At 48.6% G+C, this 288,358-nt stretch overlaps 1 protein-coding gene and 1 long non-coding RNA gene across 5 annotated transcripts in view; both read left to right on the top strand.

Moving 5' to 3' along the window:
* LOC135972295 (uncharacterized) overlaps positions 1-96,861 on the top strand; it is a 134,809-nt gene extending 37,948 nt beyond the window's left edge. Inside the window, exon 3 of one of the 2 annotated variants that reach the window (XR_010588719.1) lies at positions 93,747-96,861. This is a non-coding gene — a long non-coding RNA (uncharacterized LOC135972295). Of the gene's footprint in view, positions 1-5,467; positions 5,727-93,746 lie in introns of those variants that run through there. The other variant, XR_010588718.1, reaches the window with a different exon arrangement.
* A 42,371-nt stretch (positions 96,862-139,232) lies between these two features.
* SHB (SH2 domain containing adaptor protein B) lies at positions 139,233-285,670 on the top strand. Of its 3 annotated transcripts, XM_065549758.1 has the most exons (7): positions 139,233-141,993; positions 181,912-182,029; positions 227,282-227,497; positions 241,965-242,136; positions 248,244-248,363; positions 265,259-265,391; positions 277,486-281,437. In XM_065549758.1, exons 1-7 carry the CDS (start codon positions 141,433-141,435, stop codon positions 277,564-277,566), a joined length of 1,401 nt encoding a protein of 466 aa, XP_065405830.1. In that variant the 5' UTR covers positions 139,233-141,432; the 3' UTR covers positions 277,567-281,437. The 3 variants fall into 3 exon arrangements, with proteins under 3 accessions (XP_065405830.1, XP_065405831.1, XP_023955963.2); XM_065549759.1 differs by lacking the exons at positions 265,259-265,391; positions 277,486-281,437 and adding an exon at positions 283,169-285,670; XM_024100195.3 differs by lacking the exon at positions 265,259-265,391.
* Positions 285,671-288,358: the final 2,688 nt, after the last annotated feature.

Here is a 288,358-nt window from a genome sequence, read left to right as displayed (position 1 = left end):
GTAAAGATAAGCATGTGAGCTGTGTAATTTATTGCTGAATTGTACTTGAAAAAAATGTCCTGTGGCTGACAAGAAATTATCTGTGTATGTGCTTAAGCCACAAAGGCAGGAAAATGACCTTTCCTCCAGGACTCCCATTCTCCTCGCTTTCCTTGTTGCATTTCAGGAGATGCTGTCCTTATGAGGGGAAAGACAGACAATACGACAAAGAACTATCTGATTGTTTACGCAGGATTGAACTAATAATTCATAGTCAATAACTGGACAAAGTTCACCTCTTTTCTGTTTGTGATTTGCCTTCAGGCCATTCATAATTTTCTCAATTTATTCCAAGGGTTGAAATTTGCCCTTGTGCAGCGAGCTAGCCGCGGTCTGTGTGCCGTTTAAATCTAGTGAAAGGCCCTCTGAGCCTGCAAACACACATGCTTAACTTCCCTGCCAGTTTGGCTCCAGTGGGGCTGCTCCCCGGGGGGGAGTTAAGCATACCTGTAAGTGTCTGCAGGGCTGGGTCCTAAACCCTCCCAGAGGGTGAAATCCTGGCGCCATTGACTTCAATGGCAAAACTGCCCCTGACTTCAGTGGGGCCAGGATCCCCCCCCCACCCCCCCCGGGTTGTCTAGGACTTGTGCAGGGTTTCATTCGTTATCCAAACACCATACAATCCAATTCCCCAGCCCTCCTACCGGTCATCTGCCTGCCAGCCCCCTTCTCCAGGGGGAACCGGCTTCCTGTCGCTCTCCTTCAGCTGAGTACCTTCTGCCTTCCTGGGAATTACCTGACCTCTGCCCAGCTGGGTCTGATTATCCCCTCTGCCGGGCCCAAACGTTGGTTCTTAAGGGGCTCTGCTCCTCACGGGGTCTCAGACCCCAGGCTCCAGCCTGAGCCTGAATGGCCACACTGCAATTGTATAGCCCCACACGCCGAGCCCCAGGAGCCGAGTCAGCTGAGCTGGGCCAGCTGTGGCCCTGCCGAGCATCTTTGATCACAGTGTCGACGTACCCTGAAGGGGCATTGCTGTGACAGGTGAATTTCCCTCTATTTAAGTCTCCACCAGTTGTCATTTTTGCTCTGCAGAGGAGCTGAGACGATCAAAAAAGGAAATGAGAACTTTCCAGGAAAACGAAAAAGTTCTGAAATATTCCGGGCCCAGGATGTGAAATGGACCCGTTTTTCATTAGTGTCGACATTTCTTCCTAGTGGAGGGGTAGCTGTGTTAGTCTGTATCCACAAAAACAACGAGGAGTCCGGTGGCACCTTAAAGACTAACAGATTTATTCGGGCATAAGCTTTGGTGGGTAAAAAAACCCACTTCTTCAGATGTTTCTTCCTATTTCTGAAACATTTCAATTTATAAAACTGGTAGGGAAAGAACACCAGTTTTGAACAGAAAAAAAGTAAGGCAAAAAGGAAAAAGTGTGAGCAAAGAAGTGAGGAAAGAAAGAAAAAAAGGAAAGAAAAACCAAATAATAATAATAATAAATCCAAACCAAAACAACCCCCAAAATCGACCAATATGATAAAAAAAAAAGTTTCCAGAGTTCATGAACATTTTCAAGGCAATTTTTATAAATTTGAAAAATGCCCCCCAACCCCTGTGCTGCAGTTCTTCACTATCTGGACCGTAAGCTGCGTCGGTTTGGACACAGATGGCATGATAGTGTTTCTGTTCCCTGACTGGAGGAGTCTATAATTGGTATCATCAGGCCTTGGGGTCTCTTACTCTTACTTCTGGTAAAGATTGTCTAATATTCGCTTACAATTTGCTGTTGGTCAGAAATTGGTTTGCCAATAAGCCTGTTTGCTAGGTTAGTCACAGAAAATGAACTCAAAGAGAGGGGAAAAGTTAAGTCAGTTAAGTTTTTTTTATTGGAGTGAAAATTTGGAGACCCAGACTCCAGGGATCTGCGTATGTCTACAAGTCAGGAGACAAGGGTTTGTTCCTGTGTCTGCCATGGGCTTCTTGCGTGAGCTTTGGACAAGACACTCACCAGCGTAGTGCCTCAGTTTCCTTAGTTGTAAAATGGGGGTCAGAACAATTACCTGCCTCCTGGGGGTGCTGTGATGCTAACTTGATGAAAGTTAGTACAGTGCTTTGAGATCCTGCATCAGGAGGCAAAAAATGTGGCTCGTGGCTATTGTGGAGAACTGTCAGTACCTGAGTTGATTAGTCTTGGTTTACCAGCTTGAAGGAAAGCTTCACTCAGGCTCCAGCCTGTAGCCCCCCCACATCCCCTTAAAAGGACCAGCTAGCCCAGAATGAAAGTACCCCTGAATCTGGGTGAGGAGGGTTTTGTGTGTGGACCTGCAGGGAGCTGGGTAGCCCCCACATAAGAGCCCAGGTTAACTCTGCAGAGAAGACAGACCCTGTAGCAGTGTGAAGTGTTCATTTATTTTGATTTTACACACGCAGTTCTAATGTTTTCAACGTGACAGAGACACCAGGGTCATGCCCGAGCAGCGCTCAGACCCACCCATTGCAGCCTGCTGCTCCTATTACCCAACATGCTAACAGCTGGCTAACTCTCCCAGCCGTGGATTGCAAAGTTCATAGACCAGAATGCAAAGAAAGCGCATGATGGGAACCAGCGAGTTTGCTGAATGGATTTATTGGCCATTTCTGAGCAAGTAGGGTCCCTTTAAATACCCAGGGTTACAGATACTTGTTAGTGATCAGTTCTGGCACTCCATTCGGCTTGTGATTTCAGGCCTTACCAAATGGCAGGGATGGCACCATTGGATATTATTTACTAAGTCAAGGAAATCTCTGTGGTCTCCTTGTCAAGAAGGTAAATATTGTGCTGCCTTTGGAGCCTAACTAGAAGAAGAACGTAATAGGCAATGAAAAAATCCCATGGGGTCGTGCTGCGCTGAGTGATTGGCTACTGACGAACCCAGCCTAATGTTCCAAGTGACAGTGACATTTTTCAAGAGCTGTTTTGGACGAGTGCTTCAGACAGGTGACAAGACATCTTCTTAATCAGACGGCAACCTTTCATTTTCCATGGCCAAGTGAGGACCACAGGCTAAAAAGGCCTGGGAGAAAATCCATCACGCTACATGCAGATGCAAAGCGGCACATGAACATGCATTGACAGAGCAAGGCTCTGCCCTGTCCATCAACATGATGGATACTCTCCCTTCTGAAATCCTGACATATGTTTCATCTGCCACCCAGTGCAGAAGTCGCAGGTTTTGCTGTGCGGTTCATTGTATTAAGGAGACCTGCAGCAAACTACGTTGCAAAAAAACAACCACCCTCCATCCCCCCATATCTTGACACAGGCTGGGTGCTGGGCCAGGGGGGCCACTTCAAAGGCCCAGCACAAACCAATCTGATTATAAATTGGAGCCTGTGCTTCCTACATAACCTCAATCCTCCAGGGGGGTCGTAGCACTCTCCTGCTGTCTGAACCCTGGGCAGATGGTTGTTCTTCAGCAGGGAGGTGACGCATGGGCTGCAGGAGAAAACCAGTGCTAACATCTCGTCGTAGGGTTTTCCCAGGAATTAGTTATTCCAACCCAGGCCAGTCTGAAAGGAGCTCAGCATAAATAAGCCATAAGTGATGCTGAGCGCTGCATTTCCAGGAGAATATTCTGCCCCCTGGATAGCGCTGCCAGGCATGGAGTCAGAGGGCGAGCAGTCGTGGCCATCAGAGCAGGTCCCCCTGAAATGCACAGCCTGCCTTTTGCAGTCTTTGGAACACCAGCAGGCAGCAACCACCCTTTCTAGTTCGAGTTCTGGAGGCGTTGACTAAAAGCCGTCCCACAAACACGGGACACAGCTCCTGTGTCCAACCCCACGGCTGGGGAGAACCAACTTCCGTCAGTTTCCAGTCGTTGGTGCCTCGACTGGCAGCCCCCTCAAGCCTAGGACCATGGTCCAGACGGGGACGGAGGCACAGAGGGGTCAGTGCCTTGCCCATGGTCACTCAGGAAGTCTATGGTGGAGCAGGTCAAGCCCTAGCCACCAGCCTGTCCTTCCTCTCACAGAACAGATGTCAGACTACCATAATCCCAGGCGCCAGGTGCATTGTGGGACTGCCCCAGACAAGAGCCTTTCTTGCCGCAGCTACTGCACAGTCTGGCATGTGTTACTGCTGTTGAAATAAAGGGGCTTCCTGCAGCCTGGCCTCTCTGCCACTTCTGGGCCCCCTGCAGATTTCCCGGCTCTCTGCTCCCACCCTGCCCCCTTGCTCCCTCTCACTCCTCTTTGTCTGCCTCTTTCCCTCCCAACCTCGGCCCCATGCCTTTCCCCTCCGCCAACATCTCTCCCAGCCCCTCTTCCCCCCTGCCTCTCCCACTCCTCCAGATGTTCCTCCCTTCACCCCTCAGGTTCTGCTCCAAGCAGCCTTGCTCCCATCTCTAGACGGGCTCCTCCGCGCCGTCACTGACACCTGGTCCTCTCTGCTCCTCTGCAGGCCCTGTTTCTCCTGCCTCGGGCCCACCCAGGCGGTTTGAGCTCACCCTCCCGGTTCTGCCTACATCTTCGGCCTTTCTCTCTTGGTTCCTCCTGAGCTGCTCGTTGTGCGGCCACATCTCCCTCTATGCCTCCAATGCTCAGTCTCCCGCCAGTCCTTTCTGAAAGCCCACCCCTTTGGTACAGCCCCAGAAAGTCAATCTCCCGAGAAACGTCCACCCTGCTTCACCACGGAGCTGCCTGGACTCTGCTCCGTGTGTTTCACTTAGACAGTGACCCCTGGCACGTGGGCCTTGTCTCCTATACCGCACAGAGCCGGGGGGCGGTCTGTAAATAGCACAATGGTACCAAGATGATGTTCTCTTGGTATTTTAAAAAATACGCAGCGACACCAGTTCTCCATTCCAGTGAGGGCATGCACAGGGCTGGCCCTTCCCTGGCTAAGAGTCCCTGGCCCTTTGAATACTCTTTGTTAGAAGCCTGGGTTATGGCCATTTACCAGGTTCATTTGGCCCGAGCCATTTGACAGAGTAGCTTTTGGTCGAGTTAATCCTGCCTGTAAATCAGTGGTGTCGACTGTGGCTATGTCTACACCTCCACTTAGGTCAGTCTGGGGTGTGAATAAACCACCCCGCTGTGTGATGTAAGTTACACCGCCGGCGTGGACGGTGCTGTGTTGGAGCTGGAGTAATTAAGCCGACAGAGAGCTCTCTGCCATCGGCGTAGAGCGGCTCCGTTAGCGAGCTTACAGCGGTGGAGCTGTAGCCAGGGCATGTGAGGTACCTCACGGTACTTCTATCCCTTCTACGGCTGCCATGTACAACATGCCATCCTGCTACTATTCTCAGACGCGGTCAGTTCACAGTCCTTGCCCAAGACTCCCTGATTTAGAGCGCTAAGGAGAGCTCTGTGAACATGCGATTCTATACGGTAGGTACTGCAGGCGTGTCATAGAACATCAAGTGACATGTGACTGAACCTCACTGACCGTTCACATGCTCTCTCGTTAGCATAGCTTCACATTACATTTCTGCTTCTGTTCTCCTACAGCCACCCAACGAACTTCATGCCTGAAAATAAAATCTCTCTCAGCAAGTCCACGGCTGAAACAGCCTGACGTATTCCAAATGAGCCGCAGCAAAGGATCACAAGACAAGAGACACACACACAAAATATCAAGAAAGAGCACAAACAAGTGCTGGAAGTGGCTTACTGTATAAGGAACACATACCACCACACAACACAGATTTCTCTCAGATGGGAGGGTCCTTCTGACTTCATCACATGCTACTTATTTGTATCTTTAGATCTCCACAGTAAAATGGCTTTGATCAGTTCTTAAGTGCTGGGTGTGATCATTCCTCATCTACCCTGGTGGGGCGGGGCAGTGTCATGATAAAGGGAGCTGTCGGTTGGCAGACTCAGAGCAAAATGCCTTTGCTTCGCCCTTCCTGCTGGAAGGGTGCACTGGGAAGGGCGAATATTGAGATAGGAGAAGAGATTACACCTGGGCTGAGTGGATCTGTTTCAGACGCAGGCACCTTAGAATTCTTCTCATGCTCTGCAACTTCTGGGACACAGAAGGACCAGCGTTCTGTTCTCGTGCTTGTGGGAAAGGGACTCATTTGGACACAACATACGTCAGGATGCTCCTATCTGCGTGGCTGTTTCTTTTAATCTTGGGAAAAATACAGAAGCAAGTTTTCGTTGTTTAAATTGTAACTGAATGTCGTGGTAATGAAAGTGCCAAACCCACCGCTGCGGCTGTGTCCTGGCGGCCAAAGTGCTTTTCTACACTGAGGCAGCTATTGTGATGGAGGACTCCAGTGGAGACAAAACACAGGTCATTTTTCCCTTGATGGAGTTAGTTGAGGTCAACCCACTATCCCCTGCCTGGGGCTAACCTCAGCTATCTATATCAAGGGAAAAACTACAGCGCCTTGTCTCTGATTCTGCATGGATATGACTGTCACCGTGTAAAACAAGCCTTTTTGGTGGTGGTGGTGTTTGCAGTCCCGACACAGCCTGCTGCTCTGTATTTACGCATTGAGAAGAAAGAGCCCAGGCAGCAAAGATGCCAGGTTCTTCTTCCCGTGTCACTAATGCGCTTCAACCCTGCTCTGCAGAGATCACCACGGGAGTCTCGCCTGCTCTGGCAATTCTTGGGTAGCTGTACTGGGGTTCACTCACCACTGGGCCGCCTCCTTGCGGCTGGGTCTGGGGAGCAGCTCTTGCCCGGCCTGCCATCCCTTTCCAGCAGTTGCTCGGAACGTGGCCCTTCTCTCTCCCTCTTTGGGACTCAGCCCTCCAGTCAAGCCATTATTTTGTCATCCCCGTTCAGGGGGTCACAGGCCCACTAGACAAGCTGTCCATATGCTGGGTCAGGCAGTCTTCTGCTCCGAGTCCAGGTCCAGTGCCACTTTCCTAAGCCCATCCCTACTCTGGGTTCCTTATGCCTAGCAACCACGGTGTGCTCTGTCTCAGACCCCATGGCTGTTTCCCTGGGCTCCGTCCTACCTCACTTCTCCATCGCCTGGCCCACCGCTGGGTTTACCAGCCCGAGCTTCCTCCACTCCCCACTCTTGGCCATGTGCCAGACTCTGTAGTCCAGTCTGGATGCCAGGTTTACTCCGCCCCTAGAACGCCTCGTTGTCCTTAGCCAACTCCCTTTCTCTCCAGGGACCATGCCAGTGCTCCGCCCTGCAGCCCCCTCCTGCTCTCAACTGCCTGGCTTTAGACAAGCTCAGCCTGCCCCTGCCCAGCTCGGCTTCATCTGCAGTTAAACTTTATCCCACCCTGGCTCTCCTCCGGGTGCAGCCTATAAGGTTAATTGGTGCTTTTGAACCTGCTCAGGCCTCCTTTGGGGTGAACGCTCCGTCATAGCAGCCTACTATTGGTGGGCTAATCGTGGGGCCGCTCATGGGCACGAGCCATGGCCAAAGGCATAGTATACACCTGCTGGAATTTGTACTGACCTGTTGTCTAGACCTGAATGAAGCAGAAAACACCCATGTAGGTCCAGACACTCAGTAGTACCCATGTCAGCTGCTGGTCTGCACTAGCATTGGTGGGAGCTGCCGGCACAGATGCAGTCTCAGGCTGAAAGGACAGGCCAGTCTTCACCGCTCATTCTGTCATTGGCCTTGATTTCAATGGGACTACTGTAGCCTGATTGAGGGTGTCCTGATCATATTAATTTGGATAATATGGGAATTGAATGTATTAATTTAATTTTATTTGATCTTAATAATTATATTAATAATTATTATCATCCATATTAATTAGTATGGGTTTTAGGCTCGCCAATCCGTTTGATCAGAAGATAAAAGTTCTTGTCCCGAATCAGGCTCCACAGAATTTCCAAAGGATATGACAGGAAGCTCACACTGAGACAGATATAGCCTTAAAGACTTTTTATTAAAATTAATAATAGTAAGGAAATGGTAAAATACCCAGCGTTACAAAGTGACAATTGCATGACTGCTATTCAAAAGATACATATGCTAATATAGTATTATATGCAACAAAGCTTTGGTTAACATCCTCACACCCTTCCTTGATAACCTGGTGCTAAGAGTCACAGGACCGGCCTTGCGGTTCAGGTTTCTCAATTCTTGAGTGAGGGATGCAGTGCTTAGAAAATGCTAAGCGCTATCAAAGCTGACTAGGGTTTACTTGACTAACTTAAACTTAAACCAAAACCTAATAAACAAACTAAGAATAAAACTTAGGGAAACCAAGCTTAGCCTAGTTCCCTTGAAATTTAAAGTTTAAGAAGAACAAGTATAGCCTACAAATAGTAGTAGGCATCGTAGATAGATAACGTGGAGGAAGTAAATGAGACTAGAGTATAGTGAGAAATGGAGAACAGAGAGAGCGAGAGCCTCTGTTGAGGTGGGTTACCTCTTTTATAGGGCAAATGCCGGAAATCCTTCCTCTTATGCCCAAATTTCATTCCTCACCCACAGAAATGTTAGGGTCCACTTACCCCATAGGCTAGTATGTATGTGCGTATTGATGACAGGTATGTACGCACATCAGTCTCTTGTGGTGTACTTGTTAAGCCTGTGAAAAAAACCCTATGCCATTTTCCATTGTCTATTGGTCTAGATAAAAGGTCATAGACATAGGCGTGGGTACTCATCTATTTAGATAACACGCTGTAGGTCAACTTTGCTTTCTGAGTAAAAGGTCTTAATATAGATATGCTAACTTTGCTTTAGCTTAACATACAGGATATGGCCTGTAGGTCTCTTGCATTACAACCAAACTTACTTTAATATAAATCTATAAACCTGTTACAATAAACCAAATACTTAAACTATAAGAAAAGATATATATATACACACACACACACACACACACACACACACACATACAAGCAAGCAGGTTAGTCCTATAGGCTACACTACTCAACGTGGAGCTGGTAGAATCCAGCCAATGGTGTTCATTTAGGGGAGGGCTTTATGTGACATTGGCAGTTACAGGGTTTAGACCACCACTTAGCTTCACATAGTCCAACCAGCAGCTGTTAGATGGTAACAACTTTCAGCCACTCTTGACTTGATCCAGTAGCCATGCAGTGAAAGGGGCTATAGCCCAGTGCCAATTCTCTGAGCCATGCAGTGCTAGAGAAAACACTTAGCCAATGGAGAGTAGGCCCTATTTATGCCGTCCCAGCCCCATACATTTGAACACCCATTGGTAGGCAACTGTGCAGGGAGGACAGGAACCACACAGGCCCGGATTGTCCCAGCTACAAAATTGACAGACATAAAACCGAAATCGGACAAAGTGTCACAGCGCAGGGCCAGAGGCTCAACTGGTGTAAACTGGTGTAGTGCCATTGACCTCACCTGAGTTACAGTGACTTACACCAACTGGGGATCTGAGTCCTGGTGTTCATCCCGTGCTTCCATGGGCTTTAAATTCAGATCTAGGGACACCCACTGCTACCGATTACAGCTGTTCTACTGCACCTGAGAGCCTAGAAGAGGCTGACTGCCAGCAGGTTTCAGAGGGGGAGCCGTGTTAGTCTGTATCAGTAAAAACAACGAGGCGTCCTTGTGGCACCTTAGAGACGCCTCGTCGTTTTGACTGCCAACGCTTATTTGCTGTCGGATGATGTACGTTCCCCTGGTGGTAGAAAAATGCATAATTTAAAAAAAGGTCATTAGAAAATAAACAGCCCACTTTAGAAACAAGACAGCTTCTAGGAGCTGAAGTAGCTCTGTGGAATTGCAGCACCTCTGAGGACTCCCAGCATGACGTCAGATAAGGTAGCTCCATGGGGCATCTGAATTAGGGGGTAACATTTCACCATGGAGTTCTGATCAGACACTGTACTTAGGTTTCAGGTTTATAATATCATCAGAACCAGTGTTATTGTGTATCAACAAGGGGTAGGAGGCCTGTTAGTCTGGGTAGGGACCCATCATAGGGTACCACGTACACAATAAAGTTGGCTAGTTCCTCCCCTGCCCTGACCCAGCCAATAGGAGCTGTGCCTGCGGGCGGGGCAGCACGCGGACCCCCCTGGCTGCCCCTCAGGCTAGGAGCTGGACATGCCGGCTGCTTCCCGACCTGGAAGCCATGTGGCAGCTAGCAGCGGGGAGCCTGCCTGCCCCACCCCACGGTGCCGCCGCCAACCGGACAGTCAACGGCCTGGTCAGCGGTGCTCACCGGAGCCGCCAGGATCCCTTTTTGACTGGGTGTTCTGGTCCAAAACCGGCACCTGGTCACCCTACCTGGTCTACTCTGGGGATTATTGTTATGGGTAGCATCTGGAGGACCTAGCTGAGATCAGGGCCTGGAGTGGGGTGCCCACCCCACACAATGCCTGACGGGGTTAAGGTAACTAGGTGGGCCAGTTAATTGCCCAGGCTGTGCCTGGAGGAGGAGCCAGGGAGTAGGGATTAATTAGAGAGAAAGCTCAGCTGGGCAGGAAGAGGAGGGGGCCTGTATAAGGCCCAGGAGCTGAGAGTAGTTGGGGGCTGCAGGGAAGTAGTCTGCAGTCACTCCCTGGGAAAAGGGAGGTGTGTGATAGGCTCTGAGGAGAAGCAACAAGGCATAGGAGAGTGTGGATCTTGGCTGCTGAAGAGAGGCCCCTGAGCTGGAACCCAGAGTAGAGGGCGGGCCAGGGTTCCCTGACCAGCCACCGGGGACTGGCACAGACCAGGCAATGGAGAATGGACTGCCTGGGACAATTTGCCCCAAAGACTTTGATAGCCGGGAAAGGGAGGACCATAGTGACCTGGCCGAAGGGCCTAGTCACGAAGAGGAAGCTGCAGCTCCTAGAGCCAGAGGGGCCGCAGGGTGAGAGAGGATGACCGGTGGAAAGCCCCTGGAAGGTGCTAATCCCCACAGCAACCAGGAGAGGGCGCCCCTAGTGGTGAGTGAACCCCGTGACCGTCCCCATTGGCCAAGTCCCTGACCAGACACACAGCGAGACAGGCCCTGCCCCAAGGAGCTTCTAGTGAAAGCAGCTGAGGCAGACAAAGCGTGGGAGGGGACAGTGAGGCGCAGAGAGGGGCAGTGACCCTGCGGGTCAGTGCACAGCTGGGAACAGGCCACGGGTCCCCTGACTCCTGCCCCAGTGCCCTAGCCACTGGACCGTGCTGCCTCAGGGAGGAGCTCTGCTGGGACACATGGAAATTTTGCCTGCCCACCTGCCCCAGTGCAGCTACTCCCTGGGCTGGCCACTGGGGGCTGGTACCAGCATAGCCGAGGCCTAAGACATTTGTTCCCGGCTGTGTGTCGTGGTCACAGATATTAGGCACCATATCAGGGAAGCCCTTTTAGCTACCAGATGCGGGTGGGGGGGTGTCACCCTGACCTCAGCCAGCCTCTCAGCCGATCTGTTCCAAGCTCCCACTTTGCAGTGAAACCCAAAACCCGGCATGGTGCCATTGGGGTCAGCTTCACGACAGAATGCTCCCTGTGCCCTGGAGGGGAGACCCCACTCCCCAACACCCTCTGTCTGCCACCCAGCCGTGGAGAGCAGCAGCTCGTCTGTCATCTGCACAGGGACTGTACTGCTGGAGAATGACGTGCCGCCCCTATCCTGGGCGTTCTGGGGAGACGAGACGAAGGGCGCAGCACGTAATGGGGCGCTGTGCGAAAGATGGGGGGGGTGCATTTTCTGGGATTGACAGTGCAATAAATGAGTAAAAGGGCTGCGTTCAGTTCCAGAGATGTAGCTCTGCACACGGAGGTGAACAGGTCGAACGAAAGGGCTCGTGTGAAAATGGTGCAACCTGTGTATGAACAGTAACACACGCCGCTGGGTTAAACCTGGCTGGTATCCGCTGAGCCTGCACCTGCAACGTCCTCTTCTGTGTCTGGGGGAGAGGCGTGGCCTTGGCTGAGAACTCGGACTCCCGGCTTTTAAGCCCCTGGAGGCTTCGACCACTGAACCATTTACGTGTGTGGTTCATTTTAAGCACACGTGTAGCCCCATTGACGTCAATGGGACAATATACCTGCTTAGGGGCTTTGCCAGATGGAGGCCTTGATGAAGAGGCCAACAGTAGCTGTCAGTGTTGCTTGTTTGTTTTTTCATTTTGCAAATCCAGCAAAACACCTGGCTTTCCCCTGGCTGCCGCTCGGTGGCCTTTCCCGCACTGCTCTGGCCATCACAGGGTGTCTTTCTAAAATCAATGTTCAGGTTCATATGATAGCAGAATCTCCCGCAGCCCCCCATCCTGGCTGTGCTATTGGAATAGATCAAATACAAATACACCCAGGGGTCACATCACCGCGGGAGCTGCCTTTCCACGAGAGATGGCAAAGCTCTGGTGTGTCCCAAAGGGGAGGACAAGACCTACACGGATACAGGCAACTCTGTCTATCCCCTGCACACACCCAGCATGGGAATCAGTAAAGAGAAATGGGCAGCGCTGAGCTAACGTGGCCCTGCGTCAGTCATTTACTAACGGTGGTTGTCGACCCTGCCACTCCCTGTCCCTTTCCTAGGCCTTCGCGCCCCTGAAATGCAGAGGGGAGGCTGGGGGAGCTTGTTCTTCAGTGGCTGAAGCAGCACGGGGGCCATTTTGCTGGCAGATCACAGCTGCCTGAACCTGTCTCATCAATAATTCCGGGCTGCGCGGATGGGCCGGTGACCTTTGCGAGATGAAAGAAACCTAACGGAGCAGGGATGTGCAGGCCAAGAAGGAGCCAGGGGTTTGTAGGGTTGGGTTGGTAAAGCCGGACTCGCTCTGAGCCGCAAAGAAAGAACACGGCTGGGGTGATGAGGCAATAAGGGGCTACGCAGCTTGTGGCTGGGTTCAAACCATGCGCGTCGCTCTGCCAGACAGATGCCACATGCCCGGAGCACACTGGCAAGGTGAGGCATGTGGTACCCAGTAGGTACAGGCTGCCGGCTGGTATGTGCCCTGTTCTGAGCTGGTAGGATGCACCACCTCCTGTGCACAGAGGCCTGGTTCTCTTTGCACCAGGGCACAGCCCAGGCCTCGTGCCACAAGGGGCCCCAGGAAGCTTCAGCCCGGGGTGGCAGGGCTCGGGGCCTCAGGCTTCAGCTCCATGAGGTGGGCTTCAGCTTTCTGCCCTGGGCCCCAGCAAGTCTAATGCCGGCCCTGGTTGGCGGACGCTCTGAAACAATGCTTGCAAGGGACCCGGCCCCCTGGTTGAGAACCACTGCTCTATTCCATAGATAAGTATTATGTTAAAGGAGCATTCGGGTTGCATGGTTAACAGGCAGAGTCAGGGCAGGCCAACAACACCTGTGCAACCTTCCCCCTATGCGTATGCGTTATGATACAGTCCAATCACAGCCTATTTCCCATATCATACAATGCCGTGTCCTGCTGTCACCATCCGATCTGCACAGGTGTGCTCCACGGAACTCCACCAGCCTCCGTGAGGGTCTTCCGTCCACCTGCCGGCCCACTACCCTACTGGTTTCTGTAGCCTTCCGTACTCAGCACCCTAGCTCACTCATCACACGGGCTGAGTTCATCACTAGCTGAGGCCTCCATCCTGCAGTAGGCTCCCTACGGGCAGGCCCCTGTGCCTGCACCAGGCCCCACTGAAATCAGAGGGCTCAAGGCAGGTGATGGGATCCATCCGACCACATGGCGGGATCAGGCCTTAGGCTTTTTATATGAGAGCTTTTCCACTTTCCATGGTGTTAAACTACACTGGCAAATCAGTGTACAAAGACGGGACGTACATAACAGTTTAAATGTGGGCGTCTCAAAGACACTCATCCTGTAGCTTTGTAATGATTGTTATGAATTAGTTTAAGGGCTGGGATGGAATCCTGGCCCCGAGGCGGTTAATGGCCAAAATCCCATTGACTACACCAGAGCCAGGATTTCTGTCCGGGTCTATAAGGAAGTGTTTGCATTACAACTTCTTCACGTTTCTGCTGGCAGTTGTAACTGGGTAGCTCTTTAATTCCATCTCTTGGTGTGGAGTTCCTATCCAGGTACTAAGTATCTAACTGATAGGAAACAGCTTGTACGGCCTTAATGTTATGGATATAATTGTCAAAGGGCACCAAGAAAGGCAATATACAATTTCTCTTACGCCAAGCCATAGGAGTTCCATTTTAAAATACAGTATGAGTTAAATATTAATTAGGGGATGCTTTAAAGGTCATCAGCCAGCATTTAACGTTTCAAATAAAATTACAAAAGCATCGACTGTGCACTTAGATTGCTATTAATCTGCTTACATATTTATAATTGTACCTTTGTTTAATGGGGTCATTACTAGCATATACATTATTAATGAGACCATCGATGCTTTTGTAATTTTAAGTCACAATGGGATTATCTCTCACAGTTGTTAAACTTTAGTAATTGCCATAGTCAATTAATATTTCATTAACATATAACTGCTCCATAATTCTAAATTAAGCGCTCTTTTTAGGTCCCTTCTTTAAAGCATGTGTTGGAAGGCGTTCGGCGTTGTGCCTGGAGTTCTGCTTTCCGGGCCCGAGAGGTTTGTGTCTGTGTTTACTTTCGAAATGATAAATGTGTTTCAGACTAGATGGCAGTGGCGTTTTCTTCCTGATGAAGGGCAGTCTGAAGGGTGCAATCCCACTGGGAGGTGGGAGCAGGTGTCGGAGCCCGGGGACAAGCTCCATCAGTTCGTTCAGCACAACTTGAGAGCAGTAAACATTTGTGGCCGTTCTCTGGTAAAACAGCTGTTGCAATTTGATCTGCTATGTTTCATTGTCTACCTTTGCCTTATTATTAGTGGGCCGCAGATGTCACCAGAACATAATGTTCCTACTGTGCATTAGCTGATCTCTCAAGGAATGAAATGCAGGACAAACATGGTGCTGGAAATTGCTATAACGTGGCAGCCACAGACGCAGTGGGAGTGGGAGCTGGAGTGGGATTGTTGAGGTCAGCGGGACCGGCCTGGTGGACAGTAAGGATGCATCTCTCAGGGCACTAAGCAGTGCAACATGAGGAATATAGATAACTGATGACAGCAAGTCTGCAGGAATCCGATAGATCATTTACGTATCTGAAATCTCCATGTTCACACAGACGTGTGACAGATTTTCCATTGTGTGAAATTCTGTGATTTTTTTTTAATTTTTTTTCATGACTCAAAATTTCCCTCAAAACGACTTTCTAAACCAATGGTCACTTTGGGTCCATGGAAATATTTCATTCCAATTTTGACTTTTTAATATTATATCGAATAAAACAAATGAAACAAAGAGTCATTTCAAAATGGCAAATCTAAAAAAAGTGGCCCTGGAACATTTTGCCCATTACTGGAATGCTTCAGTCTGTTTTGGTATTTTCCTAAATGAAATGTTGTTGAATTCGACGCATTTCTGTGAAATATTTCCCTTTGGATGAATCTGAATTTTCTGTTGGAGAAACATTCCACTTGAAGATGGCTGACCTGCTCTCACAGATATGTAGGCACAACCGGTAAACTTTATTTCAAACCACCTTGATATTTGTTTTACCTAACCTCAGTCCTGCACACACAACCGCAACGGCTTGTCTGTACACCGGGGTGTAGCCCGCGGAGTGCAATGTGACTGCTTGCAGACATGAGGCAAAGGGTGGGCCTCTTTGCAGGAGGAGGGACTAAACATTTACTGGGCCGGGGCTTGGGCCTGTCAGCGGCTGAGTGCCGGCAGTTCCCGTGGAGCAAGATGGGAGCTGAGGGGCTTGGGACCTTTAGCCACGAAATGGGCGCGTTCACTCAGCCAGCAAAAACTGTCACCTTCTGCCGGTCTCTAGCTGAGCCAGGCTAAATGATATCCAGGGATCCTTCTAAAGCGTACGGTGAATGGCTGGAGCCCCTACCCAAATCCTTCTCCCTCCTCTCAGGTCATGCTGTGGGAACAGGAGCATTGTGGGTGTTTTTAATCTGTTTTGGGGAGTGGGGGGGAAAGGACTTTGGGAACATGAAGCCACAAAACACCTTTGATTTGGGAAAAACACACTAGCAAGCTATTTGCATCATAATAAACTTAGTGAAACCCAAAGGCTGCTGCAGGGCCCAGCTGATCCCTCAGCCCTATGGGTAAATGACCCGGCATGTTGGGTCTAGGGAGCCCTCAGTCACATGGCAATCTCCACCCACCCGGAGTCTCACTGACAAAGACACAGGAGTGGCGAAGTGGTGTCAGGCAGTGTCTCTCCACCGCGCCTGCTCCAGTCCCGTCTGCAGCACCGCCTGTGATAGTCTGGTATAGCCTGGTTTCATGAAATCGGCTCTGCCAGCCCAGCTGTGCCCAATTCGCTTAGTCCCGCAGAGTCAGCGCTGCCACCAGCCCAGCTCAACACAGGGCTCATAATCTCCACGTGGGAAACCAGAGCCAAGCAGAACCCTCGACTGGACTAGGCTTCCCTGCTGCAATTGGGTTCCCTACCTAGAGTCCAGATCCCTCCTTTGAAAGCTCAGAGTGACCCATTTTGCTCAGGCCGTATCTTTGACAATGTCCACCCCTAAATGCATTGACTTGCACCGTATAGTATCATTTCCATCAGCAGAGAACACACAAACCTCAACCTGCGCACCCTACCTCACTGGACAGAAATGCACTGGGGCAGGAGGATGGTGGACTCCAGCTGGGAGTAGCTTCCTCCTACAGGGGGAGCAGAGAGCTTTTCAGCCTTGTAAACATTCTGGCTTTGGGGCTAACATGTAGAACGGCTGTTTCATTAGGGAATACAGTGATGGATGGGAGACAGTCCAGTGCAGGTGAACCTGGGCAAACTGATGACAACGTCTCAGGATTAGCTGCTAGAGCAGATCATATAACATGAGACCAGTGAAGCGAACTCAGCCTTGTACCCAGCTGCAGGGGCGGGGCATTTAATCTTCAGTGGCACCTAAGACCTGGTGTCCCCACTCCCGCACTTGCCCAAGAAATTTCACTTACAGACGATGAAAAACTAGCAAACCAGTAAGGTGCAAATCAAGAACTGAAAAGTTAAATACATTTCAAAGGGGGGGAATAAGCTTGAAAAGGAAAGATTTTCCCCCCAGTCCTCCTTTGAACTCCCCCTTGCCCCCAGTCAGCCAATCAGTGGAGGAGAGCCAGGGGACGGTGAGGAAAGGCAGACGCCCCATTCTCAGCTCACACTGGTATGGAAACAGTTGACACCATTGTGTTTGCCGGGGCCAGGCTGTCACGAGAAGCTCCCAATGGCCTTCCTTTCGTTGGGCTGTGCACCCCCCAGACTAGGCCTGGAGGAGCCAGGTGGGAAGTAGCGAGGGCTGTCACTCTGAAGCCGGAAGAGAGTTTTGCGGGAAGCAGCGGCAAGAGGACTGTGAGGCGCTAGGGGATTTTCCCACAGCACTCTGGGGCCTGGGCAGTTAATCAGCTTTTAAAGGGGCAGAGCCACAGGGTTTGGCCCAAGCTCCTGGACCCGGCTGTGCTGCAAGTCCTGGGATTGATGTTATCCACATGTGGCTCCAGTGCCGAGCACAGAACGACCCTCTGCTGCTTAGGGCCTCTGGGTGCTACTGTAATGTAATAACGAGACTGGTAAGGAGCCACCTTTCGGGGTGCTTGTGTGAAGCGAATCCACCATCAGAGGTCAGGGAGCCCCTGGTTCGGCACTTGCTGTAAAAACCACGGGGGGTGCGGACGTGGAGCCCCTTGGCCCAGGGCTGCAGGTTTAGGCCTGCACGTGGCCTGGCCACTGCCCCGGTGCCGATGATCTCTTGCTGGCAGTGGAAGGGAGCCAGGGGCACACGGTGATTTTATTAGCTCTGTCAGCTGCCTTCGCCAGCCGTGACTGCGAGGCGTTGCTCACACAGCGCGGCTCGTACCAGGGCTGGAGCGAGCTGTTCTGGCCGGGAGCGCGCGGAGGGTGGGGTGGGATGGCTGTCTGCAGGGGCGCTGCAGGGCTGCACTCAGCTACCGTCGGGTACCGCGGGGAGCAGAGCGAGGCGATACGCCTGGCAATGGCGCAGTGTGCGGAGGACACGCTGCATCTCCCCAGACACAAGCAGCTCGCTCCATGCCCGGCTGCCTCTGGCGCTGGGCTGAGAATGAGCTGGCTGAGACGTGGGCCCATGACTGGTTATGCTGGTGAGATGGGACCTCCTGAGCAATGCAGAGCAATGGGACCTGCGTTTGCTCACTGTCTATTGGCCACACTCGCACCCTTGGGGCCCTGCTGGGTTGGCAGCTGCTCCTGCCGACCAGCCTTTCCATCAGTCCTGCGACTCCTGCCTGGCCAGGACGCTGCGGCTGGAAGCAGAACATGCTGCCGGGATCCACGCTGTCACGCCCAGGGACTGCCCCTCTGCAGTGTCCCCTGGCTGAGCGGGGTCCTGCTAGCGAATTCATGACACCAGGGCTCCAGGCCTGCCCCGACGCTGGCTGCTGGGTAAGCTGTTGATTGCAACGGGTTTGTAAATAGGACCTGCACCTCAGCCTGATCTGCCGTGTGTGTGTGTGTATGTGTTTTGTGTCTGTGTGCCTTTGTGTTTGCAACTGTGTGGGTCAGCGTGCATCTCCGCATGTGTGTGTGTGTCTTTACAGGTGTGTGTGGCTGTGCGTGGCTGTGTGCCATTGTGTTTGCAGCTATAGAATCATAGGACTGGAAGGGAGCTCGAGAGGTCACCTAGTCCAGTCCCCTGCACTCAAGGCAGGACTAAGTATTATCTAGACCATCCCTGACAGGTGTTTGTCCAACCTGCTCTTAAAAATCCCCAATGGTGGAGATTCCACTCCCCCCCCCCCAGGCAATTTATTCCAGTGCTTAACCACCCTGACAGGAAGTTTTTCCTAATGTCCAACCTAAACCGCCCTTGCTGCAATTTAAGCCCATTGCTTCTTCTCCTATCCTCAGAGGTTACGAAAAACAATTTTTCTCCCTCCTCCTTGTAACAACCTTTAATGTACTTGAAAACTGTTATCATGTCCCCTCTCGGTCTTCTCTTCTCCAGATTGAACAAACCCAATTGTTTCAATCTTCACTCATAGGTCATGTTTTCTAGACCTTTAATCATTTTTGTTGCTCTTCTCTGGACTTTCTCCAATTTGTCCACATCTTTCCTGAAATGTGGTGTCCAGCACCACAATACTCCACTTGAGACCTAATCAGCATGGAGTAGAGGGAAAGAATTACTTCTCATGTCTTGCTTACAACACTCCTGCTAATACATCCCGGAATGATGTTTGTGTGTCTCTCCACCAGGACCTGAACTGAGACCAGCAAGGCAAAGTGCCAAGGCCATCAGACAGACATCAGATTGTCAAGGCTACTAACCTGCAGTGATCTGGCTCTATTCCTAGAAACCTGAGTCAAACGGTCCTTCCAAACAGCAGCTTCTCAAAACCCACCGAGTGCCTGGAGACGGGGAGTAGAAGCAAAAATCTGAGCCAAGTGCAACCTGCTCCAATAGACCCAAATGAAGTGCTAGCATTACAGCTGTGCAGAAAGAACAGGAGTACTTGTGGCACCTTAGAGACTAACACATTTATTTGAGCATAAGCTTTCGTGGACTACAGCCCACTTCATCGGATGCATAGAATGGAACATATAGTAAGGATATATATATACACATACGGAAAACATGAAAAGGTGGGGGTTGCCCTACCCACTCTAAGAGGCGAATAATTAAGAATTTGGCTTTGTTCTGAATTGGAACAAAACCTGAAAGTTTAGAAATTCTCTGTCAAGGAAAATCCCTCACAAGAAGTTCTCCGGGTTATTTCGATTTTTAAAAAAAATTATATTATAATATGATGATAGATAATATACAAAATAAAAAATTAAACCAAAAAATCATTTTAAAATGAAAAATTGAAACGTTTTGTTCTGAAAACGTCAAACCAGGATGTTTTGACATTGTCAGAACTTTTATTCCCTAGTTTCCTTCCAAAACAAAATTCTGTTGAAATCAGCCTGATTTCACAAAGAGTTTTTATTTTGACAGAACGACATAGTCTGATGGAACGTGATTACGTCCAAATTTCTCCAGGCAGCTCTCGCAAGCAGCTTGGATAGCACTTCTAGTTCTCAGGAGCCTTTAGCCAAGACGCCTGTGTTCTTCCACTTCTGTACCTATGATTCCTGGTCTCCCTCTCCTCCTGTCAATGCAAAACCTTTCCATTTAATACAGCCATTATCAACACACAGGCTGATCAGTGCACTCTAATTCTCACAGGCAGCATCGACCACAAGGCCTTAGCATTGCAAGACTGCAGCTAGCTCACCTTGGGCGGTGATCTCCTCCGACCTCTGAAACTAAGCACACTGGTGATCAGAAGCATCCAAAGAAAAGCTGCAGGAAAAGGTATTGATGGCACATTTCTCTCTGACTCAGCCTCACCGTTCATTATTTATGGAGCATCACACGTGTGCTGTCATTATGCTATGTTAAACAAGTAACAGAGTCCCTCCCCTGGAGGGTTCAGAACACGAAGCCGTGACCATGCAACACAAACGGAACATGTCTGCAGATGGCAGGCACCATGGGACAGGATGGAAAGGGACTGATCTACTGGGAGACCGTCCCGGCTGTATAGGGCAGTACAGACTTGGCCTCTCTAGCCGGATCAAGCCTTGCAAACGGAAATTCAAAACTGGGCGTCAGCAGCATAGATGGGCTGGTGGGTTTGGAGCAGGAGGAGCTGCAGGGGAGAGGGGTGCAAAGCTTATGGCTGAGTGAAGTGGTGCAAGGCCGTGACGATGTGTGTGGGGGGTGGGTTCTGTAGCGGCAGCGGAAGCCCAGAGAAGGGATTTAAGGAGTGGGGAGAGTTGGTCAGAATGGTAGGCGTGTTTGGGGTGGACGGAGAAAGAGAGAAGTGGGGGGCCAGGGGAGGGGAGCTGCAATAGTCAATGCCAGAAATAACCAGTGAAGGGCCATTTCCAGCTTGTGTCAGTGCAGGAAGCTGTCTGACCAAAGGCTGGCAGTGGTCAGACATGTCTTTACACTGGTGCGATGTGATGGGCCCGAAGGGGTGGGGCCTCAGGGGGTTACCACCCTACAAACGCTAAATCACAGTGGTAGTTCAGTGGGTAGGGCACTAGTCTGGCATGGGAGACACCGAGGCTCAATTCTCTGCTCTGGTGTGACCTTAGGCAGGGCTCTGAGTGTCTTCGGGCTGGATCCACAAAGAGAGCGAAACATGGCAAAGCCCAGCTCCTAGGTGCCTCACCAGATCTTTGGTCTGTCTGTTCTTCCTCAGCTCAGCTCAGAGCCCTGGACTCCTCAGCGCAGCTTTCAGCCACAGGGGCAGAAGTCCTATTCCCCGTCAGTTACCATGGCGAGAGTAGTCCGGGTTCCAGGAAAGCAGTGCCAGCAGCAGCGGTAATGCCAGTGGAAAGATGTGAGAGGGGAGCAGGGTGGGGGAGGAGGAAGAGGAGTTGTTACCCCTTGTTTGCTAGGGCACCAATTAGCCCGGCAACTCATTCTGCTCACTCTGGCATCTCGGGCGAGGAAGAGCAGGAGTAAAAACATGAGAGGCCCCAGGGTCCCTGTGCTGGGGGGAGGTGGGGTTGGACACTCCAGTGCAGGGAGGAAGGGCAGGAGATAACATTAACTACTTCTCCCCTTACAAAGGCTGTGGCCACACAGTGGAGCATGCGCACTCGAAAACATTGCCTTGACATTGCAACATTCCCCTCTTAACCAATCAGTCGGGCATTATTCACTCACTAATCCAACCCTAATGTGACAGACTAGCACAGCGTATAAAGTGTGGGTCCCATCCGACGATGCCCAAAGACCAGGAGATAACGCTGAACCGACCGTGTAACGGTCAGGGCACACCGTTGTTAGTAAAAGACTGATCTCATGCACAGCTTAAGCAAGAATACAGATGGGTTAAAGAGGCACTGTAAGTGCATATAAGGGTCTATACTTTGTCAAAATGCACAAGTAATGGCTGGGGATCAGCGGGCTCTAAGAGCCACACTAGGGTAGTGCAACAATCATGGAAATGTAGGGTTGGAAGGCACCTCGAGAGGTCACCAAGTCCAGCCCCCCCGAGCTCAGGCAGGAGATCATCCCTGACAGTGTTTGTCTGATCTGTTCTTAAAAACTCTCCAGTGATGGGGGTTTGTAGTGGGGCGGCTGCCCATTCCGGGAGAACAGGGGTTAAAAGCAGCCAAGCTAGGCTGACTGAGCTGGTCACAGCTGGGGCCACACCCAATCAGGGCCCAGCTGGCCCTGATAAGAGGGCTGGGGGCCAGGCGCTGGAGGAGTCTCACTCTAGCCCTGGAGTGGGAAGGGCCTAGCTGCCTGGGAGCAGGGTACCTGAAGCAGAGCAGTGCTGGGGAAAAGGGCAAGAGGAGCTGGGGAGCTCCAGCCTGGTAACCCCCCAGGCTTCAGGCCTGGGTGAAGGCCTAAGAAGGTACTGGGGCTACAGAGATGTAACCGGGGGATAGGCAAAGGCAGCAGGTCCTACCCCCTTGCCAATGATGTGTGGCCATTACAGACTGCATCTGCCCCAGTGAGTGGGGGCTAGATGATGCCTGGCAGTAGCCACTGAGGCAAGGTGAGGATAGAGGGGAGGGATAGACCCAGAGTGTGGGGGTACTGCTGGGGCAGAACCTTGAGATAAAGGGGCACCGGAGTCCGGGAGGGACTCGGGGCTTGAGGCAGGCGAGACGTCGGCCAGCAGAGGGCGCTCCAGAGCTGGAGTTGAGCTAATTCTGAAGATGACCAGCAGAAGGCGCCGCACGGGTGAGTCTTCGCTCTGCTACACCATTCCACAGCCTACCTGAGAGACGGTCCCAATGCTTCCACTAGCCTGATGCTAGAAAGCTTTTCCTAACGCCCAACCTAAATCTCCCTTGCTGGAAATGAAGCTGATTTCCTTCTTGTGCTGCCCTCAGGGCCCATGGAGAACAATTGATCGCCATCCCCTTTATAAAGCCTTTGACATATTTGAAGACTGTTACCAGGTCCCCCGTCAGTCGTCTCGTCTCTAGACTAAAAATGCCCAGTTCTTCCATTCCAAGGCTGATGCAGCTCACCCATTATTCTATTTGGCCTCTTCATCAACAAACAGAACCAGGAAAACAAAAACTGGCTGGCAGTTAGATTGAAATGAATATTGGTCATTATTTGAGTGGCAGAATATATAAACTAAACCTAATGCCATCCCAATCAGGACTCAATATTGAATGTGTCTGTATAATTTAATTCAGAGAACTTGCATTACCATTTGCAAATTAGCAAACTATAAGCCCAAATCAGTGGCTTTCTGTCAGCCGATTTACATTGTTATGGAGATACTGTCTCTTATAATAATCATTCCGTATTGGCCATGTCCAAAATAGACATCAGTTATGTGTCATTTGAACAAAACTGTATTGAAAAATGTTCCCGGGGGGGTCTTACCTCATGTTTATTACATTAGATGTACAATATAGCACTATGCAATGAGGATATCGTTGGTTTTGCATGCAGCGTACTGACTGCTGTAAAAACCAGATTGTGATGAATTGGAAGTCAGCTTTACCAACATTAATAATGGGATCAATGACTTGCACAACACCATTCCACTGGGAAAAGTTGGTTATGAAGCAAAAAACACTCAGGGTGGGCCAAATTTCCCTCTTCTTTGCACCAGTGTAATTCTGTAGCAGAACTCTATTGATTTCAACAGAGTTATTAAGTTCCAGATTTCCCCCAGGGTTCCTGAGAGCAAACTTTGACCCGTCTTTAAGAATATATACATGTAACCTGCTCATCCTGACTCTGCTTACATACATATATGAGAGGCTTTCCCTACTGCTGGCAGAATTTTAATATTAATACTTCAGAGCTCTCATATAGCACTTTTCATCAGCAGATCAAAAAGTGCTTTACAAAGGAGGTCACCAGCATTATCCCCATTTTACAGATGGGAAAACTGAGGGACGGGGCGGTGAAGTGACTTGCCCAAGGTCCCCAGCAGGCCAGTGGCAGAGCCAGAATAGAATGCAGGAGCCCTGAGTCCTGGTCCAGGGCTCTATCCACACTGCCTCCTCTTAAGAAGGCGCTTTCCTAAAAGCACAGATGCGAAGCCTTAAAGAAAAGGAATATTGGACATGATTTGCTCATGAATAATATTAGATCTGATCTTCCTGCTATTGAAGTCAATGGAAGTTTTGCCACTGATTTCAACCCAGCAGGATTGGGCCTTCTATTAGGCTGGGATAACTTTGCTCAGATTCATTACTAATTCCTATAGCTGTAGTCAATGTAGGGATTTGATTGTTCTCCAACCGAATGGATGATACTTGTCTATGAGCTAATCAAATGTAACAAAGAAAATGGAAATCCAAGCCCAAGTCTGGCTATTTCGACTGTGTGGTGAACGTGTTTATGTTCAATATAATGACGGACATGGTACACTTCCCTAATTTCACATCTTATGCCTCAGAGCTTCCAGGCTTTCAATCTTTTGAAGGTGCCATAATATCCCGCAGTCTCCTTCCTCTACCGCAACAATACATCCTGAACAGGAGCGCAAGAAATACAACCATTTAGCAGAAGGGTTTACACTAGATGATAGATTCTTGTTGTTCCTAGAACATCTGAAACAATCAGTTCCTGGAGGTGCCTTTATCCATCTTGCATATAGAAGGTTTTTTTACTCTATGTGATGCATTGCACACTTCCTTTAGAGCAGTCAGAAAACTGTACAGGTATAAGAACTAGGTGTTGGTCCCAAAGCTCTTGCCTGTATGTGTTGTGCCTCACATTAAGGAGTGGTGGGATTAATTCTTTTACCTCCATTTCCCATCTCTTCTGCTTCTCCCTATACCTCCTCATCCTTGTTTCTCTCTCTCCACCATTGACTCCACCTATGCACCATATGCCCTTTAGGTCAGATGGTTAACAAAAATGTTCACTCATTTTGGGTGCCCTGCCTGGGCCTGGTTTTCAGAAGCGCTTACACTCAGAGACTCCTTGCTAACATACCAACACCAAAACCACGTTCAATCGCCTGGTCGGCTAAGGCGGGTGAATTGCTGCAGCTGATGGCTGACCTGGTCAGGCAAGAAGCAGTGTGCATTGGCTTGCTTATTAATCAGGATAAAACCAAGTACCTGGCCATTATCATCAGTCAGCCTCCCACTCCAGGTTACAACCGGCTCAGTATTAACCTCGCTGCACAGGACATCAAGCAGGAGGCACCTGACCAATATTTGGACAGCATCACAGACAAGTGCCTGAGGTTGCTTGAAAGATGTGGACACTCCTATTGCAGCAGCAGCTTCTGTGGGTACTTTGTGGCAGTAAGCTTACTATGAAGCTGCAGGTCTATAGATGTACAACCCTATTGAACCCCAGGAAGGCTGAAGACCGGCGGATGGACGTTTTCAAGTCTCATTGTCTTCATCAGCTGTTCCATATTATACATCAGGACAAGCTCAGAAATAGGGGTATTCAGAACCAGAACCACCTCCATCAGCACTGGTTCAGTGGTAGCAGCTTGCTTGGTAAGGACATATTATTAGGTTGGAAGACAAACAAATTCTGAAGTGTGCTTACTTAGGAATGCCGCTCCCTGGCCAGTGATCACATGGCCACCAAAAGCTTTAAGGGTGTGATAAGATGGCCAGTGAGGGACATAAACTGAACATCCAGCCGGACCACTTTAAGGACCTAGCTAGAGATCAAACTTAGTGGTGTTTGATCTGCAAAGAGGCTACGTCCCTTTTGGGATTTGTCTTGATGATGATGATGGTGAAGAAGAATGGGGAACATTATCCATGGGCATCCGTTTGCCTCAATCTACATGAGTATGAAAATGCAGCAAACGAAACCTGTACAAGAGATTCCCCTTATTAGGGAGCCGCCGATCTCATGAGACTGCACCAAAGAATCCCCAAATACATAGAGGACAATTCTGTCCCACCTTTTTTAGACCAGCTCCAGGGGTCTAAGGCAGCGGTTCTCAAACTGTGGGTTGGGAGCCCAAAGTGGGTCATGATCCCCTTTGAACGGGGTTGCCAGGGCTGGCTTAGACTTGTTGGGGCCCAGGGCTAAAGCCCGAGCCCCACTGCTCAGGGCCGAGGCCAAAGGCCGAGGGCTTCAACCCTGGGTGATGGGGTTCAGGTTGCAGGCCTGCTTGAGCTTCAGCTTTGGCCCCCCTGCCCAGAGCGGTGAGGCTCGGGCATTGGCCCCTTCACCCAGGGCAGTGGGGCTGGGGCAGACTCAGGCTTCGGTCCCCCCGACCCCCCTCCTGGGGCCGTGTAGTAATTTTTGTTGTCAGAAGGCGGTCGCGGTGCAATGAAGTTTGAGAACCCCTGGTCTAAGGAAAGGGAAGCGCGAGAGCAGCAGAACGAGGACAATGGACTTCAAACAAGCACACTTCACCATAGTCAGAGAACTAGCAGGTAAGGTCCCATAGGAAGAAAACCTAAGGGGGAAAGGAGTTCAGGAAACCTGTATGCAGTGTTGTAACTGTGTCAGTACCAAGCTATTAGAGAGAAGGGTGGGTGAGGCAATATCTTTCATTGGACAAACTTCTGGTGGGGAGAGAGACAAGCTTTCGAGCCACACAGAGCTTTTCTTCGGGTCTCTTCTTGTTCAGGAGAGCTGGAAGTTTCTCAAGGAGACAATATTAAAGGCACAACTGCAAATTATCCCGATGAAAAGGAAAGCTAGGAAGACTAGCAAGAGGCCAATATGCTTCCATCAGGAGCGTTTTCATAACTTGAAAATTAAAAGGTACCTACAAAAAGTGCTCTCAGGCACCCCAGCCCTCCCAGTGACCCAGGGCAGGTGGAGAGTCTGGGGCTCCCCATAGCAGCCTGGGCTCCCTGGGCGGCTGTTATCACAGCCTGGCTCCGGATTCTGGCCTGGTCAGGGGGCAGGGCCTTGGGGAAAGAGGAGGAGCAGGGGTTGGGCCACGGCGGGGCAGGGCGGGGCTCCTGCATGTGTCCCGCTTTTACCTTTTGAAAAGGTGATCACCCTAATCGGGGTCCATGCTGTCTGCAGTTCTTCAGCCACAGCATTTTCTGTGGCATCCACCCCAGCCACAGAACCTGTGCCTGGAATCAAAGCGTTCTTGTAAAAGCCTGTTTTCAGCGCTCCTGGTGCTAACCTTGTAACCTGAGTTGGGTGCAGTTCTTGTTTCCTGAGTCTGCAGACAGCCTGCGGAAATAGCTCTGAGAGGTGTGCACTGCCCCAATCACCTCAATCTTCTGTTAAACCTGAAACCTAAAGATGTCCACGTAAATGTCAATACAGCTAGATGTTTAGCTAATAATCATTTTAGCAGAACCATCCATGTGCTTGGTTTTAGCAGAACCAAAATGTGCTTGTCCCCCGTTAAGTTGGTGGGGGACCAATGGGATCACTTAGCCAGTGGGACAATCACAGAATAAGTGCTGAAAGTCCCCATTGTTTGGCACGTGTTACTATTCTTGCACTATTAGAAGCCATGGGATCTAGACACAATCTGGCTGTGAGGATCTAGGGGAGAGCGCCAAGTCTTGGATGACACCCCGGCTATGGCCCTGACTGACAGGCCGAACGGTGGGGTTGTTCGCAGTGACTGAGGAAGGTGGGAGGGGAGAGGGTTGGATGGAAAGATGAAGAGTGCACCATTGATGGTCCACGTTGGGGTTAAGCTGGTCGCTGGAGATCCATGAGGTGAAGCCAGAGAGACAGGCTGAAGTTTTAGGTTAGACACAATGCTAGTAAATGAACAATTGGGAACAACTCTGCCCTGGCAGGAGCATGGGCTGGCCGGCCTATAGGTCTGTTCCGTCTCCATGCTCCAAGAAGGGAAGCAGGGACAGCGAGAGGGTACGGACCGAGGGCTCCTGCACAGAGGAGGGAAGGGATGGGATGGGAGCCAAGCATACTTGGCTCATGTCCCTCAGTGCAGAACCCTCAGGGCAAATATATGCACAACCTGAGGGACCGCAGGGCTATTGCTGCTCCTTAATTGGCTATAATTAGAGATGCTTGTCCTGATCAATGCAGGAGAGGTCTCCCCCTCCCCTGCCTCAGACTCCAGGGGCTGAGTGTGATGCGAGGAAAAACAGGGAAGAGTGTAACGGTTGCACCGTTCTGAGCCCCAGCGGGCACATGTTGCTCTGGCTCTGGCCTGAATGCTCTATTACACACCAAAAGGGAACGCTCAGAACCTTAAAAGCTTTTGGAAAGAGGTCGTCACCAGGAGGCAATTAATTATGGGCGCAGAAGTGACCTGGGACCTGTGTCTTTTTATCCGGAGAGACCGATTGGATCGCCAGGATACAGGCATAGATCAGGAAAAAAACAGCAAATATTTCCCTTACGGCAAAGAAATGAATGTTAATGAGCAGGGACTCATCAGAGTGCCTCTACCGCAAAGGAGCGACGGGAGCATAGGTGTAGGAGAACGTGCTGGGCTGGAAAAGATGTAGCAGCCAGTGCCCAAGCTTTCCATCCCGTCTCTGCCGGCTACTTGGGACTATACGAATGTAAACTAGGGCTCTGCTGCCCTGGGAAACTGGAGCAGTGTCTGATTGGTTCACAACCTCGGTTTGCACCTCCCTTTCTGGCGATTTTGCCCCTGCAGGTTTCCTCTCTCCCCCTCTGATGCGGCATGGAAATGAGTTTTCATATCAAAACATGACACATTGTAGAGGACAAGTGCCCATTGCAAAGCTAAAATCTGTGTGCCTTGGATTGCACACTCCACATGATACAGCCCAGCCTATAGCCCAATGCCCACCTAAGGCCCGGTGCGATTCAACAATAAGTGTCCTCTCTTCCTTTGGAAATGGAGAACAATGCTTGAGGTGCATCATGGCCCCTCATGCAGTGAAAAGAGTTTCCCCAGGGGAAGCTCTGGCCCTGTGGCCAGAGACCAGTTGGCTCAGTGGCAAAGCCAGCTTGTGTGCCCAGGGGGCTGGCCATGACCCAGGCAGTGTTGGATAGTCGGGTGTTTAACCCTCACAAGCTGTTTGTAGCCTTTGCCCCCCCCCCCCCAGCAGTCACAGTAACACCCCCCAACTGATGATCCCTCCCTACCATCCCCGTGCACTGAGCCACTGGCCTGGCTCTCTGCTCCCAGCGGCCAATTCCCCGGCTCTGCCTCCCTTCCCTCGCTGGCCTGCAGGGGTATGCCCTCCTGAGCGAGCTAGCTACCAGCCAGACCCTCACCTGGGGCCTGACAGAGGTACGGTCATGAAGGGACTGCACGTCCCTATGGCCTGCGCTGCTTCCCGCAGCTTCCATTGACCGGGAACAGCGAACTGCAGCCACTGGGAGCTGCGGGCGGTCGTGCAAATGTAAACAAACTGTCTGGTGGCCCACCAGCGGATTACCCTGATGGGCACTTGCTCTGTGCTCTGCGTTGCTCGTTTTCTTGCCCGCCCTCCCTCCCCCCAGTTCACCCCAAACCAGGGCATATGGCTAGGCCTTGGGGCAGTAGGGCTGTGGTGAGCACACTGCCTTGGGAGCAGTGCTCCAGCCTGCCCCGTGCGCCCAGGCGTCTGGTGTCTGGCGCTGTAGCTGGATCTTGTAGGCACCACTCCTGGTGGGGGACGGGCATTTCCCCACCACTTTTGCAGAGGGCTGAGCTGATGGAGGGGCAGAAAGCGGGGGCTGAGCAGGAGCTCCCTCCCCAACCCCGAGTGGGAGCAGGTTCCCCCGCCAAGAGCAGAGTGAAAGGAGCCAATTGCATAGGAGCCCCTCCTCCCCCAGGCCCTGCAAATTGGGTAATGCAGGAGCAAGCACCCCTCAGACAACAGGAGCCAGTGAGGGCCCCCTTGTGTGCAGAGCAAGGCCTGGCTCAGGCCTGCTTGGGGCAGTCCGCACTGGCGAGACAACTCAGCTCCATCGGTGTGCCCAGCCCTCCTCCCATCCACACACCCAGGGCTGGTGCTTCCAACCACCTCAGGGAGGCTTTCACGCAGGCTGGGAATCTGCCCGCTTTGCAGTGAGGATGCAGGGTGAACCCCTCAAGGACCGCAGGGGAAAGCAGCACCAGTGAGGACCCAGTAACTTGAGTGACTCCTCTTGGGGCAGCCGAGCTTGGGGCAGGCCCTGCTCACAGATCTCGCAACTTAACTTTGCTTTATATCAGCAACGTTTTGACCCCAACTTTAGTTCAGGCCTCAGGCCTCGCACCAGGCCTCCAATACAAGAGCTTGTGACTCAGGCTCTCTTCCTACTACGACGCTTAACGGGGGAAAGAATGTTTTGGCACAGATCAGGCTCCAAATCGTGGGCCTGGGCAGCAGCAGAACAGAGAAGGGCTGGACAGGTGTCAGAGAGCGGTAGGCCAGAGGAGCCAAGAATGGGAGAGACTGTACAGGAGAGACGAGGAGTGGAATTCAAGTCTCAAGCAAGCACGCAAGAAGGTTTGACATTCGATTTCCTCCAGGTTCTTATAGCCCCCTAATCGTTGGACTAACTGAACGCCGCCTTTGGAGCATGAGCTCCCCTCCAACAGCTGGGGAAGCACTTGGAAAAACCCTCGGCCTTGTGTTCACATGTAGCTGCACTGCTGTAACATTTTACACCAAAGGGAGGGCTTCCCCCATCGGCGTAGTTAATCCACTGCCCCGAGAGGCGGTAGCGATGTGGATGGGAGAAGCTCTCTCGCCAACATAGTGCTGCCTACAAGTGTGTGGGGGGGGGTAGGTCGGTGTAACTACGTCACTCAAGGGTGTGAATTTTTCACTTTGTGAGCATGGGCAAGTCGTCCGACCTATCTGTGCCTTGGTCCAACCAGCCACACACAGCTATGAGAACACTGACCTCACAGGGGCGCTGGGAGGCATAAGTGGTATGAAAAGCTCTTTGAGGTGCTTTTGTGTTATTTTGATGGAATAAATGGGCACAGAGAGTCAAAGGTGTTAACACGACCCTGTCTCTGCACAACCAGGGTTTGGGGTTCCACATACAGAGACTGCAAGCTGGTTAGTACCACGGTAAACACCCCATTAAACACCTTTTAAAGCTTTTATTAAAGATCCAGAAAAGGAAGTAAAAACAGCTAAAGCATTTGAAATGTAAAGTGTTAAGTAAAGCTTTTGTTTTAACAGTATCCCTCGTTCCCTTTTCCTTTGGCTGTAGAGAGTCTTTAGAAGGAAGAAATTCCTTTGACAGTCTTTTAGATGCTATTAAAGATGGTAATAATTATCCTTGGAAAAGAGAGAAAATTAATTGAGATGCCCGCAGCTCTTGTTAAAGTCTGATCCTGGAAGACAAAACAAGACAAACATGCACAAAAGGGAAGAGAAAAGAACTTCAAAGAGAGAAAATGCAGCTTTTGTCTTGAGTGTTGAATCACTGCTGGAGAAACACAGCTGTGAACTCACACAGGAAAATGATAAAAGACAAAAACACTCTGACACCTATGAGTGAACACTTTCCACAAAGTGATCACTCTATGTCTGACCTCTCAGTCCTCCTCCTCAAAGGAAACCTGCACAACACCTTCAAAAGATGAGCCTGGGAGCTTAAATTCATAACTCTGCTAGACACTAAAAATCCTGGACTACAGAGACACTGGAATTATGGCTTATTACAACAAGCTGTAACCCACTAACAATCCCAGCCCCAGATTTTTCTTTTACTTTGCTCTCCTTCCCCCACCCCCCCAGGAAGGAGAGATGTTAAGGGGTCAGTTCGCCTTGAATGGTCCCTTGGAATGTGTGTTAACTAATTATGCTAAACGATCTGTTCCACCTTGTATTGAGCAGTGGCGCTCTGAGTGCGTTTCCCAGACCTGAAGAAGAGCTCTGTGTAGGCTCCAATAGGTCTATTTTAGATAGATGCGGCTGCATCAATGTAGCGCTGCTGGTGAAGATACTGTGAGCTGATATGGGTCTGTTCCTTCCTAGGCTAAAAGCACCAGTAGGCTCTAGGCTAAAACTCACCAACCTGCTCTGCCCCCTCCTAGCTATGTCCACGGCTTCCTTTCCCTCTACCTCTTTTGTGCTGTCCCCTGGATATTCCCCCCTAATATCCATCCTTTACGCTCCCACCTCTCTGTGCAATGTTAGGGCAGTGACCAAAGATCCATGGAGAATGGCAGCATTGCCTGCATGTCGCAGCTTTACTAAGATTGGACAACTTTTATTCTTTAGGGCCTGTGATGGGATGAAATTCTTCTCAGAGCCAGGACAGAGCTGATTGGCTGGATGGGCTGCCAATCACCCAGCCAGCTAGGGGTGGGAATTCCCTTCTCCACAAAGGGTTCTGGGTAGGGAGCCCTCTATAAAACTTCCTGGGGCTTCCAGCTGAGAGTTCGAGTTGCTGGGGCAAAGATTCCCTGGAGGAGCCTGGCCCTGTGGGAGTTATGATATGCGCAGTAAGTATTCCTTCTTGCTGGTTTTAATATTTATTCATTCATTTAAATAAGTCTTGGCATTTTTAAGCCCCTCCAAGCTGGGTCTTGCTGCTTTATTGGACCGCCTTGCTGCTGCGTGCCGCCATGGGGCCACATCCATTAATGTCTCCAGCACCCCATTGCTTTCTTAATCAGGGCCCTGGTTAACGGGCTGCATGAAAAGATCAAACCTGGTCAGGGTGCTGTCTCTATTTGGAGCAGAGTTGTCTTCCCGCCCCTGTGAATCGCTGCTCCCTTCTTCAGCTCTCTCTCCAGAGTTCCAGCAGCTCCCCCGGAACAGCCCCTACAGAGGAAATGCCGGCTTTAAAGCGTCTTCATTCAGAACCCTGGCAGCACCCCCTTTTCAGTGATGGTAGGAGTCATTGGTAAGCGCTTGATGTGCAGATTACAGCAATCCTTTAAGCCTACAGGTTGCTCACGCTGGTGGCTTTCTTCAACATCTGTCTGATGGCCCCCATGACCACACTGTCTGAGCGCCCCACACCCCTCTGTGAGGCAGGGCAGACCTGAGCTGTTATCCCCATGGTACAGAGGGAGAGGGAGACTCAGAGGCTAAATGACTTGGCCAAGGTCACACAAAGAGTCTGTGACAGGGCAGGGAATTGAGGGCTAGTGCCCTAGTCACTGTCCCATCCTTCTTACCCCGGAGCTGCTGGGCTCTGGAGACTGAACTTCCCTCTGGCTCTCCGGAGCAGGGCTGAAGCTCACATCGGAGTAATAGCATGGAGGAGGTTCTCTGACTGCTGTCATGCCCTTTCCATGGACATCACTCTTCAAGTCTGCTTTCCCAGTACCGGACACCAAGGGAAGCCTGGCTGCCAGAGACGCGAAGAGCACTAACAGCTCCGCTGAAACCGGCAGGCGCTGGAAGCACTCGGCACCTTGGGGAATCAGACCCTACAGCAGAAGAACATTACTAAGTTCAGATTTCGCTATTGCCGTTGGCGGGCGTGTCTGCGACTGCGCTACATGACCGTGTCTAACACGATTAGGTGGCTGCGGGAATTGCCACATAATTGTCCTTTTGCTTTTGCTGCATTCCAGTTGTGAGCTGTCACATAAAAACAAAAAACCTCTAGCTCTTATGACTGGGAAGATAACCTTCAAAAAGCGAACTAGACATGCAGCCATGCAGGGGCATTGGCTTGAGTCTGCAGATGGCTGGTCGCAAAGGACTGGGGTTTCTGCCCTGTAATATACGGCTATTCTCCCACCGAGTAACAGGGCCTTCCTTAGCGCTAGTTAAGGTTCACTAAGCATTTCCATTCCACCTCCCGTCTCCCCCCCCCCCCCCCCAATTTTCAGTCTATCATAAATTTCCGGAGCTTCCATCTCACCTTGGAGGCTTATTCTTCTAAAGTCTGGTCACTGCACACAGCTGAATGTGTTTGGAAAGTTTAAGTGAAAACAGTCCAGCCATTTCAGAGAACAAGTTGGAAGGGAAATCCACATTTCTCACAGTAGGAAAATAAATCCATTCCGGGCAAAAAAAAAATTTTTTTTTTAACAGCCCTACAGTTGCAACACTAAGAACTTGGTAGGTAGGGTGACCAGATGTCCTGATTTTATAGGGACAGTCCCGATTTGTGGGTCTTTTTCTTATATAGGCTCCTATTACCCCCCACCCCCGTCCCGATTTTTCACACTTGCTGTCTGCTTACCCTATTGGTAGGTGACATTTGGTACGGAAATACACCTTCACTGAGGAGCCGTGTCTTTTGTTATTCCAGAGAAGCTTGGTTTGGATAGGACTGAGCTATTAGCCTTTGAAAATGGCAGCTGGACCAGGCCAAGTATGTTATTTTTGCTGAACTCATTTATGTGGCAATCGGCTCAATGCAGGCAGATCCCTGCGCCCATGCTGAAAGTCACAGAAATCAATGTAAGCTTGCATAGGCACAGGGCTCCCAGCCGTGAGACCCAGTTGGAGAATCAAGACCAAAATGTGTCGCTAAGGAACTAGTCACTACATATGCATGCCTGGCTGACTGAGCTATCTAATGAACGTAGGGTGTGACAAGACTGCAATCGAATGTGTGATTGTAGCATGTATTGAACTTGCAGAAGGCGGATTGTACATCCTGTGCTGCTGTGGATTCACTGCTATTGGTACCGGTGCTAGCTAGATTCAAGCTAGCTCGGGTCTGTGTCCAAGTGATGCAATCGCACCTCCTAACTGCAATGCAGACATACCCTCAGAGCTCTCGCCTGAGTCCCTGTAGAATTTGTGAGGCGCCAAGGCAGAGCTCCTGTGCAGTTTGTAAGGTGATAACGTAGGGTCTGTCCTCACAGCAGAGTTAACTCCAGCTCTCTGCACTTGAGTGACTCCTCTTGAATCAGCCGAGCTTGGGCCCGGCCACGCTGCAAACAACACTGGGGTTGCTGGTCTACACTGGTGTGCACTCACTCACGTGTGGTGCTAAGACTTCTGGGGGCACATCCCGTGGGCTGCACTAAGCTGTGCTGCCCCATGAATTCGTTCCCAGTGGGGATTGTGGAGAACTGGTCTGTCCTTCCTGGGGGAACTGCAGGGAGGCATTGGAGGACTAGCAGCCCTCGAGTGGAACTAGCCTGCATCCTCCTTCAGAGTGATAGTGTTAGCAGCTGATGAGTTGTGCTCCGTTGAGCTTTAACCAATAGCTTCTGGTCATGGAGGCTAACTCGAGTTAAAAGCACCACCACATTCAAGTGAAGGGTTTTGTGTGTGGACAGACTCGAGTTCGGGGCAACATCCAAACTCTAACTCCAGTTAACTCTGAGGGGTAGCCGTGTTAGTCTGAATCTGTAAAAAGCAACAGAGGGTCCTGTGGCACCTTTAAGACTAACAGAAGTATTGGGAGCATAAGCTTTCGTGGGTAAGAACCTCACTTCTTCAGATGGAAGTGTATCTTCTTGCATCTGAAGAAGTGAGGTTCTTACCCATGAAAGCTTATGCTCCCAATACTTCTGTTAGTCTTAAAGGTGCCCCAGGACTCTCTGTTGCTTTTTCCAGTTAACTCGGCAGTGGAGCCAAGTCCTTAGAAGCTGGGGAAGGCATACTGCACCTGGCCCAGCTGCTGAGGTGCTAAGATTTGCAAGAGAGGATATTTCCTGCATGCCTCCCAAAATGCACAGAAGCAGGGGTCCTTGCAGCAGGCCTCCCAAAGTGAAGCAGGTGTTGGTCTCTTGTCACCTGTAAGATGACATCACTAGTTCTTCAGTCAGCCACAGAGACCTCCAGCAAAATCCAGGTAGACAAGACCTACTTTTTCTAATGTCAAAAGGGCGGGGGGGGGGGGAATCTTTTCCTGAGTGGAATAAACAACCTTTCAGACTTTCTTGATGCCAATAAAATAAAAGCACAAACACAATATTTTTTGGCCTTTAAAGGTCACCTTTCAGAAGTAGGAATTGCAGGTTTCCCAGCAGACTTTTAAAGCTAAGCTAAGCACTTTGTACTTTCAAACAGAGATCCTGCTGAATAGATAGCTTATGGGCTAAATGGCCCCCCTCCTCCATGCACGTGTAATTACTAGCTGTGCATTTGTAATAATTACAGTTTTTATCTGGAAGATGACTAATTAAAAAAGCCCTCATCAATGCTCCATTTCAGAAACATAGCCTGACTGATGGCTTCCTTTGTTGGTATAAACCGGGCCGAGTTTGCACTCTCAGTATATTGCAGGGGTAGTTTTGTGCTCCATCATCAGTGGCATTTTAATTGAGATCCAGGTGCTTCCTTGAGGTGTGCAGTGATGACCTTTGATTAACGAGAGCTGGGTCAGTAATTTCATTATGGGGAGCAGCTCCTGGATAACTTCATTAACTTAATGTGCACAGTTCATATTTCATCTTCATGCTACCCTTAATCGGAAGTGAGTTTTGGTTTTGCTAATATTCTGATATGTAAATTGACTCCCTTTCCCCCTCCCAGAGGAACTGATCTTATCCAGCTAACATTTTAATTGTATTTCATGGGACCATCCACATACTTTTCTATAAAGAATGTGTGTGGAAAGTACAGACCTTTCTCTCTTTTTCCAGTTTCCCGTTAATTTCCTTAATTTCTGCCAGCATTAGAGCAGTTCCACAGTTGGTATAAACTAGCATCATGCCATTGATTTTATCGGAGCTATGATGATTTACCCCAGGGGATGAGCTGGCCCATTGCTAGATGGCAGGCCCCTATTTAAATAATCCAGTGGATTTGTTGTAGCTAGTCACTGCCGGCGTTGGGGTGGGCTGAGAGGGATGGGGAGAAGAAATCCCTCATTGAACAAGAATTCTTATACAAATCACTTTGACAGAAGTGACAAGACCATGGCAAAGCTCCTCTGGGAGGACTGCTAACCCCAGAAGAGAAAAGAGGAGAGAGAGATCTTGTTTAGCTGGACTCCCACCCAGAAACCCAGGCTCCTTGGATTTTGTCTGAGTAAAGATTAACATAGTAGCCCACGAGATTACCCCTGTCAGGTGAAGTTATACTCTTATCTCTTCACTGCTGCTAGCAATTACTTCCAGGATGGCTGAGCTCATACCTTGAGCCCTCATCAACTGAGGTAATGGGCTGAAATGTCTTGGAAGTAATCCTTAACATTATTGTAGACAGTAATATAATTCTACGTGACATACCTATCCAACCATCCCTCTATTAATGACTATGGACAATTTATGTTTGTTGGGGAATCTAATTATGTATCACACTTAGAAATGCTAGCCAGAGGGAAACACTTCTTAATGTAATACATTGAGGTATATGACTTTTTTGAGATTAGCTGATCTACCTATTTTAGGTATTTGAATTGCCTGGCTTGGGCGTGCTTGTAGATCTCTATTTGTTTCATTCATTTGAACACTCTGGTAACTATAAGCCAAGAGATTCAAAAGTGATGAGTGATTCCTCAAAGGGTCCTGATTTTTCAAGGGCAGGTGCTCAACATGTTCTAAAGGATCATCTAAGTTGTGTTAAATGGGGCCTGCAGAAACAAAAACACCCCAAGTCACTAGTAACTTTTGGAAGTCTTGGCCCGACATGCTGCGACACAAACTGAAAACATGGGGAATTGGGGGATTCTCCATCTCTTGATGTCTTCAGATCAAGACTGGATGCTGTTCTGGAACAGATGCTTTAGCCAAACACAAGTTACTGGGCTCAATACAAGGGTAACTGGGTGAAATTCTGTGTCCTTTCCTATACAGCAGGTCCGACTAGATCAGGGGTAGACAACCTATGGCACGTGTCAAAGGTGGCACGCATGCCAAAGGCAGCTCGCAAGCTGATTTTCAGTGGCACTCGCACTGCCCGGGTCCTGGCCACCGGTCCGGGGGGCTCTGCATTTTAAATTAATTTTAAATGAAGCTTCGTAAACATTTTAAAAACCTTATTTACTTTACATACAACAATAGTTTAGTTATATATTATAGACTTATAGAAAGAGACCTTCTAAAAACGTTAAAATGTATTACCGGCACGCGAAACCTTAAATGAGAGTGAATAAATGAAGGCTCGGCACACCACTTCTGACAGGTTGCCGACCCCTGGGCTAGATGATCTAATGGTCCCTTCTGGTCTTAAACCCCAGGAATTGATGACTCAAAAGAAAAGGCTCCTTTTCTACAGGTCTATTTTGCACGGGTATGTAATTGTGAGTGCAAAGCTGAGAACTTGCTACTCGAGCCTGCTGTTTGGGGGTACAAATAATGTGACTTATGTGGCATTTTCACCCGAGCATCTCCAGTGCTTTACAAATGTTAGTTAAAAGCAACAGAGGGTCCTGTGGCACCTTTGAGACTAACAGAAGTACTGGGAGCATAAGCTTTCGTGGGTAAGAACCTCACTTCTTCAGATGCAAGAAGTGAGGTTCTTACCCACGAAAGCTTATGCTCCCAGTACTTCTGTTAGTCTCAAAGGTGCCACAGGACCCTCTGTTGCTTTTTACAGATTCAGACTAACACGGCTACCCCTCCGATAAATGTTAGTTAAGTCACACTGCACCAGCCCTGGCCATATTAGGGTCAGAACCAGGCTATGCACACATGACCATTACAGTTGTTGGTAGCTGGGCTCTGGGATATTGTCTTCAGAAAAGGTGGCTAGTTAACCCAGGCTGTAGGCCATGCTCCTCCCTTCAGCTGGCCCCATAGGCCTGTTTCATTATAACATAGTTCTCAACCCAGCCCCCTGCCAGCACTGGGGAAGGGAGCCTGGTCTAGAACCCCACTTGCAATACGGGGGGACAGCTAGGACCGTTCTGCTCCAAGGGCAGATTGCCTACCTCAGGAGGGCCCTATTTCATAATAATGAAGGGGGGGTTCAGTGTAAGCCAAGAGCGATCCCCATTGTTTGAGATTGTTTTAAAACAAGGGTAAGAAACTGAAAAAGGCAGATGTTAAGGTAGCCATCTTACAGCAAAAAAAACTTCAGGCCCAGACTCCAAAGAGAAACTGCTGAGCTCCAGTTCATTTGCAAATTTGACACCATCAGATCAGGATTAAACAAAGACTGTGAATGGCTATCCAACTACAGAAGCAGTTTCTCCTCCCTTGGTGTTCACACCTCAACTGCTAGCAGAGCACCTCACCCTCCCATATTGAACTAACCTCGTTATCTCCATACTGATTTATACCTGCCTCTGGAGATTTCCATTACTTGCATCTGAAGAAGTGAGGTTCTTACCCACAAAAGCTTATGCTCCCAATACTTCTGTTAGTCTTAAAGGTGCCACAGGACCCTCTGTTGCTTTTTTGAAAAAGGCAGCACACCTTTAAAGGGCTTGTGTCATCTAAAGGGACAGTCACATTCATGAATTATTATTCGCAGCATTCAGGCTTCACTCCTGCTGGAGAGGAGACTCCTGCCTGCCTTCCCGGGTGGGTGTGGGTTACTGATCGATAATCTCTCTGTGGCCCTGGAGCCCTCGCACTATGGGGCTGTGCTAGGAGGGTGGTTCCCAGCTTGCATACTCAGGCCAGCTCCCACTGAGCTAGTGTGCTGTAGATAACAGAGCTGCAGGAGTAGAGGGGTCACCCTGTGCTGGTCCTGTGCTAAGAGCAGGTGATTGTGGCTGGGGATGTTTAGCTGAAATGTGCAGCCCCCCACTTAACCTTCAATGCTACAAGCATTCCTGAAACTCCCCCAGCGTGCGCTTGTTCCTATTACTGCACAGCGATTGGAGAGGGCTGCTTGTTTAGGGGAGACAAGAGTCTCCAGGAATTTAACCCAACAATCACCAGTGGCTAATCAAGAAAATGCCATTTGCATCTGAAAAGCCAAAAGCAATGCCCCCAGATACTGGAGATTTAACTGCCCAGGGTCCCCTTTCTAATGCAAATCTTGGCCATAAAGCAGCTGTGTGCCATGACAGTAAAGGGGAGGCACTGCATTCTAACAGTAGGATGTGAAAATAAGCACCGTGAATGTGAAAGGCAACACAAACCAGGTGGCGTTTCTCATGACCGGTCTCCAGACAATCCTGTTGCTTTATGGTGTTCGGGAGAATTTCCCAGGTGCTCCCTCTCACAGCTCCCGCGTTTGCAACCTTTTGGCATCTACACTGGGCCTCTGAAAATTGCTTAAATCCGCACACTTCACTAAGGGCGACTGGCTGAGCGTCTCTCTCCCAGTGGCACTGTTACAAAGCAAACCCAGCCTGGAGGAGCTCAAAAAGCCATTTCAGGTCCGGTTGAAAAGCCGGGTAAGAACCAGGGCAATCAGGCTGCATGCAAAAAGTTCAAAACTGCAACAAAGGCTGAAGACACACACACTGTAACAGAGATTGGCAGCTCTTTGTTCTGTAGCTGGCCAGCGCCTAGCGCCATAGGGTTCTGGTCCCTGACCGAGGCACCTAGGTGCTACCACAGCGCACATACCTAACTACGTAAATACGGATAACCCCTCTGGACTCCCACAATGCCCTGTGTTAGGGGAGAACAGTCCCCTAGCCAAAGTTGTCTTTGTGTTGCGTTTATACAAGGCCAAGCAGGAGGGGGCCATGGTCTATGATGAGTGAGTGTACTGCAAGACAATCCAAGTGATAAGAGGAATGATTCATTGTGCTTTGCTAATTGCTAATTACTCACCTGGCCCTGCTGGAAGTACTGCTGAAACAGGACTATTAGCCTGACGGAAAGTATTGCTCAGTCTGACTGAGGATGCTACAATTTAGCCCACAGAGATGTTTTCACTCACTGCCAGCCCACAAACGTCCTCCTTTTCCGCCTCTTGAAAGACATCGAACTCGGCAAGGAAGGGGTTTGGAGAGTTAGAGGTTCTAACCTGCCTCTGGTGAATTCTGTGCATGGCCCCTAACGCCCCTCCCCCTTCACACGGGAGAACCTCCAGCTCCAGTTTGTGGGTGCTTTAAGTCTGGTAGCTCAGGTTTTGCAACCCGCTTACATTGCAGGGAAAAGACAGGCTAATCAAGCCCAGGTGCTGTTAGTCCTCCCGTCCTATCCCACAATTCCACCGGGGCCGTACTTTCTTCTGCACCGTGTTTAAACCTCACATTTGCCTGCTCCGTTTCTGCTGCACCTCCAGTGCATGTGAACAGAGACACTGGTCAAGAAACCTCCCACCAGCGTGCTGTCCCTGGCCAGCAACTGCCACCAGCCTTGTGGGAAGGCTGTGGTGTGACGTCAGCAAGACCCTTCCTTTGAGAAACCGTGTCTGAAATAATCAGTTCTATGAGGACATCACTGAGAAGCTGGCAAGGGAGGGGATTGGACAAGAACTCTGCGCAGGGAGAGGTTCTCCCACCATAAAATGTAGTGGCCCAGTTCACTGCACCGCTAAGAACCATGGGCTAGTAGCCTGCTTGAAATCCAGCCCAGCACATGGTGGCAGACGCAGCCACATGGTTTGGGCATGGGTAGGACTTTGTGTTGGGAATGCTTCACCCAGGCCGGGCTAATGCTGTAGTGAAGGCACACCCTGTTTGGCATGCTCTGCACTGGTGTTCTGCATCTAGTTACACAGTGTCGCCTGAGCTATAGATTATATACATCAATGATATTGATTACGTAAGAATTCCCAGTTATCACTTTGAGGGTGCTAGGTTCTTGTCCCAAGATCAAGCCCAGTAGTATGCAAAGTGCTACGTAGGTGGGAACCCCGGTGTGCACGGTTGCAACACTCGCACTGTAGGAACTCTTCTATATTTACAAATAGTTTATCTCCAGACTGATTCTGGCCTGCATATTTATACCTGCCTCTGGAAATTTCCATTACATGCGTCTGATGAAGTGGGTATTCACCCACGAAAGCTTATGCTCCAATACATCTGTTAGTCTTTACGGTGCCACAGGACTCTTCGTTGCTTTTTATTAATACTGTTGGCAGAGTCAGAAACACCCCAACTCAGTAAGGTAGAAAGAGAGACGACAGAATGTACATCTGCACATCCATCTACTGACACTGTCCCTTGCAGAACAACCGGAAATGTTAACCATCATCTTCCTCATCACCGTCACCTTCCTCATCATCACCAGCAGCCATCATTCCGGCACCTCCCAAAAGCTACGTCTCTCTCTCTCTGCCCTACTGCCCACAGGCTGGGATACAACTTATGTTATGCTGATGCCACCATGTCTAATGCATATTCAGTAGGAGTTTCTCCCCTCTTCCTTATCTGTATTTCCTCCTCTTACTAATGTTGAGGTGTCCTTCTCCTATAGGTTAGTATATTAATGATTTCAACTCATTATCATATATGTCAGTTTGTTGCCATGGCACTCTGGTGGTTGGATGTTCTTTCCAAAACTTTCCAGAAGCTGGTGTTAGCTCATGTTTTTGTGGTTGGCTGATGCCATTATGGACAAAATTCCCCCTTACACTCTATTTCCAGTACCTCAAAACTTAGGGGTTACCTAAGTATATCTGTGCCAAAGTTCATAGGCCTCAAGCCTTATGCCAACTGCTGAAGCCAATGTCTTACAGGAGACAGGCCTATAGGTTCCTCGCATTACTGCTGAATTCTAGGCAAGCTAGCCCCAGGGGCTACAACATCTAGGAACAAGCCGTGCAGGCCAGGCCTTGGGAATGGAGGCCTGGATCAGTGACTGAATAGGATTTAGGGATCACAGGGGACAAGCAACTCAACATGAGCTCCCAGGGCAATGCGGTGGCTAAGAGGGCTAATATGATCCTTGGATGTGTAAGCAGGGGAGCAGCGAGTAGAGGGAGGGCAGTGATTTTTACCTGTGTGTGTGTGTGTGTGTGTGTGTGTATATATATATATATATATATATATATATATATATATATATATATATCCCTTTTCAAATAGAATAACTGCATTTACTAGTATACTGAATAATGATAATGCTAAACACTTCTGCTGAAAGTACTTTACAAACATTACCTAGCCACAGAAGGATGCCCAGTAGGTGGGGACTAAGATGATCTGGATTCAAATCCTGACTTTGCCATAAATATGACCTTAGTCAGGTCATTTAATCTCTCGGTGCCTCCGTTTCCCCACCTTTAAAATGGGGATAATAATCCATCCTCTCCCCCACCCTTTGGTTAGGCTGTCGGCTCTTTGGGGCAGGGATTGTCTCTTCCTTGTATGTATGGCCCAGCACACAATAGGGCCCAGATGTCCACTCAGACCTGTGAAGGTCATCAGTGCAATATAATGTAACTAATGATAATAACTGCTCACTCCAGCCTTGCATGGAGGGGAGATAAAACCCCAGGTTCGCAAAGCTCCTAAGTACTATTATCTCCGTTCTCTTCAGAGAAAGAGTGAATCACCAAGGCCAGGTGTGAGTCAAGGTGCAGGGCCGGCACTGCAACCCCGGAGCTGCTGATTCTCCATCCAGCCTTCACGCCCATCAGCCAGGCCTGTCTCTCAGCTGCAGAGGCTGAGCCTGGCCGGTTTGGAATCATGGGTTATTGCAAAGTGTTAAAAGCATCTTTCATGCACATAACGATAAAGCACGCAGAACCTGACATGCTGCAATGCACTCAGCCCACTTCCAAACTGCCTTTAACCCCTTCAGTGCTGCTTCCCGAGCCTTGATTGTGGGGCACAGTGCAGCGGGAGCGTTGCCTGGCGTCTCAGGTCCAGAGAGGACCCTGGAGCGGTATCCCAGCTGTAGGCCAAACTGTGCGAAGGGTGCGCATTGCAAAATGGTCCTGTTACCTGTAATCCCAGATGTTGATAGGAAATGGGAACAAAAGTGCAACTCGGCCTGTTATGTACAATTGTGTCTAAGAGTCGGTAAAAATAAAAAATAGAAAGACTTGGTCCAAACAAAAAGTTCTCCTGCTATAGTTCAGTAACGGTGCTCGGCCCTTCCCTGGAACACAAATTGTGTGGGACTGGAAGTTAATGGACCCAACTTGCCATGTTGGAAGTTAGGCCTAACTGGTGGGCAAGAAAATGAGAGGACGGACTACCTTCTCCATCACCCCTCTCTTGGGGACCTTAAAAAGGGACGTAGGGGAGGAGAAGGGTGGCCAATGGAGGGATTCCTGGAGGAGAGGGCAGGCCGTCAGGCCTCTGCTCCACTCCAGCGACTTTGTCCTCTGCCTGTGGCTCTCAAAAGTCATCACACGATCATGAACCCAGACCTCAACACATCAGCAGGGACACCCAGCCATCGCTACCCCACCACGGAGACTCCAGCCAGAGACGCAGCTTTATCTTCAATTCCACCTCTGTCCAGCCTGAGAGAGACAGGTAAAAAAGGGAGACCAGACCTGCCAGATGATGTCCCAGACTGTCACTGGGAGAGAAGCCAGAACCCAGGGCAACTGGCGTTGTGGCCAGTTCAACAGCACAGGGGGCTGGGGATGAGGAGTTTGGAGTGCAGGAGGGGGCTCTGGGTTTGAGTGGGTCTCAGGGCTGGGGCAGGGGGTTGGGGCTCGGGGTCCTGGTCAGCGGGGGTCTAAGGGTAAGGCAGCCTGTCCCGTCTCCGTGCTGCACCCCAGAAGCGGCCAGTAGCAAGTCTGGCTCCTAAGTGGGAGGCTCTTGCCCATAGGTACCGCCCCCCGCAGTTCCCATTGGCCACGGTTCCACAGAGTGTGTCCTAAAAGCGCACCACTCAGAAGGGTTAAAGGGATGAAAATGAACCCCCGCATATCTTATTGCTTTAAAATCTCATGCTTTTTAAGCCAGTTTCCTGATTTTGCTTGGCTGGACTCCGTATTTGGAATGCGTGGGGCCGGTAGCTGCGGGGAGGAGGTTCTTCACTTTGCAGATGAGGCGTTGTCGAGGTGTTGTGATGAATCCATGCAGCAAGGAGCCCTGCGCACCAGTGCATTTCCATGCCTCTGGATGTGCTAGCTCACTCCTGCCCCTAGGCTGTGGGGAACTTGTGACTGCTTCATGCCACCTTAGCCTTTGCCCCCATGGACTTCCCACGGAGGGCCCTGTGCCTGTGGTTTGTCTAGGGTAGCTGGCACAAATCCAGGGTGAATCTGGTTGTATGTGTGTTGTCTGACCATTGCCAGTTATTCTGTACAAACACTGTCATGTGACAATGGTAAAGAATCGCTTTCGTCTAATGCTGAACAAGGAACTTGGTGAGAATAAGGGTGACAGACTCATCCCTTAGGCTACTCTGTGTTTCTTGCTCTGTGTCACTGCCCAAAATCTGCCCCAGCCCCACTGCAGGTTGGCTTCCTGCCACAGATTGCAGGAAGCAGCCCCATCTCCTCACACTGCGCAACCAGATTCCGTTCCCATTCACAATTCCAGAGGCCTGGTCGGTGAAGTCTCCTGAGGGGAATGGGCACTCGACAGAGACTCGCAAGAAAGACTCCTCCTGTGCACAGACACCGTCTGCAGCACACGAGCCGTTCACCCCTCCGACTGCGCTCTCAATTATGCAGTTATTACGGCCCGAGTAATGTAGCTGTTTAAAAAGCCAATGATGGATCCTGCAATTATCTGTAATTTGTCACCATTGTTGGTGCTTACATAGGCTGTGCTCCCCACTGGAGGTAATGAAGAGTTGATTAACTACTTGAAGGTCCTGGCATATGGTGCAGGGTTGAATAAGTTATTCATCCCATTTATTATCCTGATAGCCCTGCTACCGGAGCAGGCACAAGGCTAAAAATATATCGCCGCCGAGCTCTTCCAAGGCAGCCCACACCGGCAGTGCCTCTCGTTCACGTGCCTCTGAAGGCCCAGCTCCGGAGAGGCAGAGACCACTTGTCACATCTGATTATCTGTTTAGTTGAAGCCTTCTCGGTGGGTTCTGTGCAGCGCAGCTATCCACCTCCTGCACAACGCCCCCGGGAGCCTCAGGCATCCACACGGCTCCGGCCCATGGTTGCGGCATTGCGAATTAGTCTTCTCCTCACGTCCCAGACTGCAGAAGCCTGCCTCCCACACTCACTGCTATGGGAGGGCTCCTTGCAGGCCTCCTCAGCCTCCCTTCACCCCTGCCATCGCACTGGGCGGCACTTTCCCCGGAGCAGTCAGACAGGGGCCTGGCGTGGGAGGGGGGCCAGGGACAGCCCCAGGGGCCATGGCAGGATAAAGAGCTGCCATCATTTGAACTGAAGACCCAAAGTAACCCAGACTGTTTCTGGACTAGCCAGCAGTGGATGTGGAAGGGAGAAGCAGGGGAGAGGCTCTCCTGGTTGGAGAGGAAGATCTTGTGGTGAATGCACTAGCCTGGGCTAAGTCGGCACGACGGACGCTGCAGCGCCGTAGCGTGGATGCTCGCTGCAGCACCGGAAGGGTTTTCCCATCCATGCAGGTGATCCACCTCTCCGAGAGGCAGCAGCTAGGTCAACGGAAGAATCCTTACGGCGACCTGATAGTGCCCACGCTGGGGCTTAGGTCAGCGTAACTCTGTCTCTCGGGGGTGTGACCTCCCCCCCGCAGTGACGTAGCTGTGTCGACGTGCGTTTTAGGTGTAGACCAGGCCTGGGGCTCAGCTTGATCACAGACCCCCTCTGATCACGACAACACTTCCTCGGTCTGCCTTTTCTCGTCCGATTGCCAGCTCTTGGGGCACAGACTGCCTCTCCCACCTGACCTGGCCCAGCGGCGCCCTGAGCTTGGCTGGGGCCTCTAGTCACTACCCTGGTACCAAGACTAGTAACCCAGTAGCTTTCCCAGGCAGCTGAAGTTGACTGACTTTCCTCCGTTTTCTCGCTGTCTGTATGCATAAGGGGTTTGCATTAGAATTTGTTGAGCAGGGGCCTGATTCTGCCCCCTTTATTCATGCTGGGTAGTACGTCATTTTTGTGTTTAGTCACATTGCTGGCAATAGGCCAGTGTTTCCCAATCTTGGGCTGCCGCTTGTGTAGGGAAAGCCCCTGGCGGGCCGGGCCGGGCCGGTTTGTTTACCTGCCACATTCGCAGGTCCGGCCGATCGCGGCTCTCACTGACCGTGGTTTGCTGTCCCAAGCCAATGGGAGCTGCGAGAAGCTGCGGCCAGCACATCCCTCGGCCTGCGCCGCTTCCCGCCGCCCCCATTGGCCCGGAGCGGCGAATGTGGCAGGTAAACAAACTGGCCCGGCCCGCCAGAGGCTTTCCCTGCACAAGCGGCGTCCCAAGTTTGGGAAACACTGCAGTAGGCTATTACCAAAGTAATGTATTACTCAATGTGAGTAATGGGTGCAAAACTGGGACCTGATAGTGCGAAGCTCTGCGACTTGTTCTAAGCTCTCTCCCGTTGGCGGAGCTCACAGCCCAGTAGGGGGCGCCCTTTGGCCCATGGGAAGTGCGTTAATTCCTTCACTGGCGAGGAGCTCGCTGTCTCTCCCAAGGTAGCTGGGTTAGCTGCACAGCCCGGTCATGTTTAACAGCGGGTGTCCAGCTAAGGGGGCACAGTTGGACTGGGGGACACACTCCAATAGCTCTTGGCCTCGCAGCCTACCAGTCCCTAGGGGCCCCCAGTGAGAGAGTTTTGCTCCCCGGTTGTGAGCGTGAGAATTAGAGCTGGATCTCACCCAGAATTGGCATCAGGACCAGACCCAAACCTTCTGCAAGGTGTCTGCATGTGGGCCTATGGCTCAACCCCACTGCGTCCCAGCGGCTGCTCTGAACTCTGGCTCTGAATCTGGAGCCCGCTTTCCCAGAGCTCGGGGGCATTTGGTTCCAGGGTTTAGGTTGGGGCCTCGGCGCTGGATACAATTTATGGGGGCAGCAAACTCCCGCTCGCCACGGCACTGCGCTAGCTGGAGTCATTAGCAGTGTCATGACCAGAGCTCAGTGTCTCAGCTGGAGGCAAGCGCTAGGTTCCCTGGAGCCCGGCACTGTGCCATGGGGTGGAGAGGGAGGGTTTAAATCATCAGAGCTGCACAGGAAAGCTTGCGAGGGAATGTGAAGCAGCTGTGGCTTTGCCTCGGAGGGGGGGAGCTGAAGCATCATTCTCCAAAAATGCACTGCGTCCAGCAGAGATAAGCACTTGTTTTCCAGTGTAAAGGTCGGGGTTTTGCAATGGCTGCTTAGTCACCTCTCCCCACCCCCTCCGTCTTTGCCTTGCTAAACCACCCAGCTAGAGCCAAGAGACAGCCATCTGGGGACAGGCTCCCAAGCACAACTACTGACACCCTAGATTAGCCGTCCAGACTCCAAGGGAGACCGGAGTCGGGCTTTTCCCAGCCCTTCACTATCCTGTGGACCCTGTCCCCTCGGCCTGGTTCCCGCTTGTAATCTCCTCCACTCCATTCTAGCTGCCCCCTTCTCCTCTGCTTCTGCCCTCCCTCCTCCGAGTCCAGGACCTGGGCTTTTTTCCTGGATCCCTGCGTAGCCTTGGCTGTCAGTCTCTTCCCCCGTCACACCAGGTCCCCCTGCTTCTCCTTCTGCCTCTCCAGTCTGCACCTCACTCTCCAGCAGTCTCCCCTTCCCAAATCAAAGCTAGGCTCTGACTAGCCCCGAGAGAGAGCCTGGGCCCGGCTCAGGGCCACCCGCTCCCTGGGTGCTGAGCTTCATGGCACACAACAGAGGCAGGAGTGGAGGGAGCAGCTGCCTGCATGACTGGGGGACATGCTGCCCTCTGGCTATGGGGACAAAACGGGGCCCCTGGATTCTTGTCACGACCCAGACTCCGCGGGGGTGGTGGGGATGGCCATTGTGCTCCTGGTCTAGGATAAAAGACAGGCCAGGCACCTGCCAAACAACCGCAAGCCCGGCGCACGTCCCGTGAGACAATGTGCATTCAGCAGAGGTGTGTTCCTGGTGCTCAGAGCGAGGTCAGAGGTCTGGGTCCAGCTCCTCCACTGGTGCAGATTGGCACGGGTGTGCTGACTGCAGGATAGCAGGACGGACTGAGCCCCCCAGCAATGAAAGGCAGAGAGCGAAGGGACAGCCCCAGCAGGGGAGGAGACGGGGACCCCAGAGGAATGAGAGTGCAATGGGTTTAGAGCAAAGGGAGGATCTGCTCCACACAGGGCTGGATCCGAGCTCCGAGCCAGCGCCCCGAGGGCAGGCTGCTCCGCCCCACCCCAGGCTGAGAGAGTGCTGCAGGCACCCGCTGTCTGTGGTGAGCACACGGCCGCATTGCTGGCTCTCCCTGGTGCACCAGCTGCACTCTGCACAGGGGTGGGCAGCGCTATGCCCCAAGCCTCTCGTCCCCTCCCCTCCCTTCTGGGGGAGTGGGGACGCTCTGCACTGCCTACACCAGGAGGAGCCCAGGGGCTGCTGTCATGGACTGCCTCGTGCAGCAGTGCAGCGGGGGGAGTGCAAAGCCCTTGGCTGGCTCGTCCCCCGTGCGCAGAGCTGTGAAGCCTACGCAGCTCACTGCCCCGTGTACAGAACGGTGCGGGGACGTAAAGCAGGCTGGGTAATTTGATGACCCCGAAGTGGAGCTGTGCACGCTAAGGGGATGATAAGAGCCAGCAAATCCCACGCTTCGGGATAGGAGATGACTGAGTGCTGGCTCAGAGCAGGAATTCCGCAGAGCTTTGCACAAGTGGCCAGGTGCATTCTGGGTGGCTTCCACATATCTCTGAAGTAGCCGGAATTGGCTGCTGCCACGGGCAGAATACCAGAGTAGCTGGACCTAGTTTGATCCAGTTCAGCATGTCCTAGGTTCAGTGTCTGCGGTAAAGGTTAATCCCTGGACGAAGGCTGTTCCTGCCCATCCAGGCCTGGCAGCTGACTTTGTGCAGGGCAGATCCAAGGTGCAGCTCCCCGGTGTCAGATGAATAGTCCCCAGCATTGTGCTCGCTAGGGACATGGCGACACACACGGGAAATGGAGAACGCTGAGATTAATGGTGGCTCGCACATAGCAGCAGACCTGAATGCACAGAAATGTGCTGTTGATTCGGATTCATCCCCGTTGGGTGAAATCCACCTCCCTCCGCCCAGGGAGCCAGCACCATGCACATTCACAGGCATCACTCCAAACCAGGCCTGGAGTGGAAGCGACGTGGTGTCAAAATCTCAACAGCACCTAAGTGACTTAGGACCCTAAGTCCCATTTTGGAAAGCGACTGGGGGTAGACTCATGATTTTTGAACGGCTGGGATAGCAAGTCTGCAAACAGCACGCATAGTCCAGGGTAGAGCTGGGTGCCATTTTTCAGCCAAAACTGTTTTTGGCAAAAAATGCGGCTTTGGCGTCACTGTGAATTCATGCTGGTTTTGCGGAATTGTTCATCAAGAAAATTTTGATCTTTAAAGAAGCCGAGATCTTTCGTTCTGACATTTTCGAAACAAAGTGTTTCAACTTTTCAATTCGAAACAACTTTTTGTTTTGAACTTTCCTTCAATTTTATTCACATTTAAAAAAAAAACTTGGAAAATTCTTGAAATCTAAACAAAATGTTTCATTTCAGGATGAACAAAATGGTTCATTCAACCCCTCAGGTGACATTTTTTCGAGTTTTTTAATGTGCCAAGAATTTTGGGGGGAAAATGGGTTTGGAGTTGACCCGAAACAATTTTTCCCCCTGAGTTTCCAATGAATCAAAGAGCAGAAATTCACCCAGCTCTACTGCAAGGTAAATGCCACTGACATTCTGGCTCCATTTCTATATTCCAAGGGGCTATTTTTAACTGGAGTGAGCTATGCTTAAATATGTGACTTCTACTCTTGGTAATACCTGTTTCAATGTGCTTTGTGGAGCACAATGATGCCTTTGAATTTTACTATCCTTTGGGCATGGCAATTTCAGCCCACAGATGACTAGCTGTGCAAAGAAAATCAATGTAAATAAATGTCCAAACTATTGAATGCTCCACAGGTAACTCTGTGTATTTAAGATACTTAAATTTCCATTTCTTAAAACTAGGCGGTGGGGGGGGGAAAGTTCAGAAAAAGACCAATCCCGAGCCTTTTTTAATATGCTGATTGATGATATATTCAAAGATAATCATGTTTCCCCGCCATCACAACAATAAATGCATAAGCAAAGTATCATTGTATATTACTCCCCTGTGATGACAATACAGCCAATCACCCTCACAATCTTCATATGAAAATTACTAGAAATGAAAACCTTATTTACTCATTCTCTATGAAAACAAGAAGCTAAGCGCCAGAACAAACTAATAGAAACAGTTGTGATGGCATTTGGCAATTCTGTTGTATTTGTAACCATAGCTACTTTGTGTGAATATAGCTGTGTGTTATTTTGAACATTTCTGGGCCAGATCGTGGGAAATTTCTGCTTTTATTTGAAATAAGAAAGTAAACATCCAAGCGTCTTACACCTACATTGAAATAGCAATGCCAAGAGTGTCTAGGAATGGATACAGCCCCCGTCGCGACAGCATATGAGCCCCGTCCAGACATTCACTGATTTATCCTCACAACACTCCAGTGAGGCAGGGAAGGATTCTTACCCCATTTTACAGCTGGGAAATTGAGGCACAGAGCGATGGAGCGAGTTGCTCACCGGGGACACAATCCGTGGCACAGCTGGGAAAAGAAGGCAGGTTTCCTGACGGTCACTGCTTCCGCCATACACCCTTCCAAACCAAAGCCAAAACTGAGGACTGGATCCAGCAACCCCATACCTACATAAACAGGCCTCACTCAGGCCATAGTCCTCCAGCAGTTAATGGCACTATTTGTGTAAATTAGGATTACCCACGTAGGTAACAGATTTTCTTGGGCCCTAAAATTGTACTGCCCAGCAAACGTATCCTGTTTGTCTACCTAGGCACTTTAATTGCACCCATCATCCTGGTATCTAAGCAAAAGTCTAAGGGTATGTTGTCACAGCAGAGTTAACTCAGGTGATGGACGCCAGATGCGAGCAGCCACGCTGCAAAGCCCTGTCCGAGGTACTGTGTCCTCCTTGGTGCTTTACTCACCTGTGTGTCACTAGAAGTTCTGGGGGCACATCCCATGGTTCTCAGCGCTGCACTAAGCTGAGTTGTGCTATGCGTCTTTCCCAGTGAATTGTGGGAGAATTTGTCTGTCCTTCTGGGCACAGAGGGGGACTATCAATGGACAAGTTACTAGCCCGAGTGAAAGCCCCTGCTATGTCCCTGCTTCTGATTTGAAGGCCAGCAGAGTTGATAACTGTGAGAGATTAAACCACTAGCAGCTGGAGGGTTCTTTGAACAACTAGTTAGCATAATCTACGACTACTTGTTGTTTTACATCCGCTGATGTGTGTTGGCATCTCACAGTGTGAAAGAGGACATGGTGCGGCCCCAAAGAACTAGACCTAGAGACACTCCTGTTCTGCCAGAGCTCTGCGGCCAGACACGCAGTGACACCTGATTGCCAGTGGATGGGTGCTGGAGTCACTGAGGGGTATGGCCCTTCCTGGCTGGGGAAAGTCTTGGCTCATTCTTGAGTGTCTCCATACCAAAGGACAAGATACCAAAACTTCCCACGCACCCTGAAACAAACAATGATTAGGCCATTGCTCAGGAAAACTTGGCTTAAAGTTAATGATTTCTCCCATTATCACCCTACCCAAATCATCTCCTTTGGGAAAAGCTGTTGAGAAAGTTGTCCAGGGCAGCTATGGTTCCATCTGGCCTCCTCAGGCTTGCTGGATTCCTGTCAGTTGGGTTTCAGGTCTAGCTATGGTATGGGAGCAGCACTGGTTGATTAATTTAAGGTAGAGTTGATTGGCATTTTCCATCAAAATGATTTTTTAATGAAAAATGCAGTTTCTGCACAATCAAAATGTTTAAATTTTTCAGTTCGGGCAAACTAAAATAAACTTTCATTTCAGGTGGGGCTGACCGATTAAAAACATTTCAGTTTGAGGAACTGAATGGAAATGTTTTGAGTCAGTTTGATGTTAATTGGCATCGGCCTCAGCTGCTGCAGTGCTTCATGGGAGTTGTAGTTCAGGTGCTTCATGTTCTTCTTTCCCTTGTGGGCCAGATGCCTTGACCAGGCTTCATCTCCCATGATGCACCACAGCCTGGCATTTGACTGCAGTGCATCATGGAAGCTGTCGTCTGGCCAGGAACCTCAGGCCAGAGTGAAGAGCGAAGGCATGAGGCACTGCAACACCATAGGCAGATGCAGTTTAATATGAAACTGACTCTCAACTAAATGTTGTGATATTTCTGAATTGAAATTTTTCTGAATTTTTCATTCCCCCTCCCCAACAATATAAAAAACACCAGTTAGGAAATGTATTGATGCAGGGTATGCCCTTTAAAGCACTAAACAGCATGATTCCTAGCTACCAGGGAGGCCAACTGCAGCAGCTTAGATTTGAATGTCCATGGTTGCCTACCCCTGTGTTTGTTATCCTTCAGGTCACAGAGAATTGGGTCACTCAGCTTTGGGGAGGTGTGTGTGTGTGTGTGTGTGTGTGGGGGGGGAATATACAGTTATACTCCTGTTTAGTAAATTACAGTCCAGCTAGTGAACACTAGTTACATTCCTTTTCTATTGTTTGGAGTCCCAGTCCTGCAACCTTCACATCAGCCATCCTCATGCCAGTGCACATCAGTGGGCCTGGGTCAATCAGGAGTGGTCATGTGACTAATGGTTGCAGGATTGGGCCTGTTACGTATCGCAGCCAGTCACATTGTGGTGGGGCGGGTGTGAAAACAGCAATTAATTATTCACACTTTCTGCTTCATGTAGTTCACACATAGGTTGCTGCACAGATTCACACATTCCCAGGCCAGAAGGGACCATTCTGCTCCTCCAGTCGGACCTCCTGCGTATCACAGGCCAGAGAATTTCACCCCATGATTTCTGCTCCAAGCCCATCAATTCTGGTTGAGCTAGAACTAGCTAATTCACACAGAAATAGTTTTGTGTTTCTGCTTCACAAAGAGCAGGAGAGCCCTAACCTCCAGGGCTGCTAGCGAAAGCCTCGCGGTAAAAAGCAAACAGGGCTGCAAATGTCTTGCCTTTGATTTTTCATTTGGGATTCATTAGTTTTGTCCTAGGGGCAAAAAATTCTCAACTATAGTTAGTGGTTTGGGTTTATATATCGGGAGCAAATTCTTCTCTGTGTGGCACTGGTACAATGCCATGGATGCCCAAGGGGCCGGATTGGGGTTACTCAAAGTAGGATTTGGCCTCATTATTATTATTGTCAGTAGCTGTAGATCAGAATCCCATCGTGCTAGGCACTGTACATACATGTAATGGCAGGATGCTCTGTCCCAAAGGATTACAATCCAAGTAGAATTTCTAATCTAAGGCCTTGATCCTTCAAGGACAGATGCCGATGTTTAATATTACACACCATGACTGTTTAATTAGCAAGAGGGGATGCAGGAGGCAGGAAGATGCTCTCTATTGAGCATGCTGAGAGGTCGGTGTTTATCTGGGAGCTGTCTAGCCCTGGTGTCACACCAAGCAAGCCCCTTGTGTCACACCAAGCGAGGTCCGTTAGGAAACCTGACCCTCTTTCTCCAGATCCACTCCTCGGAGTCCTTGGAGTTCAATGGGATGGCTCGGATGCATAAAGCGAAGCATATGCCTACATCTTTGCAGGAATGGGGATTAAAGATTGTGTTACTTTTACAATGAGAGAAATGCAGGACATCGGCCTAGATGGTCTGAATGGCTCCTTCTGGCCTTAGATTCTGTGAGTGTGCACCCCAGCCTTTGGAGCCCATTGTCACTTTGTTCTGAGTGCCAACTCAGGACAAATTGCTCAGACAGGGCAGTTACAGCCCAAGGCTGGGGTTTTTCCACCTCTAAGGCAAACCAATCCAGCCAGACTAAGAGGACTTCGGTCTCACCCCACCGGCTAACCGCAAGTCTCACAAGCAATTTCCTTAGACACTCCAGTTTCCCAGTATCACCACCAGTACCACTTGTTATGGGGACAAATGGTTATGAAAACCAATACCCAAATAAAAGAAAAAAGGTTCTCCTGATCCCAAAGGACCAAGCCCCAGACCCAGGTCAATATACAAATCAGATCTTACCCACAAATCACGCTGTAGCCAATCCTTTAGAATCTAAAATCTAAAGGTTTATTCATAAAAGGAAAAAGATAGAGAAGAGAGTTAGAATTGGTTAAATGGAAGCAATTACATACAGTAATGGCAAAGTTCTTGGTTCAGGCTTGTAGCAGTGATGGAATAAACTGCAGGTTCAAATCTCTGGAATACGTCCCCCGCTGGGATGGGTCCTCAGTCCTTTGTTCAGAGCTTCAGTTTGTAGCAAAGTTCCTCCAGAGGTAAGAAGCAGGATTGAAGACCAAATGGAGATGAGGCATCAGCCTTATATAGTCTTTTCCAGGTGTAAGAACACCTCTTTGGTCTTACTGTGGAAAATTACAGCAAAATGGAGCCTGGAGTCACATGGGCCAGTCCCTGCATACTTTGCTGAGTCTGAAGGCATATTTGCCTTCTCTCAATGAGTCCATTGTATAGCTGATGGTCCTTAATGGGCCATCAAGCAGGCTAGGCAGAGCTAATCTCAGCTTGTCTGGGATGTCACCCAGAAGCATAGCATAAGTTTGCCATACAGACAGTATAGAGCCAATATTCATAACTTCAACTACAAAACTGATACACACATATAGACAGCATAATCATAACCAGTAAACCATAACCTTGTCTTAGACACCCCATTTGACCCCCTTTATACAAGATTTGGGTGCCACTACAGGACCTTGGTTGCAACAATGATCTATATGGTCCCAGTTTATGTCAATAACATCACGGGGGGGAGTAGTGATACTGACCTCCTTTGTAAAGCACTTAGAGATCTATAGGTGAACAGCACTAGATAAAGGCTAGGCCTCATTGCTATTAAGTGTTGTCCAAACCACTCATCTGCACAAATTTTAGTTTTTTAATTTTTCATTCAAACCCTTTATTTGTACAGGTTTTTGTACCATTCCTTTCCTAGCTGTGGCTGGCATAAAATCACTGATTTATTGCTTGTATATTACACATTGGGATATTATTTCATTAGGACCAATGATCTTCCTGTTGTATTTTACTGTGGAACTCTTACACTATTAATTAAGGTTGACATTCTCCATTACCATCCTAATGTAACAAAAGAGCTATAGAACATTGTAACAAACAAACCATTTTTAAAAAATGTATTGAGTGATCTCTCCTCTGTTGGGTTAACATCAGACAGGGGCACAAAGCGCTTACCATGTGTGATTTTTCTGCCGGGGCTACTTTGTCTCTGGGAAACCAAATATTAATTCTATTCATTGGGAAATAGGTTGTTAATGTGTTGAGATCCAAGACAGAATTTCCAGCCAGATTTTAAAGTCACTTGGGAGACAGCCCTCATCCATTTGAAGAAAGTAGTAGTTGTGCCTAAAGCATTATTTATTAAAGTCACGGCAGTCATTTTCCAAAGCTGTTGTCACCTGGAAAGATGATGAATTTTGAAGCTACAGACACAGAATGGTTCTGCCTTCGTTTGACACTCAGAAACTTTATCCCTGGGAGCTGTTTGACATGCCATGCGGTTGGCCTTGCATGCATCAGTTCTGGCAGTTCTTTACTGCAGTGATCACACTGAATTAAGTGCTGGGTAACATTTGCTGAGCAAGATCCTTGCCTTGGGGAGTGGGCAAAGAGTGTTAATTTCGACTCCTCCTGTCATCACTAGCAGAGGTCTCATAGCAGTAACTTAGCAGTTGCAAACTGGGGTTACAAAGAGCTGTTCCTCTGGGTAATAATAGATGACGTTGATTGCGGATCGGAGTGGCAGTGATGCCTGTCTCCAGCTCAGGGATCTGACTCATTGAGCCCTGCCCGGCAACCACTTTGCCCCACCCTGCCATTGGCCCCAGGGAGGATCGTCCCAGGACAGGGGGACTGTGATGGCTCCGAGCTGGCCTCCCAGGTGCAAAGGGAGTCGCCAGGGGAAATAGGCTGTGGATATACCTCCCACCCCTTGCCCTGGCCGTCCCTGGCAGAGGTACCAACCTCTGGCCTTTGGCAGTAATTTAGAAGAGCCTGGAAATGGAGAAATCATTTGTGTGGTGGATCCATCCATTCATTGAGTGGGGAGAATGAATCTCTGCCCTGGTGCCTCCTCTGCTCTCCCCAGGATCCCTCTCCAATGGGTCTGCTCCCGTGCTCACTTCCTGTGCAGCCTAGGAAGGAGACATGGACCCTAAGGCTCGCAGGGAGCAGCATGGTGCCTCTCTTACCATGTCTGTTAAGGCTCCACCCCACTGCCAGCCTCCTTCACCTTTTACAGCAACCCTGCTGAGCTCAAAGTGGGCTGGCTGTGCCCTGCTCCTGGGCACCTCCTGCCTAGGATTACCCCCATCAAAATGCCAGAACACCTGCCCCCCACAAGGCAAGGCCGCCGCAACCCAAAGGCAACTCCGCAACCCTGCTCCCCCACAACAGCCACTGGCAGGATCTGGAGAGAGAGAACCCAGACAGATGAGATGGATAACATCATCCGGCTCCTCGCTCTCGTGTGACTCAAGCCCGCTCTCTCTCTCACACGCGCCCGGCGCTGGCGTGTGGGGGGCAGACAGCTGCTATATTTTCAACAGTTCTAATCTGTTCTTGCTTAACCTGCGGAAGCGGGAACCCTGCAGCGTCTCTAGCTGGACACAGAAACTTTCACCGTTCGCCATCCCAGTGTATGGGGAGAATAATGCAAATCTTTAGACCCACGTAAAAAACCCCTACCGGAGTGGGGCTCAACAGATCCACTGCAAAGGGTGGGTGGGATGCTGTCTCTTGATCTCTCCTCACTCCCCCGTCTTGCAGACCTGCTAGCCCCTCTCTTCGGCACCCAGTTGGTAACAGCTGCACGTGGCCTGGGATGTCCTTTCCCATTTGCTGGCGTATCTTTTGAAAGCATGGCTGGAGGGCAGTTTCTTTAACACCTGCTCTGTCTGGCTGCCTTCCGTAGATCTGCAAGCTGGCGGAAAGCTGCCTCTCCCCCGACTGCTAGGAGCTCTTCTAACACAGCCTCTCGTGGGTAGCGTCCGAGCATCTCCCGATTCAGGCCCTCAGACTGATGGTGTAACTTGGCTGGGGAGTGTGGGTATGTGCCAGTATAAATGGTGAGCGGATAGACCCGCTCTGATGAACTGATGAAGCAGTGACCCCAGCTCGGACTCGGAGAGGAGAGACTATCCTGGGTGGCAAAAGACCCCCAAGCTAGAGAAGTAAGGGTACAACTTCCAGTCCCGAAGAAATTCAGTGTTACAGTTGGCACATGCAGTACCCTGTGGGGGACACTTAGGACAAGAGAAGACCCTCGGAAGGGTAACCCTTAGAGTTTATTGGCTGAGGGTGCACAGTGAGGTCAAAGACTACTGCGCGTCACGCCTGGTGTGCCAAGGAACAGGACCCAGCTAGACCCCAAAAACTCCACTAGTCCCCCTCCTGGTGGCCAGAGAGCCCGTTTAGAAGATCGATATGGACCTGGCGAGGCCACTGGAAAAGCACGCAGCTGGGTACAAGTATATTCTGGTGATAATGAACTATGCCATGCAGTGCCCAGAGGCCACCCCCCTTCGCTTGACCACTGCGGCAACCATGACAACTGAAGTGCTGAAGGTTTTTGCATAGGTAAGGATACCAAAAGAGGTACCGACTGGCGTGGGGCCAATTTTACATTCAAGTTAATGGGGGAATCGTGTGACCTCTTGAAAATCAAGGCCTTAAAGATGTCAGTCTACCCCCCTCAGACGTGCTGGCTGGTGGAACACTTCAATGAAACACTGAAAAAGATACTTGGGAAGTTTGTGAAGTAGGACCCCCATCGTTGGGATCGGCTAGTCCTGCCCCTTCTTTTTGCCATCTGGGAGGTGCCATAGGCATCGACAGAGTTCTCATCATTCAAACTACTATATGGGAGGCAACCTAAACCTCCTCCACAAGACATAGGAGGAGCCCAGTCCCAAATATGGTACTGTGTGTGATCTGCCTGAGGGAGAATTTGGAGACACTGGGACTTTTTGCTAAAGAAAATCTGCTGAAGTCTCAACAGAACCAGGAGGAGACCTACAACCGAGGGACCAGGATGCGAGAATTTGGGCCCAGGGACAGGGTATTATTGTTGCGAATGACCTCAGAGTCAAAGCTTCTGGCCAGGTGTCAGGGTCCGTTCAAGGTGGTAAGAAGGGTGGGGACAGTCAGTTAGGAAATCTGCCAGCCAGAAAAGAGAAAAGAAACACATGAACCTGCTAAAGGCTTGGAGGGACCAAGAAGGCCTCCTCATAGCGCCTTCTCTCCCTAAACACAGCACGGCCAACAAGCAGCCCGTAGGCCACGATGCAGGCCCAGTACCCATGGGGGAAGAACGCTTATGTGAACAAAAACAACAATTATTACAGCTCATTGGAGTCTTTCCCTCAGTCTTCTCAGCACTGCCAGGACACACTCACCTGGCCTACCCTCATGTAGACACTGAACCAGGAAAAAAGGGTCTGAGAAAGCCTATGACCCCTTCAATGTGGTTATGTGTATTGGTAGATTATTTCTTGGGCTGAGAACACCATTTTAAAGATTTCTTTTTATCAGGCTTTTGGGAACATAGATGGTAAGGGCCAGATTCTCAGCTGGTGTAAATCAATGTATCTGTTGAAGTCAATGCTGATTTACATCAGCTGAGGATCGGGCCCCAAGGCTGTATTTCATCCATAGAGTTGATTGGGAATGAGCCGTCATTTTCCTGCCTGTGCTGCAACTCCTGCTCGCTTTAACCCTGCTTAAGTTGAAAGATTTTTCCTGCTGACTTTCCCAGTGACCCAGCCCACAGGTCTCCGAGTGCGGCTCACACTCGTCCCCTCATTGTGTGACAGTCCCAATGTGCACTAACACGTAGGGCTGGGTTGGAAATGGTTTTCCCCTCCCACAAGCATTTTTGAGATTTCAAAACAATTTCCTATCCTGAATTGGGATAAAATGTCAAAATCTTGAAAAATTTCACAAACCAACAGGTGGGGGAGAGGGTGGAGTGGGGAGGGGACGTGGTTCAGGTCAATCAAAACATGATGTTTTGATCATTTCAAAACATTTATTTTTGATGTTGATCTCTTCCCTCCTTTATCCTTTTTTAAATATCAGTTACGTACATTTAGGGAAAAAACTGAAGCTTTTCACCTTGAAAAGGTCAGAACAGGGGGTTTAGACAATTTCAAGATTTTTTCCCCTACAGTTTTCTGAGTCAGGAAATTCACCAAACCTGACCTGCTCCTTCAAAGAGTTTCGGTTTCACCGAATCAGCATTTCTGGTGAAAAAAAATGAAATTCCTGACCAATTCCTCTCACACTATTGCTGCATGGATTTGCTACCAACCCAGAGGAAAGGCCTCATTCTAGGGGCAGCGAATCTGCTTTCCTGTGTCTACCTCTTAAAAGTGAATTATCTCTAAACAGGAAAGGAGAATAAAATCAACACTGAAAGTTTTAGTTACATGATATATAAATAACCTACGCCAGGATTCACATGACCAGTGCTGCCCTAGGTCCTTGGGAAAGGAGAATGACCCAGGTGATAAAGTATCTCAGACTGTGAGAGAGTTATTACAAGTCAAACCTCCGAGTGCAGCCCAGCGCTCTATTAATAATGTTCCTCCAGAAAACACATCAATCATCTGGGCATTGATTTCTAATGCGTATGGGCCCTTTTGCTCCCTGGTGATTGACTTCCACTGCAAAAGCCAGCAAAGTGTCATCTCCATCTCAAACCATCACCCGCAGCATGAGGAGCCACCGTTGCTCGCAGCTTCAATGATTAGCAAAAGACGTGAAGGGGGAAAACATGAAGAGGTTTTATCCTGATGCTAAAAACGGATGAACAAATGACACGTCTCTCTCCTGGTGTAAGTGAGATAACTTGTGTGCAATGCACGAGGGAGGGAAAGGAACCCTTTAAGGCATTCACTTGTTCCCCGCCATCCCTGAGTCAGTGCGATGTGTGTGCGCCACAACTTTGTACTAGGGAGAGGCTATTCCAGGGAAGAGCTCACAATGGGAAGGGGGAAGCACAGAGCCCCGTACCATTTCATGGGGCCTGTCCCATCCCATTTGCTCTGGGTTAGGTTCAGACAGATGTACCCCAGGTAGTCATAGTGTAGTGCTGCTGAGAACTTTTTGAGAACTCCAGTCCAGGCTGGACTATCTAGCTAGGCCCCAATTGTTACAATGGTGTCCTCTGAGTCACTGATTTCATCAGAATGAAGGCAGCAGTCTCCAGACTAGCCCATTGCTTAGGGACTCACCTGGGATGGGAAAGAACCACATCTAAATCCCTGCTCTGCTTGGCTCCCAAGCAGAGCAGGGACTCGAACCACAAGGGACTCGAACCACATCCCAGCAGAGTGTCCTCACCACTGCTATCGAGTTTCTCTCAGGTCTATGGAACCAGGTCTAACAGGCCAGAGCGAGAGCCCTGGTTAGCCACTGGCTCTAGAGCCCTTTGTTAGCAGCTAGCAGAGCCAGGTTCAAGCCTCTGATCTGACTCAGGGTTTGAACCCGGCTCACTGGCAGCCCTCAACACCAGCTGGGACCCTGGGGCCTTTTCGCAAACAATGTCAAAGGGTCCTGGCTGTCTTCTGCATCAGAACAAAAACAAATGCTGAACCCTGGATGTTTTTCACAAACTGAAAATCTGGTTTCCAGGCCAGGCCCAGCCCTACTACCTAGGCACCCAAAGGCACAGATGGGTGCCTAGGGGGATCTCACACGTGCCAAGGGACCCTGTGTACTTTGGAAAATCCTCCTATGCTCCCATCTGCACCCTTAGGCTCCCAAATACCCTCAAAACTCTCATCATTAGTCCCAACTCCTGAGGCTCCCGTCAGACCTGAAAGCCCCCTTGTTAGCCAGGCTAATGTGTCTCCTGAAAATTCACCCTGGAAGTGCAGGTGGGCCACCACATAGCTCTGGGGAGTGAGTGGGAGAGCAGGGTTTAGGGAGAAGGAGCCTCTGCTGATCCAGCCTCAAGGCATGCAAGGAAGGAGCTAGTGGGAGGAAGGCGCTTACAGGCCTCAGGAAGCAATGGAAGGTGGGGGATTTGCAAACACACCGCTCAGCCAATGCAAATCTGTAATAGGGTGGGGTGTGGTCTGCCCCTTAATGGCCAGTCTGCCTATCCAATTAGCCCCACCCTATGACACCTGTGCAGGGTGTGGGACTTAAAAGGCGGAAAGCACAGCCCTGCAGGGCTGATAGGGGAGGAGGATGAGAGTGTTCTGCAGGGGGGGGGTCCTAAATCCAGAAACTGGGGTGCTTGGCTCAGGATGGGGCATGTACAGGCTGAGGGGGGCCAGAGACTTGGGGGCTGGCCTGGAACTTGGCACAGAAGAGGAAAGCCCAGCCCTGCTAGGGAGGAAAAGCAGACAGGCTGCTTCCACCTGGGGCAGGAAGCCTAGCTGAGGCCCAGGGGCTGTCTGGAGAACTGGGCCTGGCCAGAGCCCCTGTAGGAGGGTGGGTCTAGACGGGCTCCCTGGGCTGAGCAGAGCCCAGGTACCTGTTAGTGGGTGCTGAGGCAGGCCATTGTAGCTGGGCTGGGCCCCCATGGTAAGGATGGGGGCTGGATGTTGGGGTGAGATTCTGGTGGTTGTGCTTTTCTTGGAGGGGGTGAGGGCTTTACAGGGGTTTGGCCGGAGGGCCCAATCGCCCCTCCAGTGAGAGCAGGCTCCAGCTCATTGTGGGGAAATGGCACTGGAAGGGCTGCAGTTCTGGGTTGTGCTAGGTGGGGTGGGGGAGTGCTCCAGGCTGTGAGTCTGGCACAGAACGTGTCCCCAGTGCCTGGTGCAAATCCAGCCCTAGCAGGACTTGGCAGGACTGATGGTTCAGTTCTTTCCATTAAAACCTGTGCTGGCCTCAGTGCAGATCCTAGCAGACAAAAAACCCCACAGCCAGCCCTAGTGGGTGGTCATGGTTCAGCTGTATTCCCCCTCTACAGTCTACTGAGGCAGGCCCACTCTGGGGTCCAGGTTCCTCAACTGTCACCTCAGTCCTGGAGTCTGACAACTCTTTCCTTCCTCACCAGGGTAGTTCCAGGCTGCACAGTTCCCTGCCTACAGTGTGATATCCCCAGCAAGCCAGATTGCCTAAACAGGCCAGCAGCTGTGCTTTGCCTTCTCTTCAGAGGTTCCAAACCGTGAAATTGCCCTCACTTAAGTTACCACACTGCTCCAAGGGCCAGTGGTTATGCTAATCTTGCCCTCTTTATGTACCCCCGTGTCTACTGGGGACTAGCAACCTTGCTGTGCTCCAGAGAGGTGAGCTGGCCTGGGAGCGCTGGTACAACTCGAACATGCTGCAATCCAGGGATTGGCTGGCAGAGCCCCACTACCTTTCTAACACTGGTGTCTGGCAGGCTTTTGCAAAACCCACTGGGCCTTCTGTTCTCCCAGGCCCCAGTTCAGCAAGGTACTTAAGCATGAGTGGGTCTTCTGTGGGGCTTCCGCAAAAGCTTACAGTTTGTCACTTGCTTAAGTACCTTGTTGAGCCAGGGCCTAACACAACTGGCTCTTGCTTCTGGGGGAGTCACAGGCCACTAAAGATGGGGTGAGGGGGAAGTGGTAAAACTTTAGAATGGCTGGGGGAGGGGTGGGAGAAGAGATCTTACCAAATACCAACTACAGGAGCCTTTGCTGGAAGCAAGCCAAAGGGTGAACAGCTGGGGGCAATGTACAGATAGGTGCCTGGGAGTGAGTGGAGAGGAACATGAGTGCTGCATCCGTTGCTAGAATATAAATGAAATTCCTGGTTACTCAATGTTTATGTCTCAGGGAATAGGCAATGGCAAAATATTTATTTGCCCAGTTAATCATACACTGGGATCTGCTTTCATTTCCTTTCATTCTGATGCAGCATGACTCACGGTGCTAAGCGATAGCAGCGTGGGCTGCATCATGTGATGGAGAACATGTGAACTGACCTGACCCAATGCAATACGGACGCTTGGTTGCATAATACATTTAAAGACACAGGGTGTTGGAAGGAAGGGGGGAGCGGGAAGCAATTGCACGTTTTTTACGCCATCATTCTAGATTGTATCTCTCTGGGCCCACTATGCAAAGCAAGGACGTGATTTTAGAGGTGAACTCCTCCATAGAACATACCAATGTGGGTGAGAGTTGTCATTAAGGCTATTAATTGCTCAGTCCCTGGCATTTCTGTAGGCCGCAGGCCTGGCATGGTATCTCTGAGAGCTTCACAGATCAGGCCAGATTAAGGAAAGGCCAGTACAAACAGAGGCAGAGGACTGGATGCTGAAATCTAACAGGAACTCCGGGTCAAATCCCCAGAGTGGCACAGGAGAAAAGCCAAACTGTGAAAAGGGGGGGGGGAAACACCTCAAGTGCATCCAGAATGCCTGGTTTTAGTTGCAGCTGGGAGGCCGGGCAGCCACAGTCCTTTAGCGCTTCTCTGTGGGTGGGTCCCGGGTGGCTTTGTAGTGTAGAACTACGCAGTGTGATGTTTGCTTGCCGCATCGTAACTAGCCACTACAGACTCAAATACTAGATCTGGGTGAACGTGGAACCACTCGCCCACACGTTTGCTTTCTGCTCTTTAAATCCTTTGCCTGAGCTCAGATGCTTCCCACGGAGATAGTAGCAGGAGAGATTCCGGGCACTAAGGGCCAGGGAGTGTAGGGGCACAGGGGAGCAGGGGCATGCACGGTGCCCACCGTAAGCATCTGGGCAGGAGTGGAAGCAGACTCTGCACTGCAGCTACTTCCTCCCTGTACAGGTGGCAGTAGCCCATGCAGCTGTACGGGGTAAAGGCCTGGCACAATTTACTCCCTCCCCAGAGCAGCACCAGAGCCCAGCTGCTCCAGGCCTCTGCTACAGCGCACTGCCATTCACCCCTTGCAGGCAGTTATCTCAGAGCCCAGCGCTAAGCCGGCTTCCACGCTGCTCAAGGAAGCAGCTCTGCCCTGTCCCCCCAGCAGTGCCTGCCAACTCCTGGGATTGGCACTACTGCACATGCAGGATGGGGTGGCTGTGTCTGGAGGGGAGGCTGAGCGAGCACTGGAGCTGTAATTCACTAGTGAAGACAAGCCCTATGAGAGAGAAACATACCTGGACGTTGCATGGAAAGCAAACGTCTGTTTTGTAATTGCGCCAGATGCCTGATTACAAGATGAGGCTCATTGAACAGGGAAGCCACAAGGCTTGTGTGTCCCATTAATGAAGCTCAGATTTGGAATACAGAATCCTCCCAGTACTAATCCCTAGCTCCTATGTAGCACTTCTCATCAGTAGATCTCAATTTGCTTTACAAAGGAGGTGGTCTTATCCCCATTTCACAGATGGGGAAACTGAGGCACAGAGTGGCGACGTGACTTACCCAAGATCACCCAGCAGGCCAGTGGGACTCAGCCCAGTTCTCTATCCACAGGCTGCACTGACTCAAGTGTTATAGTTCAGTGGTGACAGACAATGTAGTTAGATTGCTACAGACCATGCATAAGTGTTTGTAGGATCAGGGCAGTAAGCCACACAATGGTCTTGTGAGAAAAGAGAACTCTTTTTACAGCTGAGTATACTAAACAAAGAGAAGTTAGAGAGCTTGCCCCAGAGCACACAATTTAATAGCAAATATGGGATTAGAAACCAGGAGACTTGATTCCAAGGACTCATTCTAACCACTAGATCACGCTCCCTCCTTTCCAATACGGGTCTTAAATCTCCCACACCCAACAGATGGACTCCCTACTAGTGTGCTAAAATTCACTTTTTAAAAACAATGAAGCAAGGGGGATGATATTCATAAGTTTCTTTCTCCCCCTACACTCCTTTTTTAGTTTCAAATTAATCACAAATGTTTTAAAACCAAAAGTCATTTTGTAAAATCACGTTAAAAATAAAAGGCCGAAATCGTATGTTAAATAGACAAACAACTGAAGGACAACTCTCCTGAGAGCCAGGAAGCAAACGACTGACCTCGGTGGTATTTGGAGAAAGTCCTTATTTGCTTAAACTCACTGGCAATTGTTGGTGGCTCAATGCAAATTGACTGTAACTTGTCCAGGAGCTTCTGAAAACTTTTGCAAAGGTCAGTGACTTTTTGTCTCTGACACAAGCATTTCAACAGCAAGGATTGACAGTGGGCTGAGACCTGTTTTCAGCAGGGAATGAATGGGTGACTTCCTTCGTTCAAAGGTGACCAAAGTTCGTGTCTCCTCTTTGGCGAAGAAGGACCTATAACCTTTAGGTAATGTGATCTATTGTGCAGCATTTAATTGAATGTCTCGGGTGCTTTACCAGGGCTTGTATCAATTTAGGTGAAGAGAAACAACAAAATTGATGCCATTATCAGAGCAATTCAAGATAAGAAGAAATGCCATGTAATTCAGTGAAAGGAACCGGGTAATTCACTTAATCCTGACACTCTTGATAAAGGCTAATTTATGAAGAGGCAAATAATTGTTTTTAACTGCCTGTGAAATGTGTGGTATGCAATTTGGTCAATAAATGCAAACCACACTTTGCAGCTTCTTTGCACAAGATGTTCTCATGGCAAACCATCCTCCAGCTAGGAGGGATGAGAGCCAGGCAAACACCTTGGAAGTTTTTTTTTTATCACAAGTTTCAGGGTAGCAGCCGTGTTAGTCTGTATCCGCAAAAAGAACAGGAATACTTGTGGCACCTTAGGGTACGTCTACACTTACTGGAGGGTCCGGCGGCAGGCAATCGATGTTCTGGGATCGATCCCGGAAGTGCTCGCCGTCGACGCCGGTACTCCAGCTCGGTGAGAGGAGTACGCGGCATCGACGGGGGAGCCTCCCTGCCGCGTCTGGACCCGCGGTAAGTTCGAACTAAGGTACTTCGAATTCAGCTACGTTAATAACGTAGCTGAATTTGCGTACCTTAGTCCGAAGTGGGGCGTTAGTGGGGACCAGACCTTAGAGACTAACAAATTTATCACAAGGAGGTTTATCTGGCCCTTTCAAAGGATCTGAAAATCACCCCAGGCATCTTAGTTTGCTCTTAAAAGTTTAGAATCCATTGCACCAACTTGTCAGTCAGTGTCTCTCTGCAGTGATGCAATAACATTTTACTGCTACTATAAAGGCCCTTCCACATCTCAGGCTGGGATCAGAACCAGAACAGCCTGAAAAAGGAGAGGGAGGACAAGCAATTGGGATGGCTGCTGTCTTGACTGACTTGGGGACCCAGATCCAGAGTTAAAGCATGAGCTACTGCAGTTAGGAGTGTAATAGATTTGTGTCCTTTGGGATCAGGTACAGAGGGGGACTCTATAAAGCACATACACCTCTGGGTTACACAATCAGGCTTTCCGCCTCCAAGTGGGAACTTTTTAATCGGCGTGGCAAAGATTTTCAAGGGTGACCAGTGATTTTGGAAACCCAATTTGAGACACCTAGAAGGGCAAATCTTCTCTGAGGGCTCACTCTCCAAAAGCCAGACCCGTCGAAGGCCGGCACCCCACCCCGAGTCACTTCTGAAGATGATGGGCCATGATCGCATGCAGCCGAAATTATCAGAAAAGAGAACATGCTAGTAGGGGTGTGTGTGTGTGTGTGTGTGTGTGTGCGTACACACCCACACCCACACTGTACGTACCGTATGGGGATAGATTTTCTAAGGGACAATGATTTTTCTCTCAGGATTAATTGTCAGATGTTGTTTCCACCTTCTCCAAGCCCGAGGTGCCAGGTGTTACTTGGGTTAAGGTACTGAGGAAATGTAGGGAGCAAGCCAACAATTATTAAAGGACTGTAGATACTGGGCCAGATCCTTCTCAAGGGGTAGCTCCATTGATTTAGGACAGGGGTTCTCAGACTTTTGGACGGGTGACCCCTTGCACATAGCAAGCCTCTGAGTGCGACCCCCCCTTATACATTAAAAACACTTTTTTATATATATATTTAACACCATTTTAAATGCTGGAGGCAAAGCGGGGTTTGGGGTGGAGGCTAACAGCTTGTGACCCCCCCTGTAATAACCTCGCGACCCCTTGAGGGGTCCCGACCCCCCGTTTGAGAACCCCTGATTTAGGAGGAATTACACCAGGAATGAATTTGGCCAATTGATGTCTGAGGAATGAGGAAAGCTGCTAGCTGCCCGTCTACATGAGTGATCCATCTGAACCGAGCCCACGGCCATCGGTATTTGATCATTTATATTACAGTGGAACCTAGAGGCCCCACTGAGATCTGGGCCCCGTTGTGCTGGGAGCTGTTTACACAGCGAGTGAGGAAAGAGCTCCTAGTCTGAGGCACAGAGATGAAGAGACTTGCCAAGGTCTCCGGCAGCGCTAGGGACAGGACCCAGGTCCACTAGGCCCTGCTAAAGCGAACGTGAGGCTGAATATCAGAACAGATCTCCCAGCAGCTCCAGCACAGTCGCCCACGCAGCTTCTCAGGCCCTGGGCGTGGGAAAGGGTCTGGTTTCACCAGTGCCACCTTGCAGCTATCCCAATCCCATCCTACCTCGGCTCCTGGTGGCAGGCCAGACGGGGGTGAGCCTGGGCCCCTCTGCCCTGGCTGGCATAGTGCTCACAAGCAGTCTACATCACATGGGTCCCCCCGCCCCCAGGGTTCAGCGCAGGGGCTCCCTTCTGCCGAGCTCAGTTCTGGGGATGAACCATGGCCGGAGCCAACCGCATCGTCCCCTGGCTGCAGACTCAGTAGAAAGCTGCAGGGTGGCCGGGCACTTCCTCCCCTGGGTCTCTAAACAGTTCCCTGTCTCCCTGCCTCGCAGGAGCTAACCGGAGCCAGCGGACGAGGCGGCTCCGTGCAGAGAGACTGAGCGTCTCCCGACAGTGAGCTGAGATGGAGGGAGCATGTAACAACAACGGCGGTGCCCTAATTAGACTGGCAGCCAGGCCTCTGCCAAAGAATTCGACTCTGAGGAACAAGCCCCTTCCGACTTGCTCCTGACGTCTTCTAGTTAGGCAACTAACAAAGAGCCCCCAGCCTGCTGGAAGTTGCTGCCAACCACCAACGGGAGTCCGCTCGCTCCCAGCAGCCCCTTCTGCCTGGGCAAGCCGCAGCCGGCCATGCACGAGGAGGAGGTGCCCTCTGCGCTGCCCCAGCGGCTGGGGAAATCCCCGCTCCCAGCTGCAAAGAATTCAGCGCACAGGTTAAAAGAGCCCTCGGCTAGGCTGGCACGGTGCATTGCCTCGGGGAGACTCAGGCTGGCCTCATGTGATCCCCAGCAGGGAGCGAGGTGCCCAGGCTCCCCACACAAAGCACGGGCAATGGACAGCAAGCTGAGCCGGGAGCCAGCCAGGAGCGGAATGGCGAGGAGCCAAGCAGGGCTTAGGCACCCCGGTGTCTCCCTCTGCTTGTGATCTGCAGCCACAGACCCTCTCCCGGAGTTAGGTGTCTGAGCCAGGTCAGCAGCTGGCTAACTCGTGCCCGGCTGCTTGCCCTGTTTCCCTGGGCTGTGTCCCCTCCTCCTCCCCCCATTGGAGGCCTGCCTGACAGCTGCCAGGGGTGAGCTGTGCCCAGAGCCTGCCCACAGGATCGGGCCCTGCTGGCGAGATAGGCATCCTCCCGCAGAGTTTGAGAATCCAGCCTCGGGGCCCCAGTCTGAGCGAGGACTGTGCAAATGCTGCCCAGCGGGGACATAGGCACCTCCGGGGCTAGGCAGCAGCCGAGCGGCTGTTTGGAAAATGTCCCTGGTCCCTAAACGGTGGAGTTAGGAGCCAGAAGCGGCTGTCGGGATCTGGGCCTGAGTCTCTCAGATTCCAGCTGCAAAACGGGGATAATAACGTGTCCTCGGGTTTGTCCATTTAAATGGATCTCTCTTCTGGGCCCGTCTCGCCCTGCGAATGCGCCGCACCTCGGCCAATGGGGATCATCTCCGCTGTGGAATACAATTAATGGGACTGCTGGAGGGAGGGGAGGGGGCAGTCCTGCTCGCCCCTCCGTGGGGGAAAAGAACGCGTGGGCTGAGCAGAGGCACCCTTTCCCATACAGCGCTTATGGCCTTGGGTGCTATGAAACGTGCCCCTCCAAAAGGTGGATGAGCCAGTGGTGCTGAGAGCAGTCAGGAGGAGACGCACTGTCACGTTACTTGGGCTTTCTAGCATCCCAGCGCATTGGTTCTGCCCCATGGGACTCAGCGCTTGCCGCCCATCCACAGAGCAGGCTGAACACAGCAGAATCCACAGAGCCTTTGAACGGCGCTGGAAAACTGCTCTCTCCTCTTCTGAAACGTGAATCTCACGGTGCAGCTCGGCCCGGCCCTGCAGACGGGAAGCGAAGCAGATGGCTCGTAAATGAGCATCTGCGAAATCTCCCTGGCGTCGCGGCACCCCCCGGTCTGCACGGCGGGGCAGCCTCGCTGTCTGACAACCACGCAACGGCTTTGCCTTTGGTGCGTAAAACTAGAAGCAAATGGTGCATTCGCATGGCAGTGCGCAGACAAGCTAGCAGTGGCTTTCCCAGCTGCACTGCCATATGCAGCTATTGCCGATTCCCTGGTGGGACTGAGCCGTGAGGGAAGAGAGCCCAGGAGACAGAAGGAATGGCTGAGTCCTGCACCACAGATCCGTAATACACTGTTCTCAGTTCTGGGACATCATCACCGTTCCTGGGAAGGGGGCACGTGAAGGGTCCCGGTCGACGCTATACCTGCATATTTCAGACCTTCCTTCCGGGGATGGTGAGTGCGGAGGCCTATGGAGACCGGGCACGGGGGGTATGATGGCTGTACCTAGCGGGCACTTACTGCAAGCTCCAGGATTATGGGAAGGGTTAAAAGCTGAAGGCTGCTGGTGCCAACATGTGTGAGCAATGGCTGGGGATGCTGGATGGGGATCTAGAGACACACCCAGGCAGCACACACAGCCACATGGAGTTAGATCCAGTTCCTGAAGGGACCAGGTCAGACAACGCTGGCTCACTCTGTTCCTTGGCTGACTGTAACCAGGGCTATTAGCAGTCGTTGCAGGGGGTTTTCAGCTGGCGGAGCGTGGGAGCAAACCAGAGCTCTGAAGAGAACTCTGCAGAGAAGGGTCCCTGGAGAAGCAGAAAGAACAAGAAGTACTTGTGGCACCTTAGAGACTAACAAGGTGGCTGCTGCCCAAGTTTGATATTGTTCTGCTGCGGTAGTCACACAATAGCTGAGCAAGTTTGAGGGTCAGGCTCCAAGACCTATGGCTACACCCATTAATCAGACCAGGATATGGGGCCGGCCCCTCGTGTGCTTTAACTCCGCATAGCCCCATGGGCATCAGCAGAGCTGCACTGAGTGACATCAGTGGAGGAGTTCCACTCTGCGTGGAAATCGCTGGCCAGAACTCCTCTGGTACTCTGTCATTCAGAACCTTCCCCGGCCAGTTCCATTGGCTTCAAGGAAACTGGCTGATTTGGAAAGGTGGCAGCAGAACATTATGACGGTCTATGCAAAGAAAGCAAGCGCTGCGAATGCCAGGGAGTAACGGCAGGCATTACGGGGTATGCCACTGTGCACTACTGATGGGAAAAGGGTAGACACATACTTCTTATCCCTCCCTCCTCCTCAAAGCTGGGCCTCAACTCAACCCATACTTGTGCCCTATGTAAATCTGGCACTTGCTCACTATCTCTCTCTAGGGAGGCAATGTGTCCTAGTGGTTAGAGCACTAGGGCTAGGTGACCATGGGCAGGTCACATCACTGCTCTGTACCTCAGTTTCCCCATCTATAAAATGGAAATAACGATCTTGACCTACTTTGTAAAGTGCTTTGAGACCTACTAATGGAAAGGACCGTCTCAGAGCTAGGGATTTTTATTTTTTATTCGTGCAAATAATTCACCTCAGAAATGCAAAGCAGAGACATGATACTGAGGTTGTTGAAAATATTATATGCACTTAAAGAAATGCAATCTATTTTCCATTACCTTTTCCATCTGGGCTGTCATCTGTGCCAGTGACTGTCATGTGCCTCATGCAGCACAAAACACACAGCCTACCTGTGATGTTATTGACGCTCTTAACTGTGACCGTATAGATCATTGTTGCAACCACTGTTATATATTTGCAGCAAATATTGTACAAAGGTGGTTGTGTGAGGTGTCTATGGAAAGGTTATGATTTGCTGGTTATGATTATGTGTGCATCATTTTTGTAGTTGAAGTTATGAATATTGGCTGTATACTTGTATCTCAATGTGTTTTGATTCTAAGTAGCCTCAGTGAAGCATTTGTTCAGCTTCTTGAGAAGGAACTATTCTCAATAAGTGCCCAATTAAGAAACACTTAACTGACAATGAACTTTGGGAGATGCCAATCCACATCTGAGCTTTCCTGGGAACATTCAAACTAACATGTAAATATGGCGTTGGCCTGTAAAGAACTGAGTCATGCATGGACATGTGACTTGCCCATGTGACTCCAAAACTCCATCTTGTAGCTGTGATTCTGCACAGGAGAACAAACGGCGTTTCCACCCACAAGAGAGAGAATATAAAAGGCCCTGGAAACCCCTCTATTTGGTCTTCAGCTGGCTCAAAAGATAGCCTCTCCACCCCAAAGAGATGCCGGAAAGAAACTGGAACAAAGGACAGTAACTACGGGGGTGTGAGTGATTGCTGGACCCAGACTAGGAAGGAGTCTAGTCTGTGAAAGAAGCTTATTGGAACATCTCTGAGGGTGAGATTTACCAAAATTTAGATTCCGACTGTATTAGGCTTAGACTTGCGTGTATTTGTTTTATTTTGCTTGGTAATTTATTTTGTTCTGTCCGTTATTACTTGGAGCTACTTAAATCCTACTTTTTATATTTAATAAAATCACTTTTTACTTATTAATTAACCTAGAGCAAGCAATCAATACCTGAGGGAGCAAACAGCTGTGCATACCTCTCTATCAGTGTCATAGAAGGCGAACAATTTATGAGTTTACCAAGTATAAGCTTTATACAGAGTAAAACAGATTTATTTAGGGTTTGGATCCCATTGGGAACTGGGTATCTGGGTGCTAGAGACAGGACCACTTCTTAAGCTGTTTTCAGTTAAGCCTGCAGCTTGTGGGGACATGGTTCAGACCTGGGTCTGTGTTTACAGCAGGCTAGCGTGTCTGGCTCAACAAGACGGGGTACTGAAGTCCCAAGCTGGCAGGGAAAACGGGCTCAGAGGTATCTCAGCACATCAGGTGGCAGTCCCAAGGGGGTTTCTGTGACCCAACCCATCACACTACCTATAGTCAAATAATAAAATCTCCATACTAGGAGCTTGTTTTCTACACACTGCATCCCACACGTGGCCAGGGGGTAGCCCCAGTGCTAATTTTCATCTGATTTAGCTGCTGAAAGCAGTGTCTCTTGACTCTTTAAGTTGCTGTAACCTTTGAAAGTAGCTTCTTTTTAGGTAAAGGGTTACAGTCCCTTGAAAGCATTTGCCACATTACAGCTGTAATTAGCCAATATCCGTTTTAGTCTAGCCTCAGAAAGGTGAAATTGTTCGGGTGTTTCTACAAATCTTCTCCTGTGCATCAAAAATAGACAGCTCTGACACTCTGAATATGTGTCTTGTGTTTTAATCAGGATGCAAAATAGCAAAGCTGGAAAGCACGCTTGCCTGTCTCTTTGGGCAGGTGCTGCGTGGATAGACTGATGTTCAGGGATTGGTTATCTCTTTGCTGTGTTGCAGTTTACTGAGACGTGTTCGGCTGCGCAGGGAGAGTTTTCTCTTCAGGCCTGTGTTTGTGCCACCGGCTATCCAGGCAGAAGGAGCCAGGTCTTGGTTCCCTAAAGTCAATGGTGACATTCTCATTGACTTCAGACAAGGGAGGATTTGATCCTAAGCCAAATTTCTGGCTCTGAGAACGGCCTTTGAGCTTGTGACAAGAATTGATCCTGTGCCCATGCACAACTGTAATGAAAATGCACCAGCCCAGGCATGCAATTCTACTCACCTGTCCTTTGCCATGACCTCAACGATGCTAAAGGATACAAAATACCCCAAAGAGATGGTACAATCCCATCCAGAGCAATCACTCGCCCAGGGATGGTGGGTCAGGAGTGGTTGGAAAGCTGTGAAAGGCACACAAGAAACCTTGTGATTTCAGCTTCCTTGGCTTGTTTCTTTTTCACTGAGTTCTGATAGAACAAGCCCAGCCTTACAGGTGGTAGTGCAGGCAGCAAGGCCTAGGGGTTAGTGCAAGATCCTGGGAGTCACAGGTCTAACAGCTGTTGGCAATCATTTATGCTCTGAGCACCTCAGCTATTCGCTCTGTCACATGCAGCGTTGGTGGAAAAATGGAAACTATTCGTTTCCCATCCAGAGCAATTCATTCTTCTTGTGCGGGACAACCTAGGGAGAGATGGTGCCATTTCTGTCACTGGCTGTAATACAATAGCACAGCAGAGCTGGCGGAAACACAGAATTCCTGGGTTGCAGGACTCCTGGGGCGGTGGGATCTCCGACTCATGGCAGTCTGCATGGTGGGACTGCCCCAGAGCTGTGGACCAGGGGTCAGGACTTCCTGGCTCCCAACTCCCATGGCAGAGAGTCTGGAAATCTGAGAGCCCAGCTGGAGCCGGGGCTCCCAACTCCCAGTTGTACAGCGCGAAGGGTAGAAGCTCTGGGCGCCCTGACCCTGAGGCAGACCACGTGGCATCCACATGCACCTTCGAGCTGAGCTGGCCGGAATCCAGCAGGGCTCTGTTCCGGACCAGCCCTGCTTCCTAGCTTGTGATTTGTTTACATCAGAAGGAATCAAGCCCGGGGCACACCCCTGGATGTTTCCCCTTTGCAGCTCCCTGGTAGGGAGCATTGGCCAGGCTGTACAGAGAAGCTTGCCCACCACCAGCCTGCATCGGCCTGGCTCCAGCTAGAACGGCTGGTCTCTTGCCTACTTTGAGCACCAATACAAATATTAAAAAGCATCTGTGCTGAGGCTCTTGGGTCATTCTGGGGGTTAATTAAACCCACCGCAGCCAGCCGGCCCGGTGCCCTTGGAGCATGCACACACACAAGCAATCATGGCTAACAGGCTTTGCCAGCTCTCGTACAGAGGTAGTCAAGGCTCCAGGGGGCAGAGGTGAATAAGGCTGTTTTCATCAGCCAGCCCAGTTGCTAGGTGAAAGGATTCACTTATGATGAGGTGGCAGAGTCGCCTATGGGTATTGCTTGCAGAAAGCTAAACTCATCACTGGCTCCATGGGACACAGAAACCCCTGGTGTAAGGCCACTGATGGCAACAGAGTTCACCAAGGAGCAATGGGGCCCATTATTTGCATCTTCCCAAGTCCTGTTTCTGTGGCATCTGCTACACACGCTGTTAGTTGTGCTTGGTTACCACATGGTTCAGGTGTGGAATGATCCTCTCCCGGTGAGTCATCCTCCACTCTCAAGATAATCCAGGCCTGCCACGGCCTCCCCGCATGGTGAGAGTATCAGCACCCCGGCCGTGTTGTCCGTGGGACCATCAGAACAATAGCTCTGGTGGCATGGGGTGGGGGTATCAGCTGAAAGACAAAACTCCCTGAGATTTTAGGAGAAACCTGATCTTGAAACTAAGCCCACTCTCTGAATGGGGCCGGAACCAAACTGCCGTGGCTCTACGCTGGGAGTGGGGTTCCTAGGTTAACTGTATTGCTGTAGGAAGGCGTGATTCTGGCCTGTCTTTCGCTAGTTGTAAAGTGGTGTCGCTGCATTTATTTCAGTGGCACGGCCCATGTAATTTACACCATTCTTCAGTGAGAGCAGAAACAAGCCCTAAATCTGAAAATTGCTATACCAGTCCTGCCCCCTCCTCCCGCTCCCCACTATCCTCTTGCTGCACCTCAATCCTGGGCGATAGCCCCCTACCCTCCCACTACTTCACTCCTTGGCTCTCTGCTCCAAACCCTGCTGCTGTGTCTCAGTGCTGGCCCACAGCCTCCATTCCCATTGCAGTTCTGGGCTCCCTCACACATAAGCATCCCCCATTGCTGTTCCAGCCCTGGGAACTCAACACGAATCTCTGTTGATGCCCCCTCAATACTGAACCACAGCTCCCCCACCCCCCACTGTTCCAGTCCTGGGCTCCCACCCACCCCCAGCTCTGCTGGGGCCCCTCACTCCTGACCCGTGAGTACTGGCTGTGTTTTAAAGCACTGAATCAGTGTTGTCTATGTTGCACACAATACTACTTCTGTAAAATGTTGCGTTTAAACTTCACAGAGATAACCTTGGGAGCCCAGCCTCCCTTTTTGCTATCGGCAGCTGAACGGCTGCGCAGAATTAGAAAGCGGCCAAGAAGAACTAAGGACGACTTTCTCCGTGAGGTTATGATGCACTCCGCCGCCGAGAAACAGGAATTGAAGGAGTGGCGGGACAGTGAGAAGAGGGACTGAAAGGAGAACGTGGCACACCAGAAAGAAGCGGCTCTTAACCGTCATGGAGCACCAAGCAGACACGCTCCAGCCGAAACTAGCTCTTCAAACCGAGCAGCTTCACGCCTGCCCTCCCTTGCAGCTGCTGTCGCAAAGCTCTTTCCCGTGCTCCCCCCAGACACCGCCAACACACTCTTATCAACCTCCTGGCTCCAGTCTCTACCTGCAGCATTCCACTCCTCCCCCATCACAGTCCAGCCCTGCGGACTCCCACTAGCCACTGCACTCAACACCCAGCCCTCTGCAGTCTGGCCCTGCTGAAGTACAGCCCCCGCTGCATTGTACTCCAAAGGAGAAGGTTGAGGATAGGATCCCTGGACATACACAAATCTGTAGCCATCCCAGGACCCCTCCTCCTCTTGAGACCTTCCCTTCCCCCATTTCCCATCCCCCTCCCTGCTCATTAATTTTTTCGTTTGACTCTCTCCTCCGGTTGTTGTCTTTTAATAGAAGAATTGTGTTGGTTTGAAAGCAATCTTTATTCTATTAAGTGAAAGCAAAAAGAGCACAGCAAAGCAACATACAATTATGTTAAGGATCCTTCTTGCATCATGTGCACCAATCACCTCCTAGCATTACAAGCAGTGCTATCCCGAGCATAGCAACAAATATTTGTGGCTTTCAGTTTCAAATTGCTGCCTCAAGGCATCCCTGATCCTTATGGCCCCACGCTACGCCCCCTAATAGCCCTGGTCTCCGGCTGTTCAAACTCAGCCTCCAGGCGCTGAGCCTCTGTGGTCCAGCCCTGAGTGAAGCTTTCACCCTTCCCTTTACAAATATTATGGAGCATACAGCACATGGCTATAAGCATAGGAATATTGTCATTGGCCATGTCCAGCTTCCCATCCAGGCATTACCAGCGGGCTTTTAAATGGCCAAATGCACACTCCACAGTCATTCTGCACTTGCTCAGCCTGTTGTTGAACTGCTCTTTGCTGCTGTCAAGGTGCCCCATGTATGGCTTCATAAGCCATGGCATTAAGGGTAGGCGGGGTCTCCCAGATCACAATGGGCATTTTGACTTCCCCTACGGTGATCTTCTGGTCCGGGAAGAAAGTCCCTGCTTGCAGCTTCTTGAACAGGCCAGTGTTCCGAAGGATGCATGCGTCACGCACCTTTCCGGACCAGCCTGCGTTACTGGCCATGAAACGCCCACGTTGATCCACAAGCGCCTGGAGAACCATTGAGAAATACCCCTTGCGATTAATGTACTTGGTGGCTAGGTGGTCTGGTGCCAGAAATGGAATGTGCATGCCATCTGTCGCCCCTCTGCAGTTAAGGGACCCCATTTGTGCAAAGCCATTCACAATGTCACGCATGTTGCCCAGAGTCACGGTCTTTCGGAGCAGGATGCGATCAATGGCCCTGCACACTTCCGTCAACGCAAACCCAATGGTCGATTTTCCCATTCCGAACTGGTTAGCAACCAATGGGTAGAAGTCTGGAGTAGCCAGCTTCCACAGTGCAATCACCACGCACTTCTCCAACGGCAGGGCAGCTCTCATTCTTGAGTACGCAACGTCTCACAATGAGAGAAGAAAAATTCAGCAGAATTTAGTCAACTTTTCCTTAGTTTCTGAGCAGCCCTAGTCAGCGATACTTACTAATACAGTTGAAAGTAAACAGATCACTAAACCCTAATTCACAGTCTCCCCAGACAGTCCTTCCAGAACAAAACTCTACTGACCATGCCCACAATCAGAGGCTCTGAGAATTCACCCTCTAACCAAAGGGTTGTGTAGAGCCCATGAAAGACAGCGGGAGTTCTTCCATTGACTTCTCTGGGCTTTGGATCAGGCCTTTTCTCTGCTAATGTTTGATCTTGACTGAGGCTACATCTACACTACAGGGGGGAGTCGATTTAAGATACGCAAATTCAGCTACGTGAATAGCGTAGCTGAATTCGACGTATCGCAGCCGACTTACCCCGCTGTGAGGACGGTGGCAAAATCGACCTCTGCGGCTTCCTGTCGACGGCGCTTACTACCACCTCCGCTGGTGGAGTAAGAGCATCGATTCGGGGATCGATTGTAGCGTCCCAACGGGACGCGATAAATCGATCCCCGAGAGGTCGATTTCTACCCGCCGATTCAGGCGTGTAGTGTAGACCTAGCCTAAGACTCCAGTAACAATGAAAAAAGACCCCGTATTTGTGGCGGACAGGTCCTTCAACGGCTATTAGCCAAGATGATCAGGGATGCAACTCCGTGCTCTGGGTGTCCTTAACCCTCTGACTGCCAGAAGCTGGAACTGGATGACAGGGGATGGATCACCTGATAATTGCCCTGTTCTGTTCATTCCCTCCAAAGCAGCTGGCATTGGCCACTGTCGGCAGACAGGATTCTGGGCTAGATGTACCATTGGTCTGACCTAGTGTGGCTGTTCTTATAGAGCCAAAGGAATGTTGGTGAGAACCCCCCGTTCTTCAGCACAGCCTAGTTCACTGGGACAGCTGCGATAACGCACCCTCCAGGATCAGTGACTCAGCTACTGTCTGTCAGTGCAAAGCCACGTGGGCCAGGGTGATGACAGGAACGGTTGTGTTAGAATGCTGAGCCCTCTCAAAATCGTAACGCAGCAAAAAACCCAGCCAGCCATGCCCTGACTCACCCAGAGGGGCACTTTCTTCAGCAAAGAGCCCCTTTGGGGGACTCCCCCAGGAGGCCGTGTATACGCAGCCTCCTGGTCTCTCTCTAGTCGCATGGGGTACTGCTGGGCGTTGCTCTGTTGCTGTTATTTGCTGCCAGAGCTGTCCCATTTGCCAGCACAGAACACGGTGCGCCCTACCTGAGCGCGCCTCAAAATAACCGAACATTTGCCAGGAGGGGTTTTTAAATTAATTAATTTATTTTTTGGTCTGATGCATATTGATTTCTTTCTGGCCCCTTACACCTCTTACCTGTGCCAACAAGGGAGAGGATAGAAAACACACCTGCTTACATGTCACTGGTGCTGTTTGTGTATTAGATAGTTAAAACCCATGCAAAAGCACAACACAACCAGCCATAGAGCATTGCTTGAGCCGCGCCAGTCTGCCTGTTGCAGCTTTTGTGCACCTGCTTCCCACACACAAAGTCCTTGGCTGACCGTCTGTCTAAATACTGCCAGAGTTTTGAATGCGGTGCCGAAGTTCAAGGGTCTGAATCCAGCCCACAGAGCCCTCTCTCTGCCTGACAGAGCGGGAGAGTAAGACTGAATAGGGGAGATCGGATTGTGGATTGCAGAGGGGGCCAGTCTACTGTGGCTACCCTCCAACATGAAGAAGTAACTCCTGTTGCGAAAGCCATACAGAGGCATTGCTTTTCAGAGGCTGTCCTTCCAATCACTCTCTGATCCTCAAAATGGAATTTCCTCTACCTGAATAAATGTGTTCAAGGGGAAATCTGTCCCAAGAGCAAGGCGGGGGATAGGGCAATTTTATGGATTCATTTTTCTCCCGGCTTCCTCTGAGCTGTCAATAGGTTATTTGATGTGAAATTGCTGCCGTGAAATGATATTGACCGTTTTGGCTGGATGTGCTGGAGGCAGCCCAAACACTCGTGTATTGTGTTTAGTTTCTCCGGGGCCTTATCTCCTGCGATGCACCTCCCGTGCGCAGCAGTGTCTGCACACAAAAAGCACCTGGAAGAAGGAGTTACGGTTATGAGCCTGAGATGTAATTTCCATGGGAGTGAGTGCTTGGGCCTAATGTGGGAGGCGCAGAGCTCCTGCAAGTCTCATTTACCCCCACCCCCAAGTCCACAGCACCCTCAGGATCTGGCCCTTTTCCAACACCAAATGCTAGCCAGGGAATGTCAAACTCAGGGCACTTAAAATCCCGACGTGTATGCGTGTGTGAAAACGCAGAATTAAAGTTCTCTAAACCCTTCGCTCTGCTTCCATCCCACACCCCATTCTGTGCACCGCTGATTCTCCCCTTCCTGGTGCCATTCACGGTGTGACGTCCTCCTGAGTCTGTGCCTAATAGCAATCCGGCTGATTTGTGGAGTGGGCCTGGCCCAGGGGAATCCCTGGGTGTCAGCTGCCCTGCGGCGAAGCTCGGCGGAAGCTGGTTTGTGTCGTGTATGCAGAAGGCGAGAGGGGGGAAACAGTAGCAGCTCTTGACTACAGTGAGAGTGTGGACTTGTCTTGGTGCCTGTCCACAGGGTACATGACAAGCTATCGATGGAGGGTTTCAGGGAGAAAGAATTGTAACAGGGACCTAAGCCAAGCTTCTGAAAAACAGGTATTCAGCTCTCCAGCCCGCCCCTGCATTCTCTCTGGTTCTTCCTGTCACGCACAGCGGTGACATCTGAGCTCCAGTTGCAATGTACCGGCCGCATTCAGACAAGATTTTCAAACACAGGTGCCTAAAGCATAGGCGTGCGCAGCCCATTTCATTAGGGTGTGCACCCAGGGAGCCCCGCCCTAGCCCCACCCCATCCACTCCCTCCTACTTCCTGCCCCCTGACTGCCACCCTCAGAACCCCCAACCCCCCCGCTCCTTGTCCCCTGACTGTCCCCCTAGGACCCTACCCCCTACCTGTCCCCTGACTGCCCCGACCCTTATCCACTCCCACGCCTATCCAACCGCTCCCCGCCCCCTGACAGGACCCCCAGAACTCCCGACCCATCCAACCCCCTCTGCTCCCTGCCTCCCCCAACCCCTCTCCACACCCCTGTCCCCCTGACAGCCCCCCCAGAACTCCCAACTCATCCAATCCCCCCCCCAGCTCCTTGTCCCCTGACCACCCCCTCCAGAGGCCCGCCCCACCCTAACTGCCCCCCCAGGACCCTTCTTGCTCCCTGACCCCTATCTACCCCCACCCCCTGACAGACCCCGGGACTCCCAACTCATCCAATCCCCCCCAGCTCCTTGTCCCCTGACCACCCCCTCCAGAGGCCCACCCCATCCTAACTGCCCTCCCAGGACCCTTTTTGCTCCCTGACCCCTATCTACCCCCGCCCCCTGACAGACCGTGGGACTCCTATGCTCCATCCAACCCCCCCATTTCAGTAGGTGAAATGTCTGCATTGCACTTAGCAGTGGGCTGTAGCCTCAGATGCATTTGGTTCCTTGAATGGCCTTTCATCCCAGATTCACAGTGAGGTGCCATGGGTGAAGGTGAAGGCTTCCACAAAGTGCTCCTGTTAGTAATAACGGATGGGACATGAACGCATCTTTGGCTTACCAGAGGGAGAATAGTGAACAAGTTTCTTTTCCCCTTCCCAGAGGGGAATAACTAAACCAGCCCACAGTGGGGACTGAATGACGCCATGCATGAGAAAATGATCAGCCCTTTGAGGAGGTGAAGTCTGGATGGTGCCATGGACAGGACCATAGGGGGCAGAATGAAAATGCCTGATAGGAGATATGGGGATATGGCAATCAGTGTGGGGAAAAGGTGGGAAATCTGACCCAGAGGAGAGCTCCTGGCAGCCCAGGCAAGAAGGGGACCGTGGTGGACCATAGACAGAGAAACAAATACCAGTTGGGTTACTGCACCAGCTCAAAGCCCCCGTTGCTAGGTGCTGTCCCAGTGCTGCAGCCTAGTCTCTCTCAGCGAGGTAAGCAGCATTCACAGCCCCGCAGGCACCGTCGTTTTAATGACTTCTGGGTCCTGCTGCACCCAGCGTTTCTGTCTTTAACAAGCTTTTCAGTGCCGGTTCTCTCTCTTGTCGTAGTTCATTGGCTTAAATGATGCACGTAGCTCATGCACGTTCGTTCTGGCTCAGTGGCCTGTCCCAGCTCCATGGTTCAGGACGGCGACACCCATCGGCAGCCTTTAAAGGCACAGGGACAAATTTAGCCCTGGTTTAAGCAGTTCAGGTCCACCGACTCCCATGGAGTTCTCCCTCGTTGCATCAGGGCTGAATTCGGCCTTCCCCAAGGCCAAAACCGAGCATGAAACAGCCCCTGGTCAGATCTGCAGAGCAGAGGTGCTGATGAAGTGTTCGTTGACTGATGGTGGGGGGGCCCCCTGCCTGGGCAGTCCCCTCCGGTCGGCTGTGCAGCCTGTTTAAATGAAGACGTGACCTTGGCTCTCTCTTTGAGGAAGGGAAGTTGCTGGAGCCAGTGTTGAGTGATAGCTTTATTAAATGTGCTAAAGGAGCAGTGCAGGGGGAGGGTGCCTGAGGGACAAAGCCCTGCTCTCAGGTCTGGCTCGGAGGTCAGAGCTTTTCTAAGCACCCTGCTAAGCCGCCGGTCCCTTAAAGCCTGCAGTCACCCACACAGTTAATTTCACTCACTTCTTGTTGCCCCTAAGTAATGACCAGTCAGACCTACCTGTTTGGCAGAGACAGCTGGTTCTCCACCAGAGCTTCACTGCTGTATGTTCTCTGAGCATTTGTAGAGCTTTGCTACCCGAGGGTGAGGATAAGATATTGCAGCTTCATCTTCTCAACCGCTGCTGGCAAAAGCAAACAAGACTTCCCTTTGGCCTCTGCCGCAATTAGACAAAGAGAGAGTCCTGCTCTGAATCACCCGGCCTGCTGCCAAGGCCTGGGTTTCATCAGGAAGGCTGCAAAAACAAATACCAGCCATAAAAATATAGTTGCCTCGAATAAAAGCAGGCAGGGAAATGAAATGACTTAATGCGCTGGATTAACAGCTGAACTAGTTGAGGAAAGATGGGTCGAATGAGACGAAATGATTAAATAAAATCCTCGCTATAACTTACTATAATAGCAATATGCAAATTCGCCCTAATTCATAGCCTGCGTTCCGCAGTAGCTATTCCTGATCTTTTATATCTATCACTCTCTTTGAATGCCCAGGCCAGAAAATAAATTGAACTGCCAGCAATTCTGTTGGTAATAAAAAGCGGGTAAGTAAAATGTACTTGCAGAAATGCAGTTGGAACCCAAGCCATGCAAACGCTGCAAAAAAATGTTTGCATTCCTGCTGATGCGGCTACACACAGCATTACAGGAGCTACGTGAAAAAATGTAGGTGGCACAGGAAGCTTGTGACACTGGAGCCCATATTCTTCACAGTGATATTATTATGATATGATTGACACAATTATATTGTGTTTTATGCAAGGTAAGTCATGTGAGATGTCACTGGAAAAGTTATGATTTGCTGAATATGATTATCCTATTTGTAGGCATGTATCATTTTGGTTTCTGGCGTTAGGAATATTGACTATGTATCTGTATTTCCAATGTAGTTACCCCTGGGTAACGCTCACTAGACAAAATGCTTTCAGTCTAGATCAGGGGTTGGCAACATTTGGCACGCGGCTCGCCAGGGTAAGCACCCTGGCAGGCCGGGCCAGTTTATTTACCTGCTGACGCGGCAGGTTCGGCCGATCGCGGCCCCCACTGGCCGCGGTTCGCCGTCCCGGGCCAATGGGGGCGGTGAGAAGCGGCGTGGGCGAGCGATGTACTGGGGGTGGCTTCCCGCCGCCCCCATTGGCCGGGGATGGCGAACCACTGTTGACTCATATTTAGCTTGTGATCCACTATGACCCCCAGATCCCTTTCCACAATACTCCTTCCTAGGCGGTCATTTCCCATTTTGTATGTGTGCAACTGATTGCTCCTTCCTAAATGGAGTACTTTGCATTTGTCCTTATTGAATTTCATCCTATTTACTTGAGACCATTTCTCCGGTTTGTCCAGATCATTTTGAATTTTAATCCTATCCTCCAAGGACTTGTAACCCCTCCCAGTTTGGTATCGCCCGCAAACATTATAAGTGTACTCTCTATGCCATTGTCTAAATAATTGATGAAGATATGAACAGAACCAGACCCAGAACCGATCCCTGGGGGACCCCACTTGTTAGGCCCTTCCAACATGACTGTGAACCACTGATAACTACTTTCTGGGAGGTGTCAAGTATCAGAGTAGCCGCTGTGTTAGTCTGGATCTGTAAAAAGCAAGAAAGAGTCCTGTGGCACCTTAAAGACTAATCGATGTATTGGAGCATAAGCTTTCGTGGGTGAATACCCATTTCGTCAGATGCATTGCCAATGACCCAAAAAATCCATTTTATTTTTTGCCCAGCTGTAATCCCAGGAAAGGGGAGAAATCTGGCCATCTAGCTATCCAGCCCCATACTATGGATGTTGCAGGGGAACTAACGACAGGGGATTGGTCCTGCTTTGAGCAGGGGGTTGGACTAGATGACCTCCTGAGGTCCCTTCCAACCCTGATATTCTATGATAAAAAGAAAAGGGCTTTAACAAGTAAGGAAGATCCTATCCCCTTTCCTCTGGCTATCTGTAGCCCATCCAGCCCTCAGTGCCCATTACGTGCCTTTTGAAGATGGAAAAGCAAGCCTGGAAGAAGAGAAAGGGCTGTTATGCTTTTAGAAGTAAAAAGCCCGAGCCTGAAGCACACGTCAGTTACTGACCCCCCGGGATTCCTGGCTGACCTATGGCCTCAGTGGATAACATTTCAAATGCTCACACCATTGCTTGTGAGGATTTCAGCTTTCAAACCCTTTCCATAATAAGAAAGCAGGTGATTTTATACTGTCTGAGTTGTTTAATGGAGCCGTGTATCGGCCTTGCAGGGATGCCTGTTCAGGGCATAGGTGCCTTTGATACAGCAGGGGGGGAAACAAACAGACATTCTTTCTATTCAGTGGGGGGAAAGGGCCTCCTAGGAATATGCTTTCAGAAGTCATTTCTTCAAAGCCCTAGCTCTTAGCCTGTAAACCCCAAGCCTTGCAAGGTGGGCTAATCCTTACCTAGCCCGTGGGAATATGGTCCATCTAGAGTCACTATACTGGAAAGTGCTTGCAATGCCTTGGGGGACACCTCAACGTTAAGGCGCCTCTCCCAGCTAGTGGCGGGATTGTCTCTAGCCCTGAGAGCTGTGAAGGGAGGTAAGGCCCTGCCCCATTGGAGCCATTATATTCCAGCTCTGGGTCCCCTGAGCGAGGGGGTGAGACGAGCCGTGGCCCCTTCCCCATAGCAGGCAGCTCCCCCCAGTACAGCAGGCTGGGCACAAGGAGGGTGATAAGCCGCCCCCCTTTCAGGGCTGCAGGAAATGACTGGCCCCGGGATGAGAGGGGAGCAGGACAGAACTGTGCCTCTCTGAGCCATGCTCCTTCTGCAGCAGTGTAGCTACACACCGGCCCCAGCTCTCAGGCAATTGGGTCCATAGTTATAATGAAGCAAACCTTGGACTGCAAGTGGAAACTTTCCGCCTCTTTGTGAGATGGGTTCAGAGCCCCTGTGGCTGAGGATGATGGGCCGTCACAGCCGCCGGGGAGTTCCAGATTGCGCAGTATTACAGCGCCGTTTGAAACCAGAGCTCATTCTGAACTGGAGATGTCCAGCACAGGCCTCTTCCGCTTTCACGGCTTGTACCTTGAAAATGATTCAATTGGTTTTCTTCAGACTTGGCTTCACATGGCAATGGGATGGAAACTCATAGCGAGTCCGGTCTGCGGCCTGACTTTGAGAAGGACTGTCGGCACCGGTCTAGCTAGCCTCGTGCACGTGCGATACCAGGGATTTGCACGCACATACCTAGTAGTGCAACACAGGCGTGCATTTGCACAGATGCAACTGTGCAGTCACGGTCTCACTGAGCTCTTACAGTACATCATGTACAGTAACTTGCTGTGTGGAAGGCTGCATAAGAAATTCCTGTTTGTATTATATTACTTGACGGATATCTTATAAAGAGAGACATTTTAAGGCATATGAAGAAAGGAGGAGCTTTAAGGTTGAGTTTTCATCCTTAGCTCTATCATTGTAGAGCCTGATTTTTCAAAACTTACTATTGGATTCATTATTTATTATCTGCCGTGTGGAAGCACCCGATTCTGGCTAAGGGCCCCGCAGCGGTAGGTGCTGTATGAATACACTGGCAGATAAGCTCACTGCCCTGAGGAGCTTACAATGGAAAGAATTAACACTATTTTTTCAAGGAATGTTCATAACTCTGCTAAGAAAAAGCTTTATTTGATCCCTTCTTGTACTTCTGCTCTCCATTGAACCTCAGAGGAGTTTAGTACCTTTTTTTAGAATTATACTTTAATCTCATGTAAAATGAGATTTGAATACTAAAACAGTACTTGTATATAATATACAGGAACCAGCTTTTAGAGGGCCTCAGTGAGTGGCTGCCCTATCAGTTCTCATTGTATGCGTTATTCTAAGCCAGATAAGACATTATATCAGAGGGGTGGCCATGTTAGTCTGGATCTGTAAAAAGCGACAGAGTCCTGTGGCACCTTATAGACTAACAGACGAATTGGAGCATAAGCTTTCGTGCGTGAATACCCACTTCTTCAGACGCATGTAGTGGAAATTTCCAGAGGCAGGTATAAATATGCAGGCAAGAATCAGTCTAGAGATAACGAGATTAGTTCAATCAGGGAGGAGGAGGCCCTCTTCTAGCAGTTGAGGTGTAAACACCAAGGGAGGAGAAACTGCTTTTGCAGTTGGCTAGCCATTCACAGTCTTTGTTTAATCCTGAGCTGATGGTGTCAAATTTGCAAATGAACTGAAGTTCAGCAGTTTCTCTTTGGAGTCTGGTCCTGATGTTTTTTTGCTGCAGGATGGCTACCTTTAAATCTGCTTTTGTGTGTCCAGGGAGCTTGAAGTGTTCTCCTACAGGTTTTTGTATATTGCTATTCCTAATATCTGACTTGTGTCCATTTATCCTTTTACGTAGGGACTGTCCAGTTTGGCTGATGTAAAGATATTGTAAAATACCCTGCTGCAATGCCTAATGGGTTAGATTTTTCTCCACTGTAGTACAAGATAGTCTTATATGGAAGCAGTTACAAGAGTAATAATAAATACGAGGAGACTTCCTGCCTCAGGGCGCAATGTCTTTGCCAGCTGAGGCGAAGAAGCAGCATACCCGGATGGGCTAGAATTGCACAATTGTCCAGGTGCAGGGGATGTTTCACATTCCTCTGATGGATGTGGGCTAGTGTCAGAGACGGGATGCTAAACTAGCTGGTTTGCTTTGTTTTGGCAATTCCTTATCTTCTCAGCCAGTAATACAGCGTTCCTTTTCTACGTGACTGGTGTCGAGAAAGTAGATAAGGAAGTGTTGTTTACTACTTCTCATAACACAAGAACTAGGGGTCACCAAATGAAATTAACAGGCAGCAGGTTTAAAACAAATAAAAGGAAGTCTTTCTTCACACAATTCACAGTCAACCTGTGGAACTCTTTGCCAGAGGATGTTGTGAAGGCCAAGACCATAACAGGGTTCAAAAAAGAACTAGATAAGTTCATGGAGGATAGATCCATCAATGGCTATTAGCCAGGGTGGGTAGGAATGGTGTCCCAAGCGTCTGTTTGCCAGAAGCTGGGAATGAGTGACAGGGGATGGATCACTTGATGATTCCCTGTTCTGTTAATTTCCTCTGGGGCACCTGGCATTGGCCACTGTCGGAAGACAGGATACTGGGCTAGATGGACCTTTGGTCTGACCCAGTATGGCCGTTCTTATGTTCTTCTGTTACATGGTTATAAACATTGGTTCAATGTTGTTTAAAACTGTAAGTCAGACCATAGACCCATTCTTGCAATTCTTACTCAGGTAAATCTCCAATTGATTTCAAAAGAGAGTTTTGCCCAAGTAAGGATTATAAAACCGAGACCGAAGTCTGTTACTGTTGGGGGAAGATTTAGTGTAATCTCGCTGAGATGAGTTTCTTCTATGAAAGCAGTTGGGCCCATAGGAGTCACTAGAGTGGCTCAGAGCCAGGGCTGTCTCTGATCTTGGTCAGTGCCAGATGGTTCAGAGAAAGATGCAAGAACTCTATAACAGACGTGTGGATAATCTGCCTGCACATTAGGTCTCATCCTAGTCTCTAGTAGTTAGAGACTGGGTTAAACCCTGAAGAAGGAGGTTTACTATCCCTGCAAAAAGGGACAGAGATGTGGCTCCTTCCCCACTATTCTTTTTTTTTGCCTACTTCATGAAAAGCCCTTGACTTATGATTATTGATATGACAGTAGCACCTGCAGGCTCCAGTCAAGAGCATGGCCCCGTTGTGCTGTACAGCCCTGGCCTTCAAGAGCCGGTGTTGCAGTTGTGAACCAACAAAGTATTATTATCTCCATTTTATAGATGGAAAACTGAGGCCCACCGAGATTAAATGACTTGACTAAGGTCATTTGGGGAATCTGCACTAGAGCCAGGCACTGGACCCAGGTCTTGTTAGTTCCAGTTTAGAACATTCCATACTATTCAATATTTTCACTAATGACTTGGATAATGGAATGGCGAGTATGCTAATAAAATGTGTGGATGACACCAAGCTGGGAGGGGTTGCAACCACTTGGGAGGACAGGTTTAAAATTCGAAATGACCTTCATGCATTGGAGAACTGGTCTGAAATCAGCAAGATGAAATTCAATAAAGACAAATGTAAAGTACTGCATTTAGGAAGGAAAAATCAAATGCACGACTACAAAATGAGGAATAAGTGGCAAGACGGTAGTGCTGCTGAAAAGGATCTGGGGGTTATAGTGGCTCACAAATTGAAATCTGAGTCAAAAATGTGATGCAGTTGGAAAAAAGGCGAATATCATTCTAGGTGTATTAACAGTGTTGTATGGAAGACATGGGAGGTAATTGTCCTGCTCTACTTTGCACTAATGAGGCCTCATTTCATAGAAATATCATAGAATCATAGAATATCAGGGTTGGAAGGGACCTCAGGAGGTCATCTAGTCCAACCCCCTGCTCAAAGCAGGACCAATCCCAACTAAATCATCCCAGCCAGGGCTTTGTCAAGCCGGGCCTTAAAAACCTCTAAGGATGGAGATTCCACCACCTCCCTAGGTAACCCATTCCAGTGCTTCACCACCCTCCTAGTTTTTCCTAATAGCCAACCTAGATCTTCCCCACTGCAACTTGAGACCATTGCTCCTTGTTCTGTCATCTGCCACCACTGAGAACAGACTAGCACCATCCCCTTTGGAATTCCCCTTCAGGTAGTTGAAGGCTGCTATCAAATCCCCCCTCACTCTTCTCTTCTGGAGACTAAATAAGCCCAGTTCCCTCAGCCTCTCCTCATAAGTCATGTGCCCCAGCCACCTAATCATTTTTGTTGCCCTTCGCTGGACTCTCTCCAATTTGTCCACATCCTTTCTGTAGTGTGGGGCCCACAACTGGACGTATTACTCCAGATGTGGCTTCACCAGTGTTGAATAGAGGGGAATAATCACTTCCCTCGATCTGCTGGCAATGCTCCTACTAATGTAGCCCAATATGCCATTAACCTTCTTGGCAACAAGGGCACACTGTTGACTCATATCCAGCTTCTCGTCCACTGTAATCCCCAGGTCGTTTTCTGCAGAAATACCGCTTAGCCAGTCACTCCCCAGCCTGTAGCAGTGCATGGGATTCTTCGACCCTAAGAGCAGGACTCTGCACTTGTCCTTGTTGAACCTCAGCAGATTTCTTTTAGCCCAATCCCTCAATTTGTCTAGGTCACTCTAGACCCTATCCATACCCTCCAGCATATCTACCTCTCCCTCCAGCTTAGTGTCATCCGCGAACTTGCTGAGGGTGCAATCCATCCCATCATCCAGATCATTAATAAAGATGTTGAACAAAACCGGCCCCAGGACAGACCCCTGGGGCACTCTGCTTGATACAGGCTGCCAACTAGACATCACTACCCATTGAGCCCGACAATCTAGCCAGCTTTCTATCCACCTTATAGTCCATGAATCCAATACGAACTGCTTTAATTTGCTGGCAAGAATACTGTGGGAGACTGTATCAAAAGCTTTGCTAAAGTCAAGATATATCACGTCCACCGCTTTCACCATATCCACAGAGCTGGTTATCTCATCATAGAAGGCAATCAGGTTGGTCACGCATGACTTGCCTTTGGTGAATACATATTGACTGTTCCTGTTCACCTTCCTCTCCTCCAAGTGCTTCAAAATGGATTCCTTGAGGACCTGCTCCATGAATTTTCCAGGGACTGAGGTGACGTCTGTGGTTCCCCAGATTCTCCTTTTTCTCTTTTTTAAAGACGGGCAAGATGGATTTGGAATACTGTGTCCAATCCTGGGCACCACACTTGAGGAAAGATGTAGCAAAATTGGAGTGTGCAGAGGTGAGCAACAAAAATGATCAAAGGTTTAGAAAACCTGACTTATGAGGAAAGGGTAAAAAAACTGGGCATGTTTAGTCTTGAGAAAAGAAGACTGAGGGGGGACCTGATATGTTCAGGGTTGTTCAAAAGAGAACTGTGATCAATTGTTCTCTGTGTCCACTGAAGGTAGGACAAGAAGCAATGGGCTTAATCTGCAGCAAGGGAGATTTAGGTTAGATATCAGGAAAACTTTCTCTCTGTCAGGGGCAGTCATGGAGTCCCCGTCATTGGAAGCTTTTAAAAACAAATTGGGCAAATCGTTGTCAGGGATGCTCTAGGGTTACTTGTTCCTGCCTCAGTGAAGGGGGATGGACCTGATGACTTCTTGAGGTCCCTTCCGGCCCTACCTTTCTATGATTCCATGATTAAGCACAAGGCCATTCTAATTGACTAGGCCTTTGTTATTTAATGCATTTCCCCCTGTGCTATCAATGTTCATTAGTCACTTAAGCAGAAACTCATATAATCAGAAGTGAGATGAATCAAATTACACCATGTTCTGATTATCACAATTGTATTAAACCAGACTTGCTTGTCTGAAGGTGAGAGCTTAATCACCTTCAAAAGTTCTACAGCCAAGGAGTCCTGCAGCATTGTGTTGTCAGCTTCCGTGAATCATTCAGAGAACACCCATTCTGAGTGTCAGGGGAGAAACTGCTCAGGGCTCAGTCTGCTCGCACAAGGCCCTGCTGGCGTTTTGTAAAGTTCCCAGCATAGAACAGAAAAGAGGATTCTGCAACTTGGTTCTTCTCTCTCCCCACCCACCCTGCAAATAAGAACGGCAGGTCATTGTCTGTCCTTCAAACTCTGAACATCTTCTCATACTCCCTGGATCTTTGTTCGAATTTATTTCACCAAGCACATTTTCCACAGCATATGGCCAGAATTTTCACTTCCAGGCCTCCCAGAGAATACTGCCAGTTCTTCTGCATTTGATTGTTTGGTTGTCTCTCTTCTTTAGCTGTTCTCCTGTAGTTTCTCATCTCAAAACTGGACAGAATACCGTGTGTCTGTGTAAGTCCCATGTAGACTGAATATGGGACTACTTGGGGTGGATAAAGTTGCACTGAAGCACTCCAATGTCCCTGCTCGGCTGATGTAGTTGGAAGGTTGAGGCGGATAATACTTGGTGATTAAAACCTGCATATTGATGACAAATCTTCTAAGTTAGTTCAGGATTTCATGGCTGCCATGGGACCACTGGCTACTGGTATTGAAGATCTGCGACAGCTGAGCAAGAAGCCGTGGGTCTGATGCAAGAATTTGGGTGAGGTTCTCTGGCCTGTGTTATGCAGAAGTTCATAATGGTCCCTCCTGGCCTCACAGTCTGACACTGAACAGATGCAGTTGGCCATACTGTTAATCTAGCATTTGAGGTGGAGCTGGTAGAGGGGCAAGTAGGTCATTATATCAGCTGGATATCTGGGTGTTCCCTCCTGTGGATTGAGGTCAGGAAAACCTATCCTCCTTGCATGGTCTATCTAGGAGAACGGGAATGTTTCTGAGGGAGAGGACTCTCGCTCTGGGAGGCCAGTCTGTCCTTAGTAGTTCAGAAGGTTTTTACAACAGTCCTTTGTTCTTTTTTATAGATACCAGAAGTCCCATTCCTGGGATTGGTTGCCAGGTGACCTGTGATGGGTGATGTGAGAGAGGAGATAGCTGGAGCTTGTCGGGTGCAAGTCTCCACCTCCACATGGTCACTTCTGTTTCTGAGCTCCTATGCTGTGATTTGCAGGAGACAAAGAGGAGGGTCTCTGGTTTGCCACATCATCCATGCAATCTGAAATCAGCAGATTTGTTCTGGGTGGTGGATTAACCCAGCTGTCTCCACTCGATAGTTGATTAGAATTCCTTCTATTGGGAGAAAATGTCTAGGTGTGTTGTGGAGAAAATCACTCAGATTCCACCCAAACTGCCTATGACTGTAGAGACCAGGCAGTTCTTTGAGAGGACACAATCTCAATTTGCAATATCTAATCCCCACTGGAGGAGTGGGGAGTTGGACAAGTGCATTGGGTCAAATGCCTTAATCTAGCAAAAAATGCCAGGGGATCTTTACGAGTTTTGCAGAAGCTTATAAAAGAGAGCTCCTCAAGTTAAAGTGCCTAACCCTCACTGAATCCTCCCTCCTGAACAGAGCTGACAAACCACTCCAGGGATTGGAAGCTGTTTTTCTAAGGATTTTAGGACTGCCATACCTGGGCTGAAATCCCGGACTTCAGCCCTCCGACCAGCTAGTATTGTTAAGCATCGAATTTAAAACTACAGCGTCAGGAACATTCAGAGTCAAGGCAGAAACCCACTTCCCTTCTTTCACGTAGATGTGATTGACGTTGATACATGAAAACAGACAAAGGAGAGATGGCAATGGTCAAATTTCTACAGACAGCCCAGTGTGCCGAGTCAGCCCCTACCGTTGAAATCCTGCTCCTATTGACGTCGCTGGGAGTTTTGTCATTGACTTCTTGTGCCAGCATTTCACCCTAAGTGTTTTGCTGGGCTGAAAACAGGAGAGAGGTGGCTCTGGTTAGGAAACAGAAGCCAGCAGAGTCCTGCGATAATAAAAGTACTCTCCACGTGGGTAACGGTCTTAATAACATATCTCCCTCTTCCACACTAAAATGCCATGCTCTGAAGCACTGGGCCATTGTGGTTTATGAGCAGAATATATTTTGTGTGTCTGTTCTAATGGAAGGCCACGTCCTCTGGCAGTTCGGTGATAAAACTGAGTTATCCGTGTTTATACCAGAGCCCAGGATCAATAACTTCCTTTAAAATAGAAAAATATTTGGTTTTGCAGCTGTAGTGCTAACAGTCGTTCATGGCGGCAAGCCACACAGACCCTAACCCAGTTGCTTTAATTGCTATAAACCAGAATATTCCCGCATCACAGCAAGAGGAATTTGCGGGCTGTAGGTAGTTGTACGCCCAGAGATATTGTTTCGATGAGGTTAAATCGATTTCCCTGCATCAGCTTTCTAGTATCAGAGCATTACTTAATGGCTGTTATCTAGCATGTGTATTGTAGTAGCGCCTAGAGGCCCTGTCGTGGCTACGGCCTGCTTTGTGCAGGGCACTGTACACACCAGTGAAGCCACAGAATGCTCCCAGTCTAGTCTGCGGGCAGGCTGCTCCTCGTGGCTGAAACAGACCGACAGGGTGTGGGCTGGGAGGGGAAGGGTCAATGAACTGCTGCACATGATGTTATTCTGATGAGCTCACCCTGGGCTCAGACAGTCCAGCTGGTTCATCTCGCCTCACGCATCATAACCGGCAATAAAGGTTCTCCAGGCCATGTTATGTCCTCACTGACACCGGTGCTACCCCCACTAGCCTTCACATATGTAACCCGGGCATTTCATAGGCATCACCGAAGACATAATTCGAAGACGGGGGTGGAGGGGGGGTAGTTCAGGTGTCACCCAGAGCATAATTTGGCCTGTAGAAACTTTAGCGCTGGTTAGGGCTTGTGAGATGAGAAGAACCCAACTTGGCTGGCCAGTGTGGGTGACTTTACAGGACTGGCAGCTAGGATAATGTATCTGCTCACTTTCTAACTCAGTGAATATGACTCAATTAATATGGACCAGTTCCATGGATACTAGGTCACTTTTCAGGTTAGAAGTGCAATCTAAAAGGAAGGTGTGATATTGGCAGACCAGATGCCAACTCTGGCCAAGATTTTAGGCCTCAGCCAAGCACTGACAAATTGATGGATGGCCTAGTCTGTTTCCCCTGTATGTTAGTATGGCTAACATGGGTATTGAACTTGTAACAGTGTGTTTAGTGTTTAGACTTTATGAAATGCTTGTAAGTCACTGCATGCATTAATCTCGTTTCTAGCATTTGTATCACAGGCTATAAAGTAATACTGAAGTTTTTGCTTTATGATTGTAGAAAGTGTTCGCTCTGAAACTGTGAACCCAGTCAGGAGGGATCGTCTCCTGCCCATCAGGAAGCCCATCAAAATTAAACGGGCCATTGTGGGACTTCACAATACAAAGACCTTGCTAATTGCCCCCCTGCACCCATGAAGAGGTGACATGAAGAAGGGCTCATCCCATCAGCTTGAATTCTAGAAGAAGGAACTAAAGATAGCTGACAAAAATATATTTTTTTAACTCTTTTGCTGTTTGGACTCTCATAGGGCCGGAGCTACGAACTAGAAGCAGAGATCCCCAGGGTCAACCTGGGTTAGTCCTCCAGACATCCAGAGCTGACCGATTGCTACAGTTGTGTCACCTTTTAAAACTAGAGATTGTAACTCATTTGCGTATATACGTTTGCCTGCTTTAACCTTGTAATAACTCTCAAATTTCTTTTTCCTAGTAATAAATCTTCAGTTAGTTTACTACAGGATTGGCTATGAGCATTGTCTTTGGTGAGAGACCTTAGTTACAAATTGACCTGGGTTAAGTGACTGATCTCTTGGGACTGGAAGCAACCTGAATATTTTGTGGTCTTTGATGTATAGCAACCAACTATCAGTAAGACCCCCTCGCCTGGGTGGCAAGACAGCCAAGGGGGCTGTCTGGGACGCCATGGGAAGACTGTTATAGTGATTTAGGAGTTTACATTTGGTATTGGGTTGGTGACATCTAATCACAGAGCATACCACGAATTTGGGGTCTCTGCCCTAAGCACTCCTGGTCGTGAGCCACTCCAGACGCGTGACAGAAGGAACGGCAGCTGCTGACACATAAGGAATATTCATTTTAGCGGAATATTAGACGCATACCTGACTTACATGTATGCAGAGATTTTAAGGCCAGAAGGGACTATTGTGATCATCTGGTCTGACCTCCTGCACAGCACAGGCCAGGGAATTTTACCCAGTGATTCTGGCATCAAAGCCAGAACTAATGGTCGAGACAGAGCAGGTTGTTCAGAAAGACACCGAGTCTTGATTTAAAAACTGCAAATGATGGAGAATGCACCACACGCCTCAGGAATCTGCTCCAGTGGTTGATCACCCTCATTGGTCGACATTTGATCTCATTTTGAATTCTTTTTACTTGAGCTTCCAGCCCTTGGATACAGTTCTCTCTTGGCTAGATTAAAGATCACTCTGGGATAGATCAATCCTTGACTAAGGCTAAGATTTAGTCACGGGTATTTTTAGTAAAAGTCATGGACAAGTCACGGGCCCGTGACCTGTCCATGACCTTTCCTATAAATATCCCTGACTAAATCTTAGCTGGAGGGCCTCCGGGGCACTGGCTGCTGCTCGGGCAGGCCCCGGGGCCAACTGCCTGGGGCCACCCGAGCAGTTGCTGGTGCGGCTGGCCCCGGGGCCACTCCAGCAGCAGACGGTGCGGCTGGTCTCGAGGCCAGCTGCTTGGGCGGCCCTGGTGTCAGCTGCACTGGCCCCTGCAGAAGTCACGGAGGTCGCGGAAAGTCACAGAATTCATGAGTTCCACGTCCTCCTTGACAGATTCGCAGCCTTATCCATGACTGACAAGGCTGTGGGCAGAAAAACACACAAACAACTCTTGTCATGAAGGCTCTGGGCCGGGAATCAGGAGACCAGGGGCCAGTTCCCAATCTTGTGACTTCTTGTGTCACCTTGGACAAACCACTTGATCTCTCATTCCCCCATCCATACGAAGTGAATAATGATTTTCCCTTTCCCTACACTAGTCTGTCTTGTCTATGTAGATCATAAGCTCTTTGGGGCGGGGACTAGCTCTTATTATTTATGTGCAGACCCTAACACAATGGGGCCCTGATTTCAGCTGGGGCCAATAACAGTGGATCGGGTTGGACAGCAAGGTATTCAGAGCAATGAAGGCGAACTCTGAGTTATGCCACAGGGTAGTGTACAGATGGAGTTTGAGCCTGGTTTGTTTCTCTGAGTTTAAATGAGACCACCTTCCATTATTTGAATGTAAAATCCTCCGTTCCTTAATCTACATACTGAGAAACCGTCACCGGAGTCCTGCAGCTTCATAAAGCAGATGGTAGGGGCCAGGCTGCAAAGAATACAAAGGGCGGACTGAAGTAGAATGTTCTACCCTGCTTTTGTCAAGGGAGTTCTGCTTTTGAATTTCATATTTTGAGATTTGACAGACAACAACATCTCGCCCGTTAGACGGAGGTAGAGTTATACAGCGTAGTAGGCATTTCAGGGTAGCAGCAATTCTGGATAATGATTTTCACATTAGACATTATTTTGATTACTTTGAATGTTAAAAAAATGTACTTCTGGGTGTCATCAAAGCTGGGGATGGAATAGAGAGGAGCCATCTGCTACAGAGAGGGAGTCATTATTTTGTATGGGATCCTATTCTACTTTGTCTTTCGTACACTATTTAAAACATACAGTATCTCACTTTGATTATATAGAAAGCGACAGCTGACAGCAACTTCTTCTGCCCCATTCAAACACAACGTTATCATCATCAGCTGTATGAATAGCCTTCTTCTAGATGGTCAGATCGATACAAACAGGCATCATAAAATACACTGGCCAGATGCTAGAATTCTGGAATCGCAATCATGTGTTAACGTCACCTGCTTGCTTATGTCAAGCGCTCCATGGGTACCTCGATCCCACTAGCAAACACACATAGACTTATTAGCCCCTTTGCTTAATTTGACGCTGGTGTCAGGCTTCTTCCTAAATCTTTCAAGTTGTGTAAAAGGAAGTTACATGAGCTTCAACAGCAGCCAAAGCCAACGGTGTCTCAACGAATGCACTAGACATTTAACCTGTATTGAGCACAATTGTTTCTATAATGCACACGTGACTACAATTAAAACGAGCGCATGCAATTTTTGGAACATTCCAGGAAAAATAATTAGTTTGGTATCGTCCATGACAGAGAAACTAAGACAACAGGGGTCAGGTGGTCCCTCACTCAGACATCCTCTATGCGCTTATCTCCTGAGAACAGTTACTTATTTATTTTATTCTGCAAGGCCGTGATCTTTGGCAGGTGTTTTCCTCTTGACCAGGCAATGAGAGCTGGTATTTGCTAAGCAGACTGGTGGAGCAGGACGGTCTAGGAGAGCAAGTCATAGGGGTGAAATTTTGGAACAGCCTTCCGAGGGAAACAGTGGGGACGAAAGACCTCTCTGGCTTTAAGATTAAGCTCGATAAGTTTATGGAGGGAATGGTTTGATGGGATAACGTGATTTTAGTCAATCAATCAACAGTGTGCCATCACGGGTAAATAGTATCAATGGTCAAAGAGGGTCTGGCTGGAGAATCTTGCCTGCATGCTCGGGGTTCTACTGATCGCCATATTTGGGGTCGGGAAGGAATTTTCCTCCAGGGTAGATTGGCAGAGGCCCTGGAGGTTTTTCACCTTCCTCCGCAGCATGGGGCAGGGGTCGCTTGCTGGAGGATTCTCTGCGACTTGAAGTCCTTAAATCACAGGATTTGGGGACTTCAACAGCTGAGTCAAGGGAAAGGGGGTTGGTCAGCTTTTGTGGCCTGCATCATGCGGGAGGTCAGACTAGATGATCATACTGGTCCCTTCTGACCTTAAAGTCTATGAGTCTATGAGTCTAAGTTATTTCCTTCCTAATCCACTTGGCTCTGTGTGAAGGACAGCTCCAGCACAGAGAGGCTGATCCAACTGTCTCAACATTATACATTAATTCTCATAAAATCCCACTTCTTTATTTTTGAATTCTCAATGCGGATTTGGCTCCAGGCTGATGGCGCAAAACCTAGTTCTCCACTGATCCACAGAATAAGGGGTGCTCCCCCATTTGCCTCCGTCCACCAAAATTCGGAGAGACGGCAGGAAGTGTGTCACGGGACAAACTATGTTAATACCATATTGTAACTTGCATGAAGTTAAGCACGATTGTGCTCTTAGTGTGGACGGGGACTGCCACGTTTAAAATGTGCTGGCCGGCCAGAGCTAACCCTTTACATACGGATCATTTTTGCAGTGAAAAATGGAATTTTTTTCATGAAAAATTGTGATTTGTTTTTTTTCCACAAAAAATGTTTGACCAGATCTAGCATGGACATCCAGCCTGAGATGGATTGGGACTGGCAGGGTGGAGGGAAAAGCCTTGGCAGTGTCACCAATGCCAAGAGCTCAAAGCGCATGAATCAGACCTCAGCAAAATCATGAGCGAGTTTAAAAATCATGCAATCTTTAAAAAATGAATATACTTGGTGTGGTTTATATTTGCCTTCTGGTTTCTGAAGGTACACTTGAGTCGCATTTTCAAATGTTTCTCTGCAACCACGTCGGCTAGAATGTGCCTTTTTAAAACAAAATCTGGGCCCCTTACCTAATCACCTGCCTCCAGGAGCTGGAGCTTCACAGAAAGCACCCGACTTGCAATAAAATCGTGAGAGGCAGCAGCTCTGGCTTTGTATCCAATTAGCAACTCCCTGAGTCTCCCCCTGAAAAGCCCACTTGTGAAAATGAATCCGAAGATGCTAGTTCTGAAATGTCTCTTCTGGACTAGAACTCTGTGTGTGCAGATGGCGGTGGGGCAAATGTCCTAGTGGACAGTCTGCTCCTCTTGTCTCCAATCGGCAGTAAAAACCTTTAGATGAAAAAGAACAACATGATGTGGGGGAAAAGACCAGGTGGATTTAGCAAAGTGTGCAATTCATTCCGTCTGCAAAGAGGACATTGGATCCCGCTAGTTGATGAGTAACCACATCTAATTCCAATAGGATTGTGTTGTGGTCTTTTCTGAGAGAGTGCCAGTTAATGCAATAATAGCACATAGACAGCAGCCATCTCATAAGCGCCAACCCATAGACACCAAAGCAATTACATGTGCTTTTAGCATCCTCCAAGGGCCTGCCTAGCTGCACTTTGGTTACATCGCCTTTGTGTAACATCCTTGGACGGTTTAGCCACATCGCTTCATGTCGGAACGGGCTAATTTTTCTCTAGCCCTGCCCGTTTTCTCATTCCAGGCTTCCAACTCTCGGCTAACCAGAATGGATGCCATGCAAAGAGGGCACTGGAGTCTACTAGGAGATTCAGTGGTTCATGGTGGTTCCGCTGGAACTGTATTTAATTTTGACATAGGGCCTCCCTTTGAAAAAAGGTGGCTGTTAAACCCACGCAGAATATAGTAGGTCAGCGTTTAATGAAACGTGGCCGTTGGCCCTGTTGACCCACACATAACAGAGGCCAGCCAAATGCACTGGAGATGATGTCACAATAGTTCTCCTGTTGGGTTAAACATGCTCATACTTCAGATTTCATTACAAGCTTAATGGGCAAGCAAGGATAGCCTCAAACTCATCTGTATTTTCCAGTGTAGGTAGCGTTCGTGCAGCAGAAAGAAAGGACCCTCATTTATATGCAAGGAGTCAGGAGATTAAAATGCAAGGTGAGCTAAACATCCCACGCAGGGAAACTCATGAATGGGGACCCACTCTACATGTGAGTCTTTTAAGTACCTTCATGGCCAAGAACTGCCCCAGCTGGTGGCCTCCAGCCGTGATACAGCTCACAAGTAACTCCAAGAGGGCTTCAGCACTGCGGCTCACCGGGCTGCCGATGTCTCATAGAGAAGTGTGCGCTCCATTGGGAAGACGTGCACAGTTCATGAGATGGGTGGATCATAACAATGATAATTGTGTTGGGGGCAGCAGTGTCTGGCTGTGGTTGCGAAAGTCCCTTGTGCTCCTGGATTTCATTCATTTTCATCTAAATATACATAGCTTGGCTGAACAATGGTGTGTGTGTGTGTATGGGGGCTGGAGGGGGGGGACACAACAACTTGCTACCGGTATTTGAAGGGTGTTAACAGCCAAGGAGGACAGCAAGGGAGACCCCACACACACTCTGGGGGCACTGGGACCCCAATGGATCCTCCCCTTCTCTGGACTTTCAGAGAACTTCTTACAGTTTTGACTGGACTTTCTCTGCCCTCTGCTGATTGGTTGTTTGCTCCAACCCTGAGTCTTCCCACTCCCTGGCAGTCTCTTCACACCACACCTGCCTCTCTTCCCCGCTGCCCTGTACCCCGCATGCCCCTTCCCTTCCTTTCTATTGAGTTGATCCCCACCTAACTAAACCCACCCAAAACAAAACGGTGGCACTAACATGCCATTTGCCACACTATTCGCTCTGCTTGTGTGTCCCAGCTCCTCCCCGACCCTGTGTTAGTCTGGTCTGTACAGCCCCTAGCACCATGGGACTCCATTCTTGGGTGGCCCTTAGGCACGGCAGTGATAACCTTGACTTACTTAATTAGTATGCTACTTGGGTAATAACTAGAACACATGGGATGGAACTAAGATGGGGAAATACAGACAGAGTATCAGGGGACCATGTCCTGGTAGCAAAATTAGTTATGTTCTTTGGATTTGTACAGAAGTGGAAGTGGCGCTTGTTCGTGGTTCTAGGCACTGCTGCCGCAAATCGCAAATGTCTTAGGGAAAGACTCTTCCTTAGGGAAGGCATGGCAGGCCCATGGCTTAGTGACTTTACATTAGAGCAAACCAAACCCTAGACAATGTCCCGGGAATGGCCATTCTGCACTGGGAGAATCAATGAGCGCTCTTCCATCGCTGACTTCTAAAATAGCTCTAGAGGCCACAGCAGGTGCAGCCCGAGCAGAGAGCCTGGCCCTAGGCAGAAGATGGGAGAGATTCATGTACAGAATGTATATGATGAGGCTCTGTAAATACACTCAGACCCCACCTGGAGCTGGCTTCACAGGATTGCAAAGCAGAAGCCTGTAGAGTTGTTGGGAAAATGCAGAGTTTCCTTTAATTTGTTTCTTCTTCTTCTCCTCCTCCTCCTTCTGCTGCTCTCTCTTGCACCTATCCTGCCCTTCATGCTTTATAATAATTAAACTATACATTACACAAGTTCCACGGTGAGGTGCCCACTCATAGGACATTAATACTTGCTCACCATAATAACAGCCCCACATCCGATCGTTTACATCCCCGTCTGCCCACCTTCCTCCCCCCACACCTGACATACAAAGCTAGGCGCAGCCTGCCCAGAAGGTGAACAAGTCCAGGCTCTAGCAGACCCAGGGGTGAAGTGAGCTCCAAAGCTGAGGATCTCTCACAGGAAATACCTTCCCAACAGCCACTTTCCTTTTCAATTCCCTGTCTGTGTGTATTTGTGCTGGGTGCTCGGTACTGGGTGATGGGCGTGCTACAATAGCGAGAGTGCTTCCGCTCACCGCCACCATGCTGGTGTTGCTCACGGTGGGACGTCGCCAAAGGAAGTGGCAGAGTCCCCATCTCTTGGTGTCAGCACCTCAAGTCTGGCTGCCTTTCTGGAAGATACCCTTTAGGCCAGAGGATATGAGGCCACCACTGGGCTAAGTGAGTGAAGTTCTCTGGCCTGGGCTATGGAGGAGGTCAAACTCGATGCTCTCATAGTCCCTTCGGGCCTTAGAGACAATGGAGCGGATGAAGGTGCTTTCCCAGAGAGCTAAGTACAAAACCTTTGGGGGCCGTGTACATCCAAAGTGACCTACCCTCAAAAACAAACACCATCTCTAATAGCATTGACTGGCCTCACAAAGCCAGGAGGCCTCTAAATTGTACAGGTAGGTAACATAGCAACTGCATGTGCTTAGTCCTGATCCTGTGCTCCCCCATACCTCACGCCCTTGTGCCCTACACACACCCACTGCCTGGTTACGTGGCCTCATGTGCTACTTCTTGGTGGGTCAGCACAAGCAGGCGGCGTCCCCAGAGCGACGACACAGTGCTCAGTACACAACAGAATGGGTGTTAATCACTGGAAGAGGGGTCAGAGGACACTCGCATCCTGCCTCTAATGCTTTCACCTGCCTTCCTCCCCCACACCTCACAGCACACTCCCACCCTGACCCTCCTCTCAGGGGAATTTCCTGCCTCCTTCCTGTCTGGGCAGAGCCACGCCCGTGTGGACCCATCTGTAGCTGTGCCACGCACACCGACCCAGCAGCACCGTGACTCTGAGATAGCGCCTTGCTGCTATCTAGGTCCCCTCCCATTGGGTGCCATGGCAGGGTTGGGGTCCCAGACTGCAAGTTCTTTGGGGCAGGGACTGACTGGCTGCCAGCTGTGTTTGGACATCCCCAGCAGAGTCTTTCCTGTATTTATCCTAGATGTGTAGAGACACTGACGGCCAGCAGCTAGCCAGGTGCCGTGCACATAACCAACCACTACCTCCCAAACACCCCAACATAACTACAGCGCAGCAGCAGTGGGACCCCCACCGCCTCAGCTGCCCCCTCCCATGATCCTCCGCTTCCAAAGGGCTGCGGGAAAGAGGAATGTGGCAGTGAGCCCCAACGGGCATCGGACCAGGGATATTTCAGAGAGGGGCTGGGAGTGAAGTCCCACCCCACAGGGCCCTCCCAGCCAGCCCCCAGCCCCCTCTCAATCTGCCGGTGCAGCTCCAGCTGCAGCCCCCCTGCTGATCCCAGCTGTGGTGTGTCCCTGGGGAGAGAGGCACCTAGCAGGTACGCAGGGCCACTCAGAGCTTTAGAGGTCAAAACCAGCTCCTGAAACTCCCCCTGGAATCCCAGAGGCAGCAGTGCAGATCCCGGAGCCCAGGTCCCAAGCACCGCAGCAAGATACACCATTTAGCCCATGGCCGCCCCATAGAGCACCTATACCTGCGGGGACATAGGCGTCGCTCACAGGCTCAGAGCCTGCATCCGAGCGGAAGGCTCCTCCCGACCTGGCCATGGCAGCTAGGTGTCTGTGATGGGATGTACAGACCCCACGCTGGCCAGGAAGGGGTTACCGAGAGCCTGTGGGCCCAGTCATCCTGCCTGCGAGAGCAGCTGAGCCTGGAGGGAGGGTTAGAAGAGGAAAAGTCCATCTCAGCACTGTGAAAGAAGGCCCAGCTGGGGACAGGACCCCAGAGATTCCTAGATGTCAGAGCCCACTTAGGGCACATAGGCCCAGTGTGGGATCAGCTTGTGTCTTTTCTCTTTTGCCCCCCATAACTAGTTTGGTTCCTCTTTTGGGGGCCCTGCAGACAGGCAGACAGGGGACAGCCTGTGAGGGCCCGGTAGGAAGCAGCCCGGGGATACAGCAGAAGGTCTCTCATATACTTCACAGAGGGTACCTGGGTTGGAACCCACTGGCCCACCTATGGCAGGGCGTGAAGGCCCCGGGGCCAAGGACTAGCAGGTCCAAAAGCCTGAAGTTGGGCCTAAGCTCTGGCATGACGCTGCCAGACCAGTGGTGTTCTGAACTTGGTTGTCCCCAGAAGGGGCCGGACTAAAAGTGACCTGGCCAGAGGGCCGAGTCCCAGGAAGCCGCAGACCACCGCATGGCTAGCGCAGGCCATTGCCAAAAGAGGAGGAAAGTTGCTAGGCCACACCCAGCCAAGAGCGGGTGCAGAAACTCCCTGTTGGGCCCCCAGGGAAAAATCAACCAAATGGAGAAAAACCCTGCACACAGACCCCAGCAAAAGTCCCATGCTGCTGCTGCTGGCTGGTGGGGGATGACCCCCTATGCAGTCCAGCGCTGCAATGGCTCTAGCCCACTGCTGGTCCAGTGTGGCCCTGATCTCTGCTGGTGTCTCTGAACCCAAATGATACATACTACTGGGCTACGAGTGCTTCGCTCAGGCATGGAAACCCGTTGGGGTGCTTTGCTCTGTGATGTCTCTAGAACATAGTTTGGGTTATGCGTGTTATTGTCAATCTTTCCCCTTAATTAAAACCTTCTCTTTTTTCAATGAAAATACAGTTTCCAAATATGGGCGCCACTCTCTTTGCAGAGATATCGATGGGGAGGAAATCACGGCCATATGGTAGTTCCCGTTTTTCCGAGCCTCAAAGTCTTGTGTTTTTGTTCTAAATCTGGAACACCGAGTTTGCGCGTGGGCTCTAAAACGGCAAAGCAAGGTCTCCTGGTGCTATTGTGCAGACGTGGCACTGGAGTATAAGAGACAAATGAACATTCCTGAGTTCTCTCATAGCCTGAGCAAGAAATGAACCAGCGATGGGAAATGTATGAGCGACTCTGTGTCCATAATGTAGGTGTTATTCTCCAATGGATCTGAAGAACTGAATCTCACACACGTGGGCAGAGTAGCTCCAATCTGACAAGGACACAGCCCAAGAGATGCTCAAACTCACATACTGCACGGGGGCTTGGATACCATGACAATGAACGTGGAATAAACACCTACAGGGATTAGACAGAAACGTCACTAGGGGCTTGATTTTCTTCTCGCATACACCAGCATTAGTCCGTTGGATCTAGTGGGGCTGCTCCTGATTCACACAGACATGAAACCAGAATATACCTCTTGTGTAGGTCCCCATGGCCTATCGATTCCCTTCCCATGCATATCCATCACCTCTCTTCCCTCTGCCCGCAGCAGGTGCAGATTAACATTTAAAAGAATTCCCCGAGATGCAACACAGGGGATTTGCGTATCCAGTAACTCCAATAATTCACCGCTCCAATTACTCAGGGTGTTCTCGAAGCTGCGTCCTTTAACAACTCGAAAGCCTGTTTGCATGCTTAGCTATATCAATTGCATTAATGCAAAGAAAAGCCACACTGGTGGTATAATGCAAAAAGGCAGCTCACATGAGCCATCATGACGCTATCCAGTCCAAATAGCCCCGCCTCCCCTTGTGAGCTCATCTGAAGAGTAAGGACCGGGCTCTCTAGCTAAAAGGCCTGATTTGTTAGCTGAAACAAGTGAAGTTGCTTTGTCAGGGCCAGCGTTTTATAGCTGCTCCTAATAAATGACGTTCACTCTCTGTAGAGACCTGCCTTCCTCTCTTCCTGGGGTTTGGCTTTACTTGTAACTCAAACACAGCTAAACACAACTTGCATGCCAGTCATGGTTGTTCCTACGCATTTCCTCTCCAGAGCCTCTCTGTCCCAGACACCCCCCAGCAGCTCCCTCTGTCAGAGAGAGGCTCCAGCCCGTCTTTGAGCTTCCAACCTTCTTCTCACCTGCTCCAATAGTGCGGCAGTCTCATGGGCTATGGGCTCCTTGGACAGAGAAGGAGGTGGCCCGAGGCTGGGATAGAGCCCTGCTCTCTGGCCTATACCAACGCAGCCAGGATTGCCCACAACAGATTGTGCTGATGCCAGTGGAATTCCCTTCTTTGAGGGGTATGGCACAGCAGGGAGCACATGGATCTGTGTGGCAGTGCAGGATGGGGGAGCATAGGCAGCTGGGCAGAATGTCCTAGCCTAGATTCACAAAGGAACTTAGTGTGGCAATGGTCAGTGTCACAGCGCCTCACTCCATAGGCGCGGGGACTAAGGGTGAGGGGGGATGCTGCAGCACCCCAGGTTCTACGCGGTGCTCTGCTCCTGGCCCCGCATGCGGGGTCCCAGACCCACGGCTGGGGCACTGCTTCTGGTCCTCAACACGGGGTCCCGGCTGCCGGCCCTGAGCCCAGGGCTCCACTCCTGGCCCTGCGTGTGGGATCCCGGCTCCATGCCCTGGGCTCTGCTCCCAGCCCCACTTGCAGGGTCTTGGCTGCCGCTCCAGCTCCGCTCCTGGTCCCGCACCCGTGCAGAGACCTCCTCTTAGGATGGAAGAATCCCATGCACTGCTACAGATTAGGGACTGACTGGCTAAGCAGCAGTTCTGCAGAAAACGACCTAGGGGTTACAGTGGACGAGAAGCTGGATGTGAGTCAGCAGTGTGCCCTTGTTGCCAAGAAGGCTAATGGCATATTGGGCTGCATTAGTAGGACCATTGCCAGCAGATTGATGGAAGTGATTATTCCCCTCTATTTGGCACTGGTGAGGCCACACCTGGAGTATTGTGTCCAGTTTTGGGCCCCCCACCACAGAAAGGATGTGGACAAATTGGAGAGGCTGAGGGAACTGGGCTTATTTAGAAGAGAAGAGAAGAGTGAGGAGGGATTTGATAGCAGCCTTCAACTACCTGAACGGGGGTTCCAAAGAGGATGGAGCTCGGCTGTTCTCAGTGGTGGCAGATGACAGAACAAGGAGCAATGGTCTCAAGTTGCAGTGGCGGAGGTCTAGGTTGGAAACACTATTTCACTAGGAGGGTGGTGAAGCACTGGAATGGGTTCCTAGGGAGATGGTGGAATCTCCATCCTTAGAGGTTTTTAAGGCCTGGCTTGACAAAGCCCTGGCTGGGATGTTATAGTTGGGGCTGGTCCTGCTTTGAGCAGGGGGTTGGACAAGATGACTTCCTGAGGTCTCTTCCAAACCTAATCTTCTATGATTCTATATGATGGAAACCACTTCAAGCCAGGGGGTGCTGCAGCACCGCAGGTTCCAGCATCTATGCCTCTCACCGAGATCGGTGCCTTTCTCTGCTGCCGATGCTCAGCCGTGACTGTTCGTGGGAGCTCGGCACCGGAGGAGGAGGGGGAGGCAGAGGAGGACGTCCCTCCTCACTTTCAGCCCACTGGTCAGGGTACTTAGTTGAGAGCCCTCTGGTTTAGGAGCCCCGCCTGAGGGGGAAAAGGGATTTGACTAGGGAGTCTTCCACCACCTCGCTAGTGTGTGCTCTAACCATTGGGCAATGGGACATTCTGGTGGGCGGGGGCCCACTCTCTCCTGTTCAAGCTGTGCCCCTGTGACTAAATAATGAAAGAGTGACTATAGGAGAGAGGGATTCTGTAGCTGCTGGTTAAAGAACTCATCTGGCAGACATAGGATTCAGTCCTTCTGCTCCACTAACCCTTTAATTCTATAGCCCCCATCCAGCAGCTTCAACAGGAGAGACTGAGGGAGTCTCCCGGCAGACTAGCCCCTAGCTCCATGGCTCAGGCACTCACCTGGGAGGGACCAGATCCCTGTTCAGTCCCCTTCCCCTCAGGAGGAGGGGGGACTTGAGCCAAGAGTCTCCCACATTCCAGGGGGCTAACCACTGGGCTAAAAGTTATAAGGAAGCTCCTCCCCCAGCTGTTTGGGGGAGCTCGCGTGCAGGCCCCTATCTGAACACGCCTACAGGATTGTGCCCCACACGTGAGTTCCATGGGCCTCTCCTCCCCAGATCGTGCCTCGCCCTGGCCCTCAGGTGGGGCAGCAGAACCCAGGTCCCTAGAGGGAGCCGCGGGTGTTTAGGCACCGGCAGGATTCAGGGGCAGTTTTGTGAGTCATAGTGGAACCTAAAACGGGGCCCCTGTGTCTGTGGATAATCAGAGACCCTTGTGGGTCACAGGATAGCCCTGGGTTTAGGGGAATGCACCACATGGCCACTCTCCGTGGGCCACTAAAGAAAGATTTCCATACGCATTGCTCTGATTCTAGTAGGGGTTTCTCCCATTCTGCAGGTTTCTTCTTTGTATTCCAACACCCATCCCTTATGAGCGACTTTAGATACCCGCAGTGTAACAGTGAAAGTTATGGCTGGCCACCACTTCTGGCAGGAGTGTCCTTCAGCTAGCAGGGTGGATAAATAGGTGCAATAAATGGAGTGTGGGAGAGAGACGGTCATATAACCAGACTGCAAATCCTACCCATAAATCTTCACCCCCAGCCTTGGCATGGATCTCAGTGAGGCAGAGGGGAAGAAATGACCTGATCTCTAACAAATCAGCTTTATTTACAAGCCCCGCTGTTATCTTTGGCAATGGAGGAGCAGGGTGTATAACTCAAACAGCTTCTGTGACTCATGCCTCTTTCATGTCTTTGGTCAACACAATCTTCTCACCATCTTATCTAGTTTTCACAAGGTCTCATGAATCAGCATCTTCTCCTCCTGCTTTCTTGTTGTGGTTTAATACCTGGGGGAGAGGGGGGAGGAACCTTTCATCACCTTTTCTATTTGTAGGGGCTTTTAGCTTAAATAAGTGCCAGAACAAGTTTCAATCCTTCCCATATTGCTTAGTCCGGAGTTCTACTGGAGGTCACACATCTAAATGCAGTTCTGCTCACAGGGGACTCAGAAAGGATATAGTGGAAACAGAGAAATAAGACTGATATGAGTCATGGGGATATTTTTCCCCCAAACAATGCAAAATTGGCCTTTGGAATTCACTGCACCAGGATATTATCAATGTCAAAAAGCTTAGCAGCATCAAACATTTATATGAATAAAACAGGTCTAGAATTATAATAGCAAAGTTTTGAAATTAAACAACCTTGGTATGGACATAAACCCCATGAGTTAGTGCAGCAGTCGACCTCTAACTAGGGGGGTTGAGGAGGAGACTGTCCCTGGGGCAGGTTAGCCCATAACTGCCTATTGCAGGAGTTTTTGCACCTTCCTCTGAAGCAGTTGGTACTGGCCACTGGCAGAGGTTGGATACTAGATTAGATGGACCACAGTGTGATCCAGTCTGGCAATTCCTATCTTCCTATTTTGTACTGTCCTCTGTAATACCAAAAAGCTAGGCTGGATGGACTAAGAATGTTTTGCACCTTTAAAATGTAACCGTGTAAATGTTCAGATTTAGAAACCCCCATATCACAAGATACGACTTTTTAGTGCTGATAGAAATTTCTTGACTAAAACATTTTCCCATCAGAAAATGGGATTGTTTTGAAATAGAAACCTTTCATGGGAAAATGTTGACTTAGACTAACTTTTTTTTAATTTTCTGCTTGGGAGAATATACATTTTTGGCTTCAAAACAAAAGATTTCATCTCAAATTGTCAATGCGAGAGGAGAAAATTCATTTTGACCTATTGAATCCTTTCATTTCCATCAAAAAATGTTGACATTTTCTGTTCCGGTTCAAAACTTTTTGGAATATTTTGACTGTTCACTAGGATTTGGAACAGAAAGTAATTTTGAAATACCTGAATTTCCTGTGAAAGAAAAACACTCTCATAATCTAAGACTTCCCTGGAGAGAGCGCTTCCCTTTTTGAGGTCAATAATTCATGTTAGGAAAGCAGCAACTGCATGTCTGAGCTGATGAGAGGGAAAGAATTGTCTCCTGGCTATTGGCATTCTTTGTGAGCATAAATATTTGGTCACCACCAGTGTCATTAGTGAAAAATCAATGCTAGTTAAGCATCGTAATGACAGCTCCATACTTTGATTCAAGTAGCTTCATGGAACATGCTTCTCAGGGAGACACATTAGAGAGGACATGAGCTGTAATTCTCAGACCACAGTGCAGGGACTAGAATCAGGAGTTAACATGAACGCTAAGCCCCAAACGCTGGGATAATGGTCTTCTGCTGGGTCCATGTCACAGCTTGACAGAGTGGCATTGTAGGAGTAAGTCAGTTATGAAGCGGCCCTACAGGAATGTGCTTCCTGGCTTTTGGGTCTCCTGACCCATTGCACTGAAGGGGAAATGTGCCAGTACGTTTTCCTGCACATTTAGGTGGTGTCGACCTTCAATCAGTCTCAGAAGGTTGAATGCAAATGCTCCCATCCTGGAGAGAAGAGGCAACTCTGTGAACCATCCACAAGAGGAAAAGCTGGAGGGCCTGGCAAGGTGAAGCGATGCCCGACCCAGTGATTTCAGGGGTGTCCCCAATAATGGGCTTTGTGCTGGGCCCCTTGGCCCACTCCGTGAGCTGCTGCTCACCAGGGGAGTCACTCCAGCGTGCAGCCACTCCCCCGCTAGAAGTAAGGGGACGGATCTGCATAGCAGCAGTTCTGCTGCCCTGTCCCTGTGCCCCCCCTCCCACTACCCACCCCAGTGCCCTAGCATGCATGGCAGCCCACAGATCTGAGCTCTGCACTGCTGGGCATGGATACTCTCTCCGCAGTCATTCTGCATCCAGCCCCACCTCCCAGCCCCACACTGGAACCACTCTGGCTCTGTCTCCCTGGCTATGGAGAAAGGGACTGGGTTTTCCCCAAGGGCGCCTCCACTGAACGCAGGGGAAAACTCACACATTTGTCATAATGGGACCAGGATCAGGGCCTAATGGCTTGGTCCTGCAATCCCATTCACATCAGTGTCCAACAATCCCTCCCTCTGTGCCCAGGCTTCTAACACAGCAAGGCAGATCTCAGAACCAGACCGAGAGTCTCAAGAAGGATCAGGGTTGCCAGCTTGGAAGCAGGTTCCTATAGGAGGACAGGCATGGGGTAAATACTGAGACAGATGTAATGGATCCAGGGCATGTCAGGGAGATTCTCACCCTCCTAACGTCTATAAGAGATGAAGAAACTCTGTGTTATCAATTACTGAGGGCCCAGTCCTGCAATCATGCCCTACTGTGTGTAGTGTTTACTACCAGGTGTAGTCCCATAGACATGAAGAAGATTATTTACTCATAGTAGTAAGCGCTACTACCTCCCATGGGGTATTTTAGCAGGATCAAGGCCTTTTCCAACAAAAATCCATGCAAAGCAAAACAGCTCAGGTTAAGAGGGAAGAAAGAAAACTCTTTACCTTAAATGAAAGAAAGATAGAGGTAGGAGGTAGCGTCGGTGCTCTACGTCACCTATGACACGTAGGTAAAGTGGTTGGCAGCCCCACATCCCTAACCTGTGGGACATGGGGCTTCGTCATGAGCTCCTAATAAGAACTATTCTAACTTAACCTGATTTTCTGACACATGAAGTATGACCAGTCCAACTGAATGGGAAAGACTCTCCCACCAATGTTTTGTCATTTCCACTCTGGGAAAGAAGTAAAACCCTCCTCACCTTCTGGGGCCCTAGATTGAATTTACAAGAAGATTTGTGATAATTCCTTAGAGATGAAAGTATATTGACAACTTAAAGATTTAAATTATGTAACCAGTCTTGGTTATGCACGTCTACATTAGCACTACGGAGAACTGCATTACCTTGTCAGCCCATATTGAAACATAATAAACAAAGAGTAGCTGATGTGCTCTCTTTGGATAAAGTAGCTGAATTCCAAAACCTCAGCAAGGTTAATGATTAGTTAAAAAATCCGGGGCCAGATCCCTGGATGGTGCCAGCCAGCACAGCCCCATTATGTCCCCACATGGGTTTTTTAAATGTCTTCATCTACTTTCTTCTTGCCGGAGGGTGACTCTCAGTCCTGGGTGCCCTGAGAATGGTCACAACCCAGGCTAGCGCTGGTCAAGCCAGCACACTAAAAATCGCAATGCCGCCCCAGCAGCACACGCCGAGGGAGAAGCTAGCCGCTAGAAGACGTGCCTAGCATCACACTGGGGTGGCTATCCCCTCCCGCTGTGCTGTACTTCTAATGGCGCTAGGGTGGGTGTGTGTCCTTGAGTGAGAAGTTCAAACGTACACCGCCAGCTCAAAGTGTAGAGGTCCCCTCAGGGTCGGAGTCTGTTTTGGATCAGCCCCCTGGTGAGAAAGAAGATTGTAAAATCAACCCGCCCGCTCAAGGGGCTGGATCCCAAGGAGTTGTTCACGTTCCACCACTTGCGACCGAGGATGTTTTTGATGGCCATTAGGATGGGGAGAAGCCTTTAATGCCTCATTCATTGGCACATGAATCGCAGCATGCTGAAAGCATCTGAATTCACACCACATCCTCCCGGGAAGAAGCATGACTGCAGTGTGAACCAAACCCTTGTTGCTTTGTAGGCAAATGCCTGACCGCAACGCCAGATAAAAGCATCCGGCTGCACTAGGAACCTCTGCGTGGTTCTGTGTGCCAATGGGACAGAGCCTGCAGTGCTCACTGACCTGCAATCTCCATTGCGGTTTGGGCTTCTGGCAGGGTTTGCCCCAGTACTGTTACCATGTTACACACCTTGAAAGCAGTGGGGCCTAGTGGATAGTGCACCGGACTGGGTCTCAGGAGAACTGGGTCCTAGCCACTGCCACTGGCATCCTGGGTGACCTTAAGCAAGTCACTATGTGCCTCAGTTTCCCCGTCTGTAAAATTGGGCTAGAATACTGACTGCCTTTGTGACGCACTTTGAAATCAATGACTAGAAAGTGCTATACAAGAGCTATGGGTTATTATTATTATCCCTGGGTTGCTTCCTCCTATATTCTCTCACCATTAGGGGAACGAATCCCTCCTAACCCCCTACATTCAGTTCCCCTTTGTTGCATTGTGATTCCTGGTTATTGCCACAGTAATCAGTGCTTTCCCAGGCCTTCCCCTTGCAGCCAGCCTAGGTAACAGCAACACAGCCATGGGCGCCTCTGCTAGCCAGGTGGACTAGTGGGGCTGTGCCAAGCCAGATGTTGTCTGTGTGACCAACAAAAGCACCCTGTAGCGATGGTGAGAGGCTTTCTATAGCCCAGCCAATCGATTCAGACACGCTCTGCTTTACGGATGATGGGCAGGAGCAAAGGGGAAATCCCCTTCTCTCCCTTTGTGAGATATAAGCAGCTCTGTGAGGAGAGTCACAGGTAGGCTGGGGCGGTCCAGTCCATGTTGTGTGGGCGTGAGGCCTGCCTTCTGTACAGTGATAGCAGTCCTAGACCCATTGTCCGCTGCGGTGTACGGGGGACAGTGGCCACCCCAGCCATGCAAGGGGGGCCTGGCTAGTTGTTCCATGGCTGTGCTGCTCTTCTGAGGCCCCTGCACAGCCCAGGTATACAGGGCTCCAGGCCCCGAGCCAAAGCCAATGGGAGTTTTGCAGCAGGCCCCAAGGGGCCTGGATTGTCTTACGCCGGCCGTGTGCGCCTCTGACGAGCTCACGTGCACACGCCCCGGCTTTTCCAGCCCCAGCTCCCACCAGTGGAGCTTTCCAGCGGTGCCTACGTGAGCTAGGGTGAATAGATGTCCCGATTTTATAGGGACAGTCCCGATTTGGTTTTTTTTTTCTTATACAGGCTCCTATTATCTCCCACCCCCTGTCCCGATTTTTCACATTTGCTGTCTGGTCACCCTAACGTGAGCAAACCCATCCTGCTTGGGCGCTTTGTAAATCTCACTAGGCACCTGTCTGCCTCTTTGGGCAGCTACAGACCTGTGAAAATCGGGCCCTTACTGACACAGCCAAGCTCACCCAGGGGGTCTGTGATGGAGCCAGGAACTAAACCCAGGTCTCCTGGGTCCCACTGCAGAGCTTTCACCCTGAGGTCACCTTCTCTCTCTTTCCAGGGAAGAAAGGTAACAATTCCAACACAACTCCCGCCCCCCGTCCCGGTGGGACACAGTATTCCTCTAGAAACCAATCCAAAGAGTTTGCTGGGGTCACGCAGGGGAGAGAGATGGATAGTTTTGAACTTGTGGAAACTTGACTTGTCAAACTGTCAGACCTAAGTGTTGGGGATGACACTTTGTGCCTGGGAAAAATGTTAAAGTCTCACAGCTCTCGGGGAACTGGAAGTGGTGTTACAAGGGCTGTGAAGGACTCAAGTCCTGAAAGCAAACAGGCAGGAAAACCACCATCTTTGCTCTTCAACGGGGAAGAATGAACCTTTTGCCCATCGAGCAAAACGTTGTGGAGATGAGGGAGGGAAGGCAGCTTTCCTGAGTCATTCCAAACTAGGGGGAGGGATGAGCAAAAATCAGACATTATGTTTTCTGGGATCTGCATCAGTTACGGCTTCTGGCAAAGATCAGAGAGGAGAATGTAAAGCTCAGAGGGCGCTCACACAAAGGAAAAGAGGACGATTAACTCTCTTTCCCGGGGTCTTCCTCTTCCTTTAGGACTCGGCTACCTTATGATTGCATAAGCTGCCAAGGGCCGGTTGTACTCAGCGATGGTGCTTGTTAGATGCATCTCCTATTAAAATGAAATGGAATTGCCCTGGCCAGTGGCAGCCGGGGAATGCTGGGCAGTCATGGGCCACTTTTGTCTCTTTTGCAAATCCCTACCCTCTAGTAGCCATCGAAACGTAGGCTTATGTCCCAGTCACTGCACTGCAAAGCCCCTTTGCTCTGACTGAGGGGCTGACATTGCTGGATCCAAGCAGTGGCCAGGAAGAGCCATGAGAAGGGTTAGGTGAGGGGACGGTGCAGGGAAGGAGCGTCTAGTCACAATGAACAGAAGCGCTACCTGCAGTAGCGAAGAGAGCACAGGGGGGTTATAGCAACCCGGGCGAGCCTGGGGTGAAAGGGGGGGAGCACACACAGGATTGCAATAATCACATGAGGTGACTCCCTTTGGACTCTGGAATAAACCACAGGCTGAGCTTCATCAACACAGCTGCAGTTTTTTTCCTGGAAAATAGTCCTCCGTTTCAGAGCGGAGGTGTGAGAAAACAAGGCCATGTCACACAAAGGGGGCCAGCAAGAGGCCGGAGGAGCCTGCCCCAGGCTGGGGAGGAGGACTGGACAGCCAGCCCAACCTACACTCACCCCACAGCAGCCGTTGCTGTCTTGCAGGGTCACCCCAGCTCCCTACGTTGTGACCTAGCCCACCTGGTCGCAGTGCTGCTCAGGTTTGGAGCATCCACCCCGCCACAGATGGAGGCAGAGGGCCACGCCCCAGGGGAGCTGCGACCGCGTGAGCCAAGTCATAATGCCTGCAGGGGAAAGGAACCACCACTGCAGGGGTCCTGGATTTTATTCAGATACAAGATGACTGAACACTGTGACCTCCACTCCAAAACCGTAGCCTTATTCATAAACTGAGGCATTTCCACAGCATCAAACTCTGTTTTTAATGTACTTGGAGTTTCCTGCTTTCTCTGTTTCTGGAGGAAACGATGATGATCTTCGTGCACTCAGTGAGACAGGCACGTGCATCAAATTGTGCACCCATTTTACCGGACAGCGCATCTTAAATACCAGCATCTGACGAAATGTCTTTGTTTTATCCATTTGTAAAGGAAATCCCACATGAAAACTCCCCACCTTAAATAAATGTTAAGATTGCTCCGCGAAGCACTAAAAACTTGGAAAATGCTTGGGCAACTTCCATTCAGCCCCCTTGTGAGCCTGCCTTATGATACAGCTTTTTAAAGACATGGTCACATAGTATTTTTTCTGCAGAACCCCTGTGTAACGGGTCGTGCTCACCACTGTGGCACCTCCTGCGGGTTGCTCCGGGAATTAGCTCTGTCCATCAGCAGGGCGCTCCCCTCTTGTGGCATCTCACTCTCCATCGCTGCTTCTTCACTGTCTCTGCTGTCTGTGGGGACCCGCATTGCTCCTGGACCACGATGTCCTCTTCAGGGCACGGCTCTCCCACTGTGCCCCGACTCCATTGTCTCTCCCCTTCTGGGGGGAACCAGCAGTCCTTCACCTGGCCTCTCGCCGTAGTGGCAAACTGCAGCCTCTAGTCCAGCCCCTTGCTCAGGGGCAAACTGCAGTCCTTTGGCTGGTTACTTTCCTTGGCAGCCAGTGGGGCAAAGTGGGGGGCCCAGACCCACCCACTACTCTGAGCCCTGACCCAAGCACCTTATAGCTGGCAGCTGCTCACTGCCTCTCCTTCCCCTCTGCCACTACCTGCTTTCTCTGGGCCACTTCCCCAATACCCCAGCACCTCCTTGGCCCCTATATCAAGGCCTCAGTCTGGAAGCCAGCCAGGCTGGAGCTCCGCTTGCTACCGCTACCCTGACCCTTCTCTCTACAAACAGCCAGTCCTTCTCCTTCAAGCTCCAGGGAGAGACTGCGCTCCTCTCTGCCCTTCAGCCCTTCTTATAGGGCCCAGCCTGGCCCTGATTGGCTGCTTCTAAGCCTTCCTCTGATTGGCTGGGTTCTGCGTAGCCACTCCAAGGGCTGCTATTAACCCTTTGCCAGCCAGTGAGGGGCAGCTGCCCCATCACACCCTGCCTCACTCAGGGTGCAGCCAGTACAGTGCTCAGGGAACAAGGCAGTAGTTCATTATTTCTTTGTTATCCTCTCTGTTCAATGTGTGGCCCTGCCTCATTCACAGCACTCACAGAGTCGATCTGAGGAGAGCTTGTGATCCAACCTTGAGTTTCCTGCAAAGAGAGGTAGATTTGTCCCTTTATAGTTGGCAGTTTATTGCCGATTAAATGGCTGAGTCACCATCCATTTGTAGACTAGCAGCTTTTCATGAAGAGTTTAGTGTACTATAATATTGGTAACCACTTCCTTGATTTTCATGACAAAGCTGTTAAAGATACAGAAGGGCAGTCCTGTGGTTTTGGCCCAGGCCTGGGCATCAGGAGACCCATGTTCTGTTCCTGGCTAGTCCAGACATTTCTTGTGTGACCTGGGAAGTTAAGACAGAATTTTCAAAAGTGTCCACTAACTTTGGGTACCTCCCTTGGGAACATCCAACTTTCGACACCTAGGCAGGGTCAGATTTGCAGAAGCACTCAGTACCCAGGAACTCCCATTGTTCGGTGCCTAGAAGGGAGCTGAGTACCTTTCAAACGCCACTTCACTTCGTGCCGAAATGGGAGATGGGAGCTGCGCAGTTCTTTGGAAAATCTGGCCCTTTGGGCCTAGTTTCCCAAGGTGCCGACCGTAGACCAGTTCAGCAGAAGGCAAGGAGAGTGGCGGGCATCACACCTCTGAAAATCAGGGCCTATACTTACCGTCTCCCCAGTGGGAGCCTAAAGCCCTTAATGTGCCTCAAAGCACTTTGAGTTGGAAGGCGGTGTCTAGGTGCAAAGAATTAACGATGAAAAACAGGGGAATGGCCTGCTTTCTGTCATTGGGCAGCAAATATTCCTAGCCGCTCATGATGTTGCCATTGCAACATCTGGGCATCCACACCAGAGGAAAAACATGCCCCATCTGCATATGCTTTAACTTTCCTTTTAGGCAAACCACAGCGAGGCCTGTCGTGTCTGAGCAGAGTACAGTATTAGTACATGCAGCTGGAATTTGGATAGGGGTGCAGCTGGATCACAAAAGTTATCAAAGCAAAATTAGACCTTCAATGATTATTCATTGGGGATAAGTGAGTAGGATATTTAATGCACCATTATACAAATCTTCTCAAGAGACTTGGCAAATATCATCTTTGTTGCCTGCGTCAGTTACAGCATCCATCACTCAGGCTGACTTGAGATAAAGAACAAAGGACTGTGTAAAGATAGCATTTACATTTTCCTGGGAAACGTACATGGCCTCCTTAACTATCTCTATTACATGCACCCAGTGACTTGCTTTCATCTCTCTCTGTTAATATTCACTGTCAAGGCTGGTCCTGGGGATCATGACAGTTCTATTATATGTTAACAGGCCAACCCGTCTTCTGATTGAATGCGTAGAGTATGTTGTGCAGGGAGATCAAATCTGAAACGGCTTTGTTTTACGGACGCTGATTCACTAAGGCCCTGATGCTTCAAAGACTTATTACACCCAGGCTTTACTTCACATCCGTGAGTTGCTCCAGTGATACTATGTAAATTAAGCACGTGAGTGTTTGCGGGATTGGGACCTGTGGCTTCCAGATCTGTTACACACTTTTCATCTCATTTCGGAGAAGTTGGCCTTTTCACCAAGTTCTGAGTTCATAAGTTCCTTCTGTGCTTATAATGAGCTCCAAGCATGTACAAACCTAGATCCCCTCTAGTCAAGGTTCATTTAAACTTCCCTGGACCTAGGCTAAAGATAGTGGCCAGCCTATTGCAAAATCCTCCCAACACGACCAGGTTCGGACATGCCGCACTGAAAAGATAGGATTGCGAAACGCTGGTGGACTTTGCCTAAATGGGGAGCAATGAACCTCTCATTGACACTCATGGAATGAAACGTCGTATAGCAAGGTCCACTCTGAAAGTACACCATTGTCTCAAGTCGTATTAGTGGCCTAATTCAGGACAAGAAGCAACTTCGGTGTCAGGTTGATGACCTATAAAACAAAACTAGGACTGTGAATTCCTCAGCAGGCCAAATCACACAGACATTCTGGTGTGTCTCTTTCTCCATTGCAGTCAGTGGGGCCAGATCCCCAGCAGGTGTAAATCTACCTCACTCCATTGCAGTCAGTGGGGCCAGATCCCCGCGGGCGTAAATTGGCTCTATCTCCATTGCCATCAGTGGAGCAGCACCAATAGACAGCTGAGGATTCATTTATTTGATCTTTGGACTCTCGTGGACACGGCCTGGCTACGATCCATTTGTCTTTACTGTTTAGTTTCCTTTTTATTCCCTCCTTCCGGGGTTTCCACGTCTGGCCACGCAATAGGGAAGTCTGTTGAACCGAGGAGGGAACTGGCTTGGGGTTTATATGTATTTGCTGACCGTGACTCCCTTTCCCGGGGCTTTCCCTGTGAATTGTGGGAGAAGGGGTCTGGTGCAGGGCCTGTTTGATTGGAAGACAGTGGTCTGGAATTCCCGGGAGGAGGAGGAGGAGGGCTTGGGTTTACCGAAGGCCTCAGGGGAAGGTGAAGTTATGGGGGCTCGCATTCTCCCCATCTCTTCCACCTCCAGCCCCTGCTTGTTTTCCCGGTGCAGAGGTGTGGAATGCTGCCCTCGCCGGGCACGGGCGTCCTGCAGAATGCACTGATGCTATCTGCCGGTGCCTTGCGGCGTGCATGGGACCAGGCTTGTCAAGAATTTTCCTATTTCCGTGATGAAAACTGATCGTTTCTCTCCCTATCTAATGCTCAGACTAGACGCCACCTGACATATCGGCCCAGATCCCTCGGGCCAGCCGAGCTGCATTTGGCGCGTGGGAAAGGTGGCTCCCAGCCTCAGCCGCACTGGGGCCGTGCCTAAGGGCGGCTCTAAGTGACACCAGCAGCACAGTCACCTTGGCTCGGCTCCGCTGCCAGGGACCAGCTGGAATCGAGTGTGCTCTGGCTCTGCCTTCTCGCACGTGAGCGTGGGCCCGGCTTAGAGGTGGGCATGCTGGCGTCATACGCCCTTGGAGGCCAGCTCCCATCCCTGCTGTGCGGATCAGCCCAAAGGGGCTGGAGCAGGGGCCCCATGGTCTCTCCTAGCACAGTGGAGAAGGGCTCTGGAATCACGTTGCTGCCTGTATATGGACCTTCCCCACATCCCATGACTTTGTGATGTTCTGTCCCCTGGTTTTCTCTTTCCTCTTCACTTGTTTGGCAGTTTGTTTGCCCCGGGAAGGTCAACTTACTTCTAGCATTGGGATATTTGAGCGATCCTCCTTAGGTGAGCATTGGAGAGACCACTGCTGGATACTGTGTCCGGTTATGGTACCCACTCCTCCGAAAAGAGGGTGACAAATCGGGAAGGGCTCAGAGAAGAGCAACAGGAATAAGTTGCGTCCTGGAAAAGTTGCCTTACAGCGAGAGGCTAAAGAAGCTCAATGTATTTGTTTATCCAAGAGAAGAATTAGAGGTGACTTGATCAGTACCTACATGGGGAAGAGTTTTGAGAGCAGAGGGCTCTTTAGTCTAGCAGATAAAGGCCGAACAAAATCCTGTGGTTGGAATTGGAAGCTAGATGGGTTTCAGACTAGAAATACGGTGCACATTTTTAACGATCAGGGGAATGAATCATAGGAACAACTTAGCTAGGGATGTGGTGGGTTCTTGATCACTTGGAGTCTTTAAATCAAACTTGGTGTCTGTTTCTAAACTATATGCTCTAGCTCATCCATAAGATATGGGCTTGATGTAGGAATCGCTTGGTGAAATTTTATCACCTGTGCTATGCAGAAGGTCAGACTAGACAATCATAATGGTCCCTGCTGGTTTTGAATTCTGTGCAACTTTGAATCTATGCTTCATGACCAATTTTCCAACTGGTTTCAATAAGCTCTGTTCTCCTGCCTGAGGTTCTACAAGGGGCCCCTTCCTGCTGCCATCGAAGCTAATGAGAGCTTTGCCATTGATTTCAGTGAGAGATGGACTGGTCTGAACGGTGGCTTGGTTGGAGAATAGTGGTGGGGGTCAGAGAGTTAGCCGTGTACTCAGCCCCAGCCACTTACCAGCCCCTGATTTTCTTGTCACTGATGTTTCTTTGTGCCGGTGAAAGAAGACGGAATGCAAGTTTGATCACTTCCTCTCTCCTTAGAACAAGCAGTTGTCTGGCCAACTCTGAAGAAACCGTCCCTGGAAAGGAGAACCTACGAACTACTGCCCGGTATCAAACCTGCTGCTCCGGAGCAAGGACAGTCAGAAGCTCGTCGGGGTCATCTCGCTGAAGGCAATAGGCTAGACCCCTCCCTCCCCCACACAATCCAGACTGAGCCCTGGACATGGAGTGCAAACCGCGCTGGAGGTGGGGAGCGGCTGCACACGTAGATGCTGAGTGAGACTGGAGAGAAAGGGGAGTCTGTCTGTAGCAGGCTGCTCTCCCACACCAGCGCTCCCATTTCTTTCCTGCTTTCTCTGGCCCAGCCCAGCCAAGAACCGAGGTGAGCCGAGGAGGAAGCGGGCACTTCAGGGCTAGAGCAATCGACCCTGGACAGGGACAGCTACTGTGAGCATGGGCTGGAGAGCTGCAGAGAGGCACAGAATGCCCCCAAACCCTCCTCGTCCCCTCTCAGGTGCCCCCACACACCAGCAGCCTGAACCATGGGCCCCTATGTCCACCTCCTCCCAGGAGACTCAGCTCTGGCGGGACCCCCCCTACAACTCATCCCAGGTGCCTTCTCACCGCACTCTGTCCCTCACCCCTCCCTGCTGGCCAGCCTTGCCCTCGGCTGATGGGTCTGTCCCACTTCCTGGCCGGTCCCCGGCACTGAGAGGAGCCCAGCAGCCGGCACACTGCAATGTGCGCACGCAGAGCGGGACCCGGGCGCCAGCCATGACACGCTCCCAGCTGTGATGCGCACGGTCGCTAGTTAAAGTGGTTGGGCAATGGCCTGGTGCCCCCCATCCCTGACTCCTCGGCCTATGACTGCAAGCACATCAGACCTGGCTTCTGCGAACAATGCCCCCCAGGACACCGCAGGAAGTTCAAGGTCTCAGCCCTGACTTGGACCTGGGTTTGCCTCATGCTCAGAGCCAGGACAGCTGCCACCAAATCCAGGGTCTTCCCCAGGGGTGAAGCAGCTGGGTGCAGCACACAGATCTCTCTCTGGTGAACCCCTGCAGGTGTCCGAGCCGCCTCAGACCAGGCCCGTGCCCGTTCCCGGAGCAGGGCACACTCCTTCCACTTGCCTCCGCTGCACAGGACACTTCACAAACACGGAGCTTTAAAAGCCTGGATTCAATTTCTCCACTGGGAGAGGAACAGAGAAGGAAACCCGAGCGGCAGATGCCTCCCAGGAGCTGCAGAGGTGAACGGAAAGACCCTCTGAGTAACTGCTTCTCCGGCTACGCAGCCCACAAGACTCCGTCCTCTCCCCAGTGTTGTTCACCCGTCTGTAGGAAGCTGGTGAGAAGACCTGGGCTGACACGCCAGCCGCACGCAGATAACAGCTGCCCCTTTCCCTCAAACACAAACAGCACCACTTCCCCGCTGGCTCAGTGCCTGGCGGAGAGCAGCACCCGGATGAAGAACAAGTGGCTAGAGCTGAGCCCACAAAGACGGAGGCAATGCAGTTTGGAAAGGGGCAGCACTGTGAAGAACTGGCCTGCTCTGTAGCATTCCCATGCCGGAGAACACCTGCCTGCATTGTGTTAAGGGTCGGGTGACCGGAAGTCCCGATTTTATAGGGACAGTCCCTATTTTGGGGGCTTTTCCTTATACAGGTGCCTGTTACCCCCCACCCCCGTCCTGATTTTTTACACTTGCTGTCTGGTCACCCTAGTTAAGGGTAGAGGCAGGATTCTTTGAAGGCACCAGTTCCTGGCTCCAGTGCTCTTCCCCCAGAACTGCTTTCTACAGTGAGCTAACCTGTGCAGACGTCACCTCATGCTGAAATCAGTGGAAGCTGTGCAGGTGTAAATAGGCCCCTGAAATTTCCCCATCTGCAGTTTATATACCTAAGCAAGCCCAGGCCAGCTGCAGCTTGTGGTTTTCAGGGGAGACCTTTGTTTTATTTAACAGTTGGAAGGTCTACGGCACGCAGAGGTCAGGTGACTTGTCCACGTTTACACTGAGTCATTAGCTTGGAGTGAGACAGGACTTGGGCCCTTACCATCTCCCCGTGCATTGCTCTAGCGGGCAAAGCAAACCACCGCCATGTTGACAGCCTTCTTAAAACAGAAGCAAACTAGGAATAAACGCAGTAGCCGAACCCAGGCGACTGACTCTGGCTTGCTGTTTAGTAGGGAGCGCGTTGGAGGAAAGTTTTCTGTGCGTGCTGCACGACATGGTATACAGCAAAATTAAATAGCAGCTTTTACCTTGGAAATAACCAGTTTTCTCAGGTCACAACAAACCAAAACGTGTCTTGGCTGGAAATACGTAACTAACCATGATTCATCTCCAAGCTCCAAGGCCATCGTAGGAGGTTTTCAATTCGATTCCAGTTAGCTATGCAGGGACACCAGCATTCGTAATCAGGAGGTGTTGCTGTGAAACTAACACGGTTGCAGCTTTCACGGTGCTTGTGGGAAACAGTTGCAGGCCCATCTGCTGGCTGGTGAGCTGGAATGAAACTGTGATTTGTAAGGGATTAAAAAAAAGAGGAAATCTGGTTTTGTTTAATTCCCGTTGTTCTAAATGGACAAGGCAGTCAAATGATTTCAGCTTTGAAATACATAATACCCTGTGGTTGGACACACTCACTCTTTGCAGATGGGACAGTGCCCACTTGCAAGCGCCTCTTTCTCTATTTGCAGGATTTATTTTATTGTGGCAGTGCCGAGGAGCTGCATTCATGGAGCAGGGCTCCGCTGTGCTAGGCGCTGTACAAACACAGACTGAAAAGGGCAGCCCCTGCCCCAGAGAGCTGCCACTTTAAAACAGACCAGTCTCGTTATGTTGGAGCTGGAGGATAGATCGTGTCCCCCGTGTAGGGGTAAAGTCAGCTGGGAAAACGCCACCAGTGGAAGGCTCAGAGAGCTGCCAAAGACTCACCAGGGGAGGAATGGGGTGTGTCTGCTTGGAGGGTGAGCACAGCGGCTCTCCGATGCTGCAGACAGATTGAGCTCCATTGCGGGGCAGGGCAGGGCAGGGCAGGGCGGGCTTATTCTCATTGGAGACTTGTGGCAATCACCTTCCCCCCGCAGAAGAAACGGTTCACACCGAGGGGATTCAGTGCTCCTAGGGGCCGAATTTGAGCCTGGTTCTCTGATGCTGAGCACCCTCAGCCCCCATGGACTCCAGGTCTGAAAACAAGGCCCTTAATTCCCACAGGTATTTCCCCGTGGAGGCCACGAGGAGCATCCGCCGTCTGCTACACCCTCTCCCTACAAACCACCAGGGGCTGGGAGCTCGCTGGGCAATCTAGGAGAAGCAGCAGCTCTTCCCAACCCTCTGAAAGACTCTGAGCAGCACGTTTTCTGCTGCTCTGTCCCCCACAAGAATATTGGTGACACCGATCTGGCACTTTCCGTCAGCAGAGCTCAAAGCGCTTTACAAAGGAGGTCAGTATCATGACCCCCGATTTACAAATGGGGAAACCGAGGCACAGGGAGGGGACGTGCGTTGCCCAAGGTCACCCAGTAGCAAAGCCAGGACCACAAGCCAGACCTCCTGAGTCCCCGGCCTGTGCACTACCCCTTAGACCACACAGTAGGGCTTTAGCCAGCCTAGAAATGTCAGGAAAAAAATGATACCAGCAAAAGTCTAGTGTGTGTAAATTTGCTTTTCCACTGAAGTCTAAAGACCTTTATTCTTAGTAATAGGCTCCAACATTCATATCTGTTTAATCCACCACTTGTATGTGGAGAGGTAAGGACCCGGATGAGACCTGACGCTGAGATGCTATATGGGTGTGTGTCTTAATTAAAATAATAGAATTGCCAGCTGATTTTTCACACAGGCATACTGGGCAGTTTTGAGATACAGTCAGTCAGTGTAAAGAAAGCGTTGAACATTGAACGTGGTCCATCTATAATAAATGTTACATCCAAACAATGACTTTAAAGAACATGAAGGTGGCAACATCAAGCACTCAAAGGTCAGGCAATGCCAGGGGTCACCCAATGAAATGAATAGGCAGCAGGTTTAAACCAAACAAAAGGAAGTATTTCTTCACACAACGCACAGTCAACCTGTGCAACTCCTTGCCGGGGATATTGTGAAGGCCAAAAGTATAATTGTTACTGGGTTCAAAAAAGAATAAGATAAGTTCATGGAGGACAGGTCCATTGAGAGCTATTAGCCAAGGTGGTCAGGGATGCAAACTCATGCTCTGGGTGTCCCTAAACCTCTGACTACCTGAAGGTGGGACTGGACAATAGGGGATAGATCACTCCATAATTGCCCTGTTCTATTCATTCCCTCTGAAGCACCTGGCATTGGCCACTGTTGGCAGACAGGATACTGGGCTGGATGGACCTTTGGTCTGACCCAGTGTGGCTGTTCTTCTGTTCTTAAGATGCCCTTGGAGAAATACCATAGGATGATTGCTGGAGTCAAGTGATGGACCTGTATCTAGCACCTAGCTGTCCTGTAAACCAATCTCAACTTCAAACCTCCTTGAGAAGGAATGAATACAAACCAGTGTCTTGATCTCCTGATCTCTGAGGGTGCCCATTCAGTCAGTTCCCTGTGGATTTTACTAAACCCAGGTCTACACTAGAAACTTTTGTTGGTCTAGCAATGTCTGCTAGCGGTGGGATTTTTAATTACATTTTTATACGGCAAAAGCCCTAATGTAGATGTCGTTATACCAGGAGGGAAAAAAAAGAAAAGAAAGAAAGAATGAAAAAAACTTTGGCCAATATAGTTTATTATATTCAGGGAACTGGCACAAGCTACACCAGCAAAATAACTTTTTTGCCTGTACAAGGTAGAGGGTATGTCAGCATAGCTATGCTGATGTATACTGTTGAAGCTTTTCTGGTGTACACTAGGCCTTAAGTAAGAACTTGAGGTAAGCCGAACATTGCCTAGCTTGAAGAGCTTAATATGAGTATGCTCTAATTACTCCAGTTTTGTTGAACAGTTCATTAAGAAAATGTGCCGGACTACCAAGTCTACGCATCCCTCTTCCATTAGCGATGTGATGCTAATACCAGAGATAATTCCTTTGACAGTTTTTCTTGAAAAGTGTAATGAGTAATTTGACTACTCTAATGGTCCTTATCTAAAGGACCTGATCTTTTCTTCTTTGTCCTCCAGTGGAAAGGGTAATTAGTTGTTCTCAGTCTGAGTTTGCAGTTGGTTAATGTTAAATGTTTTCCAAGCTCTCTAGCAAATCTGGGAGTCGTTACTGATGTTCTGAATCCCATACTCTGTAATAATGTAAAGTGATACTCATTAAATGAGGGGTGTTTCCTCATTAACCAGGCTGTTTGTTCCATAAAAGCTTGGAAATAGGATGAGAACAAGAGGAATGTTTTTTTTCATTCCTTTATTGTTGTCAGACGCCTCAGAGATTTCATTTTAACGCTTTTACAATTATACTTCCTGGACTGTGATCCTGCAAGTTTGGTCTTGGACCTGGAAGAATGTGGAATGCCATGGCCAGCTGGATGAACGTTGGGCACAGCAGAACAGAAATCTCATGGCAGTCCACTGATAAGAGGAGACTCCCGTTGCTCTGTGTGCTCACTTACAGGCTAGGCTGTAGGAGATGTGATCAGAGGGAGGGAGTCCGGTTCAGAACCGTGGTGTCGTTTGTATTTTGGGAATTTTCCATCCAAATGATTTTTCAACAAAAATGCAGATTCTGCAAAATCAATGCAAGCATTCTCCTCCCTGGGCTGGGGTCCATGGCTGGACTACAACTCCCATGAAGCACCATGGTATCTCCTCTGGCTGAACGGCCACAGTGCATCATGGAAGTCAGAGCGCAGAGAGATATAGTTCAGTTCTGAACTGAGTTAAAATTAAGTGTTTCAATGTTTCCGAATGGAACTTTCGGTTCTGGAAAAATTTAGATATTTCAACTTTTCCTCCCAATTTTAGGTAAAAAAGATGTCAAAGTATTGGAATTTCCCTTGGGACAGAAATTCCAAATTTTAAATACGCTCTAATCATTTGTGACTATGCTTTCTTCCATGGAAAGCCACTTATCACTTGGGGGGTGAAAAGGGCCAGGGGTTATTTTTTGTTGTACAATATTTTTCTGGCTGTGTCTTTATGTGTCTTCTGACATCCTCACGACAGCAGCACATGTCCTTCAGACCATGAAGGTTATTTATTGCACTTCTATCCTAGCAGGGCCTTTCAGCAAGAATTCTTTATTGCTAGCATCTTGTTCAGAATGCGATGGCCCCTTTGCTCAGTGCTTTGAGCCACTGTGCTCATATTACACTTACTCTGCATTCCTTACATGGGCTGCTCGTGACTTTAACCGGTCCCTGATGGGCTTTAAAATGTTGAAGGGTGTAGGCCCTGGCTTCATTAAATCATTTTCTTGAGCTTTGTCCTGAAAGGGGTGGCGTCCGGAGCTCAGATCTCCCAACCCGGGTGGTCAGAAAATGGGGAGAAGGGTCCAGTGGAAAATCTCCACAACAACAAACAAAACAAAACATTTTCATCCAAAAAACATTTTCTGTGGAAATTTGCAATTTAACCATGAAAAACGGAACATTTTCAGGTGAAAACTTTTGATTCAGAAATGCTACCACGGTGCATCATGGCAGTTGTAGTTCTAGTACCTTGTACTGCCCTCACCCTCTCCATTCTCCTCTCTTAGGTCAGGCTACCTGACTGGCCTACATCTCACACGAGACACCAGGATCTCCCCTCCTGCTGAGCCACCTCAGGGCAGCCCGAGAGTCCCATGGATTGAGGCGGTGCATCCTGAAGGGCCCATGGATTGAGCTGGTGCCAATGATAAAGGCAAAAATCGAGGTTCAAAATTTCCCCTGAGCTAGGCCCAGATCCTAGACCTAGTATGAAACCCAATAGACAGATCCCATTTACTTCAATGGGATTTGAACCAATCCTGCGAGCTGCTTTGCACAAGCAGACCCATACACCCACACATAGCCCCATTTCATTCACAGATTGCAGGGCCAGACGGGACCCTTATGATTATCTTGTCTCACCTCTTGCATAGCAAAGGCCAAAGAATGTCATTGTAGTCCAGACGGCCCCTCTGCGGGGCTGGAGCCCTCCCCTTCTGTAAAGAGGGCCTGCCTAGATTTCCCTCCCTTCAGCTAAGACTCACTATCCCCAGTAATTAAGCCAGACATTTTGTTTCTTATTTCCAGAGATTTAATCGCAGGGTTTCACAGAGGGCAATATCTTGCTCTAGCCTGCTTCCCGTGGCAGGGAATTCTTTTAAATATGTGTTTTTCAAAAAGATGAATACATCACAGCTACCCTGCGCCTATGGAAATGCTAAGCTGGAAAACAACGTACAGTAGCGAGCCAATGTTTTATGGATGAGCTGTGGGGGTCTGCGGCAGTCTCTTTTTGGGGGGCTATATTTTTAAAATGGCTCATTCAGCATCTTGTTTTGCACCTGGCTAACGTCACACTTCATCTTCCTATTCAGACGTGAGCCTTTCTGTTTCCCAGGGCTACATCTGCATGCAAGCCACAAAGAAAATCAAACTGTTGTCTCAAAGAAAGACGAGGCTATAATGGCTGGAAGTCTGTCTTGATGGGGTGTGCGTTCTGTTTCGTGGCAAACTCTGGAGGCTTCAGATCATTTATTAGCCCTTTTCTGTTTGCAGCTGTGAGCGATATTAATGCTTTGTTGACACACTTTTAACAAATCTCACAGGGGAAAAAGGAGGGTACTGAATCTTTAGTGGTGTTCATAAAGGAGACTCAATGAATGAACAAACCCAAGACTGTGCAAGTGATCTAGGTCTCTGGCCCCTTCTCTTCCCAGCCCAGCCTCTGAGCAAACTCCCAGGCCTGGGAAATGTAGTGAAACACAATACAAGTCACAGCCTCCCTCCCACCCAAAATGTTGACAATGTACCAATTGTAATGAAGAGAGCACTTGACTGTGGGAGGGAGGGAGCGTGCTCCAAGGATCAGACCAGGTGGGGAAAGGGAAGAGAAAGACCCACTCGTTTTAAATGACATGTTATTTTTAAAAGAATCCATTTTTCTGGCCCTGCTCTGGAGAATGACCCTAAAAATGGCATCGTGGGCATCCTTCATGTGTGGCTCTATCAATTCTGCTCAATTTACACGTAAAATCACGGTGGGTGAAATTCTGGCCCCACTGAAATTAATGGGAGTTTTGCTAACTGCCTGCCCTGCAGACGCTTCCGGGACTGCGAGAGTTGAGCTGCGTTTCTTCCTTCTTGTATATTATCCCCAGGCATTAAAAGTCTGCCCTTCAAATCAGCCTCAGCTACAGGCCCGTTAGCTTCAAATGATGCTCTCAATCACACCTATGCAATTCCATTGTCTCCACTCAGCTCATCTGGGACAAACAGAGCCCTGCCCCCTCTCTGCGCTGGGCAAGGCTCGCAGGAGGCCAGCAGCGCAGGACAACGTTATTGCAGACCCTAACCTCAGCAGAGACAGCCCTGAACACGCCCGCCCAGAGCAGAGCACCTGAGCCAGAAAGGGCCATGTTTATATTCCACCGTGCTGCAAGGCTGCAAGGGTCCATTGCTAAAGCGGGGAGGAGGGGAAGTGCTGAGGCAGGGGGGTGCTAGCCCCTGGACAGGCCTCTTTTAGGCTGGGTTCACCAGCTTCCTACTCCGACAGAGTGAATCGTATCTGACAAGCTTCGTTTCCAGGTGAAGACAGACTGGAGCACGGCTCCTCTCCTCCGCGGTATTCATGAGGTCTAGGTTCGGATTCTAACTGATGCTTTTTTGCTGACTGTCCCGGACGAGATGTACGGCATAGCGGCAGATGAGACCTGCCAGGCGTGCTACCCCAGTGTGTTGGGGGTTCGTGGAGTTTTCCCTTCCCCCTTCTGCCATCGGCAGGGTGACCAGACATCGGTCAGATCGTGCCCAAGCACAGGCAGAGATTCCTGTCCCATCCCAAGAGATGAGCAGCAGGAAACAGACGATTAACTTGAGGGTCCCCCCCTCCCTGTCCGGGTACCCCCCTGCCCTGGTTACTCACCGCTGCTTTCTGCCACTTACTTCTCCTGCTCTTCCCCGACCCACCCATGCTGGAGCAGCCGTTCACATCAGTCCGGAGACAGGAGCTGGAACTCACAAGGGAACAGAGCCCCCTGATTTTCAGCCCAGCTCCTACCACAACTCCAGAGCTCCCCTGGAAGACATGTCCAGTCATAATGCCACCCACTCCCCATCCCCAGGCAACACTTGCAAAACCTCATTGACTTCAATGGAGCCAGCTTTCAACCCAAACATCGCATGAGTTGTCAGCACGGTGCATGAGGACTGACCACAGTACGCCGTTGGTGTTTGCACCAAAGAACGACCACAATAGCACAGCTCAGTCTGCCTAGGAAGACAGCATTGCAAACTCATGTCTAGATCGCTGCTCTCTGTCTCCCCAAAGCCACTTCCTGCATTACTGCTTCCCAGCATGTCTGTGCACTGAACATCAGGCTCTGAATAGTTTTCCTCCCCTGGACGGTATTGGGTCCCGCTCCTGCAAACACTAACTCATCTGATTGGCACGGGCCTGATCCCAGTCAATGGAAAGACTCTCCTTCGCTTCAGCCGCAATTGTACCCAACCCTGTAGGAGAGATTTCTTGTCCCTGGTGTAACCCCATTGACTTCAACGGAAGTTGGATCATTGAGTTCAATGGAGTTACACCAGCAGTGCATTTGGCTCTATCCGCACAGGTTTTCCACATATCTCTCCCCTGCTCTTGTTGCTACAGTAGCTGTCGTTACAAAGCTTCTTGACTTCCTCATTGTCCAGGCTTCTTTCCATTTCATTTAACCTTATGGACAGATTTTTAGAAGTTGAATCTCTCCGACAGTCGCGTAATCAATGTATTTGCCTCGTTTCATTCATTCAAGGCTCTGCATTCTCGCTTGTACTTCTTTTAACTTTTCTATATGTGTAAACACTTATTCAAGGAGGCAGTATGGTCTTGGACTGGGACTCCTGGCCTTGCTCTTGGCCTGCTGGGTGACCCTGGGCAAGTCATTGCCCCGATCTGTGCCTCAGTTTCCCCATCTGTAATATAGTAGCCGGGGTTGTTGTTATGACCACCTTGTAATATGGCTCCAGAGATGATCACCTGTTCTCTCCTCCATTATCTGAAATCATTGTCAATTATATTGAATCTCCCTGTCAGTGCTGGCTCTCCCCCTGCCCCCGTGAGCTGCAGTCCGGGGGAATTCCCAGGCATGTGTCAAGATCCCCAGCTCTGTTCTTGTGCTTTGCTTTGCCCTGGCACTGAGCGGAAGCAGCACACTGTCTTGCTTTCTTTAGCTGGATCAGCTTCTTGAGTGACCTATCAGGATTCCTGGCCTGGTTCTTCTGCTGGAGCCTTTCGGTGCTCTCATTCGCCGGCTGAATTACTCACCTTTGGTGCTTTTGAGCAGGGGTGTCAAAGTCGTTTCATCGGGCGGTCCTGAGCCAATACCCGGCCATTTGACCCCGGGCCACCACGTTCAGCAAAAGTTCTTAAAATAGAAATAACTAAAGCTAAACCACGCTGGTAATTACACTCACTTACTTTGGATTTTAGTGACCGCTACCGTCGTTCCTCAGTACCTAGCTTCTCTTAGCACTCTTCAGTGCCCTTTCTCCTCACCCGGACCCGGGCCGGCTTCCACCAGACCTTGCCACTCCAGCGCCTCGTGAACATGGCCAAGCGGTTCTACACCTGTACCTGAGGTTTTGCTGGATTGCTGCACTGGAGTCCGGCCTGCAGGGCTGTGATCTGGAGAGCTCATCAGCATGCTGCTCTCTAACTCACCTGGGTGGATCCTGCTGGTGTGCACTGACTGTTCTTAGTGCGCGTTGATCTAGTCCTGTTTGACACAGAATACTTCAAAGCACTCCAGCAGGGTCTACATGGGGGAGTTAGAGTCCAACATACTGGTCCGCTGTACAAATCACACCCCCATAGTGCAGCCTGCGGGGTCATGTAGACAAGCCTAGATATTTATGGGACGTCTGTTAGCTGGATGAAACTACTCCAAGGGCTGGGGCTGGCCGGTGGGCCATAGGTTTGACAGCCCGGCTTTACACCAACAATGCAGACACCCTTCTCCTTTCCTTCAGGGGCTGACAAAATGTCACCCAGCTCTGGCTATTAATTCTATACTAGCTGCAAGCAGCAGAAACCAGAGGTCACGAGCCAGTGCTATTCATTAAACCGAACGCAGGAATATGCAAATTCACCAACTTCATAAAATGATATATTTTCTGACAGAGCCGAGATTGGACTGGTGTAATAATGAATATAAATTACAGAGAAATAAAATAATCCATTTCCATTAGTAACACCTGTCGCCAAGAATGAATGTAATGCCATGCAAATGATGACAAATTGCGTGATTAGGGTACTGCTTCCCTTGGGTTGCCCCCCCTCGCGTGATACCACGGCAGTGGACGTACCCCAAGGTGTCCTAGCTAACACTTTCCCCTGCTGCTCCCATCATTTCACGGTGGTGGGGCTCTGGCCAGGGTTTTCTCAGTGCGGGGTCCTGGGATGTAGAATTCACTTCCCTCCTTTTCTCCACCTTAGCTGTGGGTCAATGGAAAATTTCAGGTTTTTTCCCCTCTCGGCCTCTTTTTTTTTTTTGGAGGGGTGGGAGAGAGTTGAGGGAGACAAGCAGTTGGGTGGGGGCAAAGTTTGCAGGGGATATGGAGGGACTAGAGCGGAGTCCTTCTATAATCATAACATTGGTACGTGTCCTCGGGCTGAGCACACTTTAATATGAAAATAAATCATATTGATGTTGTTCTCCTGGGGGCCTAGGGTTGAGCCTAGCTAGAAAACTGCCCAGGGCCAACCCCCTCTGCATTTCCTACTTGCTAAGAGTTCTCCTGGAGAACATGGGAATGAGCAGAACAACCGCACTGCCCCTCCCTGCTCCCACACTTCTCTCCCCACCACCCGACACAGGTCCGGGGCTCTCCAAAGGCCACTGAGTCTTCAGAAGGGCGGGGCTCCAGGGAAGAAGGGCAGGGCTCCAGAGAAGAAGGGCAGGGCTCCAGAGAAGAAGGGTGGAGCTCCAGAAAAGAAGGGCGGGGTTCCAGGGAAGAAGGGCGCTAGTCATTCCCAGGGGCCGTAACCCCTCTGGTGCTGTGCCCGTGACAATAGCCCTGCAGACCGGTTGGCAATGGGGACAATGGTGGGCCCAGTCTCAGCCCCATGGGAGAGAGGAGCTCGGAGGAGCAGCAGCAGCTGTAGGTGACTGCCATGAGGCAAGGCCAAGGTACCGATTCTGCACTCGCCAAGGAATTGTCACAGGTAAAGACCAGGGGAGATGCTGGGGCTGGAGGCAGCCCCAGGCCTTTGATGGGTTGAGGAGAGTGTGAGACGGAGACCAGGGAGCAGGAGCTGCAGCCTGGGAGCTGGCTGCGAGAGGAAGGCCAGGCAGAAGGCAGACTTGGGAGCTGGGACCAGGAGACTGATGGAGAAGCCGGGAAACAGGCAGGCAGAGGGACAGCAGCTATGACAGTCCCAGGGTAACTGTCCCTGTAGCCCCCCTCCAGGGTCTGCTCCGGGAATGCCCGCTCAGGCTTCTAGCCACACTACAGCTCCCCTGCAATCCACTGTGAGTATCCCAAGCAGGCCTGACTCGCGGCCTGCCCCTGTGCTTTGCTTTCTCTCCAGGGACAATGCTGGCACTGATTTTCCAGAAACCAAACAGCCCATTCAAAGCCGAGTATGCCGATTTATGGAAAACACACCAAACAATAAAAAGATCTACATGCATACTAACCACCCCAGAAGCCACCCATTCTCCACACAGCAGATACAAGTCCTTCCAAGCCTCCCCCAGGGGTGGGGGTCTGCCCTTGGACCAAAGCTCACGTCTATCTGTTGAATGAAAAAGAAGGCCCCTCTGTCAGGTTAAGCTCAGCCTTCTATACTCAAAGCCCTTTCTTTGTCTCCTAGGAACTCCGGTACTTGCCTGAACCAGTCTATGTGAGGCAGCCCCGGGGCGGTACTTCTCTGGAGGGGTTTTACAGGCCCAGGGATGGCCGTAAGCGCACCCCACTGTTTGCAATTCCTGGAGGAACCACGGAGCAGAACCCAATCCGCAGGCCGTAACAATCCACAGAACATCCATAAATTGAACACAATACGATCCCCAGAAATACGGCACGTGGCTGCAATTCTCTCACAGCAGCAGCGGCGGCAGGAGCAGGGGGGAGCAGCCTGCAAGCAGGGGAATGAAACAACTGCTGTAGCTGGAGGACGCAAGGAAAATGCAGAGTAACCCCCTATCACCACTGCAGTGGGACGCGGCTCTCTGGTCAGAGGGCCCTACAGATCAGTGCTCCCTTGCCCTCCAGTACAGGAATGGGCCTGAGAGGCCCCAGGAGGTGAAATTCCTTTGCTCATCTTGATTCCCGCGGGGAAGAGTTAGGAAGTACAGGATTGATCAACTATTGCAATGGCATCAGGGTACCAGTACTCTCATTTTCTGTCTGCCCTAGTAAAGAGTCCTCCTTCGCTCAGAGTATCAATGACAGCCCCCCCCCGGAGCTAGTCGGCAGCAGCTAGCACTTGTCTCCAAGTTTGCCGTATCCAGAGCATGCTACCAGCTACAGAGGAGGGACTGGGATAGCACAGTACTCAGTGACACCCTGGCGTAAGAACCGCTATACTGCGCCCGACTAAAGGTCCATCTAGCCCAGTATCCTGTCTTCCGACAGGGGCCAATGCCAGATGCTTCAGAGGGAATAAACAGAACAGGCAATTATTGAGTGATCCATCCCCTGTCTCCTATTCCCAGCATCTGGCACTCAGAGCTAGGGACACCCAGACCATGAGGTTACATCCCTGACCATCTTGGCTAATAGCCATTGATGGACCTATCCTCCATGAACTTATCTATGAGTGGGATTTGTTACAGTATTGCTACATGTATTTTTTACTACAGAGAAAATCCCATTAAAAGAATAAACTCCCGATGCACTAAAATGCAAAGCACCCAAGAATAATGACCTGTCAAAGGAATTAGTCTGTCAAATGAAAATATTTTCTGTATAAACTCCCCCAAACATGACATAAACCAGAGTTCTCTTTAAAGGTGACCTGCAAAGTTTTGGAAGACATTAACCCTGTAGATGTGTGCAGCATGCTCCCTGGAGTGCAGGAGAGAGGGGCTCTCAGTACATTATTCTAAACATATTTCTTTTGTTTTTAGCTCCCTTGGCATCACACTGTTTGGCTAGTGGTGATGTGAGATCAGTTATCACTGGGTATGTCTACATTGCAATGTAAGCCAAGGGTTCGAACTCACGATCAAGCCTATGCCCCCTTCTGTCTACACACAAATCACGCTACCTTAGGACTCAGACACAGGACCCCACAGGGGTGGAGGGTCCAAGCCTGAGTCAAGCTGGCATACAGGATTCAAGCCCTGTTGCTTTGTAGTGTAGACACAGCCCCACCAGACTTGTGCTCTGGGAATCCGCCAAAAGTATCCCACAGGCCAACTTTCTTTGTCCTCTGGACAATGAAGTTTGGCGGACAGCCAACTTTTCCCACACTGCACCACAAACAGGGGTCTAGAGCAGCCACGTTTTGGGAGGGCGCTAGGAAGTCTGGGATATGGGTAGCTTGACTTGGGCCCATATAATGCAGTGTAGTTCCAACCTGCTAGAGTCGCAGGTCGGAAGCCAGTGTTCAACAACTCCTAACCTGGGTTTACAAATAAGTGTAGACACTCAAGCCCTAGATTAACAAACCCAAGGTCAACTGAGTTCTACTACCCCTGGGCTTACATTGCCGTGTAGACATATGCACTCAGACTCCACAGACGATGCAGCAGACACTTAGGCTATGTCTACACTGCAATTAGAGACTAGCTGGCACAAGCCAGCATCCGATTCGGGTTCTCGAGGCTTGGGGTAAGAGGCTCTTTAGCTGCAATGCAGACATCTAGGCTTGGGCTGCAGTCTGAGGTCAAACATCTACATTGCGGTTCAACTGCTTCTAGCCAGAGTCCCATGAACCAGAGGCAGCCGGCACGGGCCAGCCGCGGGTGTTTAATTGGAGTGTAGACGCACCCTTGGTGATTCAGTCACGGCTCCTCCACTAAACAGCAGGGTTTTAAGTTACACTTGGAGATGGAAAGCATCAAATAATATAATAGAATGTAAATGTTTATAGAGCACCTCGATGAAGCCGATGATCAGGATAAATCTGTAAGGGCAAACCATGCTTCTCTGACGGTTAGAATTCTTTGCAAGAGTTAAAGCAGTCGATAAAAATAACCCGTGGATATAATTTATTTAGACTTTCAAAAGGCTTTTGATAAAGTTCCTCACAAGAGGCTATTAAGGAAATGAGGTAACTAAGGAGTGGGAGTTGAAGTCCTATGAGGGATTAAAACTGGTTAAGAGATTGGAAGCAAAGGGAAGGACTAAATGGCCAACTCTGAGCTGGGAAAGAGGTTTATAATGAGATGCCTGTGGGATCAGTACTAGGATTGCTGATGTTCAGTAATAATTACCTGGAAGACAGGATGAATAGAGAGACAGCAAAATATGCTGATGGCAGAAAATTATTTAGGCTAGTTAAAACTAGGGAAGATTTTGAGGATCTCTCTAGAGGATCTAAGAAAACTAGGTAAGCAGGCGACACTGAAAAAAGAAAGTCACACACCCAAAATAATATATCAAGGAAAGACAATTTGTACTAGATCAATGCCAGAGGGTTTAGAATGAATAGTAACTTCCCAGGAAAAGATCTTGACAGTGTGGGCAGCTCAGTGAAGGAATCTGCTTAAAGTGAAGTGCAGTCAACCCCCCAAACAAGGGGCTAGGTGAATAAGGAACAGAGCTGCGTTAAGAAAAGGACAGAGAATTGGACAATGTTATAACACCATTCCACATCCTGTAACTGGCTAGGAGAAGGCAGAGCCCCAGGTCCAGCTCGGGGACTGTCGTGTTTGATGGTTGGCCAGCAGAGCATTCTGGGGCAGAGGACGTCCCGGTTTGCAGAACAGCGCAAGGAAGTAGGAGGTGTACGTTGTACCTTAGTGCCTGGCACCCCCTATCCAGATTGTGGGTAGCAGTGCAGGGAGGAGAGCAGCCTCCATGGGGGAGCTCTGTCCCCCACTTGTGCCATTAGGTGCAGGATGGGATGGGAGTTGGGGAGCCTAGCAGTGCCAATGTGATGGGGGGGAGTCTGCTTTATCAGGCGTGTGCCCACACAGAGCAGTGGAAACCCCAGAGGCAGAGCATGACTCAGAGTCGTTCTGCCTTCTGGTCTGCTCTCGGGGCAAGGCAGTGGCACACTGCCCTGGCTTCGGTACAGCCAAGGCTGGGCCCTGTTTGGGCACCTGGGGCTTGTTTTTTACAAGGTATTTAGACACCTGAAGGTTAAGACTGGCATCAAGTGAACGTTCCAAAAGCGCCTAGGCTCCGAACTCCTCCTGACTTCAGTGAGAATTAGGTGCCTTGAAAATCCTACCGGGTGCCAGGCTGCCCCTTCAGGCACCTAAATACCTTTAGAAATCTGATCCTCGATGTTCAAGCCAGTCTATAACAACGATAGACTCAGAAAGGTGGCAAAACTGACTAGCAGCACTCAATGGCAGGGCAGCGGCAGATGTGAGAGGAGAAAGAGGTTTACATACAAAGCAGAGTGTAAAGACACCTGTGCACCTTTCGCCAGAACAGGAGAACAGAGAAGGATGCCAAATGGATACCAGAAATGACTTTTTTTTTTTTTTTTTTACACAAAGTACAATTAGCTGAGTGAACTCACTGCTATGGGATGCCACCTGGGTGCTTAGTGATTTGCACTGCTAGCGCTAACACCTGCAGTCACACACAGAAAACAGACTGTTAATCCTCAGCCTTTGTGCCACAAACTGGTGACTACCTGGGATCAGAAAATGATTTCATATGGCACCATATGAAATTAAGTGCATTTGGATATTATACACCTCCTTCTGAAGGTTCTGGCGTTAGCCACTCTTAGAGAAGGGAGTCAGAAAAGGTAGAACATTTGTCTATGGCAATTCTTGTGCACAATTTATATGATCCTTTGCTCAGCCTGCCCAGGGCCATATTAACCAACAGGACTGTCCTCCTCCCAGCCCCCAGTCTGATACAATAGACCAACTCCAGGTTTGGAAATGGCAGCATCCCTGGCTGACTATCAATCCATAGCACTGTCTCCATGGAATACCATCTACTCTTTTCCTTATTATCTTAATTATAAATGCCATGAAAATTTATTGCAAGACTTATTAAGCATGCAAACCAGAACTACAAGAGGAAACCATGTCCCACACACTCCAAATAAGTTGCTATGTAACTTTATTTAATTAAATTTAATGATATAATTGCTTGTGCATACTCTTAGTCAGCACAACCCAAGTAGTCAAGTGTGTTAAGAAACACATCATCTGCCAGCTATCTGTCCTTAGTGCAGATCAAATATTTTTGCATCATGTATTATCTAAGTTTTAACAAGTTGCAAACCCTGTCCTAATATGACTGACTGTTGCAGGAGGTGCGGAGAGACCTTGCTTTTCAGGTCGTTGCGTTATAGGAGGAGAAGATTGTTCACTATTTCCCAACTCATTGGGATTCATTTTTAAAGAATCATTACTTCTGCCACTGTGCATTCACAAGAATCAAGGATTTTTTCCTAGGGTTGTATAAAAAAACCCAAATGGTTTCCCCCCGCCCCTCCATCGACCACCAAGCTTTAGCTGCAGCCAAAGCATTGACCCTTGAAATTACTAACTGTGTGGATTAAATGAATCTTTGAAACACCTCTAATGCTACCAGCTGTGATATGCTGGCTGGATCAAGGCTGCCAAGTCTCCAGCATCTCCTGTGAAACTCATGACAACCCTGTTACTCAGGTCACAGGCCTGTGGGTACAAAACGTAGTCCCCCACTCTCTGCCTCGCCTCCCCCAGCTGGCAACAAGCCAATGTGGCTGTGGAAGGCTGAGAATGGGGCAGGTTCTGAGAAGGAACAGACTGGAGCCAAGGCTGAACAGGGGAGCTATTAGAACAGTGAAATCCCCAGGGCTTTGGAAGAAGTTAAACACTCCTGTTCTAGGGCATAAACAAACCTCTGGCTATGGGGGTGAGGAGAAGACTCTCCCTGGGAGAAGGTTATCTCATAGCTGCTGCTGGCGCTGGGAGCCTTGCACCTTCCTTTAAAGCATCTGGCCCTGACCATTCTTGAGACAGGATCCTGGACGAGATGGACCTCGGGGCTGATCCACTTTGGCAATTGCCATGTTCCTCGGAAGGTTATCTTGAGACTGGAGACAGTGGGGGCTGCTGGAAGGCATCAGGGGGCAGAATCTTGATCGATATTTGGCAGATGATGCAGAGACTCCAGGATGGATATAACCTGGCCGCAGTTGCTCAAACCAGAAATGCAAGCATTCCACTTCGTGCTACCTAGATGACAAGCGATGAAGGAACACCAGAGGAAGTTGTCTTGGGAAGGAATGATAATTGAACCCTATGGTCACAAGGGAGAGGCTGTGCTCTTATGAGGTCATTGCAACATAAAGAAGGGTTCAGCTTATGCCAGTTGCACAACCGTAAAAAAAACAAAACAAAAAACACCTTTCCTGCCACGTCCTATCCATGAATTTCCAGAGAAAAGGTGTGGCCAAAAGCCAGGCCAAGTTTATCCGTACAGGCAACAGACTTCATACAAAATTACTGGCACGCGAAACCTTAAATCAGAGTGAATAAACGAAGACTCAGCACACCACTTCTGAAAGGTTGCCGACCCCTGTTTTAACTGATCTGAATAGAAGCGTTTTCTCATAGAAAAGGTGACCTGCAGAGGGAGACAAAAAAGATGGACTGTGTTGTTTGTGTGTCTATAGCAGGGGTCGGCAACCTTCCAGAAGTGGTGCCCGAGTCTTCATTTATTCACTCTAATTTAAGGTTTCGTGTGTTGTTGTATGTAAAGAAGTAAACAAGGTTTTTAAAATGTTTAAGAAGCTTCATTTAAAATTAAATTAAAATGCAGAGCCCCTCCACCCCAGACCGGTGGCCAGGGCAGTGTGAGTGCCACTGAAAATCAGCTCGCGTGCCGCCTTTGGCATGCGTGCCATAGGTTGCCTACCCCTGCTCTATAGGATGGAAAGAATGCCCAAAAGTTGGGGGAGAGGGAGGGTTAAGTCTGCTTTTTTTAACATTAGAAATATCAGTTTTGGGGTGAAATCCTGGCCCCACTGAAGTTAATAGGCATTTTGTCATTGATTTCAACAGGGCTTTGCTTCACACATCAAATCTAGTCTTCCCTGGTTCATTGGAGAGCTCTTCCTAAGGGACCCACAGATGTGGACTGGGAGTGCTCTCGGTCCTCAATGGAAGGGAGGGTGTTGATTCCTTCATTGCCAGATAATCCTAACCAACCTGCTGCAGGGGTGAACAAAAACACCACAAACTCTTCATGTCCTTCCTCTGAGATCAAACTGAGAAAGTCACTATAGGCTATTGTCTCTCCACCTCTGCGTCTCCCACCTCTGCAGTCCTACTGAGCTCACTCCTCTCCTCTATTCAGCGAGGGTGGGATATAGATCTATATAGTCTATATAGACTGAAGAACTGCTGGTAAGACTGAGGTGAGATTGGCAGGCTGCACGCTGAAGAACAGGCCTCCTATATAACCACAACCTTCTCTTAGAGGTTTTTAAGGTCAGGCTTGACAAAGCCCTGGCTGGGATGATTTAGTTGGGGATTGGTCCTGCTTTGAGCAGGGGGTTGGACTAGATGACCTCCTGAGGGCCCTTCCAACCCTGAGATTCTCTGATTCTAGTGAGGGCCTCTCCTCTCAGAAACCACAGGGACCTTTTGGGCTTCTCAGTGCTGCTGGGGCCCCAAACAGCAACGACAGCCAAACCTGCCCAGTCCCAACTGCCAGAGACCAAAGACTGCTCACCCTCCTCACAGGCACGGCTGCAACCACACAGATTCACACCAATCCCCCCTCTGCGTCTTGAGTTATTGCGGTTGTTATCTATAAATGAAGCCACATGCCCTGAGAAAACTTCAACTGATACAAAACACAATATCCTGTCTGCTTAGCAACACAGGTCACCACGAACACATCACCCCCCGTGCTCTGCACTGGCTCCCTACCGTAATCGGTTCAAGGTGGCTCTCCCATAGTCAAAGCCCTCCATGGGACAGGCCTTTTCGGCCTGTGAGGTTGCCTCTCCTACAATGACCTTAAAGATTTTAGGGACTGTTTCCAAATCCCGCTCCGCCCCAAGAGGGTGTTGCGAACACATTCTGTTGACATTGTCTGTCTGCCATTTCTTGGTGAGGATGGATCTTTAAAAAGCAGCAGACTGCCCGGGGCCCAGTTAAAAGACATCCCTAGAAATATGCCTCCCAAAGACAGACTCTCATTTTAAAACAAATCTACAATCAGTACAATTCTTACAGGGCCTGAAAGGAACAGTACAACTGGGTCTGCCAGTTTACAAGGCCTGCAGAGCCAAATGTGCCGTCTACTCCCGCCCTGTGGCCAGGCTGAACACCGCATGGCTGAAGCTACATGTGTCAGTGTCAGAGTAATACAATCACAGGCTGCTAGAGGGACGGAAGAGGCTCATCCGTCCTCGGCAAGATTTCACACCGCAGCACACTTTGAAGAACCTTTCCCACTCTTGCTTTAAACGTCCCAACTTAATGTGGCTTCTACTGTTTCCCTCGGGAGATCTAGTCCATAGATCTCACTGTCCCCATCTCAGTTTTCCTGGTTTTCATCCCATTCCTCCACCCTGGGAGCCCCGAAACAATTCCTCTTCCTCAGCGCTTGGGCGTGTTTACCCCAGTGTTAATCTATCAATTCTTCGCACCCCTAAAAAACCCGGAAATAAAACCCGGCGGGGCAGATGATCTAGAAACAAACCATTCTGCTTCACCAGCCCATGTTTCGTGCCCAAATTGTTTGCTTGTGTCCGAGTTTGGCCTGCGAGTGCATGGGGGCAGGTCTGTGTCTGCCTTCACATTTAGCGCAGTCTGGCACAATCAGAGCTCCATAAATAAAAAGCTCCCCGCGGCACTGCCCGGAGCGGATCCCTCGGGTCCTTCTCCGCACGGAGGAAAGGGCCGGGAGGGTCCGTGGAGTGTAGGAAAGTGGGTCTCCTGGCGCCTGGGTGACCTTAGCCCTACAGACCCACCCGAATTGTACTGAAAGCGCCGGGTACGTGGAAGCCGGACACGCTTTCAGTGGTGCGTGTCGGAGCGGCTGGGACACGTGTTGAAGCCGGGAGCCAGCCAGCCCTCCCTGCGGCAGCCGGGCGCATTGTCCATGGGCTCGGCTAGGTGCGCGGCGTGCGGGCTAGAGCAGAGCAGTGACAGCGGTTCCCCAGTGGGAAGCACCGGGACGGGACCCATCCCTCCACCGGAGCGCCCAGCCTCGGCGAGCGGAGCCCGGGGGAGGCTGAGCGGCTGGGGCAGGAGGCGCAGCTAGTCCCCGGGCCCCGAGCCGAGCCGGGGCACGGAGCAAGTTCCCCGCCTCCCCGGCACCTGGGCCGGCCCCTCCCCCGGCCCGGGATAGGCAGGGGCCCCCTTGCCGGGGGGCGGGGGAGTCTCGGAACAGCCGCGTCCCCGCCTCCCCGGTGCGTGCTGAGGTCAGGCCGGGCGGGGAGCGCGGCGCAGCAGAGCCGGGCTCGGGCTGGGGGCGTGGGGCGGCTGGCAGCGGGGCAGCAGCCGGAGCCGGAGCGGAGCAGGACGCTCGCTCGCTGCCCGGAGCCCGCAGCGGGTGCCGGGAGAAGCGGCGCGGGGCGCGGCGGTGCCCGCGGGGAGCCCCCGGCGCCGGGAAAGTTGCGCGCGGGGCAGGAGGCGGTCGGAGCCCGCGGCCGGGCGGCCCCATGGCGGGGCAGGGGCTGCCGCGGGCCGGGCGCGGCGGTGGGCAGCGCCCCTGAGCGCCGGGCAGCGCCCCGGCCCGGCCCCCCGTGCGCCCTCCCCATGGGCGCTGCGCCCTAGCGCCGGACCATGGCCAAGTGGCTGACCAAGTACTTCAGCCTGGGCAACAACAAGGCCAAGAGTCCCCCGCAGCCGCCGCGGCCCGACTACCGGGACCGGCGCCCCGGGGCCGAGCTGCTGGCCGCGCACCGCCACACCTCGCCCCGCCTGGCGCCCCGCCACCTGTGCGACGACCCCGGCGAGCTGCTGCGCGCCTACCGCGCCCAGAAGGAGCGCGACTTCGAGGACCCCTACAGCGGGCCCGGCTCGTCCCTGCGCAAGCTGCGCGCCCTGTGCCGCCCGGAGCCCTGCGCGCCCGAGGAGCCGGCCTCCAAGCCCCCCTCGGCCGCCGGCTCGCCGCACCTCTTCCGCAGCCAGAGCGAGCGCCGGCCGCCCACCCCGCCCGACGGCCGCTACCTCTCCCCCAAGCACCGGCTCATCAAGATCGACAGCGGCTGCGAGGGCGCGGGGGGCTGCAAGGGCGCCGCCGCCCCGGCCATCACCTGGAGCCCGCCCGGCGGCGCCGGCAAGAAGGTGGGCAAGTGTCCGGAGCCGCCGGAGAGCAGCGTCCCTTCCGCCAAGCCGGAGAAGGTGAGAGCGCCGCCGGGCATGGGGTACTGGGGTTGCCGTGGGACGTGCCGGGTCTCGGGGCAGACAGGCAAGCGGTCCCCAAGCTCGAGGCTTGGCAGGGCTGCGACCCTGGTTTTGGGCAGTACAGCGGGCACCCAGCTGCCCGGTCTGCGGGAGCTGAAGTGGCACCAGTTCTGCACACGCCCGCGGGGAATCTTTGAGATGCAGGGTGCGAAGCGCTTGAGGGGAGACCAGCTGGGGGGCAGGTTGTCTCTTGGTCAGAGGCCTGGGCACCGCTAGGCTCCGACTTGCCGTGTGGTGACGGTGACTCAACTGCTTTCTCTGACCAAATCAAAGAGCAAGATCTGATGCCATCATGTGTCAGAGGGGGGAAGAAAGAGAGAAAGGAGAGGTGTCCAGGTCAGTAAAGGGAGAGAGAGAGAGAGATTTTTTTAATCTCAGCCTTGCAGGAAATAAGACTTGGAAAAGATTAAAAGAACTGTGGGTCAGGCACTACAATAACCAGAGTATTCAAAGGAGTTTAACGCCAGCCCCTTGATGTTGGCACTCAGAGCTGGAGGTGTTAGCAAGGTTGCTAGTAGTGCTGAAGATACATCACCATCTGTTCTATTGCTGTCTGTGATTTTGTGTCACCTATGCATCAAACATCAGAAAGCAAGTGAAGCTTTTTACAGGTTTCGCTGTGACCTACTTTGCCTGATTTTTTAATCCATCTCATTATTTTGTCTTCAGATATGAAAAGTGATTTATGTGCTAGAATCGGGAGATTTCTTGGCTTCAATCATTTGCATTTTTCCTGGAGATGCTCTGTGGAAATAATTCTGTGATTTAAGTTATGGGTGCTTACTACATAACTTTTTGACAGCTGTTCATAGGGAAAGCAGTATACATCCCCTTCCTCCTTTTGCATGTACGCTGTCTGTAGGCAGTCATACTGAACAAATTACAAAAGTTGATTTGAAGAGTAAGGCAAATGGTAGTGAGATTGCTATAGAGACTATTTAATGGAAACTTATGCCCAATGTTTGGAAAGGCTTTAAATATATATTAAGAATATAGGGATTCTCTTCCATACAACTGAATTATTTTGCTGGTCACTGCTTACTTCTGGTGGTGGTTCTAGAATATAAGAATACCTGACCAGATGTGATTCAGCACGTGAGGTTAGCTCCATATGTTTGTCACTGACTGATATGAACATTATGGAAGGGTTGCTTTTAGTCACTTATGTTGAAATGTAAATAGACACTGGATACTATGGTGATGAGCACCATAGAAATGCCTGTAAATGAATGGGAGGGGAAGTTCAGTGGCAAAGGTGAAGCAGAGATTAAGGTTGAGTAAAGTCCCATTGATTACGCCATATCTATTGGTGGTTTGTGCAATAGAAGGCACAATACTGAAACAGACTTCAGTGCTTGAGGCTCAACTGAAAATATTTTGCTTTCTTCGGGTAGTATTTCTCTACAGCAGTGGTTCCCAAACGTTAACAACCTGTGAACCCCTTTCACTAAAATGTCAAGTCTTGCGGCCCCCCTCCTAAAAATGAATATTTCCAGGGATTTTGTCCTTTACCCGAGTATAAATAATAAAAGCAGTGATCTTGGAAGTTTTTATGACATGCTTATTACACGCTATTTATTATTATTATTTATCATTACAGTATTTTTATTACATTATGAAAACCGCAACACTGTTCCAAGATCTCACTTTCGTAGCTTGTCTCGCTTTGAATAAGCCTGTTATAAGACAAGGCTCCTATGTTTCATCAAGGAGTATCAGATGTGAAACAGCATGAAGGGATTTAAGAAGCCAACTCAGAGTTCCTCCTACACAAGCATTCAGGTCTTGAGCAGTCCAGGCAAACACCACACGTTACAACAAAGCTTAAACTTGTTCTTGATAATAATTTTAAAAACAATACTAGCTGCCTATTTAATTTTAAAAACAGCAAAATATATCCACCTCCCTTTCCATTTCTTATAAAGAGTTTTGAAGTTTAAATCTCCTCAGTGTGATAGATATGGTTGCTTTGATCTGCTTAGCTCTTGGAAGTCCAGAGGCTCTGGACTGCTGGCCCAGTGCTGCCTGGGGTTCCTAGGGACAGCTCTGTCTGCCGTGAGTGAATTTTTTCCCCGAGAACCTCCAGGGTTCACAAACCCCGGTTTAGGAACCACTGCTCTACAGGTGTGTACCAAACACTGCAAACACTAGACCATCTATGGAGAAATCATGGCGGCCTTTGTACAGGGAAGTAGTCTTAATCATTTAAAAGTGAAGCTGGTATCCCCGCTTTTATTATCCTGATAACCATAGTCTAGTTTTCCCTGAGCGTAGTAGTGACTAGTTCTCAATTCAACGGCAGTGTACTCTGGAGTGTACAGGAGAGATTAATGTAACAGGAGGTTCATATAATCTAAATATTTGCTGGATATTATCAATTTAAATTGGGTAAGTGTGTGCATGTTTAGGCATATAACATGGTTGAATTGAATGGTAACACATTTCCATTGTGATTTAAATGAATAAATTATATTCTGTCCTAACCTAATTCCAAATAAATTAAGTTGTCAGGATAAAATAAGATTAAAACTCCAAGATATTTATTGTATTGTCAGTCAGTCATATGTAGTCACTGACTGGAAACACTTCTTTTCAAGGAAGTGAGTGATTTAAAGTTAAAATATTAATTCTTGTTTCACTTCTCCATAGGCCGCATGGCTTGAGATCTGTATTTGAAAGTGGCATGCCTCCGGCATCTCCTCCTTTGGGGCATGTATATTTAGAAAGTACCTGCCTAGTAGGGCATATGCAATGCATAATAGTTGCTCATTGGGCATGAATTTCTAAAAATCACGTGACAGTCACAAGCAAAATCATTTTACTCAATTTTAAACCCTACTGGAGCATTTTTTTTTTAAATAGCAGCTTCTAAATCTGCAACCATGGCAGCCTGTTATAAAACATGTACAGTATTTACCCATTAGATTGGAACAACTCAGGGAACTGCTCTTTTCAATTATATACTTGTTCTGAGGCTACATGCTAAGTTAAACAAAACAAACCCAACAATCGTTTAAAAATAGTTTGGATAAGCAGTTGAAGGCTCTTAAAGTAGGATAATGCCAAAAGTGACTTCCCAAATCTCAGTTATCACTTTTCTGATTGATATAAGTGAGAGAGAACACAAACTCTTAGCATTTTGAAGAACAAAACTGGAACCAGACCACGGCTGTAGTGTGAAAGGCATATATATTTGACTATTTTTGCCTGAGCTTGTGTTAGTCTTGTTTCCTGCTGTGATGGCTCATCTCAGTCATGAACATTAATGTACCTGGTCTCACGGGGGGGGAAGTACCAGATATAAGTTGTTTGACTTCTCTGACTGTGCTAAGTGCATACTCCGATTATATTTCCACATGCATGGTACCAGGCTAATATTCCACAGAATAGGATTTGGAGGTCATTACTGACTTTTCAGTGTTCCAAGGAATCCAGCTATAGACTGAGGACTCAACCCAAACAATGAAGCTTTCCTGTTTGGTAACATCAGATGATATTTCTGTTAACTTTCGTAGGAGGCGTTAATTTCCTGAACACTGACTTTCTCAGCTATAGAACAAAGAGGAACGACATAACTTTCCAGCTGAATTATTTGCTTCCTCTCAGTTGTGGAAATGAGAACTCTCTGGCTTTTCCATTACTCTGACAAGCAGCGGAAGGGCCTGGAAAGTTGGTCCAAAGGACATGGAATCACTCTTTCTATGAAATACTCTTTAGAACCTTAAGTTCAGCACAAGATTCTCGTAGGTAGTGGTTTACTTTAATAATATTTATATTTCTGTGTCCAAAGACCCCAGTCGGTGCTGGGGCCCCATGGGTGACAGTGTGGTCTACTCAGTGGGCTATGGGAGTCAGGGAACCGAGGTTCTTTTCCCAGCTCTGGCATTGCTCTGTTGTGGGAAGGTGGGCCAGTCAGTTCACCTCTCTGGGCCACTGTTTTCTCTGTTTAGATTGTCAGCTCTTTGGGGCAGAAACTGCCTCTCGTTGTGTGTGTACAGCGCCTAGCACATTAGAGGCCTCAGCCAAGATCAGGGCCCCAGGCGCTACTGTAATACAGATAATTTGCTAAGCACTAAGTACACTCAGGAGATGTGATTCTCTGCCCCAACAAATTGCAATAGTCCCAGATAACCAAGAAAAAGGGGCACTCTGCATTAGGTGAAAACATATGGCTTTACTTAACGCTTTCTGCGTTAACGGTAACAGTAAATGTCATAAATCTGCTCGTGTGTTAAACTGTCGAATTCATTAGACGTCAGTAATTGAGCTGTGCAGTCGGTATAGAACGGAACTTTTTAAATGAATGTAAACGCAGCCCAGGAACCCAATGCCGTTGTGGAGTCCCGGCCCTGACAGCATGTGGCAAAGCTTACTGTGTGATGGCCTGTTCGTGAGCCTTGTGAAATATGTTTAAACCAATCGAAAACCCGCTGATCTGGCCCAGAGCAACGGTTGGGCAAAAGTGAAACCTAAATCCTGTTGTGTCAACTGGAGCCTCTTGTGCTGTGAAGCACCTTGTTTGCTTCGTAACTGGTCCGTGGCTGTCTTGCACTCCAGAACTGCGCTGCAGATGGAGAGGTACTTAGGCACCTCAGACAGTTACTAGGCTGTGACTGTAACTTTTGGAAATGGTGGTGGGTTTTTTCTTTCTTTTTTTCTTTTTCTTTTTGAGACTCCTGCCCTACATAAAGCTTTTAAAAGCAAATTCATTAGGTGCTGATGCAGTCAAAAAATTAGTTCCTGCAGGAATATCTGACATGATTTAGTTAACACAAAATCAAGCTGATCCCTCACTGCCTGTCAAAGCTGCGTGTGCATGTTTGATGTTGTGACCGACAATAACCTGCGACTCGGAGGTACCTGAAGAATCAAAGCTGGTGAATTTGGGGAAAGAGAGTCCTACAAGGAAAAACATCATGTACGTGAAACAGTGGGAATCAACTTTTAAAATATCTAGTCAATACATTGTGGTTCTGCAAACCTGCATGTTCCAGAGTCTCCCACATCTAGTTACTTCTGTGGGAATTCCATCTGGGTATTTCAGGACAAAACTAGGCCCAAAGACTTTAGTGTATTTACTTGGCTTTTTTGCTCAAAGCGGTAGTTGCCATGGTAGAACTCTCTGAGGTGGAATTGAGAGGGCCTGATTCATCTCCGTCTTGCACTTTCTGTGTTGGGGTAGATGTGTGCAAAATGGGGATGAAGCATTACAGCAGCATCCGCTCCCGGTGGGATCTTGCACACACTGCCCCCTTCACCTTCTTCCACAGGTGTGAATGTCAGTGCAAGGTACCATGCGCGAGAGAATCGGGCCCAGAATGTCTGCTTATATTTAAGGTGGGCTTTTGTTAAAAGCGTATGTTGGGTTGCATTAATGAAACGTCTAGTACGGATTGTTTAAAGTGACTAAGCCAAAAGAACCCCTCTTCCTTTAAAGGTCTGAGTAGTTTTCCTCCTTAAGATCATCTCAGGTTTCAGACTGTGGAAAAAGTTTGTTTTAATCACTGTTCTCGTTTCGTAACAAATAACTTCCTGCACAGTCTCCTCTGCATTAGGCATGGAATGCAGTGACACATAGCAGGTGCGAGATGTGCTGCCAAAGAAATGGGTGTATTTGATGGCATAATAAATACTCTTAGTCTGAGGGGGCAGAGCAGAAATGAGGGAGGGGCGCACAAACGCCACATGGCAGCTGCTGGGAGGTAGGGTTCTGTATCTGAAGGCGAGCGCCTCGCTGGCACAGTTGGCTGCATTCTCGCCCAAGTTTTGAGGAAGATACATCTCTCTGTTTGTTTGCATGTGGCCAACACCACTTTGCAACATGAAGAAAAACCTTTTATTTCTGTGGGATGTAGTTCTAAGGAGCACCATACACCCAGGCTAAAAGTTATGTGCAAGACGGTTTTGTTGTTTTGACCAGGACAGTTTCATATATTCTAAGCAATATGGGGCTAATTCTGTCTGAGCCTTTAATCTGAAACTAGTGATACTAATATAACATTCCTGATCAGAGTGGTGCTGTTTTTTTTTAATTGAGATTTCTTTAACACATTTTTAAATATTTCCTGTTTCTTCCTTGCTGTGTAAAGTATCAATCTGTCTTTTGTGGACTCATTGCACGTAAGCAATTAAAACAACCAAAATGCATCTAATGTACATGGTGATGAAGTGTTGTGATTGATACTAGCATTTAAACAGGCTTGAACGTTGTAAGATTGCTTTGCAGAAGAGGCATTTAGATTTTTAAGGACAAAATACTAGTATGTTCTTCTACAGTGGCTCTTATCTGAAGATCTGTAAGTACTTCACAAATGTTGAATTGCAACACTTGTTTGAGCCTGTGTACACACAGAGGTGTGATTATTCTAGTGGCAGGTCGAGTACAGCAACTGTCTAACATTGGTTAGCAATCCTACAACAGTCCAAGTGAGAAATATCTCCATTTAGAACGGTAAGGGGCTATCGATAGGCAGAATATAAGTATCTGCCTTGGACTTTCCCTGGGAAAGAAGTGTCATGCCATAGGATGTGATGTGGAAGAGTTATACTGTACATTGCTATTGACAGACTGCCCGCTGGACCATCATGGAACCCCTGTTCAGTGCGAACTCAGTAAAATCCCACCCACGAAATAACCATCACCCAGCTAGTCCTCTGAGATCTCCCCTCAAGGCATTGGCCCACCCTGACTGCTTGGCTTGTGAGATCTGTCCAGATTACAGCCAGGAGGGTAAGGCCAGTGGACAGTCGTCAGGGGAGGCTAGCATAGGAAAGGAAGAGGAGAATTTATAGGTTGGTATGCATCCGTTTTCCTTCAGTATTCCAGCATCCTCCGTTTTTCTCCGATTACGAAATACCATGTTGTAAACATTCACTACTCATGGAAACTTTCCAGTCAAATATCTTCAATATAGCCCTGCGCACATGAGCAAACTCTCTTCCACAAATAATTGAGGGGACCTGTAACCTGAGAATCAAATGAATTACTTGAGAACCTTCTTTCAGTGGCAAAAGTTAGAGTAATAAATGCCATCGATAGTGCATCTTCAGTGTCCTTGACCATCAGGCCTTTTAATTACGCTTAACTGTTTGTATTTGATGTCTTGTGACACTGATTTCCTTCCCCCACCCTAATTGTAAGAATAGATTATTTCACATCTTTCCGGTCCCTCGTTCTGGCTCAGTGTCTGCTGGAGTCCCCACTTCTCACTATGTAGCCTATATATGGCTGCAACTCTTTCCTTCCAGGAAGGGGTGTAGATTCTTATTTATCTAGTCTATAAGCATTGCTCCTTCACTCAGAGGGTAGTGTTAGAGAGACGTTCAGGCCCTTCTCTGTCTCTGGGGCCTCGACATACTACACTGTCTGCACCTATTTTGTCTCTAGAAATGGTGACTTTCCCATCTGTGAGCCTGACCTGAAAGCCAGTTGCTCAGTGCTTTTGATCAAGCGCACTCGCGCTCTGGCTCATCGTAAAGCTATTTCTTCTGGAAATAACTTTTGACAGTCTCCTGACTGCTGTTTTACAACCAGAACAGCTGTTGGGTCTGAAGCAGTTTCCTTAGCAGTGAAGGGTAAAACTGGAAAGTTTGTGGCTTGAGCATTGCACATTTCATCACCGCAGTATCTGAGCATCTCCCAACAGCCTGTGTGGTATGGAAATATCGTCTCTCTTTTTCCAGGCTGGGAACAGAGCTGTGCAGAGAGGTCAGAAGAAGTCAGGGTCAGATTGAGTGCTTTTTGGGCACCACTGAAGTGTTCTTGTAAGGTCAAGTTTATGACCTTATGAAGGTGATGCTTTTTCTGTCAAAAATACTGTCAAAAATACTGAGCTGAACCTAGGTGTGTCCACCCTTCTCTGGCACTTAGACCCCGGCTAACCTCCTAAACCCCAATAACAAGGGTGATTCTATTTTTTGTTCACTACTTAGGGCACGTCTACATTTAAAATGCTGCATTGGCACAGCTGTACTGCTGTAGCGCTTTAATGAAGATGCTCTACACCGACAGGAGAGCTCTCCCGTTGGCATCGTTAATCCACCTCCCTGAGAGGCGGTAGCTGTGTGGATGGGAGAAGCTCTCCTCCCAACATAGCACCGTCTACGTTGGGGGGCTAGGTTGCTATAACTACATTGCTCAGGGATGTGGATTTTTTTGCACCGCTGAGTGATGTTGTTGTACTGACCTAGGTCTGTGGCATAAGTGCAGACTCCGTGGGTGCTCTGGGGCTGGAGCACCCATGGGGAAAAATTGGTGGGTGCTCTGCAGCCAAGATCCCTGCCCTCCCTCCCCCCTCCCCAGCTCAGCTCCGCCTCCTCCCCTGAGCGCACCGCATCCCCGCTTCTCCTCCCAGGCTTGCTGCCGCGAAACAAGCTGTGGGAGGGAGAGGAAAGGAGCGGGAATGCAGCGCGGTTAGGGGAGGAGGGCGGGGTAGGGATGGAATCAGGGCAGGGCGGGGGAGTGGGAGCACACCCTGGTGGCGCCTATGGTCTGTAGTACACAGCAGACCTTAGTGGTGAGCGTAATGTATTCATGTTTATGATGTGCTCCAATAGAGCAGTGATAAGTGTTACAGAAAAACTTAGAAAAATTAAACTTGATTCAACCGCAGTTGGTTGAGTTGTCGCTTAGAGCTATGTGGCGAGCAAAATCTAGATCTTCTAGTGCACTCTTGTTGAGCCGTACAATTCCTGCGTTGTATCTAGCTGTGCTTTTTCTCATGATGAAGTCAGTGGCAATGTCAAACAGGAGAGGTGAGACTATATTCTAATTGGGCACCAGTGTCTAGGTCGAACCATTCCGTCAAGCCTGTGTGTACTTTCTGTGCATGCCGCATCACAGAAACAATGGGGTTAATTATGAAAAAACATACCTAATGAGAACCCCAGCAGCGCCCCATTCAACCTTTACTTGAGAAGGCAAAGGAACAGTAGAGGAGAATCTTCATGTACTTTGGCAGTAAAGTGCAAGCCAATGGGAATACACCTCTACCCCGTTATAACGCCACCCGATATAACACGAAGTCGGATATAACGCAGTAAAGCAGTGCTCCGCGGGGGTGGATCAAAGCAAGTTTGATATAACGCGGTTTCACCTATAACGCGGTAAGATTTTTTTTTGGCTCCCAAGGACAGCGTTATATCGGGGTAGAGATGTATCTGGAAGGGAAGAATGTCCTGAATTGGCAAAGTGGCAACTGCATTCCCCAGTTTACACAAGATTGGGTGTACTGACAATCTGCAACCTGATAACTCTGTCCATTTTAGTAGTGTGTCAGGAGGATGTTAAACAGCAGCTACGAAACTTGAATAGTTTTAAATGAGCAAGTACAGATAACTTGCATCCAAGAACTTTAAAAGAACTGGCTGAGGAGCTGGCTGGAGTGTTGATTTTTACAAAGCAAACGGCTTTGTAAAATGCTAGCTATTAAATGGAATGAATTTGTAACCGATACGGAGATTTGTTAGCATTTAACAACTACTTATCTCCAAAGTTATGCAGAAAAGAAGATGGAAATAACTGGGACAGGCATTAAGAATGAGGCCAAAGCGTCTGCTGTGGCAGGCATGCCGTTGGGCAGCTGGAAGAACACGGACAAGGGGCCGACCAAAATAATCCCTCCACCGAACAGTACTTAGGGAAAAGTTATGGGATTCAACCACATAGACAGCGACCCAGGCCGGACAGCATTGGTGGAGCCTTGTTTGTGCCCTAAGCTATGTCTGATGGATTCAGAACAACCAGTAAGTCACAGCTGCAGCTCGTGGAGGAGAAAAGGACCTTTTGGTGTGGGTGTGTTTGCAGGGAATGTGACAGTGTCCCATCTCCAAACAGAGAGGCAGTGCTTTGTCTTTCATGGGTCCCGTTTTGTCACAAATGAAAAGGAGTCTCACCTCTCCCGTTCATGAAGCAGCCCAAAACCATTTCTGCGCCACGAGTTTAAAGACTGCGATGGGGGCAGAGGGGGAATGCTGGGTCACATGGTGGTGGTAGGGTTGCAATCTGAATGGTGACGTTGTGGGCCATTGGAGGAGATCATTTAGACTTGTGCTCACAGAGCGTACGTGTTGCTGGAGATTGTTTGACCCAAGGTTTTTAATGCCATCTTACGTACTGCAAAGCAGTCTGTGACTAGCCCCTTTAGTGTGATTCTCTCTTAATGGTCTGGTGTGAGTGTCTTGCCTGTGGATGCTAGCTGTTGTAATAAGGGTACCGTAGGTGACTGTCTCTCTCCTATTCCTGCTGCCAGACCGCTCCCCCTGTGCGGCAGTAAGGTTTCCCCACAAATGCCGTACTTCAGGTGCAGGGTGTAAGTCCTTCAGTGCTCTTGGGATGATCCTGTTCAGTCAAGAGTAGATGTGTGGTGCTCCTAACTATCTGCTGGGTCGGTTTCCTGGATCCTTCGCGCTGAGGACCTCCCTCCATTGGCATGGGTTGGAGAGGCTCACTTTGCCCTGGAAGTTGTACTGGCTTGTCCCTATCGCATAGTGAATGTGTGTGTCGCCTGTCCTAGTTATTGTTTTAACTGATTTATTTGATAATGGCTTGGATGTCTCTAAACGTACCTCAACCCTGTGTATCAGGGTATTCAGCTGCCCCTCTCTATGACCGGGGATCTCAGCGGTGGCTTAGCAGAGTATTGGGCTGGTAGGGAGAACGCAGCAGCCTGCAGTCCTGCCTCTACAGCCGTAGATGGGTCTAGAATTCTTCCCAAACTCTCGAAGTGTGGCATTGAGTTTCTCAGCTCCGACGTCGGGCGGGGGGTGGGGGCTGGCTCTGAATATCCCAGCTAATGATAAACTTCTATCCTTAAAAAGCGACAAAGAGTCTTGTGGCACCTTATAGACTAACGAACGAATTGGAGCATAAGCTTTCGTGGGTGAATACCCACTTCGTCAGATGAATGTAGTGGAAATTTCCAGTGGCAGGTATAAATATGCAGGCAAGAATCAGTCTAGATATAACGAAGTTAGTTCAATTAGGGAGGATGAGGCCCTTTTCTAGTGACTCTCCTTCCCAGGGCATTGTCACAAGGAAAGGCCAGTAATGCGCTCTTCCTCCTACCCACCCCACCACACCCTGTCTGCCTACTTACCTAGCATTAAGGAACCAAACTTACTGGCCCAGATAAGCGTGCTCTGTAATTTCACATTTCTTTATATCCTCATTCATTCTCCTCCACACAACCTTTGCTGTGCCCTGGAATCTGTCTGTTGGGTAGCACTGCTGAAATTCATTAGCTAGCGATGGGTTAATGAGCAGATTCTGACTGCAGAGAACAAATCGCTCCTTATTGCTACCTGCCGCTCAGTTTGTCACTCTGACGTACTTCAGCACCTTTTGTTCACTATCGGATTGATTTGTGCCTAAGTAGTATCCATCCTCTTAGGACTAAAGGATGTATGCAGAGGTGTGTGCTACAGTGAGAATGGGTAAGTCCTGCTGAAATTCTGCACTCTCAGGCTGATGGGTGCAGGTGAAAGCATTGTTTGAGGTTGGGGAGGAAAGACAAAAATCTTCCCCATTTTCATTCCTGGTGCTTCTTCCCGGACAGCAATCCTATAATCCTTATGTGACTGCAGTTCTACTTGTAGATACATTAATGCTGTCTTAATATCAGGGTGGATAAAACTCAATGAGTTTGTTTTTTTTTAAATAAAAAAAATCTATTTTTTTTGATAAAATGCTTTTTGAGGAAAAAACCTATCTAAAGATAGTTTTAATTAACATACATTATAGCTCAAAGATATCTCATCATGGAATAGGGATTATAAATTCTAATTCTGTAGTATGAGACAATATATTCATGTAATATTTAGGAAAAGTTTTGTAAATGACTTCCAATAGTTCATGGATTAGGGACCCAATCTTATGGGGTTCCAGGTGCTTCGGTATAGATTTAGGTTAATCTTTCTATCTACCCAATGGGACTCAGTGTTCAGTCTAGAAGATACCATCAGAAATGCTTAGTTTTGCAGTGCTCAAACTGGATTTGTGTCTCCAGAAATAACATTTGTTAACAGCAAAAATGTTCATAAATAAACATACATATAGAGGTGAGAAATAACGGACCTCAACCCTATTGTCCCTCTGCAATTTTGTGTACACAGAGTCAATCCCTTACCTCTCTCTATAAAAGTGCAAAGTTTCAAAAAATTCAATGAATAGAAATTGTTGGAGGCGGACTAGATCTGGACAAGGAGAAAAGGTCTGGAGATAAATGTGAGAAGGGAGGGACAGGCAGTAGAAACAAGTGAAACAGTTTGAGCAGCATATTCCAGAAGTCTTGAGATCTTTCTGAGTGTAGCCTTCATTGATTTGAGATCCACCATACCATTATCTCCCTAGAAGGGAAAACCTATAATGGCAGCGGGCCATAAAAGAGACCCAGTTTGGGTTTCATCTATCTCTGAGTTGTGAAGAATATGTACACCTCTACCCTGATATAGCGCGACCCGATACAACACGAATTCGGATATACCGTGGTAAAGCAGCGCTCCGGGGGGGGGGGGGGGGGGGGGGGGCTGCGCACTCCAGTGGATCAAAGCAAGTTCAATACAACGTGGTTTCACCTATAACACAGCAAGATTTTTTTGGCTCTCAAGGACAGCGTTATATTGGGGGTAGAGGTGTATTAAGGTTATAACAACCAACAAGAATGCACTTTTATGTAGAAATCCATGATTAAATCGAGTCTTCCTGACTAGTGCTTTAAATCATGATTGAAATCAACGTGCTTAATATGCAGTGTTCTGGGCCTAAGCTATTCGGTCTCTTATGTTTTCAGCAGCCTCTGACTCTGTTAAATGCTCAATATGTGTCTTATGCCCTAAGCAGGCTTCAGATATAGGTTTGGAGCAAAATCAATTTGGCCTTGTTACTGACTGGCTTTTCTTTCTTTCCTTCTACGTCTAACAGAGCCACATTCTGAAAGAGTCCTCGAAGGAATTCAGTAATGATGAAAACTGTAGCCAGTGGTTTAGCCTCCACAACGGGGAGCTTGCTGACAGCAGTTTTTAGAATAGCCCTTTAAATTTGAGTTGGAAAGCCAACAAGCCACTATTACCCAACAATTAAATTGCCAAGAGCCACAGTTTGGGCTGCGAGTGCTTCAAATGGTTTTTGTGGATTTTCATCTTAATTTCTTTTTAAATTGCAATTGTGAGTCACTCTTGGGTTTTTCTGAATATTTGTTGTCAGAAGCAACAGTAACCCATTGTCACTTTGCTACAGCTACTGTGAAGTGCAACATCTGGTTGGTGACAACACACTTTTTCAGCTCTGAGACCTCTTGGTTTCAGATGGATTTTGCTTGTGTCGCCAAGTTGCATTCACTTGCACTCTTAAATTTCTTCAGGGTGACTTTAGACACTTGCCTTTTCATATGGTGCCTCTAATCCAGGGGTGGGCAAACTTTTTGGCCTGAGGGCCACATTGGGGTTTCAAAATTGCATGGAGGGCCAGGTAGGGAAGGCCTTGCCTCCCCAAACAGCCTGGCCCCCTCCCACTTCCCACCTCTGACTGCCCCTTTCAGATTCCCCCAACCCATCCAAATGCCCCCCAGCTCCCTGTCCCCTGACTGCCCTGACCCCATCCACACCCCTGCCCCCTGACAGGCCCCCCCGGGACTCCCATGCCTATCCATCCCCTCCCAGAACCTCCGCCCCCATCTAACTTCCCCCTGCTCAGGGGCTGGGCAGGACGGTCCCACGGGCCAGCTGGGGCCCACGGGCCTCATTTTGCCCACATCTGCTCTAATCTAAAGGATGCAAAGCATGTCACTAACTACATACATAGGGGTCATGTTGCCCCTGGCTGTATTCCATCACCTCCAATGTCTGGTGTATAACAGCTCACAGCACCACGACAGAGTTCCTGATGGGGAAAAGTGAAGGGAGAATGTATGTGGACACAATATGTTATTTGGGTTCAAAATAGGTAACCGCTTGCTCTTGCAAGAAGTGCCATGATGTATTAAGACATTGTATAGACAGGAACTAAGCTCTGATTCTCATTAAAAATACAGTACTACCAATAACCCAGAGCCTAACCCAGCCCAGTCATGCTGGAGGCACTGGTGTGTAATTCTTGCTTGGCAGGAAGAGCGCTCGCGAGTGAACTTACAACACTAATGCAGCAATTCTCTGATCTGAGGACCAAACAGGTCTGACCTTGCCAAGCTTGTGAGATCTGACAAGATCACAGCCCACAGTGTGTATGGCTGTAGGTGAAAATGTAACTTCTCTTGCAAAGCATCTCAATTGATCCTGGCACAACAGTGTTCAGAGAGCAGTTTAAAGGAATGCAACTCCCGCCCCCAAGCATGTACGTTTGTTAACTAGCCGGTCTCTGCTTTCTACAGCTTTAGGAAAGAAATTCCAGATGAAGTTCTGCCCTCCTCTGCTCTGAGACGCCCAGTGCAACGTGCAGCGGTGGGAAATCAATGCTTGCTTTTTGAAAGCACTGCCCTTTGAACAAGAATCTCTGAGTCAAGGGGAGAAGCATGGTGAAAACGGGGTCTGCTTGCCTTGCTCTAGCATGTTGTGTGGTGGGGTCACCTCGGTGTGCTGACATTGCTTTCACCCCTTGTGGCTATCCAGTAAATCTCTGTGCCATTGGGAGCAACCGGAGATCAGATACGGGGAGGAGGGATGGTAAGTGAAAGTTTGCCAACACCCCTCTGTGCTCCTATCTCCTTTCCAAGCCCCGCTGCAAAGGAGGGACTTGGCTATGGCTGACGCTGGGCAGACGAGCTGGAGCCGAGCCAGAGATCTCCTGCGGCAGATCTCTAAGAAACAGTCACTTTGCAGGCAGTTTAAATCCTAAATCTCCTCTGTGGGGATTTGCGGCAGCTGGCAGCTACGTATGAAACGCTAGGTTTAGTGAGTTCTCCGTAGTAACAAAGAAAACAAGTGAGCGGAACCTTGCGGGCCTTTCTAATCCCTTCTCCCCTGGAACTGCCAAAGGAAATGGCTTTAAAAAGTACGTGAAGTTGGAATAACTGAGACTGATTCTTCAGCCTTGGACAGCCCTTCTCCGTGGAGAAGATGAAAGTTTCCGAGACTGGCCCTGGGCCTGCAGAGCTCTGCTTCAGAAAGAGTCTGTTTATCTCTGGTACTCATCTGCCCCCCTTCACTGCAGTGTCAAGAGCCTCGCGATCTTTACTGTATTTCTCCTCGCAGCACCCTAGGGGCAGGGCCGGGCCGATAGCTACGTTGGACAGCTGGGAGCTGAGGCATAGAGGCCAAGCGACTTGCCCAGGGTGACATGGTATGTCTGTGAACTTGGACCCAGGTCTTCTAAGTCTAGGCTAGTGCTCTGACCACTGGTCCATCCATAAGAACCTAAGAACGGCCCTACTGGGTCAGACCAAAGGTCCATCTAGCCCAGTATCCTGTCTTCCAACAGTGGCCAGTGCCAGGTGCCCCAGAGGGAATGAACAGAACAGGGAATCAAGTGATCCATTCCCAACTTCTGACAAACAGAGGCTAGGGACACCATGAGCAATTAAGAAATGAAGGTGTGCGTGATGGCCCTGGAGCAGCACGGGAAGAGGCCGTGTGGTGACTTCCCACCCCCAGCTCCCCAAGAACTAAAACGACTGGTTCCAGGGCTCCAGAGAGTCCCATCTGGCCCAGCACAGTGGAAAGAAATCCCGTTAGCATGGGCGTCCGGTGACCTGGCCGTTGGGGGGAGACTAGCCCATGGCCCGCAGCCCCAGCGCCAGCCACCCTGAGTCCCTGCAGGAGGCCAGGCCAGAGCTCCAGGAACTGCAGGAGGGGGTCTGGGGATGGAGCGTGGGCCCATGCCAGGCTGTTTGGGGAGCTACAGCCTCCCCCAGGCTATGATCCCCGCTGCCCGTGCCTGTTAGCAGGGTGCAGGAGTGGGTTTCGGGGTGAAGAGTCAAACCAGGGAGTCTTAGAAGCGCCTTCCCACTAAGCCAGAACAGCGAGCTAAGCTCTGAGCTGCTGCGGCTGAACAGTACAGTGAAGTGTCCTTACTTGACTTCTTTAAGGGTGGGAGTTGGAAATGAATCTGTAAGAGACAGTTCGCTCGTTAAGATGTTGCCAGAGGCAAAGTTGCGCAGGGGACTAGGTGCCGCCACTTCACTTTAGGAGAGCTCTGTACAAATGCTTTCTTGGCTCACCGGTGAAAATGAGGTAGGTGGTCTAGTCTTATTCCCTAGCAAACCTTTGCTCCTACGCTGGGAAACTGCCACGCAACTGCACGTGATTGCTAGTCCCTGCTCCAGAGGCCGTGGACTGAATTAACAGGGCTGTTGCGGGTCAGAACCCAAGTTCCTGATCCAAGCGGCGTGGGGAAGTTTGCCCAGGATCTGCTCCTGCTAGTACGGTTAGTCAGTTTCACTGTCCCAAGCCTGACCTAGGCCTGGTGTGCTCTCCTAAAGAAATAATCAATCTGCCTAAGTCAGCCATTCCAGGAGCTGCTGCTCCTGCCGTAGCAGGAGCTGCAGGTGTGTGAAGGGGGCAGCAGTGCTGGAGATAACTAGGGGAGGTGGGGGGGGGGGGGGGAGCCCTTGCCCTGAGCTGCTGGAGAATCAAGGCTTTTAATATCAACAATTTCCACCTCACCATCAACCTCAGCCTGGACCAGTCCACAAAAGAGATCCACTTCCTGGACGCTACAGTGCAAATAATATACCGGAAACCTGCTGACCGCTAATCTTACCTATATGCCTCCAGTTTCCATCCAGGACACCTCACACGATCCATTGTCTACAGCCAAGCCTAAGATGCAACCGAATTTGCTCTAATCCCTCAGACCGAGACAAACACCTATGAGATCTTTATCAAGCATTCTTAAAACTACAATACTGACACATAAAGAGAAGGGAGTTACCGCATAAGTGGAGAACCAGTGTTTACAGGGCTTGGGGAAGTGAGGAAACAGATTGACAGAGTGAGACGGGTACCCAGAAGTCACCTACTACAGGACAGGCCCAACAAGGAAAATAACAGAACACCACTGGCCATCACATACAGCCCCCAGCTAAAACCTCTCCAGCGCATCATCAACGATCTACAACTTATCCGGGAAAACGATCCCTCACTCTCACAGGCCTTGGGAGGCAGGCCAGTCCTCGCTTACAGACAGCCCCCCAACCCGAAGCAAATACTCACCAGCGACTACACACCACTCCACAGAAACACTAACCCAGGAACCAATCCCTGTAGCAAACCCCGTTGCCTACTCTGTCCCCATATCTACGCTAGTGGCACCATCAGAGGACCCAACCACATCAGCCACACCATCAGGGGCTCATTCACCTGCACATCTACTAATGTGATATATGCCATCATATGCCAGCAATGCCCCTCTGCCATGTATGTTGGCCAAACCGGACAGTCCCTACGTAAAAGAATAAATGGACACACATCAGACATCACAAATGGTAACATACAAAAGCCAATAGGAGAACTCTTCAATCTCCCTGGACATTCAATAACAGATTTAAAAGTAGCCATCCTTCAACAAAAAAACCTTCAAAAACAGACTTCAAAGAAAAACTGCAGAACTACAATTCATTTGCAAACGTAACACCATTAATTTGGGCTTTAATAGGACTGGGAGTGGCTGGCTCACTACAAAAGCAATTTCCCCTCTCTTGGTGGTGACACCTCCTCATTATTGGGAGTGGACCACATCCACCCTGATTGAATTGGCCCTGCCAACACTGGTTCTCCACTTGTGAGGTAACTCCCTTCTCTTTGTGTCAGTATATTTTTGCCTGTATCTGTAATTTTCACTCCATGCATCTGAAGATGTGGGTTTTTTACCCACGAAAGCTTATGACCCAATAAATCTGTTAGTCTTTAAGGTGCCACCAGACTCCTTGTTGTTTCTGTGGATACAGACTAACACGGCTGCCCCTCTGATACAAGGCTTTTGTGAAATCTCTAGGTTGTGAAATTGGCCTTCAATCTGTGGCCGCCCTGATGTGTGATTGGAGTAGTACCACTGCCCTGTGGGATGGTGTGGGGCAGGGCAGCTGCTGCTGTGAGGTGAAAGCCAGCCTGGCGTTGTTAGGGTGCCTGAGTGGGTTGCCAGTCTGGCCCCGGGGGAAGGGTGTGAGAGCCTCTGAGAGGGCGGTGGGATCGTGGTGCCGCTCCCTTCCTCTCCCACAGCCTTTTGGTAAAGTGGCAGGAGGGGCACCACACACCGGGCTCTCTTGGCCTTGTAGGAGGGTCTCTGCACAGCTCTCTACGTGCTTGGGTTGAGTCAGCAGCGGAGACCCCCATATATGGGTCCTCAGCTAGGGTGACAGGCAGGGGCCTGTTGCTGCTGGTCTTCAGACTGGCTGGGGCCCCACAGCTCCTCAGCAGGCTGCTCCCTGTTTTCTGGGAGGACTGGGGTTGGGCCGAGGAAAAGGGAGCACTCCACCTTCCCTGCAGAGGCCTGTGTGTAGGGCCAGCTTTGGTTGATCTGTCTAGGCGTGGAGGACAGTAGCCGGGGGAGGGGATGTGGGGAGGAGAGCAGTGGGGCATTGACTGATTGGTGCATGGGGCTGATGCTGAGGCACAGAGTTCGGCCTGTAGGACACCAGGGCCCTCAGGCCGGGGCACTGGGAGTGTGGCTGGAAGGCTGGTGTGTTCTGGGCTGGCATGGAGGCTTGGTCCTTAGGCTAACAGGTGTTTATGTTCCTCCAGCCCTGAAGAGATCCAGGAACCCGTTCACCTCTATGCAGGCAGCACTAGAGAAGCTCTGCCCCCCGGGCCCTGATGTTACTTTCCCTTGCCTAAGCCCCCAGTAGATGTAGAATTGCCCAGGACTGCGATGCTCGACAGTCCTATGAGCTCAGTAATTCTCAGTGCGACTCCTTGAACCCAGGGCATGTGGGCTGTGACAGCCTGGCTAGTGGTGCTGGGATGGCTTCTGCCGGCTGGCAACGGTGGTGGTATCTCAGGATGGCTGCTAACTGGAGCTCTCGTTACTGCTCTTCTACACACCCGTGCGTTTTTTCCCTGGCCTTTGTCTCTGCTGTGTACTGTTCAGATTTGCACTCCAGGAATCCTCCAAGAGGAGCGTCCAGCATGGAGAGGAGGGAGCGAAATCAGCCGCTGCGTTATGTTACACTGACCCAGTCGTGCTGGCTCTGGCCCCGTTTCGCTAGCTAGCCTGTCGTGCCGGAAAAGCGTGCTGCACACCACAGGCATAATCCCTGCTGGCTCAGTCCCTGGTCATTTAACCGTCACTGATGCTAGAAGCCTGGGGCACCGCTTGCACTGAGGGACAGCTGTAAACTGGCCAGGGATATTTTAAAGAAGGTCTAATAATACAGAGATGTGTCTGCTTTTTGTATTGAGCCAACCCTTCTATTTAACTTCATAAGCCAGCTCAGGCACGAAGAAATTTGAGAGAGAAATTACAGCATTTCAGTCCAATTTGCAGCAGTGCTGTGTGCATGCATTTAGAAACGCTTGTTACGGAGTTCAGAAGTTCAAGCAAACGGGGATCCAGGTGAACTAAATTGAATGCTGAAATTTGCCCGGGTATGTGCAAAAACAGGTCGAGGCAAAAATGGGATGTGCTTGGCTTCATATATTGTAGCTGGAGAAAAGTCCAAACACTATTTAAAAACCATTGGAAGCATTTTGTGTTCACTAACTTGCACTTTGCCCTGTCTAAGAAGAAAGCACAGGGATGACTGCATTTCCCTTGTTTAATGTAACAGGCATCATAGCGAGGATCATGTTGAAATGAGAAATATAATGGCTCTTATGTCGGAAATTTAAGCCTTCAGGTGCACTTGATCAAGCTATTTGAGTGTAAAAAATAATGCAAAGAAAACAAGTAAGTGTGTGTGTTTTTGTGCACCTTGTGTAGCCAGACTTCTAGAAAGGATGACGCTTGGATGGCTTTTGGTCTTTAAGAATATTGCTACATATTATCCCATTACTATAGTGTAACTTGGTGCTGCAGTTTTACTCTGGTAGTAGGTCAGTTGCTAAATTCTAGGGTTATTTCTTATTACTGATGACATTGAAGTCTTGATGAAGTAACTTCCGCACACACAGTATTATGTAATGTTTTTATTTGTGATGCTTCAGTGTAGATCAGTATAGCTTCAGAACTCTCTTCTCATGTCTTGCCGCTAACATGAAGCATTGACATTGCCCGGGGGCTTGATGGAAAGTGCAGTACACAGTTAAGCCATTGTCATTTGGGATTGTACCTACAATCCTTTGAAGTGCAGTTCTCATCTACTGTTTTTCAGTGTATCCTGGGATCGTCTTGCTGCATGCATCTAGAGCCACATCATCTGACTTCAATGACAAAAATAAAATGTTAATTGCTTTTTACACCTTTTTAGCACCGTTGGCTCTGCAGCTTTGTGAGGGAGTGTGTGATTCACGTGTGTGCAACTCAGTAGATTTACTCACGAAGTTCCAGTTGAGTAGACTTGTGGAAATCCACTGAAGGAAGTCTGACTGTACATGTGTTTTGGGTCTGACTTGGGCTGCAGAACCTCTAATACTGGTGTTGGTGATCAAACAGAAAAGAGCCCTGCTTGATTTTTGCAGCTTCCAGGCTGAGTTTGCAGGGCTGACAGTAGTATGTGGAGAGGGATTTTATTTAGGCGATGTCGACACTACGCATCTTTTAGCGACACAGCTGTGCCACTACAGCCGTGCTGCTAAAAGGCGCGCAGTGTAGCTGCTCTTTGTTGGCGGGAGAGAGTTCTCCCGCCGACAAAAAAAAAATTCTGCCCCCAACAAGTGGCGGTAGCTTTGTCGGTGTGAGAGCTCTCCCGCTGACAAAGCGCTGTGCACACCGGCGCCTTTCCTGGGTTATTGATTGCCTGAGTTGTTCGGTGTAGTTAGTTCGGACAGGAATGGAGGTGTAAAGGATGTTGACACTTAATTGTTGGGATGCTGGGAACACGGCTTGGCTTGTATATCTTCTTTCTTTGTTAGCATCCAGATTCCTTTTTCCTTTCTCATTTCAGAATATTTTAAATTATTATCCCTGTAATAGCTGTAACTTGGCTACATTGCACATGTTTACTAAAATGCACGCTGACTAGCACATTGTCGCACACAATATGGACTTGTGTTAGAAATGGTTGCTGGTGAACATTGCCAAAGCAGCTGGGAGTCTGACAGCAACAAGAGGTTAATTGCAAATTAAAATGAAAGCCTCGTGCTCACTAAAGCATCCCATTCTGTAAGGTTACTAAAATTTAGTCAGCTGCTTGCCTAAACAAAAGGGCATCACACCTGATAAAGGACAATGGTCCTGAGTAGTGTCCGCTTCCTCTGGAATTAACAGGAGTGGAGGGTGCCTGGCATCTCAGAGGATCAAACCCATAGTTGCCAGACCTTTTGAAGCTTTAATAACACTTTATTAACCTATTTCTTTTGCAACAAATTCATTTAAATTGCAACCAAAAGATTATTTTTAGATCTTAAAGGGAATGAGTAGATGAGCCAACATTCATTTTGTTTCATTCTCTACTTTTCTTGGGCTTTCTGGCTTCAGTTTTGTGTTTTCTTCTCTAGACAAACCAACGCCGCAGTTCCACATTTTGTCAGTTTTTGGCAATTATATGTGGGAAGTTTGTTCTGCTTCTGAAATACGGGACCTTGGCTATCAACCTGATTCCAGGTATTGGTGTGTAATTGACCAGGGTAGCATAAAGCTGACAGCTGGAGCTGAAAAGTCTGGTATCAAGAGACACATTTTGGTGGTAGAATGGGAAGAAGAATACACTCCAAAGCATTGCGGCCAAATCACGGTTTCCATACATTTAATAAAATAAACTCCAATGATCCAGACCATGGAAACTTACATATGATGTGGCCTCTACAGATGGTAGGGTGGTTTTTAGAATCCTAGAATATCAGGTTTGGAAGGGACCTCAGGAGGTCATCTAGTCCAACCCCCTGCTCAAAGCAAGACCAATTCCCAGACAGATTTTTGCTGAAATGGCCCCCTTAAGGATTGAACTCACAACCCTGGGTGTAGCAGGCCAATGCTCAATGAGCTATCCCTGGCAGACATGAGATTGTAAAGCAGGGAATATAAGGATATTTAATATAAAATAGAGTTGGGTGAGTCTGCTATTCCAGATTGCAAATTGATGGTAAAATTAATATAACCTGTTGGGTTCACTTAAATCTTGGGAGTCTACAAACATGAATCCAGCTCTTCCTTTAGAATTAAAGCTTGCCTAGCCGGCAGTAGCCTCTGAAATTCTTAGGTTTACAGTAAAGTTATTGTTATAAGTTTCCCATCAAGATTTCTTATCCCAAAACCTTACTATCATTTAAATCATCAACCTACTTGATGATTTTAAAAATAATCAGTGCAAATGTCAAAGGGATGTAGTCTCCTTGCAGACAGAGCCCCATCTGCATCAATGTCTAACTATGGCATGAAGGGTGGTTTGGCTGGATATTCAGTGTGTGTCCATCATTGGTGATCTGATTGGCCACCGAAGCTCTTGGTGACCATGTGGTCCCCAATCATGTAGTGGCATTCCTCGTTAGACATGTTTCATAGGTGATTGATCTTCCATGCTAATACTACATCCCGTGTCAAGAAAGCCGCTGCACCTGAATCACTGCTGATGGAAGTGGCTGCTGAGTTTGGCTGTGAATAGCCTCCTTGTTGGTTCTGTCGTGCCACTTATCATCTTCATCAGCTGCTCCATAATCATTGAAAATCTGATATTCTTTGACCTTCCTCAGTGCTCCTACTTGACTGCCATAGAGTGAAACTGGTTCGACTGTGGCTTTGTCAATCAGCAGCTGTGTAGCAAGCTTCAGAGGCTGCTGAAGAACTCAAAAGACTTTTTCATGGGGAGTTTAATTTCCAAATTCCCTCAAGGTGCTTCTGTTTCACATGGGCCTTATCGCCTGCCCCTTACAAACAACTGCATTTCCAACCCTGCCAGCAGCACTGCTCTGGCAGAGCCCACGTGAACCCCCACGAATCAGGTTGATCGCTTGCGCTTAGTTTGGAGCCTCCATTTGGATCTGCCAATGTAGAGGGCTTGCGACATTTTGGCCCATGTATGATTCTTTAACCAAATAACCTGCATCTGCTGTCAGAGGGCCCAGTCACAATCCCACCGACCTTAATGGGAGTCTTTCCATTGACTTGAATGGGGGCTGTATTGGCCTATTGCTTTGATTTTTTTTTTTTTTTTTTTTTTTTTTTGAGATCTCGAATCCACTTTTTGTCTCCTGTCTTGCAGCTGGGGGAAGCACTGGTTTGAAAACCACTACCTGGGGCCATGTGGTGGTTGTCCTAAATTAAGGTTTTGAGTTTAGCACTTAAATTAAAAAATTTGACGGCCCCTTTATAAGCTGGCAAAACTCTGCTTGTACTCTGGAGACCTTTCTGATGCATTTTTACGTAGGCACCTGAGCTAATGATGTTACATTGACAGGCGGTTTTAAAGGAAACACCTGCCTGCAGGTTTGTTTGGGAAGCGAGACTGGAAGACCCCTTGGGTGTTGAGGAGGCAAATTTGGTACTTGTTGAAATGATGCATGGTTGTAAAAAGTAGGCAATAAATGTTGGTGCATATATGGGCATTTTACACACACTGATTTCTACTGTGACTAGTGACTGCTTCATTGTAAGTGTACACGTCTGGAAAAAAAAGGAATTCACATGACGTTGTGGAAAATCGGAGTTTGTTTAACATAAACCTTCTCAAAGCTAGTTAATGTTCATTTATTTCTCCTTTTCAAAAGACGAATCTCTCCTCTGCCTTCACTGAGCCCTACCTGCTGCTTTACCGTTACAGGGCAGAATTGTGTAAGGGCGCCCCGACTCGCCTTATGCATCTCCAGTGACGTCAGAGGGTTTAACACCTTCGCTCGTGTCTCTGCCAGCTCATAAGCACCGCTCCGGGCAGAGTTGTTTCTGTCTCTCTCTTCACCCTCATTTGCGGTCACTCCTTTTGGTCAGCTAGCCCCTATATCTGTGTGACCATACAATTCCCCCCTCTCCCTCCCCCTCAACTAGGGGGGAGGGATGGCTCAGTGGTTTGAGCATTGGCCTGCTAAACCCAGGGTTGTGAGCTCAATCCTTGAGAGGGCCACTTGGGGATCTGGGGCAAAATCAGTACTTGGTCCTGCTAGTGAAGGCAGGGGGATGGACTCAATGAACTTTCATGGTCCCTTCCAGTTCTAGGAGATGGGATATCCCCCCAAAAAACCAACCAAACAAAAAACAAACAAACAATTGATTGGGGAAGGGTGGGAATGTAGCAAGGGAGAGCATGACACATCTCCATCTTGAGTGCCTATTTTCTGCGTTCAGTTTGCCAGATGAGGTGAATGCAGTCTGCGCCGATGCAAATAAAGGCCACGTCTACACTGTAGGTGCTGTGGCTGCAGTGCTGTAGTTATGCCGCTCTAGCACCCATGGGATAGAAGCAGACTACAGCAACAGAAGGGGATTTTCCATTGCTGTAGGAACTCCACCTCCCTAAGCAAAAGTAGCTATGGTTGAGAGAATACTTCTGTCAACCTAGCTGTATCTACACTGGAGATGTAGAGTGGAGATGGAGATGTCTGTGTAGTTAGAGCACTTGGTGTGGATTTGTTGCATCCCTGAGTGTATTAACTAGAACACAAGAACTAGGGGTCACCAAATGAAATTAAAAGGCAGCAGGTTTAAAACAAATAAAAAGAAGGATTTCTTCACGCAACACACAGTCAACCTGTGGAACTCCTTGCCAGAGGATGTTGTGAAGGCCAAGGCCATAACAGGGTTAAAAAAAGAACTAGATAAATGCATGGAGGATAGGCCCATCAATGGCGATTAGCCAGGATGGGCAGGAATAGTGTCCGTAGCCTCTGGTTGCCAGAAGCTGGGAATGAGCGACGGGGGATGGATCACTTGATGATTCCCTGTTCTGTTCATTCCCTCTGGGGCACCTGGCACTGGCCACTGTCAGAAGACAGGATACTGGGCTAGACGGACCTTTGGTCTGACCCAGTAGGACCATTCTTATGTTCTTATAACATCTGAACTTTTCAGTGAAGACGAGGCCAAAGTCCCAAAACCAAACTGGCAGGACATAGGCTTTTGTTTTTGTTAACGTTAAATTGGCCCTCTACCTTAAAATGGGGTTGGTTAATCTGAGGTGAAAGGTGTTAATTGGCAAATTTAGATGGGATCCAATCAATGCTCTGTGCAGAATCCAGTTGTCAGATTAAAAAAAAAAATATTACATTATCTTTCCTGGGGATAGTCTTCCAACATGTGGTGTTTTCAGATCATGTGAGGATTTCTCAACAACCACCCCCTCCCCCACACCTTATTTTAACAAATTAGAGCCCCATTGATTTAGAGCCAGATTTTCATAAATTCACATAGTAGTGTGTCCTTTTTCTGGTTGTGCAATTACATGGATGCACATCAGTCATTGAAATTACACACACAAATGTTCCATTAGACCTATAACTAATTATTTGAACACACCCCGTTCTGAATATCTGGCCGTTCGTATATAGCGGGTGTAGAACCGCTAATAATTTACAAAACGCACCTTTAGTAATTGGATTTTAGAAGAGTCTAAATGGCAACTTACTACTACTCCATCTACATCATACAGCCTGTTTTCTCTAGTATCTGATACTTTTATTTTGGCTTCTTTCGCATCTAGTAACTGGACCGTGGTTACCACCAATATATGCTTTGAATGAACAGATCTGCTCCACAACTAAAGCATGTTTGTGTACTTGGATGATAGGGCTAGTGTATACAGGGAAACTACGCGGCATCGCTACAGAGCAGTGATACTCTGACTGAGGCTTGGGAGCCGCAAGGGGCGCTTTAATGCGTCTCCTATGTCTCTTTGCAGCATGTGAGATTAAAACTCTGTGTGATTTAATTAACAATCCATCAGGATGCTTTTACTATGGTATTAATCAATTGTAAAATGTTTGGTCAGTCATTTTGCTATGAGAATTGAGTGTGTACATGAAACAATGAATTTACCCATACCTATGGCTCTTGGGTAAAGTTGATCTCTAATTTGGCACCTGAACCGCTGAGGTCTGAGTATCACTGTTGTAGAGGAATAGTCTATTTTGTTGTAGCTATGCTGCAATAACTCCCCAAAGTGACTTTTATTCTGAAATAGTGTTTACGTTGGGGGTGGGAGGGTAATACCAGAATAGCTGACCTCTAGCAGATTAGTTACTCTGTTCTAGTTATGGTGAAAATTTTCCCCCTTGTAGTCAAAGTCTTAGTTTTGAATGTTTTTACTTGGTTGGTGTAGCTCCCCTTCATATGCAAAAAATTATTTTTATTAGTCTCTTGAGGTGTGTTAGTTCCTCAAATTTGCATGTTAGGTTTTTTTTTTTTATATTCTCAGACTGATTTACATTTACATACAGTAGAACCTCAGTTACGAACACCTCGGGAATGGAGGTCGTTTGTAACGGAACAAAACATTATTGTTTCAAAAGTGTACAACTGAACATTGACGGACTTAATTCAGTTTTGGAACTTTACTATGCAGAAGAAAAATGCTGCTTTTAACCTTCTTAATTTAAATGAAACAAGCACAGAAACAGTTTCCTTGCCTTGTTGAATCTTTTTTAAACCTTCCCTTTATTTTTTAGTAGTTTACGTTTTAACACAGAACTGTACTATACAGTATTTGCTTTTTTTGGTCTTTGCTGCCTGACTGCAAGAACTTCCAGTTCCAAATGAGCTGTGTGGTTGACCGGTTAGTTCGTAACTCTGGTGTGTGTAATGCTGAGGTTCTACTGTATGTTTTCTGGAGTTTACATTATTTGATAACTATGTAGTAACAGAAATTGTGATTTCTTGTAAAAATATTTTGAACATATGAATTATCACTTACAATTACTGTAAAGGGAACATGAAATCATAGCACTGAACTACTATGGAGTCAAAACTGGTTGATGAATTTATAGGTGGTTTCACTTTTCTAAACATAATATTTGGTGGTTTTTTTCCATGTGCTAGGCTGCTACAGCCAAGACTAATTGATTTTGTTCATAGACTCCCGAAAAGGGAGCTTTATTGCAAGTGAATAAATGCGTTTAGATAGTTTACGTGGGAAGAGTATTTAGTGGAAAAAATACTTTGTGAATGATTGAAAGCAAATACCTGTTTTTGGCATGGTCTACCAGAAGGGTGGATTATGTGAAGCGTGGTCTGTAATAAACCTTTGTAATCCACCTGATATCCAGTAATTAATGATGATAGGATTATTCCAGATCTAATCTTATAGGATATCTGAAACACTAGTCTAAATGACTTCCATGCTAAAACTAATCCACTTGCCGTAATCTAGAATGGAAAAATTCCCCCAGGTTTTGTAAGGAAAGAATCTGAGTGTTCATTCATGTGACTAAACGTGACCTGTCGTAATCTTGCTAACGTCCAAAGATCGGTTACAGCGGGTATGTTAGCCTGTTTCAGCTTGGGGGCAGAACCAGACCTAGCAGCAGGGGATTGCCCTGTACCCTGTAGCTGACTCTCACAGTCCCCCTGTAAGGAGGCAAAGCAAGTCTTGTCCCTATTTCAAAGATGAGGGCAACTTGCTGAGACCGAGAAATGCCAAGGTAATGTGGGGGCAGTAAAGCCGGAGTCAGAATTTGGTGGTTCCTCTCTTGAGAACGCCAGGAGTGGAGTGCCTTACTCCCCTTGGGCTGCAGGGAAAGGACAGACCTGGGGCGATTGTTTGCTTCAGTTATTTCCCTGTTTTCCTTTTCTCATTGGCCCTGATGCAATAAAACACTTGTACATGGGATGTTCCATTGAAGTAAGACACTAGTGCTTTGCTGGGAACACCCCACCCCTTCCTTAAAATGGGCTGGTCTTGGGGCGACTCGCCGAAATGAAAAATGGTTCTGCCCTGATTGCTGTATACCAATATGCCATCGACAAGGAACACCAGTCCTAAGGCAGAGTCATGCTGAGTTGGCAATGTCCTTCCCTGTGTGCGTGGATTTAAATACAAGAGAATAGAAATTGTGTTTGGAGACCTTGGGAAGGCAAAGCTTTCAGAGGTGGGACCAAGTTCTTTCTTCTCTGTTCTTCTTGCTAAGCCGTTAGATTTTTCTGTCTTCTGAAAGGTTGGGATCTCATCCGGCTGTTTGCCTTTGCTTCTGAGAAGGATGAAGAGGTATTTCAGTGGGTCTCCTAGAGAGAGTCCTCTTGAGAAGATACATTGGGATGCAGAGACTCTTGAGATGGAAAAACAGGGCTCCGTTCTGGTTTTCCCTATGCACCTCTTCAAGCAGCTTGAGTTTCCAGTGGCAATCCTGTTAGGAGTTACTGGTGCATGGAACAGTAGTAACTTCTTTGCTGCCGCTTCTTCCGCCTTCACAAGGGATGGCAAAGGGAGTAGAGCCATCCGCAGCACAGCTTCTCCAGGAAGATGTCTGCAGGACAGGCTGTGATCTGTAGGGTTCTGCACCGAGTGCCACATGGATCTTGGTGGGGCTCTTAGCCTCTGTGGAGGCAACAAAACACTTCATTGCTTTTTTCACTTCCATAATCTGGCTACAAACATCCCTTTAAAAATAATAATTAGATTCTGCAGAATGCAGCAAAATCCTCAGCCACGCCCTATTTCGCTGCCCTGTTTGTGCTTCTGTGAATGGGGCAGGAGCTGGCATTGCATGTGACATGTCTTTTTTGGGCAGGGCACTGTGATGAACTTCAGTTCAAGGAAACTGCACTGGTAGGAAAGTCCTCCAGATTTCTGACCTTGATGGTCTTTGGATTCAGAAAAAGGAAGAGCACAGCTGTGCAGTTAGAGTTGCTGTAAACCATTCCCATTATAGTTCGGATGCTGCTTTCTGCACCTCTTGTACATTTCCTCGTTGCGAAGCAAAGCAATTAGATACACTTGAAGGGCTGAATGTTTTGTGCTCTTTCCTTAATAAAATATGCTGGATGAAATGTTAGCGAGACAAATGGATAGTTTCAGATTTTGTGGTTTTCAGAAAAAATGGATAATTTTAGAATAAGAGCCACTTGCTAAGAACTCCTAGAATAATTTTCCATTTTGGTCAGCCTAGAGATTGTATAATCTGTTGTTTTTATAAGTGGTCATAATGGGCCTTTGAGAAAAATCCTTCCCCACTTACCATAAGAGATCTCCATGGTAATGGAGCACCGACTATCAGACCCATAATTTTAGACTTGCATTCAAATTGTTATGCATGGTGTCCTCTTTTGTTTTTCTGTGATCTTGAACCTCGCTAAAGCACTGATCCTGCCCCATAGACGTGAATGGGAATTTTGCCATTGATTTCAGTGGTTGCAGGATTAGGCCCTATAAATAATAATGCAAAGATGTAGAGTTGCTGTTGCTCATGGACTGCTCCCTATAAATAATAATGCAAAGATGTAGAGTTGCTGTTGCTCATGGACTGCTGCCTTATTAAGCATCGTAACCTCAATTTACGAAGAAAGTCTGGTATACTTTCACCAACATGGCCAAATTCCACTCCATTAGCAGTATATTTGGCTTGCCTGGAACAGCAAACTAGACTAGGAAATACATTATTTTAAGAAAACCTAAGATGAAGGTTTTGAATTGAAAAAAATAGTTCAGCAAGAGTCAACAGCCCAGGAATTATTTTGCGTGTCCCATCAAAGTCTCCTGTTGCTGTGAGAAAGAGGTAGAAATTCCTGCACTGGCTATATTGGGCAAGAGGGATGTGGAATTGCCTCCTTAATAATCTTGACTATATTGAATCTTTCAGATTCTTTCATGATTAGCACTAGACCCAGGAGCTTCTTGTTAAAACTACCTCTGGCAGATGACAAGATTAGTAGTTAAAAGAGAATGTGAATCACTTTATATCTAACTAAATTTAAATGAATTCTGCTGAATTAAATCACCCTTTAAACTTTCATTGTCTAGTACTTCAACTTCTGTAGTGGTTTGCAAATTCAGCTTCTTTCCATTAAACAGTAAACGTGAGGCCAGACTTATTCATATAGATCGGGCAGGATGTTTGCTCTGCTAATCAAAAGACTGCAAATAGTTGAAGTCACCTTGCTTTGAACATTGGCCCATGTTTGTTTGGTTTTTTTTAGTAGCCATTATTATTTTCTCCTCCTTTTCAAATTAACCATTTTTAGTGTTCTCTTTACAATTGAAGGTATGAAGAGAATTGGCCCCATCCCTAGTTTAGAAAAGTAATAACTGGAATATTAGTAAACAAGAATTTGAAAACCGGGGAAGGCGAGTAAACAGTCAAAGAACCTGTTTCCTGTAAGTTAAATGTAGTTTCTTGGCGGCGTCTGGATTAAAGCCTGTATTAGTGAAAACTGATGACTGATTGCTGTGTGGCTAATAGACTTCAAGGTCTTTTGTATTTGTCAGCCATTTGAATAAACACCACCTGATGAAACAAGTGTGCCCTGGCTTCTGACAGCAAAAATCCCTATCAATAAAACAAACCGCCGTAAAGAAGAGGTAGCGTAACTAGAAATACAATTCTGTACAAAATGGATTCACTATATTCTCAGAAGAAAACAAGGCTTGTCTGATGCTGCAGTTTCCCCCTGTGTTTGCAAACTTTTAAACATCGCTCTTAAAAACGATTTCTGCAAGCTCTCGTGATGCTGGTCTGGTTTGCTTGGGGCATAACGCTTGAAAAATCCATTCTCAAGGCTAGATGGTGACCTAGCCTTCCGAGGGAAACGGTGGGGGCGAAGGACCTGTCTGGTTTTAAGATTAAGCTAGATAAGTTTATGGAGGGAATGGTTTAATGGGATAACATGATTTTAGTCAAATGAAAAGCGTGCCATCGCTGGTAAATAGTATCAATGGCCACTGAGGGTCTGGCTGGAGAGTTTTGCCTACATGCTCGGGGTTCTACTGATCGCCATATTTGGGGTCGGGAAGGAATTTTCCTCCAGGGTAGATTGGCAGAGGCCCTGGAGGTTTTTCGCCTTCCTCCGCAGCATGGGGCAGGGGTCACTAGCTGGAGGATTCTCTGCTACTTGAAGTCTCTAAACCACAGGATTTGGGGACTTCAACAGCAGAGTCAAGGGAAAGGGGTTGGGACGGCTTTGTGGCCTGCATCATGCGGGAGGTCAGACTAGATTATCATAATGGTCCCTTCTGACCTTAAAGTCTATGAGTTCCTAAAAATTGATTTTGACGAGATCTACGTTGGCACTGGCTAGCATAACCGCGTTTACAGAAACCATTTAAAAACTAGCTTTAAAATCGATTTCTGAACAAAGGCAGGGCTCGTGGACAGGACCAAAGAAGTAGTATGGAAAGTGGGTGTAAACAACTGCTGGTTGGAAAGCAGAATATCTAGTGGTAATATTGGTAGCTGCCTGTGGGACAAGCCACCCGACGGACAATTTCAAACTCCCCTCCCCTTCTCTCGGACCTCTGGTTAGTTCCCTCTCTGCCAGAGAAGAGGAATCCACAAGCATAAAACTTTTGAAGAACCCACAGGATTGGGTTCTTCCTGCTGAGTTTGCTGTAATCTCTGCTGCATGCACGCATACATTCTAAAGTTTCTAGCCCTTCTGGCAATGAAGATGGCAGTGATAGTCCAGAGTAGCAGCTGTGTTAGTCTGTATCCGTAAAAAGAACAGGAGTACTTGTGGCACCTTGCTCTAATAAATTTGTTAGTCTCTAAGGTGCCACAAGTACTCCTGTTCTTTTTAGTGATAGTCCAATGTACTTGTGTCCTGTTGAGTCTGCAGCCGGACAAACTGAGAGCAGAGAGGTGTCAATGCCTCCTTATGCATAATGCTTAAATGTATGACCATCTAAATGTCCATGTGGTTTCTTGCGTCACTGCCGAGTACCATGCAGGGTACTGCAGCTGGACTTACCTTGGACAGCTTGACTTTCAATGAGAAACTGCGTTTGGAACATGCTCTCTGCTGCAGCGGCTGGCGAAGCAGTTGAAACACAGCTGGAAACAACTGGGTTTAATTTTGGTTTTGACTCTGAGGGCCTTGCCCCCCCCCCCCCAAAAAAAGCCCACAAAAGCTTCTGCTGCCAACTCAGTGGATTCAAATGAAAACAAAACAAAATTGGCATTTCTTAACTTCTATGTAAGTGTAATGAGTGTATTGCTTTTCGGTGTAAATGCTGTTAATTGGAGGCAGACTGGCTAAATTTCACACATGGTAGAAAGTTTCGTCTTGATTTTCTAAAATCTATAGTAGAGTAAATTTCTTTAAAATTAGAAATCTATGTTAGACTCTCCTAAATTGCGCAGTGGCCTAGGTATTTTTTCAGATACTTTTAGAGGTTTCCTTACTTGTATTCCTCACAAAAATGCCCGTAAAACCATTTAAAGTGAGTTCTCAGTAACGTTTGGGATATTCGTGTAATCAACAAAATTCAGTTATTTGGAAGGGGGAAATGATACATTTTACCAGTTTGTGGAAACTGAGGCCCTGCTCTCTTACTGAGAGCACCAGAGTAAAGCATGCATCTGTTAGAAGTTAGACACATGTGGGAGACGTTGGTTAGTGAGCTCTGTAACATGCAGGTGATCTCCTGTTAGTGATTTAAAGACAAGAGGTATTTTGTGGAACTTCAGAAAATGTCACAGGTCCAGGATGGGTCTCCGAACTCTTGCAGGCACGCTGAATGAGAGTCTTGCTTCTCTTGGCTAGGCGACACACCTGGAAAACATGATAGTAGCTATCCTCCCCCACCCAAACAAGGTGATTGAGTACCTTATTCCATAAGTAGATAAAGAGCTTTGTAAGGTAACAATGTGATAGGGCATGTGTGGTGTTTTTGGCCATATAGCACTGGAGAGCATTCGCACCTACTGGACTTTTATGTGAAAAAGGCACTGCTTGAAATGCAGAAAGACTCCGTTAATGTGCGTGAAATGCTGATCACCCCACTGAAATTAAATCCTTGGAAAGAAAATGCAGCAATAAGAAACACTGGAAATAGCCATGTTAGCCACGCTTTCTCAGAGTGAGGATGTCTTGTCCTTAGCATGCAAGGGACATATATTTACATCTCTTTGTTTTTGTAGCATTGCGGAAATCTCTGATATCAAGCTGCTGTCTTTGTGCTCAGAACTATTCTGTAACCATGTAAAATGTCTGTCTCAGGTACTTCTCTGACCAACTCACTCTAGTGTGTGAGTGCCTCACAATCTTTAATGCATTTCTCTTTGTAAGGCCCCAGTGAGGGGGGGGGGGGGAAGGGGAAGAGCGGTTATCGCCGTTTTATAGATAAAGGGAACTGAGGCCCAGAGAGACTGTTACTTGCCCAAAGTCTCAAAGGGTGTTTGTAGCAGAGCAGGAATTGAACCAGGGTCTCTTAGAGCCTCGGCTAGTACTCCAACTATTGGACCATTCTGTAAGCTGCCTCTGAGTCCTTAAAAAAATAGAAAAACTGGGTGGGGAAAAGTGCAACGTATTAAGATACATACTTGAATCCTCTAGGCCAGCTCCCTTGGGGTTCCATGAAAGCTGTTACATTACCAGCATGGTACCTGGTTATGTGGAGCGTCCGGCACATGCTGATAAAGTTACTTACTTCTGCGAGTTGTTCTTAAGCTGATGCTGTCTGGAATTGAGATGGTGACAATCAATTGACCGACCTATAGGCAACTGATGTCCTTGGTAGCTTGAGTGGTCAGAGTTCTGTTGGGAGAACTAATTAAGCTTCATGATCCCTTTATGTAGTTGGTGTCTGTGATGATCTTTTTGCAGCCTTTTATACACTGAGACCTGACTCTCTTTCTTTTGAGTGTGCTCCCTCCTGATTTATTTTCTGGCTAGCATCGCTAGCTGCGTGGAGAGCTGAAAATCCTTTTCTTCAGTGAGTATGTTGAACACAGCACTGTCTATGGTACAATGAGTCTCTTTTGCTGAATCCCTACTTGGTGGTTACACATAGCAAATGGTTGGACACACACAGAACAGAGCACCAAACAGTGCTAGTTTATTTAGACCAGGGGCTTTCAACTTTTTGTAGTGTGGAGTCAACCGTCTCTTTGTTAACCGAGGGATTGTCTCATGAGCCACCTCTATTCTCTCATTCCCTAGTCATTCAGACAACATTCTCTCCCATTTGTGATTAGCCATTGCTAATATGGAAGGTGAAATTAGGTGTGTTAGTGTAAATTAGCCGTCTTTTTACTGTAATGTATTAGCTTGAAACAAGGAACCAGCCAGTTCTCTGCAGGCCCATAAGCAAGGGATCCATAAACCACCAGTGGTTCTCGACCCACAGGCTGCGAACTGCTGCCCTAGGCCAGCTGCCTGTACAGTCTCTAGCTAACTTGTTACTGAGGAACTGAAGATGGAAAAGAATATATTCCTGGAAGATGAAAGCTGAAGCCTTATTACAAAGCGTGAGGATAAATACGATTGGGGTGGATTTTTGTTGTGTGTTAGTGATGACTCTCTCCTACCTTCTCCCCAGAGTCCTTGTGGGCTGTTGCTTCTCATTGTTCCCTGGGTGCCTGTAAGCTGAAAGTATCTTCTGGGTGAGGAACCAGACTGTTCCCAGAAGGCAGAAGCCTGGCCTGTCTCTTCGTTAAGGGGTTTGTTTGACTCCTCCGCGGCCTCTGGAGGTTCAGATGGCAGTGGTTAGTCAGGGGACTATGGAAAGAGCTGTGTCCAGCTCCCTATCCCTTTAGATTGGAGGGAAACTGCAGCTGGTCCTGAGTGCAGCTGTTCGCTTTCTTAGTGGTTTATGCATGCAGTATCCGACACCTGTGTCGTGCAGTCTGCACCGGCTTCCAGTTTGCTTCAGCGAGCCATGCCTATCTGCTGGATTCAGCTATAAGTGGAGGGGGTGGCCTTGTAGCTGGGTCTGCCTTCTCTTAGTGGAGATCTGCTTGGAGGCTAGAGCTGATGGGCCCCTAGATTTTGTGTCAAGAGACTACTGGCCGGGCAGGATGCTGACTCTGGGATCTAGTTGGCCATGCAACAGAGCTTACTGTCTCGGGCTGTCCCTCAGTCAACCCACCCCCTGAGGAGGGTCTGGAGACCTGTGATGGGCAGGGAGGGAAAGTTACTTACGCTGCCTGGGGCAAGAAGCATTTTTTAGAACTAGGGTGACCAGATCGCAAGAGTGAAATATCACGACACGTTGGGCGAGCGGGGGTGGGGGACAGACAGACACAGGTGCACAGCCCCGACTGGAGCCAGAAGCACACTGGTCCGCCTGGCCCTGTGCTACCAGTGTCCCCCTTCCTGTTGGAGGTGGGCCCATGCTGGGCCACACAGCTCCCCTGCCCAATGCCCCCTGGATCCACTGTGCCCAGAGCCCCCCTACAGCCCTTCCACCACAAATGTACTGTGCTGTGCGCACACACCCCACCCAGCGCCCCCTTGTCCACAGCCGCCCAGCACCCCACACAGAACCCCACTCGCCAGTTTCCCAATACACACAGATTTTCCCTCCCTCCCAGTGCCCTTTCCCACAGCTGCACCTCCACAACTACACAATGCCCCACGCAGACCCGCACTGCCCAGTGCCCTGACACACACAGATCTCCCCCATTGCCCAGCACCCCCCAACAGGTCCCCACTGTCTAGCACCCCAAAACACCCAAACCTCCCCCAGCGCTCTCCACACCCTCCCAGCCCAGCGCCCCCCACACGCCTCCCAGACACTCACTCCATCACACCCTGCCCCTTCCCTGGCTGCACTCACCCCCCAAGAGCCAGAGGGACCTACCGGGGGCAAGGTGGGGAGTCCCGGCGGTGCTCACCTGGGGCAGCTCCCGTCCCAGGAAGCATCCAGCAGGCTGGCCCCTCTGGCTCCTAGGGTCGCGGGTTGGGTCGAGGGGGCGGAGGGCTCTCTGCCCGCTCCCGGCGCCTGCAAGCCCTGCCACTGCAGCATGTAGCGCTCCTGCCGGCAGGCGGGTGCCGGGAGCTGCCCCAGGAAGCGGTGAGCGGCATCACGGATAGTCCCCGATATCGGGACAAAGAGTGTCCCGACCAATATAAGGTTGGACACAGGACAAGTCCCCTAAAATCGGGACTGTCCCGATAATATCGGGACGTCTGGTCACCCTATTTAGGACATAAGAACAGCCACACTGGGTCAGACCAAAGGTCTATCTAGCCCAGTATCCTGTCTGCCAACAATGGCCATTGTGTGCACAGTGGCTAGCACAGTGGGGGGCCGGCAACTGGCTGGGGCTGCTAGATGCTATCCCAATGCAAACTGCTCCTGTTGTTGATGTTGTTTCCACGACAATGGTGGTGGGGGAGGGGATCTGATAGGTGTGCTATATAAATTACTTAAATGCGTTTATGCAAAACTAATTAAGCATTTGGAAGTGTTAGAGAATTCTTCTCCTTTTGGCCTTAATCTGGAAAAGGAGCCAAATAAAAGCAACGTAGGGCTTTAACGAACTGCTTTAAAAAAATCTCTAAACTTCTTAGAAACTGTGAGGATTTGCAACTGTCAGCAAGTATAAAAGAAACCATATGTCAGCATAGGCCAGCTGCTTTATCTAGTCTGAGAATTTGTAAATTCTAATTTAAACTGAAATAGTAATGCGGGCAGCTGGGGGCTCTCTGACAGCACAGAGCTAGAGATCTAATTTTAATTAGAAAATACGGATGCAGCATTTTAGAAAGAGCTGGTCCCTGTGTCTGTCCAAGTGAACACTGCATTAGCTTGTTACTTCTGCAGCCTTCTGCATTTACACGTTTTATACGCCATGTTTTATTTCACGTATTGATTTCTAGATTATGATGAATAGCCCAGCACTTCCACCATCTGGACGACATAATCATTTTTCTGCTCGAGGGGGGGAAAAGTCCACGGATCTCTTACGGGGGTTTCCCGTGCTTGCAGGATGCTGGAGACAGAACTGTTAACAAATCATGAGCTTGATCCTGCAGACAGATCCACATACACGGGCCCGTGTTCCTGTGTGAATCTCTGCAAGGATACACATGGGAATAAGGCTTCGTACATTCAGATCTGTTTGTTTGCTGCATCTTTGATTAGGTCTCCTCCTATAAAGCAGGTTCATCATTTCAGTCCCTCTGGTGGTGTCTGGTACCTGGAGCACTTGAATATGTTACCGTCTTGCTTTTAAACCAAATCAACATTTGACATTCTGCTGTTGGACAGCATTATATGTCTAATTTTCCCCTTAATGCTTTTCGGCAAATAGAGAAGAAGAAATTGCAAATAAAGCACGTTGTCCTTGTGAGGCTATTTTTCTGTTTCATGTCATTTTAGTGCAGTTATTTTAAAGAAAGGCAGCTATTACAGTGTCAGTATCTGGAATAGGGGACCAGCAGGGAGCCCAAGATACTATCCATCAGCTCTTGACAAAGCGCTATCTGGGAAAGTAAATGGATGGTGTTTCAGCTGTAGGGCTTTTACAGATAAATATGCCCTTGTTACTGGGAGGAATTACTGCTGCATGATGCACATTGTTGTCTTTGTGTTGAGCGCACGCAGCCGCTGACACTGCTCTGACAGCACTGCTGATTACAGCTCGTGCATACATTACTGAAGATGGAGCATTTTTCATTGAGTTAACTATATCTGCAATAACAAGCCGTTCATTTCATTGTTGGGTGAAACAAAGGATTGGTCTTTCTCCTCCTGATTTTCCTTGGCATCTTAGTGGTTTTCAGTTTACCCAGGCCCTCAAATATCTTTAAATTATATGTGGAAAGTAGGCACCGTAGGTTTATACTTAAAACAGCCGAGAGAAGTAATTTAGAATTGCAATAATGAACTTGTTCCTGTAGGGATGACATGAGGCAAATGCTCTTTTTTTTTTTTTTTAAAGTATGAGTAACAAATACCCTGGCTTATAGTGTGTGCTGTCAGATAGCGACTACTCCTTCATTGTAAGTGACTCTCTCTCATGTGTGACATGCAGGGACTCGGGCCATGATTCTTAACAATGGGAGCGATATGCATTCGTGCATTGTGTATGTTTTAGTCCCCCTCCCCCCTGTGTGCGCACACAGACACACGCAAAACAAACCCATATGATGGCTAGGCTGTCGGGCTTTCGGTAGGATCTCTCCGAGGATTCTTTGGGGTTCCTCAAGCTCTTAGATTCCTGCCCTCCCATGCTCAAAAACTAATTTGAAAAAAAGATGGTGACCCAATTGCCGTTGGCCACCTCTAACGGGAGTGCGGGTGCTTGTGCTGGATTCATGCACAGGTCCTGATCCGGCAAAGTGCTTAAGCAGATGAGGCGCCCCGTTGGCTGTAATGGGGCTCCTTACATTAAATGGGGAAGTTCACGCAGCTGTTCGCAGTGGCGCGCTTGCGCGGAGTACTGTCTGTAACCATCTCCTCCTCAGCGCCTGCCCAGTCTGGGCAGGAACAAAAATTGGTCTTTTTGCCACTTCCCATGCTCCCTCCCTTCAGACTCCTCACCCTCTGGGCCGGCGTGTGGCTGGGTCCCTGCCCATCAATCCCCTTGCTGTCTCTGACTCCGCCCTTGCCTAGGTGGTTTCGCCCGTGTGGCGTCTGAAGCCTGGAACTTTAAATCCAGCTCACGTGGTGCCAAGCGCATTCATTTTCACTCGTCGCTGGCTCCATCCTCACTTCACTCTCTGCTGTTGTTCTGTGCCGTGTCTGCTCCGCCTCGCCCTATTCCCAGTGCCAGTGTTACTGGGGAATGCAAGTGTGTCTGCGGTACAATGCAGCTTGACTTCTCTTTAGTTCTTCATCCTTGGACTTTCCTTCCCTGTGCCTTTCTTGTCCACTACCTCCCTTTTCAGCATCAGGCTGATGTAGATGGGAAACTCTTCAGGGCAGCTTGGCCTTTTCCCTTGTCTCTGTAAAATGCTGTGCAAAGTTACAGCACTGTAGACTTTTTAATTAATCAGTGGGCTCCTGCCCTCTCCCTGTGGCCACCAACTGCCCGCCGCTGAATGGCTGACGCGGCCTCCAGCCCCGTTTGGCAGATGGCTACGTTGCAGGCAGCCAGAAAGGGGTGGGAATGAGTGGAAAGGCAGCACGTCCCAGGTAATACAGTATCCAATTTCACCTGCGCCTATCTATCAAGGAAGAAAGAGGTGGCGCTTGCGTTTGCTTAATTTCAGTTTACTTTCTTGCCATCTAACTTCACGTGCATTTATGATGGGAAATTGAGTGGCCTTCTACAGTGTTTATAAGGAATAAAAAGTATGGGTCAGGTGGAGAAACTCAGCCTCAAAGAACGGGCTTGGTCTCATGGTCCTTTTTTTTTTTTTTTAAATGGAAAATTAGAAACAAGGACTTGAACCATGCTTTGGTTTTATTTAATGCAATGAGAAGACGACGTGTGTGTTTTTCCTAGGAAGTAGCTTGACAGTATTTTAAGGTACTTTAGCAGTTTTGTGGTTTACAGCTGAGTAAATATACACAAGAGTTAACAAAGCACATAAAAATGATCTTAAGTATTGAAAATGTGTGACAAGGAGAGAGGCTTTCTGGAAGCTCTGAGAAGGTATTGTGATAAATTGGAGTCCTGCGGTGGATTCAGTTGCGCTAAGCGTTCAGATCTCATTAATTTGCTGGTGTCCCATTATTCCCTGTGTGGTGATGTGTGAGTCAAACTCCTCAGAGGAGAGCTGCTTTTGTGAGAGGTCCATGGTTGAATGAGGAGATGCAAGCGCTTACACCTTGATTTGAGGAGAGCACTTAAAGCAGGTGCTTTCTGTTAATCAGATGTTTAAGTGCTTTGCTGAATCGGGGCCTTACTTCCAACGCTAAAAGGAGTTGGCTAAGGCCTCTTGTGAAGCTTTTGTTCTCACTTTCACTGTACAGATGTCGCCCCTTCCAGCACTTGCTGCTGATTTAGTTTCACTTAGTTTTAGCTTGTGAGTCTCAGATTACAAAAAACCCTCCTCCAATAAAAGTGTAATTTTCTTCATTTCAGGTCTTGATAGCAGATGACTACTCTGATCCGTTTGATGCCAAGAGTGAGCTGAACAAAGCGGTGAAAGGAGAAAACACTGGCTACATGGAACCTTATGAAGCCCAGAGGATAATGAGCGGTAAGAACATGGGCACTAGGCAGGTGTCAGTGAGATCGATATTTGATATGGGGTGTCTTACACATGACAGCCCTGGTCTTCAACCTAGCTGAACCAAGGTCCTTCTGCTGCGTAACACATCGGAGCAAGTATGAAGATTAAACTGTGTCTTACATAGCTTTTTGAAACTGCATTTAAGACATTCAGGAATAAAGGGAGTGAAGGAAGGTTGCAGTTTGCAGCGCTTCCTGCAGGAGAGAACTCGGGCAAGGCCAGTGCAGCTTTGTTTGGGGCGCTCTTATGGTTGTTCAAAATGGGCTTAGATCAGGTTAGCTTGGATCAGTGTACACCTCTACCTTGCTATAACGTGACCCGATATAACACGAATTCGGATATAACACGGTAAAGCAGTGCTCCGGGGGGGCAGGGCTGCGCACTCCGGCGGATCAAAGCAAGTTAGATATAATGCGGTTTCACCTATAACGGGGTAAGATTTTTTTTGGCTCCCGAGGACAGCGTTCTATCGGGGTAGAGGTGTATTTACAGGTGGACGTCCACACACAAAGTAGTCTTGGTCTAACTATCCCGATATGAAATCGCACAAGTTTCATAACTTGTTTAACTAAAGCAACTTTAGGTTAACTAGTGCAAATAGGCAAGCCCTGGCCATTGGGGGGAGGGGAGGGCATGCTCCTGCTGGGTGGCCCCTGACCTCTTGATTACCTGAATTCCTGATTATCCGAATAAAATCCTTGTTCCCTGTGATATTTGGATAATCTGAAGCACGTGTAGATAAATGAACACCTGAATTCACAATCTGCTGCCCGCCTGAGACTTTGGCGGGTATGCCTGGTGGCTGTTGGGATGCCCCCATGATACCATGGCAACGAGTGTAGTATAAAAGCATAGACAGACAGACAGACACATCCTTGGGCTCTGGCTGGTGAAGCTTTAATTCTGATCTAAGTGGTTTTTGCATGGGGACCTATGGCATGTTGCTAAGATGCCGGCTTGTACAGCAAGGTCACCATTACATTAAACAAATGTCACAAAGGGCCCTATCCAATGCCAGTGCAATCAATGGGGATCTTCTCATTTCCGCAGTGGGCATTGGATGAGGTCCAAGCAGGATTATAATATCTGGGGAGATTAAGCAGCAGGAGAAGCCAAATCTGTATGAAGCAGCCGTCCTGTTTTAGTATAAATGCCCATACTCCTGTTTTTTTAAACAGCACACTTGAAGAGAGGTGCAGAAAATCACCCGTGATTGCATTGTTTATAAGCAGAATGCTTTCAGTGTCCTATCAAGGTGTCATTGGGCCTTTTTGTTTATTGTTGTAAATCTATTCAGCCATCTTCTTCAGAGGCTTTTTAGATGAATTGGGTTGAATGCTTTCTTGCTTTCACTGCTATTGAATAAATTTTTATTTTCAGTCTAAATATCCTGGCGGGAGTTGTACGTTTGTTTGTTTTTCCTTTCATGTTTACAGTGTTTTCATTTCTTCACAAATATAAATGTTTGCCCTGTATAGAAACTCTGTGTTTTAAATAATCCCTGAAAAGGACAAGACTGTTACATCCGTGTTGCAGAGCGCATTAGCTGAGATAACCGGCAACGAGTGTGTGTGGATGTGCTACTAATTGATGAGAGTGCGCGTTTTACAGTAGTCTTGGTCCAAATAGCGTTCGATGTAGTGGATGTACTGGCAGGCCAGTTCTGTGCATGTATATTGGTATAAGGTTGATGTTTAGAGCACTGCAAGGATGTTAAATGATCAGGAGTCCAATCAAGCAAAGTGAATGCTGAGCACACTCGGCTCCCATTAAATTCAGTGGGAGTAGAGGATGTTCAGCATCTCACAGGAGTTGCCCAGCACCTTTCAGGATTGGACCACTGATTTGTTGTCCACTACTTAAGGACATGGTTCAACTCCTATGACAGCCAATGGGAGCCTTTCCACTTACTTTGACTCCAGTTGGATTATGTCCCTTAATATCTAAGCATCATGCTTCTTGGTGCTTTATTGCTTGAGGAAAACCAGACGGCTCATTTGTTGGAAGCTTTCAAAGATTTCGTTTTGGATTCTTGTGTCGGCATGCAAGGATCTGTTACTGATGTTATGCAACTGCTCTCATCTATCGTGTTTAAAGAGCACGTTCTTACTCCAGTCTTTGTTGTTGTATGTGAAATGTTCAGTGTTGAATTCCTCCCTGAAGTTGTTAGTTGGCTGTGGTGACTGACAGGTGAAAGAGCATGTTACAATTGATGGATATGAATGAGGTTTCAGCTGATCCGGAGAACTGGCTTAAAAAGAAAAGTACTCTGATTTGTTTCAAAACCTGATGGATCCCAGATAGCAGAAGTCTGCAAACTGAGGCAAAACCTGCCATTTATTTCTTTTATCTCTCCCAAACACATCCGTGGACTTCTCCCAAGTATCCGAGTTACCTTCCCAGCCTTTAAAGATATTTCAAAACTGCTTGCTTAAAAAAAAAAAAAAAAAGATGGAAATTCATGGATAAAAAGATTCTGAACAATGTAAAACAGATGAAATGGAAATCTTAACCTTGTGTGTTTCCCATGTCCGTGAATGATAGGTGGGTGACCAACCGTTCTCTTAACTTCTCCATATCTAACTACTGTTAACCAAGGCACCGGTCCAGCAACTGGCCCCAGATGCATGGATGCTGGCTGAAGTTAAGGAAGGCTCTTGGTGGGCACACGGGTCTATCCATACACAGCACCTTGCCAGGCAGGGACCTAAAACCTTTGGGTTTCATGCTGCTCAAGGTAGGGAGGAAAAGACACTTGGGTTAGTAATGAGCAGAGACTTCTTGTAACTTTAGTTTCTCAGAATGGAGCCACAGTTCTTAAATATACGACTGACAGAAAGACAGACTATCTGGAGAAATACGTTTCCCCCGAGAGTCCCAGCCTTTTGTCAGAAATAAGCTAACCGCTTCAATTGTATTAAGTAGTCAGAGCTCAAGCAGGAGAAGGATTACGTTCCTTAGTGACAATAACTTTGATCGTGTACCTGACAAATGTAGCTTGTTTGTAGACAAGCAAACTTCCCTTACAGTACTGTGTAGTCCTCCAAGCACTTAATTTGCAACAGCAATGAAATAAGACCGTGAACCTTAGCAGTCACTGGTTTGCCTGATCCAGCACCCTGTCCAGTGTAGACACAGCTCTCATCTGGTTCAACACTTGCTTTCCAGATAGCGTCCCAAAAAGCGCATTCTTTGCCAGACTGGCGGTTTAGCTCGGTCTTCATGCTAAAGTCTGTAAATGGGGAGAAAATCCCTTCGTGGTCTGAGTTGTAAGACTGATGCCAGGGGAAAACAAAATGTTCCTGTTACGGAGCAAATTTGCTTGTTCTCCTGGCAGCAACTGATGTTCTGTCTCAGGCACTTGGATCAGAGAGAAATGATTATGGGCTGTCTTCAGTGAATGTTCTTCCGACCTGGAGCCCTGTGAACTCTTAGTCTAACCGTGGTCTCTCTTCCATGTTCTAGGGTGGGACCTTGGCTACCCAGTTCCTCAGGAAACCGAAGCCACTTTTTGGACTCCATTCCTTGTGGTGGCCTAGCTAACCTTTATTTTGTAATAGGTATTTTTACAGCACCTAGCACTGGGAGGCGCTGGTCCTGACTGGGGCCTCCCGGAACCACTGTAAAATGAATAATAAGTTTTGTGAGATGTTGGAGGTGACTCCACAGTTCCAGTTGCATCGAGATCCCTATTTTCACACTTCAGGGACTGAATTTAGTGTTGAAATTTGGCGAAAGAGAGAACTGATATTTTCCATGAAAAATATTTACTAGTTTTTAGAGAGGAAACCTTTTAAAATATTCCCTTGCTGAAGTATTGCCCTGTTTGCCTTGGAGTTTGGGCTTCCTGTAGCTACACCACCATGGTTCTTCCGCTCCAAACTACTCCTCTCTTTCTGATTATACCTTGGACATAAGCCACTTGTCAGAATTTAAAAGGAAACTGCGTTACTGCCTTGGTTCAGAATTGCTGTCCTGAGCTGTACAAAGGTTAGCTGTGGACGTGCTCATGGCCATTAGCTACTTTTCTTCTTGGCAAATCACCGTTTTCTGTGTTTGAATCATGTGAGACTTTTTGATTATATTTGAAAAACATTTCATGTCCATGTTTGCCTGAGATTTCAACCAAAAATTCAGCCTTTGCCGGTTGAAGCTGTAGGCACCGCATGTTTTGGATGAATAAATTGGGTAGATTTGTTATCTAAGGCATAACTGTATTCCTTTCCATAGCCAGGATAAAAGCAAGGTTTAATAAAACCCCAAGGTTGTCTTCCTTTATTCTTGTGGAATGAGCCTGCTGTTTAATTATGTCACAAGTGGGTAGGCAATAGCCTTGATAGGATCATTTAATGTGTTAAACAGCAGGACAGAACAATATAATTGATTCTTCATTTGTCATTTTATGGTCCGATCTGTGGTTAAGACTGAACAAAGACCTTCTTGGGCAGCAAGGCCCTAAATACATTCAGTGATCTTGCTCGTTCTGCATTTATGCCCTTTACTTACTCTAGATTGGCTTTCACTTCCCCAGGGATGTGCTGTTTAATGGATACAGTGCTTTACTTTGAAGACCCTTCTAATGCATTTCATGGACACTCACAATAAGATGTTGGCTCAGGCAGTGTCGTGGGATCTGTGTCGAATACTTCGGGGAAGATAGCTTCATAAAAGGGAAGAATTACACTGCGGTTACTAAAAGTCCAGACGTCAGATTATGATGTCTGTTGCTAATGGTTGGCATTTGGAGTGCATTTGGTCTGTGGCAGCTATGCCGTGGTATTAGTGTCGGTGAACAGCTTCTAAAGAGAAGATCCATAAAGGCACAACGTAGTCCTCCGAAACGAAGGGCCAGCCAGCTGTGTGCTGGGATCACTGTGAAGTGCAGCAGTTCCGAGGAGCAGTGGGATCTAGTCTGCTCTTTGGAGCTTTTTGATGTGTAGGAGGGAGTGCATCTGCTCTACATTCCTTCCTGGGGTACAGCCCTCTCTCTTCCAGGGGCAGATCTGCCCTTCAGGCTGGCAGGGAGGAAGATGGAGGGAGGGAAAGGTAGCAGGATGGCTGCCTCTTGACCCCCTTTTTGAGGTGCTGGGCATCCTCATACCACTACACAGGGACCAGCCCTTGCACCCTCTTGAGTAGGGACTGCAGTTGTGCCTGACTCTTAGCAGGGCATGCAAGGGACGGGGTGCAAGGGGGAGTTCCCTGGACTCCTGCATAAGGGCCGGGCATAGTCCGGCTCTGAACTTGGCTAGGACTGTGTATGGCTCAAAATGGAAAGCTTCACAAAGCAATAAAAAGTGTTGAAAGGCTCAAATCCTGCCAGTGACTTGCTTGAAGCCGTGACCCTGTTGGTAAAAGTTGCCCAGTCAGCTTGTCCCATTCGGTCCTCAGCAGAGCGCTGGAAGGCAGCTTTATAAGGAGAGCCCAGCATCTCGGTATTGTCACGGCTGCAGGACGCCCCCTAGCCAGAGCCCAGAAGGAAGGACTGGGGGGAGGAATGCGAGTCAGAAACGTGGTGTCTGCCCACTGCTGTTTGGAAAAGAGGCAGCTACTGGGATTGCTGCTAGGCTGCTGTCCCCAGTCGCTGCTCCAGGGGTCATGTCCGATTCTGGGTAGTAGATGTCCAGTGCGTGCTGAAGCTTTCCCCAATCCCCGTGTAACCACTGGCTGCCAGAAGGCAGAACGCCACCTCTGTCCTCCCTCACCCCACAACCATCTAAGGACCTTCTTTCTGGCTGGGGAGAAGTGGAGGGAGGAAGGATCTGTGCTCTTCTGGGCAAGGAAAGGGGTTCCCTGCTGCTGGGCCCCTGGCCAGCTCTTCTAGCTGTTGCGAGTGGGGCATCTCTACTGCTTGACCTCTCCCAGCCTCGCTTTTCTCCCACGCGCCGGCCCAGCGCCGCCGGCTGCTCAGAGCTTTGCCAAGAGGCAGCAGAGTGTAACGGGACGCGATTGCTGTCGGTCTGGGTAGCAGCTGCGAGACTCACCCCGGTCTCGGCGGTTTCACTGATCGGTGCTGGGGCTGTCTGAGGGCAGCCCGGCGTCTCATCCACCAGGTTCTGTGCGTGTCCCGAAGGGCTACCCGGTGGCAGGAATTGGTGGCTTGTGTGTCCTTGCAGGGCAGGTGGCTGAATGGATCTGTCAGGCCTGGGTATCGTTGTTGAAGAGACCTAGGAGATGGGTGCTAACTTGCTTTTATAACTGTACACCTAGTGTCAGCACCTGGGCTCTTAGCACCGAGTATCGCCCCTCTTGGGGCGGGCGCTCTGGGCCGAGCGGGAGATGGGGAAGGGTTGGGGGGACTGCTGTTCCCCTGCAGCTGGGGATGGCTGTACTTGGCTGGGCCATGCTTATTCTGAAAACTGCAGCAAGGCCCATTCTGTGCGGTCCCCTCCTCCTGCTCCCCAGCACTTTGGAGGCACCTGAGCAGTGCCGTGTCTCCTGGTGACTCTTCCGAGGCGGTGCATCTCCTTCTGTGCAGCTGGGCCCCCGGGAGCAGTGAGCAGAGCCCTCCGGCTGAGTGACCCATCTCTCGCAGTGAGTGAAGCAATATACTCCGCAGACCGTTCGCGACACTCGACAAAGCAGGACTCTTACAGAGCCCAGAGGAGAGGGTCCGAGTGTGGACCGTGACTCGGACAGCGTGCTAATGCAGTTATACAAGGACAGCATGCAGAGGAGCGTGTGTGTGTCACCTTATCAGAGGGATAAGTGAACGCTAATTACAATGTTAATCTAATCCACTCTGAGACTTTGTCCAGTTACGTCTGTTGTGACGGTATTTTTTTTGAGCGCCAAATTAAATTAGTCTCTATTTTAACTCCTGATTTCAATTAGCAGGGACTCAAGATGACACATAATTGATTAAACAAAGATCAGTTTGAAAGATGATAAATTTAGACCCAATCAAAGATTACATGTCTCAAACCGAACTGCCCTGCAAAATGTCTGTAAAATTCATGCTATCCTGAAAGAACAAAAATGAATTCCCATCCCTCCAAACATCAGCTGGCAAAGCAGTGGGTACTGGGGCTTGCACTGCCGACAGAGAAGGGCATTGGGCATGTGTGCCATTAATGGTGTTTGCACATCACACCATCCCACAGCTCTGTCTGATCCAGTGCTGTCCTGGTCCCCTTGTTAAAATTCAACCCCCCAAGTGAAAGAAGGCTTGGGGTGACTTCTGTCTGCAGTGTACTTCACCCCCTCTCCAGAGGCTGGGTAATCAACCTCCAAGCCAGAGATGACTTATCCCCAGAATCTAGTGCTGAAAAGCACCTGTTTTGGCCTTTGGAAAGGATCAGATTGTGCCAGGAGTAGAGTATTTTCAAACACATCTGTGGGAAGGGTATTCTCCACCTCCCCCAAAGCCCATTTCAAATTACACAAGCTGAGTTCTCTGCTATGCCATTAATATAATCTGTATGTCTTTCAGCTTGCAGAACGACTCCAATATGCATAATGCGTGGCTGTTGTTTCAAGGTTGCACAGAGGCCAAGTTGTGGTCATTTTTCACGTGCTGCATGTATTTAAAAAAAATTCCATTTGGCTGAATGTAAAAATGCAGCACTGTCCTATGCCCAGACATGTTTCTTCTCTAGAAAGTTTTCAGTCCGCTTCTGCGTCGGTTTCACTCTGGCATTCAGCCTTTCCTAGTTCAGTCATATACTTTCCCATTCTTCTCAATATTTCTTAATACAGCTGTGGTCTAGCTTTAAGAATATGTAAAACCATAGTTAATAAAAATGCTTTTATTTTTACTACAAGCACTCTCTCTATCTGATGTTACTTCATTTCCAAAGTGTGTTCTGTCAGCCCTTAGAATGCTAATGAGCATGGTGTGCGCTGTACCCAGAATGTATCACGCTTTTCCCATGTGTCATCTGTTCAAACTGGAACTAAGATGCAATTTTTTAAATTAGTGAGATGGTAATTAACCATTGACACGGCTTCCCAGGTCACGGGGTGAATTCTCCAGCACCAAGGAGCCTCCACGTCAGAAGTGGCTGACTCTTTCTGAAAGAGAAGAGCTGGAGGGTTCTGATGCAGGCCGCACTAGGGGAATTTCTCTGACGGCTGGCCTGTGCTGTGCAAGAGGCCAGACCAGGTGATCCTGATGGTCCCTCTTGCCTTAAGAGCTAGGATTGTTAATAAACAAAGGATGTCTCTTTGTACTAAACTTATACCCGGTTCCACGCATTTGTATCTTCTAAAGCACAGGGGAGCGGAGCCATAGGGATGTTACGTGGGATGGTGGTGTGTGACGGGTGCGGGATGTGGGGACAGACCAGATAATCATTCTTCTCCCCCCTCCGACGCACGTCCACAAGGGAAGAGCAAGGGGGGGCGGATTAACCCTTTGAGGTACAACAGGGTCCCTTCCACGCAGGTCCCACCCTCCTCCCCAGTACTCAGGAAGTGTGATACTTTTATCATGTGTATTGCTGTGGTGCCGCGCAGCCCCGGTCGTCGGCCTGGGCCCCACTGTGCCAGGAGCTTAGACACAGCAAAGGGACACACTCTGCCCCAAAGAGCTCGATAAACCCTTTGGCAGGCTGCTGACTTCCCATTTGCCAGTCCGTTGAGTACTGTTCCGACTGTCCTCTCCTGCAGTACTGTGAAGCACATTGTGTTTAGTTACGGCGGTTCTGCAACCCACCCCTCTCCTGCGGCAAGACATGCTGGGCTTTCCCCTCACTTCTCAGGCCAGATCCGAACCTTTTCCATTCAGCACCCACTCTGTCGTCTTACTCAAAACGCTGACAGCCAGGGATTCCCTTCATATGCTCCGCACTTCTCCGTTGTGTCTGCCCTTGCTGTTTGTGTGATCAGCCAGGGGCCCGTCTGTCTGGGCAGCCAGACTCTGCAGGTAGGTGTTGCTGCGGAAGATTGGCAAAGCAGGAGCCCGGGCACACGGAGGAGGTGTGAAGCAGCGATTCAGGGCGCTGGTTTGAATTGCTGTTAGTCCTGAGGGCTGGCAGCTTTTCATTTGGCCTTTCCGCTAATTTTCTCCTCCAAACTAGAAATTGGAAGAAGTATGAAAGGAGAGTTACCTCCTGGGGAACGTCTGTTTCTCCCTGAATTCAGGGTGTTAAAGTCCGAGCAGGAGCAGGACGGTGCTAATCCCGGGGGCCGCCCTTGCCAGCTGGAATGAGAGCTTTGCCATTAGTACAGAGGGCACAGAGTGGCTAGTGACACTGTGCACAGGGAAGCTAATGCTGGAGGGTTCTGCATTGCATGGTGCTCTGGATGCACATCTAGCATTCTGTGATCTGTGCTGCCGCCAGGTTTGTACAGAGCCTAGCGCAGTGGGTCCCGATCCATGCCTAGGGCTCCTAAGCACGGCCACAACAGAGTGGGCTTCTAGAAAAGCGATTTCTTTGTTTCAGCCTTCTGCAAAATTCCTTGTGGATGGGAGAGTCTCGGCATAGCCAATGCTTCCCGTACTGTGGCCTGTAATGTTATTTGCCTGGATTGGAAGGTGCGGTACTGCGACAGGCATTTCCAGCTTAGGGGACTCAGAACAGACATCCTAGTACAACACCTACCGTACGTCTCTCTTCAGCTCAGGAAAAGCTTGGCCCTGTTGCCCGTGAGAAGCTCGCTAGCCTAGGACCAGGGATAGGCAGGGAGTCAAAGTTCAGCAAGGCAGGAAGTCCATCCAGTGTCCAAATCTGCCTCCCAACACATCAGTCACTCAGAGTGCCCAAAGCCAACAAGAGCAAGTGCAAGGAGCTGAATCTCCTAGCTAAGCAGGGATGGGTCTCGACAGCGCCTGCAGGAAGTGGGGCTGATTCCGGACTCAGAGATTCCTCTGAGTCCGGACCCGCGAGGCGCCCCAGCAGGACCCTGGGGCTCGCTGAATGCAGCCCTGAGCACTTGGGGTTACTTGACATCCAGGAGACTGTTTGGGATAGTGGGAAAGCTTAGCCCAAGTGACCGGCCTGAAAGAAAACCTGGGAAATTCTGTGACATTGCGGTCATCACACACGCCTTCCGCCTCCTGACGTGCCCGGACACCAAGGTGAAGAACGTTGCAACAATCGCCCTGCACGCCGCCACCGAGAAACGAATCGGCAGATCTCCCTCTGACCGAGATGTGGCCACCTTCCTGAGCGGCTCCCTGGACGGCGACTTTGCCCGGGACAGGGGCGATCTCGCCTCACTGTGGTCCCGCGCCCGCAATGCCACGCGCCGGCTGGGGAAGTGACTGGGCTGCCGCTGGGAATGGAGCGAGGAACGGCAGGAGCTGGGAGTCCTGATACCGCGGATCGGAACAGAGGACAACACCATAGTCACCCCCGGAGCCAGAGGCGTGCTGGAGAGATCCCTGAAGGCCGCCGTCCATGTGCTGTACGTGGACACCGTGAAGAAAAAACCGGACCAGGGCAAGGCCTTCGAAGTAACCAGCAAGTGGGACCCCAGCAACCACTTCCTCCCCACAGGCAGCTTCACCCGGTTCGCCGACTGGCGGTTCATACACTGCGCCCGGCTGAATTGGGTCCCCCTCAACGGTGCCATCCGCCACGGGAACCGGGACAAACGCTGCAGGAAGTGTGGGTACGTCACTGAAACCCTGTCCCACGTCCTATGCTGCTGCAAGCCCCATGCCAGAGCCTGGCAGCTGCACCACAACGCCGTCCAGGACCGCCTAGTGAAGGCCATCGACCCGCGCCTGGGAGAGGTCACTGTCAACTGCGCCGTCCCTGGCACAGACAGCCCGCTGCGCCCAGACATCGTCGTCACGGACGAGGTTGGAAAAAAGATCATCCTGGTCGACGTCACAATTCCATTCGAGAACAGGACCCCGGCCTTCTGTGAAGCCCGAGCCCGCAAGCTCGAAAAGTACGCCCCCCTAGCTGACACCCTACGGACTAAGGGCTACGAGGTGCACATCGACTCCCTGCTCGTTGGGGCCCTGGGTGCCTGGGACCCATGTAACGAACGCGTGCTGAGGACCTGTGGGGTGGGCCGTCATTACGCGCGGCTCATGAGACGCCTAATGGTCTCGGACACTATTAGTTGGTCCTGGGACATCTACACAGAGCACGTCACCAGCCACCGCCAATACCGAGAGTGAGCCGGGGAGACCTCGTGCACCCACAAGGGGGAAGAGACCTGTAAACCCCCCCCTGCTGGACTCTATCCCCTGAACCCACCGAACCTAACTGAATCCCACTACATGAGGGTCACCCCATTACCCAGCCCATTTACTGATACCCATGAATCTCTACTTTCTGTATGGGTGATTGACCCTTACCGCTTATCAGCTGTTTCCTGATCCCACCCACCGGTTTCCCCCCCCATTGGGGACATTGCAGTCTGTATATATTATGTGTGCTGCCCAACCCCAAAACACTAACATCCCCCCTATACTCTGTATGTTATCCCCAATGACCAATAACTGACGCCTCAAATTTTCTGTATTGTTTATTTTTCAAATATTTTCTTCATACCGCTGGCTTTGTTGCCATACATTGTTCTGCTCTTGGCCTGCCCGGTGTGGCTGGCAGAGACGGGCTGGCACACCTCATTCAAGGCTGCTGTTTGGAGGGTGGAGTGATTTCACTATGTAATATTTTAAGCACTTTGTGGCCCTGTATAATGGAGTGGAGAATGTAATTGCTGTGTAGGGTGTGGTTTGCCTTCTCTCTCCCCTCCCCTCTGCCCCCCATCACAAAGATACTTTCAAGGCACTGCTGAGTGCCTTTTGGTCACCAAGCATTATTCTGAGAGCTCAAATCACCCCCAAGAACTGCTCCCCTAGGCTTACTAAAACGAAGCACTTCCCTTTCCTTTCTTCCTTTTCCGGACCTGTGTGTTTTCGTTCGCTTCCTTCTTCTTGCCAGGTGAGCTGCCTTCCCCTCCCTGCTCTCACTGTTGCTTTGTCTGTTTTCATCCTGTAGGTAGGTCTGTGTGAGACCTCACTTCTGGTTGGGGTGGGTGGGTGGGTTTCTCCCAGGATCCTCGGCTCTCTCGTGCTTCCTTCAAGTCCCCTCTGGCCGCAGGTGGCGGGGCGTGACTCCCTTCACAGCCCGGTGCTTGCTGTGAATTCACTGGACCAGAGGGAGTCACTAAAGAGCAATGTGCAGCGCTGCCTGCCCCCCAGTGCAGACTGCCGCCTGCTCTTCTCCCCCCCGCCAAGCAAATCTGATTCCCAACGAACATCCTGCCTCTCGATCAGCTGTGAAACTCCCTCCATGTTTCCTCAGTTGTCCTTTCTGTGCATTTCCCCTTTCCTTCCCAGTCTGGTCCTCTCCCCCTAGCCCTGTACCCGCTGCTTCACCGAGCAAGGAGAGCAGTAGGAGAGTTAAAGTAGCTCAGTTATGGGGGGGGATTGTTCAGCTCTGATCTTGGTGGATGGGGGAAGTTGTGTGTCCAGGGGCAGAAGGGGGGGGTTAAGTCATTTTTTTTCTTCAGTAGAACCTCAGAATTATGAACACCAGAATTACAAACTGACCAGTCAACCACACACCTCGTTTGGAACTGGAAGTGTGCAATCCGGCAGCAGCAGAGACCAAAGATTTAAAAAAAAAAAGAAAAGCAGTACATAGTAACACAGTACAGTACTATGTTAAACGTAAACTACTAAAAAATAAAGGGAAAGATAAAGATTTGACAAGGTAAGGAAACTTTCTTTCATTTAAATTAAGAAGGTTAAAAGCAGCATTTTTCGTCTGCATAGTAAAGTTTCAAAGCTGTATTAAGCCAATGTTCAGCTGTAAACCTTTAAAGAACAACCGTAATGTTTTGTTCAGAGTTACAAACAACCCCGTTCCCAAGTGGTTCATAACTCCAAGGTTCTACTGTACTTCACTTGTATTGTCTGCAGAAGCAGACTGATGGCTTGTCACACGAGCACCAAATGCCCCGCCGTCCACCTACCAGGGGCAACATCATGAAACTAACTGAGATCACTGTAGCTTCGGACTGGTGCTGCTACTGTCCCCTCTCTTATGGAGACGTGCTAGGAGTACTAGCAGGATCACTCTGCAAGATAGCTTGAAAATGTTGGGAGTGCTGGGAAAGCAGCATTCCCATGGACCTGTACCTACTGTAAACCAACCCCTGGACGCCAGTTCCCCTTGTAACTCCAGAGGACGTTTTTTGTTTGAGCATGTAACTTCATGCAGTGCAGCGACTGCAGGCATTTCAGATTGCGGTGAGTCAGTCCTTGCAAAATACTTAATCCTTTTAGGCAGGTTGTTTCTGGCACATCGCTGCTGCTGGTAAAGAAGAAATGAGAGGGTGTAATTACTTTCCTCTTTATTAGGTCTCAGTCCTTACTGGTGGTGGTTTGTGACCAGGTCTGTTTCATGAAGACCGATTCAGAAATGAGGATATTGGACCTAGCAAAACAAACCTGTAATCTATAGACCAAGGGTAGGCAACCTATGGCACATGCGCCAAAGGCGGCACGCGAGCTGATTTTCAGTGGCACTCGCACTGCCCGGGTCCTGGCCACCCGTCTGGGGGGCTCTGCATTTTAATTTAATGTTAAATGAAGCTTCTTAAACATTTTAAAAACCTTATTCACTTTACATCCAACAATAGTTTAGTTATATATTATAGACGTATAGAATCTAAAAACGTTAAAATGTATGACTGGCACGCGAAACCTTAAATCAGAGTGAATAAATGAAGACTTGGCACACCACTTCTGAATGGTTGCCGACCCCTGCTATAGATGCTTCACATTAGCAGCTATCTGTGGCTGGAAGTAGATCAGTTTGAGGTATGCTTGCTAGCTGAAGCTGACTCTGAGAAGAGGGAAATAGCTGCCTGTGGTGGAGAATGAAGAGCCACGTTGCCCCTTAAACTGTGGATAGCAGGCACTACATTTTAAACATTTTGGGCCCAATCTTGTAATTCTTACTTGGGCTAATCTCCTGCTCAGTCCAGTGGGACTCTGTCCTGAGTAAGGACTGCAGGATTGACCCTTGGTTGTGGGAAGAAGCAGCAAAATTTTGGGGCACATTTCAAACTTCATCAATTCAGATGCTCACCTTTAGAATAGAGGCCAGACTTAAAGAGCATTTTGGGGCCAGATCCAGAGCCCACAGAAATCAGTGGGAAGGATCAAGCCCTTGGGAGATAAGGTGACATTTGGATATCTAATATTTGTATCACAGCTTCCTGAGTAGCATGAATTGCCTATAGGACAGCAGTTTAGTTGGGGATTGGTCCTGCTTTGAGCAGGGGGTTGGACTAGATGACCTCCTGAGGTCCCTTCCAACCCTGAGATTCTATGAATTACATAGCCAATGTAAATAGGCTGCATAGTAATCACGCTGGCTAAGTGTGGTCTGGAAAGCCATTCAAAGATGTCCGCAGAGATGTCATGGAGATGCCCGCTCTGATTCAGCAATTATGTGTTTGGGGACCTGGATTGATGGAGGAGAAACTATTGGACAAAGTCCTTCTGACCCAACTTTTTGGGTCCATTTTAGAAATCTGGCTACAGCTTTCATTTGGAAATGGTTTGAAAAAGGGGAAAAAAAGTGTGCTGGAGAAGGCAGGTCTTACTACACTATTTCCCCCGCTGTTGTGAAATAGAAAGGGAAGGCTAACAAAACAGGATTCCTTCCTTTTTATTACCTCGTATGCATGCAAGGTAAGACATGACTGAAAAGATTCCAGGGCTGCATCAAAGCAAACCCTGCCCTTCTCTTTAACTATAGCTATAAAGACCACGTGTCTGATGTGAAATTACAGGCAACTGACAAAATGGTGCCCTTGTCTACGCTGGGCACTTAACATCATGTGAGTTAACTTGAGTTCTAACCCTGTAACTTTCCAGTGTAGCCAGGGTCAAAATGAGGGGTGAGCATACTCTTCATACAAAATGGGGCATATCAGACAGCAATTTACTGATGCTTAGTTGTGGCAAGTGTCACTCAAAACACAGACAATGAGAAACGCTTTGCAATTTTTGTGGAAGGTTGAGTTTTTCAGTCAGCAATTGGCACTGTTTTTTCTATATGATTATACTGTGCTTTTCTTCTTCGAGTGATGGTCCCTACTGTATTCCACTGTGGGTTATGAATGCTCATCACGCGCTTGGAGCCAGAGAATTTGAAACTAGTGTCTGTTGGTCCCCACGTGTGTCTGGGCTCACCTTGTGCCTCAGTATGAGAGGGGAAAAGGGTGGGGCAGACTGACCGTGTCACCAGTTTCTTCTCACCCACACGATCCAGGTCGGAACCTGCACTGTCCGTAGCTTTGGCTTCGGCCTACAAAATAAGAATTAGATTCCACTTTGTAAACAGTTCTAGCATGACATCCCTGACTACCAATCCTCCTCCCAACGTTTCCTCATCTCCTGACCCAGTGGAGTGGTAAGATCAAGCACCACATCCGTTTCACCTCCAGGCTTGGTATTTGAATGGGCATCATCCTTAGAATGTTCATGCTCCATGGACACGTGAAACATCCTCTCTAATTGTAGGAAGGACTCTACTAGAAGATGTTACTAGCTAAATAAAAGTGCTTTTCTTCTTGGGCACAGCAAAGGAGCATTATCCCAGAAACTACAGATATTCCTTCATGTTGGACTATATCCTCTCTGAAGACATCCAGGCCTGTCCATCAGCTCCTTGCAAGTCCACTTGCTGGTAATCAGTGCATACCATCCACCTTCTCAGGGCTACTGGGTTTTCATGCATCCACTGAGAATCAGATTCCAGAAAAGACCTAGTCCAAAGCCTCTCCGCTATTCCCCGGTGGGACCTGAACCTTGTTCTCTCAGTGCTCACAATTCCCCCCTTTGAACCTTTAGTTTCTCGCACCATGTCTCTCTCTCTTTTTTTTCTTCTTCTGTGAAGGTCACTTTTCTTATAGCCATCACTTCTTCAGCTGGATGGGTTGGCGAGCGTGGAATGATGATGGCAGATCCTCCTTATTCTATATTCCAGAAGGATAAGGTTTCTTTGTGTCTACACCTCAAATTCATCCCCAGAGTAGTTTCAGAATTTCACCATAACCAATCGATTTCACTTAACTGTGTTCTTCCCAAAACCTCACACTTCCGCAGAAGAAAGAAGATTCCTCTTCCTTGATGTTTGACAGGCCTTGGCCCTTTACCTGCAAAGAACAAAATCAGTCAGGAAATCCCTGAGACTGCTCCTCGGTATAGCAGAAGGAAGTAGGGGCCACGCCATCTCCACTCAGAGAATCTCCAAATGGATCTCTGGCTGCATTCTACTCTATCAACCCACCCTCTGCCACCCTACCATGGGGTGAGAGCTCATTCCACAAGAGCGCAAGAAATATGGCATCACTTCAAGAGCAGCCCCTCCTGGATATCTCTAAAGAGGCCATGTGGAGCTTCTCACGCTTTTGTGAGGCTCCGGTGCAGGACGCCTCTGACGCCTCTGCTCGACTCTACATCCTCACACCCGCCTCCTACCTAAGTGCTACTTGTTAGTCACCCAGTGACCATCTCTTGAAGAAGAAAAGGAAGTTACTGACCTGTAACTGGAGGCTCTCTGAGCTGCTTGGTCCCTCTCTGTATTCTGCTACCTGTCCTCCTTCCCCTCTGCTTTGGAGTGTCTCTGATTCGCAGTGGAGAAGGAACTGGAAAGGTGGCCAGTCCGCCCTGCCCTTTATCCCCTTGGATGGAGGCATGAGGCCATCAGGGCATGGGCACAGACCAATAGACCCTACTTTCAAATTCCCCGGCTTTGGGCACATGGGGAGCATGCAGAACCCACAGTGGAATACAGAGAGGGACCACACCTCTGAAGAAGCTTCAGTTACAGGTCAGTAATGTCCTCTTCTAATGCTTTAAGAGATATTGCTGCTGCTTTGGTTGACACTTGCCAGTTTTAGTTTTAGATAAAATGTTTTCAGTGCTGTATCTTTTTTTATTTTCATAATTACATCCATACAGCTCACTAGGGGTTAAAAATGGTTTTTATTTTAAGAATGCAGGTTGTCTACTTGCTCTAGAAGCTTGGAATTAACTTCCACCTTTGCTAAGGCTTCTTGAAAACGAAGTCTCTTGCTCCAATGAAAAATTTCCAATATGTCCTGTGTTTTGCTTCTTAAATCATGGCCCGATAAACCTGATTTAGCAAAGCACTTTTGTGTATACTCAGCTCTGAAGTCAGTGGGACTTAAACACATGTTTGTCAGTTTGCTGAATTGAGGCCATAAATTAAACTTGAGAGAACATACACTCAGATCCTTGATCATATTACACTTGTCCCAGGGTCCTAAAATAAACCCACTTTTGGTTAGCTAATTCTAGTTTACGAAATATTTTGGCATACTTTGATGTTGTGACAATCTGCTGGGGTTCCCAGAATTGTGAGTTACTGTAACCCCTCTCAGCCTCAGCAAATGAGTTTTACTATGTTAAGCTGTGTGATAATCCCTTGACGCACCAGCCTGTCTGCCCGGCCAGCAAACTCTTCAGGATTCTGCCAGTCCAAACCTTGCCTTGCAGGTAACCGTGAATCCCAACACCCGAGTTCCTTGTCTCCCTGCAGTGTCTAGCCCTATCTTTGAACACTTAAAGAAGTTATTAAGCTTGTTGCTCCTTTAAAAAGACAATACGCTGCAGCTTAACTGGGGTTTAGCTTAACTGGGGTTAACACCTCCTTCCCTTCTGTTAGCTTAACTGGGGTTAACACCTCCTTCCCTTCAGTCAGTGCACTGAACTGGTTCAGAGTAAAAGTAAAACAGTTTATTTAACAAAGGTACATAGGAGTAAGTGATACTGAGGTTAAGGAGTAAAGATGAAAAGGAGCAAACAAAAGTAAAAATGTGCTTATAAAGCTTAAAACCTGATGATTCAACAAACTAGAGTCTCTTCTTCGAAGAAGGGTTTCTCACCATGTCTTTTCCAGCCTGTCTGGCCAGGACCCTTCACTGATCTCCAAGTGCTCGGTTCCTTTGTCCTTTCAGGTGAAAGATGTCAAAATGGCTTTTTTCCTCTCTCCTTGTATCTTCCCCAAAAGTGCATTGATCCTGCTTCAAGAGGCAGGAAGGCTTCCTGGGGCGCAGTCTCCATCCCACGTAGATTGGTTGTCTTTTCTCACTTGCTCTCCTGATGGCTTTGTTTATCTTGCATGTAAATGTACCTTCATCGTCTCTGCCTGACGACAAGGTCGGTCAGACACGTAAATACACGTTCCTTTGTCTAGGGCAGACTGGCTTATTCATTGCCAAACACCATTTTAAGAACATAATTGTAGCACACATTTGTAACTCTTCGTGTACACCCTGCACGTACACCACATAATGATTTTCAGAACCAGCATGTTCCCATTAGTATAATACCGTACGTGGCATGTTCTAGATACAGATTATGACAGCGTTAGGTGTAGTGAGCATTCCAGGCCTGACAAAAGTTGATGACGTAGTGAACCACCAATGGTCCTTTGTGCCACACATATAACTTGGTTCAAAACTTTTTTTCCTTGCCCGTTAGGCCCTGATTCTGCAGTCAAACCAAACTTAGATAACAAAACACAATGATTCTTGTAAGCATCACTTTAAGCATCTGTAAAAGCAGCAAAGAGTCCTATGGCACCTTATAGACTAACAGACATATTGGAGCATGAGCTTTCGTGGGTGAATACCCACTTCGTCGGATGCATGTCCGTGGGTATTCACCCACGAAAGCTTATGCTCCAATACGTCTGTTAGTCTGTAAGGTGCCACAGGACCAGACTAATACAGCTACCCCTCTGATACTTTAAGCATCTGAACAATCTTGTTGACCTCAGTGTGACTGCGCTTTAAATTGAATATCTCTGTAGTTGCTGAAATTTTTCAAAGCCACCTAAGGGATTTGGAAGCTGTTCTCATTCAACGAATAGGAACAGGGTATCCAGAACTTTGAAAAATCCTACCCAGCCTGTGCAGATTGGGGCCTTAATAGGGCTAGTCCTGTGAATACACATGCAGGTAACTCAGCTCCGTGTGAGCATAGTTAGTAGGCTGTTGGTTCTGCTTTACCTGTGTTTTTAAGAGTACAGGCTACTTCCAAGAATCTAAAAATGTCTTCAACTAAGAGAAGAAATTGTATAGATGCTAACAATGTATCAGCTGCAATAGACATACTGACGCAATTGTTACAACTGTACAAACACTTAAACTTGTGAATAGTTCTTCTAAAGCCACTGGCTGGCCTAATGGATAGGGCACTGGAGTGAGACTTGGCAGAGCTGGGTTCTATCCCCGTCTCTGCCACTGACCTGCTGGGGAACCTTGGGCAAGTAACTGCCCCTCCCTGTGCCTCAGTTTCCCCATCTGTACAATGGGGATAATGATACTCCCCTCCTTTGTAAAGTGCTTTCAGATCTGCTGATAAAAAGTGCTGGATAAGAACTAAAGATTATTCACTCTTAAGTGGTTTGCTAAATTGGGGCCTAAAAAGCATTTAGTGGAGTATGTTAAGGTGGCCTTCCCATGTGGGCTGCAGTCGTGCAAATTCCCACAATTCCACATCTTCTGTAAAGCCCTCAAAATATTTGTTCTTTAGACACAAGCCACAATTTGTTCTCCTAAGCCACTTTCTTCAACTGATGCCTCTGTATAAAGAAATTTAAAATAACTGAATTTATAGCAAGATCGAGAAAGTAGTAGAGGAGGAAGGGACCAGGTGAGGTTGGAGCACAAGGTGTGTAGGTTGCTAGCTGTACCAATTGCCTTAGCAAATACAGCACTCCCCTCGTGAAGGCTGCAGACCTATCAGGAACTGAAGCAAGTGCGACACTTTGCAGGCAGTGGGCCACAGAAGCACTGGGGACATGGAAAGAGGGATTTTCTTACCTCTCTGTTGAAAGAAACATATGTGCTAACATCAGAAGCTGAGGATTGTTGGTTTCAATACTTATAACAAATGCGCAGCCCTTGAGTTCTAACATGCTTTAGGTTTGATTTTTCTATACAGCTGATAGTTGGATTCAATGGATTTGTTTCCAGAACTAGCTACAGCGTATCTGCTTGTCCTTTCAAAGCCCCCAGGGTTCTGGAGTAGATCTTCAGTTTATGACTTAATCTCTTGTTTTTCAGTTAGCAGGGGCTGAAAGTATGACCCGGAGGGGGGAAGGGAGAGCAGCTTGCATTGCTACGTAGCTACCCGCTGGCTGTATGGCATCTGAAGGGATGCCCAATGTGATGCACTTGAGGGGGCTGAGAGCTGGGGGAGAGATCTCTGTGTTGACATGGGATGCCATCCGGGGGAGAGACCATTATTCTAGTCATTCAGCTTCTTCACTGAATTTCCAGATGCATGAGCCATCTCTGATTCTACTGTAGACCTTGGGTATTCAGCCATCGGTGGCCAGGCCCTGGCAGTAGCAGCTCCAAGTACGGACAGGGAAGATGGTTTATCCTACCTGAACCCAGAAAAAGCCTCACGTGCAAATCGCAGCTTTCCTTGTCTCCACCTGGGGCATGCACTGGGCAGGTACACCAGCCACTGAATCGGAGCTGGTCCCTAATCAGACAAGAGCTTTGAACGACTCCATACAACTGAAGTTAAGATTAAAACATTTTATAGCAGGTTACCAGTTGTCCAATGGCAATTCCTCTTACCAACCTCCATGTGAACGCGTGACTTAACTGTATTTGTAATCTTACGGTTGCTCTTTCTCTCATTCATACGGCATTATTTGAATTCTCTCTCTAAATTAGATCTAGACAAATCTGGAAAAAGCCACACCTTTAGGTAACTGAGCACAGAAGGCTTTCAAGAAGACTCGTAATCAAATCAAATATGATGATTAGCTAATTAAAAAGTCTGCCACCATTTAAGAGAATGAAATATGTATGCTGAGGGTATAGAATAATTAAACTGCTGCTTGGAATTGGTTTACCAAAGTGAACAATAGATTGGATCAAACAATCACACTCAATATTAGTTTTCATGATAAAACAAACTAAAAATGCTGCATAGAGGTAAAAAGACCTTTTTATTAGTAGTTTTGCCATCTTTGTCATGCCAAGTTGACGGTGCATGTGGTTAATATTTCCTTTTGTTTTGCCTCCAAATGCCAGAAGCCTCTGGCAGGGAGATGGGAGTGAAATCTGAAGTGTTTTTTGACATCCGCTGTAATTTGACAGCTGCTGCTCCTCTTGTTTTTTTAAACCAATGAGCTGCCCTAGAGATACTGGCTAAGCTGTCAACCAGCATCCGTTCATTTAGCTTCTGGATCTCTGGAATAGCCTAAAACCAAATATTTTTTTTACTGTACTTAAAAATAACTCTAAAAGATTGCTGGCTCCGTTTCACGTCCCCTTCCTGGAAATGGGGAACAGCAGCAGTGTCTGAGTCAGACCGCCAGCCTCAATGTCCAACTTACTCCTCGCTTCTGCCCACCTTCGGGTTTCCAACGAGCTCTCATCACCAGATTATCTGAGCATCTCCCACCTAGCAAAACAGGATTGCCATGCACTCTCATGCCTTTCTCTAGTCTCTGGCTAGGATGGCTCAAAAACAGCTGCTTGAAAGTAGCTGTTTTTGGGGGGAGGGAGGAGACTTGTTAGTTGAAATGGAATATATGGGTCCAGAGGGTCTAAGGTGTTCCCATGACCCTGAAACTATCCAACCTCACAGTGTTAAACAAGGTTTGGGGTTTGGTATACAGAGACAAGAGAAGAAGTGCGCTGAGATGAGCTGGACCTGTTGACGTCCAGTTCCGTTTCCTAACGGACACAACAAAGACACACACGAGGGGAGAGCGAAGAATAGCAAAGGGAGAAAATGTAGCTTCTGTCTCTGATGTTGACTTTGACTTGCAGCCTTGTTGCTGGATAAACACAGGCGCAGCACGTGCTCTTATTAGCTGCTCTGAGACCTGCAAACTTTTGCACCAGTGCCAGGCTGTTTAGGGCATTGCTTTCAGCTGCCTCTTCCTGGTCACAGGCTTACAGCACGGTTACAAAATAGAAGTCTTGGCTGGCTAAGCCAGACTCTTATTAGGCAAAAGAAGAGAGACAGGAAAGAGAAGAAATAAGAAATAATTTCCGACGTGCCAATTTTGGTTCATTGATTTCTGGGCCCCACGCTTCTGTTTACCAGAATTATCTTCACACAGACCTGGAGTTATATCCGCAGGTGTTTTTTGTTGTTTTGAACTAATTCAGTCCATCTCCCATTCATACCTTTTCCCTTCAGCATTTGTTATTGTTATAGGTTACCCTGATGTCTTATGAACTGTGACCACTCTTACAGTTGAGCATACAATTAGGATAAATTTGTAGGCCCCATTATCACAGCCGGTGTGTGTGTATGAGTTTGTTGTAAATGTCGTGCTGGTTACAGTGGAGGTCTTGTGGTGTTTGCTAAGGTGGCCAGAGGTTTTGTCTGATCTTCTCAGGAAGATCCCCTTTTGATGGTAATAAAACCCATTGCTCTTACGGTTGTAGTCCTAGATTATTTGGAGCAAGGTTAGATGGCACTACAGTAAAAATGCTGGAGCCCCATTTACACGATGGCTCCACCATTGTTTGAACAACTGGCGCTGCACCTGCGGTGAATAATGGGAGTTATTTTTCCTAGCATAGGTCAGGCTTGAGAAGAGCAGATTGGAATCCGAGAAGCTGGCTGTGTGGGTCGGAGAATTTCTTCTTGTATCATTCAGGCAGGCAGCAGGCAAATGCAACAAACCCTACTGATGGTTACCATTAAGACAACAGAAGCAAATCAGTTGCTTGGGGAAAACTTACGTGCTGTGCTATTTGGCTACCCAAAGTGAGGGCTATGCTTACAAAACTATAGCTTTCTAATAGGTCAAACTAGCAATTAAGGAAGCAGGCCAAAAGGAGAAGACTTCTCCAGAGGAAATTTGTACTCATTCTACAAGATGTGTATAATTTTTATATGCTGAGAGAAACCACGGATTGTCGGAAGAGCTGTATAAAGTAGCTGTAACACAGGCATCATCAGGTTCTCTCACAAAGCACTGACTGGTGGAGGTACTTCCATCATACAATACGGCTGTTTTTTGTAGTCTCACCCTTCCCAGTATTTTTGTTCTGTATTCGTAAATTTGAATGTCCTCTCTGGTGTAAGTACAAGGCTGCAGAGGTTGGCAAGGGAAGGGAGTATGGTCTAGTGGATTGGTTCTCTAGCTCTTTGGCCCAGGGAGCGCTTGCTGATAGACTGTGGATTGTTGGTTGGTCCTAGGATTTTGTCATTGCTGGTGGTCTTGAGGTGTTGCTAAATTGCATTAAAACAACTAAACATACCTTAAGTACTCTTCTAATATTACTCTTCCGTGCAAGCAATTGCTGCCGTTGCCACAGGGATATTATGCAATCTCAAATAGGAGGGGCAGGTATCCATGAGACAGTCTCTCTCTCACTCTAAGATGACATGCAAAGGCAAAAAAGATGGTCTGGGGCCCCTTTATTTATTTTTTCTGTTTTTTGTTCTATAAAGAAGGCTTAGAAGGGACTCCGGTGGTTTGATATCCGTGTCCCTGGGTTAGACGTGCTTCAGTTTCTGCCAGTATGCGCAGACTCCATGTTGACTAAACAGCGAGTGGAATGGTGACATCGCAGGAGGGGAAGGTGGGAGTGGTGCACCAGAGGGTGGATGGGTTTTTACTCAGAATGTGTAACTGTTTTAGCTTACAAGAACAAACTTCTGTCCGACACTTTGGAGAAAAATGCCTAGGTTAAAGATTCAGTACTTCAGCTAATATATTGGGAATCTCAGTCAACCTTCCTGAACTCCTCCCAGGAGTCCTCCGGCAAAACCTGGACAGACCCCACTTGACGTACCTGAGAACTGGAAAGTACAAAACAAGAGCAGATAAAACAAACTGAAATAAAACCAGAAACCACCCGGTTACCCACCCCTTTCAGGCCCCCTGAAGAAATGCTAAAGAAAATAAAAACTCTTTTGCAATCACCTTTTTAGATGTGGTTCATGCTGTGAAAAAGGTGGTGATCCCTCTGCTCTGGTGGTTTGAGAGGAGGGGATTGGAAAACGAAGGGGCTGTCTGGAAATGCTATCAGGAAGTGCTGACTCAGCAAGATCTGACTGGAATGAATTTTTATGATGTGACCTTTCTGACTGGCATAAAAGGAGAAATATCCATGTTTGAATCACAAACAATATCTAAGAAAATATGGCTATTAAAAAGAAGGGCCTGGAAAGAGGTGAATCTGTTTTATAGCCTAGAGCTATTATGGATGTTGGATTGTCGTTGGCTTTTGTTCTAACACAGTTTCTCTCTGAAAGAGAAAACAAGAGCTTGGTTGCTTATCACATTAAATATGGAAACCATCTGAATTAGTTTTTCTCAAGAATATTAAAAACAAAAAATACTTGGTTTCAAATCTTGCTTGATGTTGACAAATATTCTATATAGAAGGGAGTAGTACACTTGTCTAAATAGCCCAATACGTTGCTAATGGCCACATTACTGTTGGCTCAAGTACAGCAGCACTTTATAATAGTCAGTCAGTCACTGAAATGGTCTTGAATTGAAACTGGGTTTCGAAGTAAGACACCCCTGAAGTTTGGAGGTGCAGACAAATAACAAAAAAGCCTTGTAAACAAATGCCGTACGGAATGTTTAAACTTCAGGTTTGCAGGGTAACTCTTGTTTTGCCCCCTTGCAAGTGGCGTTCTCCGAGATTTGGCATGCCAACCCTCCCCACAAACATTCTCTGCCAAGCTCCCCAAGCAAACAGGAAAGTCATAGGCCAGGGAATGGATGGGAACTCTTTCCCTTTACTAAAATCACAGCCTGTCCTCCACAAGAGGACATCTGCCTTCTGCCAGACACAGATAACTGGCTCGTGAGAGCCAGGGAAAGGCCAAGTAGAGATTGTGTCAGAGTCCTTCTCCTTACTGTCATTGGCTAGGTTTGAGGGAATTCTCCCTGCAGACCGTCTGGCTCCCTCACCTGGGTGGTCAAAACAAAATAATTAGCTCCAGTGTTTCCGTACTGAGTGCGGGGGAGGAAGCTGGCACTAATTACCCTAACCGCATCTATGTGCAAGACGGGCTGGGCTGTATGTCGAGTCTGCTCGAGCAGCATTTCAACCCAGGGGTCGCAACCCAAAAGTGGGTTTAAATAGATGCCGCTTGTGCTTCCCTGTGTGTTAACACTTTGCATACCCATAAAGCTATTCAGACATGTAGGTGCCACCGATCAGCCAGTCGAATGCAACGCGCGAAGGGTGATGGGAAAGACTGCACTGGGGTGCAGGGGTCTCGCGTTCCGCCCCCCCCCCAGCTGACTGCCTTGGGAAGGGAAGTGGTGGGGATCGTTGGCTTGCCTGCCTGTTTCTGCCTTGTGTGTGGCAGCCTCTGCTGGTGCCCAGCTGCCTCGCAAGCGGCCCGCCGCACGGCTTGGAGGGCATGTGGTGGCTCTGGCGGGGGGAGGCAGGTTGAGAGAGTAGGAGATGCAGATCTGCTGGCGAGGAAAGCAAGTGCAGCCCAGCAGAAGGGAGCTGCCTGGGTATCCCACCCAGCCCCAGCACCGTCCCTGGGTGCCACTGGGCAACTTTCAGCCCCTGCCTTGGGCTGCAGCAGCCCTGAGAGGGAGGGGACCCCCAAGCAGTCCCTTTCGTCCCGGCGCAGCTGGGGAACACTGGGGGTCAGGAAGGAGGATTATTCCTGTCTCGCAAAGCAGTGGGGGATCCCAGAGTCCCAGGGGATGGAATCCCAGAGGAGCGGTGGGAAGGGGAGAGTCCCCGTGGGGCACCTTTGCAGCCAGAGCACCTGGTGCTCTGCAAGCTAGCTGGGCCTCATAGAGCCCCGCATGTGCCCGTGCAAACTTTGCCCGGCGCGCTGGGTGCTCGTGGTGAGGCCGGGGCTGGCCATACAAACCGTGGCCCTGCCATCCCTGCTGGTAGCGCCGTGGGGCTCGCTTCGGTGCCAGGGGCCAGGCACGCATGTTTGGCCTTTCCCGAGAAGTTGACAGAGTTGGGCAGCCGGGCGCACTGCCCTGCAGAGCGCTGGGGAGTTAGGGGGCAAAGGCAGAGGCTATGGGCCTGCGCTCCGCTGTGGGCTGGCCATCAATGTTTACAAATGGGTCCTGATCCAAAAAAGGTGGGAGAGCCACCGTGCTAGAGCTCGTATCTCAGCCCTCTCACTTGGGGCAGGTTTCACTGTTTGCAGCTGCTGTTTCGCCGCACAAGTGGCCTGGATTTGGACAATCGCCTCAAAATCCTAGGCTGCGTCCTGTGGGCTCCCTAGAGCAACAGGGTGGAAAGGTCATAAACAAGTCAACTTTTCCTCAAGGACCCCAGCTCGACAAGCTGGGTGCACGTGGTTCCAAGCTGTCTGTATAAGGGCCATGGGTTTTTAAAGCCAGGAGGGACCAGTGTGAGCCTGTAGTCTGGACTCCTGTGGAATGCAGGCCATAGAATTTTACCCTGTTACCCTTGTATCGAGCCCACTTGTGTGTGTGGCCAAAAGAGATCTTCCAGAAAGACATCCGATCGAAGACAAGAGATGGAGATACCTCCCCCCGCCCCCCCCTTTAGTAGTTCGTTCAGATGTTAATCACCCTCCCTGTTAAAAACGTGTGCCTGATTTCTAATTGAATTTGTCTGGGTTCATTTTCCAGCCATGGTTTTTTTTGGTAATTAAAAAGCCCTCTTCTCCTCAGAACTCCCTGACCCAAAGAGAATTTGGCCTGGTGGTTTGTTGCATTCTTTGTTGCATTCTGCTTGCTTCCAGGGACATGAACAAAGTTAAAAATACAGCAAATGGATAAACCCACAGAGCTGAAAGTGACCCTATACCCACCCCATCTGGTACATGGCCTTAAGGCTTTACAGGAAAACTCCTTCAGTGATTTGAACCCGAATGTTCTGACACTTGCTCTGCACCTCTGAACAAGAAACTCAAGTGTCCACTAAGCTGTGAGCATGCGTTCGGACGTTGCTGCTTATTGCATTAGGCCTTGTAAATAAAGCGAAAGGGATCCTCGAAGGAGGAAGAATGTGGTGCTCAGAGAGAAATCTCTTGTCGATTGTATCCTGGTGTCGGTTGCTTTGATGTGATCTAAATTAAAATGGTGAATTCCAAAGCGGTGACACAGATTGAGTTGATTTTTTCATTAATTTGATAAGTACATAGAAATTTTTCTAAGATCAAGTAATTAAAGAAATTATACATAATGGGGTTTTCAACTGAGCAGAGTCCCCCTATAGCTGCTACCCCACTGGAAGTTCATATTTGAAGGTGTTTTTATCATACATTGATTCGCCAGACGTTCTAAACCCTTGTTCACATTGGTGTGTTGTCACGGACTGTGCCGCTCCCTAATGGTGTTTACAGGAAAGGTTCACTTGAAAATATTCTTGAGCAGTAGCCGTCTCTTGACTACCAAAGTCTCTTCCGCTGTCTGTGCTGTATAGAATCATGACCTAACCATTCATCTCACACTCTAGCTTGTTAAACTTGAGATGGGAATTGTTATAACACAGTTGTCAGTGTTACCATGACCGCCGAAGCACCGTGACCACCAGCACGCCTTGTATAGATTGTTCAAATGGTAGCTTCCTTGGGACTAAAGGAGGATTAGCGTTTTCTCCTCAGTAATTCCTATAGAAGTCAAACGGGCTCTAGTGAAAAATGATATAGCCCTCTTTCCGGATTGTGGTAAAATGATCGTCACTCGTATTCAGCTGTTTCTGTCCCTGCTTTTATTCATGGGTAGACAGACAGTTATTTTGACTTGTTCTTTAAAATAGGTATGTGGGCAGTCTGTCCTGGATTTGTGCCAAGTTTCTGAGTAAAAATGGGGAAAAAAGACACAAGACACTGAAAAGTAAACAGTGTTAAACAAAAGAATGTCCCTTACGTCAACGGACAAAGCTGCATTTGTTTTCAAAATCTCCTTTTGCTTGATATATGGAATCCTATCACTTATTGCTCCTCTTTCTGTTCCCGTTTGGTATTGTGTCCATTTGGCAAAGCTGTTGTCTTGTGTTCCTAAGGAGACCTAACGTGAAAGCAGGGCTTTTCTTTTTTGTTTATAGGCAATCCGTATTAGTGCGGCTCTCAGTATTTTGACTAATTGCTGCCGTAGGGGAGAGCAGAGGAAGGCAAATGGTTTGGTTTGAGTAGTTCCCACATACACCACACACTTCTCAACTTCTTGTGGGGAATTTCCATTTTTCAACCCCTTTTTTAAAGACGGCCCAATCTTAGTCTGGATGCCTGACTGTGCCAATCCTAGAGGAGTTTCCGGAACAGAATTCATTGCTTAAAAGGACATGCCAGGAGCTCAGCTTCAGGGTGGGTTACAGAGATGTAAGTGAAACATTAAAATATTAGCAGGTCTCTGAAAACACATTCAGTAAATCAAAAATTAGTTCCATCACCCTCATCGTGAGGGAGACAAGCTTTGATCCAACACTCGGGTTGCTGCTCCTCTGATCTGGTAAAGAATGAGTTTTGCAGAGAATTGAGTTTGGGAATGGAAACCAAAGTGTGGGTTGACCCTGGGTCCTTACAGGGTAGGTCTATGTGCTGCAAGGGATGGGGGGCAGGGTGAACCAGAAACCCCAGTGGTAACAAGTCTGAGCCCAACTGACTTGGGCATCTGTTACGCAGCTAAAAATAGGCTTGGGCTCTCACCAGGTTTCAGAGTCCAGGCGCCAGACCAGGTGGGAACATCTAGGCTGCTATTTTTAGCCCCATCGAGTGAGCCTGAGTCACTTCACCTGGGCTCTGAGATTTGCTGCCGTGGTTTTGGTTTTTGGTTTTGTTGTGTTTTCATTTGCAGTGTAGATGGATGTACTTGTTTGTTAGCTGCATGACACTGTTAGTGGAATTACTGCATCATCCTGTCCCTTATGCGGGGAATCCATGGGAAGCATTAGTTTTATTGTCTGGAGCCACGCAAGATAATAAAGCACAAGCTGGGTTTGGTAGTGTAATGGTGCAACAGTCTACAGCAGCATCCAGAGAGCTGGTTGCTGGCCAAGCATCACCAGACGTTCTGAAACCAGACACTTCCCACGAAGGAAGGCTTCCCGCTCCTCTCCTTTTCCTCGCTCGGGGAATGGATAGGGGGCCTGTCTGGAGTAGCTGCCAAATTGACTGGCATTAATTCATTCTGAAGAGGGGAAGTCGGCAGAGATTATACCAGTTTTATGGTGGCAATTAAAACTTCTGATCCAGCACTCATTTAATAGAAAAGAGGCTATTGGGGGAAAGGGAGAATGTGGAATAAATTTCTGCCTTCAGATCCCTGCAAAAACTAAAGGAATTCCCATTTTGCTTTCAAAACTAGGAGCTTGGGAGCCAAGAGAATGCAATAAAAATATCCTCTGCCCCCAGCTCCTCCTGAAAGGAATTCTCCTCAGCAGCAGTCACTGGGCATCGCCATCACTCTGCTCGGAGCACTTTGCCTGAGTGCTGCGCTGTCTTGACACATGCTTCACAGCAGACACAGACGGTTGGCTCGAGCCAATACCAGAGCAGGAAGCCGCTCAGTTGGGTGGGCTGAGTTAGAATGAGTGATGCCACTTGGAGCAGAAGCTGGCCTTTGGTCCCTGCAGAGTTGATAGGGGCGTCCTCACTCAGAGAACGATAGGAATATCGATGTGTCTCACCCTGCATTATAAAAAGGTGCTAACCCTTCATCTTGTGAAGATAGTTGGAAGGCTCCTTTTCAGGCTAAGTTTGGGAGAAACAAGCAGTTCTGTTTCACTGCTCCAGCAGGAGAGACCTAAACACTTCCCTTCCCTGGACCCCAACTCTTTATATTTGGGGTGTCTCCTAAAGAATCCTCTTCTTAACCTTCTCTACGCCCATAGGTTGGCCCTGTGCGTTGGGGTGATAAGGGTCAGGACTTGCACTTGAGGGTGAGCAGGGCAGGGGACAGTGGTTGTGCAGGTCTACCGAAAAGGGCTGAGGCCAGCTAAGCCTTCCAAATGTCTGTGCTCTCTTGTGTTCATTTGACCCTGGTGCTAATCAACTCCTGAAGCATTCCGGGGGGAGGAGGGTCTTGTCAGTGTGATGTTGCAGTAAAGAAAGAGGAGGGGGGTAGGAGAAGACGGTACAAAGAGAGAGGTTCATAATTGAAGGATTTGAAAGAATAATCAGTGACAAGTGGCATACAGTTAGAAATCTGAACAGGACCCATGGGCTTCGCTGCAGTTGCTGACAGTCCGTGATATTACAGATTGCTCATGCACTAGTAGGTTTGGGGGAGCCTCTCAAAGGCACAAATGGGAGTTAGATGCCCCACTTCTAGCTGCCCTTGTGCTTTGAAAGTATCCTCTTTCCTCAGTGCTTTCAGCTTCTCCCAAGTAATCTAGACCCAGTTAACGGCTGCTTCTTGGAGCAGCTAGTCCTGGAACCCACAAGGGGAGACAATTCTTTAATCCTAGGCGGAGCACAGGGTATGGTCCAAGAGCTGAATATAGCTGAACCACTCAGTAATAGCAACCATAATATAATTAAGTTTAATGTCCTTGGAGGTAGGGGAGGGGGGAATACTGAAGATGCCCACCACAGTAGCATTTAACTTCAGAAAGAGGAACTACACAAAGATGAGGAGGTTAGTTAAATGGAAATTAAAAGGAAGAGTCACGTGTGAAATGCCTGCCAAATACATGGGAACTTTTTAAAAAAACATCATAATAGAGGATCAAACTATATGTATACCCCGAAATAAAAAAAAGGACCAAAAAAATTCCACCATGGCTAACCAACAGAGTAAGAGGCAGATGGAGACACAGTCATTCTTTAAAAGTTGGAAGTCAGACCCTAGTGAGGAGAAAAGAAAGGAACATACACTCTGGCAAGTCAAATGTAAAACTATAATTAGATAGGCCAAAAAAGAATTTGAAGAACTACTAGCCAAAGACTCAAAAATTAATAGCAAAATTATTTTAAGTACATTAGAAGCAGGAAGCCTGCTAATCAACCAGTGGGGCCACTGGATGATCGAGGTGCTAAAGGAGCACTTAAGGAAGACAGAACTATTGCGAAAAAGCTAAATGAATTCTTTGCATCAGTCTTCACTGCAGGGGATGGTGAGGGAGATTCCCAAACCTCAGCCATTCTTTTTAGGTGACCGATCTGAGGAACGATTTGTTGGGGAAGAGTCATTGTGGCTTTTGTAAAGGGAAATCATGCCTCACCAATCTGTTAAATTCTTTGAGGGAATCAACAAACGTGTGTAACGGTGATCCAGTGGATATAGTGTACTTGGACTTTCACAGTGTCTTTGACAAGGTCCTCATTAAAGGCTCTTAAGCAAAGTAAGTTGTCATGGAATAAGAAGGAATGTCCTCTCATGGATCAGTAACTGGTTAAAAGATAGGAACCAAGGGGTAGAAGTAAAGGGTCAGCTTTTACAGTGGAGAGAAGGTAAATAGCAGGTTTTCCCAGGGGTCTTGTTGGGCCCAGTGCTGTTCAACATAATCGTGCATGATCTGGAAAAAGTAGACGACTGCGAGGTGGCAAAGTTTTCAGATAGTACAAAATTACTCAAGATACTTGAGTTGCAAAGTGATCTCGCAAAACAGTTACTGGGCAACAAAATGGCAGATGAAATTCAATGTTGATAAATACAAAGTAATGCACATTGGAAAACATAAACCCAACTATACATATATGTTACCACTCAAAAAAAGAGATCTTGGAGTCACAGAGATATTTTCCAAAAACATCTGCTCATTGTGCAGCGGCAGTCAAAAAAGCTAACAGAATGTTAGGAACCATTAGGAAAGGCATAGATAATAAAACAGGAAATATCATAATGCCCCTATATAAGTATGTGGTATGCTCACACCTTGAATACTGCAGGCCGTTCTGGTTGCCCCTCTCAAAAAGTTTAGAAATGGAAAAGAGCAACAAAAATGATTAGGGGTATGGAACAGCTGCCATATGAGAAGAGATGGAAAAAGATTAGGACTGTTCATCTTGGAAAAGAGATGACTAAGGGGGGATATGATAGGTCTATAAAATCATGACTGGTGTGGAGAAAGTGAATAGGGAAGTGTTGTTTACCCCTTCATAGAACACAAGAACTAGGGGTGACCCAATGAAATTAATAGGCTGCAGATTTAAAACAAACAAAAGAAAGTATTTCTTCACACAATGCACAGTCAATCCGTGGAACTTGTTGCCAGGGGATGTTCTGAAGCCCAAAAGGATAGCTGGGTTCAGAAAAGAATGAGAAGTTCCTGGACGACAGGTCCATCAATGAGTATTAGCCAGAATGGTCAGGGAGACATCCCCATGCTCTGGGTGTCCCTGAGCCTCTGACTGCCAGATGCTGGGACTGGATGATGGGATGGATCCCTTGAAAATTGCCCTGTTCTGTTCATTCCTTTTAAAACACCTGGCATTGGCCACTGTCCGAAGACGGGTTACTGGGCTAGATGGATCAATTGTCTGACCCACTATGGCCATTCTTATGGTCTTATCTCCTAAGGTTTTATGCTGCTGACCATCATCACAGTATCGGAGCGCCTTCCATGAAAAATCAATAGCAATAACAAAGTCACATGAAGCCTCTGGCTTTTCCTCCCTCTTTGGGGGGCTATAAAGACACTGCTGGGATCGGGTATGCTGTGATAGGGTGGTGTGGGTTGGTTTGGTGGTTTATTTTTGGTTAAATCATTTGGATGTGAACTTAGTTCTGAGTCACCCGCCGATCATCCCTTCAGAACTTTGTTACGCTTCCCGGTGCTTTCTCTTTTGGAGTATGGTTCATTAATAAGAAGGAAGAGGGGCTGCATGCCCATATGTCTTTCCCTCCAGTCCTAGGCATTCTGCATGGATTGGAAGGCCATTTGCTTTACTTAGATCAAAACCTACCAATTTGGTAGAGATCTCCATTGCAGTCTGTATTCTGGAAATGCGTCCATCCCTCCACTGAGCAGATGGTTGCACCACACCAGTGAAACAAGCTTTTATATATGGGGTTAGAAATAAGTTTTTATATATGAGGTTGGGCTGTAAGGCTCAGGTGACGAGTGATGTGACGTAGAAAGTTTCACCTCTAAGTTGCTGGTTTAAATCTAGTCCGGGTTGGGCGTAAGTTTCAAGAATGTGCACGAAGGTGTACAAAAAACAGCAACAGTCTCTGCTCTCAGGGGTGGGGAAACTGCACCAGTTCCAGCAGTTGATGGCTGGCCCCTGAAGTTGCGAAATCTCAAGCATATACAAGAAATGCTGTGACTTGCACCATTGTGCTAGAATCTGGTTTCAAACAGGGGTGTAAATCTTGGCTTTCCTTGTCCGCTCCAGTGCAGCTATATCAGTGGCTGGTCATTGGCTGCTGAGTCTACCCCGGGGAATCTGCCCAGACAAGGCCTGAGTCCACAGGAGCAAAGCACCCCTCTTCCCAGGCCTGATCCAGCTCCCACTGACCCCCATTGGGTCTTTCCGTAAGAATTGGATTGACCCCCTTGTCTATAAGTGGGCCTCCTCAATTATCTGAGCAACCCCCTGTCTGAAACAGGATCATGTTCCCAGCTGCTGTTGGGAGACTTGTCTCTGGTAGGTGGGGCTCAAAAGAGGTGAGATGGACCAACACAAAATCGAGACGCAGGCAGAGGCCGCACTGTTCTTTGTATGTTGCTTTAGCAGAGCACCAGTGTCTGCTGCTGTTTACTCTTCTTCTGGGGCTTGTTCATTTGGAATGTGAATGCATATTTCAGAAGCTGCACTGTCACAATGATTGCATCAGCTGCACTCTTCTGCATGTCCTACCGAAGATGAGCCCCTTCCCCAACAGCTGCTGTCACGGGGGCCACAGGACTCCCCTTGTTCAGGAACATGATTTTAACATGGGGTTTATTGACATGACAGTGGATCCAGATGACCAGCAGGGCTAGAAAACAAGTTCCTATCTATTGCAGTTTATTATTGGTCATTCATTGCCTATTTAATTAACCCTTAATCATTCAGAGACTTCCAGTAGTAAACATCTTTATATATAGTTCATCTGTCTGCTTTGAAAATTTGCTCACAGAAATATGTCTCACTTTTGGATGATAAAGCTGTCTTGCTTTGTCTTTGATGCCAAGAATCCTGCAGCTAGAGGTACTTAAATATGCACGTTTAACTGGTGAGGACAGCATTACATTGGTATTCAGTCTCGGCTGGATAAGGTTTTGCATATTATGCAGCAGATACAGGCAGATTTCCCTCTTCCTGCTAATAAATACCGAGATGGCAAAGAAGCTCGATCCAGTTCTCCTGGGAGGAAATTCTGTTAAGGATAGAGTTTTGGTAAGTGGTCTTCAGTTCTCCATAGGACCACTTTCCTTCCTCTTAGTTCTTCAGATAGGTCCACAGTCTAGAGGGGTGGTGTATTCTGAACTCGGAACTGGGAGACAAGACTTCCTGAATTCTAATCACTGCTCTCTGTGGGACTGATGGAGCAGAGTGCTTTTAGCCAAGCATGTGCTTAAGCAGGTGAATACTTCCATTGCAGTACCCTCATGAAGTCTATTCAGGTGCTTAAAGTTAGGCACATGCATAAGTACTTTCTGGATTCGGGCCTTAGCTCTCACTTAAGAGGCACTGGTAGTAGCCTTCACCTGAAAGAACCATAAAATCATTGCAAAGTATTTTCAGCCAGTAGCTTAATAAACAGGGTATGGTTAGTGTAAGCTAACTGCTTCGCTACACCCCTCTCACGAAACTCTGGGACCATGAACCTGTCACTTGTGTTTGGGACGTGGTAGTTCATTGCCATTCGTGGGGATAACTAATATTTATAAAGCAGTATTGGATTTGATCCTAGTCACGTAATTCTTGATGTGCATTTTTCAGACCCCTCTAGAGCTTTTGTGTCTCTTGTTTGCTAGCAGCACCAAAGCCGTAAATAGCAATCAGTCATGCTTTATTTAGGGAATTATTTCCGAGCTTAGCTGGTCAGAAACTTGTACTTTGTAGCAGTTTCATCTCCAATGTGTTACCTGCACTGTCTGATCTAGTTGAACAAAAGCTGGCTAACCAGGGTTTTGGGGAAACCAGCGGAGTAATTGCAATAGAACAGATAGGGCTGGGCTTGAAACGATGCACTAATGTGGGAATCTGTGGCAGGAAATGGATGGGTCTATTTGTCTTCCTTACAGCTGATCTATTTGGGTCAGTACACTTTAGAATCTGACACAACTGTTGAGTCAGAGCAGATTTGTCATGCCACAGCTGATTAGTCTGCTGGTTAATGTGTCTGTGTTTCGTTACCCTCTATCTCTAATTTCTCAGTGAGGCATGCGAAAGTGACTGTGTGCTGTCTGATGGATAAAGCAATGTCTTAGGCAGGCATTTCCGTCACGGATGTTGGGGAGTCTCTGCATATAAAATGTTGGAAAAACCCATTATAGCAATGTGGGGTGGCAGGACTAGAACTAGCCACACGATTGATTACTTTTTTACACAGGTTACAAACATACTTAACGCTGAGGCGGTGGCAGAAGCCTGGACACGTAGGAGCTGAAGAAGAGCTCTGTGTAGCTTGAAAGCTTGTCTCTTTCACCAGCGGAAGTTGGTCCAATAAAAGGCATTACCTCACCCACCTCGTCCCTCTAATATCCTGGGACCACCACAGCTGTGGAAATAGAGACAGACTGGGGCACCTACAGTGCAAACGGAGTGAAGTGAGACGCGTCCACGTCTCCTCAATAGGGGATTCATTGCCCTATGAGGGGGGAGGGATAGCTCAATGGTTTGAGCACTGGCCTGCTAAACCCAGGGTTGTGAGTTCAATCCTTGAGGGGGGGATTTGGGGATTTAGTTAGGGATTGGTCCTGCTTTGAGCAGGGAGTTGGACTAGATGACCTCCTGAGGTCCCTTCCAACCCTGCCATTCTATGATTCTATGTATGTCGGGGTCCCTGGCAGGTTTAAACTGCCACAGCAGACATTCCCCACCCCTCCCACCAGCACCTCCAGTTTAGAATATGCCGTGGCTGGAGCCTGGTGCATTCCAGCACTCCCCTGGAGTCAGCTGTCAGGCCTGGTACAGCTGGACCCAGACAGTCAGGGAGGCAGAACGGGCTCTCTGGCAGTCTGCCCCCCTGCCTTTTCCCCAGGGCAGTCTTGGCCCTGGGGAGAATTCTGGATGTAAAATTCCTGGGCATTCTTTAGCCTGGAGGCTAGCCACTTGCACTCGTGGTTTGGTGATTGTTTAAATATATTTTAATTCGCCGTGTTACCCTTCCCAACATTTGGCATTTGAAGCTAAATGCTGAGGTGTCTTTCCTTCCCGCGCAGTGCATGGGCCAGCTATTGTTGTTTATAAGAGTGATGTACGGGCACTGAAGGTAGAATAGGGTCCAGTAGGCTCTGCAGCCCCAATGCCACACCGCTTGTAAAGACTGCCCCTTTGCTTGCTGTTGGATGTAACACAGAGGTGTCTTGTGTCCCCCCGTCTCCCCCCCGGAATGATTGCTGCAAAATAAATAAATACATGGAAATGGGGGGACGGTTTTACCTAGCAAACCCTTTGATGGAGCAATTAGCCTCTCTCTTAAATAAACATGTAGTGTATTGTAATATGTGTGTTGAAGCTTTCCTTGAGGAGCGCTTGGCTGATCAGCTAACATTCTGGAGCACTTGCCAATCTGGTGCTGTGCTCCGATGCAAGCATTTGCTTGAGGAAATAGAAGTCCCTCAAACCAATACGTTGGTTGTGCCACCTAAGGAGGCTGCAAACTGTCTGCTTAACAGTCTAGAGGCTCCCACCCTCCCTCTGGCAGGGCCTGCCGGGCAGTGCAAGTCAGGTAGGGTTGGAGGGAGAGTTCCACCTCTGGACCCTTGCCTCTTTTCACCCAAACTGGAAAAGAGCTATGCAAAGTCTTTAGCTAACCTGCACATCACCAGCGGGCTGACTCGTGTCCTGAGCTGGCTGAAAGGCTGTAATGTAAGCACACACGGGAGGCCGGGACAGGGGCAGAGAGCGGCCTTTGGCATAGCCCAGTAGGTCTCTGAGTAGCCCTGTTTGAGCTGGAGAATGTTTATAACAGGCTGAGGGGTTTGCTGCTGCTGCCCATCACCACAGTATCTGAGCCCCTTGCGTGTAAAATCGGGAGCAATAGCGAAGTCCCTAGTGGACTCCATGGGGTGTCTGGCTCTTCTCCCTTTTTCCAGTAAAACTCTGCTTGGGATAGGGGGTGTGGGGCTTTCTTTCAATTGTATTTGATTGTATTGAGCTTTCTGGGTTGATCTGCAGTGTTCCCTAGAGGCAGCCAGAATCATAGAATATCAGGGTTGGAAGGGACCTCAGGAGGTCATCTAGTCCAACCCTCTGCTCAAAGCAGGACCAATCCCCAACTAAATCATCCCAGCCAGGGCTTTGTCAAGCCTGACCTTAAAAACCTCTAAGGATGGAGATTCCACCACCTCCCTAGGTAACCCATTCCAGTGCTTCACCACCCTCCTAATGAAATAGTTCTTCCTAATATCCAACCTAAACCTCCCCCACTGCAGCTTGAGACGATTACTCCTTGTTCTGTCATCTGCCACCACTGAGAACAGTCTAGCTCCATCCTCTTTGGAACCCCCCTTTCAGGTAGTTGAAAGCTGCTATCCAATTCTCCCCCCCCCCCTTCTTCTCTTCTGCAGACTCCTCTCCTCATAAGTCATGTGCTCCAGCCCCCTAATCATTTTTGTTGCCCTCCGCTGGACTCTTTCCAATTTTTCCACATCCTCCTTGTAGTGTGGGGCCCAAAACTGGACACAGTACTCCAGAAGAGTCCTCACCAATGTCGTATAGAGGGGAACGATCACGTCCCTCGATCTGCTGGCAATGCCCCTACTTATACAGCCCAAAATGTCGTTAGCCTTCTTGGCAACAAGAGCACACTGTTGACTCATATCCAGCTTCTCGTCCACTGTGACCCCTAGGTCCTTTTCTGCAGAACTGCTTCCTAGCCATTCGGTCCCTAGTCTGTAGCAGTGCATGGGATTCTTCTGTCCTAAGTGCAGGACTCTGCACTTGTCCTTGTTGAACCTCATCAGAATTCTTTTGGCCCGATCCTCTAATTTGTCTAGGTCCCTCTGTATTTGATCCCTACCCTCCAGCATATCTACCACTCCTCCCAGTTTAGTCATCTGCAAACTTGCTGAGGGTGCTGTCCACGCCATCCTCCAGCTCATTAATGAAGATATTGAACAAAACTGGCCCCAGGACCGACCCTTGGAGCACTCCGCTTGATACCGGCTGCCAACTAGACATGGAGCCATTGATCACTACCTGTTGAGCCCGATGATCTAGCCAGTTTTCTATCCACCTTTATCTCCTCTGGAAGCTTGTTCTATTCTGGGATCCTCTTGGCTGAGAATGCTTTTTTGTCTCCAGCTCTTCCACGCTTCACTCGGGGTTGTGGGATTTGCATGGGCCCAGAAGAGACCAGCTGCCTCAGAGGTTCAGAGTTCCAGATTTGGTCTTTGGTGCAGCTCTTTGGTTGACGGTGCTGTTGTGTCTGTATCTCACTGTGGAGCTGACCGCCTGCTGATGCTGTTCGGTAGCTGAAATGCTTGGCTGTTTTTGTATGTTCCCCATTAGTCAGCTGTGCCAAAGGTGGAAGGCACCTAACCATTTGTCGTCCTCCCCTCCCCCCCCCTCCCAATTGGGTATGTGTCCATTCCCTTCTCTTCCCACCCCACCCCCGGTCTCCTTTGGGGCATTCAGGGTAGCCTGAGACCCAACAGGGTGATGTGTCCGAATGCTGTCAATGTCTCTTGTGACCAATGGGAGTAACATTGAAGCACCAATATAATAGGCCATTGTGGTATAGGTGCCGTATCATCAGGACACCAACATGTGGTGCATGGAGATATAGCTTCAGTCTAAAGGTGACACAATGTGCATCATGGATCAGACAGTCCGCAGTCCTGGCAGGTCCATCCTTTGATGCAAGCATAGTCCAGATGCAGGAGCCCCGCCAGCTTTTTTGCCACCCTAGGCAGCGGAAGGTCCCGCTCCCGAAATGCCGCCCGTGACAGGTGGCAGAATGTCCCGCCCCCGAAATACCGCCGATGACCAGGGTGGCCGAAGGTCCAGCACCCGCGGTCGCCGCCCCCCAAATGTTAGCACCCTAGGTCACCTAATGGGTTGCGCCGGCCCTGTGCAGATGTGATACTTTTAAGGCATCAAGATTCATTAAAGACATGACAGGCTGTTTATTGCATAGTACCACTCAGTGCAGATGCTGGTACTTGGAGAATAGCACCAGCAGACAGCTAGTGGTCTTTTGCCAGTTAAGTGCTGATAAGCATTTCCTTGACTTCAGGGTACCTTTCTATATACTGTGTTCCTAGTACAAATATTTACATAAAATACCGAATTGCACCTTAATCTGTATTTCATTGTGTTAGAAATATAAAAAGAAAAGTTTCCTTGACTTGTGTTTCAATCAGACATAACCTTGGAATATTTCCAAGGGTTTTAATGAATGTTTTGTAGCAGTGTATCAGGCTAGACTGAGCTATAACTATTTAGTAGTTACATTGTGGAAATACTTGGCTTGTGGATCGAGGAAACAACTTCCCTTCTCCCCCAACTGGAAACAAATATGTGTTTAGATTGGGGATGGGGCTACGTTTTTTGATCTGATCATTTTCAATTTCCAGATCTCTTATTTTCAGTGAGCTGTAGCCCACGAAAGCTTATGCTGAAATAAATGTGTTAGTCTCTAAGGTGCCACAAGTACTCCTGTTCTTTTTAGTGAGAGTAAGGAGCTGTATAGATTCCGGAAAAATAGCTTCTTCATCTACTGCATTTACTTTGGAGGAGGAGAAAATGGTTGTCAATCAGTCTGGTTCTCAGAAGGCACAGTGCCGGTCTCCAAAACAAACAACACTTTCCAGTTTTCTTTAGATAATGTTACTTCTGTGTTTGCAGAGTTTCTGCTGCTTCCCTATTTAACTCCAAAGGTATTCCCTCAAGTAAGCGGATACCATGGGAATGCTGCAAATACTTAAGTTGTTTAGTAATTTTGGCTACTGAAAAGTTTAAGAGCAATTTAGCGCTAGTGTAACTGCTACAGTGGTTATCTGCTTCCCCTTGATAGTCGTAGCTCTCTATATTGTAGGCATTTTTCTTTGGCTGTTGGAAGTCATAAGATTTTTAGCTCAGCCTTTGGGTCACGTAACCTGATCCTCCCAAAAGTTCTGAATTATTTTAGCTTGCTAGTCAGCCTCTGAATTTCACACAGGAGACTGAAAACCTGGACCATGGCTCTGTTACAATCACTAACTGCAGAGAATAAGAATTGGAGGTAAGTTTATTCTTCCCATTGTGGTGACTTTCAACCTGCTGGCAACAAAAGTGACAGTAGATTTCTTCCATGGAAACTTCAATTCCCTGTACTGCTGTTGAATTTTAATAAGCATAATTCTAGAAAAATGCACTTCAGCATTGAGATCAAAGGATAAAATTAATAAATGCGAAAATCAGGGCATTAAAATTTGGTCTTCAAAGAAAGCAGAAAATAGTCTATATAAAGCTTTAGCAGCCTTTTGTTCAATACATTCTTGATTTGCTCTTGCTTCTATTTGAATGAAAAGACCCATGGCCTTGTAATCCTCAAAGCCAGACTTCAAGAAAGTGGAATTAACACACTTTCAGATTCCTTGGTCATTCCAAGAATTATTTTAGCGCTTAGAGCTGTAGCGATTACAGCTTTCATGAAGATCCATAAGAAGTGCCCCAGCACAAATGTTCTGTCTCCTACAAATAGCTAATGCTTAAGTATTCCGGTCCCGGCTGTGCTGTCAGCAACGCATCACACTGTCACTGCTTGTGCGGCAGCTTCTCAGTTCAGCCTGCTGCTGACGGGGAAAGCGCGTGTGATTTAACTGAGACAAATTACATTCTTGTGTAAATAGTCGTTTGACATGTTAATTAAAGATTGAAATTCAAACAAATTAAAGGGATCTTAATATTTCTCTGCTTGCCTTAGAGCCTGGCTTCACACGGAAAACCTTTCTACTTCAGGGTTCAGACACATGTCTGTTTAATGCTCGTGTTCTCTGACTAGAAGGCATGAAATAGCAACCTGCCACATCCTTTATTAAAGGTCATTTTTCTAGGAATTTGTTGATGCTTTGTAAAAATAACTTGTGACTTGAAACATATGATTGCTGGGCTCCTGCCTTTCATGGGTTCCTATGGGGTTAATGGCGTCTGCAGCGCAAATGCAGGTACTGATCGTTGATAGCTCTGGACTCTTGGTTTTAGGAAGATTGTCTTTTGTATTCTTTGAACACAAAACACGTTTCACATTTTAGTAAACTGCCAGACACTAAATATGGCTGTGATTTAAAAGGAAGGAGACTCTTGTGGTTCTGATCCAGCAAGAGTCAGGAGGGTATTAATAGCCTATAGCTGGGTGCAGCCTATGTGATCTTTGACAGGGAGAGTTTTCTTAATGTAGAATTCCACCCTTGAGCAAAATTCTTTTACAAAGACACACTTTCAATATAGGCACTGAAGATTCCCCGTGTTTCACTATGTGAAAGCACTAATGATGTGGAATGACACTTTTCTCATACACTTAAGTAGAAAAACTACTCAGATAACTGTTTTCTAGGCGTTGTTACTGTTACAAAGGTGGGAGTGTAGTCTGAAATCCACGGCTGTGAATTATCTGGAACTGTGTAGTTTAGATGCATCAGGGGTTTCAGTATGATTTTCTTCATGTTTATTTGCATCTTTAATGTATAATGACAGGTTTCAGAGTAGCAGCCGTGTTAGTCTGTATCCGCAAAAAGAACAGGAGTACTTGTGGCACCTTAGAGACTAACAAATTTATTAGAGCATAAGCTTTCGTGGACTACAGCCCACTTGAAGATATGCATCCGAAGAAGTGGGCTGTAGTCCACGAAAGCTTATGCTCTAATAAATTTGTTAGTCTCTAAGGTGCCACAAGTACTCCTGTTCTTCTTTAATGTATAAGTTAACATTGGAAATGCTTCTGCCCAACAGTGAAGTTGTTCTTCCATAGGTAGTTCTGATTATTTATTTTGAAGTATTGTTTTTAACAATTAACTCTTAATCCGTTTTCTTTTTGTATGGAGGAAAATTGGATTATGCAGTTAGGGTGGTGATGTTTGCAGGTCTTTGTTGCGCTATTAAAAATAATCACTTCTCTGTAGTGAAATCCAAAATTATGACTAGGCTTTGGAGGATTACATTTTTATCAGTAAATGTTGATAAGCATTGATTTCAGCGCACACACGCGCAAAAATATTTCCATGAATAACCATTAAAATTTACAGATAGGCAAAGTCAGAAAAATGCTGGTTGAAAATTTGAGAGTTTGATGTAAGGATATTTATGCTCTCTATTTTGATGCGTTGTTAATAACTTGTGCTTTACAATTGGAAAGCTTTAACTTTTTGAATCTCCGCATCCCCCGTCATTAAATAATTGTCTGACAGGCCCTGTCCCCATAATGTTCTGCAACTGAGAAAAATGTTTTGAAATAAACATCCATTTAAAATAAATTTTTACAGATAATAAATAAAATGGAATTCTGCGATGCCTGATTGATTAATGTGGGTGCATGGTAGTGGTTTACGTGTCCCTGGGTTCCAAGGCCAGAAGGCACCATTGAGATCAGTAGTCCAGTGGTTCTCAACCAGGGTCCGGGCCCCTGAGAGGCCACGAGCAGGTTTCAGGGGATCCGCCAAGCAGGGCCAATGTTGGACCCGCTGGGGCCCAGGGCAGAAAGCTGAAGCCCTGCTGTGTGGGGCTGAAGCCTGGGGCCCCGAGCCCTGCCACCTGGGACTGAAGTCAAAGCCTGAGCAACTTAGCTTTGTGGGGGCCCCGTGGCATGGGGCCCCAGGCAGTTTCCCTGCTTGCTACCCCCCAATGCCGATCCTGGCTTTTATATGCGGAAAACTAGTTGTTGTGGCACAGCGTTTTCATAGCGTGTGTGTGTGTGGGGGGGGGGGGCGGGGAGAGGAGCTCAAAGAAAAAGGTTGAGAACCCCTGAGTTAGTCTGGCCTCCTGTATAACACGGGCCAGAGACCTGCCCCACAATTGTTCCTAGAGCAGCTCTTCTTGAAAAACATCCCATCTTGATTTACAACTTGCCGGTCACGGAGAATCCACCGTCACCGTGGGTAAATTGTTCCAGCGGTTAATTACTCTCTTCTTGGAGGGGCCAGGTTCACCTTTTCCAAATGAGTAACTCTACCGGGCTCTTCGGTTTGTTGCAGTGTTTGCTATTTGTGATTCCTGCCCAGGGTATTGTGGTCTTTACCAAGTACTTGAGATCTATTTGGCCTAGTAGGAAAGTGAATGTCAGGCTTTGAACATGATGGCTACTGCTGCTGCACGGGAGCTGGCTCTGCAGAGCTTGCAGGCGGCTTCTTGGGGCCTCCTTTCCCTTTTGACCTTTCCCTTTTCCGCTTACATCTGGTCCAACAGCTGCAGTTAAACTCTTGAATCCCAGGCAGGGCAGAGGAGACTCGTTCTCGCCTCTGTCCAGGACACTGCTCTCCCTGCAGTACACATAGCTTTAGAGCAGACCCTTGGCAAGCTGGGAGCAAGATGTGTTGGTGGGAATATGGACATTTTAAAGGGCGTGTGCAGTAAAATGCACAGATCAGAATACTTCCCCCGCAAACCGTCTTCGTACTCAGGCAGGAGAGGCTTTCGGTGTGAGATGAGTCTTTTCATTTCCAAAAACTCTTCCCCAATGTGCCCTTTCTTTTCACTGCAGTAGAGCTGACTGTCGTTGTCCATGTGCTACAGGAAGAGTCTAATTTAAAGACTGTCAGTTCTTTTAAATTAGGAAGAGCTGTGGCACACTGCGTGCTCCCACTGCCCACACTGCAAACGCTCAGGTGGCCCGGGGGTGCCCTTTGCAAGAAGCCTGGCCAGCGGTTCCTGTAAGACATGCGCTGTAATTGACAGTACTGGTTGCCCTAGTCAGACTTCCCTGGAGAGGTTTTTTCCCTCTAAAATGAATTTCTCAGAAGGACTTCAGGGGAGACTTTGACAGGCAGAAATGGGTGTCACGTGTCCAACTCTCATTGGCTTTCCAGGGGAACAAGGTGCCAAATTCCCATTTGAGCCTTAAAAGCTCTCCCTTTGAACGACTGCTGCATGGGGTTGATCTGCTCTATCCTCCTAGGAAGGAAATAGTGTAGCCATCCTGGTCTGTCCCAGATTTCATCTCTTGAGTATAATGGCGGCCCTGATGGAAAACGTCCGCCATCAGTTTGGTCTGGGAATGTTCTGCAGTGTTATAGGCAGGGACGGGCTTTGTTTATTTGAGTACTTCAATTGATGTTTCCTAGGTTAAAGAAATACTATCGTAATGCTGCTGCTTAGTACTAATGCATGTAACTTGTAGACTGTTTCTTGGCAGTGTGGCCCAATGGATAGAAACTGGACTGGGTTCTGGCCCTGGCTCCGCTGCTGTTGGGGGACCTGGGACAAGACACTGTCCTTCCCTGTGCCTCCATTTCCCCAGCTGTAAAATGGACTTAATGATACGTGACCTCCTTTGTAGAGTGCTTGGAGAGCTCCTGATGGAAAGTGCTGTGTGAAAGCGAGGTGTTATAACATTAGGGGTGGTAAAGAGTCCTGTGGCACCTTATAGACTAACAGAAGTATTGGAGCATAAGCTTTCGTGGGTGAATACCCACTTCGTCGGATGCATGTAGTGGAAATTTCCAGAGGTGTTAACTCCTGGATTATACCCTGCTGAAACTGGACTAGCCCAGTAGAGACCCAGGCCCATTATTTATATCAGCATTACTGTTGTTCTGTGTAGTGTTGGTATGTTTATTTTTTTTTAGTAGTGATCCAACGAATAAAACAGACACATTGGCATCCATCCGACATAGCCGCCTAAATGCCTCTCTTTACATCTTTCTGTGATCATGACGACCTCTCTGTTTCTGTGATTGCGTATGGATGCTGCCATGTATCAAAATGACATTGGGAATAATGGTGAACTCTGATATAACCAGACCCATTTGAAGTGCTGCTCATCAAAGTGCTGCATAGTTCCTGTGATCTAGTCGGCACTTATCTCCCCTCCAGTATTTTTATCATCAGCTGGGCAGTAGGAGAAATCATTCATGCTGTGGGCTGTCTTTACTTCATGCAAAATATTGATGACCGAGACCTGGGTCTGTTTCATGTCAGTTACCTAATAGAGAAATAAATTGGGAAGCCTTTAAACAGCTTGCTGTCTGCAGCAACGTTTTCACCGGTGTTTAATGCTATACAATTGTTCAATATATAGGTCTCGTCAGTGGTCAGCCTAACACAATTATTTTCTCTCTTTGCTACAGAATTTCAAAGGCAAGAAAGCGTGAAGTCCCAGCAGAAAGGCATTCAGCTCTATGACACGCCCTATGAACCAGAAGGCAATGGTGTGGAGTCAGACACTGACAGCTTGGTGGGCCAGCGCTTGCGAGAGAGCAAGCTGCCACAGGATGACGACAGGCCTGCAGATGAATACGATCAGCCCTGGGAGTGGAACAAAGTCACAATCCCAGCCTTGGCAGGTAGGAATCCTGGATCTGGTCCACACGGTTGTGTCCCCTGCATGTGCAGCACTCATGCCCAGAGTGAGGAGGGCTCAGTGCCCTGAATTTTGTCCATTTTTAAGGGTTTTTTAAAGAAAAGGTTAAGTCATTTTGAGAGTTTTTTCCTTCCATCAGTATAAGAAACAATAGACACTTGGCAGCATTCCAGCGTAGATCTGGCAAAGAAACTCCACGGTGGGTCCAGTGTCTGGTATACGAATCATCTCAGATGCTCGAGGTGAATAACCCATTACACTTACTGCAGCACTGTGGAGCTGCTGAGAAGTATTGTTCCTTAAGATACGCTTCAGATGGCTCCATAAAGCTAGCAACTTAGATGTGCATGGCAAGCGGAAAAGCTCACGCCTTCTCGAATACGTTGTGTTAAAACAACTTTTCAGTAGTTGTTACAGTGAATAAATGTGTTCATTTGAGTCAAGCCGGTTGATGTGCACGAGTAACTTGCATAGCTTGGTCTTAAATTCACCCCCTTGCACTATTACATTAGCCCACCTCAAAACTCACCATTTGCGAAAACGTTGTATCCAGACAGTCACTTCTGTGCGTCCATCTCCAGTGCTCCAGGCTTGATGTCCACCTAGAGCCAGTGACGATATTCTGCTTCAGACAGGCAAACTGCCTCCGTCTCACCGCTCGCAGGGTGGGGTGGGCCGGAATGATGTTTTAATCCACTATGCTGAGGTCTCTTGAGCCTCCACATCCAAAAGGAAAGGTGGTGGAGGGTTCTGAGTCAGGGAGCAATTAACGCTTGAAGATCTGACTCATTTAAGGAAGCTCTGACTGTTCTGGAGTAAGGTGAGTTTCCAGCACCTGTTTGAGTACCGTAATACCGGCGATAGCATTGCTAATTCTCTAGAATAATATATAGCCACAGAAATCCTATGTTTTCTGTTGAGATTAAATGGACACAGTGGAGCTGGACTAGGAATTGGGGGGCTGATAAGTTAGTGATTTTTTTCATGGCTGTACATACTGTGGTGGGAATTATCAGGTGACTCTGTTACTTAGTCATTCATGTGTTTTCTTCATGCAGGCAGGGTCCAGTCTTTGAATAAACGCTCTGTGTTTTGTGATGCTGTTTCTTTTGGGGAGAACTGTTGCAAACATGAAGAATTTCTGCTCTTTGCTTTAATCCCGCTAATTAGTGCCCATTCCTGAGGCACAGTGGCTCCCCGAGGACTTGCCATCGGCGCTGTGGCTGAGATTTCTGAGAAGGGGGCTTGCCTGCTCGCTGTTTGTGACCACCTCTCTTGGAGAAGCGGGGTGGGAAAAAAAATCTTCCCCATCAGTGACTTTTCCTCCAATGGGAAACGCCCCCGCAAAGCACCAATCTCTGCTCAGCAGAACGGCAACACTATTCTAGCTTAGGGTAGGAGTTGAAATATGCAGTGAGAAAATGATTGTTCTGCTATTTGACCAAGCTGACAGCAGAATATGGAGCGGGAGGAGATATTGAGCTAAATTTGTTAATACGCCTCTACCCCGATATAACGCGACCCGATAGAACACGAATTTGGATATAACGCGGTAAAGCAGCGCTCCGGGGGGGCGGGGCTGTGCGCTCCGGCGGATCAAAGCAAGTTCTATATAATGCGGTTTCACCAATAACGCGGTAAGATTTTTTGGCTCCCGAGGACAGCGTTATATCGGGGTAGAGGTGTAGTTGCTTTAATGTATGAAAAGTGAGAACCACTTCTCGCATGTCTTATACATAAACAAATAGGATTTTTTAAAGCAAAGGAGGCGTGAGGAGCATTTGTTCCCTCTTTGTGTGACTGTGTACAATTCGCCACCTTAGTCACGTGATCCTTGCATCAGCCATTTGGAAAGACTGGTTAGCAGATCAAACCCTAGTACGCGCACATGCGTCTCCATCCTCTCGTCCTTTCTAGAGGTGAATTTTCTCACTTAGCCCCGTGGTCGTGACCTGTCCCAAAGGTTTTCTAAAATGGAACCGAAAATGCACCAAGAGACTTGGTGCTTGGCCCTATGGAGCATTTGAAATATTGGCATCTGGTGTATCTGTTTATCTGTGGAGGTGTACCCCACAGCCAGGGTCTTTGAATCCTTCCATAGGATTCAGTGCATCACCACTGTGTAGCTTCTGGTCAGCCCTCGGGGTTGGGGGAGAGCTCCTGATGACTCTTCTTTTCAGGCCATCACGAAGTAGGCAGTGAATGAAGGAGATGGGCAGTGCGCTCACTGAGCTAACACAGGAGCTGCTTATCTTCACCGGCAAAAGACTGTCACCTTGTTATTTCCCAGCCCAATATTGTCCAACCTGTCAAAGACACTGCTGGCCCCCACTGGGGTTTTAAACCAGGACAAGCCTGAAGTTCAAAGAAGTGTTTTTGGATGGCCACTTGGAATCCCCTTTATACGTGCCTGGAAAGAGCCTGTCGGGGGCCCTAGAGACTGCCCGGCAGGTCAGTTTTTGTAAGTGTAGTTATGTGAGTTATGTACTCGCAGGTCAGATTGCGCTAGGCACGGCAATGGCAGGAGTGTAGGAGTGACAGCAGCTCTGCCAAACCGGAGACCACGATTGACACGCAGCGTGTCAGCTCTTTAAAGTGTAGTTTTTATCTGTATCGGGTATGATAGTCACTCTGGGATTGCGCTTCGGCTCTGCGCGCTCTCTTCCTAGAGCAGGTCTAGGAGCTGAAAAATGTAAACGTTCGTGTGGAAATGATGACTTGCTCTCTGGCTCTGTTAACACTTAAACATACAAGTAAGTTTGCATTCAGTTTCCCTCTGTGTGAAACTGTTGCACACGTGTGAATGCAAAATCACGTGCTCAAGCATTGGTGTTACCAGGGTGCAAGCGTCTCCATTTTTATTTCGTGTTTGAATAACGCACCAGTGACCAAGGAAAACTTGATTCAGCTTCCCAAAACAAAAGTCCCCTCTGAGCTGGGAACAATCCCGAGAGAGAGAAGACCAAAGAGTTCTACTTTGGGAAAGCTTTCGAAGGACCTAACAATGGGACTTCATCAAGAAAGTTCCTTGTTAATCAGATGCGTTGCTGGAGTAACACTGTCCTAAGGCTCCAAAATAAACCTGGTCTTTGTAAGGGAATCTTGGCTTTATACGAACTGCGTAGTAAGAATACATCGATGTAGCTTTCCAAATTCAGGGCAATATTCTGCCAGCGCTCTGGAGGTTAATGCTTCTGATCAGCTGTAGCTCCATTAGCTTCAGTTGCACAGTACGTGGCAATAGGTGCTTTCAGGATCTAAACCTATAATTGGCATTCCCTGCAATCTGCTCTTTCTATCACGTTGTGAGGCTGCTCAGCGGTGCGCTTAGTATGCTGACTCGCTCCTTTTCTTTTGGCATGTTGTTCGGGCAGGAGGGTGTTGGGTTTGTGAATAGTCTCTCCGGTAACCTTGACCATCAGTGTAATTCCCTGGCTGGCTAGGCGAGTGCAGTCACTTGTTTAAATTCCCAGGATGCCATAAAAGATTAGGAGCATTTGGCTTTTGGTGAGTATCAGCAACAGAGAGCAGATCCGAAGGGTCTGATTTCACAGAGCTGCAGCCTGCGCTGCTTGTGAAGTGAAATGACACAGCATCTCAATAGGAACAGAAGGATGTTGTGGGTTTAATCAGCCTTACGGGCCACCTTGGCTCCAGTCAGCAGGGGTCTTGCATGTTAGCCATTTCCACGTCCGTTCCTACCAGACTGTAAAACTCGCACTCCAGTCGAGGTAATGAACGGCACGGTCTGTCCAGACCTGCATCACCAGGTGGGTTCTGCAATGTGCTTGCTATTCACATTGCAGAGCCTGCCAGGGCGTGGAATGCAGTTCGACCCGAGAGAGCCATCCTCTGCTCTGCAAGAGGAGGAAGACCATTCAGTTGGGCACACGTAAGGGCTAGATTAATTTTAAAGAAGCAGTTCATAATCTCCCCCAAGATTGAGACACTTGGTGGAGGTGATGTGGAAGTTTTTCTGTGGCTTAATAGACATTCAGCCTCCAGGGGCTGTTACTTCAGTACCGTACCTTTCCCTAAAAAGATCATTACTGCCCCTCTTCCGTGTGTAGCAGGATGGTGGAAGGGTACGTCAGACGTCGTGGAGAAGCACATGGCATGAGCTGTCGTGCGCCATCGCATAGTGCCGTTTGGCTGTCTAGGATTGTCTGTGCCAGGTTAGGTGAGCAGACACCACCCTTCTGCCTCTTTGCCGCCTTTCTGTGTTTTGTTGTTTTTTCTATTTGATATGTTTTTTTCAAGCCTAATGATTGGCTGTAATGTACCCCCTCAGTTGTAGCGTACACCCTCGGAAATGTGTGTGCATCCGTCTGTCTTGATCACACCCACTCAAACATAAAGATGGCTTTAAAAAAACAAGCCGCTCCTACAATGCATTAGTTCTTCTGTTGCACGGAGTGGGGAGGAGAGGAACTACTGTTCCCCCCCCTCGTTAGCATGGCTGTTGGAGAGCAAGCCGGGTTGTGTTCTGGTGCGTATGCTAGTAATAGAACTGTCAGAACAATTTGGATGGCAGGCTCTATCCCAAGGGTGAGATAAGAGGCATAAACCGCTCCTGATTTTTACAGGCCAGATTGTGTGTTGCTGGGGTGGGGTTGGGAATTTTGTAACTTGTCAGTAGACTAATTTAGATCAGAGTCATTGAGAGCAAATAAATAAGTAGCCAATGAGTTGCTTGGTTGTTTGTAGTGGCTTCTTCATTGTTCCACCTTAAGGAATGTCCTGGACTAGGGCAAGCTTTTTATTTAGGGCCTGATCCAAAGCCCTTTTGAAATCTCTAGGAGTCTTTCCATTGACTTCAGTGGGTTGTGGCTGAGGCCCTGGTTTCATTGAACTCTACTTGGTTGTTTTGTTATTGGTATTGCAGTAGCACCTAGGGGCCCCGGTAATGGACCCATTTCTGCCAGGCGCTGTACGAACAAAGAACACAAAGATGGGCCCTGCCCCAGGAGCTTACAGTCTCGTTCTAAGATAATATCTGGATGAAAATATCAAACACAACAAACAGGCTTATGTAGAATCTACCAACTGGTTGTAATTTACAGTGTCTGCGTCAGCAGGACTTCGGTTAGGCGGGACCTAGGTTCTGGTTTTCCTTTGCTTATGTTTTAAGCAGGCTGTTGTTCATGCTAGAGGATCAGAAGGGTTGTTTCCACTTGGCCTGATAAAACACATGCAGGATTTTGTGATGCCAACAGAGTGGCCGGCTTCAGGGTCCTTGCTGGGATCCGGACTTTCTGCCATGCGTTATTGAATGGCAGGTGTATTGGTTTATTGCACTGTAGGTGAGCGGTGGGCACGTTTCCATAACCGACAGAGTAGGTGCTGCATTACTCACGACGAGGTGTTAAAGATTAACTAGGAAAAAGGAGACAGCAAATCAGTGAGTTGTCGTGCAACTTCCTGATGCTCTAGAGACTCATTGTTCTGCTGTTCCTCCTGTGCACATTGTGAGCAGTAAGGCTACGTCTAGACACTTCAAAGCGCTGCCGCGGGAGCACTCCCACGGCAGCGCTTTGAAGTGTGAGTGTGGTCACACGCGAGCGCAGGGAGCGAGCTCTCCCAGGGCTCCTAGGAATCCACTTCCACGAGGGGAATAGCTCCAAGGGCTCCCAGCGCTCGGAGCCTGCCAACTCTAGCGTTTTAAAGCGCTCAAACTTGCCGAGCTCCGGGGGGTGATTTTTCACACACCCCCCCTCCCGAGCCAGCAAGTTAGAGCGCTATAAAATATAAGTGTGGACAAGGCCTCAGTTAGTTCCAAGCAGTTACCCAGACATACCCTCTCAGTGCGGGAGTTGCAGGGAGTTGGAGCAATATTGCCCCACTGAGCTTGTGCGTCAGTTCACCCAAACCGGTCAGCACCCATAGGGCTGATCCACCCTGCTGGTGCAAAAGGCGGGTGGCGTTCGCACCACAGACCCCACCCTTAGGGGTCCGGCTGGGTGGAGAGGGCGGTTCTAATTCTCATTTGGAGTCTCTCCTCTCTGCTCCTGGAGGGCCAGGCCTCAGCATATTGCCCAGCCAGGCCTGCACTTGGGTCCGTGCTGGCCTGCTGTGGGTCTCTGGTGGAGAAAGTGCACCAGGTGCTTGGAGCTGCAGCAACCCCTCTCTTGGCAGACTTGACCCGCTGGAGCCCCATGCCCTGGGTTACACCAGTGGCCGTTAATCCAGGGGTGAGCGAGGATTGGAGTAGAGAGGAGTCAGCTGAGCGAGGATCACCAGGGTGACACGTTTCCGTGCGTCGGCGTTCATTTAGCTAGGAGACTTCGGAGGAAATTCTGTAGGGCAACGCAGGCGCTTAGCAGAGGTGAAAGCTGAGTAGCAAAATCCCATGGACATAAATTTTTAAGGCCAAATGGAATCCTCCACTCTGACCTTCTGCCTTACCCAAGCCGTAGGCAGGGCTGGACATGCTCCTCTGCCTGTGTGGTGTGCTGTCTGTGCTAAAGTCCTTTCTAAAGAAAGGAAATGCTATGCTGGTGTGTAAAACATGGTGGAAGTGTCAAGTAAATGACAGATGCAGTTACATAACCAACATTTAGAGACTGGATTCTTTTGGGACATGTATCACTTTTCTGTAATACTTGTGCAACGTAGTGCACACGGTTCTCATTTTACATTAAGTTCTTGTCATTCCTCACATAGTAGTTTGGTCCTTTTCCAACCATAAAGAATAATATCAGTTATTGTGAGCTTCCCACACAAGGGTGTTGTTTGTGTGCTGCCCAAACACTGTTTTTCTTTGAGGCCGTATGTGAAATGTTAAAACAGAGACTTCATTGTTTGTCCAACGCTGAGAATGCAAATCAAATACTTACTGTGTGAGTGTACAGTACCGCACCACTTCCATGTAAAGTGAGATCACACCTGAGTACACTTGGACAAACTGAAACCTTTTTGAACTAGGAGTACAAAATACGTAGAAAATACAATATCCCTGGCTTTATTCAAAAATAATCTTGAGTTTACGTTTGTGCACGTGTGTGTCAAACTAGACAATGCTCTTTATATTCGGTGCATATAGTATAAGATCAATAACTTATATTTGATCAAAACAATCAATAGTTGGTCTCCTTAACATATTACCTCTTTCCCCTCAGGTCCCTTACACAACTCATGGGGAGTCTGGTTCTTGAGTAATAATAATGAAGCTTTTAATGCACTCTTTGGTGCTCTCTGATATTGTATTTACTGTTTTAATGTTGAATTAATTTTATTTAAAAAAACCACAGCTTTTGTTTTGCACCAATTATTTCTTTGTTCTGGAATGTGTTAGATTAAGATTAATTTTTAATTTGCTGCATGTGGCTGTAATTAATTCCGTCATTACTGTTTGGTTTTATGATTTGTCTAAATGTAAATATTCTTTTAAGGGATTACAACAGTTATCTTTTATGAAGATCCACTAAATTAAAAATATTGCCAGTTTAAAATTACTTCCTACAAAAAGAAATTTAATTTAAAATGTATTACGATACATTTGAATCTTTTGTTGGTTCCTATCAGCACTTTTACTTCTGAATTATAGTGTTCTGAATGGGAGTTCTTTGATTTAGGTGAATGAAATTTCTGTAATTATACTTGTCAGTCACTGGCACTTGCTGTCTTTAAAATATAGGGTTATGATTATTTGTTGCAAGTGAATGTGTCAGTATTGTCATTGAGCGTAGACAACAGCTTGAAGCTAACACGGTTTCATGATATTGTACCACGTTTAATTTCGTGAAGAATAAATATTTATATAGGTGAACTATAAACAGGAGCTCTCAACTGTAACTCTGTAGGGTTGTCCCATAGGGTGACTGTTCTATTCACTACATTGGGATAGAAAATCTCCTTCAAGCACTCATTCACAGAGGTAAGCCCAGAAGGGGCATTGTGATCATCTGCTTAGACTGTCGCTCTTGGGGGCTGGGGCCCATCCTTTTGTTCTGCACTGGTACAGCACCCAGCACTGTCGGGTCCCGGTCCATGTTTGGGGCTTCAAGGCTCTATGGTCGTATCAATAATACGAATAGTCTGCCCTCCTGCACAACGCAGGCGATAGGACTCGCCCGAATGAATTCCTGTTTGAACTAGAGCACTTTCTGAATTACCGAAGCCTGCCCGGTTGTTGAATGGTACGTGGGATTTTGTTTCATGTTAAGAGTGGCTAGTTTCATAAGAGGTAAATAGAGCCTTGCACTGATCAGGGCTGCCGGGGGGGTGGGGTGGGGGCAAGCGGGGCAATTTGCCCCGGGCCCTGCAGGGGCCCCCATGAGACTATAGTATTGCAACTTTTTTTTTATGGAAGGGGCCCCCAAAATTACTTTGCCCCAGGCCCCCTGAATCCTCTGGGCGGCCCTGGCACTGATGAGTACTCAAAGTGCAGGCTTTGGGCCTGATCCAGCTGTTGTCGCACAACTGCCATTGGAGTCCAGGCAGGTCTTGCAGGATCCTCATTTCTAGGCCTCCCGATTTTGACTAATCCTCCAAAACCAAGCTGCAAATGCTCCAGTGGTGTGAACTCGGTAAATGCTGGGCCTTCCTGGTAGATGGTTTTGATCTGTGGAGTAATTGACATTTGGAAAACAAAACAAGAACCGCAAGAAATGCAGAGAATTATCACCCACTCAATTACTGCTCAAGAAAACATTTGATCCTCTACTGCAGATAGATTTACGCCTGAAATGGTATAGGCAGAGTCTACTCTCTAGATTCACTGATGGGAGAAGACACAATCTACAACTGTCAGAAATCTCTTCCTATAGCCAGAGATTTGCCAGCCCTTCCAACCCTTCCAACTCTGGCTGAGGGCCAGTGTGCCCCATAGCACAGCCCCCAAGGTTGCCTCATGGAATCTTCCAAGAGCAGGTGCTTCTGTCACGGAGAATAGGTCCATCAATGGCTAGTAGCCAGGATGGGCAGGGATGCAACCCCATGTTCTGGGTGTCTCTAGCCTGTGACTGCCAGATGCTAGGACTGGGCAACAGAGGGGAGGGATAGCTCAGTGGTTTGAGCATTGGCCTGCTAAACCCAGGGTTGTGAGTTCAATCCTTGAGGGGGCCATTTAGGGAACTGGGGTAAAAAAAACTGGGGATTTGTCCTGCTTTGAGCAGGGGGTTGGACTAGATGACCTCCTGAGGTCCCTTCCAACCCTGATATTCTATGACAGGGGACGGATCACTCAATTATTGCCTGTTCCGTTCATTCCCTCTGGGGCACCTGGCATTGGCCACTGTCGACAGACAAGATACTGGGTAGATGGACCTTTGGTCTGACCCCGTGTGGCCATTCTGAGTCAATGTCCCATCGAGTCCTTAGAGAGCCAGCCTGGGCAGGGTGTGGTTAGAATGCTCAGGGGATAATGATGGAGATGGAGCTGCTGCGTAATAACGTGTTACTCCTGTGTGTCGCCCGGGTTAGTGGATGTTGTCAATCTGAACGGATTGGGTTAGTTTAATAGGGGGCTGTCAGGAAAAGCAAGCAGAAAGGAAACAGTGACTCCGAATGAACCACCCCACAGCAAACGCCTGAGGGGCCATTGCCTCTGAGGAGTCTGGCTGGACCTGCTGCTGAGTCCGGGGAGCTGGTTTGAACAGTCGGGGCCCAACGCCTGGGACCTGAGCAGAACAAAGGAACTCGATCTAGGCTGTGAGGATCTCTCTCTCCCGCCCTCCCAAAGGCCATTAGGGAGCTGTTCAGGGAAAGCAGGCTCCTGCTGAGGTGTCTGAGGGAAGCTAAGCCTGTGTAGGCTACCGTCAGGGCCTGGTCAGATGGACACACATGCAGGTTGCATGTGGTTTAAAATCCTTCCCTCTAATGCTTTGCTTCTACTGCTGAATAAGCAATATGTTGGTTTAAGGCAGCTGGCTGGTCACTCTATTCACAGCTGGTCACAGACTCCCTCCCACAGGGAAGGACCATAGGTTCAGAAGCCAGTTGGACCTGCCGGATAAGCATAGTTGATCTGCAGGGCACTGTAGCCTCGATCAGAGTGGAGAATTGCAACCCTCCCCCCGTCCCCATCTACAGGAGAGGGGAAAGCGTGAACCCCAATAGCTGAGGGTGTGCTCAGACAAACCAGAGAGGCGACCGGTGCAACTAGCCTGGAACAGTGACTTGCAAATTATTTTTTAAAAATCTTTCTGCCCTTTTATTGCTGCTCTATGCAGCACAAAGAACGCTCAGGTGAGTTTTCTCATCGTAAAAGTGTCAGCAGCAGGACGGGCTGAAACGTTCAAAACGTCGTCAACATTTTGAAATATGAAAACGGAGCCAGGTGTGTGTTACAGGAAATGTTTGGTTTACTAGCCCGATACTCCGTAAAACTGCAAAAAGGTTTCAAGCTCAACTTGTCTTCTCAGGCAGCTCACTTTAAACTGACCTCTGTCCTCTCCCTTCTATTGGTGAAGGAGAGGGGAGAAAGAGCTACTAGGAAGCAAAACCACCCAGCGTCCTCTCTTGTTCCCTACCCCAGCAGAGACGAGGGAGGAAATATTTTGAAATAATCAAAATGTTTCACTTCTAACATTTAAAATGAACTTGAGTCCAAGCTCCAAGGCTCCTGGCTCAGTCACCGGTTCTGCGCCCCATCAGCCTTAACAGAAAGCGAGGAGCCGAGAAGCCTAGCAAGCCATCATTAACCTGATTTTTATAGGGCTGATTTATTATAGGCTCGCCAGTGATCTGACCAGAAGATACTTAGGTTCTTGTCCCAAAACAGGCTACAGAATGAGAGAATGTAAAGCGTTCAATCATTTGTCTGGACCCTCGGGGTGTATGGCAAGGACATTCACACTGAGGACAAAGCCAGGCTTTAGAGATTTTTATGAAAATAAAGGAAAGAGTTAACACCCCAAACCACGGAGCCACAAAGAAGTAGTACAGTACTATAGACCCTTGTGGGTGGGTTGGTGGAATAGCTCAGTGGTTTGAGCACTGGCCTGCTAAACTCAGGATTGTGAGTTCAATCCTTGAGGGGGCCATTTAGGGAACTGGGGTAAAAATCTGTCTGGGGATTGGTCCTGCTTTGAGCAGGGGGTTGGACTAGATGACCTCCTGAGGTCCCTTCCAACCCTGATATTCTATGATCATCCCTTTACAAAGCCACTTAAACTAGTATATTCACACCCTTCCTTGGGGCCTGGTCATGGGAGACAAAGTACCAGCCCAATGAGTGCGATGGTCCAGGTTCCTCCACTCCTGAGATGCTGGAGATCAGGATTGGGTGTTTAGTCGTTAAACTGTATTGCAAAAGCTGAGCTGATAGCCGAAACAAGAGAGGCCTTTAGGGTAAAGAAAAGGAAAAAGAATCCTCTCCACATGGTGATTTGCCCCCTTATAGGGTCCTGGCACTATACTGAGTATTCATATCAGTGCCCAAACTTCCGTGCACAAATCTTTTTTCCTCATCCAGATAAATCGTAGGGTTACATTTACTCTATAGGTTAGAATATTCTTGCGTATTAATACCGCATCCATTCCTATTAATACCAATTATCTCATTCTCGAAACGGTTGCCTTTGGCCTGAGCCGTTACTTCCATGTTCTCGCCGCGTACCCTCACCTGTATAGCACCGCAGGACTGGCTGGATTGCTAGAACACTGCCAAGTGCTGTCATACCCCAGGAATTCTGCAGTTGTCTCCAGGAACTTACTTTTTTCAGACTTCCCTTCTGTGGCAACCTTTTTGAAATTTCGACTTTTTGTTCCAAAATGGAAGGCTCTCCCTCTCACCCCCCTCCGAATTTCCTGCAGAACAGAAATTCAGACTTTCAACCAAACTGTAGCTGGGAAGCTTGTACTGCCTCCACACACACAGACACACGTTGGCCAGGTGCCCGAATCAGATGCCTAAGGCCACCAGCCAGAAACAGAATATGCAAGTACCTCTGGAATTTAAACAGGAGATTTTTGCACAAGGAATGTGTATAGACACTGATTTTAAATACCGCATTGCTATAACAATATTACTGTTTAGTGGTAGGTTGTCTCTCTTTTTGGCTAGGATAAATAAAATATTTATTTTAAGGATATTTCTCGTCGGCTGGAGGCATAAAACTGGTTCATTCTCATTCACAGAGTCCCAGTAGAGAGATGATGTCCATTTTACAGCAGCTTAGTGTGTTTGTTTCTTTCCTAGTGGAAATAATAACGGATTATGTGTTGGCTCTCTGTGGCACATGCTATTTCATCTTCTTTTGGAGAGTAACTCATTCTGCAGTCACTACGCTAAATTTGCCAGTGCGAGAAGGAAATAGGTTATGTATGAATATGTTTGACCCACTTCTGCCCCTAATTTATAATGCCGAGGTAGAGGGGCACTTGGGAATTGATCTTACAACTGATAAGATAAACCTTTTAAAATTGCAAATTAAGTAAAAAAAAAAAAAAAAAAATTGTTCCCTTTCCCCACATTCATTGTGTTTCGTTAAGTGCAATCTTTTGAGATTTGCATAACGCCTAGGACACTTTGGCTAGCGCCCCTGAGCGTGTAATATGTAAATGGTTTGGATCAGATCAGCAATTGTGATTCGTACCAAATATACGTCTGACATGCTGTGTATCCTAGTAAGCTGAATTCTGGCTGTGCCGGGTCATGCTGATTCCTGTCCTGTCAATTAAATGGTGACTAAGCTGGTCATCCAGGCTGGCTTTAACAAAGTGTCATGGATGCAAAGCTGCAGGGTGTGTACAAACCATTCCAAACTCTCCATGTTAGTCACTGCAAACTTATGCCATGGTAATACCGTTGCCCTGGAGCACTAGGTGGGTGTTTAGCATCTGGCACCGACCAAGCATGTCCAGGAATGTTCTTGATATGACTGTTTCCCTGTGGTTGCTGTCAAAATTCTCAGCAGGTAACCACTGATCTTAATTTACGATCGTTGCCCTATTCCAAACCCCTGGAAAGACTGGTTTGTGTTGCACTGGGTCCACAGATCTGCTGAGAATCAATAATTCATGATCTTTAGCAGAGAAGGAAAAATCCTCTTCCAGAGGTGAGTGGGCAGCTCTCTGGCAAACATGGGGCTCTATGACATCAATTTCTATTGCATGTGAGGGGTGCTTTTTAATTAAGCTTTTTAACCCATTTTGTTGCCAGGAGAAAATCAAAAATGTGAGCTGAATGTAAACCAGTGCAGTGCGGCCATCCTGAATCTGCAGCCAGGCAGCTCTAGTGCCTCTGCTGCTGCTCATCCTGTTGTCCAGCAACAGCAGCATGTGCTTGTCAAGACTGGACAGTTTTGCAGCTGCTATTCAGAAATCTGTTGGCGGCAGTGAAACATGACAGTTTCATGCTGCTGCTGCTGTTAGAGAAATCTCTCCAGAGCAGCAGAGTCAGCACTCCCATTTTTTTATGGGGAAGATGACCCAGGAACTTAGAGCAGGGAATGTAGATATTAAAACCTCTGTGACCACATCTGTGCCTTCTTCCTTGGAGGACCACAGCTATCAATACGTGGGGTTGGATAAAAATAATGATTGTGTGATGGTCCCTAAAACTCTTAAGTGTAGTTTTTATGAGCACTTATTTCAGTGTGTTTTCTGTTACTGATGTTGCAATGCCATGAGAAATCACAGGCTTCCAGAACTGACACTCTGCTTTGGTGGGACCACCACTTGAGAGACGGGCGAATAACGTTTTTGGTTTTGTCACTCATTTTACCCCATTATTTCAAGACACAAGCATGTTGCCCATTGATTCTCAAACTCTTGTACTGGTGACCCCTTTCACACAGCAAGTCTCTGAGCGTGACTCCCATCCTTATAAATTAAAAACACTTTTTTATATATTTAATACCATTATAAATGCTGGAGGCAAAGCGGGGTTTGGGGTGGAGGCTGACAGCTCGCAACCCCCCATGTAATAACCTCATGACCCCTTGAGAGGTCCCGAACCCCTGGTCTTGCCAAACACTGCCTGGCTGCATTTTTAAATGATTGCTCATCAGTCAGTGCATTTGAAGTATTCATGTAACTATGTACTGTCCGTGTTTCTGCCTGGATCATTGTCCAAGCAATTCCTTCTACCTTCAGAGGAACTGGGTTCTTGCATCTTCTCTGACCTGATTTATGTTTGAATCACATCCCTAAAACAAGCGAAAATAAGTCTCTTCAGTATAATGCAAATTGCTCCACACTGAGCAGTTAAATGTGATGGAGATGCAAGTCAGATGTTAAAAACAAGCACTGTTGATGGTTGTCTAACAACTGGACTAAGTTATCTGATGCAGTATTTTAGGACTGTAATGTGAACTATCAGAAAGGCTCCATATTACGTTAAGCATCTTGGGTAAACCACTAAATCCCATGTCAGAGATGCATATTTATCCTCATTCTAAAGCATAAAACCCTCTAAAATGCTGCAGTTCTGGTGATCATTGCTAGAATTCTTTTGTCAGTAGATTCTGAAAAGGTAACTGTTGTCTCTTACAAATCTCTTGCAGCCCAGTTTAACGGGAATGAGAAAAGGCAATCTTCTCCTTCACCTTCAAGTGACAGGCGTCGACAGCTCCGAGCGCCAGGAGGTGGCTTCAAACCCATCAAGCATGGCAGCCCGGAATTCTGTGGGATCCTGGGAGAGAGAGTAGATCCAACTGTGCCACTGGAAAAACAAATGTGAGTTCACATGGAAAACGCTGTGTGTGCACAGCTCTGAATCTGCCTGAGTGAGTGACAGGCAGCTGGAAGGAATGAGGCCTGTTAACATTCCGGTCTTGTTGTCCCCTGTACTTCCCGGTGTTTCATGCTGTTACAAACCCCTAAGCATGCACACAAGGAACAAGGGAGGATGTGAGAATGTCACCACCCTGAGGGTTATCTCTAATTGTTGTACAGTGTGTAAATATTATGCTGATAGGTGCCGGGGGGGGGGAACAATAGAAGTCTGTCTGAATGATGCTCAAGGTCTGTAATCATCATGACCTGTGTGAATTATAAGTGGCTCATTTTTGTGTTTAAATTTTTATCTGTGTCGATCACATTTATTCTTGTATTTCAAGCCTATCAAAGCCCTGCTTTAAAGTCTCTCTAATTAAGATCTTGTTTATATAGAAAGTAGTCATACTGTTTCAGATATTCATCCCCTTCCACCTATCGGTGAGAACAGTCTCTGGGTTCACCTGGCTGGACCTGTTACAAAACCAGTATAAGGAGGGGTCATCAGAACAAGAGTGATAATCAGCTCTGGGTTTATTGGCTCCACACCTGCTCCTAGGGCAGTCTGGGAAGAGTCTCCAGAACATGTCTCTCTCTCTCTCTCTCCTCTACGGGGGTGCCTCTTGGGTTCCCTGTGCTTCCATGTCACCCAGTGGATGACTGAGCAGAGCTGCATGTGTGGTTACAAGTGGTAATGTGATGTGGTACCGGACCTATTGCAGCAGATACAGCTTAGCCAAGTGGCAGCACGTTCTGCAAGTGGGGTTTGCACCTCAAGTTCTCCAAAGGGCAATGTTCCCATCCACACAGTCATGCTACCCCTTTGGCATCGCCCAAAGCTTTCAAGCAGCTACGCATTGAAAATACAGAAATCTCTAATCTAGGAAACTGCAACTGTCAAGGATCAGTCAACGCCTCTACTATAACCCCCTGGCTTTTACAGGACTATAACGTTGGCTATAAAAACTCACTCTGGGATTTAAGTGGTTTTAGCCAAGAAACTACCGTCAATTTCATACGACAAAGTTTGATTAGAATCAGTTAAGTAGTTTGGACTCTTTAAAGAATACGAAGTTTAGTAGGGTGAGGATGGTAGTGTAACTCAGAATATTGGTGGGCAAATAAAATAGGACATGACTGAGGTCAAGATTTAGTGGATAATTTGAAATGCAACAACTGTGTTAAAATAGAAAGTAAAAACCAGAGTTCTGGCTGTACTTCTGGCTTCAATTCATCGGGCGATGTTCAGATATTTACCCCAGACTCTTGGTTCATCAACTTGACATGAAATCCAAGATTGAATCCCCGCAAAGGAGCAGCTTCTGACTTTGGGAATACAGTAGCACCTTGCTAATTTGCACCAGTAACTGGGAGACCCTTTGCAACTTTCTGGATTTTGTGAACTGGCAAATGTAAAGGTCTGAAGCTGTGAGGTGTCGAGAAACCTCAGTTCCCATAACTGCATCTCCAGGGTCAAGCCTGAAATGAACCAATCATTTTTAAAAAGCAACAGTAATGTATCACGAAATAGGTGAACAGGTAGTTCATTTTTACAAACTATGCGGCAGTACATCTTGAAATATGAGTGTAAATGATTGGTTTAAATTAAGTCTTAGTAATATGACACCTTTCTGCAGCATCTGCTACTAAATCTTTGCTGAAAAGCAGAGAGAGACAGGGTTTGTGTGTGTGTGTGTGCAGATTATAAAGTGAGTGGATTAGTGCAGGGTATGTGGCAAGACACAAATGTCAGCTCCAGCTAAGCATCAGGAAATTACTTTTAGATGCCTGGTGTTAAGGGAAAAACAAACCTCTAAGCACATGTACCTGGCAAGTCAGAGACCTGAAGAAGTTGAGTGGAACTGCTCCACTTCCCCCATATACAAGGCAAAAAATGAGACCGTGAAGATGACGATGTCTCTTCTGTACTTCCTGCCTCTCACTGGAGAGGAGATCTTCCTTCCTCCCCCTGCCCCCGTAAATAAGGTCCTTTGCAGCTACTCTAGTCCTCCAGTGCCCAGCTCAGAACTGTGAGTAATGTAATGCTGCATAGCAGGTGATCTGCAATACGTGGGCATGACAGGATGAGTAAGGGCTGGTCTACACTGGGGGGGGAATCGATCTAAGATACGCAACTTCACCTACGAGAATAGCATAGCTGAAGTTGACGTATCTTAGATCGATTTACCTCCTGTCCTCACTGCGTGGGATCGACGGCCGCGGCTACCCCATTGACTTCGCTTCCGCCTCTCGCCTTGGTGGAGTTCCGGAGTCGACGGGGAGTGTGTTTGGGGATCGATTTATCATGTCTAGATGAGACGCGATAAGTCGATCCCTGATAGATCGATTACTACCCGCCGATCCAGAGGGTAGTAAAGACGTACCCTAAGTGATGCAACTACCTGGTCTTCAGTGGCGTTATAGCTGCTTACACCAGAGCTGAATTTGGCCCTCACTCTAAGGGCGTGTCTACATATGGTGGTGGTCCCCGATTAACTCCATGCCTGGATGCTGTTATTCCAGAACTAGAGTTTCTTGATCCTGTTTAGCTGATAGCCATTTAGCTAAGTTAATCAGCAACAACGCCATGTGTAGACAAGCAGATTCAATGGTGCAAAGTGAAAAGCCCGCATTAAGGGCCTGATCTACTGCACATTGCAATCAACGGGACTCTCTGTGTTCACTGGGAGCTGGAACAGGCCCTACGTGGGTAGAAATACGTGATCCCATTTGAATGATGCGTACAAGTTTTTAGTGCAGGGGTCGGCAACCTTTCAGAAGTGGTGTGCCCAGTCTTCATTTATTCACTCTGATTTAAGGTTTTGCGTGCCAGTCATACATTTTTAACGTTTTTAGAACGTCTCTTGCTATAAATCTATAATATATAACTAAACTATTGTTTCAGAGTAGCAGCCGTGTTAGTCTGTATCCGCAAAAAGAACAGGAGTACTTGTGGCACCTTAGAGACTAACAAATATATTAGAGCATAAGCATCCGAAGAAGTGGGCTGCAGTCCACGAAAGCTTATGCTCTAATAAATTTGTTAGTCTCTAAGGTGCCACAAGTACTCCTGTTCTTTTTGCGGATACAGACTAACACGGCTGCTACTCTGAAACCTGTCATTATGCAAGGCACTGCATTTAGCCGTATGGAGTGGAAATCCATCAACCTCATGAAAAAACTCGTACAGATACAGACATCATCTGGTATGCATCCGAAGAAGTGGGCTGTAGTCCACGAAAGCTTATGCTCTAATAAATTTGTTAGTCTCTAAGGTGCCAGAAGTACTCCTGTTCTTTAAACTATTGTTGTATGTAAAGTAAATAAGGTTTTTAAAATGTTTAAGAAGCTTCATTTAACATTAAATTAAAATGCAGAGCCCCCTAGACCGGTGGCCAGGACCCGGGCAGTGTGAGTGCCACTGAAAATCAGCTCGCATGCCGCCTTTGGCACGCGTGCCATAGATTGCCTACCCCTCTTTTAGTGTTTTGCCATACATTTTTGCTGGGTCTCTTATTAGCATCCTTATGAGACCTGGACCTCTAGAGCTTCTTCTTTTTACATGTTTATGCGAGCATACGTGCTGAGGCAATTTCACGGCTTCTTGGCCATGTTGTTGGCAGCTGAGTCTTGACGTGTGTGTGTGTGTGTATGTGTGTGAGAGAGAGACATTTGAACAATAGACAGCCCCAGTGCAAACAAAATAAACCTATCCGTTGAGATTCTAACGCTGCCTAAGGACACACTGCTGTGCTAAAGCCTGTAGTTGGCTTTGGAAATCTCTGCAGTATTGGGTGTCTAGTGTATTATGGCTATGCTATGCAAAGTAATACTCCTATATACCAGTAAAGAGTCACTGACTCCCCAAAGCCACGTTAGCAATCTTTATCTCTGATACAGAAATGTAATCGCTATCAGCCGTTACCCCATGTCTCCTCAGACTGCTGTTTTCGCCCATCACATTTTAAAGCCCAAATTCCGTGTTGCAACCCACACGTGAAGCAGTAACACAAGCATTGCTCACTTGTGCACACACTCTGCCTTGCACACTCACGTCTAATGCAGCTGCCCCGGGCCGGGAGGCATGCATTAAGCCCTATGGGTATAGCTGAAGTGTGTTGCTTTCAATCTCAGGTTAATGGGTATTTCCATGTTGTTGGCTTAGATGTTTTGTTTTTGAGGATTATTATTTTTTTTTTTTTTTGCACGAATGGCAATGATATATTTTTTCAGATCACCCTTCTCAATTCTATTGTTCTGTCACTTTGTGAAATCCGATCATTTTAGTGTTTTCTTCCGTGCTCAGATCACTTCATCCATTTGATAACGCTTCTTTCAATTTGGTTCTCAGAACCTTATCAGGATAACCTCTAAAATTCTTACTAAGAAATCTCCCCTACCTGTAATCCGATGGAAAAAGCCTTGTCAGCTAATTTTCATACTCATTTCTCAATACTTCTCATGCTTTCATTTCACAGTTAGTAGAGAGCAGAATAAAGACCCTCAAGAGCCTATGTCCTAATCCCTCCATCGGTTGAGATATTCCATTTCTGGTGGAGACTCTGGATGTAACAAGAGAGGATGACGTGATGAATATTTAATACTAGCACCGAGCTTTGTTTAGGGCCTTGCACCAGATTTTGCTAGCAGGATTTTCCATAGGGCTAATGTTACCCCACAGATGTTGAGGAGCGTAATGGATTGTCCTCCAGGGACTCTCTCTGGCAATGCCTTTTGTTCAGTGGTAGTGAGTGCAGCGCCCTTCTCAGAGGAAGTTATTGGGGAAGTAAATTTAAAACAAATAAAAGGAAATGCTTTTCCACACAGCATGCAGCAATGCATGGCATTCAAGACCAGTAATATTTGTGGTAATGCTTGCTAAGGGTGGGGTGGGGGGGGGGAGAATCAAATTTTCTGCATTGGGGTGTCAGCTGCGCACTGCAGGAGTAAGGAAGAGATTCTCCCCATACATGTACATCATTGCACCACTGACCAGGCATATCATGTGTCTGGCGCAAGGGGTGAGGTCTGTTTTCCTCTAACGCCTTAGCTTGTGCATTATGGGACTAGTACAACCTGATCCTGTATGGCAAATCCTAGGGAAACCAAGCCTCCACAACATTTAATTTGCAGACATGCTTGCAGATGAGGAAGGGCTAATTTCTCCCTCCCCTCCTTCATGATGTAATTGACGAGCTTTCAGAATTCCTGACCCCTTCATCTCTCCTTAAAGGAGCTAGCCCAATAGACTTATCCAGGGGGTTAAATAAAAACATTCTACATTGTTCACAGGTGTATTTAGAAAGAGTGCCTTTGGTTTAGCCGTTCTGTTAAGGAAACAGGCACACCTATTTCTCATTTCTCTTATTCTTTCATGCTTTCTCATATTTCATATATAGCATTTCTCATATATAGCAATCCTGATGTTCCCTTTTTGTTCTGTTTTTATTCCCCAGTTAGATTTATACAATTGGATCATTTCAATTATTTAAATTACAGATACACTCCCTTCTGTGGGAGGCAGGAAGCCTGTGTGGGTTGGAGACCAGAGATTTTCACAGTTCTCTCCTATCATATGATTATGGCAGATATACCATTGTTTTCTAACAATGTCCTCAGATTGTTACCAAACATTGCATGGGAAGGTTCATATAGACGCTACTAGTATATACATCCTGATTTATATTTCAGCCTTCTGTGACACTCCTGTGCAAGCGTCATCTTAAATTGTAACTTGCAGTGTTGTTTTGGCCAGCTTGATCCCAGGATACTGGAGAGACGGGGTGTGTGAGGTAACATCTTCTGTTGATGAGAGAGACCAGTTTTCAAGCTGACACCGAGCTCTGTCCTTTTCACCAACAGAAGCTGGTCCAATAAAAGATATTACTTCACTCCCCCTGTCTCTCTCAAATTGTAATGACAGCCTTCTAGAACGTAACCAATGTATTTTATTGGAGTGATCTTCAAGCTGTTAACCAATGATTCAAATTAAAGCACTTATGTAGCTAAATGTTCTGTGAGTTGAATACTTGTTTACTGATGTCTTAATTGCTTTTCCTTTTTCCTAGATGGTATCATGGCGCAATCAGTCGGACAGATGCAGAAAACCTGTTACGGTTGTGTAAAGAATGTAGCTACCTTGTAAGGAATAGTCAAACAAGCAAGCATGACTATTCTCTTTCCTTAAAGTAAGTACAGTTCAGTAAAACATGATGGACAAAAACTTATAAACAAGGCTTCCTTTGGTGCAGTAGAATTCAGTCACTTTTGTGGCGCTAGCAAGGCTGGATAATGTACCCAAAGGAATTGTAGAATTCGGATTGTCAGCTTGTGTTGCGTCTAGTGACAGTTCCTAGATTTGGCTTTGCACTTCTGGTGTGTTAAGGGATTTTTAATCTTTGCTTGGCACGCTTTTAACAAAATACACTTGATCTTTTCCAGCATCTAATTAAAACATTCATGCTCTTTCTGTTTTGTTTCAGATTTTTAATAGACACCCATTTCTTGCTTGTTTTCCTTTTTCACAAAGACTGTCTTTCTGGCTGGAAATGTACAGTTGGGGGAAGCTGGTGTGTAGGATGTAGTGCTATGAGTGAGAGATTGGAGGAGATTCGTAACAGTTAATGGGACACGGTCAAGGCCCATGGAACTCCAAAATTAAGTAATTGTCTTTGTTCTGGTCTCTTCCATACTTCCAGTTAACAATTCTTCCCTTCCTGGCTTGGCTCACTCAGAGCATGCTCACGTTGTGCATATCAGCTCATCATAGACTCACCTGGCTCAAGCGTTCATGCCACTGTTCCAGCAGCTAAGGAAATGTTATCTTAGCCAAAGTCACAACCTAACCCTCTGTGCCTGCGTACGGCAGGAAGAAGCCCCTCCATGGGCTACTCCGACCTTGGGTCTGGGCACGCAGGCGTAAGGAGGCGGTGAGAAACGGGTCTGTGTAAAAGACTGTGCCTCTGTTGGAGGATACGTCAGCACTGCAGTGAGACCCCCGCGGCTAGCCTGTGCCGGCTGACTCGGGCTCGCGGTGCTCGGGCGAGGGGCTGTTTAACTGTGCTATAGGTGTTCAGGTTTTGGCTGCAACCTGGGCTCTGGAACCCTCCCACCTCGCAGGGTCCCAGAGCCCAGGCTCCAGACCGACCTGGTCTCTAGCCTCCACCAGTCCCTTAGACCCCTGTGGCTGGCACGGGCTTCTGGGGCTTGGGCTAACTGCAGTGTAGACATACCCCGATTCGTGATGCTTCCTACGGCAAGTCCTGGGTGGTGCAGCAGGCCCATTCCTACTCCATGGGGGTGGGGAGGGGTACCTAAAGTGTCACAAGGGCTCCACACTTATATGTAAATCTAGCAGTTAGCCCGTTTCAGACCTCCTACCCTTAAAGCTACAGGCCAAATACTCCGCATAGTCCATTGACTTCATGTTCTCAGATTTGGTTTTATGCTCCCGTTGCCTTCAGCAGATGTGTGCCAATGTGCACAGGCTGAGGGTCTGGCCCTACAGGTTAAAAATATGCCGTTCAAGAATATTAAAATCCAGATTCCTCTCTGTATGTGTGTCAACACACCTTTCACATGCAGGCTTGCACTGTGGCTTTGTGCTGTTGTGTGCAGAGACCCACCCAGAATAGCTGGAGTGCAGTTTCTGTGTAGAGCAGTGGTTCTCAAACTGGGGCCGCCACTTGTTCAGGGACAGCCCCTGGCGGGCCGGGCCGGTTTGTTTACCTGCCGCGTCTGCAGGTTTGGCTGATCGCAGCTCCAGGCCACTGGGGGCTGCGGGAAGGGCGGCCAGCACATCCCTCAGCCCGCGCCGTTGCCTGGAGCGGGGAACCATGGCCAGTGGGAGCCACGATCGGCCGAACCTCCAGATGCGGCAGGTAAAGAAACCGGCCTGGCCTGCCAGGGGCTTTCCCTTAACAAGCGATGGCCCTAGTTTGAGAACCACTGGTGTAGATGATATCCTCCTCTGATCCTCACCTGTTTGCTGTGAGTTGTCACCTGTAACGATTCCTCTGGTTCTCTGAGAACCTTGGAATGAATGACCCCGGTTCTGCTGACTTAAGTACATTTAAATTATAGATTTAATAGGTTTTCAGGCCAGAAGGGAGCACTAGGATCATCTAGTCTGTTTTCCTGTATGACACAGGACAGAGAATTTCAGCCCAATGATTTGTGGTCCAACTAGAGCATATCTTTTAGGAAGACAACTAACTCACCCTGTGTTAGACTCCAGATGATGGCGAACTCACCCCCTCCCCTGGGAACCTGTTCCAGAGGTTAATTGCCCTCGCTGGTAACATGTTGCATTTTTCTTTCCGGTTTGAATTTTGCTGACTGAACTTCCCGGCATTGGCTTTGCTATGCCTTCGTGTGCTACATTAATGAGCTGACTGTTACTAGTAACTCTCTGTGTGGGTCTTTAGTCTGTGTTTTAAATCGCCCTTTAACCGACTCTTTGATAAACTCAATAGCTCAAGTTCCTTTAATCTGTCATGATAAGGTACGTTTTCCAGGCCACCGGTCGTTTTTGTCGCTATTCTCCAAACCCTTCCCAACATGGTTTTAAAGTGTGGACCCCAAATCTGGACACAGAATACAGCGATGGTCTCACTAGCGCAATATACAGTGTAGCGAGGTATACCGCCTCCCTAGTCCTTCACAATAGCGTTGGGCTGAGAATTGGCCCCCTCTAGACATTGATAGTTCCCCATTCACAACTGTGTTTTGAGGTTGATCAGTTAACCCTTGTAAATCCCTTTCATCTGAGTCACGCCGATTTTTAGCTAGTTCGCCCTTTTCAAGGAGGCTGTTGTGTGGTGCTGTCAGCTGTCCCAGGATATTCCCGCCGCACGATTCCCGCGGTCAGCCACACTTGTACTCCTCTCCGAGAACAATAACACGTTCTTTTACAGAACCGCGTTTTCCAGGGTCCCACATTGCAGGTAGTTAATTATATTTTCATCCTTTCAACTCTTCGGCGATGATCCTGTAGCTGCCATTCCATGACTTCGCCTGCTATTGGGTCCCGGACAAACAGGCCTATAGGTTATGTCTACACAGCAATTGAAAACCGGCGGCTGGCAGGCCTCAGTCTTAGGGGCTGTTTAATTGCAGTATAGACATTCAGGCTCGGGCTGGAGCCCTGGCTCTATGATCCTGGAAGATGAGGGGGGTCCCAGAGCTTGCATTGCCTCTGAACCCAAATGTCAACACTGCAATTAAACAGCCCCGTGAGCCCCAGTCAGCTGGCAGGGGCCAGCCACGGGTGTCTAAATGCAATGTAAGCATACCCATGGTTACCTAGTTCATACCATTTGCCCTTTCTAAATATTGGCAAATCACTAACGTTCTTATCTCCAGTTCTCCAAGATTAACATCAGTGCTCTGGAATGCTCCTTTAAAATTCTTGGGTGCAAAAAAATGGTTTTAAAACCGGTTGTCTTTAGCAGACATGGTTTTAACATCCTCCTTGGCTACTGTTGGACTGGAAAGTATTTCATCATCGTTATATGGTGAGACTGCATCATCCAGCTTCTTCCCAAATACAGAGCAGAACTATTTATTGAACACTGCTTCTGCCTTGTCCTCATTGTTGTCACTTTCCACATCTCCAGCTAGGAGTGGATCTGTACGTTTGAATGGGTTCCTTTTGTTCCTGATCTATTTCAAAACATTCCGTCTTTTTGTCCTTGGCCCTGTTGGCCATGGGAAAGTTTGATACCTTTTAGCTTCTGAAATAAATCGCCTGCATTCCTTTAACATCTGATTCCTATTCGCTGCCAGCTGCCTCCCTGTTTTTCCATTTATTAATGTATTGTTTCATTATATTGTATTGCTGCTTTCATATCCCCTCCTAATGAAGAGGGCTGTTTAACCAAAATAGCCCTTTGGCTGCTGAGGGACTCGTTCCCTTTGGGCCTGAAGTAAGATGTTCTTCTGGATTGTTCCCAGGCATTAGTCACGTGTCTCTGTCTAATTATTTCCTCCCAATGCGTTTTTCCCATCATTATTTTTAGCTTTTGGAAATGGACCCTTTTCAAGTGCCAAACATTTATTGCTGTCTGGTTTAATTCTGTTTGCTCAAAGCAAATGTAACCAGGTCATCATGATCACTTCCACCTAGGCAGCCCACTAGCTTCAAGTTCAGTGAGTAATCTCCTACCTGCCTCATTAACTTCATTGCTGCTCCGTCCCAGATCCTCATTAACGTTTATCTTGCCGTGCCGCCTGCTTCCTTCATTCTTTTTTGTTGGAGCATGAAACAAAGTGCATGTGTTCTGAGTATTTCGCCCTTTCCCATCTCTATTATTGAACTTCCTTTGTGTTTGGCAGCAGCTCTGTATTTCCCTTTAGTATTTGTTGTTGTCCCTGATGCAGGTTTTAAAACCTCACACTAATTCTGCGCTTTTAGTTTGGTCGTTTTTACTTTCATTTTGCAGCTTTTCTTCGGTTTTACTCCTACCAAGCTTTACTGCAATTGCACGCTCCTCTATTGTAGTTCTGTTTGGTGTCATTTTTGTGTGGCTATCCTGTGCCCTTCCAGTTCCTACTTGCCAATAAATATCGGAGTAGTTTAGAATCCCTGGGGAGTATGAGCCCTGGTGACTTTGTTGCTCTATGTTCCTGGAATAGGTGGTGGTTTTTCACATTGATGTGTAGCATGCATCTAGCGTAACTGCCTTGCCTTCCTTCTCTAAAGCCAGTAGACTTTTGCGGTTACTCTTAGGCCCTGATCCAGTATTGCGAACCACATGGCCACCCCCATACACCCACCTAGAGCCTGAGTGCAGGGGCCCACCTGTGTGGCTCTTAGTGCAGTTGTCTGGACCCTGAGGCTGATGTAAAGAAGATGAAATACTAGACCCCATCAGTTTTCCCAACCTCGTTATCTCCTGTATAGGTTCTAACATGTTATACCCAGCGTGCTCAAAGAAGGGTGGAAGAGCTAGGCTGCTAAAACCCAGTCCCAGGCAGCTTCTCCTTTGAACGGCATGGGCCCCAATCCTGCCTATACTTACACACGCAAGTAACGTCACTCACAGTTATGGTCCCACGGAGGGTTACTCCTGTGAGTAAAGTTAGTCACATGTAGAAATGTTTGCAGGCCGGGGCCCGTGGTGAGTTCAGAACTCATTGACAGCTGGTCTAGAATGCTGCTTAGCACCATCAACAAGCTGTTCTTTTTCAGAGACAATAAACATCAAGATCATATTAGAGTTTTCTCTGTCTTCTTCCTTTTTTAAGAAGTGTAAATGAAATGCAGCCATCCGGCTCCTGGCTGGTGGTCGCTGTGACCCTCCGTATGGACATTCCCTGACCCCAACCGAGCCAGACCTCTCTTCATCAAGGTCAGCCTGCTGCTCATTCCCCTCCATCCCTGTATCCCACCCTCTTCACACATACAAACCAAAAGTTTCAGAGTGCTTCACTGCACAACTTCAATACCCTGCTGACCCGCAGGAATGCAATCAACAGTTACAGCGTAAGGACAATCATTGCAGAAACCAGCCCGGGATTTTGAAGAATGCTCAGTTTTCCCCTGGTAGACAGACACAGACATTCATGGAGGTGTGTTTGGGGGTGTGTAAAATAAGATAAAACAGAATATACTGTTTGAGGCTCTTGAATGCGACTGTAAAATAGATGTTAAATGTGTTCAATATACAAATAAGATTCAGTGCTGAGCCTCTCCACTTTGTAAATTATTTTAATGTTGCAATTATAAAGATCTAAATTAGGAACCGCCAGCTACGACCTTGTTTGTTTTAGTGCATTTGGTAGCCTAGTATAAACAAACATGGTAATTAGTGATGATATTCCATGTATGAAAAACAACTTCAGCACACGTTATTAGTTCCCAAAAGCCATGCATAATTTAGTGCTGTCATTAGTGAGATGTACCCTCCAAAATAGTTTGAATTAACTTAAAAAAATAATAATAAGAAAAAGCTCTTCTGTACATCGGTTGCATCCGAGTGTAGCCCTTGCTCCGTGTTTGTTGACCCGGTAGGTCATAGTTAGCCAGTAAAGAGAGAGAGACTGATCAGGGAGCAGCTTACTGTCAGAGTAATTAGAGTGCACCTGTGCTCCAAGTCTCTGTTCTAAGACAGTATTCTGGCTTCCAGCTAAACCGAGCCCCATCCCTGCCCACTACTTTGGCACATGCTGCACATGTAATTCTTTACATCAGGATGTCCTTGGGAAGCTCTCCTGAGCCACGTCATAGCTCTGCTTGCTAAGTATTAGTTTGTGAATTTAAATGTTATTTTACAGAGACTTCCTCTGAGCTGGCTGGAGCCTGATTTTGTTTGGTTTTTACCTAGAACCACAGCATCTTGCCTTCAGAGAGCAGACAGTTACAGATTCGACCCATCTGCTTTCAGAGTTGGGATGAAGTTCTTGTCCGTTAGTAAGAGCCTGATTCTCACTGCGAGAGAACCGGAATTACAGGGGGAGTGATTTTACTGGCCTGGAAGGATCAAAGAAAGCAGATTTGCTATGCATCTGTCAGTGGCTAGCCTCATTTTGTAATAAATTGGTAACAAATTGTGAAACTGACAGTAAACTGACGAAGTGGGTATTCACCCACGAAAGCTTATGCTCCAATACATCTGTTAGTCTGTAAGGTGCCACAGGACTCTGTCGCTATTTCCATTTTCGTTTCACTGCCATTTAGTCACATGCCTCTTTAATCTCAACGAGCTAGTTTTGCCTTTGATGTTATTGGCTTCAAATACTGGCCCCAAGAAATACTCCACTTTGACAAAGAATATGGCCTGACTCCTTTCAAATAAGATTTAAAAAAAACAAAACAAAATCTCTTTCAAGGCACAACAGTTTTTAGACCGGTCAGTCTTAGGTATAGTTTTCATTATTGATATCTCACAATTTAATTGCAATGGAATTCTAGAAGGACGTCTTTGGATACCTTCCCCCCCACAACCCCGTTCACTAATTTGCTGCATGGCTTCAGGGAGAAAGGAGCAACAACGGGAATTCAAAGGGCTGCCATTCTGCAGTCCAGCAATTGCTTCCTCGTTGATTTATGGGGTGACAAGACAATTTTCCAAGGGGTACAGTAGGCGTGTTTCATTCAGTTATGGACAGTCAGCTGTAAATCTTGGTTTGTGGCCACTGCCAGTTTGAGAGCAAGAAACGAGATTTTCTTTGTAAAAACCCGGTAGCCCTTTATTTGTTTTACAGAATAAACCTTGTCCTTGTTAATAAATATGGGACCAGAGAGCCATTTCCAAGTCTCAGTTCTTTTGCATTATATTAAGTAGATGCTTTCAGTTTTCGGACACCCCTTTAGCTAGAATGTGAACTTGAATAACCGCAATGTATAGTTGGTTTTGCAGCAACAGGTTTGCGAATAGCGGTTGACAATGGATATTGGTCTGTATATAAATGCTGCTGGAGCATGTCAGAACATTTTTCTTCTGTTTTGTTTTGGTCAGACCTAGAGTTCTGAGGAAGCATGAGTTGTTTTATTCTTCAGTTCTGTTCTCTTTAGGTTCTTATACCGTGCTCATTGCTGTAATATCTGAACTCCTTCCAGTAGTGCATTAAGGAATAGAAGTAACATCTGTCATGTGATGTTCATTCTCTCCTCTGCCACGGGGGAGAAGTAGGTGCAGTTGAGTGTCTTGCTTTTAGAGTGTGGATTTTAATACATATTTAGCTCTGTGTTTATATTAAAGAAGGCAGATCAAAGAAATGTGTCCGCCCCTTGGAGTGGAAACATGGGGAGCTTTGTGATGGTCCTTCCTTCTGGGGACTTCGTTCCGGAGTCTCAGACCAGCCCTGAGAAAGTCTCATTTCCTGCACCGATGAGCTTTGCCCTTAATAGAGAGAGTTCTGTTGTGCCATGAGACCAGAGTTGTGGACCATGGTCTTCATCCCAGAGCTTTAAGCTGTTTGACATGCCCTGGGCCCAGGCCCTGGAGCTCCTTTTAGATAAGAACTGAAGCCTGGAACTAGATTCCCTATTCTGTGGGAGGTCAGTGTTGGGAGGATGTGCTCACACTAGTCCACATTGCTGAGGAGATGCGCTGCCACGTTCTGTACTAGGTGGAGTTTCCTCTGAAAGCTTCGTGCCCAGGCCTACAGCATTGCTGTAGTTCAGCCAAGAAAAACAGGCCAGGCCCTTGTGTGCCAGGATGGGACAATCTCTTCTAGCCAAGCAGAGATGATAGAAAGTGTGGCTCATGCTGCTATGTGAAAGTTCAGGGTCAGTGATGAATCCGTGAGCAGCTCTCCTGAACCAGGGACCCAAGTTGACCAATAGTGGGTGTGACAGGAGACTGCACCATGGCTGCAAACTCTTCCGAGTGCTCCCCTCTGCCCGTCTGCATCACTTCTGTCTTACTCGCGTGCAGTGAGAGCTAGTGGTTAGGTGGTGGTCAGGAATAAGAGTAGGTTGGTGGAAAATAACTTGAGAAGGCCGCTGTGCCCAACCAGGGAGAGTGTTTGCAGGGTTCTGCAAGATTGTGGGGGGATGGACACTTTTGTTAAGAGGACAATGGCAATCTTGTATTTCAAACTACACGACTGGGAATCAGGCAATCAATGTTTATTTCTGGTTCTGCAGCAAACTTCTGTGTGACCTTGGGCAACTCACTTTACTACTTGCTTCAGTTTCCCCATCTGTAAAATGGGACATTGATACATCGCTATCTCCTGGAGCTACTGTGCTAGTGTGAAGCTAGAGGCTAACTAGCAAGTCAGCATGGTATCCTTCCCTAAATGCCCCCAGAGCTGCTCGCAACTTGGGAAAAGCACTTGACTAACATCAGGTTACTGTTATTTACCCAGTCTCCATATGGGGATTTCTAAATCTTCCTGCCTTGAGCCTGAAGAAATGCAATATCCTGTCGTAGTGACTGGGGGTCGTCTGGATCCCAGGCTCTGGTCGGTGTTTGCAGAAGTGGCCATTGGCTTCGGTGCTTTGTTGTTTGTTGCATAACCTGGGCACCCCAGTCCTGAAGCTCCCACTTACTTCAGGAGGATCTGGGGGAGGGGACGGGGGTGGAGACTTGGCCTTTCTGAAAGGCGGAAAGTGGTGCACCCAGAACGAGAGGCCCCCTTGGAACAGCGCCTGAGAATAAATATTACAGCTGGTATCATTTGCCATTGCTCTGTGCCACTGTATCCAGGCATAGGAGGGTCACCAAATTTAGCGTGATCAAAGGAACTCAACATGTGCACCATCCCTCTTTCTGCCAGCAGGGGGGCACGGGAGGGGAGAGGGGTCATGTCCAAGGCTTCTCTGCCCTCTGCTGTTCACGAGCTGTTACACTGGGCTGTTGGTAGTCGGCAGTTTAGAGCAGTCAGCCATGAGTAGGGAAGGAACGGTGCACTCCTCGGCCAGGGGCCTATCTCCTTATTACTTTCTCCAGGGTCCCTTAGTGGGAACGGGCACGTGGTGGTGTCTTTGGAATCCCCCAGAGGATCTGTTGTCTGTGGCTTAGTGGCAGGGTTTTCGAACATCATCTAGCATTCACGGTGGGAGGCAGTGCTTCCACTGGGACTTCTGTCTTTGCAGTCTGACACAGGTGTGCAACGGGCGTGAAACCGAATTCAGTGTTAGACCAACGCCATTTTACACGGAGTTGTGAAGACAAAAGTGGTGCCTTTGCTGTGTGTCTGGAAAGCCCTCCCGTAGTCTAGCACATTTGCTTGCTGAAACAGTTCAGTTTGGGTGTTGATACAAAGATGGCTCTGTTAGGACTCACTGCTGTTTTGTTCAGCATGTGGAGAGGGAATGTGTTCACATTAGAGTCTGAAAATAAGCTAGAATTCAGTACATCACCACAAATATTAATGGAAATGTGTAAACGTCACCCAGGCTGAAAGGATTAACTCTTCTAAACAGGATGAAAAGAGCCGTGCAGATGACAGCTTCCTTTGATGGCGTTACCAAGTGTTTGCTGAGATATGCAGCTCAGAATGCCAGCGTAAGACAGGTCCACACAGGCTGATTCCAGATCATTGCCTGACGTTGTGAAATTCAGGGGAAAACTGTTTCGAGCCAGACTGCACGCGTGCCCCCGCTGCCCTGGTGCTGGGAATGTGACTGTATGTATATACTCGGGTGGGGTGCGGTGTTTGCACCAGGGGCAATGTCTCTACCTCTCTGGCAGGTTCTTGCCCTCCCAGCTCCTTTTCCCACAACATACTGTCTGCCTCCTGGCCACTGGGTGCTCTGCTCCCCGCCCTCTGTTTCCTCCTTTTCCCTGCCAGTGACTGCAGTAGGAGAGCAGACCCTGAGCTTTTCCCCTCTCAGCAGCCCAGTGTTGAGGGGGTCCCACTGGCTGGGGGGTTCCAGCACCTCCGTGTCCTCCTGTTGCAGCCTGCGGGTTGGTCGGGTGTTGGCCCAGGTGTGTTAGCCCTTTCCAGTAAAGCATGAGCCACAGGCGCAGCTAAGTCAAGTGCTGATTCATTAATAGGCTCCATCCCAAGTGTGATTCTGAAGTTTTAACACTGTATCGCTGAGGTATCCTACCCCGTCTGTGACCGTATCACCAGCCCCTCTGGCAGGGTGTGTACCTGCTGTGATAAGAACTGGCCACCTTCATTGCGGTGCTCCCCAGCTGGGCTTGGTAGAAGGGATGTTGCCAGAGGCTACCGTGAAGGAGCTTTCTCAGTTAGCATGGTAATGTCTCCGAAGCTGTTGACAGGGCTAAGGAGTTAATGCAAACATCCTGCAAATGAACGCCTCCTGAGATCAAACGAGGTGCTGAAAGTCAGGGACATGCGTCTATGCGTTTAAATGCAACCCAGGATTCACTAATAGCATGGAAGCGGGTAGGACCTGACTGTCCGAGGCGCTGAGCAATGAAACCTGTGGGGTTTTGGGTGTTCGACACCTAAAACAGGGAGTGATGAGAATTGGAGGTTAAACCAATAAGCGGTAAGGAAGAAAATCCATTTCCACAGAGCTAGGAAAGCCAAGCTCAGGTAGGTGGGTGCCAGAAAGAAACTCATTATATCCTTGTTCCTCGGTCACTCTACAGTGTCACCCCACTTCGGTGCAGTGAGCCGCCAACCCCGTCTTTCTACACCCCAGGGGAGGGGGCGCACTCTAGGGCCTTTCCTAACCCAGATGCCTCTGGGAGCGGGGGCTCCGTGGCTGAACTTGGAGCTGTCAGTCTGGGGGAGGGGAGGTCTTTTTCCTGTCCTGTAAGAGTTCTGAGGAATATTAGCAATACTTCGGCTCCCCTAGCGAAGCTGCCTCTCAGGCTTGGCCCAGAGAATGGGCGTTTCATCAGTTCTTCTCTTAGTGCTGTGATTTGTCACTCAGATCTGCTTCCGTGACGGACAGCTGGGCTTGAGGCGAATCACTCTTGGCTGACTTGTCCAGGGGTGTCGGCACAGAACCTCTAGGTGCTGGCCTGAGCATAAACAGTGGGGCTTCTGATCACTGTCCCCAGTGAAGACTGGGCAGGAGCTGTGGGGAGAGCTGCTCTGCCTGAGGGCCACTGCAGCAGGCCCCGTTGAACACCTCTGGGGTTGTTTCTGTGATGCAAATAGCCTGTGTTTGTCAGCTGGCGGGGAGAGGCCAGGGAAGCTCTCCAATGCCAACGCGCTGAGTGAGTCCCAGTTGCATGAATATGGGGCAGCAAAGTTGGTAGGCGATCGCAGACAGGTGATAGACTCCAGCGCTGTGTCCAGCCACGATGTTCCCTCCCGTGCTCCAGCTGGGCAGCGTGCAACAACAGAAACTCTTTTGACAACTTACGGGGCACACAGACACACTGGGAGCTGTGTCCCGCTGCACAAGGTATTGATTCTTCTTACAGACCTAGCACGTAACACGAAAACAGCCACACTGGGTCAGACTAATGGTCCATCCGGCCCAGTATCCTGTCGGCCGACAGTGGCCAATGCCAGGTGCTTCAGAGGGAATGACCAGAACAGGGCAATTACTGAGTGATCCATCCCCTGTCGTCCCATCCCAGCTTCAGACAGTCAGAGCACCTCTTGGGGAATGTATTGTAAATGTTGGCTCTCCAGTGCAGATTGCTGTCCCGCAGCTAGTGTCGAGTCCCATTTCCAGTACATGGAGAATGCAATGCTTTGCTTTACAGAGTAGACCCCGACAACGTAAAGAAGTTGCTGTGTTCTGTGATCTTCGTTAGAAAGGGAGCTTGGAGTCCGCCCAGCTCATCCTCACTGCAGGGTCAGGGTGCGGTTGGCCTCTGAGAGGGTGTGAAATCAGCTTCCCTCACACTGGGGCCAGCTGCGCCTACCATCTATGATCACTAGCACCCCCTTGGGAGGGGCTGGTGGAGGGGAGATTTCATGCTCCCCCTCCACACCGGCCACCAGACTGGGCCTGTGCTGCGCTCTGCCGGTGGGGGGGTTAGCAGGTGACACACTCCCTTTGTCTGCCCGAGGGTTCCTGCAGGTGAAACGCCTCCGGGAACTGCGGCACCACAGCACTAGCCACCGACCTGGCTTGGTGGCCGTGGGCACGCCGAGCCCTGGAGCAGTTAGCCGAGAGGGCTGTGTTGCATTGACAAGGGTGTGTAACACCAACGTGGGGTCATTGGCAGTAACAGCTGGTGCTGCGTTTGAGAGCGGGCGCCTAGCCGCTCTCTAGGCCATTTCCCTGCCTGGCCCAGTGCGAGCCAGCTCGGAGAAGAGCGGGTGAAGGGGGGAATGCACAGACCTACGCACACTGCTCTAGAACCCAGCAGGCGGGGAGAAGCAGAGGGATATTTATTCCTCCCCAGGATTGCTATACAGAGTTACAAAACCACACTTCCCCAAAAGCACTGGCAGACACACCAGTCCAGCCCATCAGTCTGGTGGGCCATTTATCAGAGCCCCCTGGTGAAGGGAACTAAGGTGGTAATGGATACTGAACCATGCATGTTCAGCCCTGGCTAGAGATTGTAATAGATAAAAGTAAAATCAAAAACCCTGCAGATCCGGAGTCTTTTGCCAACTTCCATTTAAAGCAGGAGGAGACGGCTGTGATTTAGTGCTGCTGCTATTCCACCGTAGCCTTGAGTGGCGAATGGCCGTCCAGGCTCTCGAGGCAAGGAAACCTCCCTGACTCGTAAATCACCCTCGATGAGTAGGCGTATGTTTCCTCGCCGTGTTCCTGCAATGGAATAAGAGAATGCACAAGTGAATATTTTCCAAGGTGAGAGCTGAGATGGAAAGATCCGCTCAGTCTTTGTAACATAACATCCCACAAATATTTCTGGCCTTACATCTCATCTTCAGAGACCTTTGTTCTAAGGGAGCAGCTTCAGCTGCTGTATATAGCTTATCCTTTCTTGTTCCTCCGCTATTTTTAGACAGTCTGTAACTAATAGTACTGAAACTATAAAGATGGGAAGCACCAAGGGCCACTGATGTGCATAAACAGCAAGGTGCAGCCTCACGAAGTGATGATTTCTGCTAGTAGTCCATGCACAGGTGATTGAATCTGTCCATAAGAAGGTGTAGTGTGTGGTCATACACAGCCTGATAGGTCAGTCTGAAATTAAAGCGAACAACAGGCTGGATTGTCGCCCTGAGAGCCCAGCCCTGGTTCTGGGAGCCGCAGCAGAATTTCCAGGCACGCTGAGCTGGTAGTTCTGCCTCTCTTTAAATGGTGCCGTGCGTGCTTGGGAAGGCACGAAGCAGTAAGCCAGCTCCCCAAAGAGATTATTTACAACCCCACGCACGGCGGGCTCTGAAAGGCGCCTAGCATCCCCCCGCGCTCTCCCCAAGGCCCAGCCGTGGTTTGGCTCCAAGCTAACTACAACGTCTCTTCCAGAGCCGACATTTGTGGTTATTCTGATGGTGAATTATTCTCTCGATGCTAACGCTGAGTTATTAGCAGCGTTCTGCCATCTCTTTCCAGGTTTGTATGCCCTAAGAGCAGCGACTGCAAGCCTTGGATGCAACTTCAGAGCATCCTTGTGATTCTGAAAGTCACCCAGGGCTGAAGCCCCTTAGGCCGGGCGGCAGTTGCAGCCCAGACAGGCTCTCTCTGGCAGTGTGTTAGAATAAGCTCTCAAGGGGGCAGTTATTGAATTTCTTCTCGGTTATCTAATTGCATGTCACACTTCGCTGTTATTTCTTCTAAGTGTAACAGATTTGAGAAGCGATTACTTCACCAGATAGAAATATCAATAATAACCGCAGCTGTATGGAGACACCTTTAATGAAACGGCTTTTAAATTACTGCAATTCCTTTTCATTTGTTAATTAATATGCTCTGTACAGCACTAAGCTGTTTATCGGCAGCATTTTCCTCCTACCGTGATCCCTCTGAACATAGCGGAATCTGTCAGATGCCTGATGCGGGTTATCTTCCGCTCAACCCGGTGCGTTAGAAAACCTGCTCGAAGCCTCTGGGCATTGCCATAATATACATATTTAATAACTTGTGTAATTCTAGCCAGTTTGTTCTGTAATTAATATTTACACTTTTCAGGCCGTTAATGGACACACTTCTCACGAGGAGGATGCGTCTTTTATTTAGTAATGGAAGGAGGATTTTTTTTTTTTTTTTTTTAGAAGTGTCAATTTTCCAAGCTCAGTAGTGGGTTTCACACCTCTGCCCATGGCTTTTCTTGCTCTGTCATCTGACGTGGTAGCGATCGTAATGCTCAGTGCTTTTCTGCAGCCCTCCCAGAGCCCTGGACAAAGGAGATGGCGTTCTACACGTGTGTCCTGCTGGAGGTCGCACAGTGGGTCAGGAATAGAACCGAAGGAGTTCTGACTCGCAGCCTCGTGTCCTGGCCACGAGGCTACACTCTGGCCACTACAGAGTGACCGCCCCTGAGCCAGAAAGGCTCATTAAGGGCCACCCACGACCCCCTGCAACCGCAGAAGGCTTGTTGGCCTCTAGTTGCCTGTTCTGGCTGATCAGGGGCTGAGAAGTCTGCTAAAGCCTGTGGGAGGGGGGCTTAGGGGCAGTGAGGAACACCTGAGACCCATACAAATTGTCCCAAATGTTTGCAGGACCTGAGGTGCGGCGTGGGGACGGACCCAGTGAGTGTTTGAAGAGCAGGAGATTGTTGCCTGCAGACTTGGCAGGCCTCCTGCCCAGAACTCCCAGGAGCAGCTCGCAAGATGTTCCCTTCAGCTTTTCAGGGGCAGTTGTCAGCTAATGGCTGATTTGAAGGGTCCCAGCAGTACATCGTTGTAGTTATGGATGTGACTGCATTGTGGGACAAAACCTGTAGAGGAGATATGGGGAGAGCCGTGGCATCCAAAGGCAGATAATCTCTCTAAAAATGGATTTTCCCCCCACCCGAACCCTCCCCCACCAGTTTCATAGGTATTGCACAGTTTAAAAAATTCAGCTCCTCACAAATGCACTCTAGTGAACGAACTCTATCTATAAATGTTGATTTGTGTTGATGTATGTGGGTGTTGAATTAAAAAAAATAAAAAGGCAATCAGCTCTGAGATTAAGTAAATTTTTGGAACTGTATTACTAGCAGTCATGCTGCAAAACCCTGTAATTAATGTAGGCACATTTTGGGCCAGAGAATAAAACTGAATCTTTGTTGTGTATCAGTGCATAAATCAATTGCATTAGAGGGCACAGAGATGGAGATTTAATTTAGAGAAAATTTTTCACCCTGTGGAAATAGGCTGCCAAGAAATTGATAGAGTACCAGCCAGGAGTGGATTTGCTATCCAAAGTCCAAATTACAAAGAGATGAAACTGACCTTTCTAAATTGCGTTTCCAAGTCTTCGTAAGTGTTGCTGAAGCTGAAGGTGCTTTGCATATTAATACATTTAGGAGTGCTACCTTTTCCATTTTGGTTCATTAAAATGGAGGCTCTTCTGTCTGTTTAAATTGGGATTGAAGTGTAATGAGTTGCTTTTGTCCCCAGTTGTTACATCACTCTGTTTGTGACTAGTATTTGTATTGCTTTGGCACAAATGTCTCCTATATAGTTACAGAAGGGAGAAGTGATCATCTTTAGGTCATCCTGCGATTGGAACTCTCAAAGGGGCAAGGGGAATTCTGAAGGTGAAGTAACAGTAATTGTGCAACCATATGCGTTTAAAAACAGCGTTCCTTTTCATCTGAATGTTGCGTAGATTCCTGAGCATTTCCTATGCAATGAAACGTGCACCACTGTCTGTGAGGCTTGGAGGGGTTTTATATTGTGCGTTTGTGCCATTCTGAGACCTTCCCCCAGTGTGTTTGCATTTATTTTCTCTGTTTGGTGCACTGAGTTCCGATTCCAGGAAAAAGGAAGAATGACACCCAGATTGTATATCAAGATTAGGTGTCAAGGATTGAAAAGTCTATTCTTTAATGTCACATGGCTGCTTTTTTAAAGGGCTAGTGTCGGGTTGGTTTTTTTTTAATTAAACATTGACATGGGGTTCTGAAGCTAGTTGTGTGTGGCATCTCTTGGTGATTTTGTTTATTTCACAACATCTCGTTTTTATTTATTGAATTTTAAAATTGCATTAGGTGCACTGTACCGGGAGACTGGCTCTACGCCTACAAGTTGCAATAATATTTCCATATTTGGCAAGAAGAATCTGCAAACTACTCCCCCCTGTAGTTGCCAAGTTAACATTAAATACGATGACAACCATTCTTGTCATCCTAACTTCACTCAAATGTCATTGATTGAGTAATGACACCATAAACTGCACTCCCCTCCCCTCCCCTCCCTCCCCCCTGGAGAGTGTCTCTCCTGTGCCACAGGAAAGCCGTCCATGTCCAATCAGTGTGGAGTGGGGGAGGATATTTAGCCTGTGTTAGGGGGGATTTGGGACTTTTTATTGTCCTCCCCCTTGGGGGAGCAGTCCGTAGCCAGCTTCGAGCCAGCTCCTTTACCATGCTGCCAGCAGCTCCCAGCGCGGGTGGCTGGGACTGGAATGACCTGCGGGTCCCTGAGTGGCGCTTGGCTCTTTGAGAGCATAGGCAGCGGGTGTGCATTAGACCTCCCTAGACACCAGCTCCCCAACATCTGTCCTTGTCCCCGGGGATACAGCAGAGAACCCGCCCTTCTGGGTTTTCCGCAGCAGAGGGAAATAAAGCAGAATCCTGTCGCTGTCCTGGTGACTTCTGTCATGGCTTCCTTCTCTCCATATCTACAGCAGGAAGGGAAGCTCGCCGGGGCAGCCAAGAACACTCACTCAAACACAGATAGGACTAGGGCCCTTGCCAGGAATCACAGGGCAGTGCTGTAAAACATCTTCTCCGGGTGTCAAGGCAGTTACACGTAATCAGGTCAGCACCTTTGATCTCCAGCATTATTTGCACTTTCGGTTTACTGTAGGCTGACGCTTGAGCAAGGGTCTCCGCTCTCACGCAAGCGCTTTGCTATTTATTGCATGTCCCATTTGAATCAAGAACTGGTCTGGTCAGTTACAAATGCACAAGGCTAGGTGTGCCTGTCCTGGTGGCATGCAGGGGCGGGGGGAGTAGCAAAGACAAGGAATCCCTTTGCAGCTCTCACCAGAGTGTTTTGGGGCAGGGGAAGAATTCAAAGGAACAGGATCCACCCCCCAGGACAGACATCTCAGGGCATCTGCCAGAGCCATCAGTGCTTCTCAACAGCCCCAGGGCCCACTCGTCCAGCTCTGGCCCCACGGATGCCGCTGGAGCCAGCAGTGAAAGGGAGCGCCACTCCCAGACTGGTAACACCTCAAGCGCTGGGCACTCAGGAGGCTCCCGGTGGCCTTTCATTTATTAACACAGGTTCCTGAAATATACCCAGATAATAGGGGGTGAAGTTGCTTAGGTTTGACTCCTTGATGCATCTGGCTCATCTGGGCTCTGTCTCCTGAATCCAGTACCAGAACAGCATCTCGATGAATGGTCTATATTTACATTTGAGCCAAGTTGTAATGTCAGGCCCGAAGTAGGAGAGCAATACCGCACGTCTAATTCGAGAATAACCCTTTAAAACTCCGTTGAATGCCGTTAAGTTTTGGTAACATGGTGGTAACATCTACTTATGATTTCCAAGAGCGGACCCGGCCCGCCATAGGTATGAACTTCAAAGTAATCGTTCAGGCGGTTTAGTCCACGAGACAGATGAGAAGTGACTATTCGGAGGGTGTAGGATCTCTTAACAACCAGCCTACAAGTTCTATTTTAGTTAGCGCCACGGTTATCTGTCCATATGTACAGACTCTAATGCAAAGTCATCCAGCCTGTGGAATTTAGTGTGTGTCTGAGCAGCACTCAGGTTTACATGACGGGGAGAAATTACCATCTAGTAGGGCGCTAATTCATGAACTCAGATTTACATGTCAAGATGCTCAGTAAGTCTATAAAAAAGAAAATCTCTTGTGCAAGTGCCTAAGTATATGCTTGCTTGATAGATGGCGCCACGTCCCTGGGGTGAATGGGAGGTATTTTCAGAATTAGTACCATAACAAAACACATGTTCATCTAGTGTTCTACAGCTTTCCAGCCTGACGCCCGGAAGAGTGGCAGCCCGACCATGCCTTAACCTCATCCGCACACTTGCTTCTCCAATCCAGAAACCTTATACATATCTGTGAAAGCAGCGAGACCAGTGCTGTGTTTTTGAAATCTTAAATAATCTAGTTAAAACATTTCCTAAGCCCTTGCAATGTAACTCGGATAGCAAAAGAAAATCTTAGTTCCCTTTCCCTGTACAATTTGGGAAGAGCTAGGACATTTTTCAGGGTTCTTCAAATAAACATTTTATCCAAAGTGGTTTTTTAATGTATTTCTACTCCTCTTATAATCTAAACAGAAGTGACAGGGCCCCTGCTGTTTGCAGATTGGCTTTCCTCAGAAGTACCCTGTCATTTGAAGTTATCCAACAGGCTAACAATCTGGCCCCTCTTTCAAAGCAGCTAACGGAAATCCTTCATAGAGAACTGAGGCTGACACTGCTGTAGCTTTCCCACCTGTTTGATAATGTTGCTGAGGGACATGTTATCAGCCAGTGCTAGAAGAGAGACGGTGTTAATTGCTCTGTGGAGATAGCCGCTGTCAGGTACAGAATGATCTATTGCTGTGTCGTCTCTTCTTGGAGAAGAACACAGCTGAGCCAAAACCAAAAAAACCCACCCCACGCACCAGAAGGTCGATTTTCTACACGTTTCTAAGTTGAGGATTCGGCACACCAGTCGCTAGAACCATCCGGGAACTGGAATTTCTGTTCCACAGGAAATTCTGCAATTTTGAAATTGGAACAAAATGTTGTATTTTGAAATTTCCCCATGAAACAAAGTTTTTTTTAAAAAATAGGTTTTGTTTCAGTCGTCTATATAATATGCGGACAGTTGTTTCAAAATGGAAATAGTCCTGAAATGCTGAAGTGGAATGTGTTGACATTATTGAAACACTTCATTTTCATTTTTTAAATGAGACGTCATCAAAATCAGCACATCCCATGGAAAGTTCCCATTTTGATTAAATGGGATCTTCTGATTTAAAAATAAATGGACAGAATTTTTGACCCACTCTTTTGACCAGTCACCATAATTTGAATAAGAATTTTTTAAATTATTTTTTCCTTTAAAAAAACAAAAAAACAAAAAAAAAAAGAGAGAGAGAACACACATGTCAGACGTGCTGCCACTTTGAGCAATGCCAAAGCAAAGTAAGATGAAGTGTAGTTTGAGGGGCTGCCTATAAAGAATCCTCCCCCCCCCCCCCCCCCAACCAGCACCACACACACAGGCACCCTCTCCCCACAATTAGTTACTCAGTCTAAGAAAAATGCCTAGGAAACTTTTAATTCAAAGGTTCAGTTTCATGACAGTAGTTTTTCTGCAACATATTTCCCTCAGTGCAGCGTAACTGTGTCACACAAGCTATTACATCAATGTAAACAGTTTGGGTCTAAAAGTGTTTAAAAGGCGTTTATTGCAATGATTAGCGTCTAAAAATATTCACGCTCTGCATTCGAAGCCCAGGGAGATGAATGAAGTAAGAAAGGGCAAAAGAGGTAAATGCTGTTTGCAGCGAAGCTTTTGGTTTGCTTCAGTAAAACAGGACTTTGGCAAAGAATAATTGTGCTGATAGACAGGAAGTCAGCAAAATGTGATAATATTTTTAGAAGTCGCTTATTGTACGTAGGCCAAGATTTTCACAAAGGCCCAGCACCCAGCAACTTCTGTGGTCATCAGTCGGCATTGCTGGGTGTTCAACACTTAGGCAGATGGTCTGATTTTTCAAAAGTGTGGTTTTAAGAGACCCTGGCCCTGTTTTTGAATTTCTTAGGTTTAGCGGACGTCAACTTGGCAACTAGCAACATTGGGAATGAAAAATCCAGAAATATTAAAAATGCTAAAGACATACTAAAACTTAGGGATAAAGTCTACTCTTGATTTTGCAAGTCAAACTAACCTTGATATATTTTTTGGGTGAGATTGCAAGTTTGGTTGATAAAGGTAATAGTATTGATGTAATATACCAGGCAGGGCCGAGCCGCAGCTTGTGAGGGGTCAGCTGCAGCTCACGGAGCTCGGAGCTTCACCCCACGGGCTTGGGGGAGGGAGAGAAGAGGTGAATTGGCACTCGTGGCTCACAGCTTCACCCCCACATGGCTTCAGTAGCACGTGCTGATTATAATAGGAAGTTGCGTCACTGTCGTGCTGCGATCTCCTTGCATGCTGCACACTACCGGCGGTGTTTCCTGTTCATAAGTCACATTTTGAATAGTTTTAGACGCAAGTGTTAACCCTATGTTAATTTTGTGGGTGACAATGACATCTTCAAACTGTAACGTGAGTTCCTAGTGTGTTGCTGTGGCCAAAAGAGGTCATGTGATAATGGGATGGAATCTTGGGTAGGCGCAGAGAGGTTTTGACCTCTGTGTTGGGCACTGGTATGACTGGAACTGCAATATTGTGTCCAGGTCTGGTGCCCACAATTCAAGAGGGATGTTGATAAATTGGAGAGGGTTCAGAGAAGAGCCATGAGAATGACTGAAGGGTTAGAAAACCTGCCTTCTAGTGATACACCCAAGATGCTCAACCTATTTAGCTTGACAAAGAGAAGGGTGAAGGGGGACTTGATCTCAGTCTATAAATGTCTGCTTGGGGGAAAATATTTAATAATGGGCTCTTCAATCTAGCAGAGAAAGGTCTACCACGATCCAATGGCTGGAAGTTGAAGCTTGACAAATTCAGAATGGAAAGACGGCATAATTTTTTAGGAATGAGGGTAATTAACCATTGGAACAATTTACCAAGGGTTGTGGCAGATTCTCCATCCCTGTCAGTTTTTAAATCAAGGTGGGATGTTTTTCTACAAGCTCTGCTCCAGGAATTATTGAGGGGCAGGTCTCTGGCCTGTGCTATGCAGGAGGTCAGACTAGATGGTCACAATGGTCCATTCCTGTTTGGTCCAATGGCACCCGAGTAACCGAAAGCAGGACGTGGGGCCCAGGTCATTGCAGCCACATTACAGAGCCTATATGTATTCTACAAGTGCTCCATGAGCGCAAGACCAGCACCAGGAGCCATATGTAATGGTACCATTGCGGTGGGGGGTGGGCATAGGGCAGAGAGGCCATGCGCGCGCACACTGTGAACCGTAGCATACAGCTCCACAGAACCTGCTGCTGCGTGGATCCACTGGTTGAACGCTGTGCTGTAGTGAGCTGCAGCGTGGGGATGTGTGGGCTGCACCCCACGCTCTGCTCTGGGCATGCTGGACCCCCCTAACTTGTCAGCATGCCCCGTTCCCAGACTCCGCCTCCCCGAGTGCCCCAGAACGGAACACTCCTAATCGCAAACCGAGGGGGGGCAGGTGGGGGGAATAAGCATTAAAAATGTTCCCATTTATTCACTGTTCAATGGGTGACAGCACTGTGTGCAATTGACTACATGCATTCTGTTGTTGTCAGCTCGACCCAGATCTCTAAGGCATTTATCTGCCTAATTGCCACTGATTTAGCTGTGAGTTAGGTGCCTAAAAACCTATGAGGATCTGGGTCTTAGTTACTTGCCTCTCTTTGATTTTTGGGCACAGCAACATGGGGGAGAGAAACTTGAAAAGTGTCTGTAAAAACACATGGCCTGGTGGGCGGGGGACGTTCAGGAGCAGACTCGGGATCTGTAGCTACTTAGCAGAGGCCTCGGTAACAAATGTGTCAAAAGGCCCTGAACATTGTGGGGCAGGGAGGGGGAACCAACTCCCATCGTGCATGCTTGAGGGTGCTGCATTTAAACGGCCATAGCTTTCAAAGTGCTCCACTGATTGTTTTCTCACCCTCGTGCAGGATGGTGAAAAACGTCCTCCAATATTTCTAGTTGCCGCCAGCATGAGCACAGTTCCTGTGACTGGAGCACAGGCAAAGGGGGAAGGAGCTGAGGGAGGAGTCAGGCTGTCATGCTTACGTTAAAGGGAAAAGATGCTTAAACCAACTTATCTCCCAGCTTTTCAAAACCTTTTGCCTTGCGGCTGCATTTGAGCCTGGGACAACGTCCAGACCCAAAAAATCGGAGAGAATTATGAATGACTGCCAAAAGTGGGCCGGAACGGAATGTTGAACCCAGCCGTAACGACGCGGTCACTATGTTGGCTACAAATAGTCAGTGAAATGGAACTAAGAAAGTGCTGCACACTCTTAATTTTAAATATTTCCCAGCGGTTGCTCCATGGCACAATGAGTTAATGTAGTCGCCTTCCAGCTACAGAGACCTGGATTTAAGTTACAGCTTGGGTTCTCAGGTGGAATGAGTGTCTGAGTTCCTAGTGAATCTGTCTCCAGCTTTGTGCACGGGGCAGGATCTTCACAGGAGACTGGGGAGAGATATGGCAGGGGGGTTCCACACCAGGGTTGAGGTTCACTGCCGTAGCTGTGTGATGAAGTGTATCCCCCGCCACTCTGCTCTGATACTCTTCGTAAACTAGCGGTAAAACAAACGCTAGCACATTTAAAGTCAGGACAGCCTCTCTTCTTTCAGCTAATTGAAGGCCGTTCTTTTCAGGCACTTCGCTGCGTCCTTACGCTAAGCACAGCGTTGCTGAAGAGAAGCAGAAGAAATGTAAATTCAGGGTAATAAATGGATTCAGCAGATGGAAGTGTCAGACTTGCTTCAAAGTGAAGACAGGTGGGAAATGGGTTAGGAGAGTTGCTGATTTCCATCACTTTTCCCGAGATTGAAGTCTATAGTTTTGAAAATCTATTGTTTTGAAGTCTATTGTCTATTGTGAAGGTAGCCAGATGTTCTGGTGATGGGGGGTGTTGGAACAATCACGGTGATACCATTGAGAGCGAAGGTAACCCGGAGGCAATTCCTCACCTGGGTAGCCTGTTGGTAATGGAAGTCTTTTGGTCCTGTCTCTCTGCCTAGTAACGTGGGGTGCTCTGTGGACAATGCTGTTAGGGATTTCAGGACCGGTGGTAATTAGCTAGGCTTGGTGGAGTCAAGCATTCACAAAATGTGCGTTAGTCTCAGACAGCCGTCTGTGGGCAGTTCGGTTGAGCCAGTGGTAAGCGTGGGCTGCGTTTCCCTCCCACTCTAGAACGGATTCTTGTGTGCTACCTGTTGCAAGAAGGAGGGGCCATCCAGTGATGGTGTGATGAGGGCAATGATTGAGCCTTCTGGGCGCAATCCTGCCGTCACTGATTGCAGGCTCAGGTTCCTCAGAATTACGGTGCAAACTGAGGAAAGGCGTGTGTTCAGCAGAGGCCTGGGAACCATGATTTGATGCAGAAATCTGTTTTATTCCACTTGGCTTGGAAAATGATGGTGCTGATTCTCCCTGGTCTCCCAGTCAGAGGCGCAGAGGCTAACAGTGCCTGGATACCGCGGACAGCCGCCCCGCCTGCAATCACACACATACTATATGCAAGTGTTTTTAAGTCATTTTATCCTGAAGAGAAGTGATTTAACATAACAGTTACTCTGCATTCTTCATGAAATATGCATTAAGCAATTACAACTGAAAGGAAGAGGTATAGGGCAGGCATCCTTTCTGCAGGCAATGTGCACCGGCAGCTGCGAAGATGTGTAATGTATTATTAAATACCTTGATTATTAGGAGGGGACCGTTCCTATTATTAGGGTCTGTCTAGGCAATAGTATTTAATAATCCTCTAGATCAGAAATTGCTTTTTGTTATGCTAATGAACAGGGTTAGCATAGGTATGAATAGTGTTCTGTATTATTTGAAAGCTTTGGTGCATTAATTAGGCAAGTCACCCGCTGGGAGGGCTGTGTATTTATGGCTTGCTCCTTCAGCTTGTTGGATCAAAGAAGCAGAAAATGACCTAAGCGCTCTGCTCTTTTGGAGAAACAGGGCTGCTGTTCCTGGCGTCTTTAGCGTTGCTGTAAACCGATGGTGGCATTACAGTGCTCTTAACAGAAGCTTTATTTCCGTGGGTTTGTAATCAAGGGAAAAAAACAGCTGCAGAAATCTGACCTTGCCCTCAACTGAGGGTCTCTGGTATGTAGGGTGGTACTGGAGAATGCCACAATTATATCGCAATTGGTCTCCTTCCGAACAAAAGATTGGCAGCAGGTGCCAGTCAGAAGTAAATCTCTCCAAAGCGTCCGCTGCTTTCTGACCAGCATTCTGACGCCGTGGCCAGTGGGCACAGCTCACCTCTACTGCCGTCTGCCTGGTAGTCCTCTCCCAGCCTTCTGTCCCGTTCCCCAGCCAGCCAGACCCAGCTGGTCCAGGCCTGGTCTGACCGGCTGGGCCGTAGTTGGCAGGAAATGTAACAATCATGAAAAATCAGCAGAGGGGTCGTGATGTCCAGCTGTAGCAGGATTCTCCAAGCCGTAGGGTCATGTTCTCTGGTTCCTGGCGTGAGTGGCCCTCGCCCCTCCAGCTGGGCTGGGGGATGTTGGCAGGAGCAGATCGGGGTGAGGGTTACATTCCTGTATGCACCACGGCCAGAAGCAATAAGCCCAAAGCAGATGCGGTCCTTCATTGACCGTTGTCTTTGGGGTCAGGCTGGGCCTTAAGCACAGGTGCAGCGAGGGGCTGCACGGGGGCCTGCTCCTTTGGAGCGGCTGCACACTCAGCAGTTCATGCGCACTCCTGCCTCCTTTCGCACAGTGACACCGGAGCAGGAGGAAAAGCGGTTCATTGCCGGACTCTCCACCTGCCAGACTGTCAGTCGGGGGGCAGCCTGTGCCCTGGACCCCACTGTGCTGCGCTGAGGCCCTGCTCAGGAGGGGAAGGGGAAGCAGCAAGGGATGTTGTCAGTCTGAGTCCTGCATTCCCTGACCCCTGTGGCTGTTGCATGGCCACTTGGCCAACACCCTGTCCTGTGGGCTAGGCCCAGCCCTTCCTGTTCTCTGCCCTCCTCCAAAGCCACCCTGCCACGTACACGCACAGGCTGGGGCCTGTCTCCTCCTCCCTCGCCCCACACAACTCAAACCCACAGCTGCTGCTTCTCCCCGATGCCCAGAGTTCACATGCATCCGGGGTCTCCCCATCTCCCACCAACTCCGTGGGGACATAGGACAAGATCTCCTGGGTGGGTCATCAGGTCCAATCTCTGCCCCTCCTATAATCCCCACAACAAACGTATCCAGCTCTACCTCAAAGCTAGGCAGGTTGTCTGCCCCTCACCCTTCCGGAGCTTCGCCACTCTGGTGGTTAGACACCTTCTCATTTCCAGCTTGGATTTACTGCTGGCCGGTTCATGCCCCCTCTGCCCTGGCAGGCCCCCTCTCTGCTCCACTTTAAGTGCCACTCTTAGGGGTGCTCTGACCACATCGGCTCCTCTTCGAAGCCCTCCATTAGCTCACTACCTCACCCAGTCTTTGTTCTGGCTTTTAAGGCTTTCCCAGCTCTGCTCCTGCCACAGTATCCAATGGCATAACCCCCATCTCCAGTCCGCTGGGGACACCAGCCCCAGCCCCTCGACCTGCAGAGGTCCCAGCGCAGCGTCGCCCGCCCTGAATGGATCTGCAGGGCCATTGCCTTCCCGTCGCTGGGTGCGGCGCCGCTGAGGGGAGTGTGCAGGTTCCGTTTTAATGGAGCCCAGTGCTGCTAATTAGCAATCTGGCAGCCAGCTCCATTGAGCTCCTTGGTTTATTACGCTCCCCTTGGGACTTTCTGGCTCGGGCAGGCTCGCGCTGCTGGAGCAGGACACGCGCTGGAGAACAGGCTGTGGTGGGTGGAGCAGGCTCCGTCACACCGAATGCATGGCTGGGTGCTTGGAGCCGAGCAGTGAGATCTGAGCTAGCCGGCTTGTCCAGTGCAGTCTCCGCGTCTCACATCTCTGGGGCTCTCTGAAAGGACCTGACTTTGTTTCACCAGTCGCAGCGTTGGGTCGGTTAGAATGACAGTGGTCATTCGAGAGGAAATGCCAAGAAAATGGGGAGAGAGGACAGCGCTTCCCCGCTGCTCCCTCTCCCGTGGGGTGGGTGTGGCGAGATCTCCACCTCTTTATCTGCCTTATCCCCTGTGCATTGCTGTGTTGCATAGCACTTGCCCATGGAGTGAGCGCTGGGTGCGCTGGGCAGGGCGTGGAGGGGAAAGGAGTGTGGCTGTCAGACTGTTCCTTTGCTCTGAGCGAATGTTCAGGACGCTCGTTCAGTGCGTCCCCATCGACTCATGCAGCCGCTAAGGGACTGGCTAAACCCTTCGCTCCGAGCAGTCCAGCCACGTCGCTGTGAGCCAGGTGCCCGCTGCAGACACCAGCACGCTGGGAAAGAGAACAGCTATTGGCTATCTTAGGAGTACCCTGCTAACTTCAAACGTGTCCCCCAGAAGTGTCCCAGCCTGGGGTTTGAAAATGTGGTAATGTGCTGTCCTAGTGCAGAAGCGAATTGTCTAGTGAATGGGGGCGGCTGGTTGCTTCGAGAACACTAACTGTTCTGGGGTGACTTCATAGTATTTAGCATTCTGCTGGGAACATGAAGAATGTTAACTCCTCTTTCAAAAGTAGCACATGACTCCACTCCGATTGCCTGAGCAATAGACCTGAAGACATTTAACAGCCTGCTCTCCAGTTCGGGCCAGATTCTTTAAATTCATATGCACCTATTCTCTGATCCTGCTAATTTAATGGCAGACTCGTAAGCCATTTACCAGCAAAGGAAATAGACAATAAGCTGAAGGGAAGGGGACAATCTATCTCCTCATAAGAACGTATTTAGAGATGTCACCCTTGGCTTGCAGGAAATCATTTAGAGAGCTTTCAAAAGAGAATCATTCCTGTAAAAAAAAAATTAAAATCAAGATTTTAAGCTTGCAGAGCTGTAATTACAGGGCCTGTGGTGATTTCTGCTCAGTAGAGAAGGGTCATTTCATCAGAGAATTGCCTCAGCAAATCTGGAAAAGCCGAGCGTTTGGCTCTTCCCTAGGAGATGTTGTTTCTAGCGCATGGAACGAGGGAGCTTTTCCAAACACCATTTTCACAGAAGGGTGACTTGGGCTAAAAATGAAATGTTGATCCCATTCATAAAGTAATGCTGCATCCTAGTGGAAACGGCGGCGGAAAGACGGTCCGAAGGAAGCAGTGCTAGCCATGCTACAACTTGTTTCCTTTTGCACCACGTCCAGCAGCCAGTGCCTGTTGGTTTTGTGTCGTCCCCGCAGGGATCCAAGCTACGCTGAGTGGGCGTGTGCAGTGCTGTGTTCCCAGTACTGGAGCCCACGGGTGGGGTTGGCAGCTGCTGCCCTGTGTGCCGGGTGCTGAGGCCTGTGTCTCTGCCCCGCCCGGGCAGCAAAGCAGAACAGGGGTGACTTCTCCAGGTTTTCTGTCCCCAGCGCTGCAGTTCTGCTCCACACCCTGGCCAGGCGGGTGGATTGGAGGCTTCTCTTGATGCTTAGTAGCTCGCACAGTTGCCGTGTAACTGACTTGCCGCTGGCATGGACAGCCTACGCGTCATTGCATTTGCCAGTCGTTTGATGCCCGTGGAAATTAGGGGTGCTGCTCGCTACATACCGCCACTGTCTCCGGTGCAGTTAGACAACTCCTGCCCGTCTGGGACAATGGGCCAGGCAGACTAGTGCCAGGGCAGCTCTGAGATGTGCCCTCCTCGCTATTGGCCAGAGGGGGCATTGCATTTCGATTCCTCCTCCCCACTGTGCCCATCCCCTCAGGAAGGGGGAATTAAGGCTAATCGATACAGCTGGGCACCCAAGCAGGGAGCCAGGACCAGAAAACGCTTTGTACAGCACCTTCAAATCCCTGCAGTCCTTGGGCTCGCTCAGGGCCGGGTGCCAAGTTGGCTTTGGGCAGGAGCACGTGAGAAGCCGCCTTCCCTTGCACTGCTGCCATGTGGGCATCTCACCAGAACTCACTCCTGCTCGCCGGCCCCTCCCAGGAGCCAGCAGTGAGGAGCGGGCTGGGAGAGGCAGGGCCATGCTGGCACCGCCCCATCCTGGCTGGCACACGAGTGGGGGTGCTGTTCCCATCCCCCGACCATGCCCAAGGAGCTGCACTGGCAGAATTCTGGCTCCTTGTTCTACCCCCATCGCCGCATTCACTGCCAGAGACACAGTCACCTGGTGGGGCAGGGTGGCCCCACGCCCCCCTCTGCGCGGGGCTGTGGCCAGAAAGCCCCGATCCAGCCCGTAACTTGCCTCTGTCCTTGTCAAGGCCCAGGGAAAGGCGGGGCCCTGCTGTGCTGGGAGGGTTCAGCCGGGCTCGGGAGAGGAGAGGCTTGCTCCGTCTGCGGAAGTCCCTGTGCCGGTGCTCTGAGGGTTGGACTCCGTGGGGCTTGGGGCCCTTGGCAGCAGGAATCCAGCCACCTGCTGATTCGAAGGATATTGCTGGACCCAGCTCGGAAGGGGTTTTGCACAGGTGCCTGTTACCTGAGGCCATCCCGGGGAGAGTTCAGCCTCTTGCAGGGGCTGACAGAGCAGGGCCTCGCGTTCATGTAAAAGGCTGAAATGTGTCACATCTCCGGGCCCTTGGCTTTTCCCAGCCCGAGTCCCTAGCTAGCCGCAGCAGGGAGCTGGCGATGCTTAGCTGTCCTGGAAGGGGCCACCAGCTGTTCTCAGGCTGCCCCGCCCCAGTGCAGCTTTGGACCAGACCAGCGCCCTGGGGAAGGAAAGGGCTGAAACCCCAGAAGTTTCTGGGAACGAAGGCTCAAAGCCATTGAAAGGGCCCGTTATCTCTGGGGCCTGCCGGGCACTGCTCCATGCAGGCTAGCGTCACCACAGAGCCAGGGCTCCCGGTTGGCATGGACCGGCGGCCCGTGCTGATGCAGGGAAGACCTCGCACGCTGCTCTGAGCTATTGGCACAAGACAAAAGACTGGCCTGAACGTTCTGTGCTGGTGGACCGTCTCGCGGTTCTTACGCAGCAGTGGCATGCTGCCCCCAAAGAGGAGCTGCCTTTTGATGCTGAACGCTTAACTGTGTCCGGAGGGGTTGTGCAGTTACTAACACTCTCTCCTTTGCTTCCTTCACAGGAGCAGTCAAGGTTTTATGCACATGAAACTGACAAAAACCAAAGAGAAATACATCCTGGGTCAGAACAGCCCCCCTTTTGACAGCGTTCCAGAAGTCATCCACTACTATACCACCAAAAAACTGCCCATCAAGGGCGCAGAACACTTGTCCCTGCTTTACCCTGTAGCTGTCCGGACCCTATAACACTCCAATCTCACTCCTTCCTGTGGATGGGAGGGGACGGGCAAGCAAGGAAGCAGGAATTCATGCTGCATCGATGACCAGAACTCAGAAACTCGAGGTTGAAATGGAGATGTCCTGCCTTTCATTTCTGATGTGTGCTGGCTGTCTGAAAACTGTTAGACAGTCCTGTGTGTATGGTACTCTTGCACTACCGTGTTTCTGTTTCCATGTGATGAGAACAGAGAACCTTCCTGGGGGATGTTTCTGTGAATGAAAAAATGTTTCCAATCTAAAGAACTGCCATCAAGGGTAAATAAAGCCAACATCTTCCTTCAGTCAGGACACTCTAAGGATATTTGTTCTTTCACTCTCCTGACTTAATACCTGTGTATGATCAAATAATCTTCCACTGGTGACATGCTGTCCTTAACAGACACTGAAATGGATGCAGATTCTTTCAGGGCTCAAGGAGAAACCGGCACAGGACCGACTTAACATGCGAGTCCTCGCAGCTCTGCCCACTCACCCCGTGTTAGTGTGTCTCTTCACGCACAGTTTGTCAGGATGATCTAAACACAAGAGTCTTTTGTCTCGCACAGTGTGACTAGGAGATCTTAATGAGTAATTTTACAATAGCAACATGTGTTTGATTATTTATGAATAGGGTATGTAATTAAAATAGTGGTTTAATATATATATTTTTATCATTTTTTGGTACATTAATAAATCTCGGAGGGTTACTGCGTTCATTTTGCAAGTGTCATTCCTAGATCAAGGCAGGCAGTTGATTCTCATGGTCTGCTGTGTCAGTGCAGCGGGTGCTGATGTGTCAGCAGCGGCAGTACGTCATCTGACTGTGACGACAGGCTGGGTTTCAGACCTCAAAAGGCAGGCAGAGGCCTCTTGTGCTCATTTTATCTGGGCAGATAATAGTCCCACTGGGGCAACTGACCGACGGCATCCAAGATGCTTTCCACCTCCGGCATGGAAGAGCATGTGATGGATGGGTTTTCCAGCTTTCCAAGAGAGACATACAGTGTGTAGGAAAACATGGCTCTGTGGCACTGCGTGTTATGGGGAATTCTTGAAACTTGCATGTGAAGAGCCTGGTGCCCCTGCATATGGAACTACTATGGTCACTGGCATTTCCTCCCCCAACAGAATATCCAGAGTCATGGAGTTTAGGGCCAGAAGCGACCACCAGATCATCCTGTCTGAGTTCCTGCACATCACAGGCCAGCCACACACTAAACCCAGAGATGGAAATGAGACCAGGGTCTTGCAGCCCCCCGGAAATAAGACTATCACGTGCTGCAGGCACAGAGCAGGAGGGACCAAGGGGCACCAGTTCCTGAGGCCCGTATAATGGCAGGGAAATGATTAAGTGAGAGAGACCCAAACAAGCCTGGCAAGTGACCCCCCACCCACATGCTGCAGAGGAAGGTGAAACCCCCCCCCCCCCCAAGGTCATGGACAATCTGACCTGGGGGAAATTCCTGCCCGAGTCCCCGCATGGCAATCAGTTAGACCCTGAGCATGTGGGCAAGAACCAGCCAGCTGAGCTCCTGAGAGAGAGACTGCTCGATGCCACCTCCAAGTCTGGTCCACCCCACCCAATGTCCCATCTCCAGCCATGGCCATCCCTGATGCTTCAGAGGAAGGAGATCCCTTCCTGACCGCTGCAGATGGCCAGCTGAAGCCCTGAAGCATGAGCTTTAGGGACATAAGATAGAAGGGAGCCCAAGGGCTGTGGGGCCCTGACCTCTGCCATCACAAGCAAGTCTGTCATACCCCATCTGTGTGTAGCTGTATCGAAGCTGTACTACCTCCACAGGACAAATGCAGCGGCCTCCCCAACTCAAGAGACGGCTGGCACGCTCTTTGTATGCCTGCTGAATAGGATAACGGACAAACTGTGTTTGCACGTGAATGCTGGAACTGGTGACATCCAGTAGCCAGGTAGTCCTGATCCCGGTCTGTCATCACCTTGCTGTCTAGAGCACTGTGTATTTATACGTCAGTGACTGGAGCAGAGATTTGGTTACTTGCAGTTTACAGACTTTACAGACTGCAATAAGGCTGTGAAAATGTCTGTTATTTAATTCACCTTTCTCTCCAACTCTCTCCCCCTCATACATGCTTTGAAATAAGTGCTGATTGAGAAGTGTAATGGAATAATCATTACTCTAATGCCTGTAAAATACTGCTTCATTGTACTGTATAATGTGAAAAGAACCTCCAGGATGTTCCATAATGATGTTTCCAGATTGATAGTAAGCATTTCGCTGCCTGGGTTTTTTTGTTTGTTTGTTTGTTTGTTTTTTAACCCTATCAGTTCCAGATGTGAATTGGGTATAGAGAATTCCAGCATTAGTTAGAACAAGTTTGTGAGCTGGTTGTTAATACCAAGGAGAGCTCTGTGTAATACCGTGGTCAGCTCATGAACGCTCCGGCTGAATCCGCATTGCAGGAGCGTGGCCATGGTTTCCTTACCCTTGATGTGGGGGTTGTGTGATGGTCTTTACAAATGGCTGAACTTACCCTACAGGTTCCTTGTTTATCCGCTCCTCCGTGACTCCCCCAGGACACAGGCAGGCAGTGATCTCCCAGATGTTACTTCTCAAATATGGGGACGTGGGAGCCACTTTCGGTTTAACATTGGGGCAGGTGGGAGTGGAGAGAGATTGTAACTTGGGCTACATGGGTCCCAGCGAATTCCTAACTCCCCTCCCTGTCCAGAGCAAGGAGGAATCCTAGGAAGGGTGTGTCCGAGTCCCCTGCCACCAGGGTGGGGCTGCTTACATACCACGCCTGGCTTGGGGCTGCCCCAAGGCATAACCTTAGCCTAGCCTAGCCTTCCCTGGCGATCCAAACTTCCAAGCTGCCCTTTTCCCTGTTTCGCATGTTCAAGTGCGTTTTGTTTTTATTCTGTAACTTGTCTCTCCGTGGTTTTGCAGTGGAATAATCATTTTAGATCCCCACGTCTTCACCACGATGAAGTGCAAAGAACAGGAGTCAGTCAAGGGAGAGCCTAGCCAGGCTTTTATGAGCTGGGGAGGTGGAGGTGGAGGAATTGTCAAGTAGGGTTTCGTACAAGGGCCAGATCCAAATGCCATTGACGTGGGTGGGAGTGATTTCCATGAACTGTGGATCAGGCCCGACACGATTAATGCAGTCAGATCAAACCCCTACAGCCATGTGTATAGCACGTAGCACAACTCTGAGAAACAAACTGAGGCCTGGGCTACCTTAGAAAATTAGGTCAGTTTAACAACGTCAGTCAGGGGTGTGAATAATCCACCCCCCAGAGCGGCATGGTTAGGCTGACCAAGTCCCCATGGGGGCAGTGCTAGGTTGACCTAGCTGCCAGCTCTGAGAGGTGGGTCACCTACACTGCTGGGAGAGCCCTTCCTGTTGGCATAGGTATTGCTGCACTGAAATGCTCCTGGAGCATCTAGGTGTAGACAAGCCCTGAGTTTGGGAAAGGAAATCATCTCTCCAACCAATGCTTTGTAACGGGGAGGGGAGGGGGGAAAAGACTTGGGAAAAAATAAATTGCTCAGTAACGCAGCATAAATAAAACCAGGAGTTTGTTTGCACTGTAATGTTGTCTTTGTTTATTTAAGTGATTGTATGATATTTTTCCAGTTTAAAAAAAAAAAAAACACCCTTTGTAACGTACAGTGAAAATGTGGTCTGTTGCAGTTTGTGATATTGCTTATGGCTGAGAGAACAAGTCGCAATCATGCCTGTAAAGCCCATTAAAAGTTTATTTTAAAAAATTAGAAACCTCTCCCTTTTCTTCCTCTAATTGTGGAGATTTCCTCTTTGTCAGCATGTATTGAGCTTTTCATGAACAGCTAACAATTGACGCTATTCTTCTCTTGGAAAGCAACTTGCATTCAGATTTCGTAGGTTTTGTAAGGCTGGCGTGTCAGCAGCGTGCAGTGAAAATAATTATTATGCCATATTCTATTCCACATTCTGCCAGGCATCTCAGCCCTATTCAATATTCTGCCTTGCCAGTTACCTTCAGAAATTCCCCCCTCTGCAGAGGGTACAGCACAAGGTCTAGGGTAGTGGTGCCCAAACTTTTCATGGTGTGCTCCCCCACCCCCTTACCAGTAATGGAATCTGCCTGTGCGCACCCCCCCCCCCCCCCATTACAGCACAGTTGGCTCAGCAAAGGAGCTTGGGCTGATGGCAGAGCTGGGGGGCGGGAGGGAGGAGCTGGGGCTAGAGGTGGAGAGGGAATGAGGGTGGAGCCAGGGGGCAGAGTGGAGCTGCAGCTGGGGTCAAAGCGGGGCAGGTGGGGGCTCCTTGCCCCACCAACATTCTTCTGTGCCGTCCCAGGAAGGTGTGCCCCACAGTTTGGGGACCACAGGTCTAGGGCATCATTTCAATGCCACAAGGCACCACTTTAACCCCGTGGTGTACGGGCAAGGAGACCCGTGCCCTGTACGTGTGTGTTTGGCTGGGAGACCCACTCTTATCTCTTCCGTGTTCTTGCCCTGGGGCACTGTTACTCTCCGATGCATAAAGCAGTAGGGTAAAAGTGATTGAACTCCGCACCGTTGTGGTACAGCTAGCGTGGAGTTGATGGTTGTGGTTGTAGAACTTGGACTATCTGCTGCTGCTGAAGGATTTTTCCACATTGTGCAGCATTTGCCCTAGTTTGCAGTGTATTAAAATGAAAATCAATGATGATCAAATACCTCTGGGGCGAAAGGGTAGTTAGGAACCAAAAGCAGAATCAAGTGCCGAAGCTGGGCATTAATATGAAGAAAAGAAACTGCATTGAATTCAGCCCATTAATATTCCTACCTGTTTATTATTATTATTCTTCATTTCAGTCTGAACTCAGGCAGGTCCTTGCCATCTGGTGGGCTAGCGGGACTTTCCATGTCACGTGAGTGACTTTCGCTGTGGCTCCACCCAGCCATGCCAAGAACCTCCGTACCCGTGGCCCCTTTGCTGAAATCAGTCCCAGAAGGTGCAGGTTCTGAATGGGCAGAGCTGGTGCCCAACTTTCCAACAATGGTCTGAGACTTCGGCTGCCCAATCTAGACCACGAGTGGCTGCTTTCAGAGGTGCTTTAAAGAGAGCAGTTCCGAGACTAGGCTTCGGCACCCCGACTTCTCTTTCCCACCAGAATAAGAGGCAAGGCTTATAGCAGGGCCGTGCGAGGAACCGGCAGGCCCACGGGGGCGAACTGAGAGATTCCCACTGCCTTGGGGACTGGTTCAATGGCCACTCCATTGACTTCCCTGGGGTTGGATCAGACACCCCCTGCTGGGCAAAGGGAGCGCACGGTGGGTGGTGTGTGACCGTCGCTGCACACAGGCACAAACAGTGACTCTAGTGGGGGAGAATCGGGTCCTCACCTTCAGTGCTGCCCGTGGCGCCTTTCATGGGCCCCGATGTCGCTGCCAGGGACGCGGCCCCACCAAGCTAAACGTAGATCTTAGGGGTTCTTCATGCAGGCTGCGATTGACCCCTTGCTGCTTCCTGTTCACGCAGGAGAACCCACCTTGAAAATGGGCTCGAAGTGAAACGGCCCATCCCGGCTGTCTGCACCGTCTGAACTGCAGAGAGGAGAACGCGTGGGCCAGACGGCAGCAAGTCCGGTTCGAGAGTTTAACTTTCTTAGCACGTTCTAAATCAAATCCCGGACATGAGGCTTGGTGATGAGGTAAACTCTTGGCAGTATTACAGTCCATCGGAGTTCTGCCATTGACTTCAGTGGGGCCAGGATTTCACCCGTAGTTAACACTAATTAACATATCACCTTCGCTTTTTAAAATTTGATTTTTTCCTAGAGGTGAATACGCTGTCGGGAGCCTGGTCTGGGGCTGGGAATTGCTCCTTGTAGGGGAGTGTTCTGGATAGAGGCTAGAAAAAGAGGCTACCATTGGCTGGTTAAAGCACATGATAATGCAGATTAGGCTGTTCTTCGCACTCCCAGCAGCCTCTCTCGCACAGGGATGTAAATCAGGAGAAGGGACTTGGCTGCGATGAGAGGGAGAGAAGGAACGGCCCGTAAAGTGCCCCCCAAGCTGGTGGATGGGGCGGGCAGAGGCAATTTGATGGGGAAGGGATTTTAGTGGCTTAAGAAGACATCTACCAAACGGCGGGAGAAGGACCCAGAAGAGCTGTCGCTGCCAATCGGATTTGGAGGGGACAGCGGGCGTTGGAGTCTCCTTGGGCACATGACAAGAGTGCCTGACCTTCCCTCGCTACCTTCCTGTCTCTGGGATCAACCCCTGCTTTGCTTCGCACAGGCGGCCTGGAGCTCTTAGGGCAGGGAATGGGGCTCTGGTATCTCACCCAGGGGTGCCCAGCAGCTGGCAGTTCTCAGCCAGCTAGTGATGGACAGCTGGAGGCTACCCGGTGCCACCAGCCCCTTGGCATGTGACTAACCCCTGTGTTGGGGGTGTCGGGGGATTCCATTGTCTCACCCCCATGGCTCCACCATGGGTTACTGGGGCCCCAGTGCGTGCCTGGCTCTGGCCTCGGTTGTGTATGCCTGTCTTTGCCTTCTCCGCACGGCCATCGCGCCCTTCTGCTTTGGCCATGGGGCTGCCCCTGCTCAGTGACAGGTGGGCCCTGCACCACGGATCAGCCCAGCAATGGTGGTTGGGGGTGGAGCTGGAGGAAGTGCACGTCCTTTGGCCATTGGTGACTGGCAGACACGCTGCGGGTTGCCAGCTGGCGTCCTGCCAGGGGATTCTCCTCCCGGTCCAGGACTAGTGCAAGGGCTGGAGATTCTGGGCATGACACCTCTCCTCCGGGCGGCAGGTATAACACACACCCCAAGCTGCTCCCCGGGGGCTAGGAAGATGCAGCTCCCCCGATCGGCACTTCAGAGATTCAAGACCAACTGGGACCATAGTGATCATGCACTGTCTGTAACTGACCCAGAGAAACGAGGGCTGGCTGACGGTTATTTGGGGAGCGGGAGGTGGGAACGTTTTCAGAACTATTAAGAGTTTTGTTTTCATTCAAAATTGTTCACTCCCCCTCCCGCTTGCTTTTTTGTTTTCCCCTAAAAAAATGCGATTTTAACCCATTCTTTTTTTCCATGGGTGAAGTAGGGGGGAGGCTTTTTCTAGTAAAGATGAAAGGGAGGACAGTAAAAAATTGGAGAGGAAGTGCAAATTCTCCTATTTAAAAAATGAAACGTTTTGAGTTTATTAGAAATTCTTTCCTGCCACTTATTTTTAAAAAAATACAAACTTTAATTTTTGATTAAACTTTTTTTGACCAAAAATCCACCTTTTAATGGAAAAAACTTCCTCCGGCCTGAATTGGAGCCAGCCTAGCTCTGTCCGTCCCTCCCAGGCCAATACAGCCACCGAGCTCACACTATCCTGCACGGTTTGTATTTTAAAGGACCCACACCTGTCGTTAGGAGCCTACATTGTACCAGCATTGCCTCTACTGCACTAACCTACAGGGAGGTAACTCCCTCATGAGACGCTGGCGTGGGCTGTGGAAAAGGATGGGGGGGTTAGTGGTCAATGCTGTCTGAATCCCAAAGGCTCAGGTATTTCGTGATGTGGGGAAACCCGGGGGAGCCCCAGAACTGGGGCAAGGCAAAAGTGCCTGAAACCACACCCCCCCATGCTGCACTGTGTGGGCACAGCATGGACCTGTCTTGCCCCTGTGGAGCGGTGCCCTGGAGTCTATAGCGGGCGCATCCCCTAGCAGTTCAGCCGTGGAGCGGGCCTGCCACACCTGCAGAGAAGGGGAGAGGTCCGGGTAGTAATATGTGATGATCCTGAGCAACGTTTGTTTCAACTGCCCTTTGCAGGCTGATTCACCCTGGAAATGGCTGTGAAATCTACCCTGCACTGGAGATCTTTAGCCCCCGTGCTCTGTGAGCCCTGCGGCTGGTACACCCAGAGCTGGCACACTCACTGCACTGCTCTGGGTGTGGGGAAACACCCCTGCTTAGTGTACCTGCTTTTCAGCTGGGAGCCTTCCCGAAGCATGTGAAACGTGAGCACGCAGGGCTGGACACTGGCTAGAAGGGGGGGCGGGGCTGCTGTCTATTGAAAGTGAATGTTTGCAATGAGTTTGTATGTGGGGGGGGGGGGATGAAAGAGCAAAGGAGAACGCACATGGGGGCAGATTTGTAAGAGGGAAGGGAAGTAGCCAGTGGAAGAACCATGATTTGAACTCAATTGGTTATTTCTTTCTAAGGGATCAGCTGTAGCACAACCAGACGTTCTGGGCTGGACGCAGGAATCCCTGAGTGAGGTTCCTGGCCTTTGCTATACAGAAGGTCAGACAGATGATCACAGTGGTCCCTTCTGGCTTTAAAGTCTATTAAAACAACTGACTAACCACCACATTTTATTAAGGCCTAGTCTGCCCAGGGAATGTTCTCCTTGATTCACACCCGAGGGACCCAGTTCAGGGCTGTAATGAATGTTACCATAAACTACTAATATTCATGATGTGAAATTGTATTTCCTGGGTTTAATCTGTACTTGTTTCACTTTTCTTTCTGACCCTCCTATGCTATAAAAACTCCACTGCCCACCTGTGCCATAACAACTCTTTTTCTGCATATCCAGTAGATTAAAAGCCAGGGCTGGCATTAGGGGGTAGCAAGTAGAACAATTGCCTAGGGCCCTACACCACAGGGGGCCCATGAAGCTAAGTTGCTTGGGGGTTCAGCTTTCTGCCCTTGGCCCTAGTGAGTCTAACACCAGCCCTGCTGTCTGGTGTTTTTTGGGCAGATCCCCTGACACCTGCTTTCCACCCCCCAGGGGGCCCGGGCCCCTCCTTGAGAACCACTGACTTACAGCATCTGCAGTCAGCTGAGGAGATTGGAAATGAAACTTACTCACTGCAATGTTTATTTCCTTGTTACAAGGGATCATGTTTAAATTCCCTGGATGGGGTGCGGATTGGGATCCGTTTGGTCACCTTCCTCTGAACACAAGAAATGGGAGGCACATATGTCCCCTGGGAGTTAGGTGCCCCTATACCTTTGAGAATCTGGGCCATAACACTTCAGTTCTCCTATATCCCCATCTGCCCCCCTGCCCATGCCATGCCCACATTGGCAGGATGCTCATTGGCGGGCTGTGTTCAGGAACAGCTGTCAGCCCCCAGCGTGGTTTCTCCATAAACAGGGTGTGAACACAGCGCTGCTCTCCCTGGCATGGGGCTCAGCCCAGCCACTTCCCAAGTTGCACTGATGTGGCCAACAGCCGATGTGCCTCGCAGCTCATGGGTTGGAAGTTAATCCAGTTGCTGGCCGGTGATTTTGTCTATACTGACTTCTACTCCAGGATCGATTTCTCAACCCCAGCATTATTAGTTACTGACCCAAAATGTAAAGGTCAAGTTTCTCCTGGGATACGCTCGGGCAGCCCTAGCGGGTAGAACACCTAGGTGGGCAGGAACTAGGACTGAAGCATTGGTCAGCTGTTCCTATCATGGGGAAACAACCAGCCACAATCGCAAGCCACGCGCCCAGGTGGACAACAGCTGACACCCACACCCAAGGCATTCCCGACAGTGACTCATTGGCACAGGAGTTATTAAAACATCTGCTGCTGTTCTGTCCAGGAACAAGTCCACACCACTCTGTCAGGGTCTCCTGCCCTCCCATGGAGCTTGCTGTGGTGTTTTCTTCCAATTCTTTTAAGGACAGCACCCAGCTGCCTGTTTGGGGATGGGCACGTCGCTTACACTAACTCGCTGTCTAGTCCACTCCCCAAGGGCCCAGGACTGAGCAGCCATGGTACCAATCTCCCCAGGGAGAGCTGGGGGCACTCCCTGTCCCCCCAAGGCCTCTCTGCTTGCACCCCAAGTTGTGGTAGGCTCAGGGGGTCTCACAATGGGCGCTGCAGTTCCCATGCTCTGTCTCGGGCTGCAAGTACCTACCACCCCCAACTGCTGTCTGTGTCTGGTTGATTTCATGGAAGCTTGGCTGAAGGGGGAGAGACGGCAGCCGCTTTCAAGGTCTCAGACATCTCAAGCTCCCCCCCAGCCCCCACCTCGCTGTGCCTCTCCCCACTGTGAGGTGATCTGTCACCGGTTTCCACTCAGCTAACGCCATTGAGCCCAGTGGAGACAGTCCAGATTTACACCGGCGTCAGTGAGATCTGCGGCAGGTCTAGTCACAGCCAACGCAGCTGCAGGGGCCACGCCCTGTGTGGGCAGCCAGAGCTGCGGGATCAGAAGCTAGACGACCCGAGCAGCCGTTCCCCATCTCCTCCAAACAGCCCAGCCATTTCCCTGCCCTCAGACACCCAAGCGCCACGGGGGTCCAGCCTGAGAGCTACCCAAGTGATTTGGGCACCCAATTCCCACTTCAGTTCCATGCGAACTGGGCTTCCAAATCCCCTGGGATGCCTTGAGACCCTTGGCTCTGCCCCAGGCCTCGCCCTGCTGCTGTGTGATCTGGGCGAGGAGCCGCGTGTGGCCCAGCCCTGTGCGTGGCTGTGGAGTGTTGGCTCCTAAGAGAACAGCCAGCGGTGAGCAGGAGGGCTATGGGGCCGCAGAAATGCCCTGAGTTCAGCCAGAACCGCTCCTGGGGAGGGGTGAGAGCCAAGGGTCAGCTGCCATTGGAGGTGTCTCGCGAGCAATGGTGGGCCATTGCTGCCACCACGTGGGGGAATTCTAGATCACAGCAAAGGGTCTCTGCAGCCCGACGCTGAGGCCGGACTGTGCACAGAAATCTCAGCTATT

Source organism: Chrysemys picta, chromosome 6 (assembly GCF_011386835.1).
Source record: "Chrysemys picta bellii isolate R12L10 chromosome 6, ASM1138683v2, whole genome shotgun sequence".
Classification (NCBI taxonomy): Eukaryota; Metazoa; Chordata; order Testudines; family Emydidae; genus Chrysemys; species Chrysemys picta.
The sequence above is the reverse complement of the archived record's forward strand: the minus strand, read 5'-3'. Positions and strand labels throughout refer to the sequence as shown.

Bases quoted from the DNA above. Each gene is read 5' to 3' on its own strand.
- SHB (XM_065549758.1), top strand. From the start codon at position 141,433: ATGGCCAAGTGGCTGACCAAGTACTTCAGCCTGGGCAACAACAAGGCC. The intron at 227,498-241,964 runs GTAGGAATCCTG...AATCTCTTGCAG, and splicing joins CACAATCCCAGCCTTGGCAG to CCCAGTTTAACGGGAATGAG. The intron at 265,392-277,485 runs GTCAGCACCTTT...CTTCCTTCACAG, and splicing joins AGGCAGTTACACGTAATCAG to GAGCAGTCAAGGTTTTATGC.